The 288,358-nt window shown below is 38.2% G+C and overlaps 5 protein-coding genes across 8 annotated transcripts; 3 read left to right on the top strand and 2 right to left on the bottom strand.

Moving 5' to 3' along the window:
• The first annotated feature begins 45,524 nt into the window (after positions 1–45,524).
• On the top strand, positions 45,525–217,190 carry MYCBP2 (MYC binding protein 2). The gene is made up of 82 exons (XM_041471250.1): positions 45,525–46,260; positions 69,496–69,571; positions 77,353–77,568; positions 82,271–82,424; positions 83,672–83,868; positions 84,089–84,331; positions 84,609–84,680; positions 86,006–86,102; positions 90,500–90,573; positions 91,691–91,829; positions 92,449–92,525; positions 94,054–94,258; positions 95,170–95,334; positions 96,031–96,189; positions 96,653–96,857; positions 97,533–97,678; positions 98,402–98,503; positions 107,608–107,715; positions 115,544–115,663; positions 116,312–116,393; positions 122,311–122,428; positions 123,922–124,126; positions 124,474–124,627; positions 126,940–127,112; positions 128,171–128,296; positions 128,388–128,515; positions 130,131–130,222; positions 131,085–131,219; positions 131,299–131,382; positions 132,630–132,726; positions 133,482–133,674; positions 134,285–134,559; positions 135,511–135,732; positions 137,388–137,579; positions 138,411–138,617; positions 139,361–139,492; positions 140,026–140,204; positions 142,832–142,967; positions 143,976–144,194; positions 145,291–145,516; positions 145,819–145,937; positions 147,225–147,312; positions 148,164–148,213; positions 148,881–149,053; positions 149,291–149,435; positions 151,014–151,226; positions 153,604–153,659; positions 154,099–154,214; positions 156,342–156,439; positions 160,568–160,684; positions 161,455–161,595; positions 169,829–170,053; positions 170,936–171,068; positions 173,778–173,903; positions 186,980–188,623; positions 189,522–189,691; positions 190,437–190,681; positions 191,373–191,540; positions 193,222–193,379; positions 193,792–193,991; positions 194,264–194,413; positions 195,597–195,757; positions 196,362–196,518; positions 197,124–197,348; positions 197,997–198,062; positions 199,312–199,551; positions 199,690–199,788; positions 200,399–200,479; positions 201,081–201,347; positions 202,712–202,995; positions 203,129–203,225; positions 204,788–204,907; positions 206,501–206,602; positions 208,275–208,403; positions 210,905–211,037; positions 211,265–211,368; positions 212,532–212,720; positions 213,238–213,345; positions 214,357–214,566; positions 215,159–215,266; positions 215,471–215,636; positions 216,397–217,190. Exons 1-82 carry the CDS (start codon positions 45,989–45,991, stop codon positions 216,510–216,512), a joined length of 13,899 nt encoding a protein of 4,632 aa, XP_041327184.1. The 5' UTR covers positions 45,525–45,988; the 3' UTR covers positions 216,513–217,190.
• An 8,062-nt stretch (positions 217,191–225,252) lies between these two features.
• Positions 225,253–243,957, top strand: FBXL3 (F-box and leucine rich repeat protein 3). Of its 3 annotated transcripts, none has more exons than XM_041471283.1 (5): positions 225,253–225,375; positions 230,263–230,626; positions 232,704–232,826; positions 235,858–236,029; positions 240,950–243,957. In XM_041471283.1, exons 2-5 carry the CDS (start codon positions 230,264–230,266, stop codon positions 241,591–241,593), a joined length of 1,302 nt encoding a protein of 433 aa, XP_041327217.1. In that variant the 5' UTR covers positions 225,253–225,375; position 230,263; the 3' UTR covers positions 241,594–243,957. The 3 variants fall into 3 exon arrangements, with proteins under 3 accessions (XP_041327217.1, XP_041327216.1, XP_041327218.1); XM_041471282.1 differs by lacking the exon at positions 225,253–225,375 and adding an exon at positions 225,510–225,774; XM_041471284.1 differs by lacking the exons at positions 225,253–225,375; positions 232,704–232,826 and adding an exon at positions 225,510–225,774.
• Positions 243,958–246,477: 2,520 nt separating this feature from the next.
• CLN5 (CLN5 intracellular trafficking protein) lies at positions 246,478–254,124 on the bottom strand. The gene is made up of 4 exons (XM_041471285.1): positions 253,744–254,124; positions 250,878–251,043; positions 249,442–249,667; positions 246,478–247,645 (listed from the first exon to the last, which is right to left on the bottom strand). The coding sequence occupies exons 1-4, from the start codon at positions 253,884–253,886 to the stop codon at positions 247,134–247,136; spliced, it is 1,047 nt and encodes a 348-aa protein (XP_041327219.1). The 5' UTR covers positions 253,887–254,124; the 3' UTR covers positions 246,478–247,133.
• Positions 254,125–259,892: 5,768 nt separating this feature from the next.
• Positions 259,893–265,386, top strand: LOC121355647 (glutamine amidotransferase-like class 1 domain-containing protein 3A, mitochondrial). The gene is made up of 4 exons (XM_041471264.1): positions 259,893–260,109; positions 261,986–262,157; positions 263,988–264,192; positions 265,093–265,386. Exons 1-4 carry the CDS (start codon positions 260,002–260,004, stop codon positions 265,283–265,285), a joined length of 678 nt encoding a protein of 225 aa, XP_041327198.1. The 5' UTR covers positions 259,893–260,001; the 3' UTR covers positions 265,286–265,386.
• Positions 264,205–273,445, bottom strand: ACOD1 (aconitate decarboxylase 1). Of its 2 annotated transcripts, XM_041471262.1 has the most exons (6): positions 273,434–273,445; positions 271,890–272,051; positions 270,707–270,796; positions 268,480–268,685; positions 266,974–267,915; positions 264,205–264,928 (listed from the first exon to the last, which is right to left on the bottom strand). In XM_041471262.1, exons 1-6 carry the CDS (start codon positions 273,443–273,445, stop codon positions 264,889–264,891), a joined length of 1,452 nt encoding a protein of 483 aa, XP_041327196.1. In that variant the 3' UTR covers positions 264,205–264,888. The 2 variants fall into 2 exon arrangements, with proteins under 2 accessions (XP_041327196.1, XP_041327197.1); XM_041471263.1 differs by lacking the exon at positions 264,205–264,928 and having other exon boundaries at positions 266,705–267,915.
• Positions 273,446–288,358: the final 14,913 nt, after the last annotated feature.

Genomic DNA, 288,358 nt, shown 5'->3' with positions numbered 1-288,358 from the left:
TTCAAATTTACTGATTACTGCACTTTTAGTAAGTTATCTGTTGAGTTAGAGCTTGGAACTTAAACCATAAGCAAAGTGTTTAATAATATGACCTACATTATAGAAGAGAAACTATGGGTAAATGGTTAGTTGGTTTATAGATAACTTCTTTGTGACTAACTGGGAGACAAAAACATCCACAGAATTAATCTGTCTGAATTAATAAAAAGGTTATTATATTTTACATATAATAATTTTACATGAATTTTAAATTCAAGTTGCTAGCTGAAAATAAGAAGGAATCATTACATGGGTTTCATCAAGGCCTCCTGAAAATGGGAAAGACAGGTTATGCTACATGGACCAGTTATGGTACAAAATACAAGTGCACAAATGACCACTTTTGTAAGAATGTCTACTTCAGCTATGCAGTTCCAAACGATCTCATGGCCCAAACAGATCTTCAGGTCTATGCAGAACATTTCAGCTGAGCTTTAAAACTAGTTCTGTCAGGCTTGGCATGAAAATATTTTAAATTGGCTACTCATATGTCCCAAACTTTTGCTGCAGAACATAATGCAGGGTACTGACAGAAAGAAAAAGATGCTGAAAATAAATTGAAAATTATTTAGGTTACCTTGCCCACACACTATGATAATTCAAGGTGATTTTGTTGCATAAACATCATGTCAGAATCTTCCCAGAAAAAAATACACCATGCAATTGTTTCATTATTAATGCTGGAAAACTTTGTTACAAACCCACAGGGCAAATTCTGACAAACTAGCTGAGATGAAGGTGACAATTGATTTCCCCAAGAGACGGGCAGATGAGTTTTTAGACTACAATACCTTTCAGGAAGATGGATAAGAACACGATGGGAAAATTATCTACTTATTGAACTTCCAAAAGTTAAATATCCCAGAACATATTCAACAAAAAATATGCCTTTTTACCCAAAGACCTCACTCTTGGCGTTCTTACAGTTTTTGATTAATTAGATTTTAGCAACGGTCTTTGATACATCTTACAAATGCTTTGTAATAAATCTGAGTATGAAAAAGAATTGTACTTTTTCATGATATCTGAATTTTCATTTTGTTACCCTCACGCTGGTTCACTCAGTTCCACCAAGGATGCTTAGCAGGGTGGCCTCTAGTTGCAAGCTTGACTAAAGCAGAGTTATCACATCTGCTTGTTTACTTGTGTTCCAAACTTGAGCCGACTGGCAGTGAAGTAATTGCTGACATATGAGCTCAGTACACAGGGATGCGGGCATTCTTTCCCGCTAATGTGGTCCACATTATGTGGTCTCAGGTTGCAGGGAGTAAGAGTGCTTGCAAATTACACCTCCCCGCTCTGCCTGAAACAAGGAATTTTGCAGCAACAGTGCCTTCCCAGAGAAAACTATTGATGCTGTAATTCATTTGCCTCCAGGATGCTTTCAAAAACTCTCCAAGGGAATCATTAATAGATTGCAGAAATCAGCTGTCACTTAAAAAGATCCTCCTTCCTCCTCTTCTCCTCTGTAGGGACTAATGATTTCCATTCAAGAAGATCAGCTTTTTAGCTGCTCTTCATGCAAAATTCTCACTAAACATAAATGAACATAAATAAGATTCATGAATATAAGCTACTATTTTTATATTTTAATTTGGGTTTGTTTAATTTGATCAGGGGATGCCACATGCAGCAAGTCTTATTTCAATAACCTGATTCAGCTTCTCTGCTGAACTTGGCATGAGCTTTTCAGAGATTTGAAACATAACATATAAATATGTATCATCTTGTATATAAAATTTCTGCTTTTTTTGTAATTATTAATGTGATTCCTAGAGAAAGGTACAAGCTACCCAGCTGCTAAGTCATTAATTAAGTCCTGCTAGCTAATTAATCAGAAGAAGTAGCTATGGGAATGGCAAACCCATAAACATGTACTCTGAAACATTCTCTGTTCATAAACTTTGGCATTGTCACAAAAGTCCTAATACAAGGACTCCTAAGGCAAATCCTTAACCAGCAAGGTAATTCTGACCCAGCATCAGGGATTATGATAGGATACAGGTCTGCTCACTCTTCTAGATGGGTGTTGTGAGCCTTATCCTAAAAGGGGAGATATGGGTTTGAACTGCCTGAGGGACCCCACAAATCTCCCAGGTCAGCTCTTCAACATTTTCTCACCCCAGCTGGGCACTTCAGAGCTGCCTCCCACACCTTTTGCTTCTAACTGCTAATGCAATGATTGTTCCAAGAGAGTAATTGAAGATATTACTTAAATGCTGATGTTCCCAGCCTAGCAGGAGAATATAGAATGCATATAGAATATAGAATAACAAAACAGACATAAGTTGAGGAGTGATACTAAGTAAGTGCATTTTCTGGTCTATTCAACTCCAAGACATAATAGGAAATAATTTGTCTTAACCCTATTGGATTCTAGTTTTCTTTAAAATCTCCTTGAAGTTAGGAGCTACATAAACGATAGGTGAAAGGGAATTATTTAGTAACCATTAACACAACCAATCTTTAGATATTAGAGACCACTCCCTTATCTAATCAGAAAACAATAGAGAAGCTGGATAGACACACATTTTATAATTTGAGGCTTTAACAGGTAAATAGTAACTCATGCAAAAAAAAATTGCATAAAAAAGAAATATTTAACCAAAGATTTTACTTTGCTCAAGTTCCTGAAGATAGGCCTATTCAGTCTGCTCACTCTACTCAGCTACTAAAGAAAAGTCTCTTTGCAAGCTCCATATTAAACTGCAGCCTTATTTACATTTTACAACATTTCTTGCAAATTACAGTGGATGCTTGGCTCAGTTAAATATTTTTCAAGCACCTAGAAGGCACTCATCAACAGATGTTTTGCTCAGTCAAGCTTTTATCTCATGGTTCAACGTTCATGAAGCTTTTCATGAAGGATTTTTTATTAGAATAGATATTTGTATGTATGGCATATCCTCTAATCACAAGTGCAGTAAAGCATGTGTGAGCAAACTAATTTGTGGGCAGCAACTACTTGTTACTTCTTGAGACTTTAATTAGGAAACAAAAATGACATCTTATGATTTGAGCTGCCAACATCATAGACAATCATGAACAGCAAGTCAGAAAATTTGGCAGTAGCTTGGCTAACCTTGACTGATACTTTATGCAAATTAGAATGCTTATAAATAAACAACAGAAAAAATTAATTTAATCTAAAATTTAATTGCTTAACACAGTTTATAAAAATATAAATCAATATCAACCAAGAATATATTAATAAAATAAAGCCATGTGAAAGAAAAAAGTTCTTTTGTTATGCAACAAAAATGTTTACCTAAACACACAAACCTTTATTTATAGCAGACAGAAATACCAACTCATTTCACAGGGTGATATTTGGATCATCAGAAGATGTTAATCTGATATCAACATGGCACCTTTCTCCTAACAAACTTTACAAAGCACATATCACATCAGGAATGTGCATATCATTTCATGCCAAGAACATCCTAATCTGTCCCATCTCACAAACTGTGGAAACTGTTCTGTAGATACTGCATGAGAGGGTTCAAATTAATTCAGGCTGGATAGAGGCAGAATTGTTGCAAGTATCAACATATTTTATAGAGGCAGTCTTACAGTCTTTTACCTGCTGTAGTCTCCCCTGGCTCTTAAAAAAATTCCACCTGCTTTGATCAGATTACAGGAGTCAATCACATCTCCTTTGCACTACATTCCAGTTAAAGCAGCTCAATCTCTTACCAACAGGATGTTCTGTTTAACCTGATTAAAAACTTTAAGAAAATGTCTTTAATTTGAAGGAAAGAAAATAAACTAACTTCTGAAATACATTCATCATTATTATTTGGTACTACTGAATGAGTCTACAAAATCTTACCTTGTGCTTTAACTAAAGCTAAAATTCCTCTTTTGAAACTGCAGCAGGGAGAATCACAGTCAGGCTTATAATGATAGAAGGTGGCAACATGCCACTATTCTTTTGTTGTCATTGGCAAGAACACAATCATGTGCCCTTTAATCTTTGTTATTCAGCCTGCTGCTCATATGGATAACACAAACAACCACTTTCAATCAAAGGAATAGGGACAGAATCGGCTGCACTGACAGAGGTGCCAGGACCAGACTAAACTTGTGAAATCCAAATACTCAATAAAAATTTAGAGCGATAAAAGATGTCTTTGTTTTGCTGTTAATTTACAAGATACTCATAGTGTGGCACAAATTAATTTCCTAGGTAGTAATTTTACCTTATTTGTGGGGTTTTTTTCATACATCACCAAATACAGTGTGCACTTACTGCATTATGAGTAGTAATAATACTACTACAAATAGCAATACACTTCAACAGTTTCACATATTCACCTTTATGGTTTTTTTTTTTTTTTTTGTAGTTTTCCTAGTGCTCAGTCCCATTTAAGCCTGTTGTCTAATACTAAAGAACTAGAAACCCTGGTAAATTCTATGAAATATTTTAAGATTCCTTGTCTGTTTTTTTTTATCTCATCTGGGATCTTTTTAAAATAGCACATCAGAGCAATTGATAACTGCAAATCTCTTGTTGACTTTTAAAAGGCAGTTAGAAGTAGTTTCAGGCAATGGACAGGCCTCTCTGATTCTGTGCTTCTACTAGCTCCTTTTAAAGGATTATTATATCATATCAATAATATTTATTGTATTATGGAAAAGGGATTTGGGTTAGATTCAGGGGAAGGGCTTCAGTGCAGCAGGTCACCCTTAAGTAGAACAGATCTCAGACCTCGATGCAGAGTGCAGGAAGAGCTGCCTGAATTTAGAGCAGTGAGCAGCTATCCTAAAAAAAGCTGCATATTTTAAACCCCGCTCTTTTGTGCATGAAATCCCATGCATCCACATGGGATTCACGGTCCAGACCTTTATAGTAAGAGTAGAGTGTTTCCAAAAGGGTGTGTCTCTATGTTTTAACCTTTTAGATGGAGCCTTTAAAATGCAGAAGACCCATGTTTTTTTTTCCCTTGTATGCCTGAGATCAGGGATGCCTTGGCATGACACTGTCCAGCAATTCAGCACCTTGATCAGCTGGAATTACTCAGGGTACCAGAGGTGAGATGAGTGCTGTGCAGTTAATGGGAATAAGTAACTTTCACAGGAGTGAAAAACAGTCATGTAAAGGCACACACAAAAAAGATGTCTTCCACACTGCAGATTAGACAAATATGGCCACGAAGGACCTAGAAAATCTGACTTTTCTTACAGAGTAGGCAGCTAATTAGATAGGAAACTTGTCTTTTTCATAAGAACTTAACCACCAGTACAGTTCCCTTTAGAGAGGTCTTTGATTAAAAAACTGTACAGGTGCCTCCAGCCCCTGGATTACTGAGTTGACAGCTTCTATACCTTTCCCATTTTTGGCTGCAGTATATCCTGATTTCGAGAAGAATGGAAGCACCACTCCCCAGACTAACTAAGACACTTTGATAGGAGTGAAGGTATTCTCACAAAAGGACCAATGTGCAAATGAATCACCTCAGGCTGGAGGAGAAGGAGCTCAGGTTTCCCAGTTCTTTTGTAGGTTGTTACAGTGATGAGTCTTCAGTGAAAAAAAAGGCCCTGTTGTGCCCATTGTGGTTTTTGAGAATGAAAACACTGACCTCTGTGCACGCCTCAGTACAATTTGCATGGATTAAGTTTGACTAAAATGCTTGGATGCTTGAGTTTCTTTAGGGGACTTAGGTAGAATTTACCTCACAGTCTGGTATCTCAATTAGATAGCTTAAAGACAGAGACATCGTGTAAGTTCTAGGTAGCACATTTTTTAAAGAGCTCTTCTATCATCAAATTTCACTCAGTTCTTGTTAGGAGCTGGGCAAGTCTTGGGACAATACAGTCTCAATTGTCCATGACACGGATTATTACTTACAAGTATTATTTCAACACACATAATAGTTATGGTTATATTTAGAATATATTTAGAATATATTTAGAATATTTTCCTTGTAAGAAAACAAAACTTACTCTCTCTTCAGATTTTTCACAAAATGTAGTGGCATAGAGTTGGTACAGAACAAAACAAATAAAAAAATCCAACAAAACAAAACAAAAAAAGCAGTCAATGGACCATCAATTTCATTACATGTCATATTCTAAAAATCAGAAAAGTCACTGATCTGTCAAATGTTAAGCTTGTGCTTCAGAGACTTCACTAACAAAAGTAGTCTGCATATATTTTTTCAGTTTTTGCATTTTATTAGTTTCCTCTTCACAGGCAAGTGTCAACACAAAAAAAAAATATTAGTAACTATACATGGAAGTTAGGCGTAAAAAGAATATCAGAACTGAAACGCTACCATGGTTGTGCTTATGATCCTAATGATGATGTCATTATTTAAGGAAAGGTCTTGCTCATTAAAAAATCTGCCATTGGAATTTAGCTAAGACATGTTTACAAAGAAAATCAATGGAACAAAACAGACTTCACAGACAGATGCCATTCAACATAAGCTACAAATGTATATACTTTATACAATCACAATTCAGTATTGTCCCGTTTGTGTTAACTGTGAAAATGAAATGTTCATTATTTGGATATGCCAATCTTTATAGTTCTTGGTAATAGATCTTTTAAAGCCTCAATAAAAGCTAAAACCTCACTGAGTCCTTACCTAGGCTATACCTTGTTTGAACACCCTCACACTGTCTACTATACCTCCCAATACTAAGACAATGAAAACATTTCTCAAGATGATTCAGTACCATTCCCCAGAGCCTTGTAAGAAGATTTCCAGTCAAGACAAATTATGTAAATACAATCTCTGTTCTAACTAAGAACATGCTAATACTTCATACTTGCCTTAAAACAATTTAAACAATTTGTGTGCAGTTCACCTTCATCTTTATGCCATTGTATACAGAGCTAATCATGCTCATACTAAATATTTTCCACTCCTCAGGCTCTTGTGTGACTCATGGTGGAGCAAACTAATTTTTCTAGGAAGAACTCTCACTACAATATCAACACAAGGGGTAAAAATGCTTAGGGTAGCAAAAGCCTGACATTTAAATACGTGACAGCTTTCATAAGAGCAGACTTTTAATTCCAGAAATAGATAAAAATCTAGCTTAATTCTAGGTCTGTTGATCTGATATCATAGGCAGTCTCTCTTCTGGGAAAGCTTATCTATGGTGCAAACCCACTTTCCTTTCTCTAATGACAGCTGGGCAACTTCACAGCTCCCTCATACCCTCTCACATATTTATGTGTTATGGACCTAACCTGAAGCATTCAACACTTGGCTAAAATGCTTTTATTACTACTCTGTCTATTCTAATTCGAGAATGACCACTGTAGTGTAATAGATCTCAAACCCTAGGCATTTTTCCAGATAATCTTCTTCAATTTCATTAAATTTCTTAGTTTAGCTGAGTAACTCTGTCTCTAGATTTCAATCAGTTCAGATATTTAGGAACAACCAACTCCTCTTAAACACTCCGTATGCCAAATATATGAAAATTTAAATACATGTATGTCTAGAAATTGTACAGAGTATATTAATAATTACTTAGTCAACACAATATTTACTTGTTTGTTTGTTTGTTTGTTTATACAAATACATTTTTAGGGCCAGGGTCTGGAACTTTATAGAGGGGTAGGCCCCTGGACCTGACCTCAAGCAACTGCCTAATCCCTTCCTAAATCCCAAGAAATTATCAACTAAATCTAATTCATTCTACATGTTTGACAATGGAGTGGCCCCACTCTCCTGGAGACAGAAAGCAGTAATATTCACAGCAGTACTTTACAAGTATCACCAGTTAAGTAGCCTGATGTTCAAGCAAATGCAGTAGCCATGAGCTAGAAATAAATAGGGCACTGAATTTCTGACACAAGCTACCTTTCTTGGCTGCTGAAGAAGGACCATACAAGAATAAAAGATTCTGCTTCATTTCACCTGATCTTTTTTGAAGAAATGATAAATGAAGCTTATGATACTATGATACACATCAGAAGACAACAGCAGAAATGGAGCATCCACTGCTAAATGATGAGATAGATGGAAGAGAAGAGGAAGAGAGAGAAGAGAAGAGAAGAGAAGAGATATAAAGGCCAGGGCACAGGGAGATATTCTCCAGCCATGAATATTATCTATTTAACATTATTGCCTTAAAAATTAATTAACATATAAAATATTAGTTTAAGTTACACTTGTTTTCTAATCAGCAGTCATTTAATAGAAAAATGAAGGCTAGGACAGCCGTCTCCATGTTTTATTTCTGCACTTGACTTTTTTCTAACAATGTGTAAATTGTTCATTCTTCATTATATAATTCAAACATAACTATTTCAGTCTGACTGACTCCTGTCAGTCAATATCACTTTGAGCTATCCTTAGTGCTCATAGACAAATTTATATTGCTTACAAATGTAGAAAACAGCCTCTCTGTCCTTGAGATGAGACATTAGGAGTGGCCCTAAGTAGTGTCCAGCCTTGGATAGGCGTTTGTGCAGCCCTTCTTGATATATCCCTACAGTTTGACAGTAAGCCATTGAAACCATTCTCCTGAGCTTTATTTTTGCACCTAGTTGTGCAGCCTTGCAGTAGGATTATTTTGATCCCTAGCTCCTGCATGAAACTGTCATGTGAAATGGTGCCTGAAGCCTTTCAGTGGTCAAAGTAAATCATATCTGCTCTTTCTTTACCCATCAGCCCATTACCTTGTCAAAGAGACAAATAATGTGGTTTGACGTGATCTGTAATGGACAAATTGATGAGACCTCTTACTTTACATCTTGCTTTTGATAATTTTATTTGTTATTGTGTTCTTACATGAAGTTAAGTTGTTTAGCTGTATATAGTATCTTGGCTTACTTCCCCCCCCCCCCCCCCCCCCCCCTCCCACCCTGTTTCTGTATTTTTTTTTTTTTTTTTTTTTTTCCCCCCCCCCCAGTTTTCAAGGATTAGTACTATTTTTGCTTTCTTACAGTTTTTTGGGACTTCATCCATTCTGCATGAGTTCTCAGATATAAATGCTTTGAGATGGTCTCATTCAGTTTGCTGAATCTCCTGCTGGGAATTTTACTTGACTGAACAGATTTGAAAATGACTCATGAGTCTCTTTCCCTCTTTTTTTTACTTATAGTACAGTGGTTCTCACCTCTATTTCCATATGTCTTATTGTGTTAGCCAATTAGGTATTTTGCTGAAAAAAAAATGAAAAAAAAAAGACATTAACTACTCAGAATTCTCAGGATATTTCACTACTGAATATCCTATCCCTTTGTGTAGAGATCATTCTTTACTCTTCTAAATACCAGTATGCTTTCAGATTATTTTTTGCCTCCTGATAACTGCATGTCATTTTATACCTTTTTATAAAAGGATATACTTTTTATACATTTTATATAAATTTTTTACGTTTCTGATTTTGTGTCTTCAATTTCATGTTGTTCTTTTATACTCACCCTTAACAAATTCTGAGAAATCCCCTCTGGTATGTGAGGTTGCCGAAGAGTTCATATTCCAGTTAAATTCATGGCATAACATAATTTCTAGCCTGTTTTGCACTGAGTTCTGTATTTGTGACCATAAATGACTTTTAAGACTTTATCAGACTTTGTGGTCTTTATTCCTGTAACTTTACTTTCCCTAGCTTCTTTTCTATCAATTTCTATCCCTTCTCTGAGTTTATGGAAGTCTTTTTTTTTTAAAAAAAAAAAAAAAGAAAAAAAAAAAAAACCAACCCAAAAAAACCCCCCAAACATATTAGTCTCTTTCTCCATCTTAAGAGAAAACAACTTCAAAATTCATGTTTTCATATTAACCCTCATCTATCCACTTTCACTCTCTTAGTAAGGTTGTCCCAACTGCCCACAACAGAGTTCAAACAAGTATTACTGTCTATCACCTTACTTTAACCTGTCTGTTCTATCGTTTTGCAAGTTGATGCCCGAAGAGCTGAAAGTTTTTCACTGACCAAAAAAAACAAAAAAAAAAAAAGAAAAGCAACCCTCCTGGTTTTAGTTGGTAGTTCCCCTTTTAAAAGCACAACACCAATACTTGCTTTTATTCTACTGGAGACCTTGACGACAAAAGTAAATAACCCTTTGTCATTGGCCTCTGAATGTGTTGGGTTGGGTAAGGATAGAGTTTCTTTTCTTCACAGCAGTATGGGGCTGTGGTTCGGATTTCTGATGGCAACAGTGTTGCTGACACAGAGGTGTTGTGGTCACTACTGAGCAGCGCTTACACAGACAGGGTCAGGGTCTTTTCTGTTTTTCACCCGCACCACCAGCAAGGAGGCTGAAGCTGCACAAGGGTTTGGGAGGACACCTCTGGGACAGCTGACCAAAGCAATACCCCACAGCATATGGCATCATGTTAGTATATAAGGCCAGGGGAAGAAGGAGGAAGAGGGGCATGTTCCCAGATATTCCCAGCCCACAGAATATTCTGAGTTAGGAGGGACCCACAAGGATCATCAAGTCCAACTTTTCAGTGAATGGCCCGTACAGGTATCAACCCCGCAGCCTTGGCGTCATTAGCACCATGCTCTGACCCGCTGAGTTCATCTCAGGGTCACATGTTCAGATTGATTATTGGTATTTAACTTCCCAAGTCACTGCTACATGTGGTGGGAGCCTGCTCTCCTGGAGATGGCTGCACACCTACCTGCCCAGGGCAAGTGGTGAATGATTTCCTTGTTTTGCTTTCTTGCATGTGCAGCTTTTGCTTTCCCTGTTAAACTGTCTTTATCCCAACCCACAAGTGCTCTCACTTTGTCTTCCAATTCTCTTCAACACCCCACCAGAGGAGAGTGAATGAGTGTTCATGTGGGATTTGGCTGCCAGCTGGGATTACACCATGACAACAATCAAGTTCAACATGTTCTGTGAGCATTTTGAGAGCTTGAATACCTTTACATGCATTTTTTACATTAAAGGCAATATCTTCTTTCTTTTCCATTCAAAATCACACTTTATTTTCAATACTATCAATATTCTAAATCTGTGAACTAATTTTCCATAATGAAAGTTAAATCATTATTTCATTTGTGTACTAAGACATCAAGACCATCATTTGCATCTAAATCTATTCTGCTATGTTAGATGAAACACCTAAAATGTTTAAAATACAATTTTATCCTTTCTATCACCATTTTGGCACAGTAACTTTCCTCTTTTCTATGTTAAACCTTTAAGACTGACCTGTAAATTATGCTTCCATTATTTGCTAATCTAGACTAAAATGTTTCTCTCCCATAGCTTTGAGAATGTACTTTCATCTTTGGTATGACCTCAGTGAAAACTCCAGTGGAAGAAATGAACCTCACCTCTGTTCAGTTGTCCCCCTAAGAACATCACCCATGGGCAATGAAAACAAAGTCTTCCTGCCTACATGTCTGCAGATACACATTTGTACTCAATTTATCTATACCTGTGTGGACTGTAACCAATAGCTGTGGACACTAAAGGGAATTCCAGCTCAGCTCTCATTTTCACTCCAGGAGCTATGTAGCCACTTACCTTCCTAAGATGACTCCTGGCAGCGTCCATACAGCCTATGACTTGGGCTTATAAAGCTGTCAGTGCCAGGACTTCGGGTAAATGAATTAATGTGCCTTCCCACCACTATTATTCTGTGGTTCCAGCACATTGCATTCTCCCTTGTCCCTTGAAAAAGCACTATTTTCTACTTAATTTCAAAAATGTTACCCACCTGACTGTTCCATTCCACTCTTAACCACATTTATTCTCTTCATTTTATCTGATGCACATATATGTACTCCACATCCCAAGTAGGATCTCACTTCCCTGTTCTGTACTGATTGTAAGAACTTTTAATAGATTATTTACTAAAGAACTTTTACCTCGAGATTGTACCTCTTTTTTCCCACTGATCAAAGCTATTCCTTGATTTTTTTGTAACCTTTTCCCCTCAGAATAATTGAAGCAACATATGCTCATTCAGATTTTTAGCTGATGTTCATCAGTCTGATCTCTTTAAAGTCTGTATTTTTAGAGTATTATCTCGTTGTAATTTGTGAAATCCCAAAAAGCTCTCAGGTTGACCATGCTTGGTTCAAACACTTACATGGTTGGACTTCTGCATTATATATGTCTAAAGGGATATGGCATATGTATATATGGCATTTTCCTTTCCAAATGCATTTCTAACAGGCTGTATCCATTCACATAATGCTAAGAGAAATGAATGGAAAAAAACCCACATTTAAACAAATTATTTCTCAATTATGAAACTGGAAATGTGCTTTTATAGAGTTTATTTGGCCAACTCCTTTCATTAGCTTACTCTGTTAGCAATTCAAACTCAACACCCTGCTGTATTTTTAGAATAGATTGCTTTTTTCTTGGGCACAATCATCCATGATATTTTCCCAAATTCAAGTCACTCTCTGAAATTATTTTTCTCTATTTCACAGTTATTTTACTTGGGTTTACAGCTCTTACTCTGTCATCTGGGTACATGTTCCCAAAGCTGTTGAGGCCAATATAGGTATCTGTCTCCAACAGCAGGTCAGTGGCCTTATTGCAATATTTTCCTTGTCTCCCTGCAGCTGCAATATACTGTCATCTGCAGCTTTGCTGGGGAAGAGAGCAAAGAGATAAAACAGAAATGCTTCTAGGGAAGGTACAAAAAGAAAACTAGGTAGAAAATTAAGAATGAATGTGAGAAAGATAAAATATTCAGGAGACAGATTTCTTTTCTCACATGCCTCAGCTCATATTGATTATATCCACAATAAGCCACCTACACAGTCACTGCTTCTAAATTGTATATGGATTTAAAATATTGACACCAAGATGTCAGATAGTCCTTGATAACTTGTTAAGAAATGTTAAAGAAAGGAAAATTAGGAAAAATATTAGGCAGGGATAGAAATAAAGGAAGTTAATAACTTCAAATCTAGTAACTTCTATATATTTACCTTTTATATAGTTCCCTGGGACATGACAGTAAACTGTCCCCTGCCTCAAGCCTCTTTCAAAGATCATGCCAACTCAAAACTAGCCTATATATTTTTTTTGTGTTAAGGAAAAAGCCCACCAAGTGGTAACTATATTGAGCATATCTCAATTTTCAAAAATTATTAAGAAAAACAGTTCAAACTGAAGAGCAGCAATGGCAGTGGATATCATGAAAAAACTCCTTGGTAGCAAATATATCTTGTCCTATTAATTTCATTGTTATTGTATGTGTAAATAAAATGAGTAATTATATATGTAAATAAAACGAGGCTCAATGAAATCTCTACTTCAAAATATTCTCTCAAGGGAGCCAATTATAAGCTCCTTCACTCAACACACTAAAATGCTGCAACATAAAAGAATTAAAAAAGTTCTAACAGGTAGCAAACTATATTAGATGATTCACCATGAAATTTTCCATATCTGATTTATACAAGTCAAGGATCTATAAAACCATCAATTTTCAGGGGATGTCACTCCCATTTCCTCACTAGTAATTTCTGTTATCAGTGGAAAATGAAGTTACCAATAAAAAAACACCAGTGAAAAGTTGATAGTTATCTGCATTTAAAATGCAGATCTTTTATTCAAATGCTGCTATAACATATAAGAAAAGAAAACCCACTTTCTCGCAAGACAACTTCTTTTTCCCAAGAAAAACCACTGGTTTGCATACAATTTTATCCAAGTAAAAATATGTTGCAATGTTAGTTCCTGGAAATAAAAATAGAATTGCAAGTTGATGCACTTTCATTCCTTTCTGCTCTCATCCTAATCTAGTACAAAAGTACAGATCTGATGCAATTCTATCATATAATTAGATGGTGCAAGATCAAATGTCTTCTGTTGCATTGTTATAACAAAATCAGGACTATGTTAATTATCAATAGTTCAACCTGTCCTGTTCTCGTGAATGGGCTTCTTAGATGCATGTGCAGTAAATGAGGATTAGAAAATAAATAAATAAATAAATATATAAACAAACCAAATATATTGAATCTAGGTGTTTTTCAAGCACTTAAGTTGCTCATCATTTTATCTAGTCTACCATATTTATCTAATTTATGGGGGTTTCCTTAGAGTTCTGCTTATGTTTTCCACAACAACTTTATTTCTCTGTTATCCATGAAAAGAACAGTAATATGTCGACTTCCAATGAATTGTGAGGAAACAAAATTATTAATTTTAAAATAAATCTCTGAAATTGTAGAACACAGATACCTGAGTCTTACTTATGATAATATTATTAACTAATTCCACTCAGAATACAGGTAAGTAAGTGAAAATAAGCAAAAACACTTTGGTTATTCCAGTATTTGTTAACTTGTATTTTTTAACATGTGCACAAGATTTCTTGAGGTTTACTTGGAAAGTGAGAAAGTGTGAAGAATAAAAGAAGACCAATAAAAACACTGATAATAGAAATGAAAAATTAATTTCCACATTAAAGTTTTAAATATAGGCTAATAATAAAACATCCACTTAGGTGGTTTTCCAATCAGAACTAACATCTTGTAGAACACCAGTTATCATAAATAAGCAATTAAAAACTAAGTACTAGAGAGGGGAAAATTTTGTTTTTTACACAACACTGAAGTTATGTAAGGTTTTTCATCATTCTCACACATGCACACTCTTTCAAGCATGTCAGTTTTGCCTAGCTTGACAAACTTCCAAATTAATTTCACAGCTCTGAAATACATAAAATATTCAAGTCTCCATGTACCTCTTCAGGCATTTGTGCTGCTTTTGGCTGGGGTAGAGTTAACTTTCATCACAGTGGCTGGTACGGGTCTGTGTTTTGGATTTGGCTGGACAAAGGGCTGGTGATATGGAGCTGGTTTTGTTCTTGTGAGCAGGGCTTGCACAGAGCCAAGAACTTTTCTGCTTTTTATAACAACACACTGGTGAGGGAGTTTGGGTGCTTGGGAGGTTGGGAGGTGACACAGCTGGGACAGATGACCAAAGGAATATTCCAGACCTTATGACACCATGCTCAGTATATAAACTGGGGGAAGAAGGAGGAAAAGCAGGGATATTTGGAGTGATGGTATTGGTTTCCCCATGTCACCCTTGCATGTGAGGGGGCCCTGCTCTCCTGGAGATGTCTGAACACCTGTCTGCCCATGGGAAGCAGTGAATTAATTCCTGCATTTGCTTTGCTTCCATGTTTTGAGGCTTTTGCTTTCCCTAATAAATTGTCTTTATCCCAACCCATGAGTCTTCTTCTCATTCTTTCCCCAGTCTCTCTGCTGGTGGGGGAGTGAACAAGTAGCTGTCTGGGGTTTGGCTGCCTGCTCAGGTTAAGCCACAACAGAATAATGAAAATCTATCAAAATGCTTTGAAGAGTGATGTACAGTATTTTCTTTCTTTATTGAAATTACTGTTCTCTAGTTCTCACAGCTACAGTAATTTTCTTTATTGCTCTTAACATGTTTTTGTGTCTGTCCTTCTACTGACTTAAAGAACAAGAAAAGTGTATTTCACTTTCTGGGGTTTTTTGAGCTTGTACCTTTTTACTTCCACTTTCCCCTACCAGTGCTACCTGACCACACTCATTCATTGCTATTCTCAGAGACAAGCTGTAATCTGTACTTTCCCAGTGTCCCAGGTTGCCTATAGTATTGTTTATATTTTCAATTTTGTGAACTGATTTTGCACATATCAAGGTCATTGGAAGTTTGGGACTGAAAGGAGTATCAATGAATTCAGGACTTTACATGGAAAACTGGGTAACAGGCCTGCATTAAAAAATACAAATAACACTAAAATGTGCTCTCAATAACTCATTTGGAGTTGCGGGGCTGCCATGAAGATGTACATGATCAAAACCAGACTCTGAATGGAAATATAAGATGTGTCAGAAAGAGTGATGGAGAAAAAAAAAATTCAAAATACATGGAAGAAAAAAAAAGAAAGTAAATAGAACTGCAGGAAGAAGAAGGGATCCAATCCATTATTAAATGAGTTGACTCTAAAATTAACAACACATTTTATTTGTAAGCAATACGTTTTTAATTTTTATATCATATGGTTTCATGAAAATGTAAGAATCCTAAGCCAGTGGTCTTAATCAGTTCTGACTAATGAAGGAATTTTGGGAAATAATTTTTTTACTTCTTGTTAGCATTTTGTATGAAATCTGAAACACCAATGTTGTTTTTACAAAATGTTCTGAATTGATCATGCTCAGAACCCAAAATTTAGTATCACTGAACTTAATACTAACTTTAAACACATTGCATAATGAAGGTGAAGTTTCTTATCATATGGAACTACAATTTCCTGTATTTTCTTTTGTTTTGCAATGCACATTATTTATCTCTTTGTGACCTATGAAGAACTTACCCAGAAAATTTTATTTAGAGAAGTATATTGATCTTAGTGTGCCAAGGCAGCCAGGCTAGGTGTAATGAAAGTAATGCTCCCATTGAGTGAGCATTAAATAAAAATGGAGAAATATTTTTCCAAATGAAGAAACTTAATTTGCCCAATACATGAGCTGTACAGACAAAGAAAAAGATTATTTTCCAACACCTGGCTTAGGGGAGATGCTTGAATAAGTTTTTGTTAGTGCTCTTTGGTGTTAATCAGCTGCCATGAATACTTGTTTGATAACAATGGTATAAAAGTTTGCTATCATATGCAATCCTACAGAAAAAAATCCAATTGTTTCAGAAGATACCACCCTCAGCTGGTAATTTAAGGTTATATGAAAACTCACTTGAATTCCAGTTTACTTGAGCTAGCCCACCTTGGTTTGCTTTAAGAAACCTTGGGAGAATACACTGCTGCTCTTAGGGCTCAGTACTAATTTTCCAAACTGCTCTAATTCAATTCACAGTAGGTTGTCTCTCCATACCTCCATCTTCAATCCAAATAATGGACTATTATTGGATAATAATGGAATAAAATAATGTTTTTTCTTTAAGGAGCACCATCTCCCAGCTCAGAAGACTACGAGGTGCAAAAACACCTAGAACTGGCCCATACCTACATTGCACACATAAGCAGTTCAGTCACTGGAATACCAGTCTCTGCCTTCCAGGTCCTAACGAGATTACTAAGTTCAAAATTGCTCTTTTATTTAATCCTCAGCAGTATAATAAATCTTGAATTATTTTCTGCCAAGTAAATAGTAGAGCTTTGAAAGAAATGCCTTTTGCCACCATCCTCCTCACATCCCAACAGTGAGGTCACCCCTCAGAAATAGGAGTTCTTGGCTTGAATCAGTGAGTCAGTGATCATGAAATCTGAGACAGCAGCAGCAGTCAAGATAGTGAAATCTGATGATGATTCTTTAAGACATACATGCCTAAAACTTTTGCTCAGAAGTGATAATACTAGCATCTAAATGACTCACCTTCCTTTCTGGTGGGAGATATTTATGTGCATACACATATATATATATAAACATGTATTGCAATATGACGTCTTCATGCATTTCTTGGGGAAGAGATCTTTAAGTAGAAAACTGAAGAAATAAAAATGCAATGTACCATGAATATTATGTTTTTCTCTTTATGGCAGTACATTATATGTACTAGGAGGTCTTTGCAGTAAGATTCAAGCTCATTTCAGATCTCGTCTTTCTTTAATTAAGGTAAATTAGTTGCTCATTCTCCACTGAAAATTAATTTTATCTTTCATATCCCAACTAGCTTGGTTTTTTAGCTAATAATGGAGTTTTTTTTTTTTTACTAATTCTTTAGCAGTTCACTTCCATATGTCTCTATAGAAGCTTTGTTTTGCAATAAGGTCAATCCTTGTTATCACTTCCAGGTAAGCTAAGAGGTCTTTTTTATGACTGCAGCTATTCAAAGTACACAGCTCCTTCTATTTCAAAACAAGTGACTAATGAACAGTCCTTTGACATCATTATTTTTGCCCCTAATGTTATGCTTGATAATATGCTTTTGCAGCCTCACTGACAACAGGAGGATCATCCCACATCTTCCTTTCAACACCTTATGTTTTAAATTTTCAAGCAGTTTATTTACTTTCAGTTTTCCCAACAGATATTTTAATCTTGTTCAAGTTCCATCAGCATCCTGAACTGGAATATGACTGAAGATCCACACAGTTCCCAGAAAAGCCTGTCAGGAATCTGGATAAACACTTGCACCATGAGAACTTGAGTAAATTAAATGCCTTCTGCGCTCATCCTTCTTTGATTAGCCTCTCAGATATGACATGTATGCTCAAAACTATTATAAAATAGGATCATAAAATGCAACACCCCAAAAAAACCCCAACAAAACAAAGAAAACAACAACTACAAAAACAAAACAAACAAGCAAGCAAAACCCCAAAAAGTACAGACAAAACCAAACGAATAAAAAACCAAAGAATGCCCTTAGCAAGAACATGAATGGCTGTGGGTTATAGAAACTGTGCAAGTGTGACAACAAAGCTGGTACTGTGGTACTTGGTTTTCATTTTGGTGGCCATCACAAAACCAATATATATATTTTACCACATATAAAAAGATACTAATTAATCTATGAAGATAAATCCATCCAACTCTAATTTTCCCATTCCAGGTGGCCTTGGATATAATCCAAATTATGGGTTAAAATATGAAAAAGTAAAATTCAGCCTATAGGTCTATTTAAATAAAATTGCCTTACTTGATTGTTAGAAGAAAATAGATACCATAGAATATCCTGAGTTGGAAGGGACCTCCAGGGATTATTGATTCCAGCTCCTGGCCCTGCACAGGAGATATATACACTGTCTTTTATATGGAATTCAAGACTGTAAACTTAAAAGACATAAAAAGACATTTCTTAAAAGCATAAAAAGACATTTCTATGCAGCCTGTGAAGGCACCAGATTTTCAGAGAAGGGCAGAACTCAGGTACATTTCTAAATGCTTCTACTCTGCAGCAGCATGCTCCATGAAGTCAGATACATTGGTTCCTATTCTGAAGCTCCAAATTCCTTCCTTCCCGAGCACATGATTTCCAGGTCAGCAGCCCAAATTTTTTGTACAGTACTCATAGGCACAGTTGCCTAAAAGCATCTAAGACCTCTGACTCTAAACAATTAAGATTTTTATTGCCTACAGCCTCTGCCTGTAACAGCATTTCCTTTCAAAGCCTCTAGAGTCTTAACATTGTAAGCTGTTTTTTGAACTTCACCTTTTACAGTAATTCTGGGTTTTTTTCCATTTTCTCCTTCAGGACCAATGCCAAAAAATTTACTTTTCTGGAAAACCATTTGTCTAAGGAAATGCATTATTTGATTTATATCTTAAGTTCTATATTTTGTGCTCTAGAATGACTCTGGTTGAGCAGGGAGTTTGGACCAGATGACCTGCTGTGGTCCCTTCCAACCTGACCCATTCTGTGATTTTTTATTTATATCGTACCTGTTAATGCTGATAATTAACAGGCTAAGGCCAGTCTTTTCATACTCTACTGGATTATAGAAAGTACATTAAATATTGGAAGCTTGCAGAAGTTAGCAGTTCTGTCTCCTCTTACTGTCAGATCTGTTCATCCCAGAAATCAATAAAGGTTTGAAGAATGTATTTACCCTGAACACACACACGTGAAAGTTTATGAATGAGAAGCAGCTGTAATTTAAAACTGTGCCTGCAGACAGATGTCATGAATTATTTTTAGTAGTTACAATAACATCTTGGGCAGAAGCCTAAAAAGCACTTGCATATATACTTGTACATATAAATCCAAATCTGAGATTCTCATAATCTTTCCTCAGTTTCTGCATAACTATTTAAACTCCACATGTTCCCCACATGTCCTGAATTTAAATGCATGCCTAAAAGAGCAAGTCTTAAAAAGCCAAGTGTTTTGGCCCAAGCCTCCCTGTGACCAGCAATTAAGCTGTCCTCTGCCTTCATCTATGACAGGCTCTCCAAGGCGTGAAAGCTAAGTGCAGGCACAAAATGCAGGTGTGGCAATCCCTGTCTTTTGAAATAGGTCAGTGGAAGTGTCAGGCTATGAAATGTTATATCAGGCAACAGATAATTGATAAAAAAACACCTGCCCAGTGATAAATTATGGGATCAGGTTCCTCACAAAATGAAATGACATTTCCTGTAAGATAACGTAATGGTTATATGGTTTGCACAGGAGGAAACTCAATTAACTTTTTATGGTGCAATAAACTTTGAAGTTCTTGCTGCAATAGCTGGCACCTCTTTGGGAAATGAGATGGAAAGCATCTGCTCTCAAAACACACCATCCGCTGTTTAGGCTGACTCTCTAGAGATACAGATTTGAATTCCTCAGGGAGATGATGGTATCCAAGCCAACCAGCTGCTTCTTCCCAAACGCTCCGACATGGAAGGGTAACATCACATAGCACACTCTGACAATACAGCAAGGAGAGGCATCACTAACAACTCTCTGTCTCGTTAATATCCTTCTATCACATTTTGAGAAGGGATTAGTTCTTCTCACATGTGTTATGCTTGCTCAGTTCAACTGTAATTGATTAGGCCAATGGGGACATTAAACTTAAACTTGGCTGATAGACACAGATGGTATTCAGCCAGCTCAAGTCTATTTCTATAATGTAGATGTTCTACATTTAAAAGATGTCTGAGGGCTTCTGTTACTTTACAGAGAGATAACTGGCCCGGGCACTGGACTTTAGAAAGCTGTTGATGTCATCCTGGGGTGGACACCCACACTTCATCATCTGAATATATCTCCAGCTCTGGATAGCTATCAATCATATCTAGCTCTAGATATTATATAATTAGATCTAAACCACCTAGTTCACACACAGAAAACACCCCTACAATTGATATGTTGTATCCTACCTTAGCTGCAGAAAAAATCTAGGATGAAAAAGAGACAGGACTCTTATAGAACTGGACTTGCATGGGAATAAGTTCAACATTATCATCTGAAAAATATCCTCAGGGATAGAAGCCAGGGAATGAATTGTGTCTACTGAGCAGGCTCACTGGGTATCCTGGAAAAGAGAATATTTAATTTCATAGAATTGCATGAGTTATGAGCCTGACCCCATACATTTGTTTAATGATTACCTACATGGCTTGGAGAGTGGTCTCAAATTAAAGGTCAGCCTCTGATTCACCTGACACTGAATTTACTCTGATTGGAGTCAGACAAGCCCAGAGCTCTTCACTGGCTTTACATCAGTGCTTTCCGGCTCTTACTTTCTCTCTGTGAGAAAAAGGTTTTCAAGCTTTCCAGAAGATTGCTAACAACCCTTTAAAGACTTGAAAAACCAGTCAGTGAGTCATGTTTGGTGGGATGCTAATTAGTACTGATAATTAGTGCTTTATATTGTCTTTTATCTTCAAAGCACTTAAGAAATGCTGACTTGGCATTAATTCTCAGAGTGTCTTGTCTAACCTTGCTGAGTAGACTAACAATTGAACAGCTGATTCAAAAGAAAAAGAAAAAAAAGAAAACAAAAAGGCCAAGAGAAAGCACCTCAGTATCTAGTTCCTACATGTGGTCTGTAATATAGTCATAAGCACACAACTCCACAATAGGTCCCTACTATGGGCAGAAACTGAACATATCATAAATTCAGACATGGCTGAATAAATTCCTTAAACTTTAAAAGGGATTTATCTGTCACGTATACATTTATGTTTATTTACATTTCACAGTGTGCATCCACACACTGTTTTTTGTGACTCCAGCTCTTAGGTGCCTGAATACTCCATAGCACCAGACAAAGCTTTAGTCCTTATGTCTTATTTGCAGGCATAAATTTTAATATTTATCAACAAACCCAATATCTAGCTGCTGTGAAATGCAATTTCTGTTTTGTAGGGCCAGCCTTAAAAGATTCATAGAAGTGAAGTTCTGGAAAGTACCTCAAAGATCTTTCTTGTGCTCCAAGAGATCAGATTTTATTTTTTTAACCAAAAACATATTGACCAATTTCTCCTTCTAGAAGCATTAACAACAGAGTGGACAGAATGGAAGAGTATATAGGGTTGTTCAGGGAAACTTCCAAGGATGGAAATTTCATTACATTTCTTGGCAGTCTATTCAAGTGCATAACAATTTTCACCCTGAAATTTTCTTCCTCATGCTCAGTTACAGTTTTCTTTATTGCAACCTGTGGCAATTAAATACCTCTTGTCTTTTTGCTGTTCACCTCCTACAAGAGTCTGGCTTTACAAGGGACATTTGGGTCACTGAAGACAGAAATTTAACCTCCTTTTAACTTTCTCGTCTCCAGACCAAGCAAATCCAGTTCACACCATCTCATACAATATGTGCTCCAGTCACTTAATCCTCTTAATGACATTTTGCTGGACTAACTTTAGTACTGCAAAGCTGAACACAGTATACCAGATGTAGCCTTCAAAATGCCAGGTAAAGGGGAATAAATACTTTCTTTAACAGCTTTGACCTGTTACCTACACTCTAATCTGGTGATTCACATTCAATTTTTTGGCCACCAACACCCCAAGGTCTTTTTTGTAGTACTGCTGCCTCAGCAGCATGTATTGCTGCGTGCATTTGTTCTGCCTCACATGCAGGATTTTGCATTTGCTTTTGCTAAACTCCATGATGCTTGTCTCATGAAAGTATCAAGTAGAATCATCCCTATACTGGCCCCTGATTGTGCTGGTTTTGGCTGGGGTGATCTTTGTTGTAGCTGATTTGGGCTTATGTTTTGGAATTCTGATGGAAACAGTGTTGATAACACAGGGATGTTTCAGTTATTGCTGGGCAGTGCTTACAGAGTGTCAAGGTTTTTTCTGCTCCTCACCCTGCACCACCAGGGAGGATGCTGGGGGTGCACAAGAAGTTGGGAGAGGACACAGCTGGCACAGCTGACCCCAGCTGACCAAAGGGATACCCCACACCACATGATGTCATGCTTAGCATATAAAGCTGGGGGAAGGAGAAGGAAGGGGGGATGTTTGGCATAATTGTGTTTGTCTTCCCAAGTCACCACAATGCATATTGGGGCCCTGCTTTCCTGGGGATGGCTGAATGCCTGCCTGCCACGGGAGGTGGTGAATGCATTCCTTGTTGTGCTTTGCTTGCATGTGCAGTTTTCTCCTTTGCCTATATCCCAATGCATGAGTTTTCTCACTTTTACCCTTCCAGTTCTCTCCAGAATCCCAGCACAGGGAGAGTGACTGAGCAGCTGCGTGGCACTGAGCTGCCAACTGGGGTTAAATCACAATACTGAGGAATATCACTACCAGTTAGACTTCAATTTGTTGACCACTAACCCAAAGCCTGTTTCAGACAGTTTTCTATCCAGTTAGTGTTCCATCCAGTCTGCATCTCCTCTTCTAGGCCACATGTTTGTTATGGGAGGCTATTGTGAAAGGCCTTGCTTGTTTCAAGGCAAATGACGTACACCACTCTCTCCAGCCCGTACAAAGAGTCACTAGCATCTAAGGCAATCAGTCAAGCATACTTTGGCCTTGGTAAATCCATGCTGTCTGTTCCCAAACACATTCTTGTCACATGCTCGAAAACAATTTCCGTGAGGTCTTTCTCTGTAATCCTCTGAGAGAGTGAAGGGAGACTGAGTGATCTATGTTCACTTTATCATTCCTCCTGCCCTTTTTGAAAAGCATGTAACATCTGCTTTTTCCCAGTCATCAGGGACCTCCTTCAATCACCATGAGCATTCAAAGATAACCAGCAGTGGTCTCACAGTGGTATCTGTGCTCTTCAACCTTTCCTCATAGTTAAACTTTTTTAACCCTCTTACCATTCTTTTGATTTTCTCTGAACACTGTCCAGTTCGTCTAATTTTTAGAAGAACACAGTGACCAACACTGTGTTCCTACTATGGTGTTCCTACTATTACATACCACTGCATTTTGAAATGAGGAGCATCATTGCATTGTTGACAAATGCTCCATTTTTGATTCATGATAGATCCCACACTAAGTGGAAAGCACTGAAGTCCACTAAGGCAAAACAAAGACATTTCTGATTCATAATAAAAAGCTCATATTACCAGGCAATGCCTTTCTCTCAGGAGAGATTCAGGTTTCTAATATATTGAGTTCAATGAGATTTCATGATTTATAGCATCCATCATGGTCAGAATGATAAGATTCAGTGTCCTTAATCAAGAATTTTGTGACACAGAATTACTACAGATGAGCTAATAAAAATAATTCCGTTGTTATATTAGATTCATTATATATGTCTGCCCTACCATAAAATGTGGAAATATTCTATTTCTTCCTCAAACTAGGTCACAAAAGTATTTTAGTAGCTGTTTCAGTTCATTTTGCATCTAATGTTAAATGCTTATTCTGAACTCCAGAGTGTCTATATTTATCAAATAAAAATTTTAAATGTTCAATGCAAAACAAAACAAAACAAAACAAAACAAAAAAAAAAAAAAAGGAAAGCATTTACAATCCTCACTCCGCAGCTGACTGCTTCAGCTGTTCATTTCACCATCTAATTAAAACATCATTTCAATTTCTCACAGAAAGATACTATCAGTTACAAGATACCTGGAAGTAATTTGACTTGATGTTTATACAAGACAACTAAATAAGCAGACTGTCACAGTCTGCAGGAAAGGAACATGAAATATTACCTGATCCAGCCTTTCACAGGAAAGGGAGCCTAGAATTTGTGGAAGGCAGATCAGCAGGGATGGACAGTGACTTGGCCTTGATGGAGTACACAGGAGGGATCAAGCTGAGACCATGGAAACAGGATGCTAAGGAGGGTAACATCTAGCTAAGTTATGGAGAGGTGCATGGAATCATGGGAAAGGTTATGGTAATATGTTTAAGCCAAATAAGGCAATGTTCTGAGTTCTTGTTAGAGATTGGTTAGTTATGTTCTCCATATATGGTAATGTTTGTAGTTCTTGTTGTTCATTGGTTCCCTGCCCTCAGCCAGCACTGTATGTCTTGTCGTGTTTTCCCCATTTTGAGGTCTTCAAAGTAACCGTATATTGCATGTGGCTTATTCCTTTATTTGTACATTATTAAAGTTTTGCTTTCTGGGTTTACTTCGTCGTTCCTGCTTCTTCATCGCCAGCGTTAGCTGACATTCCCACAGGCAGATAAATCATGAGTCCTTGTCACCAAGGACCCATTGCCACGCCCAGGGCTGGACCAGGCAGCAAGAGATATTGTCTAGAGTCCTGTTGCATTGCATCTTGAAAAAAATCTCCTGTGATAAGGACTCTGCTGCATCCCTGCACAGATTGTTCCACTGACTGACTGGTCTCATTGGAGACATTTTTTCCGTATGTCAAGATGAAACCTCTCCTTGTGCTACTTGCACCCATTGCCCCTGGTCTTCTCCATGGGGCTCCTAGTGAAAAGAGAGACTCTGTCCTCTTTGTAACTGCTCTTCAGGTACTGGAACACCACGATGAGGTTCCTCCTATGTCTTCTCTCCTCCAGGGTGAAAATACCTGATTCCTTCAATCTTTCCCAACAGGACACATTCTCCAGCCTTTTGATGATCTTCCTGGCCCTTCCTTGGACCCTCTCCAGCCTGTCTGTATCTTTCTTGAATGGTGAGTACCAGGTCTGGACACAGTACTCCAAATGTGGCCTAAGACATGCTAAATACAGTGGGTGACCACAGTTCTGTCTCTGCTATGAAAGCCTTCATGGATGCAGCCCAGGACTTGATTTGCCTTTGTTGCTGCAGCTTGACTCGTGTTCATATTGTTGTTCACCAAGACCCCCTGGTCTCTCACAGAATGGTTGCTCCCAGGCACACAGATCCCAGCCTGCACTGGGTTTTTTGGTTATGTCATCCCAGGTGCAGGACCTTGCATTTGCCCTCGTTAAACTTCATACAGTTCTTGCTGGCCCAGTCTTCCTGTTTGACTCTGTCTCTGACAAAGGGCTCTCCCTTCTGACAAGTCCATCTCACCATCCAGTGTGGCATCATCAGCAAACTTGGTGAGCTCGTTTTCAATCCCTTCATCCAGATAATTTATGAAGATGTTTACCAGCCTGGAGCCCAGTATTGATCCCTAAGGAACCCTGCTGGTAACAGACTGCCAGCCCAGGTAAAAAGCATTGATCACCACCCTCTGAGTGCAGCCTGTCAACCACTTTGCTACACATCTCACAGATCACACATCCACTCTGTATCTTGCCAATTTGCCTAGGAGAAAACTGCGGGAAACAATGTCAAATGCTTTGTTGAAGTCCAGGCAAACAACATCCAACGCACTTGCCATGTTGACAGAGGATGTTATGTTGTGGTAGAAGGTGTTCAGGTTGATCCGGCGTGATTCACGTTTGGTAAATCTGTGCTGAATTTTCCCAGTCACCTGCTTCATTTGGAGGGTAGTAGTTTCTGGGAGGACTAATCCCATTATTTTCCCAAAATCTGAAGTAAGTCTAATGAGTGTGTAGTTTCCTAGGTCTTCACTTTGGCCCTTCTTATAGATGGGTTTGACAATGCATTTTAAAATGCTTACACTAAAATAGAATTTATACCAATAAATAAAAAAGGTTGATTTCTCTTTCATTTGCTAATATTATTGATTCTTCCAAGATTATGGCTACTGCTAAGTAGCTTTTCATTGAATTCTCTGCCTCAAATATTAAATTTGGGAAATTAGGTTTTGACTCCGTTTAGAAATTGTTTCATGAGTATTTATGAAGAAATAGCAGTACTTTGAAAGTTGTTAGAAAGTATAATCTACACTGTATTTTAATGAGGTCATGTAAAATTCAGATATTAATGCTTTCATGTTTACTTCTAAATAATTAATTTCTAAATGTACTATCAGATGCAAACCAAAATAATATTCAAATAGATCTTAATTTTCAATAAAATTATCTTTAGAATTTTCTTTATTTAAGATGTAGACGCAAACTCTACAGTGGTTTATCCCTCCAATCTTCTACTCTTATACAGTTTCAAAGGAAAACATTTGAGAAGCAATTGGAATAGTATTTTACATTGTATTGAAGTAGACTAAGATCACCACTTTTTATCTATTCTCCTTTTTGAAGGTGAGAGAAACTTGATATAGAGCTGCCATCTGAAGGATTTTCTGCATTTTTCAAATATTCTGGGTCCATGTCCTCCATAATCATATAAAAGCCCATCTAGAATTTTCAAAATAGTCTAAATAGTTAGAATACTCTGAAAATGTCAAACTTTAATTCTAAACAGTCTTTCCAACTATACACCATCATATTTTATTTGTCTCTGATCAAACATCAAGACCACTAGTATCATTTTACTAGAAATCAGCAGGAACAAGGAATATTTCTTTCTTCTCACTGTTCAACAAACAGCAAATTGGCAAATTGTTTTGCATAAGACTGGAAAGTCTACAGGTAGATCAGTTTCTGAGACAATTTAAAAATACTAAAATACTAAAATAATTAAATTTTCAAAAACTTTGTCTTTTCTTTTCTTTTCTTTTCTTTTCTTTTCTTTTCTTTTCTTTTCTTTTCTTTTCTTTTCTTTTCTTTTCTTTTCCTTTCTTTTCCTTTCCTTTCTTTTTTTCTTTCTTGTTTTTCACTGGGTGTTATTACTTTATATTAAATCATTTTCAGCTGTATGTTTGCAGTGGGAATTCAGGAGCAGAAACACCCATCTCAATAGCCACTGAGTTAACAATTTGCACATCCCATTTCCTGTACAGCACAGAAGTGTCTCTCTGACTTCGGCAAAGATGAGAAATAATAAAAAAGTCCAGAAACTATTGCTGAACAGCTGCCAAGAACATATTTGTGGCAAACACACATATCCTAATCCTCTCTGTGTCACAGTGGTTTTTCATTACTTTGATATGAGATGGAAACAGGCCTGGTGAGGAAGGTGGAGAGCAGCTGAGTTCCCATTTACACAATGGATGCCTCTTCCCTGCTGCATTTGTCTTTTTTAAAGTATCTTTCTCCCGAGATCAAAATGAATTACCTGTATCATAAACCAATTTATTCTCTTTTTTTTTTTTTTTTTTTTTTTTTTTAATTTCTGAACAATGACTCACAGTGGAACCTGAAAATTTTAGTAGTATTTTCTCCTGCTTCATTATTCACAGCTATTCTTGGCCTTAATATTTAAAATTGTTGGTAATACTGTTTTCTTTGCTTGTGACCCAACATTTTTTGGGTTGAAAACGAAAATATAACTATGGCTGTTTCTGGAGGCCTTTCCTGGCAGGGACTGAATGCACCAATCACAGGTAAGCAGTAAAAAAAAAAAATGCATCTTTTTCAGACATAGGAGGGATTCCATTTCTTTGCTCTGTGAGAAAAAGTCAATACGTTATCACCATAGCAATGCTCGCTCTGAGCTTAACAGTTTCTGTGAGGAAAGGAAATGCAGGCAGTGTTTTTTTGCAGACAGAAAATTATATCAAATGGGTGCCCTAAAACATAGAGCACCCAATGGTTCATCCCTGTTCTTCATTATATTAACAAGGGAACAGCAGATTGTTGAAACTTGCCAGGGTGCTAAATCTTGTGCATTATTGAAATACCTAAATGTTATCGATGATACCTTTCTCCTTCATATATTTCATTTCTGCTTTAGCACAGATGAAGGGAAAAATACCTCCCAATGAATTCACTGAAGAACCTATACTTTAGGAATTTTTGTGTTCTTTTGTACTTAATGGGAAAGACACAACAATTATTTTAGCAAAGACAGCCATTTTCTTGATTCCACTACTATCCTCCAAAAGAGCAAAGACCTGCCATTTTACCTACAAACAAGTTTGCATTTTGTGCTCTTGAAACTATGGAAAGGAAAAAGCCTTCTCAAAAGCAGCATTCCTTCATGGGATTTTCTCAAAAACACTCACTGCAATCTTTTGATGTTCTGTTTAATTAAAACTCAGTAAAGACTAGGGCATATTGTGCATGCAAATAGAAGTGGACTACAATTAAGTAAAGTTTATAACAAACACTCCACTCCCATTGCTTGCAATTATCTGGATTATGAAAACACTCTGAAAACATGCATTATTGCAGCATCATCAGTGTGGTCTTTTCTAGTTACCAGACAATTTTCTTTGTAACTGTTGGCAAGTAGTACAGGATAGATACTGCTCACCCAGTCTCTTATCTATTTTGAACCCAAGGTATGGAGTTCTGGACAGAGTCTCCAGCTTCACAATTAAAACAAAGACTGAAAAAGCTGTGATATTCTGTGACATTATGTAACTCTTCACTATAGTGGTGAATTTTATGTGAGGAAGGCCAGAGCTTTTGGAGCTCTGAGAATGGGAGTTGAGTTCCCAAAACAACTGAGATCCACCCAAGTTCTCCTCAGTTACTACCCGAGATGTGAGGCAAAGATGAAGAAATCAAGAACTATCACAGCAAGGGAAATGATACATCATGGATGCTGGGGCTTAAGCCATATATGCAAAACTCAAAGAATAAATTTTTAGTTAACTATTTCAGTAGTTTAATGCATTCTAGGAACAATTTGAAAAAAACTCACAAAATGGAATTTCTATTGCAATACATGCAGTTTCAATTAAACACTCATTAAAGAAAATACAGAAAAAATCCTATAACTTGAACTGTGGTGTTCTGCCATACCAGAGGGTGCCTTACACCTTAGGCTTCAAAATTAAATATCCTTCAGCTATTTTCATATAGCTCTTGAGAAAAAGGAAGCTAGAGGAAAAAAGGTAGATTTGAAGACTATCCAAATATCCAGTCTTTTAGTATATTCTCCCAGGAAGTTTTGGTTTACAGCTCTTTCAGCTAGAGGAGGTAATGGGATCTGGGTCTCTCATTTCCTTGGCAACTGTGCTAATCATTAGGTTATTCTATGTAAGAAAAATGTGAGTCCAGCAGAGTCCTCTGTGCAAGAGACTGCTGGTGCCTATTTTCAAATAAAAGCTTTCTCAGGTACTCTCTGCTGCTCTGTAAGCTTTCAGTCTGCTAAGTATATTTTACTGCAAGTTGGTAAGATGCTAAAGGAAACCATAAAAGCAGCCACAAAATATATATGATGTATTTGGCCTGGTCACTAACAGAAGAGTATTTAACACTCCTGTTAACAGCATTTAAATAAATCTGTTTAAACAATAACTTGGCCCATGCTGTTCACCTACCTACAGGAGTGGGAAGCCAAGGGCAAATGGCACTAACCACCTCGAATCTGCACTGCTTAGTGCTGGCCCCTCAATGAACAGATATGTCTGATGTGGAGGCAATACAACACAGAGACAGTGACTGAGCGAATATTTAAGTACCATGCTCAAGATTACTGTGGCCCTCTTTTATTTCATCGCAGATCTACAAGAACACACATAAGTTACTGTTTGTGTTTTCTCAAAGTTTTCAAAATCTTACAAAGGCTCCAAAAGTATTTAGTGAAGAGTTAATGTTATAAATTTTTTAGATTTTATTTTAATCCTTATCTTTTCTCTTTACTTTTTTTTTTTTTTTTTAATTCTATTTTAAAACCAGCAGTCCTACCTGGAACAAACTCAGAGCCTTCTGGTTCATAAAAGTGCTCAGCAGTCAAAGGATGACCTTGTAACTGAATACAGCTACTCCAAAGACAGGATCAGTTCAAATGTTCCCACAACGGTGAGCTAATGTACTAGAGATGTCATTTTCAACCTTTTCTACTTTTGGAAGCTTAGCCCTTTTCCACTAGTATATAGAACAATGTAAGCTCACTGGGAAATATTCATCCTGCATTTCTTAGTTACCTTGGGGTTTATATTATTTAGAAGGAATTTACAGTCCCTAGAAGTCTGTGTGTCATGGGTTAAAACCCAATATGCTGGACAAACATCTCTATATCTCATTCTGCAGTCCTGGCTCATGCAAAATTTTCACCAGCCTTTCTTTTCTACTTAAGTGAGAGGTCTTGATGTGGTTTTTGGAATCAGCTGACATTCTGTTTCCTAGTTTTTTGGTTTTTTTTTTTTTTGCGGAGAAGGTGCCTTCTCACAGCTTGTTTCCAGATAGTGGCTGAATGTCTCTTCTTCCCAAGGCAAATACTTCCCTAAACTCTGTAACAGGAAAGGCAACTGGCAGATGTGTGTACAAACGAAGCAAATTAAAATTACACTGAAACCTGTAGTCACCGAGGCTCATTTCACCTTGAAAACATTCTGGTTTGCATTTGATTTATTCTCAAGGTAACATAAAAATGAATTACATTTATTCTGAAAAACAGCTGAATAATGAGACAGTTTGAACTACACTGAACTACCTCATGAAATTTATACCATCATATTCACTAGTTTTAAATCTAATGCATTTTTAGCATAACAATCTCTTCCCAGTCATCTTTAAGAGCAAAAGCTGAGATTTTTCTCTGGCTAAGGATGCCACTTTTGCAAGAAAAAAAAAAACATAGTAGGCATAATAGAACATGAAATCTACCTGACAGCTGTCTCAGGAAACAAAGCTGTAGAGAAACGTAAAAAATATTACCTGTTCTTAAAAAAAAAAAAAAAAAAGTGACAACAGTTGTTTATTTGTCTTTCTTGGAGGTACCACCCAGGAATCCAGTCATGAGGAAAATACACTCAGCAGCAGTGAATTAATGAATCCCAAAGGGAAATGGGAAAAAGACAAACTCCAAAGTACCTATCACCCTGAAAATTTGTCCTAAATAAGTCTATCTCCTAATGAAAAAAGGAAACTTGTACAACATTTCTAATGTCCATTTTATTACAGGACAGACTTTAAAAAATTATTACACCCTATTAACTTATAAAGATATTGAAATGTTATTTGGTTTCTGATGTTTATACCAAATCAGTAGTAGAGAGTCAACATCTGACTCCTCACTATAGAAAGAAAAGCTTCCTACCCTGCTTCTACCAACAATCTTCACATACCCTCTAAATGAAATACCTGAGTTTAGGTAAAGGTTCTGAACAGAGCTGAGGCTGAACTAAGCCACAATGACTGGACTGAGAAGGTGTTACTTTCACAGACATTGACATCAGCCTCCCTGCTGTTTCCCATTTACGTTCTTATGAAGAAATAGCAATTTGCTCCCAGCTGTCTTCCAGATATCTGGTGTTACTTCTGCCTTCCAAGTGGGGCACAAAGAATAAGCGCATTGCAAAACAACACTATTTTTAGTAGTTTTCTGTAGTCTCTTTGCTCTTACACGCCTTGCCCTTTTGTTTGAAACGCCCATATAGTCTGACAGCTCTCTCTAACTGAATGTGCAGTGCACAATACTTGGTATGCTTCCAGGAGCCTTCCTAATACTGCCTATTAATCTGGTTATTAATGTCCTAATTGCACTTGTTAATTTCAGGAAAGGGAGTGGTTATTTTGGACAAGAGTTTACATCTTCAGTAGAAATATTTTACCAATTTTTTTCGCACTTCATATCTAAACACTCCTTCAGCAAGTATTCTCCCAGGAGAACAGCCTCTAATTCACAAATAGATCAGGTGCCCTTCTCCATTAACCTTCTGGGATAACGTGCTCTTCCTGTCCCTTCTCCATTAACCTTCTGGGATAACGTGCTCTTCCTGTCTCTGCAGGGACAGCCTCGAAGACAAACTCCTTTGGAAAGCTCTGTGTAGCTGTGGACAGAAAAGCTTTTCAAAGGTTTCTAAAGCTCTAACGCAGTCTTCCTTCTTTATTACTCTCCTGAAACCATCAAGGTCAGTCAAAGAAGCAACAAGTGTGTGGGTAATATTAATTCTTTTACTAAGAGGTTAGTTGCGTACTTTTCAAGTCTTTCAGCAGGATGTCCCTTAAGATATGGATAGATTTAAAAAGTCCAGAGAGATAGTTTGAACTTTATCCCTGAGCTCCACTCTGTTTGTCTGGGTTAAAGAGCAATGCAGATAATTGCCAAGCCAGGAAGGGGTTGGCTTGCAGCAGTTGCAAGATGCATGGCTTGCAATGAGATTCCTGACTCAACAGGCAGTGTAGACACAGCACACACATCCACATGACCAAATTCAACCTTAAATTCTGTGGGCATATGGAGTGAGGAGTCAGTGGTTCCCTCTTCTTTGCATTCCTGGACAATTGTTGCATAATTTGGGCTGTGGTAAAAGAGCCAGACTGACATTTTATCAGATTGACATTTTCAGCCCACTAAATGGAAAAAAAGATCTTGAGTAAATTGCTTTTAGACTACTAAAGCCCATCCTGAGCAGTGCTGAGGTGACTAGTTCCACACAGACCCAGCAGTCTCAGAAACTCTATGTTAAACTTGCCTGGGACTAGACAAAGGGATTCCCCACAAAGGACTATCATGAGATCGTTAGTATGCAATTAGTCTAACTTTTCAGTTTTTAACTGACCCAAATCCATTAAAGCAGTCTGTTCTGTATCTTCATTGGCAGATTGCAGTTTTCTCCCAACTGTGGAGCAACCTGCACAGAATAAGGTTCATAGATCCACTCACACTATTAAATCATCTTATCTCACAGTCTTCCATCATCTTTCAGATAAGAATTGCAGCGAGAATCACCTGAAGCATGGTTCTCTCAATGCCAACCACTCAGCCATATTTCAGCTTCCCTATCTCTGATGTATGCTGAGTGATCTCTGTTGGCTCCAGAACGAGTTTCCAGATATTGCTTATGACAGAATCCTGCCATGTCATGTCCACTGACTTAAGATCGATCTAGAACATGTTCCTTTCAGTGGTCAACAAGGGTCTGATTCAGCTCTACAAAGGCACCAAAGGTGCAGGTCTCTCATAGGACTTATGTCATACCTGCAGGTCCTCTGTATTGGGATATCAAAAACATCCTGAACTCTCTAGGACATCTCAAGTGAGGATCATCAGTTATGTTGGGCAAAAACTCTGCCCTTCTGCCATGAGACCATTCACTCCTAGCAATCACTGTCAGTTCTTTCAGTACTTTTGCAACAGAAGGGATTGTGTCCAGTCAGATCTTGAGCCAGTAGCACCTCAGGTTTTCACTTAAAACATTTAAATTAATATTAATGCTGAAAACATAAAATTGTGGAAAATATGTTATGAACAGAATACAGGAGAGTATGTGGAGCCAAAAAAGTTCATGGTTTTATGATTTTGCTGTTTACTCTCATACATCTTACAGGGGGGCACGGTTAGACAAACTCATCCTCTTCCCTCCAAATGGAGCAACAGGCACAAAAAATGGTGCTGAGCAGAATCTGGTCCTTACATCTCTATATGGGACTATGGAGTCCAGACCACAAGCCTTTTAGTGACACAGATTAATAATTTTATATAAAATTATATATTCAAAAGTATATAGGTAGGTATAGATAAAGATATAGATATATAGAGATATATAGAGATTTAGATACAGATATAGATATAAGACATGAGAAGCTGGATACAGTTCCAAGAAGTGCAACTTCTTGTGTGTTTAAGCTAGAATTCCCCATGTATATCACTGGTTTTGAAGAACAGATTCATCATGCAGATTTCCTCATCAACTCAAACTCTGATTGGGAAAAGAAGTCTTCTTTCATGGGAAATACTCCAGCAAGATGACTTTTGTTGTGATACTAATTGAAAGGCCCCTCTTATCAGACAAAGATTTTATCTTGCTAGTGTTGAAACCAAGTTAAGGTCCTGTAGCCTGAATGACACCATGAAAGTCTGTGAATTTTTTGTATCTATTAACAGGCTTGCAATTTATGCCATCATGGCTTCTGTTTAAAGACACTGAAGAAGAGAGAAGACAAGTATAATTCATAGCACCTCCAGATAGCAAGGGCTAGCCCTCCTTGCAGCCGAGTCATCCAGTGAAAGCTAAGAGTCAAGGCAATTACATTCCCAATACTGCATCTTTGGTCATTTGCCTAAAATTAGTTTGGAAAAAATTTGCACTCTAAAATGTTTCAACACACTGGCTGGTTAAACTACTGCTGACTCTCACAGAATGAACTGCAATCTGCAGAGCAGAAAGCAGAGTTGGGAAAAGCAGAAATACCTCTATTTCTTCCACATAAGTAAACCAAATAACCAGATGAAGCACAGTTTCAAGTTCAGCAGTCCTCCTAAGAGTCTTCCATTCTTTTTATCAACATCAATCTTAAAAGGAGCACCTTAACTAGGATGTCGCATTTTGGTTTTTTTAAACATAACTGCTTTCAGTTTTGCCCAAAGAAAATCAGTTAATCGCTTTTGCAACTATATTTCTTTGGTTAATTTTATGAGACTGACTGGCTGCTCTCTCTTTGATTTGATAGTATTCTTAAAATTTTACTGATTCATTCCTCTGTCTGTTCTTAATCGTTATTTCTTATGGTGTGCCCTTGGTTCTTGTTACTGCCTGATAAATTGCAAGGCATATTTTCATAGTTTCTAAAAAATTCCTGCATGTCAGAATTTGTGAGCACTCTCTGTGTGGTTGATACACAAATAAGTCACCTCCTGTTCCCTATGCTTTTGTAAACAAGAAGGGGAGAGGGATGAAAGTTTGCTCTCTACCTGATATGAGGTGGGAATGCAGGTGGAGTTTGTAGCTAGACTCAGACACTGGGACATGCCCCCATGTTCCAGAGTTTAGATTGCCCTATGTGCTATTAGTATAGCACAAAGGAAGTCAAATAAGAATATAAAGAATAGAAATTTGTTTTTCTCATGAGGCTACCTTCCCATCGTGTAGTGATGGCTGATCACTTATTTCCAGGACCAGTGTTTAAAGCTCTAAAATTCTGGCTGTCAGTTTAGACATTGACTAGCTTTGATTCAGTTAACACTCGTTTCTTTGCTGCATCCAGTTTGGACTACTCACTTCAGGATTCTTACAGCATGTTGTAGGTTTCATTCAGTAGGAATGTAAAAGCAATCTTAAATTTATTTAACTGCTAGAATCAAAGTTCCAGCCTGATTACTTGTTTACTTCTAAAATGCCCTAGCAGAAAGCATAGCTTCATGTTAATAAACAAATTATGGAGAAACATATTTCTTAAGAGAAATATGTTTCTCTCCTGTTCATACCTTTTAGACTTCCTAAACTACCAAACACACTAACTTTTATGGCATATGTAAAACACTAGATTATCTGCTATTAGCTACACTCATTTAAACTGAATTTGTATTAGCTTTATTACCAAGCCACCATAGATAAGTTACTAATATAACATAACTTCAAACTTGGCTGCTTTCAAATACAAAGCACTAAGCATCCAAGACATTCCAACTTCATAAAGATATAGCTTTCATTTTCTTACTAGACATAGAGTGAGATTTTTAAATAACTAGTGCCCTTCTGCTAGAAAAATTTTACTTATCAGCATATCCATAATTCAGTTAATTTTATTCAAATAAAGCAAATTTCTTATACTTAAATTTTCACTCATTTCACTTCTGCAAAGCCAGATCGCCTCAGCAGTTTCATAATAAATTTTATGCAGAAAATGTTGCTAATTAAAAAAACTAATTCATTAAGCCTTAAATTTTTAAGAGATATTTCTACACTGTTCTTTAATATTAGGGAAGAATTGACTCCATAAGAGGGCTCACCTTATCTATGTATATATGTAAAAATTGCATGGGACTAGGTGGCCAACAGCCTCCTAAATCCAAACCGAGGTTTGAATTTAGACAATAAATTAAATACCAGCTTTTCTATTTTTCTCAGAACACAGCAGAAGTAAAACTCTGGAAATTCAGGAGGTAAAAAAGATCTAGCAGAAACAAAACTGTAAATTTTAAAAGCAAAGAAAACCTGTTGCAGAGCTTCCTAAAACTGGGACAAGTTAAGGGACCAGCTGACACAGCACCTTAAAGCACCAGTCAAAAGCAGTTCCTATTTAAAAAAAAAAAAAAAAAAGACCAAAAACCACAACCACAAAAAAACACAACAACAAAAAAAACCAAACCAAACCCCAAACCATACTTTGTTTAAGTGCAATGGAAAAATTAACTAGATGAGCTGCATCCAGAAGTATTCCAACAATTAAGGTCTAAGGACTACAGTGGGATATAGCTTTAGCTAAAGGCAGCTTGGTGTGGAAAGCAAAATGACAGTAGCTGACTGGCAAAACTCTTAAACTCTGAAAAACAACTTTTTCCATTGTCGAGGTCAAGGAATGACATTAGTAAGGCTTGCTGGAAGACTTTTGGTAAAAAAGAGTTTAGGGGCTAAAGAGGATGAATATATTTTGAATTTACTTGCTCTTACAACAGAACAGAGCTATAGCCAAAGGTAAACTGCATTCAATGGTCACCTGTAATCAAAGTAAATGGCCTTCTAACACATTTTAGAAAGACTTGCACCATGAGGCACATCTGCTTTCTTATTTTGCTGCTTTGCATTGCATTGAGTAAAGCAACTGGAAAACACATCATAACTGCCTGATTAAAGGTTTTATGTGCTATTTATCTGTTTCAAGCTCTAATTAAAATATGGTGGGCACATCTGAAGGGCAATTCTTTCCACCATAAAAACAGGCAGGATGAAGTGCCATTTGGAGATACTCATGTTTTTTCATTTACAATGGAGAGAGCTTGTCTAGTGTAGGCAACACAGCTAACACACACATAGGTAGTTAAAACTAGGGAATCCTGCCTGAAGGATATGGATTATTAGCTGCTTGTGATAGACTGTGATATGTACTTTGTTAGATTTTGTGGGTTTTTTATATTTGTTTTTTCTTGTACAAGACTAATCCTTCAGTCACTCTGTAGTGTAGAAGGAACTAGAAACTAGTTGCAGAAGAAGAAGGTAGAAGTAAATTCAGTTAATATGGATAAAGCACATATACTGATACATCTCAAAAAGTACTTGTTTATCATCTAATCAATAACCTATTTATATTATGTTCTATACGGTGTTGATGTTTGAGTTGGAACATTGTGTAGTACTAACCTAGAAACCTATACTTGTATTTCTGTCAAAGAGAGAAGGAAGATTTACATAATGAGACCTACTTTTGTGTAAGAGCATAACTAAAGCTATTTCATCTTTGACTGTCTAGCACTGCAGTCCTTTCTGTTACCGAAGGAGTAACATTAAAACAATTACAGAGTAATTATTGTTGTCATTCTGTTGGTACCACATAAAAGCACAAATTTAGTGTTCTAGGTCTTTTAAAAGATCTCTAAGTACCAGGACAGTTCTAGGGGTTAAAAAACCCCCAGAAGTAAAAAAAAAAAAACCAAAAAAAAAAAACAAAACAAAAAAAAAACCAAAAAAACAAAAAAAAAAAAAAAAAAAAAAAAAAACAAAAAAAAAAACCAAACAAAAAAAAAAAAAAAAAACAAAAAAAAAAACAAAAAAAAACCCAAAACCCCAAGAACTCTTTGAATCTGGAGACAGAGGTTTTAGACTTCTTGATGTGGCTTACCTCTGTGATCAGTTAGTTTTTAAAAAACGTAGTCCTGTGGATTTTCCTTACACCTGTCTTAAGTGTTAATGGAATGAAAAGTGCCTGGCTGCTTCAAGGTAATGCAAGTACTTCAAGAAAATAACTTTCCATAAGTGGGTCAGTGGCATTTGAATAATAAGTGAGAAATGTTGATGGATGAAGACATTTTTCTGAGTGTGTGTATATGTCATGGCTTAACCCCAGCTGGCAACTAAGTACCATATAGCCACTTGTTCACTTCCCTGCCCTGCCCTGCTAGGGAGGAGGAACAGGAAAAAACAGTAAAACTTATGCATTGAGATAAGAACTGTTAAATAATTTAAACAATTTAAAACATAATAATAATAACAATAATTAGTAATTGTAATAGTAACAACAACAATAATAATAGTAATGAAAAGGAGAGGAATAAATCCCAAGAGAAACAAGTGATGTGCAATACAATTGCTCACCATCTGCTGACTGATGCCCAACCCATCCTTGAGCAGTGATCAGCAGCTCCTGGCTAGGCTCCCCCAGTTCATACACTGAGCATGCTGTTCTAAGTATGGAATATCCTCTTGGACAGTTTGGGTCAGCGGTCCTGACTATGCTCCTCCCAGCTTCTTGTGCACCTGCTCATTGGCAAAACGTGAGACACTGAAAGGTCCTTGACTTTGGGTAACCATAACTCAGGAACTCAAACATTAGTGTGCTATCAACATTATTCTCATACTGAATTCAAAACTGTACCAGCTACCAAGAAGACAATTAACTCTATCCCAGCTGAAACCAGGATGGTGCCACTACTCTGGTGTGACTTATTTTTTCTTGTTTGTCATAACTCTGGTTACTCTAATACCATTTATTCCTTGGGATTTTTATCAATTTGCAGGAATTTTAGGTTTCCCTTTGATGGGTTACTCCTATTTCGGTAAATTTCTTGATTTTTCTGCCTTTAGGTGGAAATGAGAGCAGAAGGGAGAGCAACAAGTGAGGAAGCCATTTGAGTGAGATCCATTCCTTATCAGGAATTCCTTATCATACTCTTATCAGGTCAGTCACAAGTGTCCAGGACAAAGACCCTATTCTCAATGTTACTAAAGCATGCTACTAAACTGTATGATAAACTTCAGTACATCAAAACCCACAACTTCAGATGCAGACTCTAGCACAGGAAACAGCAGAGATGTAGACTCTCCCACAAATAATGGCCAAATATGCTTTGCCCAAGGGCTTTGAAAATCTAAAAATTTTAAAATGTAAGTAGAATAATAAACTGTGTGTTGGGTGCTTGCCTCTCGGTCTAACTGTTTAATATATGCTCCTAGAAATACTGGGAACAGTGCTTGTTCTCAGGACCAGTTGAAATGGGAAGTTCCTTTTGGCTGCCTTACTGATACATATTTGTAAGAAAATTACCTCTTAAGTGACTAATGTAGTAGTCCTTAGTAATTATAACATTACATCTCAAAAAGAGATCCCACAGGGAATAATGTGGCTAGTGCAGCAACAGGTATATGCACTTACCTCAGAGTTCAGTAAATCCAAAGTGATGATTCATGTGTAGAAAGTTTCTGGGTGTTTTAACTTAAGAGCTGAAAAAGTTCACTGAGTTATTAATTTAACTGAACTCCTGGACTCTGCATTTAATAAACAACACAAAGGTATTAATGTAATTTACAGTTGCTCAAGAAAACTGTTTTAAGTGACTTACAGTTACTAAAAATATGTCCATGGATAACTGTGTGAAGTTTTAAGCAGTTGCATCCTAGACTGTATTTTTTTTTCCTCCTGTGATCACAGCACCATCCCTTCAGTTTATTAGCTAGACTTCCAAAGCTTTCACTAACAACATGATTGTTCTAAATATATCCCCGGCATTCTGCTCTGAGTCTGGAATTTGAATTTAAAATTGACCCACTTTACCCATTTGGGAAGACTCAATAAAATTATTTTGATCTGGTGTGGAAATAAGGAAATGGGAAAAAAAAAAAAAAGGAAATATAACTGATTCCATTTTTGGTTTGGGGATATCCAAGATTATTGCTTGCAGAGTAACATATTTGAACTGCTAGGGATTTTTTTTTCCCTGACAAGCTAATTTAGTTTTCAATAGAGTTCAGGTGTTCCCAGTCTTGTAAAGGATGCAGGATTGTTTCTCATGTACATTGCAACATTTCAGGTAGAAGACTAGTCTTGATGATCCAAATGGATTTTTCCAATCCTGTGTTTCCATGGTAGAACTTTTCAATGGCTTTACATCCTAGTCTTTGTTTCTTCATCCTATGTGACAATCCAGTAAACATTATTCCATATGCTATATTCAAGAGGAATTGAAATTTCCAAGTTTCAGAACTGTTTCAGCTCAGGGTCCAGTTTCAAAGCTTTCTGACATACATAGATTTGAATGTTAAGCCATACTAGCCCTTCCTTTCAACCTATATAATATTTTCAAAGCAATAATATATTATAAAATATTACTAGTATGTATTATTGTGAGTTTCTAATATTTTTGTTTGTTTGTTTTTTGACTTTTTGCATTCATTCACAAACTTCAGTGCTGTTGGCTAAAAAGTTCTGCATAAATTTTGATAATATGCTGGTAATACTTCTTCAACTGTGTTTGTCTTCAAGTAGTGCTTAGCTGGTTCAGATATTTGTGTATATATATATATATATATATAAAATCTAGATTTCTGTATAAGGGGAAATCTGGTGGAATACTGTTAAATAATAATTACTGAAATTTTGAAAGGAAAAAGTTACTCATTAATAGTCTCTTTTACTTCCATGTGTACCTATATTTATTTGGATTAATGCCAATTATATTACCATGGCAGAAGTAAGGTGTTGGGTTTTCTTTGTTGGTCTCCCCACCTAAAAGAAGTAATTTTCTTAACTGAAGAGCTTATATATTTGTCAGCATCAAACTCTAAGCTTTTACTTCACACTATTTTTTTTGTGCTTACAAAATAAATTTTAAAGAAAGCATTTAAAGGAAAAGACAGGGTTATTCTAAGGTGGAAATAAGGTCTAAATATTGGCACAATAAGTAATATAATGACAAAAGTGGGTTCAAGGGTGCATAGAAGTACCTTTTGACTATCCAACTCTGGTATTTGTGACAGCTGGCATAAAAAATGAAGTGCCATTTGTCTGATTGCTTTCCTTTAGCATGTCTCCGCAATTTAGAATGGAAAAACTTGACTTGGAAAAAAAAACATGACAATGCAAATAAATTTGGTGAGTTGCATATTTAAATTTATTTTTTAAATATGTGCATTTTGTTTTCCTTCATCTATTCTGCGTACCAAAAATAAACCTGGGTAAGCATAAGTTAGTGGCACTATTTGACCTGGAAAACAAATGTATAGGGAGGAATAAGCAGCTCCGTTGTAGCATGGAGAAGAAAGCTTTGTCTGCAATATGGAGGCAGTATAGTGCCTGTTCTGTGCTTTCTATCAGTAAAGAGCTCTTTATAATAAAAAAGTACAGGAAAAGAACTGTGCTGTGAAATTTTGTGGTTTTGGTGCTTGTGTGTGTGTATGTCCCCAAAAATAATGACGTCTCAAAATAAATGCTTAAAATAAATGCTTAATAAATACTTAAATAATGATAGATTTCTATTACAGAGTAATAATGCCAAAACAGATGCCAGCTTGGTGGAACTATGTGGTGAAAAATGGTCCTTTTAACTGATCATGTTAACAGCCTCACATCTTGACAGGGACATAAGCCTAATGACCAAAAGATCATTATGGCGTTTTTTTGTTGTTATTACTGATTTAAGTCCTATTTCTGGAGCAAATGTGTTGGCAAGACCTAGTTGCTTCAGGAAAACAAAGAATTCTCACATCATCTGACTGCAGTAAATTACAGGTTTAACTGCAGAAGTACTAAATTCTATGGTTCATAATTTCCTGGCTTCAATGTGACATGTAAACTGTCTAGTTTACAAATTTTAAAGTTGTTTTACTCTAGATTCACTACTTGCTTGTGAAAAAATTACTGCGTTGGTTTGTATCATATTTTCAAAGCTTAAAAAAAAAGGCCTGGAAATATAATCAAATAGTAAAAAGGTTAGGTTATGAAATAATGGAACTTTCTACTTTACATTCTGTCATGCAGGATACAGGAATTACCTGGTGGAAATTCTAGTTCTGTGGTGTTGATCCATGTGAGCCAACAATGCTGATCCATGTGAGCCGTGACAGTGAATAAGACAGACTGTCAGACTGATTCTTGATGACATGCAAACAATTTGTTCTGCTAAAACTTATTTATAAAGGTGCTAAGTGAATGAACACAACTGCTGTAAGCCCCACCTTAAAGGGAGAGGCCGATGGACAATCACTTCTTTCTGTGTTAGCAGGAAGATGTTTGCAAACAGGGAAAGAGCTGAATACTGTCAGAAGTAAGATATATTCTGCACAAAGTAGCTTTGCTCAGTGGACTGGGTTTGTTCTGATGGTATAATAAATCCATCTTTCAAATGTACTGCTAAACCTCTGCAGCCACAGAAAGCAGAGGGCTAATCCGATGCAAACAGTCTCCAAAATGACACTATCCCTATAAAAAAAAAATGAAACAAGCAACAGAAAACACCACCAACTAACAAGCAAGGAAATAGATTTGAACTGGAAATTATTTCATCCCAGATCTGCAGAATACACTTTATGCTAACTACAAGTGATATAGTGAATATCAGATCTAGCATAAGGCTGGAACAGATGAAATGTGTACTTCTGAATGTTCTTACATGGCACAGTAGTGATATTGTTGCTCAGAATCGGTGTCAGAATATGAAACAAGAGTACCACAGTCCAAATAAATAAATAAATAAAGGAAAAAGAAAAGGTGGCTTCCTTGAAGGACAAAGCAAGAAGTGAAAATATGGCTGTGAATGAGGACTGAACCCAGCTCTCACTTTGTGCCATTAAGAGTCTCAAAAGCTGGACACTTGCTTGTATTTTGAGTAAAGAGAGGTTAGAGGTGGACTAGAAGAATTTACAGTGTTATCCTGGCCTGGCAAATCCTTATCAAACTCCATTGCTCATCATAGACTGAAGCTTATGGAAGGTGGACTCTGCACCCCGGGCACCTTGCAAGATTCACCCAAACTGAAAAACACTTCAGATGAAAACAGATGTGGAGTAGAAGTTGCAGTTTGCAAATAATCTCACCCCACTGTGAGTGGCTCTGTAAACACAAGCCCAGACAAATTCTAGATTTTGCAGCAATATGCAAGAATTGCAATAAATTGCATCACTTTCATAAAAGTTTGCCAGCACTTATTGCCCATGCAGTAAGATGGCTGCAGTGGCAGCAGTGCAGAATAATTTTGAGATGAGACAGAAGATGTTATATCAGAACTCAACCCTTTTGTCAGGCAGTGTGCATTTGGTGAAGGAAAAATTACTATTTGGATATAAAGTTACAGCTTACAATAAAACAAAAATATGAGCTAAAAGGGGGTGGATTTGCTGGTTTTGCTTTTTTCATGTTTGTTTTTTCTGTGTGTCTTTGTTTATTTGGGGTGTGTTTGTTTTCTTGTTTGTTTGTTTTTTTTCTTTGTTTTTATGGATCTTACCTTTAGGAATGATTCTAGGTAATTCCTAGAAGAGGAGCTAGAAAGACTTATCACTGATTCTCTTAGGGAATATGCTTTAGTGGTGGTTAACACCATAAGACATGGTACTTCTTTTCTCATGGCTCCTTTTAATCACTGCTGGATTTTTTTTTTCCTCCACCCACTACAGTATAAGAATTATAATCAAAAGCTTTTTATGAAGTTAATGCTTTAAATCTTTTTGGAATGGTCTCTAGTTGCCTGTAAATGCATCAGAAAGTAGCTTTTTCTTCAGTGGCAGCACTACTCTGGCTGTGTTTCTGCTACCTGAACAGTTGCCTTTGTGGAAACCTGCATGAATTTACTGGTTCCAACATCTCTACTTCTCTGTAATTTTTTGTTTGCCACAACTCTTCTTCTTTGAAAAAAAAAAAAAAAAAAAAAAAAAAAAAAGTACCTGAAATTTAGCTTGAAAGATTAAGCACTGGTGGGCAACACACAAACTTAAGATAGCAATTGCACAGTTCTCTTATATTTGCTATTATTTTATCTCAGGTGCACGTTATGCTTCTGGTTGTCCTGAGCAGGTCAGAGGCTTGATGATCCTTGTGGGTCACATCCATTCCAGCTATTCTGTGATTCTATGATTATGCAGTAATTGTTTGCAAAAATATTTACCTGTAGTTACAAGAAGGGGAATTCCAGGGTTTGTTTAGGGCCTTTTTTGGAATGTAGAATTAAAAATAATATGTCAGCATATACCTTCTTTGGATGACAGCTTTCTGCGGACTGCAATCCAAACCGCATTTGGCATGAAGGCTTTTTAAATTAATTTTTTTATTATTATTTATTACATATTACATATTCTGGCCTATACACTTGAAGTTTTCAGCTTTATAAAGGAGTAGAAAGTGTGGCAAAACTGCAGGGCTACAACTCCAACAGATAAAAAGCAATAATGTAAGTGACCTGAAGATAAGAAAGTGCCTGCTGCCATGCCTCTCTTATCCTCTAAAAACAGGTAAGTTGCCCTGGAGACAGTGAAGGCAACTTAAGGAAAATTTTACCTAATGTGGCAACTCGATTTATTGGACTTTGCCTCATGTCATGGAGGATATTGCTCCTGGGCATAGATCCTTCCTAGGTAGCATTACATAGCACAGAGGCAAGGTGTGAGGCATGGGACATCTCAATAAAATACGATGGACACACACTCTGCACAAATACCCGAAATGAGGTTGAAGTCAGGCGGCGTTCAGCCTCTTCTGGGCGCTAGGGTCAGAACAAGTCCTGAGTCTTACGCGGCGCCAGGGGAGGTTCAAGCCGGACATTAGGGGAATTTCTTCACAGAAAGGGTGAGCAGGCATTGGAATGGACTGCCCGGGGACGTGGTGGAGTCACCGTCGCTGGAGGTGTGTAGGGAAAGTCTGGACATGGCAATTGACGCCATGGTGTAATTGACAAGGCGATGGTTCGGTCATAGGTTGAACTCGACGATGTCTGAGGTCTTTCCCAACCCAACTGATCCCGTGATGCGCACTCCCAACAGAGCGCAGGAGAAGCACCGTGAGAATATCCACCTCCCGGGCCCGCGCAGCCCGACCCCTCTGGGGCGTGTCCGCGGGGGTGGGAGGCTGTCCCCCGGCCACCCCGGGTGCTCCGGCCCCGCGCTGCTCCAGCGGCACGCAGCAGGTGCTCCTGTGCTCCCTCTCTCCCTCCCTCTGCCCGCCTAGCCCGGATTTCCCGGGGGCCGCGCGGGGCGGGCGGGGCAGCGCATGCGCCCGGCGGCCGCGCTGCCCGCGGGAGGGAGGCGGGGCCGGGGCCGGGGCGGCCGTGCGGGGAGAGGGCGGCGGCAGCGCCGAGCACAAACTCCGGAGGGGAAGCGGCACCGCCGGCCTCCGCCCCCCGCCCCCACACACACACCCTGTAGCGGGAAGGGGGAAGCAAGCAGCCCGCCCCCTCCCTCGCCGGTCCCGGCGGTGCACGGTCCTTCCCGGGACTCGGTGGCGGCGGGCGCTGTGCCCGGGGCGGAAGGCGAGCGGCGGGTAGCTGGGGCCTGAAGCCGCCGCTGGAGGAGGGGAAGAGCGGGGTGTTCCCGCAGCGCGGGTGGATGCGCAGCCTGAAGGGCGGCTCCTGCGGCGCCTCCTGCGGCCTCGCCATGGCCGGGCCCCGACGGTGAAGGCAGCGGGAGCCGCCTGTGTCCGCGCCGCGCCAGGAGGCGGCGCCGCCGCAAGCAGGGGGCGGGCGGGGAGGGGGATGAGCAGCGCCGCAGCCGCCGCCGCCTCTGCGGGAGCCGCCGCCGCCTGCACCGGGGCCGAACGCGGCTACTCCTTCTCCTCCGGCGGCGCCGCTCCGGCCATGGGGCCCGAGGAGGGCTCGGCCGGCGGGCTGGGAGCCCTGCCCGCGCCGCCGCTGGGCTGCCGTAGCCGCTACCAGCTGCTGCTCTCCGGGAAGGCCCTGGCCGACAGATACCGGAGGATTTACACGGCGGCGCTGAGCGACCGTGAGCTGGGGAGCCACCCGGGCAGGTAACGCGCGCCGCGCTCCCTCCCGGGCCAGACGCGCAGCCCCCGCCACCCCTCCCATCGCCGGCTGGGAGCGGCCCGGCGCGTGCACCTTCCTCCCTCCCGGCAGCCGCCCTCCTCATCCTCCTCCCCGCCCCCGGGCCGGGCAGCGCGGGTGTCCCCGCTGCCATGTGGCCGCACCGCCGCGCCCCGGGGGACGGACGGAGGGAAGGGGCGGTGATGTAACCCGGTGGCTGCCCAGGTGCCGCCCGGGCCCCGCCGCTCGCTTGGCGGGCGATATCGCGCAGATGGCGCTGCCGCCCCCTCTCCCGGGGCCCTCCGGGGCAGAGTTACCTGTGCCCGCCCCAGTGTGCGGCCCGGATCCCCCGGGGGGATGGAGAATGCCAGTGCTGGGCCCCCGGGCAGACCTCGCTCCGGCCAGGCTTGCCGGAACGGGCTGAATGCGGTGGTCTCTCCGGAGACAGGCTGCGCAGGGCACCCGTGGCTCCCGCTGGCTGTGTTACCCGAGCGAGAGACCGTGGCGCTTTTTCCATGTGCTGAGGCTGCCTTTAGCTACCCTGCCTTATTTTTCCTTCTCCTCTTTAGGTCATGTTTCCCCTTTGCCATCGCCATATAGGCGGCCTCGGTGTCTGGAGGGAGGCAGCGCCTTGCGGGGTTCTGGGGTGCGGTGTGGCCCCACCTGGTTCCCGAGCACCCCTCCCCCGGCGGATGGTGCCCCTTAGGGCTCCCGTTCCCGGTCCTGCCGGCCGGCTCTGGGGCCGCAGCAGGGTGCCTGTTGCTCCTCCGGCCGGGAATGCCGCCCTGCCCTGCTCCCGGGCGGGGAGGGGGCTGCGGGCTGTAGCGGCGCGGAGCCGCGGGGAGGCCGCCCGTACCCCGCAGCCCCCGGGCCGGCCCGGGCGGATCCTCCCGGCCCTGCAGGCCGTGGCGGGGTGCCCGGTCTCGCTGTGTGAAGGGCTCCCCCGTGGTGCCCGGGCGCTCCCCATTGTTCCCCTCCGGAGGTCGCTGAGGATGTGGATGACATGAAACCGGCACCTTCCTGTGTTCTCAGCCTGTGCTGCTCTTAGGCTGTGATGTGGGTGGCCGGGTCGTATGGAGAGCTTTGAGTCACCGTTGTTTCAAGTTTGCAAAGGCTTGTAAAGCACGAGGAGGTTGCCTGCTTGGCTTCTTCAGGTTTTTGTTAGTCGGACTTGACAGCAGGGCTCACCCCCCACCCCCCTCGCCCCAGAAAGCTCTGTCTAGAAGTGGAATTAACTTAAGACACGTACTTTTCCTAGTTTGCTTATGGTAAATGCTGGAAACGTGGAATGATAACATGGGTGCATGACATCTTTGCAGCTACTGACTGCTTTTCAGAGTGTATGATAGGGAAACCATAGTTCTTCTTTCCCCCCTGAAGACCAGCAAGTGTTTTCTTACTCCACATATTCCTTATTTCATTGCTTATACCTTTTCCATTAAATCTCTTCCTGCTTTTGATCTTCGTATTATTTAATCCCGGGACTGCAAGTGCTGAGTGTAAGGATACTACTAAATGCAAGGAAATCAGCTGTGCAATTGCTCCTCAGTGCTCAAATACCTGTCTGAATTTTGCCCACAGGGGTCTGTATTTTTTTAAAGCTGTAGTTTTGCATTAGTCGTGTCCTCCATGTCTTTTGGTTTCAGGATGATTCAACTGCTGTCCCTTATACTTAAAATTGTAGAAAATACTAGCTTTAGGTGTGTGTAAATGTTAATGCTTCTTTTAATTTATGTTTTTGAATTCAAGTCAAAGAAGACAGACTCCTTGTACAGAGCAAACAGGTTATATCGGGCTTTGGCAAGTAAATGACAGGCAGTTAATACTGGTGAATACTGCCAATGTGTATTGGACTTTTGAGAGGAGGATTATTTTATAAATACCTCGTTTCCTGCTATCACTACCCCCACTATCTTATGTGACAGACTGATGGCAGCCAAGATACCGCTTGTGGTCTCCACCTTTTCCCCATATTGCTGTCAAAACACTGCAGAATACTTCAGCCACCTGGTAGACTTAAACAGAAATGGTCAAAAATATGCCTTTTTACAAAACTAATACAAATCCCAAATATTTTCTAAAGAGAGCTTTAAATTTAACTGTAGCTGCATCTAGTTGCTATGGTAGAGAACAGTGCTAGATAAATTAAATGGACTTAAGATAATATAGGTTGTGACAGAAGTCCTAACTTGATTTTTATATATATGGAAAATTTAAAGCCTCTTAACCAGTAAGAGTGTTTGTGACTAGAAAAATAACTTGAAGTAGCTGAAAAAAAGTGAAACAAATTGGCTTATCGATAGTAATAAAATTCTTCATGTGTTCCAAGAAGACTAATGTGAAAAATGATAGTGCAACCTATTTGCAATAAGTTGATGTGGAATTTTTGCTTCAAGTCTGCAAAATTATACTCTGCACTTCATGGGCCGTGACCGATGCCTGTCTCAGTAAGTGCTTCTGTTCCAAACCTAACCGTAATGTTTATGAAGAACTGGCACGCAGTATGAAAATGCTTTTGTGTAGACAAGGAAATCAAACATTGTGGAGATTATCTGAAAGTCACAAGATTAGTATCACATTTGCAAGGTGTTTGTGCTGGCTGTCATCGGAAGGGATGAATATCACGTGTTGAGTAGGATGCAGTAATTGGCTTTGAAACAGAACCGGCAGTGCTTTGCATTTCCTCATGTGATACGGGCTGCAGTGTCATGGACACTGGTCTCCACAGGAGATGGGCTGGTTGGTGTGTTTGCTCCCCCTGCCACGCTGACATAATACTTCTGTAGTGTCTTGCAGTAACAGATTAGAGACTCACTCTGGGTTAAAATTAACTTGGCAAAACTGGTTTGTTGTAATCCAGACTAATTCCCTGATCTGGCTCACCTTGTGATTGCACTTGTGACACGTGAGGTGAAGGGTTGCACAAAGATTTTTGTGTACAGAGACGTGGGAGCAAAGAAACTTATTTTTGTCACTCATGTCAGCCTAATAATTTTATGAAAGGAAACAGAAAAAAGTATCTAATTCTGTGATTGTACAGATAACAATGTTAAGGATCTGCTGCAGTACTACCAGAAGTGGACAGTTTAGTTGTCAATTCAAGAAGAATCTGCTCTGAGCATGCCTGAGTTTATAGTCTCTCTGCTTTGTGGCCACTGAAGTATTTGAAAATAACTACATAATGTCTAGTGTAACCACTGAAGTGTGTAAAACACTAGTAGGTTGTACTGGCCTCTTCAGAGGGCAACTAAAAATCCATGTTAAATTAAACTGTTGTTTTGTATGCTGGGTTTTAGATGGACAAAACTGCAAGTGGGCACTGGTGTTAGTGCTGTACCAAAGCTCTGTATTTGCTTTAGTAAGGTATTTCTGATTTTCACATTTTTGCTGTCTTCAAATGCACTTTTTCTGTAGTACAACTTAATCCTAACAAACATCCCTATACATCTGAAATGTTGCTTTTATTGCTTGTGCATCTTGGGGGGGTTTCCCTGAGTTGCCAGTCCCTTTACTGTCCTTTCGCCTATTTATGTACTACCAGAATTATCAGTTGGGCTCAGCATGTTCTTTGAGACTTCTTGTCAAATATGGATAGCTGTATAAATTCATAATGGCTTTAGTGTGACCTGTTTTGTAGTGGAAGTGTTCACTACATAATTTGGACTAACTTCAAATTGTTATATTACAATGGCAGTGTACTCTGAAATGACAGTGAGTTAATACTCATGCCAGAATGACCATTACTTTGTTGCTAAAGTTGCCTCTCAACTTAGATCCTTCAAAGAAAGAAAGCTTCTGTTTGTGTTGTGAACTTTAGTGTTGTGGTCTCACTGAGGCCAGGAACATTTCAGTAATGATGGGAATGTAAGATTTCTTATATTAACTAGAAATCAGATGGCTGTTTTACTAGCTATTTTGGCTGAAGAAGAGGCAGCCAACTTTATTTCATGTTGATTGTTTCAGCTAGATGATTATAGCACATTTTGAAAGTAGGTTACTCATTTACACTTGTAATTGTAAATTATATATCCTCTGGACATCAGGTTAGTCTTTAGGCTTTTAGAAATTTACAGTCTTCCCTTATACCCTTACTTACACTCAGTAAAGCAGTGCTTATTTGTGATGTTTCAAGTATATATACTTGAAAATTTAGTGCAGAAATATTACTGAAGCTTTAGCTTTGCCTTGCGAGGATTTAACGATATTATGAAAACTATTTTTAAGTAAATTTTGGTGTATGAGATTTGTGTGAATTTGATTGTTGGTACACAAGAAAGTCTTAATTTCTTCATATCTAAAGCCTTTACAAAAGCTGTTAGTTTTTTTGGTTTGTAACTTGTTGCTCTTTTAATATGGAATAATAATTGCAAAAAGGTAGGAAGCATTTATTTAGTTTAAAAAATAAAGGTTATGTGTACAAAGACTAGTAAAATGATAGTGGTGTTACATTACCTACTACATTTTCCTGCTTATTCCTGTGCAAAGGTTTTCTCCATAGGTCCTTTCCAACTGAAATATTCTAGTCTAGTTTGTCATCTGTTTTTCAGTTCTTGTGTTTTGTAGATGTAATTTTACAAAACCAAGTTCAAGTCTTGTGTAAACTAAAACTGTTTAATTGGGAAATTGTTGTGCTGAGTCTTAGATTAAGCAGTGCATTAGAAGAGCTGATGAGAGTTGCTGTCTGCTCTAGGCTTTTTAGCTGCAGTGTAGTAATGTTTTAATACTATATTGCCCTGCTGGTTAATGGGGATTAGCAAATTACTAAAATAATAAAATACACTAAGTGAATTTTTACTTATTTACCTTATATTCTGTTAAGGAAAACAGTTTTATATAGTAGTTTTTTTAAAAACCTCTACTTGTCTCTTAGTCTAACATGGTTGTATTTGTTCAGTGTTGGTGTAGGAAACATAACAGAAGCTGGAAAGATCCCAAAAATATTACATTGAGAGGCTTAAGATGGGAATTTTATTTGTGTATATTTGTAAAAAATAATTTATATAAGTAATGGGAAAAATTAAAACACGAATCCATGGTTGTGGTGGGTTTTTTGGATGTTGTATTTTTTGGTTTAAACTGAGAGGACATGCTAGTTAAAGTTTCAGTTTGTTACACAATCTGCTCTGGCACACTGATGGTTTGTTGGGTAGCAAGTTGAGGCAGTTAAGTTTGGGCTGAAGCAATTTAATAAGTTACCATTCCTCACTGCTAGCCATGTTTAATGTAGTAAATATGTTTCCTGCATATTTAAAAACTTGGTGTTGAATTTGTTTTTCTGTTAACTATCAGCTGTCAGGGTATCCTTTTGGTTTTCCTCCCATATTATGATCTTCCTTCTGGCCAAAATATTTTGAAGATTTTTTTTTTAGTAAAATCTCCTCCTAACATATGACGATGTAGGTTTTGCCAAACCCATGATTTAAAGATAAAGTCTGTTTATGTCTTTATAGAAAGCACATGGGATGTATCAATAACAGTTTCAAGGTACTTTATGCAAACTGTTTTCCTAATCCCTTGTTTACTTTGAAAACTTGATCCCTTGCAGCATTACTTGAATACATGGTTACATTTTTGTATTCTTTCTTACCTCATTTGCCATAAACACTGCTTTGTGCACAGTGCTAAGTGCAATAGTACTCCTATAATTAACTTTGTGTTGTAAATACATTATGAAGGTGATCTATTCCTTTGGTCTTTCACAGCCAGTTCCTACCATTGTGTCCCTTCAAAGGATTAATACTAGAAATTAACACAGGAGAATAGGCTCCTTATGCTGTGACTGCATTAAGGCAGATGGTTTCTGTACTTTTAGATTAGTGTTTCATGTGTTTCAAAGCATATTGATATGCTTTATATGATTTTTTTGTAGTGTATCATAGTGTATAGCATGTTGTAGCTCATGCACTTCAGACTGATGAATGTGTTGATGAACTTAATTAGATGAACTTAAACTGAATGATAATTATTTCTTTGCATCTAGTACATCTATGACTACTTGGGCCTGAGAAAAATTTTGTTGCTATTAGTGTAATAAATCTAAATTTATACCTGTTGTACACATTATTAAAAAAAAATCAGAAACTGAGTTTCCTTGTTCCCACGTGAAAGTGGAGATGCCTGGTTAGATTACTGCTGTTCCTTGTTTTCATTTTCTTCCCTTAACTTTTTTAGGCTTGTGTTCCAAGCATTATTGCCATATGTAATGGGTTTAAAACTCTTGGAAAATGCTTTATAGTTGCTATGAAAGGGTGTATGTGGTGTAACCTCAGTGGGCAGCTGAGCACCGCATGACTCCTGGGTTTTTTCCCCCTGCAGTGGGATGAGGGACATCTGGAAGGATAAAAGTGTGAAAACTCAGGGTCTGAGGTAAAGACAGTTAAGTAGGTAAAGCAAAAGCTGGGTGTACAAGCAAAGCAAAACGAGGAATTAATTAATTCCTTCCTTACCATCAGCAGGCTGATGTTCAGCCATCTCCAGGAAAGCAGGGCTTCATCATTCCCAGTGACTTGGGAAGACAAACACCATAACTCTGAATGTATTGTCCCACCACTTTTTCTTTCTTCCTCCCTGTTTTATATACTGAGCATGATGTCATATGATAGAGAATATCCTTTTGGTCAGTTGGATTCAGCTGTCCCAGTTATATCCCCTCCCAGCTTCTTGTGCACCCCCAGCTTACTTGCTGGCAGGGCACTGTGAGAAACTGGGAAGGCCTTGACCCCGTCCAAGTGTTAGTGAGCAACAGATAAATCACAGGTGTGCTGCCAGCACTGTTCCCTTCACAAATCCAAAACATACAAGCACGATACAAGCTGCTTGGAAGAAAATTTTTATTGTAGCCAAAGCCAGATAAAGTCAAAAAGTAGACGTCTGTTGCTTGTAGTTTAAATTCACAGATGCCATGGTATTTAGATTATTTTGGCCATGATCTCTGTCAGTATAGAAAAGTTTGTAGCTCAGAGTTTTAACCTTAATGGGATTAAAACAGAAGTCTTACTTCTCTGCTGTGCTCCTTGTTGCAGTTGGTGACATTGCTCATCTTTTCTATTGCTGTGTCTATACAGATCTGCAGCCAGCCAGTCATTTACGTTACACTGAGATGAGCTTGTTGTTATATAAATACCTTATTCTATTTTTATTATTTCAGCCTCTTCTTTATTTTGTTTCACCATGTTACATGTAGTCACTTGTGACTTTCCTATCTGATTTGGCCTTGCTTTTCGCTCCCACTAGCCAATGCATAATTCTTTCCAACAGATGCTCATATGTCTTCATTATGCTTGTATGTTTTCAGAGTAGCCATGTCTCTATTCCTTTTCTCTTCAAACCAATCGATTCTCTATCTACTTTTATTTCTAGAATATACTGCTATACGGTGTAGACCATTGACAGCTATAAACTGGTGAATTTTCAGTTGCTTGCACTTGGCAGTTGTCTTTTGCTATTTGTTGCAGACTAAGAATTTCTGTGGTTTTCTTTTGATAGTAATCACTTTAAATATGTTACATTGTCATTGACCACTAGTAATGGGCTAAATGAGTTCTTAATACGTACAGATTTTCCTTGACTTCATGTAGCATATTTGCTAAATTAAAATTCTGCTGATATGATTCTGTGTGAAATAGCTTTGTATATACACTTTAATTTTGGTGGTTGTGTTTAGATAGGAGAGTGGCCAGAGGTGCAGATTTTGTCATCTCTGCTGTGTTTGGATGACTTTACAAATACAAAAAAAAGTCATAGAAGTGTTTAAGGATAAATGCTTTCATCTGCATTGACAAACTTGAGGAGTAAGGGTTTTCTTGGAGATCTAATTTCATAGATAGCATTGACATGAATAATGAAAAATCAGCTAATTACAGAAAAGAAACTCCAGTTGTCAGTGGTTGTACTGAGAGATGTTCTCTTTGTGTGGAGAACACTTTGGAGGGATGCTTTCTTTTAAGTTGCTTTTCTTTATCTGAGACAGATTATGCTGTTTTGGAAACCTTTCCAGTTACAAAAGGGATCAGATTCTGTTTTGTACTTTGTCATGGTCAGATGAAAATCAGTTCCATTTTACTTGTGCAGTTGGGTTTTAATTTCATTTTTAGAACCTGTAGTATTTATTTCTGTCATTACTGGAGAGGCCTTTTAGGGTATTCCAGCAGCTGGAATAACTCCTTTCTTGAGCCTCCAGAGTTTTGGCTTTCAGAAAAATTGTAGTTGTTAAGAAAGTTATTGTCATAGTAAAATAGTCCTCAGTTATGAAATTAATGATTAAAAAGATGTGCAATTTCAGCTCACCAACAATAGCACATAAAAATCCCAACTGGAAAATCAATAAGTAGGGTTGCCTTTTTTTTCTGTTCTGACTTTTTTTTAACCTTTTCTTTTCAGATGCCTTAGAAGCCCAGAGTAAACCTGTCCTACTACTCTGCTTTAACCTTTTCTTTTCAGATGCCTTAGAAGCCCAGAGTAAACCTACTACTCTGTCTATGTTTTCCTCTAAGCCTGTGGTAATTGGATTGCAGCTGATGTTCCTTACCCTGATTTACGGATTTAGGGGACAGGATTTTAGTGATTTTTCCATTTGTAGATATACTGCTTAAGCCCTGACTTTTTCCTTTTATTATTGGCATGGATGAAAATTCATGTCAGAATGCTTGATTAATTATTTAAAGAAGATAGTATGTAAGCTGGTAATGGCTTGGAGAACGTACACATGGCTCTTTGAATGACGATTGACTTATTGTCCATTTCACTAAAAATGTTGAATTTTAGGCTTACTAAATAAAAATAACACTAATTTTAAATATTTGAGGTCATCTGAGATAATATTGTCAGCAATCAAAAAAGACTAAGTTTTTATGATTTAGGGAAAATATTGGTTGTGCTCTTAGTGTTGTTTTAAGGTCTGCCTATCAAGCTGAACAGTTTCCCACTCTAATGATTCTTACAACTGAATTCCTTAAAAATCTGCAGGCCTTGATGGGCAATCTACAGATACAGGCAGGGAGAGCAGTGGATGTGCTGTACCTCAGCTTGAGTAAGCATGCCTCCCACAGCATGCACAGGCTGACAATGAATGGCAATTACAATGACAATAAATGAACAATTACATAAGTAGACAGTGAAGTAGACTGGGAGCTGGCTGAGTGACTGGGCCTAGAGGTTTGTGGTCTGTGACAGGAAGTCCAGCTGGAGTCAAGTCGTCAGTCATGTACCCTAGAAGCTGATACTGGGGCAAATGCTGTCTAGCATCTTCAGTAATGGCCTGAATGCTGGGACAGTGTCCCCCCAGCAAGTTCCCATATGGTACAAAACAGAGAGGAGTTCCTCATATACCGCATGGTTGAGTTTGCCTTCAGAGGGATGCAGCCAGGCTGGAGATTTGGGCTGAGTGCAGTTTTAAAGTGCAGCAAGGGGAATTGCAGAATCCTGCATCAGGGATGAAATAACACTGGGGGGCTGACCAGCTGGGAGATAGCCCTGCAGAGAAGTAACTTGATGTACTGGTCGGCAGCTGTCTGTGTGCTAGTAATGCACTGCCTTGGCAAAGGTGGCAGACAGCCTCCTAGGCTATGTTAGGAAGAGTGTTGCCAGCTGGTTGAAGGAGCTGCTCTCCCCTCTCTGGTGGGGCTGCATCTGGAGTGTCCAGTTCTGGGCTTCCCAGTAGAGGAGAGAGATACTGCAAAGAGTTAAGTGCAGGGTCATGTTGGTGATTAAGGATCTGGACCTTTTCTTCAGTAAGGAAAGGCTGAGAGGGCTGGGACTATTAGCCTGGAGAAGAGGAGGTTCAGGAGTAATTTTTTTAATGCAGTGAGGGAATGAAGAAAGGAGAGCCAGATGCTTCTCAGTAATGGTACCCACCCTGACATGGCACTGATGTGGCACAAATTAAAGTTCATGAAATTCCAGTGCATTACAAGAAAGCAATTCTTCGCTATGAGAAAGGTCAAGCATCAGCAGGTGTTGTCTAGAGAGGTTACTCTAGTAATCTAGAGATTACTCCTTGGTAATACTAAAAGTGCCACTGCATATGATAGTGGGCACCTTACTGTCTCTGACACTGCTTGAGCAGGGTTTGGCAGAATCAGACACAGTCACAGAACGGTTGAAGCTGGAGGTGACCTCTGAAGTTCATCTGGTCCACCCTTCTGCTCAAAGAGAGCCACCTGGAGCCAGTTGCCAGATGGCTTTGAATATGGATGGAGACTCCACAGCCTTGCTTGCAACCTGTACCAGTGCTCAGTCACCCTCACAGTAAAAAAAAAAAAAAAAAAAAGTTACCTTTACAGGTCCCTTCTAACTTGAATGATGTGATTCTATAGTCCTTAAGAAAATAGACCAGAAGGACGTAGGATCAATATGAAGTTTCATTTGTCCTCGAATAAAATATCCTTTATTTTATTTGAAAAGATGTGTCACAGGGAACAAACATGGTACTGAGCAATCAGATCTTCCAGCAGAGCTGTGTTTTAAAATGGTGGTTGTTGCGGTACTAGAAACAGAATCATTAAATAGTTTAGGTTGGAAAAGACCTTTAATATCATTGGGTTCCACTTCTAACCCAGCACTGCCAAGTCCACCACTACCCTGTGTCCCTGAGAACTACATCTACACACCTATTACATACCTCTGGTGGTGGTGGTTCTACCACTCCCAGGGCAGTGTGTTCCAGTTCTTGAAAAGCCTTGTGCTGAACAATTTTCCCCCAATACCCAATCTAAACCTTCCCTGGTCCAGCTTGAGGCTGTTTCCTCTTGTGCTGTTGCTGGTTACTTGAGAAAAGAGACTGACCCCTACCTGGCTACAGCTTTTTTCAGAGAGTTGTGTGGAGGTATAAGTTCTCCCCTGAGCCTCCCTTTCTCCAGGCTGAACAACCCCAGCTATCTCAGCCCTTCCTCATAAGACACATAAGCAGCTATTTTTTGCCTTTCTCTGGGCACTCTCCAGCAATTTTTTGGAGTGAGGAGTCCAAAACTGAACGTAGGATTCAAGGTGTGACCTTAACTATTGGAGTGTACCAATATTACTGATGGGACTGCCTTGGTCTGTCTGGCCTCGGCTGCTGACCAAATAGCGGCACCTGTGGTGTTTTCTCCCCAGAGATGCTGTTCAGTACCTGTGCTTGCGGCTGAGCACGTGGGGACAAGTCCGGGTATTCCCTGAGCTCCAGTGCCTGCGGGCTGGAGCTTGCTTTGAGGGGGTCACTCCTCAGCCTTTCTGAGCTGGAGAAACCTTTAAGGCGAAGTGAAGAAAGGAGTGGGTCCTGATGGAGAGTTTTTAATCCAGAGTTTTTATTTTGGTGGCACAGCCTGTGAATCTTGCAACAACTCCACTCTACTCTCCAACCAAACTCTCCACCAGACCCCAGCAGCGTGGTCTGCTTGCTCTTTTACCTGGGGAGAGGGGCAGGGGAGGGGATGGGACCCAGGGGGAGCACCAACCAGGTACAGGGGGAGGGGGTCTCAGGTGAGAGGGACACCTGGGTGGGCCAATGGCCCCCAGGGGGTGGAGAGCATCCTTTGAACCTATCAATTGCTCGATGCTCTCCTTGGTATTTCTGGTTTGATAGCAGAGTTTTTATTTTGGTGGCACAGCCTGTGAATCTTGCAACAACTCCACTCTACTCTCCAACCAAACTCTCCACCAGACCCCAGCAGCGTGGTCTGCTTGCTCTTTTACCTGGGGAGAGGGGCAGGGGAGGGGATGGGACCCAGGGGGAGCACCAACCAGGTACAGGGGGAGGGGGTCTCAGGTGAGAGGGACACCTGGGTGGGCCAATGGCCCCCAGGGGGTGGAGAGCATCCTTTGAACCTATCAATTGCTCGATGCTCTCCTTGGTATTTCTGGTTTGATAGACAGTGCCCAGCAGGGGTCAAGGGTGGGGAAAAGGAGAGGTGATTGACACACCCCCTCTGGGGAAGGAAACCCCTGGTTTTCAGGGAGAAACCAGGGGAAACTGAGGCAAGTCATGGCATCACACCACAACACTTAACAGTGCATAGTACAGGGGGTGATTACTGCTCTGGCCCTGCTGGCCACACTATTTCTTGATACAGGCCAAGATGTGCCACCTGGGCACTATGCTGGCTTGTGTTCAGTAGCTGTCAACCAGTGCCCCCAGACCCTTTTCTTACGGGCATCTTTCCAGCCATTTCCCCAGCCAGTAGTGCTGCGAGTGGTTGTCGAGACCCAAGTGCAACCTCACGCATTTGGCCTTAGCCCAGCAAAGAGTCCCCTCCCAAGCCATGAGCCACCACTTTTTCCAAAAAAGTATTGTGAGAAACAGTGTCCAAAGGCTTTATGAAGGCCAGGTAGACAACATCCACAGCCTTTCCCTCATCCACTAAGTGGGATGCCTGGTCATAGAAGGAGATCGGGTTGGTCAAGCAGGACCTACTTTTCATAAACCCATGTTGCAGCCCTGGTGACCTGCTTGTCCTGTATGTGTCATGTGATGGTACTCAGTATGATCTGCTCCATGACCTTCCCCAGCACTGAGGTCAGACTCACAGGGCTTTAGTTCCCTGAATTCTCCTTCCAGCCTTTCTTGTAGTTGGGTGGCACATTCTGTGACTTTCCGCCTAGTGGAACCTCCCCAGTAAGGCAGAGCTGCTGGTAAGTGATGCTGGAAAGCGGTTCAGTGAGCACTTCTGGCAGCTCCTGCAGTACTCTTTGGTGGATCCCACCCAGCCCCATAGACCTGTGCGTGTCTGACTGGTGGAGCAAGTCACTGATCATTTCCTCTTGGATGATGGAGGCTGAATACCCTGAGAACACAACCGGACTGAGATGGAGAAGGGATTAAGTTCCTGCACATTTTCCACATCCATTTATAGGATGGAGATTGTTCTCACCCTTCTTTTTGTTGTAAACATGTTTTTAGAAACATGTATCAGATCTTCATGCTACAGCTTGATATGAGTAAAGGAAATGTGAAAGGAACTGAAAAGGTTCACTTGCAGTTTCAGATAAGACAAAGCAGCATATTTGTCCAAGTATTCTTGTAGGAAGAACTGCATGGTAACAAAATACAAATGGAAGTAATTTATTATTTAGAGTATTTTTGAATTTAAGGTGTTTTGTGTGTTGAAGTCTTGCTGGGTGTTGTCTAGTGGCAGTTAGTCCCCAATTTGGAAATATTACTACAAAAATCTTAGCTTTTCTTTCTACAGACTTCCACTTTTTTTTTTTTTTCTTTTGGGAGCAAATATATTCAAACTGTAACAACAGGCAAAAATATGGTTTGTGAGCTAACTGGCTTGCAACTGAGCTACTTTGGCTGTGATTTTGGCAGAAGTACTATCTTATTTTCCTGTTCTGCCTGCAACTGTGCAAAGAAGGCGAGGTCAAGCAGCTGCTTCATGGAGGTATTTTTCATGAAGTATTTTACAAAGCAATAGTTCTCTTTTCAGATACATTGTAAAATCCAGTGTAACTAACCAGACTTTGCATAAAGCATTTTTTTCCTCAGGTGTTCTGTAGATTCCATTGCCAAATCAAAGTGAAAAGACTTAGTGTATTTATTTCTTCAGAAATCAGTATTCTTGGGTTTTTTCTATTTGTGATTTGTAAAATTTTGGGTCTGTTTGTGATGTAAGTATATGGTATAGAATATACTTGATGTATGTTTATTTCATAAAGCTTGCCAGTACTTAGTTTGGCATTACACTGAGGGTTTATATATTTGTACGATAGGCATTTGTGTGCCAGCTTTCAGTTTATATGTGTGTATTTTGTTCCCTGTCAACTGTTTTATGGCAAGTCCTTTTGGAAACTTGATAGGTATTACTGTAGTTGATATGAAAAATGAAGCATTAAAAAGCTCTTGGAGCTATTGTTTATAAGCAGACATTTTGTTTATCAAGGCAAGAGCAGGTTGGGAGTTTGAGTGATATTTATTTTCCTTCTTTATTCTTGCAGCCTGATGACACTGTCCCTCCCCATGGTTGAAAGTGTCCTGGATGTTCCAGCAGTAGATTGAGAGATAACCATGTTGGCTACTTAGTAGGTATCTGCAAGGAAGGAAAGTTAACCATGGAAAGCCTTAGGAAAGTTCAGTTGCAGGGTGCTTCAACAACTTTTAAATGTCATGGAACATTTGCTGGGTCCTCTTGACTTGCACCACTTTGACACTAATTGGTAGATCTGTGTTGGTGTGAGTTAGATGGAGAAACACAAAGGCAAGGACGGAATCAGATGTTTGGTGTAGGCTGGACCTAACATTAGAACCATTTTCTGAACATCTCCCATTTTACAGTTGAAGATGCAATGTTAAAGCACGTACTTTAAAGCAACTCATTCTGTATGCCAGCTTTGTAGAAGGTGTATAGCAATTTGTTTAGGTGAGTTGTTTACTTTGGGTTACTTTATGGGGCTTTTTGTAAGGCTGTTTTTCATTACAGATGCTAGAATTCTTGGCAGCTGAAATAACAGTGCTGAGATCACATTGAGCTAGAAGAAATAAAACTACTTTGTTTAGAAGGACGCAGTACATACTTAAATATGGGAGATGTTGTATGTAGAGGCTCTTAAAAGAAGTAGTTGCTTTCAAAAAAAAGTAACCGTTCATAGAAATAAGACTGCTGAAAACTGAAGCTTATGTACATGTGGAGAGGTACCAAAAGACTGGGTATGCAAGCAGTAACTCCAATATGTTTTACAGCAAGGTTTGTTGGTTGCATTTTGTCATATGGTGCCTCTTCATCTCCTTGCCAGCATGCAGCCTCTATGTAGTTTTATTGATACTCAGTTCTCTGGTCATAAAACCTCTTCTCTGTCTATAGGTTAGGCCATTGAAGCTCTGCCCACTTGCTTTGTTCTGTTTCTTATCATTGTCAACTCCTTCATGTGAGCAGTTGCTTGTATGTTCCAAACTTCTCTTGAACAACTTCTTTTTTTTTTTTGTTCCCCTTTAGCTGTTTGCCAGATGCTTCTCAGTTGTTGACAGCAAGTTGGTATGTCTTTTAAAGATGGTCCCACAATTTTGAGATGTCCTCAGATCTTCTGAGCAGATTTGATAACCATTTTTTCTTTAGTATTCCCTTCCCTTTATTTTGATGCTCTTATAGTTGAAGTTCTGTGGCAATGAGATGTGTGTATAGTAAGTTTCTTGCTGACAAGTGAACTGATATTTATTAGCTGTAGTTCTCGGTGTTTGATATTAAGTTGCCTTGAAGCTCCATTACAAATTTAAGAACTGTTCTGGAGCAATTCAGAGCATGGAGTAAATGGGTTGGGAAATAAGGAAGTCCAGCAGAGGCTGCAGTTACTTTTAAGTTGCTTTTCATAACAGCGACTTCATGTTCTTTGTGTGATCAAGTGTCAGATAGATTACTTGTTTACAGAGAGAAGGAAAAAAACCTTTAAAATGCACATTGTTGTATTTCATCAGAAGAATACCTTCTGATTTTCTGTACAACAGGAAAGTCTGATGCAGGTCTGATGTATCTTGTTATAGCTGATGAGTGAGTATATCAGAGCTCTTACTCCAGCCTTCACCTGGAGGGCCTGCACCTGGAAGCATGCACTCAAGAAGTGGGCCCATGGGAATCTCAAAAGTTTTTATCAAGGCCAAGTGCAAGGTGCTTCACCTGGGTTGGGGCAGCCCTCGCTATTAACACAGGCTGGGGGATGAACAGGAACAGATGGAGTAGGCCCCCACAAAGAAGGATTTGAGGTGGTGGTGGGTGAGAGGCTGGAGATGATCCAGGCAAATCCCCGTTACAGGAAGGACATGGACTTGTTTGAGTCCAAGGGAGGGCCCCCAAAATGTTTAGAGGGATGGAGCACCTCTCCTATGAGGAAAGGCTGAGAGAATTGGGATTGTTCAGCCTGCAAAAGAGAAGGCTTTGGAGTGACTTAATTGGGGCCTATCAGACATTTTATGATTCTATGATTTTCAAGCAGGTGCAAGTAAGAAAAGCAACATCTGTTGCTCCTGTTGTGTCATTGTCTAGACTGTATCGTTCCTCAGCTAGAGTTTTTAGGTGTGTTGCCTTCAGCCTGATGATTTGGCTGCCTCTGTTCTAGATAGAACAGCTGTCAAGTACATTTAAAACTACACAGGAGCCCACCCTGGAGAGATGCTGTGGAGGGGGAAGCCTGTGAGAACAGGTAGTAGCTCTTGCTCTGCATCTGGATCTGTCCTAGGTCCTGAACTGTATAGTCTCTCTCTGACAATTTCAGAGTTGGAACTGAGATTGTAGATGAAGAAGTTAACAGAGGATGCAAAACTGTAGAAGATAAGATAGAGTTAAGATTGTAAATGCTCAGCTTCAGAAAATCCCACTACCAAACCAGTAAGCAAAAATATAAAACCAGCAATGACTAAAAGGTACCTCATGAGAGATTCCACACATTCTATAAAAGTCTAAAGTGATTGTGATTCAGAAGTAGCTGTGCTACTGCTGGAGTGTTTCAGAATTTCATTTAAAATTGTGAGAGATTCTTTTCTGTAGGAAACCTGAAGTAATTCTTGACCTTTTAGATGTTGGGAATGCAGTGGAATTTAACTAGAATCATAGAATATGTTGTGTTGGAAGGGACCCTCAAGGATCCATACCCACTTCCTGGCCCTGCACAGGACCAATCCCTCAATGTTACGCTATGTGCCTGAGAGCGTTGTCCAAACACTCCTTGAACTGTCAGGCTTGGTGCTGGGACCGCTTCCCTGGCGAGCCTGTTACAGTGCTGAGACACCCTTCTGGATGAACCACGCTTTCCTGATATCCAGCCTGAACTTCCCCTGACTCAGTTCATGCCATTTCCTCAAGTCCTCTCCTGGTCACCAGAGTGAAGAGATAAGTACCTGCTCCTCCTCTTCCCCTCATGAGGAAGTTGTAACTGCTGTGAGGTCTCCCCTCAGTCTCCTCCAGGCTGAGCAGTGACCTCAGCTGCTCCTCATGCAGCTTCCCCTCCAGACCCTTCACCATAGTCATGGCCCTCCTTTGGATGCTAACAGCTTGATGTCTTTCTTACATTGTGGTGCCAAAAACTGCCCCCAGCAGAACTTCACACTTGAAGTGAGGCTGCCCCAGTGCAGAGCAGAGGGGACAATCCCCTTCCTTGCCTGCCTGGTGATGCTGTGCCTGACACACCCCAGGACAGGGTTGGCCCTCCTGGCTGCCAGGGCACTGCTGACTCACAATCAGCCTGTCATTGACCAGGACCCTTGGTTCTATGATAGACCAAAAATGGAAATGCTGACCTTTTGGAGTTCTTTCCAGTCTCTTTTTACTGATTGTAGAGTACCTTCCATTTGACAAATTATATTTTAGTTTTCCAGCTGACATGCCATGTGCACAAGCTTTTTTAAAAAGGTCTTGTTAAAGGTCCTGTGCAGTGCCCTTGTACAGAGAAGCTCTTGATTGTTGTATGTAAGCATGTTCTCAGTCATGCCCTTCTTACTGTACCTGTGGGTGTTGGTTGTATCCAGGAAAGTGTGGATCAGTTCAAGTGACTGGATTGTCTTAATGCAGGCATATATTTTAAGTGTGATAAGGTAGTTTTCATCCCTCGTTCTCTTGTTAGCTTTGTGTACTATTGTAGGTTTGATTATGCTGACTAATTCCCATAGAAATTGCTCCTATGCCTGATTTTGATGTCAGTTTGCTGATCCAGATGGTGAACAGATGAAAAGCTCAGTATGCCTCTACTTGGAAGCATAATCGAAAACACGGCATAACACCAGGAGAAATGCAAAACTCGGAGTGAGAAAAAATACACTCTTTCCACAATGCAGAAGCATGTTTATTGTACAGTCAAATTTTACTTTGTTTTATAAGCAAATAGTGAAGATCACAGAATAGTTGAAATTAGAAGGCGCTTCTGGAGACTGTCGACTGATCAAAGTAGGATCAAACCAAAGCAGGTTGCTCTGAACATTGTCCAATTGTATTTTCACTATCTTTAAGGAAGGAGAATGTGTAGCCTCTCAGGGCAACCTGTTCCAATCTTTGACCATTTTTACAGTTCTTAGGTGTAATTGGAACTTCCTGTGTTGTTTTTTTTTTTTTTTTCTCCATTATCTCTTGGCTTGTCACCGGATATTGCTTAGAAGAGTATGTTTCCATCGCCTTTACTCTCTCCCATCAGAAGGAGGTGGAGATATTCACTTGGAGGCTGTTCCACCCCCACCATTCCAGGTTTTCTCTTTTCACAGCTAAACAATCTCTCCTTGCTTGGTTTCTCCTCATACAACAGAACCTCCAGTTCTTTAAGCATCTTTGTGGCCTTTCTCAGGACTCACTCCAGTAAACAAGTGTTGTTCTGGGGCACCCAGAGCTGGCAATGGATTTCACTTTGGGCTGTTCGGAAGCAAATGCTTCCTGCATCTTGTCTAACCAAGCTGATTACCAGATACAGCGTTGCAAGTTGTGTGGAACATGAGTCAACTCCCCCAAACTGCTGGCTTTGGAGAGCTCTTCTGCACTCTTTTCTCTTCAGGGAACTGTATCCTGTGGTTTCTTCAAAGAAGACTGATGAACAGCAGGCTGTTCTTGAGTGATGAGATCTGTTCTTAGGAAGTCTAGGATTGTGATCCTGCTTTTGTCTTACTGCCTTCTTTCAGGTTCCTGATCTTCACCTGCGCTGCCACTGCATCCAGTAAAAGGATGCTCTGGCGAAACACCCTCAAACTTGATGATGACTACATGATAAGTGTAGTGATGAGTGATAATAGCTTGCTGTTGTGGTCTTCTTGACAATATGAGCTTGGGATTTCACTTTGGGCTGTTCAGAAGCAAATGCTTCCTGCATCTTTTCTAACCAAGCTGATCACCAGCATCAGTAGTTCACCTAATGGAGGAAACAAAAGAATTGTTTGATACCACAAACCTGACTGTTTCATTTTCAATGTTTATTGAGTGGCTGCTGCCTTGTAAGCAAATTTCCACAAGGCCTTGACTCTTAAGCGAACTGTGTTGAGTAAGCACTTATGGAAACTGAGTAACAGAATATATTTGTTATTTGTCTGAACACAGCAGCTCTTGGCTAGACCTGTCCTGTCAACAGTATACTTCTTCCCAAAGATGGTAGCCCTTGAACCAGAGCAAGCAAGTTTAGACAAATGCACTGAGTTCAAGTCACTTTGAAGTCTTAAAAAAATTGAGCAAGTGTTAGTATGTAGTTTACTAAATTCACAAATTTTTCAAAAGTGTACTCAAAGATTCAACAGCAGAACAACTGTGTCTAATACTGTACTGGCTACAGTAGTCTTTGCTTTGTTTCAGAAGCAAAGGTTTTAGGTCAGACAGCACTTAAATAAGGCTTTTGTTGTTCCTTTTCTGCTTCAGCAGCAGAGATGGAATAATATTTTTTCCACTCATTGTACACGCACTTCGTATAACGCATGGTCTGGAAGATCTTATGCAGGTGTAACACTAACATAATGTTAGTTCAAGTTGAGTTCAATAACAGCATTGAGGGGAGGAACACACACTCACTATATAAAGCTTCCCTCTCAACTTTAGGCTTATCAGTTACACCTTGAGGGAAGATGCTCTGTTTGCATTTCTTAATCTCTTTTAAACAGAGAAGAGCAATGGTGTTGAGACAACTGAACAATGTTCTCCTAATAATGCATCAAATAGTCCAAGTACAAGAAGTAGCTATTGCTACTTCTGGTTTAGAACAGATAAACTAAAGCATGCCTTTACTTCTCCTACTACAGGTGCTACAAATTGCAATCATGTAATTTAAACAGTTGTTTCACCTATTTTAAATTGTCAAGCAACTGGTTATTGCCCACCTTCCCCTTTCCCCTCATTTTTTTTTATTTCTGCCGTTGATTTGAGGCAATTATTTCACATTCCAGGGTTGAAGATTTTTGGTATTTATTTTATTCTCTACAGATTTTTTTCTGTAAAAGCTGTAGTAGCACCATTCACTCTTTCTTTGTGTCCATTTGCCACAAGTATTTTTTTGTCAAGGTGTCTGTATGTTCTGTGCTCATTTGACTTGTACTTGCTTTGTGGTCCAGTTCAAAACTTGGTCTCCAATGTTATAATGTTTTGAAGCAGTTTGCAGAAAGCCTGCCTGAGATTTGCTGAAAATGAGTGTTTGTTTTCTGTGAGCTAAATGGTATCAACAACTGAGTTAGAAGTTGAAGGCTAAAGACCTTTTGCCAGCGGAAGCTGATTGTCAGCGCAGAGTACCAAGACCTTTACAAATGACAGCTAGCAGCAGCTTACAATTGTTAACCAGCAATAGAATTAATAATTTAGCTAAAAAGTCCAGCTGAGCCATATCAGATCTTGTTAATCTTCAGGTAGTAGAGGAGTTGTGGTTATAATTAACGCACGTGGTTTCCAACAGGAAATTACTCATGATCTGCTTAACATTGTTTTCCATGAATATATTTGCCCATGTTTTTCGGAATATTGAAACATCTTAGGGTTTTGGTATATGGTTTTAGTGTCCTTTTTTCTGAATATTAAAACCATCTTAGTGTTGTGGTATATAACAGTAGAACTGTGAACAATCATATGTGTCTTTGTTACATGCAGATACATTGTGAATACGTTAGTGTTATGCATAGTTATTGTAGGTCGCTCAAAACTATTTATAAAATTAGTGTGATGAGATATTTTTTATTAATTCTTACTTGTTCTGAAGGTTTGTTTGGGTATGGAAAAAAGTATACTTTCCTCCTTGAGGTTTCATTTTTAGAAAATAGAGGGACATAGTTGTGGATTCTTACTATGGCATTTCTACCCCAAACTGTTTCCATGTAAAATTATTCAAGGCCAAAACTTGCTGAAGATCAAGACTGCCACAGTGGAGCAGTTCAGACTGTGCTGCTGTTTGCAGCATCTTTAATGGTTGTTGTATGAATGAGGGAGATCTTAGCACCATCAATAAACCTATTGCTCATCTTTCCTGTTTGCTCATTGGAAAAAAAACATTCTGTAGGTGTGACAAATGAAGGTAATCTGCCAAATGGCAGAGGTTTTGTTACTATGCAAATGAGCCTAATCTTGTGGGGAGGGAAAAGGCTTAATTTGGGGGTTTTTCAGTTGTATGCATAAACACGAAGAAATACTTGCAAAAATTACAGGGACTGGTCCAGTGAAATATTTACAAGATGAAAAAGTGTTTTTAATGTTTGCAGACTGTAACAAATTTGGAGAGTTTTCAAGGATTTTGGCAGGAAAGATTGAATTTGAAATGTCTTGGCAACTTGAATTAGTATCTTTTAAAACAAAAAGAAAAAAGCTATGCTTATCAAGTTGTCTGTGGGTAAGTGCAAATCATACTGTGTTTAAAAGGCATAATTATTAGCACAAATAAAGAGTATTGGAAGCTCAATTTCGAGGTTTGCAGGGAAATGTTTTCATGCTAGTCTGGGTTAAATAGGTGTGCTATGCCATATTGCTGTGGAGCTGCCGAATAATACCTGGAATGCAGTTTAAGTGTGACCTTGGAGGCATATGAGACATTTCTTCTTCCTCTTCCTAACAGCAAACAACAAGTATTGTTTTCAGCTTTGGTCAGCATCGTTTATGTGTGGTATGGACTGAAAGAGCCCAGAGGATATTTTCATTGGGACTTTTAAACTGAAAGTTAGGGTGCAAGTTTCATAAAAGGTCATTAGGTCCAGAGCAGAAGATTGAGTGGCTGCAGAATGGAAAGGGCTGCACTGTTCTTCATGTTTGACAGCAGAATAAGAATTAACTGTATTAAATGCTAATGAGGAAATGTGTCTAATTAAAGAAAAACTAAATAGTGAGTTAGACTATGGAGTTTCATTGCTGAAATTTGAGCAGTAAAGGTTATATGAAGTTTTTCTTCCTTGCTTCTTAAATAGCTTGTGTACTGTTACCTATTGAAACTTTACTGTTGGGGGAACCTTGAGCAGTCATCTCCATTCTCTTTGTAAGCTTTAACTTTCTGGGGACGGTGAGGGAATTCCCGTTCACTGAATCACTTCTTTTAACTCCAGGATAAGGGTGTTTGTTCCTTATAAGCGAAGTGGTGAGCTGGTTTGTTTCTGCAGGAAGTGTCTTGAGGAACATACCTTCCTCTTAATATAGGTCAAGAGAGGAAAAGTGGTGAAATTTCTAGGAGGCGGCTTTCTTGGAATACTCTGCAGGAATTCTTTGTTGGAGCTTGTGTTCTCGCTGCTGGCTGTTGGTCAGGCTTCAGTGTTTCCAGCACTTAACTGCTGGACCACTATGCTTTTAGAACCTCAGCACTTTTATTTAGAACAAAGTTGCTTGAATGAAGTATTAAGGTTCTTCTGATTCTCAATCTGTTACTGAAAATACAATTTCTCACTGCCTGGGATTTTCAGATATGATAGTTTTATTTTTCAACTAATCTGAACTGTAAGCTATTTGAGTAAAGTTTGTGGTACAAAGGAATGTTAGTAGCTTTTGCTTGAAGTCCTGTGTAAGGTGAGCTGTATGCTGCATAGGTAACATATTTTTTTTTTTTTTTTTTTTTTTTGTAGAATTTATAATCTGAAAAAACAGTAGGTTAAAAAACATGCATTTCAGAGTAATCTCAGTGATGGTGACAGAACAAGCGTGTGAGCATATGGTATCTTTCTTGTATGATAGTTTTTGGTTGGGTTTTTTTTCCCTGGGTAATAAAATGAAGGAGAAAAAGAGTGTGGTAAGAATGAGGTGTGGGCAGGAGAGGATTAAATGAGCTTAGAGAAGTGTGTCTTGGCTAGATCTGTAATATAAAGGAATGGACATTAAGTCTATAAAGTGAGGGTAGAAAAAGTCCAAACAAAAGGTAAAGAAACTGCAGTTTCTTCCATCAGTTGAATCTTCTGCTAAATGATATATTTTTAAAGCTTACTTTTTGTCTTGGAAGGCTTGAATCTTTGTGTGATAAAGACTTCAAGAGGCAATGTTTTGTACTAACAGCTTGTTTTACTGAGAATTGTCAATAATTCTAGCTTCTAGCATTGCTGTGGCACTAACGAACTTGTAATAGAAGCAATAGGGCAAGCCAATAGAAAGCCCAGGGACTTGTTTCTCTCCTAGTATATATTCTACTTAAATTGATGAGAGTAAAGGTGCATAATTCAGTGGAACATTAGGAAAGCACAATTTTAAGTGCTTTGTATTCTGATTTATACTCTGAAATTATACCTGCAATTTCCCTTTGCCTATGAGAAAAAAAATTTAGAGCACTTCTGACTTTTTTTCCCTCTGTGCTTATTACTATGAGGTACAGAAGGGAGTTTATTTTGTTCTCATTGCTTTTTTCCTCTTTTTCAGAAGTAAGAAACTTTTTAGCAAGAAAAAGTTGAAAAGAAAACAGAAGACTAAATTGAAAGTGAAAACACGCAACAAGGTAAGCCTGTAACTAACTTGAGAAAGTCCTGACTTAAAAATGACAGTAACTTCAGTTGAGAGTAATGCAAGAACACCTAAGTGTGACTAACAATGTGTTTAGAGGAGTTAATAATAGAACAGTATTGTCTGTTTATTGTATCCTACATGACTGTGATGCCAATGTTAACCTTATTCAACTGCTTTTGGTACTAATGTTCAACAGGAAATTATATGAACAGTGTTTTTAGTTCTCCAGTTCCTAAACCCTAAGTGTAGCTAAACATATTGGTCTTAGAGGTAAATTTTGAGGTCTGTGTCTAGCAAACAGTTAGAGACTAGTGCTGCAAAGATTTAGCCATATTGGCTAAAGGAGAATGGGAGCATTCTGAGGACTCCAGAATTACCTCTGAAAATTCCTCTGTAATGGAAAATGTAATAAATGATACCTAAGTGTTTCTATTAATGTTTTCTCCCCATGTAACCCCTGCCTTCAATCACTTTAAATGCATGGGAACCATACAGTGAACTTAATAAAAATGTTTACATCTTTATTCTTTAGAGAGCATAAATTTATGCAGAAGCAGTGCTATTTTAAAATACTGCTGTGCTGCATTCTTTCTCTATTAGAGAGCTATTATTTCTCTATTTAAGCTACAGTCTTGGAAGGATTTTCATGAAGGCTTGCTGCAGACTTGAAGGCTTGTAGTCAGTAAAGAGAAAACTAATTTTTGGAATGGTTCTGAAGGACAGAACTACTGAAATATCCAGTGAAAACACTTTGTAGTCAGCTGAATGTCCTTATAATACACATGCACTGTAGAACCACTTGGCCATCTTATCCCTATTTGCCAAACCTCATGTAGTTACTGTATCTCAAGACAGATGGCTTTGGGAGGGTGAAGCAAACCCTCTATCTGTTCATTTGGTATTGACTTTTTGGAGACTTACCAGATTATTCTGCTTATCTCAAGTAGTGCAGCTTCAGACTATGGTATAGAAGGAGCTTATCTTCATTTCTGTTCTCAGCACTGTACAGTAAAATATTTGTGGTCCAAACTGAATTTCTCAGTTCTTTCTTTAGTTGCTATAAGAAGTTTTAGCTCTGTCCTCTCCATGACTTTATCAACCCACTGTCAACAAAGAAAACCAAGTTAGAGATTCAAAGAAATATCACAGAACGTAGTTAGTTTGTGTGTTCTGTCTGGTGATGGAAACTTGTGCTTTTAAAATAAGATAACTCCTCGGCTTTGATCATTGTTATGCTATAAAGGGACCCTTGTCTATCTGGTTGGTGGAGCCCTAGTTTTACTGCCAAGTAGAAGGCTAAATACAGAATGGCTGTTGACAAGCTTAGCAGTCCAATGTAGTTCTTAAATTTAGTTGCATTGGATAAATGGAGTGGCAAGATCCTTTGGCCAACACAATGTGAACATACTAAAGGCTAGTTGTTGTGGGTAGTTACGGATATGGCACTAACTGATCATCTCCTCAACTCATCCCTGTGGAAGGTTGTTCTCAAGATTTTCTTGGGTTTAAGTCAGCTTCTACTTAAATCTTTGAAAGTCATAATGGTTTTTTTTTGTCTTTATTGATGCCGTTATCTAGACAATGTCTGAGGCAGACCAGGGCTGGCCATTAGAACATTGGTCTTCATTCTGAGTGACTTGGGTATAGAAAGGCATTCCAGCTTATTTCAGCATGATAACAAAAAATTGTGTATTTCCTGAAAAATGTAGCAGAGAAGGGAAAGATCAAACCAATTTCATATCTTGAGGTTATGAAACTGACAAAGTGGGGTGGTTTTGTTTATTGGTTTTTCTGTAGTTGTTTTTTTGTGGGAGGGTTTTTTTTGGTTTTGGGGTTTTTTTAATGTAGTTTTCAATGCATCCCAATGCTTACCCTGGCAGAATCAGCACAGTGATTATTTTTGCACTGGAATGTCTGAAAATGGATGTGTCTATTGTCAGGAAAATGTGAGCTTCCATTTGGAAGCTTTAAAATAGAGCAGATTGAAAAGTCTTTCACTACTGGACATTCTGAGCAGTAGAGTTTGTGTGCATCAGTTTGTTTTTTTGAGAAATGGGGTCCTTTAGTCTGAACAGAGATGGAAGCTTTCTCTTAATATACTTAATAGAGGCAGAGAAGGCCTTAAATCAAGAATAAGATGAAGGAACCCAAAAATTTGTTATTTATATCCTGTGCTTACTAAAAATGATTGTGTAATGGAAGAGGAGAGAACTTTAGAAGAGAAGTAATTGTTGAGCAACTGGAAGAAAATTATTTCCACCATTTAAGCATTAAATGTTAGAACATTTTAGGTATAAAACTAATTGGTGTTTAAACAGCTCAGTAGTTTGACCCTTGTTCTGTTTCTAAGCTGGGTCGTGGTATGATCACTGGGCTTTGAACTATCACTAGTTTTTGAGTTTGTGGTTTAATTTCTATTTTTGGTTTAATTTCTATTTTTAAATGGAGGTATAAAAGTTTTTTATGTGGTGCAGTCTATTTTGGCTTTAGAAATTCACTGCTGACATAAGTGACTTTTGCATAGAAAACAAATATCTGATTGTTAGGCATGGATATAGCACTTTGGATTCCAGTCCCTACGTGCCTCCTCCCCACTTTTTTTCCTTTTGGCAAAGAATATCACCAGAAAAGGCCGTGTAACTTTTCCCAACTCTGCGAATATTGCTGCTAACCCCTCCTTCCCTCTTCAGAGACCCTGGATATTTTTCCCCTTTGCTATTAATTCATGCAAGTGCTGCTTAGGACACTTGGATTGAGAGAGACTTACTCAGAAAACTACAGTTCACCATATTCTGTTTTCATAATGCTATTTGAAGAATACTGAAAAATTAGAGTCCAACAAACACAGCTTGTACTGGAAATGATTGGTGTCTACCTGTTCATGCAGAAATTTTAAGCTATGACTTTTTTAGCTTTTTACAAATGGGAGTAATAAAACTTTAAGGGGGAGGTTTATGTAGCAGAAAAATTCGTTGTAAGCTAATGAATAGATGTATAAAACAGATTGACCGGGATGAATATTGTCTCATTAGAAACACATGTAGGTTCTCAAATAATTTGGCATTGTTTTCAGTGGCTTTTGTATTATTTGGTCTTTCAACCTCAAGAGGGCATCCCTTTCTAAGAGATCTTTTGACTGTCTGAAAAATAATTGGGTGAGCTTCTCTTCTCAGTGTTACACATAGATTAGATCAGATGGTTATTATAACCTGACCCATCTGTAACAGCAGATTAACTTTCCTCTCTTAGATTATTGTCTATTTCCATCATATTTAAGAATAAACCATTACCACAGTCATCTGATTCAAGAGGAAGAAAACAAATAGAAAATAAGCTATGTATGGGTTTCATCTTCAGGGAAAACAGTTTCTTTATGTGTGAGACGTGTAAAGGAAACCAGGGGCTTTTGGTTTTTCCCACTTCTTTCCTTGAGTGTACTGGAACATTACAAAAGGCTAACTGAGAAGAGCAATTAGGAGTAGGTTGCCCTTATCTTTTGAACCAAACCTGTGCTGTTTACCCTCTCCTGCATAATTCATTCTTCCAGTTAGCAGGGACTGTATGTTTACAAGGACAAGCCAGGCATCAGGGTGTGAGCATCTGCACTTTGATCTCTCCCTTATAAGAGTATTACCTTTCAGAAAATAAAAAGTAACACACAAGAAAGAAAATCTTCACATATTAGAACTGTCTTCGCCAATGGTGGGTGTTTAAGTTTTGCAATGTATGTTTCACCACATATCTTCATTTGATAAAGGTGCATATTTAATTTTTGGTGACAGCAAATCAAACAGCAAAGGTGAAGATTCAGAACATTCCACTGTGTTACAGCTCATATGAAAACTGCTGAATCAAACAGCATAATTCTCTTTTCCAGTCTGTAAGCTCTTTTCTTTTTGACAGTGGTGGCAATTTAATTTTCCAAGAAGCCACGTGCTTTGGGAGGAAAGCTAGTATAGAAGCTATCATCTCATCTTCTGCGTAGGCACTTTGGAAGCTGAGTTTGTAGTCAAATTTAATGAGCATTTTGGATTGCAATATTCCAGCAGCCATTAAGAATTGGACATTCAGAGGCAGAGAAAGTGATTGCTACTCTTCACCTTATTCACAAGTGTCATGTGAATCTCAGTACCCTTAACATCATGAAAACAAGCTGTAAGGCATTGTTTCTTTCTGAAATAATTTATCCTATAGCTCAAGAGCAGTCTGTTTGGATTATTAATAATTCTAGATCGGTGCAAAATTAATAAATTTCTTTAGTGAGTTCTTAGAAGTTGATTAACATTTTGGTTTAATGTTCTGCTGTTTTTCTTGGCAATGTAGATGTATTTTATGCCAACATGAAATGCAGTATCATTAAGTTAAAGTAGACTTTATTAGTTTGATAAAAGAACTACTAAGTGAGGTTCTGTAGGTACATGTGTTGGTTAGATTTTCTTACTGATCTATTATACCTCAGAATCTGTGAGTCTGCAGCAAAATTGTACAGGTGTATCATGAGTCTCATAATATTGGGGAAGTTTTTCTGACTGTGTAGAAGGTATTGATTAGCTGCAGAAAAGTAAACTTTCAAGTGATGATAGAATGAACTTAAATACCAGTTTTCTGACTTGCTCAGTGTATCTGACCTTAGTGAAGTTAGGAATCTGGAAAGGAAGAGCACTTGTTTCATATGGAAGGAAATCCTGATGTCTGTTTTGAACGGTTGAAGAAAAGAAAAAACAACCAAAAAAGCTGCTCACTGAATGAACATTTGCATTAGAGGGGCAGAAAGTTTTACTGGTTTTTTTTGTTATTGTTGTTGTCAGCTCTGTTCTTGCCTTATGTGAAGGAAATCTGAGAAGGTGATGTTTGTACAACCTGGTTATATATGTCAACTTTTGAACAGATGTTTCTTTTGAAGACCTAGCAGCTATAAATATTACAGATAGTTAAAGCCCTTAGACTTCAGAAATCCATCACAAATCACATCAGTGTTTTTTACCTTATGACGAAGTTTCTAGAGGATGTTGTGCCGTACTGAAGTCTCAGTAGGCATTTAGTGTATGCAAGTATTGTTCATCCACTGTTGTAGAAAAGCAAAACACTGAACACAGAATAGTTAAAGTGCTTACTGGTTAATAGTTGTAAAGTATTGAAAATAAGAAGTTTATTTCTGAAGATTAGTCAGCCTGTTATTAATAAGCAAGAAAACATACATTGATTTTTATCTAGACTGTAATGTCTAAAATTACCTGTGCTTGTTTAACCGTTTGGCCAGTCTGTTTCAAATGAGACTATATGAGCTACAGAACTTAGGCTGTTCTGGATCAAAGACTTAGCTGAGCTGACAAGAAAGAATTGGAATGGAAACTTTCACAGAAGTTACAATTACCATATGTGATATTAACTAGGTGAATGAACTTTCAGATAATATCTGGAGCCTCTGAAATAGCTCCTTGTCCTGTAACTGTCAGTGAAAACTTCAGTAAACGAAGTTTACTGAGGAATTTAATCTGTGCCATTCAATGGAGCTAGCTTTAAAGCTGAAAGTTTGTACTATGTGTTTGCCTTAACAGGAGCTGCAAAAACTTTTGGGGTAATGTGTATGGATATTGATGAACAGAAGAGTTACATCTTATAACAATTCAGTTTTCTGGTGTCAAACATCAAAGTATGTAGGAGCTCATTATCAAGGGGGTCAATCCAAATTTATTTTGATTCAGTTTGATACTGGAATAACATATGAGGTTGTGCCTTGGGTTCTTGCACTGATTAATGTTGTGGGATTTCTAGCAAGACCTTTACTATTTCAAAGATACTAATATTGAACAAGGACTAAACTTTGCTGTCTTTAAGTTCTTAATGGCAGAAGTTGTGTTGAGCTAAAGAAAAAAACCTGCCAAACTTGAGTATGTGTGTAGGGAACTTTTTCCAGCTTTTTCTTTTCCCTACTTCATTATCTTTATATTTTTGTGCTTACTGCTACCACTGATGCAGGTAAGAAAAATTAACACTCAATGTGTTTGATAAAATAGGTTGCATACTAAAGCATTGTTTCTTAATGTTCTAGCTTACAGTAACTTTAGCAATAATGGAAAGCAAGGATAGGCAAACAGATACCAGTACAGTCAGAATGATATTACAGTCAAAAACAGGGAATATATGTGAACGATGAAATATTTTCAATTTTGAATTTTTTGTTTATGTTTTGTAATGTATGGTGTTAAAAGGTCTATCTTAGAGTCTTGTGTTATTTCTAGTATTAATAAAAATGTATGTGCAGATAGAAGTCTTTTTGATGTAGAAAATTGTGGCAACCATACTGTAGAAAAACAAATCACCTTATTAAAATATAACCCAATTCACTGGTTCTCAAATTCCTTTTACCTCTCCTCTGCTAGTTTAATGTTCTCCTTCCCATCACTGCTCTCAATGATCTGCTTCAAATCACTGTAGTATAATTTACTGTGTAATTTCATGCCAGATGAATGTGGCAATGCACAGTATTAATACCCTATCAATAAAAAAAAAAAAAAAAAAAAAAAAAAAGACAAAAAGCCTCGACTCTCACTGTGCCCTTCCTCTGCCTATCCCTCAAGAATACGAGAAAGAAACCAAAAATGACCTTGTGAAGTTAGTCATGACCCTGAGTCTGTCTGGCCCAGTAATCCCCCCTCATTTTGCCTTGCATGGTCAAGCGAATTTGTCCTGCATTGTTAACCCGGCCCTTCTCTCCTAACATGGTCTTTGTGCCCTCTGTCTACAGCAAGCTCTTACAGAGAATTGCTTCCTCCCATATGCCTGGAATCCAGTTTTCAAAGCCTGTGCTGATACCAGCCTGGTCTTTGCTTGTACACAACCAAATGGAAAGTGTAACCCTGCTTAGGAATTAATTGTTGTGGAGTTTTGTTTTTAAAAGTCAGTCATACCTCCTTTCCCATTTTACTGTTTCAGACTGGGAAAGTACAGGGCAGATTTTTAAAAAATGTTTTCTCTTGTTATTTTTCCAAGTTTAGTGACAGCCTCATGAAGGCTTCTTTGTGTCTTGGCCAAGGCTGATAATAATACATCAGTAGTACGCACCGAGGTGGGCCATGGTAGCGGTAGTTACTCAGAACAATTTCCCAGCTCATACTTTGTGGCTCAGGGCTTCTGAAGACAGAATGGTGTCCTGTTAAGTCGTAGGCCTTGATTTCTTTATGTAGTAATTAGTCCATTAGATAATTATTCTTGAAACTATTAACTGCAGCATCCTCACAGAAGTTTTTAAACTTGTCATCAGTTTTCATCTTACGACAAAACAAGTGAGTTTTTTTAATTTCTAGTATATGTTTAACAAACATGTTAAATTTTCAGTGTTTACCAGCAGGTTAAAACTAACAACTAGAATAACAAGGCATGCATTTAAAAATTCAGTTATAATTAAAACCTCCAAAACAGATTGCTGTTGAGGAGATAAAGCTTGATTCTTCTATTCTTACCACTGTGACACAGGTTTGGACCATTCTGTAGCCTGAGCTGCTGTCATTTTTAGTCCCACTGTTCTCATCAATGTTCTCATCAAGTTATGAGAGGTAGAGACTAAAGCTAGACAGAATCTCTTGAAATGTCTTCCTCTTCTTTCTTTCTTCCCTGCCTGAAATAGAGCTGGTACTTCAGCAGGAAAGTTGTCTCCAGTTTGGAAATAATTTGGTCTGTCAAAATTGAGACTGTTGAGATTATTTATATTTAGCAAAGCTTGTAACTTTACTAAACTAATAAACAAAAATTAAAACTGATCTTGTTTTTCAGACTGAAAGCCTAGAGAGTACAATAACCATACCAGATATCAGATTACATAGCAATCCTTCAGCTTTTAATGTTTACTGCAATGTCCGCCATTGTGTGTTGGAGTGGCAGAAGAAGGAAGCGTCTGTGTCTTTGGCCTCAAAGAACAGTGTCCAGAGTGGGGATTCAGACAGTGATGAAGAAGAGGAGCCCAAAGAGCCACCTATTAAACTTCCAAAGGCAAGTAACTGATACCACTTAAGGTATGCCATGTATGTCATCTGAGGTAGGTATGTTCTTTTTGGGGATTAAAGAGCAGCAGTATAAGCCAGCTGCTTAGAACGCTGCTGTAGTTTTATTTGTAGTCCATCTAGTCCAGAATCATTTGATGAATTAGGATGATCTGTGTACCTGCCCAAATAAAAGTCAATTAAATGTCAGGTAAACACTCAAGTTGCACTCCTTTTAAAGTGTTGGTACTTGAACACCTACAGCCTCAAAATCTACACAGAAATTATGCAAATAAGGCAGCTCTTACGTCTCTGAGAGGCTACCAGCTCATAATGGTAAAGGGTGCTTTTTTTTTGCTTTATCCTTCAAAAAGAATAAGTGTTTCTAAAAATGGAAATAATTTGGTGGAATGGTTCCTCAGATGTTTTCCTGGGTATGCATGTAATTGCAGTAACTGTGAATTATTCTTTCCCTTTTTTGGCTTTACTGTCCTTATAGTGGTACTGACAGCTCTAGATTCTAATGAATGTTGAGATTTTGATGCTGTGGTTGAACAGTTAGAGTGGGTTTTTTACTATTGACTGCTTCTATGCTTATAGTAGGATTAATGGTGGAAAGTCAGAAATAAAGGACTTACTGATTTTTTTCTTATTTTTTTTCAACTTGTTGGTTCACTTGTTTTTTACTGTGTATTACAAAGCTATGTGTTTAGTTTCATTCATTGCTACCTTATCAGTGCTATGGAATGTACTTTGTTTTGTTGTTCTTCTGAATCTAAAAAGCATATTCAGATTACCTTCCCTTGCATATATTTGGCCTAAAACTAATAAAAATGCTGAATTAAAAAAGGTGGTTGCAGCACTGGTTATGTAGAATATTTGAACGGCTTAAAAAATTAGGATTTTATAGATGATTGCATTTAGGTGTTCTCTGAGGGGCAGGGTTGGCACTCCAGAAAGTAGTGGTGAATTGCAGAGAAGCATAACCAAGTCAGCCAACTGAAATGTCAGACTGATGATGGCAAAATACGTGGTTGCTGGAAATAAAGTCAGCATTGTTTATGAACTGCATCTGAGTACTTGTGGATTGTATCAAATGAATCGGCAAGTGCTTGTAGATGCTTAATTTTAAAGGCAGTGTAGCTACTAGCACTTATGGGGAATGGAATGATGTTTTAAAAAGATGTTGAAATTAAAAGAGGTTCCAAGAAGGGCGAGATTTATCAGTGATACGGACAGAAGACTTGCATGTGGAAACCAAAGCATTGGTATTGTGTTGGACAGTTAATTACAAAGATGGTGGCTTAGAAAAAATGATAGAGAAACTGTAGGTAACAAACTTCTCTCAAAATAGAAAGCTGTTGAGATTTTTGTTGCATTCAGTACAGCAAATACAAAATTGGTGAAAATCAGTAGGTTTTCACACTGTTAATTTTTAATAAAGAATCTACAAAATAGCAAATTTGAGAATTTTTGGTTCAAAAATATATTTAGATGCCTGTACAACCTCAGCATTTTTTGTAACTATCTAGGTAATACAGGGTTGTTTAGGTCACTTGGAGGTAACAATTGGACTTGCATTCATGCTTTTGAAAAAAGCATCTGCTTGGAACTGTCTCACATGTAGTAAAGCTTCTGTGGGCTGACTGTGTAAATGTCTTGGTATTCTGGATACAGGTGTCTGTCTCATGACAATGAACAATATTTTGTAGGGCTTAGTTTGTTAACTGTAAAGAAGAAAGTTATTATAAAGTTTCTAAGGTTTACAATATTTACAAGACAAATTTCTCATAGTAATTGTTAGTTTATTGAAAAGAATACTGATATATTTTGAGTTTGACAGTGAGGTGAAATATGAAAAAATAGTGTGGCTGGGGTTTGTGCTTTTAGAGATTCTCCAGAGTGTAGTCCTTGGTATGTTGGTGGTTTTTTGTTTAATTGAGAGTTAAGTTGAAAACATTCTACGTTTTTGTACCTTAAGGTGAATTCAAGTGTTCTATTGAAGTATTTTTCTTTCAGATCTTAAATTTGAGGAAGTCAAATTTGTTAGAGCCTTTAAATAGAATGTATTTTGGAATCAGAAGTTATCCTCTGCAATTTCTATAATAAGATTGAGAATAGTTGTTTTTAACATTGAGACAGACTTTGCTGCTTTTCAGATACTAGTACAACAAAAAATTTGTGTTTTGGTTGTGTTCAGATACTTTAGTAACTTGCTTTGATAGCTTTATATTTTTAGTTTTCAGGAAATACTTGCTTTTGTCTGATATACTTATTTGCTACCTTATTTATTTGTTTTCTTAGCTAATGATGAGGAATTCTGTCTACCTGAAATGAAGTAGGTTCAGTTCTGTTGATAAGATTTGTAATTTGCAGAGTAAAGAAGAGGTATTTCCCACACCCTTCACCATCACCCCCTCCCCTCCCCATCAAGTTTTAAACTTAAGGCTGAGTAATGAATGATCCACAAAAGCCCTGTACTAAAAGGGACAAATACTGGATTAAAGTGATTAAGGGGGAATTAACTGACTTAAATACTCTTTGTTCCTGCACTAGCATACATTTTGTTAATAACCTTAAGCAAAAATTTAAATATTTAAGTTGTAACAAAAAAAAAAGACAATTACTTTTTTTAGAGACTGAATTTGCTCATTTTAAAATTCATTAGGAGAATGTTACCTTTGTAAATGTTCCTTCTTTTGTGTATGTATATAATATAAATTAATTCAGAGTAGTGTGTAGTTTTAATTACAGAAATGTGAGCATTGGGGATAATGCTCACAGTGAGAGGAAAGATAAAGGAAATAAAACAAGAGCACAAATAAGACTTCAAGATGAAATAGGAGGGGTTTTAGGAATTAGTTAGGAGTCACAATGTCAGCATCCAGGCTAGAATTTTGGGTACCTTTTGTTAAGCAGTCTTAAACTTTTGATCTGAAGTCTCAAAGGTGTTGCAAAGGGAATGGGAGAATGGTTGCACAGAGAGCATCAGTAAGAGCAGTCAGGCTGTGACACAGAAGCCGAGGCAGAGCAGTGCTTGTTTTGGCTCAAAAACTCTACAGAGAGCAGTGAGAACAAGCTTAAGATATCTTAAAAAGAGCTATTTGCTTATTCTGTCCTTCAGAGGACAACTGGGAGGAGAGAGGTGGAGATGCACACGCACACACACACATATGTGTGTGTGTATATATATATATGTAAGACATACATCCCTGAGATAATACGGTGAATGGACCTATTTTATGAAGACTACCCAGTCTCTTATATTTAAAAGATATCAGATATTTGAAAACCAACCCAAAACTATGCAGAATTGATAACATCCCAGCAGAACTCTCTCTTATTTATTCCTGCTGTAGTGGAAGTTTACCAAACATTTTCCACTGTGTTATGTTCTCTGCTTTCTATAGCTGGCTCTGTCAGCTCCTAGATGAGGTTTTCTGTCTGAAGATTATGAAGAATGAACTTAGTTTCTCTCAAAGACACTATAACTGAACAGGAAGGGCATTTCTAAAAATGTACTTAAAATGTATTTTATTTTTTAACCTTTAGGATGATATGGTGAGGTTTAGATCCTGGAAAAAACATCATGCCATTATTATGTTGACAGTTTTTTTCACTGTAGATTCCATGTATGTGTTATCCCCCTACTCCATTGCAGATGTGAAATGTAAGGTGTAATTAGTAGGAAAATTGCTGCTGTGCTTTGAGGACTTGACTTGGTTGTGTTTTTATCCTTCCTCCAAGAATAATATTGATGGTAAAATAATTTCTGAAGGACAGGAATCAAGTTAAAGGTCAGCAAAGACAGGTAGAAGGCATACAGTAGAATTTAGAGCTGACTGCCAGAATATATATGTTTTAAGCATGGGTGGCAGGTGCATTAATCATGTTATTCATTTTAACATTTCTCTCTTTTTCCTTAGATTTTACTCAGGGGTGAGTCTCTGTTAACCACTCTATGGTGGCTCTACTCTTGAGCAAAACACATAGTGAAGTTTTTAAAATACAGCTGCTTATTTGTAATCTGCTAACCCTCCTCTCTTTTCTTTCATCTTCATCATTATTAAATACAGTGTTTGAGAAGGAGGTGCAAGGGAGCAGTCAGTGAAGAAAAGCATGACTGTAATCTCAGAATAGTCAGGAATTCTGAAAAGGAAAATTAGACATGGCTGTAACCGGGCTTTAAACATGTTCTGTTATTTGGCTTAATGCATGTCTTTTACAAGTACATGTGGAGTTCTAGTGCCTAGCAATTAATCCTTGTTTTTGTCACAATATAAATTTATTTTGTCACAATATAAAAAATAATCTCAGAGCCTTTGGAGGGGAAAGTTCTAGAGCTGCCAGTATCAGCTGTCAAATGTATTGTTATTCAGGATGTGAAGCCAGGTTGCAAGACTGTTCTAGTTTGCTGGCTCACATTAATGAGCAAGGAAAAAGAAGACTGTCAAAATTTTAAGCTTCCTTATTCTTTTGAGAAACTTAGTCTGCTTAGATATGCACTTTTATGTAGTGGCTAACTTATGTGTAATATTTGCTGGTATAGTTGTATAGGTGGATTCTTGATTTTGATTCTGGTTTAACACTGTATTTTATATTGCAACTTTTTGAGTAATTGTCTTGTTCAGTGAACACTAGGATATACTTTTTTGATGAAGATCTAAAAATATTATACTGACATCTGTTCTGAAAAATCTGTACTTTTTTAGATCATTGAAGTTGGATTGTGTGAAGTCTTTGAATTGATAAAAGAGACGAGATTTTCCCATCCATCCTTGTGTCTCAGGAGCTTACAAGCCCTACTTAATGTGCTCCAAGGTCAGCAACCAGAAGGCCTGCAATCAGAGCCTCCTGAAGTCCTAGGTAATCTCATCTCTTACTGTATTTTTATTAACATACATCTGTTACTGTGTTGGACAGAAGAAAATGGTTCTTGGCAAGTATTTGTGAGATAGTAACATGCTTGTTCTCAACTGACTGACTATTCTGGCGTGTTAACTCCTTATGGTGCATGTACGCAGTACTTCCTCACTGAAACACAGTAATAAACATCACAGACTAACAAATTTGGTTTCACTTTCTTGCTGAAACATAAAATACTTGGTCTTATTGGAAATAATAGAGTTTTAGGGTGAATTTCTCTTGTAATCTGCTGTTGTGGTCTATAGCTTAGATGTTTAATTTTGTATTTTTTGTGGAAGTGCTAAGCAGAGTGTCACAATTCTTGTTTTTATTTTCTCTGGCCATCCCAAAGCTGCCCGGAAAATTAATTTTCTTTTTAATGATATTGAAAATAGAAGTTAAACTTCTGATGCCTTTGAGAGCATGGTTGACTATATCCTTTAAGTTAAAATCCCATTATCTTTTGTTGGTTTACAGAACTGCAGAGAAGTCTAGGCTGTAGCTTGAGTTGTTTAAAGACAATTTTAAAAAAGTCTTTAGACTTCATGTATTTTTTCATGTTTTACGACAACAGTAATGCATTTCCAAAGATTATAATTTGCTACAGAAAACTTATTTTGTATTGATGCATAGAGTATTAAAAAGCTACAAAGAGGAGTTTTTAATTACTGCCATAGTGATTAATTGTATCAGCTCTCAAAAATTAGATCGATTTCTGTTCACACCTGGATTGTTAGAGAAGTTCAGCCACCAAACAGTGTTTGGAAAGAGGCATATGATTAAAATAATTTTCAAGCCTTGATTTGAAATGCTTGTTTCTATGAAGTGGGCTGTGCTTCAACATGGCAAATGGTCATAAAGAATAGACAAGTGATCTACATATCATCTCAGTGGTGGGGTAGACTGAATAGTGTCTACTATAGTAACACTTTCTGGCCCATTTCCAGTTAATATGTTCCACTGTGACAGAAGGACTTGTAGTTTCTCTTCTTCAGCCATGGTGATTATCCAGACTTGATGTTTTCTGACTGAAAAGAAGAAAAGTTAAGGATAATTCATTTAAGATGCTTTTCTGTCTGAAATTAGCTCTGGACATAACAGCTGAGGAAAGATATAATGTATTTTCCTATTTTAATTTCCCATTGATAGTTAAATTGTTTTGTATAATTTTGTGACTGATCTGTGCAATGGCTGTGTTTTATCTACAGAATCCCTGTTCCAGCTGCTTTTGGAAATAACTGTCCGTAGCACGGGAATGAATGACAGTACAGGACAGTCCCTGACAGCACTTTCCTGCGCTTGCCTCTTCAGTTTGGTAGCTGCCTGGGGAGAGACAGGAAGGACATTGCAAGCAATCTCTGCAATCCTCACCAATAATGGCAGCCATGCTTGTCAGACTATTCAGGTCTTGCACTGAAACTTCTCTGTATCTGGGAATTTATGTAAATGGGTACTTCTCATGAGTTCTGAGAAGATGTGTTGTTTAATTGTTACTTTTTCCCCCCCCGACTATTTTTGAGATGAGTTGATATTTCTTTGTTGCTCTTGAATTGGAGTTAGAACAGAAAATACAACTTTTTGTAAAACTGTCATCTTTTTCACTCACTATTTCTTTTACTGTTTAGGTGCCAACCATTTTAAACTCTCTTCAGCGAAGTGTACAGGCAGTTCTGGTGGGCAAAATCCAAATCCAGGACTGGTTCAGTAATGGGATAAAGAAGGCAGCCTTGATGCACAAATGGCCGTTGAAAGAAATATCTGTAGATGAAGATGACCAGTGCCTACTTCAGAGTGATGGTTTTTTCCTCTATCTCTTATGTAAAGATGGACTTTACAAAATTGGCTCTGGATATAGCGGGACAGTGAGGGTAATGTGGCTGCTTCTTGTCTGATGAGTGATACTTAGTATTTTAATTTAACTTCTGTGATGTCCTGTTTCCATGGATAATCTTACATAGCTCACTGATAATCAGTTCTGTTACAGTTTGTGTAAATTTTTCTGATGATTTCTATGACAACTTGACAACATTTTCTTAGAATTTTCACTTTGCAGTGTGGTTGAACGTACTGCTTAGATGGTAAATGATTATGTGTTAGGTTTTCATTCTGGTATTTGTTAAATGATTGAAGTTTTTTGCTTTTCAGGGCCATATATACAATTCTACATCTCGCATCAAAAACAGAAAAGAAAAAAAGTCTTGGTTAGGTTATGCTCAGGTAAGTGAATACTTAAAATATAAAATGTGCAGCCCTCCTCATCCCTCATAAGTAGTTTAAGTAGACCCTGGCTTAGAGTAAGCTTACATGGATATTTTATCGTTCCTTTGGCTTTCTTTATAAAACCCAAAGTTTTTGGTACTGGCTTCTAAATTATGGAGGATGATGATCTCATTGTCCTGGTGTGATTTTTAGTATACTCCTTGCCACACTTTTGAAGTGAAATTGTTCATTACAAATATGTGTTCTTTCATTGCAGTTACTGTGTTTGTGTAAACACAAACACATGAAATCTGGTTTTATTTAATGTAAAAGCAGATCACCAAAAGATACACTGTCACAAAACAAATGTGTGTGGCTGTGTTAATTCTGGAGTCTGTTTTATCAGTTCGGAAAGGAACAGGATTCATGTGGTTTCATTATATAGTGTTACACATTTGGACATTGAGTACATGACTATAAATGTCTGTGATGCTTTTTGAGTGCTTGTACAGGTGTGTGCACTCACACAGTGACTGTAACCAAAGGCACTGCAGTTTGGACAAGTGTCATTCTGTGGCTATATTTATAGAAAGGTGTGTAACTTGCATTTATTGGTAGTTATGTGTTTATAAGAGATAAAAGGTGTCCTTAGTGTCATTTCCCTTCAGGTGCATGGTTAACTTTAATTCAGGTGATTTTTCTTATTTGATCATTTTACTTTTAGATTGAAGCTTTTCTATCTACTTCAATGCTCTTTTCTTATTTTATGTGGGCTTGTTTTCCTCATATTGCCAAGATTTATTTAATCAGTAGTTTCAATTAAGAAACTGTCTTAGTGTGGGAGTCAAAGTAGTTAATTAATATTTTTTTTTTATTCTAGGTTTTAATGCATGTATTAATATGCATTAATGATTGCTCTTCTATATAGGACATTATCTATCACCTTCCTGGTATTCCTGTGACTAGTCTGTTGACTTGAAAAGTGGATACAGAAACATTGTTTCTGTTTTTACTGTGGCTGTGGCTTTTGAGTCTAATTGTGTGCAGATACAAATAACAGAATTAATGTGTGGGGCTTCAAAACTTGTATACAAGCTTCAACATGCTAATCTATGACATGTAGAAAGTGGAGGAAGGGAGTCAAATTTCCATTTTTTAATGTGGAATTTAGTTATTATTTGGGTTAGCAGGAAAAAAATGTTGATTATTGTTTGATGTAAAAGGCTTCCACTATTTTAAAGCAATATCTAAAATAATCATTGGATTTTTTCCCTTTTAACATCTGTTAATGTATTTAAGAGCATTTTCATACCTTCATGTTTTTTTTTTTTTGTTCTTGCCAGGGCTATTTATTATACAGAGATGTGAATAATCACAGTATGACAGCCATAAGAATAAACCCTGAAACTTTGGAACAAGACGGTACAGTTGCTTTGCCAGGTGAGAACCTCCAGATTAGAGAAATTTGGTATAGTTTGCTGTTTACATTTATGTATTTTCAGGCAAGCGGAAGAAAAACTGAGAGATTTTGAGGTCACAGATTGCTTATGACTTCGCTTCACTTCAGACCAGCTTCAGTATTTCACTTAAAGGCCTTGCATCTTACTCCAGTTGTTGGAAGAATATTGCAACATTTTAGAATATGTGAACATCTTAATTTAAAGACTACAAGAGCTTAAATTCCTTCCTAAAAATTTTCTTTTCTTTCTCATTTGAAGTTTGAATGTTTGGCTCGTGTATGACTTTGTTTCCAGGATTTCTTACATGTAGGCAATTATAAACTATGAACAAAACAATTTTGTTTTTTAATAGGGTAAAAATATATCCAAAAAGCAAAGGCTGCTAATGAACACTGGTGGACCATGCTTCTGATGTTTATATTGGTGGTGCATTTTGGTTTCTTTGTTTGGGGAATTTTTTTTCGGTTTTGGGGGATTTTGTGTGGGGTTTGTTTTGTGGGGGATTGTTTGTTTTCATTTTGTTGTCCTTTTGCAGAGGAGCCTCATAACTTCAGTCTGTTTAGAAAATAAGGATGTTCCTGGAACATGCTTTAATGGCCTTCTAGTGAAATGCATCTGTTCTTAGCTGCACAGATAAATATAAGAAGGACGCAAGAATATTTTTTAATCAAACAATGACAGGCTTATTTTGTAAATCAGAAGAAAGATTTTGTTTCATCCTGACATAAATAAGAAACCACTGACTGAAACCTCAGAAAAGTTCTCTAGGATTTTTGTCTTTAAAATGCAAATAGCAATTTTATAAACAAGTTTTGAATGTTGAATCTAGTCCATGCAACCTTCTGCACATCCTAAAAGTATGGATGTCTTTTTAAGCTGCTCTTGCTCTTTGTGGGGGCTGTATGAGGTATTTCACTGAGAGCACGTTCAAGGACCTGAAAAACTGCCTTTCAGAGTGGCTTTTCAGCTTTGTTCACCTCGGGGCAGCTTCTTACACAGTAGGGTTCATTATGTCCTTAATTATGTTAACATTTGTAAACAAATCAGTGTTCTTCATGCAAGTCTTGAGAGAGATTAGAGCACATTTGAAGTCTACCCTTGGAGCTGTTAGCTTGTTTTTCCAAATCTCAGTGACAAGTGTAGTTCTGCAAGACTGCCTTGTATTTATACTGTAAAAAGGCACAAATTAAATGCGTGTGCCTTCTCAACAATTTGCAAAAGCAAATGCGAATGGGAATACCCATTCAGAAATTTCTCAAACTGTCCTCTCAGTTGCATTTTGTGTGGTTTGTGATGGTGTTAAAGTAGATGTTAGGTGTTCTTTATAATTCCAGTCCTTTGTATTTCAGTCCTTGAACTTTGCTGTTTTGCTTTGTGCACTTCTACACATTTATCTCAGTTGTATTATTGTGAAAAGATATGACCTTGTTCTTTTGCCTGGGACAAATTCCAGGGGGTCCACTTCTGGTTATTTTCCTTTCCCATTAGAAAAAAATGAAATGAAGGTAGGGGGAGGGTGTCTGACCTGAGGAAAACAGAGTAGGTGCTTAACTCTGAGTAGTAGTGGCTGCCCCACTGCAATCTTATGGTGACTTGCAAGTTGTTCTAGTTCTAAAAAGCCATGCTGGATAGAACTAGAGGCCAGTGACCTTGCTAGCAGCTGAACACAGCAAATATTTGCTCCTGTTTGGGATGGTATTCAGACATGGCTCTATCTGGAATTAATCTCTTTCAAATGCCTGGACTGGTGATAGTGCATTAAAAAAAGGTATTAGAATTTATTCATACAAGGGATGCCATAGGAGGTTAGGAGATTTGATTAGAAGTTGATCCTAGGTAGAAGTCACATGACCTTAGAAAAACCAGAGAACTATGGAACGTTATTTTCTCCTTCCTCAGTCAGGAGTATCCATCAGCTTCTTGAAGCCATAAACTTCTGTTTTTAAAGGGCAGTCTTTCCACTCTGAAAGATGATCTTTCAAATCCAGCCTTGTTTCTGGAACTACCAGGCTATGTGTCAACATTCTTGTGTCTAAGGCCTTTGCCAAGATTTATACTGTACCTGAGTTGAGTATCTGTTTTCTCAGTCCATGTATCATAAAAGAATGTATGAATTCCATGAGAATTTACTAGGTGACTAGACCTGAATTTACAGAGGTTTTCATCTTTGCCATTTCTTTCTACAGTGATGCTTACTGCATACCTTAAAACAGTTTCTGTTTTCAGCTGGAGAAATTGAAGTGACATGGTATATGGTTTTATTGTTCTTTGAAATTGCAAATTAGTATCTTAGGCTTGGGACTATTCCCTTAGTGTGGAAAGTACTGCTAACTGAGGGTAGCCTAGATGACCTCAATTCCTGCATTATTAGCAGGTGCAGAATGTGCAGTATGAATGTGGAAGGTGATGCTTCAGAGAGACTTCCTTTGAAGCCTCTAAGGAGGCTGTGATTAACAGATGTCTGTAGTTACATGGTTTTAGTACATAAACCCTTTCTCTTGTAGCAGTCTTCAGACAGAATGCTTAGTTATCCTCGCCGCCATAGTAATATACAAAGTCAGATTGAATAAGATTTAGGATTGATCATACAAACTTCCTTCTTAGATGAGACACTATACTAGTTTTTCTAAGTGCTCCATTTGCCTTCCATTTCTTAGTCTTCCCAATGATTTGATTTTTAATGCTGGGCCTGTTTGTTAGTTAAGCAAGTGCTAATTTTTAGGAAGTGTTCTGGAGACCATGTATTTTTTTTGTAAAAAAAAAAAAATAAGCCCACCCCTGTTCTAGATTTCCTCTTTGAACAGATCTACCAAACATAGCAACAACCCCCCAGAAATGTTTACCAGGAGACTCACCTTTCTTGAAGTGGCTCAAGCAATAGACCAAATAGTGCAATACGGACCCACTGGTGGCTGGAATGTGCTGTTTCCTTGCCTGTTCTGCTTGTGTGAACGTGTAATTTTCAGTTATTCAAGGAAACTTCATGCTTACCAGCTTCCTGGTAACCTTTGGAGAAATGTCATTTAGTTTTGAAACTTCTCATCCAGTTAGTGGTACTTCTTTTATCACTAAGGCGTCTTTGCAGCATAGAGAATTAGTAGTGGACTGCCTTTGGTTGTTAAATCCGAGATTATTTTTGAGAGAGCAGTATTTCAAATTTCAGTGTTTCTGCTGCCATTTTCCATCATGCTTCCTGCTTACCTTCTGTGATTCATACCTGGTTGTGCTCTAATGGGAAGGAAGGTTGTCTGCTTTTGGTATTTTGCTTCCAGATGTGACAGTTACAGAAGGCTTTCTAATGCATATTCTGTTCCTGGTAAGACACTGGATTGGACTGGGCAGTGTATCAGCAAAAAGTAAACAGTGGGTTTCTGTGGGGTGTTTTCAGCTGTATTATTTTAGTGCTTTAGCTAGGTAGCAAAAAACCAGCCAACTTGCTGGTTATGCTAGAAAGACATTATGTATGCTCCATTTAGCATTAAATTTATTTGATAAAATGTTAATGCTGTATCTTTGTTCAGATTATGAAGCAAATATTTGGAGTATAGAGTGGCTGTCATATAGTATTTCTGGAAGAGGTCTTTTTCCTGTGTGTAATCAATGAGACAAACACAAACCATATGATATCTTTGCCAGTAGTTCCATCAACAGTGCAGGAAGGGAAGAAGAAATGGTGTACAGACATAGGTTTAAACTTGCACAGAAAGTGGTATTTTTCTTTTTTTTCTCCTAATTTGGGTAGGATTCTTTCTCTCCCATTTTCTTGGAATTATCTGAGTTATTTTCAATGAATGAGTGATGTATTCAAGTATATACTATATAGTTTTCAAAACCCCCCTAGATTTTTTCAGTTAATAGTTTGGTGAAATTTATAAATTGTGAAAAAATGAGATAAATAATGAAAACTGTGGTTCATTTATTTCTGTAGATTTTATATGCTGGACTGAGGAAACATTTCTTGAAGATAATGGTCCTTATATAAAAAAAAGTCTTTGGGAAAGGAGAAAGATTTAGTAGTCTTGGAAAATTAGAATTTATTTGTGTTGTAGTAGCTTGGAATATGCTTCACAGGTGACTACCAGTGAAAGGTGAATGGGTTTTTTTGCAGTTAAATATTGGGGTGTAACCAGTCACATTTCATACAATGGAAAGTGCTGTAATAACTCTTACAGGAACTGAAGAGAATTACATGCTTTTGATGAGACAGGACATCTTAATGTAAAATAACACATTATCAGAATGGTATGATCTCACTTGAGACAAAGTAGAACTCTCATGATCTGATTGGAGTTAGAGTGAATTAGACAGAAGCAGAGATTAGTGTGTGTATGTATGCTAATATAAATTGATGCAGTACACTTCATTTTTCTCTCACAGATTGTCATACTGAAGGGCAGAATATCCTTTTCACAGATGGAGAATATATTAATCAAATAGCAGCATCTAGAGATGTAAGTTTTACAAATGATGGGTAAACTATTTTTCTCTCAACTAGGTTTTATCTTACAATATTTATAGCCTCCTTTTTGCTTCATGTTTGGCTTCTTCTTCACTAACACAATTAAGGAAGAAATCTATGTAACTAGAAAAAATGAGAAACTTCCTTATTTGTGCATTAAAATGTAGTATTTTGGTATTCACAGAATTTTGATTTGTGATTGATTTTTTATTTTTCAGATAAGTTTTAATAAAAACTCCATTGCTCTTTCAGGAAAAAAAAAATCTTATATGTTGAATAATATGTTCTACAGGTTCTTTGTAGAATAAGCTTCGTAGCGCTTAAGGATAATTTTTTTTCTTTATTAATTTCCTGTAATTGCTTTGGAACTTATTGGAGTATTTCAGACAGTTTTATTAGACGAGATAGGAAATATACTACATTGCAGTTGATTTTTGTGTGAAAATTGCCTGATGGTCAAAGCTGTAGAAATTCAAAGTGCTCCTACTAGGGACAAAACTGTAGTGGTGGTTGTATTTTTTTATTTTTTTTCCAGCAGACAGTTACTATGTTTTTAGTTCTGGTGTGGTTTTTCGACGTGGTAAATATGTAAAATAGGGATGGGGTGAAACTGGGTTGTCGACAGATGCTAAACACCAACTGCAGAAAAACCAAGATTAATCCATTTCCCTCCTAACAGTCAAATTGGTGGGGGTTTTTTAACATGGCGAGATTAAGATACTCTGCACTTGTAAACAGAAAACTCTTCTAGTTACTCTTTACAGCTGTCACTCTGCATGCAGAATTTTGGGTTCTGAACAAGAAGTTCAGGGCTTAAACATAGATGTAAATAATTGTAAGAATAAGATTTCTACAGCACTTCACTATTTTTGTAGTGTTCGTAGCATTTTCATAGAACTCAATATATGTTTAAGGAGTCAGATACTTCAGCTTGTCCTGATGGCCACTTTCTCTTTTCTCCTCTGTAGTAAATGTTATAATAAATGTTACTTTATCAGTGTCCTCTGACATTTACTCTGAAATAGTACCGTGTCTATGTACTTAGGACTTGAGAAGTAAATTAATTAATTTCTTGTACAGTATGAAGTGGATTTTTGTATTTATTGCAGGATGGCTTTGTAGTGCGAATATTTGCCACAAGTACTGAGCCAGTATTGCAACAAGAGCTGCAGCTTAAGCTTGCAAGAAAATGCTTACATGCCTGTGGCATCTCATTGTTTGATCTGGAGAAAGATTTGCACATTATCAGTAAGTTCTGTTCTTTGAAGGTTAATAACAAGGCTGGTAATTCAAACAGTAGATCTGAAACACTGCGTTTTCCTTTGGCTCTACTATGTGCAGGAAGGTACAGCTCCATAATAAACACATGGAGAGGGGTTTGAAACCATTCAAGCATTAGTTGACTCAGAGTCAAATCCATACACCTGTTTGGAACCACCTTTCTGTCTCTAGTGCTGTTCATTGTTTTCCAGTATTTTCCTTCAGTTGTATAATAAATATATAATTGTTTGAAGCTTGGACTTTATAAAACATAGATAAACTGTGGAACTCCTTGCTGTGGGTCAAAGTTAACAAGTTACAAGGACCACTGACTGGATTAAAGGGAGAGAGAATTACATTGAAAACACATTCTTCACCTCAAATCAGAATTTGAAGTGAAGAATTGGTAGTATCTATGAAGGTATTTTGAAAAAAAATAATTTGGCCTTTGCTTTGGGATGTTTTTGCTCTGTTGAGCTTACTTTTGGCTCTATCAGAACAAAAAAACCAGCATATTTGGCTCCATGGACCAGCAGAGGTGGATAGGTGACTGGTCTGTGAAGCTGCCTGGTTAAACTGTTCAGTTAACACACTCTTACTTGCACAGGTACAGGGTTTGATGAGGAATCAGCTGTCCTTGGTGCTGGGAGAGAGTTTGCACTGATGAAAACTGCTAGTGGAAAGGTACTGAAAATGTTCTGTAGTGAATAGCAAATTGCACCAATAGATTTCTTTGTTTTTTAATTTAATCATTCTTTTCCATAATTTCTTTTTGCCTTTTCAGTATGTTAGAATGTATGTCTATGACTGTATTCAAATATATTTTTCAGAGCCTGCTTTAAAACATAAAAGACAAATAGTTATTGAAAAGCAGATACCCAACAGATAGTTGGAACCCCTTAGAAATCCATTACTTGAATTTATAGGAATTTCTACAGTCAGTCTCACAATGAAGGGCTTTATTTAAATTTGAGAAACAAAACTGTCTTCTGTCTACAAATGATGTGTTAGCACCTTTGCAAATTTTGCCACCTCATAACTTTCCAGTCTGACCATAGTAATTTATTTAAATCCCATCCTGATTTTTTTCTGATCTTTTAGAGAATTATTGATTCCCCTATGCAAATTTTTCAATTGATTTCTTTAAACCTGTTCTTAATGATTTGATATGTTGTTCTGCTCAGTGGAGACTTTTTGAGGCATTTGCATAATCATGGAAATTTAGAAATAATGCTGTCACTGACTCTTCCCATTATTTACTGTGGTTCTATTTCAGTGTGAAAGACTAATGCTATTTATCTTGTAAGAAACATAGTTGTTAATTACATGTTCAGAATTGCATTGCTTTGTTGGAATGAAGCTCTTGCTCTGCTGGTGTCAGAACAGTGAGATTGTTGAAAATGTTAGAGTAAATACTTTTAAAGAAAATTTAATGTTATGTACCAGAATTTGATCAAATAGAACTCTTCAGCACTGAGCTAGGCAGATTAACTTTATCATTCAACTAACAAAAGTGCCTGTTCAGTATAAAATTCACACATTTCCTGGGTTTGGTCTATAAAGTTGTCTGTTAAGGTAGGAAATACAGTATGTAAGGCAATGTAAAATGGCTTCAGGTGCCCCATAGGTTGACATACCAATTTTATAGAGCTGTTGAGTTGCATGGTTCTAAAGAAAACTTTTTAGTTCATGTCAGTATTTTTGTTTGTTCACGTGAAATATCTTACTCTGTTATTTATGTAGTCAGTGGCCACTGTGCATTTACTAAACATGTTTTACAAATGTGTTGAAGCATATTAAAATATGTAGTAATTTTTTATTTTAAATTGATTTTATTGTTATAATACCATCTTGTTTTTATACAGACCGGACATTTTTGTGAGGTGTTTTAAATGCTTCCTCTGAGTAGTTTCTTTGGTTCTTTCTTGTGTGTTCAACTCATCTAGCCAAACAATTATATATGAAAGCTCACTCAGTGGCTCAGTAGAAAGCACAATTCAAAACAAACTAAACTAAGAATCTAACCAGAATGTTTCCCCCACTAAGTCAAAATTGATGGGTTTGGGACAGAGATACTGAAATGGCGTAAATAAAGTCAGGAAGAGTGCAGTGTGCTTTGAAATGAAAGGAATTAAAAACAATGCAACTTTGAGAGTTATGTAAGCTTGAAGTGCTGTGGCATAACTAAAACTGATAAACCTTTTTCTCCTAGATTTATTATACTGGCAAATATCAGAGCCTTGGAATCAAACAAGGTGGCCCTTCAGCTGGCAAATGGGTTGAACTCCCAATCACAAAATCTCCAAAGATTATTCAGTTTTCTGTTGGGCATGATGGCTCACATGCCTTACTTGTTGCTGAGGATGGAAGCATATTCTTCACAGGTTCTGCTAGTAAAGGAGAGGATGGTGAATCAAGTATGTATCATTGCTTGCTTGACCAGTGGTTGGTAAAAGCCTCTTAAAGAGTTTTTAATTTGAGAATAAGAGTTTCAGCATTTTCCAGGAACATGTAAGCATGCCATTTGTGCAGGAGATTATGCTGGCCACAAATCCTGACAACCAGTGCCAAAACCTCTCCCAGCTACAGAATCCAATCTGTGCTTTACCACAGTTTGGGTTGTGTGGTGGAAGTACTATTTTAGATTTGTCCCAAGAAAAGACAGTAGTAAATTTGGTCAAGAGGCCATGCTGTCTGCCTGGGACTTGGAAAAACTGTGGAGCCAACCTTTTGCCTCTTTGCTCTTGTTTTATTGAGCTTTGGAAATGGATGTTTTGCTGGCTGGTGGAGAGGCACATTGATGAGAGCTTGTATAAGCAGATCTTCTGTGGTCGATCAAGCAGAATTCTTCAGACATTAGACAGATTAATTTGGTGTTCAGACTAACAAATGCCTCATCAATATAAAATTAACACATTTCCTAGTCTTGATTTCTGTAGTTGTATGTGTAGGTTGAAATAGACTTTGTAAGACAACTGAAGATACCTTTAAGTGCCCTGAATCTGTGATCTGCTGTAATAAAGAATTAAATACTTCACTTTAGGAAACAGATGGGAGATGATGATGTGGTAGATTAATAAGAATAATTAAAGTGATTTGAAATACTTGAAAATTCATTTCTAAAAGATACTGATCAAATAATGTCTTGGCTTGCCATTGAATTTTTTTGAGAGGAGCCAGTATAATCCAATTGAAATTAGACCAGGAGATTGTACCTATGGTTAGTTGTTTGGTTTTTTTCATTAGTGGTTTGAAAACTAATGATTATGCCTGTGATGGTTTGAGGATTTTTGGTAGATTTACTTGTAATTTATTTATTTATTTAAAGCTAAAAGCAGAAGGCAATCAAAACCATATAAGCCTAAAAAAATTATTAAAATGGAAGGAAAGATTGTCATATCTACAGCGTGCAATAATGGAAGCAGTTCTGTAATTTCCAAAGATGGAGAACTCTACATGTTTGGAAAAGATGCCATTTACTCTGATAGTACAAGTAAGTTAATATTGGTCTTTTGAATTCTTTTTCAACTGAAATAATTGAAATTAGTATGGAAGTTTTTAGCCCATGAAAATGTTGTTTGTGTGTTTCTTACCCTCCTAATGTATTTCTGACATTCTGTTGATTCAGACAAATATGACAGAAGGATAAAAAAAGGTAGTTTCCAAAAGTTCTGTAAAATAATTTAGCATGAGTGGTGACAAATGTCCAAAGTAATTCTTCCACTAAGGAGATGAAAAAAAAAATTCACTTGTGTTAATCTGGCACCAGAAGGCCACACAGGAAGGAGTCACAGAAATAAGGTGTGCTTTGGTACGAACAAAGGCTGCTGGAAGCTAGGTCTTGGTGCTTCTCAGCTCATAAGGTAGCAGGGGATCCTGTACACCACAGTTTAAGTAAAATATTAATGAAATAAACTCCAATGGCTGTATGACTCCTTTAGAATTCTTTTTCAAAACAAGTGATTCACAGCAGTTTTATGTTTGCTTTTGGATTTTCATTTTTTGCAGGACAAGTGGCCTAGGCCTAGTTCTTTCACTTTTTATTCTAACACTTGTTTTTTATACCTGTTTTTTTCCTATGCTGTAAACTTTAAAATTGTCAGTAACCACTAACAATTCTGTTACGTCTTTGAGTTTCCTTCTTGGCTAGAAAGTGGAATTTTTCACTTAAGTGTTTTATGCCTTGCAGGTTTAGTAACAGATTTGAAAGGTCATTTTGTGACTCAAGTAGCCATGGGCAAAGCTCACACCTGTGTGTTAATGAAGAATGGCCAAGTTTGGACATTTGGAGTAAATAATAAAGGACAGTGTGGACGAGACACAGGCTCTATGAACCAGGGAGGAAAAGGTGTGGGACCGTGTTTTGTTTTTATTTTTTTTTTTTTCTTTTCATTTGCATGCTGGCAAATATCAGAAGTGAAAACAAAGCTAAACATTTTGTTATAAAATGTAATTCCAACACTAAAGTTTGAATACGTGCAACATGATTTAAAAAATCAAGCATGCCCATGCACAGAGATTTCCAAGAAGTCTCTGTGCTGGCTGAGCAGGCAAATCAGGCATTTCCTTTTAAAACCTGATCTGTGAATGTTCTTCAGAGCTTCAGCAGTTCATAGACGCGTAGAATAGTTGGAGGTGGAAGCGATCTTTAAAGGTCATTTAGTGCAACCCCCTGGCAATGAGCAGGGACATCTTCAGCTAGATCAGATTGCTCAGAGCCTTGTCCAACCTGTCCTTACCTCTCTGAGTAACCAGAACCCTGTCTGTTGGCCTCAGAAAGCACGTATTTCTTATTTCAATATCTTAATTAGGTTTTGGAGTTGAGAACATGGCAACAGCAATGGATGAGGATCTGGAAGAGGAACTGGATGAAAAAGATGAGAAGTCCATGATGTGTCCTCCAGGCATGCATAAATGGAAGCTGGAGCAGTGTATGGTGTGCACTGTATGTGGAGATTGCACAGGCTATGGAGCCAGCTGTGTTAGTAGCGGTCGTCCTGATAGAGTACCTGGAGGGTAAGCACACGTGTGGGAATGTGCAGAGAGTTGGATGGCTAAAGCACTGAATGTGAACTGAGTTGAAGTTTCCATCTAAAGTAATTTTATAGCTAAATATATAGTAGTATGTGCTTTTAAAATCAGAAATGGCTTAAAATTTCTGTAACTAGCTTGTGGCTGAAGGTGATTTAGTTTTACAAACTTTTTTCTCACTTTAGCATGTAGTTCTTCACTAGAAGCTGTTGGATGTGAGCACCAATATAATTCCTGTCTCTTGGCAGAGCTGCTGGCTCAGAATAACTTTTCTTCGTCCCCTGGTAGAAGTTTATCTTGCTGTTCAAGTTGCCATTATCTGTTCCTTCTTAGTTGAGCTGCAGAGGGGTCACTGCGTCACCATTACTGTTTCTTCAGCATTTTGTGTGCTCACTATTTCCTTGTTCATGTTTTCGTGTGGTGTACATTAAATTGAAGAAAGAAAAGTAATTCTGAGAATTCAATTCAGTGGATGGTCAGTGTGTGGTCCTTGCACCATGCAACAGCAGCTAGGATTTAAACTAGCTGTCCTTCCTGCTTATCTCTGGAAAACTTGCATGTCCACAGATAGAACAAAGTAATAATCTGTGTTTTAATTACAAAGGCATCAGTAATGCACAAAAATAAAAGATAGTGATAAAGCAACTTTGTTTGCTGCAGAATCTGTGGCTGTGGCTCAGGTGAGTCAGGCTGTGCTGTGTGTGGCTGCTGCAAGGCATGTGCTAGAGAGCTGGATGGCCAGGAGGCAAGACAAAGAGGAATCCTTGATGCTGTAAAAGAGATGATACCTTTAGATCTCTTGCTGGGTAAGTACTATGAAATTACCAAAAAGGCTTTTAATTCTCAGTTTTACTGTACCTCTTTTTTTCCTATTGTTGTCCAGTACATTTGTTTACACACTTTGTTACAGGACAGTTTTAGTGTAATGTTGTTAAAATGGTGCTTAACTGTCAGATTTATTTATCGGTGATATAGCAAAGTGGGATCATTCTGTTAAGTGAACTGTTCTAAGTTTGCCCTTACTATAGTCACCTGTGCCACTTTATGACCTGTGCAGTTACGATGCTAATGTTGATACTACAAGTTCTTCTTGTCCTTTTTGATATCCTGAAAAATTTTCTATAATGTTTTTATCAGGATTTAAGCATTCTTAAACTAAAACATGGCTAATTGGTGTAAAATGTTTTAAAAATATAAACAATCGTAGACTTGGTTTAATAATACTTTTTGAAACTTTTTAGGGGAGGATGGAGATAACCATGACAACACATAACTACATACATGTGTATGCCTAAGTACTACTTAGTGATGTTGGAATAGTCAGATTCGTGAAAACCAGGAAATTAGGAGATAAAGCTTAGAACTCTTCCGAATTTACTCAAATCCTTTTTATTTATTGTTAGGGCCATGTAAAGAGCAGCTAGTAAGTAGGTTTTCAGTTTTCATTTACCTTACTTCTTTTAAGGTTTATTGCCACCACAACAATTTTAAAGATAATTCTATGTATTTTATTTTCTTAATCTATTTAGCTGTCCCTGTTCCTGGAGTTAATATTGAGGAACACCTTCAGCTACGACAAGAAGAAAAGCGGCAGCGTGTAATTAGGAGACATAGGTTGGAAGAAGGAAGAGGTGAGTGACTTACTGAGAAGGGCCTTGAATAGCTTAAGAAACTTTTAAGTCTGTTTTCTAAGAATGAAAATGGTCTTCCTCCAGTGAGCCTGTACTGTGATCAAACCTAAATCAGGTAGTTTGTTATGTAGCATGCTTTTAGAAAATGGTGTAAAATCGATGTGTTTAACAAAGTTTGTACATAAGTATCAGAATTTTAATGATGAAAGGAGCATTTTATATCACTTTCACATATGAGTTTTTATTTTTTTGCCATTTTCTAGTTGAATGTTTTTAAAATGTAGATCCTAATACATATTTATATGAAGAAAGAACTACAAGCCTGTCTCATGTTATTTACCTATTATATGAATTATCTAATTACTATAGTCATTCCTTTTCTGTTGTATGATAGGCAGAATTGTCTTTTATAAAATGAACTTTTCTGTATTTGCATAACATGAGAATATTGACACAGACTGAATTAAAAAAACAAAACACCACTTCAACATGTGAAAATTTTCTTCTGCTTTATTTACCTCATTGTTGATTTTCCACACAAAGAATAATCTGCCTCAAGAACTTTTCAGTACTGTTCATGTTCTAAGATACTTCAGTGTCTTGTCAAATTAAATATGAGAAGATTAGACTGATGTAAACTGTAAGATTTTTGTAAAGCATGATGACATGGTTGCTAAGATAATGCGTTGAGAAGAGGAGTAACTTACTGGGATATATGCTCTTTCAAGTTCCTGTAGTTTTAGTAAATACCACTTTGATTCTTCTCTTATGAATTAGATACTGGGGTTTTTTTTAATACAAAATGTGCCTTGTAATCCAAATTATTTCCTAGACTGTGCCAATGATTGTTGTGATGTGAATTGTGTCTTTATTTCACTTGCATTAAGAAATTGCTGGTTTAAGCCACAAATAAGAAGCAACCAGAAAGAGAAGCCTTGTAGTTGTCTATGCATATAGAAAATGATGGAATATTTATTTTTCTTTGCATCTTTGTGGCTAATTTTAGCTGTGAGGTGAAGAGAGGAAGCCTTTGTTTAGGTCATGTCAGAGCTGCTGCATGCTGCTGGCAAATGTTGGGTGCAGCTAACAAATTTTTATTGAATCCTAATTAAATGCCCAGGCATTATTGAAAGGTGCTGCTGTTCAGCCCATCAGTGATGACAGAGCTGGGAGGTAAACTTCAGTTAAAAGAAAAAAGAAGAGTGGCAGAGAAAAATTTACATTTGCTTCTATTTCTGTGGTTAGAAGCAGAACCAGAGCAGCTTATCCCTTCTGTATGCCATCTGTTTCAAAAGCAAAAAAAGATCATTTGAACAGTAGCAGGAATGCACTCTAATGGTTGGTTTCATAGGTGTATGGGTGAAAGGAGGTTGTAGTCAAGTGGGGCCCAGGCAGTCAGTGACAGTACAGGAGGACACAGTCTTAGGCTGCACTAGGGTAGGTTTAGGCTGGACATTTGGAAGAATTTTTTCACAGAAAGGGTGACTGGGAATTGGAATGGGCTGTCCAGGGAGGTGGTGGAGTCACTATCCCTGGAAGTGTTTGAAGGAAAGGCTGAATGTGGTACTTAGTACCATGCTGTAGTTGACATGGGAGTGTTTGGTCATAGGTTGGGCTCCATCTCCAAGGTCTTTTCCAGCCTAGTTGATCCTATGATTCTGTATAGGGACTGTAGCTAAAAATATACTGTTATCCAGCTTGTTGCACACATTTGTGTTACATTTTGTATCTAAAGAATACCGGTGTGGCTGTGGGAGGTAGTGGGTATGCCAGTCTGGAAGGGTTGGAGATTAGTCTCCTGTTTTGGTTCAGAATGACTTCTTGTGATAAAGCTGGAAATGGTGTTTCACAAATACTTAGAGATCTTGTTTTATATAATCAGGTATGAATATTTGATTTGATAATCAATCTTTATTTGCATAATCAGATTAAAGAGCTTTTTTGCTTCTCCATCCAAATGCTGAAGTTTTTCGTTAATGAGTTGGTGCAAAGAGTAGCACCATTCTTGACAACTCTTATGATGCTACTCTTTTCATAAGAGGGAACAAGAACGTTTAAATAATCTACTAGATTTTTTTGTGCAGTGTTTTGCTTTGCAGTCTGATAAAACATAGTTATAATAATGTTAAAAGAACAGGCAGGTTACTTGTTGCTCAGTTTTCCCAAGAGTTTTACTATTTGTGCATATGGAGCTGAACAAATCCATGCTAATGAAATAGCTATTTGGAGATCCAGAGAGAATGTTCAACCTTTCAAATTTCTGAAAACGGTGCTTAGTCAGTTAAAGGCTGGACCAGCTCTTTAGGGCCTTTCCTTAAGGTACACAGTGTTTATTTTATCAGGATTCTGATTTCTGGATTATTTAGTGTGTTAATGTGTGTCTTTTGTTCTTTCATAAGAAAAAAAGCACGCATAGTTTATGATGGTGAAGAATAGGATTCATCACTGAATGTAGCTGCAAACTTTTAAGTTCCTGTTGGTGACCTTTATTCAATACAATTATTTTCAGTAAATCTTGAATGTCTTGTAAAGAAGAGAAAAGCTTTAAAAATACAGGAATATTTCATTCCTAAAACAGTCATGCAAAGAAAAAAATCACAAAGCTGCCTGTCACCCAAATGCGTTGAAATAGGTCTTAAGTTTAGGAGAGAGCTGTAAGAGCCCAAGTGCTGGGATTACACTGATTTTTAAGCTGTCTAATTGTTTGTTGTGCTTCTTTCAAAGCTCCAGATTTAGTCCTGTTATAGTGACTTGTGATATGAAAACATGTTCTTGGGGTCCACTTAAATTAAGAGTCTTCAGGTGTGACAATTGTTTAATTTCTTCACAAGATCACTTGTGGTCTCTTGTGTTGAAGAAGATAAGAATGCCCTTCTTTATTTGCATTTATCTGAGAATGCTGACTCTGAATTTGAATGTTCTGGGTAGAAGTAGTTGTTAATAGCTGCAATATCAATGACCTGGTTCAATGTTAGTGTCACAAGCAATTAACTCACTCCTCACACATGATCCAGGTAGCCTGCCACTGTTGTAAGGGACCTGTATACATGCTGCTCAGCAACAGCACACTTCAGGAATTTTAAGTGCTTATGCTGAAGATTTCTTTGTTTCTTACTTTGAAACGAGTTACGAACTATAGTTTATGATGGAATTGTAACCAGCTAATAATTTTTATGTTTTGAATCAGTTATTTCTGTTGCTGTATTCAAGAAAGAAATTCTACTTTAGTGGCAAAAAATAGATACTTTAAATTAATAGTGGGTAAAAAGTGTTTGTTTGGGATAATCAATTATTTAAAAATTTTGTATGTTCCTTAATATTTATTATAGTTCTTTGCTCTTTTGTGCACACAAGTGACTGTGACAAGCAGTGAAGAGGGCTCAATCAATTCTACATTTTTGAGTTGGGTGTATGACCTTCTGAGAAATAAAGCCAGCTGTATTCATCACGGCGTCTGTGCTAAATCATAATATCTCAACATAATTATTGATGGAATTATCTCAGCTCTTCACTATCTCTGGTGAGAAGTGAAGGAGCTGATTTTCCATATGGTGAAGTGGTTTTTGTTTTTCAAGCTGTTTTGGGGCTTGATGAGAATAATGAGATGAATATGGAAACAGTTGCACTTCATTATTTTCTGTGGCAGTGAGAAAGTTTTGTATGTCAGAATGCTCAGAACACGGTTAATTATTTTTTCTTTCCTGTGAAACTATTTTTTTCATCATGGGGGCATTAAATTGCCTTAATGGATTACAGAAATCTGTGAGCCACATGAGCAATTATTGTAATGAACCTAAGACTAGCATTTTTTGAGAGAGCTATTCTTGAAAGCTGTTCATGAGACTTTTTACTTTTTCAGATTGGTGTTTGCAGTAATAGAAGTTGGAATAGTCAAAGTTTAAATTTATCACTTGAGATAATTCTGGGATATTTTTTCAGAGGGCGATGAGAATGTTAAAATAACTTTTTAAACTATATTTAATAAGCTAAAAAACACAGACATGGTTCTCAATACAGCGATAATAAGTGGTCTCATGCTTCACTGGTATTTCACTACTACTCTTTCTCAGCCTATGCTGTAAAAACCTCTAGATGATCATTACTGATATGCAGATTTGGTGTGTAATTAAGCAAAGTTTAGCTTTTGATGCCTCTACAGAAAAGGAAAATTAATTTCATCAGTCTTATCCTACTTGCAACAACAAAGAACCCACAGAAAATTGATTAATTTTAGTCCAAGCTGCTCTGTTTTAAGACAATATAATCTGAGGCTGCCTAGATTTGGGCATTTTTCATTTTCCTGAAGTGTAACTGATTCAGTTACTTCAGTGATTAGTTTTACCATGGTAGGCTAAGTATCACACAAATCTGTTTAACACCTGCACAAGTCACCCTGAGCTTGGAATCCCTTTGTCTGTTCATTGCTCAACATATACCAAAATACACAGTAGAACTATCTGTACAAGTGCAATATTAAGCGCAATATTACTTAGTAAATAATTGTGCTGCTTCTTTTTATGGTTTTAATTAAATGTTTAATTTGATGCTTTCAGGATTACTTTTGTTTCAGTGTTCTTTAAGCAAACCAAAACCAATTGTTACCTTTTCACTTGAAACTCACACATGACTTTTTAAGCGTGCTTTCAAGGAAAGCTGTAGGCTTTTGCCCCTAATGACCATCAGGTATGGTTCTATGAAGTTACATTGTTACACTTTTGTCTGTGATTCCTTTCTGAAAGCTAACTGTTGTTATTAAAACTGATGTTTAGAGTAAAAATATTTATATTATAGTTTCAGATCTGATTTGTAGTAGACACCATGGCACAGTTCTGGTTAATATTTGCTGTTTTAAATTACTTCATGTATTTATAAGCAGAAATGAATATTTTATATGTTTTTAACAATACATACGAAGTCAAGTATTCAGAAGGGGGAAAAGGTCAAAATTAAGATTATCATAAACCATACTTCCATTTCATTCTCTTATTACTCCCACATTTCCCTGCATGCTTGTGTTGGCTGGTGTGCATCTCTTTTTCCCCTTTAAAAAGCCTTAATTTTTCTTCCACACCTGATTTGTACAATTTAAATGTTGCTTTAAGACTACAGGAAGAGACATGTATCTTGTCTTTGTTTTCAATGTTTTGAACAAAAGAAGCAAACTGCAGTTAACCTTAGTGCCTGCGCATGACATTCTCCATGAGTGTTTTCACCTTAATGATAAATTGCTAGTCATAGTTGGAAAAATGCAGTTTATTTTTTTTACATGCACCATAATTATTAGCCCTGCCTCATGAGAATATTAAATTTTATTTCCTTTAAGGCTTTATAGGTGGGACATTATCTCACTATAATGTTTTATGCTTCTAGTGGAACTGAAGTGAAGCATTTGTCTCTAATTCCATTTTCTGAAATTTTTTTCTCAAAATTTGCAACCTGTTGACCTATTAGGGTGGCTAATATCCTATATTAGGGTTTTATCTTCCTATTTTATTGCTAAAAAAACCAACAAAAATACGCTCCCCCAGAAATTGCTTGCTCTCTTTCAAGGAGCCAAAAATAGGTTTTTATAACAGAGTGTGTGATCCAACCTAGCACTTAGCTCTGCAACCTGAATTTATACTGCTTTTCTGTATGTGTGTGTCATCATGTACTATTTTTTCAGGTAGCCTGCTGTGTTCAGTGCACTGGTGCAGAAGTCAGCATTTGCAATAATTGATTTCAGTCTCCTGCAATCACAGCCTGCCAAATAGCATTTGTTTAGGGTGAGGTACTAGAAGAAATCGAATATGTGTTATATAAAATGAAACATTAAACTCCTTCATAGTTGTGTCCAAGAGCTTAGATGACCAAAAATGCCAAAGCACATTAAGTGCGCATAGGATGAAATAATGGTGTGCATTTTTCTGAAGTCCAGTGCATTACTTAATAAAGGCATTCTATTTGGAGAAAATTAATTTATTTCTGTGGTTAAATATATTTTTTAATGCTTTGAATTTCCTGCAAAACAATGTCCATTTTGAAAAGTCTGGACCAAGAAAGGAAAGCTAGTCTTGACATTTCAGCTAGGGCTGTTCAGCATCTCAGCTCAGCTATGGAAAAACAGTCTGTGAAGGGAGAGAGCGAATGTCATTTTGCATCACACAGTGACTGATTTAAAATAGCTCTGTAGTCTACCAGTGACTCCTCTTTGCTTATCTCTGTCACTTGATCTTCTAAAGTAGAGACTAGTAACAGATTGTTATTCCCCATGCAGATCTATCTTAGAGGCTTCTGAAGCAGTTTTCCAAATAATACTCTGCAGGCATTTTTTAACAAATTAAATTTAATGCATGACTGGATTGTTCCACCAAAATATTCTTAGCACTTAAATTTTGCTCCCTTCGTACAGGCGACCTCAGGTGTGAGCAGAAAGCAATTAATGGTCTCCATGAATTGTTGTATGTTTTGTTGCCTGTGTTACTTGGAGGGAGAGGGAGGTGTTTTGCATCCTGCCAGCAGATGACCAAGGCGACAGACATCACAATACAATCAAAATGTAGATTTTTATTTCATGTTTGTACTTTCCTATTTTATTATGATCATTTTACAGGTTTAACATGCACAAAAAGCCAAAGACAGCAAACATGTTACATGGATTTGGGTAGAAATTACTATGAAGTGGCAATCTGTTGCATTTAAGTTTATTTTGGATTCAAGTTCTTTACACAAGGGTAAATCTAGAGTATATAGGAATATCCAGAAGCGAAGATAAATCCTGCATTTGTCAGAAGGTTTGATTGTTACGGAATTGTCGTGTTGACTAGGAGAGTGTGATTCAGATTAGTAGCTTGGAAACTAATGGCAGGTGTCTGCTAGGGGCATGCTGGAGTTGGCAGCCTCTTATGCTTACTAAACATCCTGTGTCTTACAAATCTTCTGTAGTTCTTTTGCTCACCCTACTGTACTTCACTTCCTTCTGTCCTCCTGAAATTCTCTTTTGTTATCTTTGCTCTTAGCACTAAAATGCGAAAGGCTGCCTTCAGGGCTGTATCTTGTTCCCCGCACTGTTTGTTGTGCAAGCATGTTTTGGAGCTTCAGAATGTTTGCCTAAGTTATCTAGAGATCAGTCAGCCACCCGCAAATGTTTTAGATCTACACTCTTCAAGCCACACTCTTTGCAGTCCTTGGATCTCTTTTTGCAACTTGGCTGATCTGACTTTTAACTTGTGTCGTGTTGTCCTGTCCATTCTCTATTTTTTCAGATTTTAATTTCATTAGCAACTTTCCAGTAAGTCCCACTACTTTTGCCTTATTTTCTCATGTTCTTCATTCACCTTTCCTCTGTATCATTTGTCCTTCAGACATTTTTAGCTTTCATAATCTGCTTGTCATTCATCTCTTGCCCTTTTTACCTTTTTCTGGTGTGCCTCAGGATACTCCTCGCTATATTGCCTCACTTGGTAAGAAGCAAAATGTGGTGTAATTTTTTGTGTAAGTCAAAACTCTGGAAAGTAGTATATTAAACACAGCAAGTGGTTTGGCAGAAAGTAATGCTTACCAAAAATGTATCTATTAAATGGAAATTTGAATTCAGAGGAGACTGAAAAGGGGGAGCACAACAGCAAGACAATTGAAGGAAGAATCTGCAAGATGAAGGTAAAACAAAAGCAAATTATGATCCTTGATTAGGAGAAGGAGCTCTGAATTAGTAAGAGGATCTGTTCTGGAACGGAGTCCAAATGAATACAATAGAACAAAAATAAAAATTCTGTGCTGTGTGCAGAAGCAAACATGACTGAGGAGGTTTTGGGCCATTATATTCCCTAACACATGTTAACCTCTAAGCTAGACAGTAGAGTGTTTTTAAAGCATTCTGCATTTTGTTTTTTTAAGTGAATGCTAAAATTTGGGAGCTTCTCTGTGTGAAGAAAGTTTCTTCATCTGAAAGTTCTAAAGCTATATAGATTTGGCCTAACTTTTGCTTAGATGTCTATCCATGCTGTTTAGTATTAGTGAAGGAGGTGGTGGTATAAAGTTGACAGCAGAAAACTTGAGGCAATGGGCATTTATTAAAAGTTAACCTACACTGTCTTCTTAATAAAGTTCAGCTGAGGAATGAGAGTATCAATGAATTTGCAGAAAAAGGAGGAATATTTGCATTCTAAGTTTTGCATAAGCGATTTATAACACCACAGCCTGATTTTGGGGTGCTTTTGTTTACTGTTCATGGTGGGGCTGGATTTGGGAACCTGTGAAACTGAGTGTCACTTGGCAGAATTGGTTGCTTCTGATACATGGTTTTCATTGAATATGAGACTTCTGAAAGGACAAGAAGTGTCCAAAAAATTCATGGTGACATGCTCAACCTACAAAACTGGAGAAATACAGATTTAAGAAAGAAATTCCTTGTCCGTTACCTGCTTATACTGAGCCTCAATTAAGCATAGTACCTCACTGCCTAAATCTAGATTTTTAAAAAGGAAAAGCAATCTGGAAAAAAATTTAAATCATTGCTTTCTTTAAATCAAATCTTCTCTTGAAGACCTTTAAATAGATTGAAAAATATTTTCAAAATAAATGGATTTCAGAATTACTAAGTAGATAAGAGTCATATGATGTGAAAAACTTTCTTTCTGAAACATGGAACTTTTTCTTTAAAAGTTGTAACTCTGCATCTTAAATATAGTAATTGCAAACAAGTTTATGGGCGGGGGGGTTAAATTAGCATTTATATTATGATCTTGTTCCAAATCAGTATTTTGAATGTTATGTTGTAGGATTTAAGGCATGATAATTATTCTTTTTATCTTTCAAAGGCAATAATGGGTATTTGCTATCAGATTTTATTCTAGTGTGAGTATGTTATATTTCCATTGCTTGCAGTACGGTTGCATACTTAGAAATTCAGGTAAAAATATCACTATGGGTTGTTTATTGGTTTCTCACATAAGTTATCGAGAAATGGCAACTTTCTTATATTTTAAGGTCTTTTGAATTTAAGAAAACAACTTTATAATTATTATTCTTTTTGGTTTTTTCATTGCTTTTAATTTGTATTTTGTTTAACACACTGTTTCCATTTTGTGAGCTTTCCTATGCATGTGCAAAATGTTTCTCCTCAGGCCCCCTTGTAATTCCTGGTCCTATTTTTATGAACCATCGAGAACAGGCTCTAGCCAGAATCAGACTCTCTCCAGCACCGCTAAAGCATAAACGGGACAAGCACAAAGGTATTTGGTCTTCCTTATTGACTAGGGTGGAAATGAGCCCAGCCTCCCAGTCACTTCTTCCGGATGCTGCATCTGTCTTTTCAAAGAACTGCACAAAATGAGTTCTGCCTTTTCTTCCTGTTAGTATCTTGTTACCTGAGGAGAAAGAAAACGCATTTAAATGTTGACCTTTCTTTAGAAGTGTAAATGGTCATTTGTCCACATCATCTTTGTTTTTCTTTCCCCTTTTTATTTGTGAAATATGCTTTGTCTTTCTGTGTGTCTTTTCTCATTTCTAATGCTGTCTCATTCTTAAGGTTCTTTATTTTTATTTTTTCTTTAACTGTAGGAAACGTAACATGGTAGAGTGACTCAAGATTGTTGCACTGCATTTGTGGTTTTTGTCCTTTGTGTTTTGTATTTGGGGTGTTTACTTAAACATGTCAGTCCCAGGCTTGATAATTCTGGCCAATATCTTCTCATAGGTATGTTGCCTTTCATCAAGCCCTTTTTAGGAGTGAAATATTTGAAATAATGTAAACATTACTTTTTGCTAACTTTGAATGGGAAGAATACAAATCAATATACACACTTTTCTCTGCAATATTCTTGAGTTAAATGGTTTTATAGAGTACAGCTATGGAGGTGTCTTGGTATTTCAGACATTTTTGTATGTCTGGCAAGCCAGTTCCTTTTATCTTCAATTTCAAAGTGTGCCATTTGTTCAGATATAAATGACTTACGTGTTTTTTAGAAAGTAGTAGTATATTACTAACTGAACTGACTGAAGTTGAGCTGTCTCAAATCTGATTGTAGTTTGTATCTATCTGTGTATTGATGTGTCTGTACATGCATTATTTATATACAGAAGATAAATATGTAAAATGGAGGTTAGAGACCTGGTCAAAGTAGGAAGCTCCTAAAAATGGTGAACCCAGAACATTTCAGCTCTTTTCTAAAGAATACCTAAATATTAAAAAGAGTTAGTATGGCATTTCAGTTGAATTAGTGGAAGTTACTGATTGTATTTGGCATGTGTGCAAACAAACTGTATATCAGTTTGAAGCCTTATGGGATAAAGTTTCTGTGTATGTGGGTGATGGGCTTACTGAGTTATGAACATACTGGATTGTGAAATCATTTTAAGTTTACTTTATGGAAATGAAAGCAAAATCTGTTACTTAGATCTGCATAACATTTAGTCTTTGGAAGCATGTTGTCTGAGCTTTAAGTCTGGATGGACTTAGTAGAATAACCTATCATAATCTCACTGGAGAGGTTGCCTGCTGAAGGAGCACATACTGAATTTAAGTTTTGTTATGTGAGTGACAATTTGCTGATGGCCATTATTCTTGAGCTACATACTACTACTAGTTGTAGTGCAAGCCCTTGACTCCACAGGCAAGTCCATAAAGTAGTATGCTTGTTCTGCCTCCGTCAGTGTTTTTCTGGCATGTGTTAGTTGTTGGAACTCGTTTCAGATCAAGTATCTCCTTACAAGAGGTGTATTCATTAGTGTCAGTTTGAGGCTTATGTTGCCTCTTGGAGTTGTAAGAACAATATAAAAGGTCTGTGTTGTGCTGGAAGACTTTGGTCAGATATGCCCTATAGAACTGAACATTTCTTTTTCTTTAAGGAAGACTATGTGGAAGGAAATACTCAGTTTATTTCAGTTCTTTGTGTCTTATGGTAAACAGATAAGGAGGTTTTCAAGTAAACTTTTAGATCCTTCTCTGCCTCAGAAGACTGACTTTCAAAAAACAGCTGTAAATTTGACTAGGAACTAGAAATATCCCTTAACTTCTCAAAGAGATTCCAAGGGGAAAAGGAAAACTGGTGAAGTGGGTTGTTATCCAAGTAACAGGCAAGGTGAGAATTGTGAAAAAAATAACCTTTTTTTTTTGTCTTAGAAGGCATGCCTCTCTTCTTTGAGGAAGAATGTAAAAGCAATAATAGAACAGAGATAAAAGGACATTATCACATTGAAATCAGCAAATTATTTTCTTTTTGAACATGATGCTTTCCAGACTGTCCTCCTTCTTTCAGATGTTTCTGCTATAGTAGTCTTCTTCACACCAACCAGACCTTAGAGATCTTTGGGCAAGGAGTGTTTAGTTCAGCTAGTAGTATTGATAAGGCCAGTACTAAACTTGGTGGTTGCCACTTCTCTGCTTGCAGCTGCAGAATGTCTCTTGATAATGATATTTAAACTTGAATATGGACAGCTTCCTCAGGACTTCTTCAGACAATTATTGTCTGATATAAAAAGTGTATTTGATATGTACTTGTACATATTGTCAAACCATGGAGTCATGGAATGGTTTTGGAAGGGATCGTAAAGATCATCCAGTCCCAACCTCCTTGACATGGACTGGGACACCTTCCATTAGATCAGGTTGCTCAAAGCCCCATCCAGCCTGGCCCAGAACACTTCTGAGGGTGGGTCATCCTCTGTTTCTCTGGGCAACGTGTTGCAGTGCTTCATCACACTCAGAATAAATAATTTTTTCATAATAATCTACATGTGTGTCACTTGTGGGATTTGTCTGATTGGTTGTCCAGTTGAAAACTCCTTCAGTTTCATTGAAACAGCAGGTTTTTAGAAATCTTGCCATTGTCATTTACTCTTTTCACATTTATAAGGCCTGCATATCAAGAACTTTGTTACTGCAAAAAACTGCATAATTAAGCATACTCTTCCTGATCTGTGTCTTCTGTGTCTTTCACAATTATTAATAGAAGGGATTACGTATTACATTTTTGGTATTCATGGAGTGGTTTGGCACTAAAAATAAAAATGAACTTGTGCTTCATCCTTATTCTTTAATGAAGTCCAGTCTACATCTCCAATCCCTGTGGATTCCCATAACTGAGCATCTTAGTAAAAAGTGATGCCTAGAGAGGATACCTAGAACAGAGGCTAGACAGTGTTAAAGGAATAAAGTAGGTATTTATTGAAAAGGCCTTCAGAGTATACCTTGGGCAGTACAGAGACCCAGCTGTGCCTCCACTCAAGATGAACTCTTAGTCACAAGTTTTCACACTTTTACAAGTTCTTGTCCATTTCCACATTGGGGTTAATTGTCCAATTTCAGGTTCTGAAGTCCCATCCTCCCAGTTTGCTCTCCTCAGTTCCCTGCTGTTTATACTTTTTGGGCCTGAAGCTGCAATGTTGTCCTTGGTTCTCAGGCTGGAAAAGGATCGTTTTGTCTAACTGAACTGCGAAGAGAACTTGCTAATGTTTTATTTGAAGTTCAGAGTTATATACTAATGCAGTACAGAATCTGGAAATTATGAAAACTAAAACTTAAGGCATCAAAAGGATTAATGAAAGTCTGTAAAGTTTTCTCAAGTGCAGAAATTAACTAAGTAGAAATAAAAACCAAAGTAAGCTTCTTGAGTCAGCTAAGATTCAGCAGATTGAATGCCATCTTTTTCCTGTATTTGGAAATAGTGGTAAACATTCTAAGGAATATGAAACAAATACCCTCAAAACGACTAAGACTAGATGAAGCTGAACCTGCATGGATGGAACAAGATATAGGTCAACCATTTTGCAAACACTAAGACAAAATTACCAGATGTTCAAAAAAACTTACTTGGAAATTTACTTTTTAACTTTTCGGCTGTCTAAGATACCATGTGATGGGCAGAGTAGTTTGAAGCACTCATTGGAGTGAGACAGCTGACAATGAAAAACCTACATCTAAGACTGAGTTTTTGACTAGAATGTGAGTTTGTTATCACTTCATTGGATGTGTTATACACTTGTGACTCTGCATATCGTACTTCACCTGTAAGCTCAAGTAAGCTCTGTAGCAACCTCTAAAGAATCCAACAGACTTACTTTTTGTGGATGGATGATTTTCGCAGCCAGAGTATATTTATTTTCTCCCTGCACTGTAGCTATAAAATTGGTTACAGATATTTCAGCTGCAGCCTGGGGTAGACAGCCAAGAAGCTGCAGGCACAGGCTGATTAGTTAAAGTGATGTTGCATATAAAGTTTGTAAATTATGGCACTTACAACACCCTGTGAGAGTTGGACATCACAGAGATTAACCAGTAACTTGACCAATATGCTTTATTTGGGTGATTGCTGCTGAATAGAACCAAGATTTGTTGGCATGTGATGTGGTCTGAAGAGACAGTTAATGTAAGAATTTTTAATATAGTCATATTCCATTAACACTTTTTATCTGTGGGGTATTTAACATCTTTAGAAGTGCTTTTTCTCTTCTCCAAAGATGGATGGTAAATGAGAAATGGAATATCACCATCCTTGCTGTTGGAGAACACTAACAAAATGCTTTTCCTCTGGTCTGGGCCAAGCAAGGGTCCACTATATCTTTCTGTAACGATGCTGGGTTTGGGTTTTTTTGCCAGAAGAGGTCTCATTTAAAGGTTGTTACTTCACTTGCTGTTGAGTCCGAATGAGGTTTTCCTTTGTTCCTGGAAAGCAGTGGGTTTTGTGGCAGCAAAATGCGCCAAGAAAACTTTCTAAGCGCATTTAGTGGTGGAGGAAAATTGTCTTCAGGAATTAAGAACTTTCTGAGTGGTAGTGGGAATTGGTTGGTTGTATTTGTAGTTCTGTCTTTCCTTCCGTAACTTTGAGATACCAGAGATGAAAACCCATCAGATGTTGTTCATGGAGCACACCCCTCTGTGTTGACAGCAGAAAGAACTTTTCCTTGGGATTTTCTTCTCTCTCAGAGAGATGGAGTCAAAGGTGCTGTTCAGTGGTACCCCAGTTGGATAACACTGGAGGTACTAACTTGCTCTACTTAAAGGTTCCAGTGCATCCAACAAGAAGAGTCTCTGCTTCAGTAGGCTTTTTATTCTTTTCTTTCAGGAACAGTTATTTTGATATTACTTTTAATGAAATGAAAAAAAATGCACAATTGTTTGAAGGAAAACAAATGTGTATCTCCCTAGTTACAGTTATTCCTTGACACATGCAAATAAGCTTTCAGCATCCACTTTTGACTCACATTTTTTTAAAAAACTTTGACTGTTTGAAAGTAATGGAAGGAAAGAGGATGACCCAATTTATTTGCAGCCTTATCTCTTAAGTGTAAGTTCTCTTAGCAAGTGCTGCTGGAAAAATACGATACGTATTGGCCATGTAATGGAGTAACAGATAAACACTGTAGTCCAGAAATACTGCTCTAAAAGTAAGCAATGATATAATGATATTCTATTTGGCTTTGTGTTTTTTGGTCAAAAGACCTTTTTTTTTTTTCCTAAACAAAACTAGCTGTTTTAGTTGTAGGGTTTTATTGCACCACAGATAAATTATCAAGTGTTGAAAATCCAAACAATTCAAAACTCTTGAGACAGTTACTAACTATGCAAAGAAGGCTGACAGGAATTCCATTTTCAGTCAAAAAATTTCACACTTGAACAAAATAAGATATGTATGAAAGATAGTTGCTTCTATTCCTGCATTCTTAGAACCTTTGAGAAGTTAGCTTTGGAAATTGAAAGCGCCAACTTTGTAAAACTTTATTCTTTAAAATAAATTTATTTCTCACATACATAATTGCAAAATTTGTTTCATGTGAAGGTACTTGTCTCTGCATCTTGCACACTAATATTTAGTGTTTCCTCAAGGGAAGTACTGTGTTATGCTTTCATTTACAACTTCGGAGAAAATGAGGCTGTATCTAGAGTCAAGTTTTATGTAATGGTAGTATCACATTTATCAGCTGAGATAACAGGAATCCCCAACTTTTTATTAGTGGTTTTTTAGGCCCTTTAGAGCAGAATGTTTTTCTTACAGTGAGGCAGAAATGCACATGTGCCTCTTTAAGTTTCTGCAGATCACTTGATGTGCTGCTGTTACGTGACCAGAAGACACCAGCTGCTACCATTTGCTAATGTGACTACATAGGTGACGTGGTTGCTGTAAGCCCAGTGTGTTTCATTGGAAGTGCGTGCAGGACACATTCTTACTGGACATGTGTGTTTCTGACAGATGATTATTCAAGTGCATTTACACAGTGAGAGAGCTCGTATTTTTTATTACTTAGCAGCGTCTGAGGGAGGAGTGGATACAGGGGCCACAGATAGACTTCCAAAATAATCCGCTGTTTTTCTGCTCCTGTCTGTAAAGCTTGTATGAAATGGGGAAGCAGTAAGCAGACTGATTGCTGAATAAATAATTTTGGTGGCAATATCACCTGCCAGAACCACTCCTGGTTACTTTGGCACATAAGAGTTCATTGCAAAAGTAGGCATAAAAAGTTCAAAGGTACTGTATTTGAGTAGTAGTAAAAGTTGACTAAAATACTGTGAGCTGCTTAGGACAGAATTGAAGAAATTTAAGAGGAAAACTGTAATTTTGAGAGGGTTGTTGTTCAACAATGATTCTGTCTTCTTATGTTTGCTTTTGTTACCAATAAAAAAAAAAGCTGCACACAGACCTTCAGAGACTTCTTCTAATTGGTGTGTAGTCTGGTAGTACACAACCTCAAAAATGCCATGGCAATTGTGAGAGACAGGTTTTTTTTAACCACGTCTCCATTTCACACGTATCCAGTGTGTAGTGCATGTTTCAAAGGGATAATTTACCTATGCTTTTAAACCTAGTTCTTCAAAACCGTTAGTAACTTTACACACCTTTACAGATATGAACTACATGCAGATTAATGTAGTTTCTATACTCAAGTAATCACTAGAAAATAGCTTTATTCTTTCAACAGTAAGATTTCTAAAAACTGGCATGTAATGAAAGTGTGAAATGACATTACTGTATCAGCAGTTCCTCTGTAATGACAAGAAAAATTTGAGCAATATGTGTAAAAACAGAATTATATTAAAAAAATTTTGTAAGTCTGTAATTACTATGCTTCACAGAGGGAATAATGAAGTCTTGAAGTTCAGACTTCCACTGATGATTATTCAGGAAAACGTGTTTAAATTCTAAGTAGATATCTAAATTTCACAATACCTTGAATTCTTTAAGAAGCAACTGTTTCCCTGTATCAGTTTTGTTAATAGAGCAGTACTTAGACTTACCACAGAGAGAATGTGCAGTCTTCTATGTGCAGTTATTTCTCGCTTCATGTATTTCTGTAATTTCTCTATGCTAGATAGAGAGTGACTGTAGTTTAACAGGTGATGGAAACGTTCTGATTTCTGGAGCAGATGGTAGCTTGCAAGAAATTTAGGAATAACACGTTGCACTTCAGTGCTTCTGACCAGTGTGAAGGCAGTTTGAATTTAGGAGTCAATAATGAACTTCATACTTACTAAACTCATACATGCTTACTAAAAGAAATGACAGAAATGTTGTCTAAAAATGCATGGAAGCAGACAGGAAACAGACATTCTCTTGGTGAGCTGTCTGCATTGTTAGAAATGAGCTGTGTAAGTAATTGTCACCTATTTAAAACAGGGACTCTGTGGCTGAATTGGAGTCAAGTAAACTCCTTAAAGAGTAGTAACTGGAAAAGGTAGACTAGGCTACGCCTGTTAAGTTTAACTACAGTGGTGCCTACTTACTAATGCTACCTTACTGTAGAATGAAAGTGATGGCTTTTAAGCAAAGCTTCTGAAGTTTGCATTTTCTGTTTTGCTAGTTCTTTTTGTCTGCTCATTGGGAAGTTTCTGCTTTAGAGGATCTTTTCCAATGTGTACCTTTATAGAACATTGTTTAAAAATAGAGCTTCTGTCATCTTTCACATCTGCTTTGATGCCACATTTTGAGCTCTTTTGCTACTTTGCGAGTTCTCTCTTCTACCTTACAAGTGGTGGAGTGGGGAGTTATTTACTATTCTTGTTCTATTCATTCTTCTAATATAACTTTATTAGAATGCATAGTATATAATTTTAAGTCTTGTTTATAGATGGAAGTGGAGAAAGAGGTGAGAAGGATGCCAGCAAAATCACAACATATCCACCAGGGGCTGTCCGCTTTGACTGTGAGCTGCGAGCTGTGCAAGTCAGTTGTGGATTTCACCATTCAGGTAAAAACAAATAAATCAATGTTAATTATAATAATAGGGGTTTTTTTAAGGTTGTCATATGTGTCTTCACTGATTTGTGTTCAATTTTTAAAATGGATGTATGCAGGAATGCTGAAAGTTGAAAACTGGCAGGGTCATTTTGTCACATCTCAAAGAATCACACCATGTGCCTAAGAGTATTGTCCAAACACTTCCTGAACTCTGTCAGGCTTCTGTGACCGCTTCCCTGTGGAGCTTATTGCAGTGTCCAGCTACTCTCTGGGTGAAGAACCTTGTTCCAATATCCAGCCTAAACCTTCCCTGATATATTTTATGACATTTTATTACAGGCTAAAGTAAGATCACCACCCAAATCCTCACATTACCTCCCTTATTCCAGCAGTGAAAGGCATCTCACTGTCCTTCAGTAGTGAAAAGGGCTATAAGTATCACACACTGAGTTATATCAGAACTTGTAAGCAATTTTGGAGTCAATTTAAAACATCTGCTCTACTCCTGCAGACCTCTACATTCCTGCTCGTTGTTATGGGTTGTGGAATCTGGTCTGGGTCTCTTGGGAATCATAAACTGCTACTCAGAAGGGTAACTAGGACTGGTGCAGTGCCATGTCATGTGTGCATGTCAGATAAATATTTTGTTGTTTTTCAGTGGTTTTGATGGAAAATGGTGATGTTTACACATTTGGATATGGGCAGCATGGTCAGCTTGGACATGGTGATGTTAATTCCAGGTAAGCTGGTAATCAAAGGATGTGATTGTGTATTACTGTACTGCTGCATAAGAAATGGCTACATTTCTGGCTCTCTATAGCTAGCAAGTGTGAAAATTCAAATATAGACCAAATAAAGTTGAAGAGTTCTTGTACTGCATTTACTCCCTATAACCCCCTGAATATTGATGCAATAACAGCAGTCTTGTACTGCATAAGTAATTTATTTAACACATGAAATCTTCTGTGCATAGTTATTAGCATTGCTTTGATAATAGTTTGAAAGACTTCTCTCTCTTTAATTCTCCCTGCATCTGAGAATTACATTGATGAATTACATTGGATTACATCTCTGCATATGAGAATTACATTGATGCCTCATTAAGATTTCATTATTTCTGTAAAATACTACATATGCAATAATATGAAATAGTATGATATTGTAAATCTAGATTAACGTGTTCCTGTTAAATCAGTGATAAGAGTTCACAGAATATTCACAGAATCACAGAATGTTCTGCGTTGGCAGGGACCCACAAAGATTGTGTCCAGCCCTTAAGTGAATGGCCTGTGTGAGGATCAAACCCACAACCTCGGTGTTACTAGCACTGTGCTCTGACCAACTGAGCTGATCTCAATTCAGTTATGATGAAGTCTCATTTTTTCCTCATCAGTTATCTCCCAAATGAAGTCCCTAAGCTTTGGTCTCAGCTGCATTTTGTAGTCACTTGTTTTGGGTGTTGATAGAAGAGTGATGTGTGCTTTCTTTGTGGTCAATGGAAGTAGAGAAACCACAGAGCATGGAGAGGTATTACATGCTTTAGTTGTGGTGTGCTTAGTAGCTCTGTAAACCTGATCTCCATAGACTACAGTGAGAGCACAGATAATTAAATATAGATGTCTTTAATGTGAAGCTCAATCTCACCCTTAGTATCTCATGCTTAGAGTCACATCTTTTCATTAAAGTAAATAAAAAACCATTGTCCTGCCATAAAAGGAAATGTGATTTAGGTCTTTGGACATGTACATATGCCATATAATGCACACAATGGAGGTTTCTGTGGTAGGAATCTTTGAAACTTTGTGTATGTAATGCTCAGTATCCTTATGTAGAAGGCATAAAGAGCAGAGCATCCATGACGTGTCTTCAGTTCTCTTGTTTCTCTTGTAGCAGTCAGGTGAAAGTTACTGAACATCTATCCTCCTAATCTCTTTGGAGACTTCAAAACCCTTTCTTTTGTCAAGTTCCTGAAGAAATCTTCGTCATCTTAAAACTTGCATTGGATTCATTGTGCCAAAGGGAGAGAGGGAAGAAAGTATACTGGAAATACTGCCTTGTATTGGCTGCTGTGCCTGGTAGTAGTCTCTGAACTGTTACCCCCACTCAATTTGCATTAGACTGGTGAATGCAGTCTGGGTTTCTGTCTATGATAGTCACATTGCAGACAAGTACTCTTGTTTTTCCATCCTGGAAATTCTTGGGTATTTGTTCCAAGGAACAATGGCTTAAACTAGCAATTCAGGTTGCTGTTAGAAAAAGGCCAGTTTCTGTCTTCAAGACTGAAGAGGTACACATAGCAGTGTCATTTGTACTGGTAACTTAATGTCACCTATTTCTAACTTTGATGAAATCACTTGGCTTTTCAGAAGGGTTCAGAGATATCTGCAGATATCTGCTGTATTTGTCAGTATTTCAGGTAGTAAACCCTACATCTGCTGCTTATTTAGATAGAAACTGGATGAAGACCAGTAGTAGTTCCAAGTGAGATCCTAAAGGAGAATATGAAAATTCTTATGCTGAAGGATAGTGCTTGACCAGAAGTAGAAGCTGAGGAGGTGCCAGTGACGTGGCACAGACCTTTGTATCATTCTACATCAGACTAGAAAGTATCTGAAAAAAGCCTTGAAGAAATTTGGAGTATGTCCTATGCATGAGAACTGGCTGTAGTACTATATTGCTATTTAGCACCATCATTCAAATTATAATTTCTTCATTGATGTACTTCTTTTTCCAGCTTTAAGTAGAGATCTCTCCTCTGTCCTCACAGTAAGGGATTCAGAGAAGGAAACAGGGAATCCTTATGCAGAGTTCCACCTCAGTTGGGACGCAGTGGTGCTCAGATGGCCAGCTCCTGCCAGGTCAGTGGTATGTCAGTCATGCAGTGTGTCACATTGCCTGTATTGACCTCAGGAAGAGCATCATCTTCTGAATTCAGGAACTGATACTCTACTGTATTTCTGGGACAGAGAGAGGAGAAAAAAAGACAAGTAATATTTAGGCATCCTTTCAGAGGCTTTTGACTTGAAGTGTAAAGATTTAGTTGTGAGACTATATTTTTAAAAGTCTTGAAAGTGTTCAAGTATTTTAAATTCTGAACACCTGTTCGGACATGCCTTGCTCCTTAATTAAGGGGATTCTAGACTCTTCTAAGAGAATATTGTAAGCATCACAAATTCTTCCTCTACTTCAGCAGGAATGAGGCAGATTACATGCCCTATCAGTAAGCTGGAACCATTAAATTAGCCTGTGTAGGCTTTTTGTTGTAACATCCACAGTGACAGATGTTGATAAGCTGCATGAAAGATTTGTCAGTCTGTGCTTATATTCTCCTCAAATTAGATGCTGGTGAATACAAACTCAGTGGAAGCCAGAAATGCTTTGCAGTATCTAGTCTTGGTGAAAAATAGTATGTATTGTGCTCAGGTAAGCAAAAGCGTATTTGTTGCTGATGCTTCCCTCAAGAAGCTGGAAGTTAAAACTCCAGGATCTTTCTGTTACTGTTCAAAATCTGTCTGCATTTTTTTGTACAAACTTTACTTCAGCACTCCAGTGGCAAGTACACGATCTGACAGTCAAGCTTCAGAAATGGAATGACTGAAGTGATATGGTCTTGATAGGATTTTGCTTCCAAAGGTTCAACATAGCATAATCCAAAACTGATCAGACCTTCCATAGATGATTACCTATGTTCCACTTGAAGAATAGAGACTATTTTCTATTAGTTACTCCAGGGGGGAAAAAAGCATTCCATTACCTGTTTGTTAGGATCATGTTTCTAGGTGCATTTTCTGATTATTTTACTCCAGTGGTGGAGTGCAGGTCATATTTACATCTTTTCACCAAATTTCCTCTAAAATGGAGTCACTTCTAAAATATAAAGATCTCCATTTTCTCTGTAAAAAAGTTGTCCAACTCTGCTTGCAATGGACAGAGGTTGCTACTGGTTTCCTCTTGCCCACTACACAGCAACATTTCCCAGTGAACCGTGTTTGCAGCACCACGGTCAGCTGCCCCAAGTGACATGTTTTGGGAACTGGCAGGCAGCTGTTGGCTGTGTGAGTACCACGGACAGCGATTGTTCGAACAGGTCATGCATGATGAATTTTCAGAGACTACAACTGCTCTGAGAAATACTTACCCTTTGGGATGGAAAAGGGTTTCCATGTGGACAGCCAGAATGAATCTGGACCTTCTTCAGGATCCTGTGTTAGCTGATGCATGTACATCTGCTCAATTATTCAGCAGTTGTTACTTTTTCCCAGGGGATCTCAGGTTAATTTCTCTATAGCTGAGGCTGGTCTTCTGTGATTGACCAAACGTTCTGTGACTTTGACACCAGTATGTCTTTCCACTCCATCCCAGAAGAATAGTCCTTGTTTTCTTTGATTCAGATGGAGAAACTTTTATTGTTAAAACTTTGCCCAGCGTCTCTCAGACTCTCCAATGTCTGTTCTGAGCTTTCCTGTGTTGAGTTTCAGGGGGATAGGGAAATACTCAATACTATCACAGGTTTTAAATTATATGTGCACTGGTCAAACTATCTACTATATTTTTTTAAATCCCTCTTCCTTTTATGAAGTGAAAACTAGTTATCTGCAGTTCATGTTTATTTTATGATGTAGTTAAGTATCTTGCATTTTTTTTTCTGTTAATTTCTAAATGAACTGATAGACTGTAGTTGGCCATTCCAAAAGTTGGGTGATAATAATGAAAAAGCTATTTAAGATGGTAATGTATTTCATCTCTCTGCATTAGTGGCTTATTAGATCTTTGTTCTGCTGTTGCCAAGAGGCTATCAAACACAGCATTCATATAACATTGCTGATAGATTCAGTTGGAAGAACAGAAAGAGAAATAGTTATGGTGATAATAGCTTAGCTTTTAAGTATTAAAAGATGAAATATTCACTGGGATTTTTTGGTTGGTGGTTTTTTGGTTTTTTTTCTTTTGTAATAAAAATATGATTGATAATTCCATGCCTGCAGCTACCATAGTTTCAAGAGAGAGGAAGAAAAAACTTATGATAAAAATACTTCCTTTTTAATAGGGGTGGTTTTGGATTAGTTACTAGTTATGTTTTATTTATGTTTTGATGCCTTTTTGAGTTTCCTTAAAGTTAATGAGAGACAAATGTAAAGGTTTTTTTTTAAATTTCATCATTGGTGCTGCTAAACTATGCTCTATGTCTGTGTGTAATCATAGCAATGTCCGAATCTATGTGCCTGTAGCTCAAGATAAGTGCCTAAATATGAGTGTCATGTTGTATATCCTCTACTTAATTTTATTCTGCCCTTCAGTCCCTCCATCCTCACTAGTCGCCCACTGAAAGCTACATTTACCACTAAAGAATACTTCTTCTATATACCTGTGTTTATCCTTTAGGTTATCAACTTATCTTCATTCTGCATTCCTCTGTTCCACATTTTTTGTATGTTCACATCTTCCCATCTACCCTTTTTCTGCTGAACATGATGCTTCACCTTCCTCATACTTTCTTGACTTCTATTTTACTTGCAATTCAGCCAAAATTAGAACTTTGAGATGGACCATCTTTTAGCACATCAGCTGCTAAAATAATCAGTAGGTAACTATGGGCTGGCCCTTTTTTTATTCCAGTATAAAACAACCTGTTCTTATTTTAGATTACCCTACTTTTGAAAGGCTGTGTTTAAAAGTAAGTTCACATAGTGCTGTCATCCTCTGTAGAACTCAGAGCCCAATTTCCAAACATAAAATTATCTGAGAATAACTTGTTCTTCAAATTCACAGTCTTTAACTCCACAGGAGTTATTAAGGAAATATTAAGTCTAGGTAGACATTCATTATGGGATTCAAAGTCTTGTATGTTTCTGTTCTCCTTGTTAGTATTGAAATAAAAATTTTAGTGTCTCATACTTTTTATCTTTTGTGCTGTTTGTATTCCAAGTCATCAGTCCAAGTTTTCTTTCTTTACATCTTGAAAACCCTGTCATTTTTTTTCCTCTTCATTTTTACTGAAATGGAAAGTTTATTTTCTTATGTCTGTCCATATTTGGGAGACAAATGGATTAGACCTTTTCATATCTTTTTGGAAAAGAGTTTGGAGAAGTCTGTTCTTTATTGAGTCTGAGTTTGATGGGAGAGGAGCTGATGCAGAGGAGTAGACCTTTATTTCTTTTATAATTCTTTTATAATTCCCTAGCCAGTGATCTTGAGAGTGCTGTAGCAATATTGTTTCTGGTAACTGTACTGGAGTAAGCCTTCAATCACTTTTTTAAGTGCTTAAGTAGAGTTCTCTGAACATATTTTACTGCTACATTTCATTGCAATATATTTTGTATTCATACAAAAATACACACATTTATATGTTACTGTATCTACACATCTGTAATTCTAGAATTATATATTAAATTAATAATTCTTATTCTATGCTAATTTCTGAGTTTAACTGAAGAGAGAGTCCTTGATCTGTTTCTCTGTAACAGAAGAGCATAAACTTAACTCTCTGGTGCAGTCTGTGTTGGTTTAATATGTAAGACGTTTCTCGGCTCTTAACTTTCTATAGTATGTGAATGTAGTGGATATATTTCACAGCAATTGTAATACTTGTAATACTAATGTATGTTTTAAATGCTGCGTGACCATGTATTGACATAGAGTTAATTTATTTTTATCTAGGGGATGTCCCACTTTGGTGCAAGCATTACCAGGTCCTAGTACACAAGTTACTGCTGGGAGCAACCACACAGCTATTCTCTTAATGGATGGCCAGGTTTTCACATTTGGAAGTTTCTCAGTAAGGAAATGTTACTTGCTTATGGGAATAAGCTAGTAGTTCATGTCTTGTTCAGAGACCTTTCAAGACTGCTTATACTTGCTCCAATAGAACTGTGCATGACTTCTGCATGTCTTCAACACCTGTTACATTTTTAAATGTGGCCTTTAATATTTTCTGATTAGAAAAGCAAAATGCCAGGAATTCTTGGGGTTTTTTTATATTGAATGAAGGTGGTGATTTAAAACATTTTTTATTTTATAAGGTGCACCAGGTTTCTCAAACTCTTACTGTTTCAAGCTTGGTTCCAAGTAAATGTTGCCTATTCTATTACCTGTCTCCATTTGATAGAAAAAAGTGTCCTGGGTTCTTCCATAGAAACAGCAATGAGTTGCAGAACTTCTGCTTACACTTGAGGGGAGGAGTTATTGCTCAGTACAACACAGCACAATTCCAGTGGTCTTCTTTCATATCCACATGGTGTATATTTCCCCATGTAGAATCCATTCTTATATTCACTAAACAAATACTTAAGCATTGTTTTCTTCCCTCTGTGCCTCCCTGTGTTTGCAAAGATGCCCCTTGTAGCGTATAAGTACTGAGCTATTTTTACATTCTTTAAAAACTATGTACTGCCAGACACAACAGAAGAGAAATTTCAACTTTTGCAATCTTTTTACTGCATGTTACTTGAAAATGTCTTCACCAAGTTGATTTACTTATGTTGTTATGAAGAAAGATGAGTAATGTGCTGAACAGAAGACATTTGCTGTATATACATTTTTCTTTTCTGTAATAATTTTAACTTTATTGGCATACAGTGCATTTTCTGTGCCTGTGGGAGGTAGATGGAGCATGAGCAGGTTTCTGGCAGCAGTTCTTTCTGCACACTTAGGTGCAGTATATGAACTGTTGGTCCATCTCGGTAACTAGTTGTACATAGAAGTAAAGCCCTAGATCTCCAGATAAGTATTCATGAGCATGTGCAGAAGTGCTTGCTGAGGCACTGTTTTTAGTTGAAGTTTGACGTGCTAATCAATTTCTAAGTACTTTTAAGAGGTATTTGCTGTATAAAACTTAGTCCATATAAGTTCAGAATTTAATGGAACCTGGATGGGCTATCTGAATATATATCTGAATATAAATTTTTTTTCTTATGAAACTATTCCTTGTTTAGCACTGACATTAATCAGATGTTGAATGTTGTAGGAAAACAATGCTTTTACATTTGATTCTGAAGATGGAGAGGAGGGTTATCCATCATAGTTCGAGGTGTATTTAACAAAAACTTTACTCAAAAATCTGTCTGAAAAAGGAGGAGTATATCTGTCAGTAACTTGTTCCTTGTATAAATGTGTAATGCTTCACTTGGAGCACATTGCATTTTGAAGGTAGTTTTGTGGTAAATTCTCTTCCAGCTTACCAGTTTGGTGTGATAGAACTACTGAAGTAATTTATCCATCTTTGAGACTAACTGTTACTGTCACTTACTGATTCTTACATTCTTCCTACAGAAAGGTCAGCTTGGCAGACCAATTCTGGATATGCCCTACTGGAATGCAAAACCAGCACCTATGCCTAACATAGGCTCCAAATATGGGCGCAAAGCTACGTGGATTGGAGCGAGTGGAGACCAGACTTTTCTCCGGATCGACGAAGCTCTCATTAATTCTCATGTACTTGCTACATCAGAGATATTTGCAAGCAGGCATATAATAGGCAAGAACTCTTCTATATTAATTTAAATGCTTACAGAAATACTGGACAAGAAAGTGAGTTCAGTTGTGTAAACAATAGAGGAGCAACAAGTCAAAAACATTAATGGAGGGACTGAAATTTTTGCTTTTTAGTTTTACTGCATATGATGATCTTTCTTTAGAAAGGTGGTTTTTATTAAAAATAATAATGTGAAAGTCTAACCTTCACTGGCATTTAAATCTTACCACCATTTATATTTTTGTTGTAGCAGTTATCTGTACTTCCCTACTGTATAACGTGGCATTTTCTAAGCATGAAGCATTAATGAGTGGTGTCTTCATGTTTGCTCTTTTCGCTCCCTGATCTAGGTTTGGTACCAGCTTCAATATCAGAGCCTCCTCCTTTTAAATGTCTTCTGATAAACAAAGTAGATGGCAGTTGCAAAACATTCAATGATTCTGAGCAGGAAGACCTTCAAGGTTCTGGTGTGTGTCTGGATCCTGTCTATGATGTTATTTGGAGGCAAGTGTGGATTATAGCTATTAAAATAGTAATATATAAAATCCTTTTTAAAATATTGTGCAGGGCTGGAGATTTGATTATACTTATTTTCCCTGTAAATGAAAAACAATTTTTAGTCTTCCATAAATATTTTTTCACATTTTTGGATGGTTTGTTCAAGTAAGCCCAAAACAAACATGTTCTCTTGCCTGCATTTTTAAAATTTCTTTCCTTTTTTGCATCATTCTCATTCCAGTCTCATAATATTTTGGGGTTTCAAATCTGTTTTTTTGCTTTACTCTCTTAAATCCCTTTCCTCCATCTACCCAACGCTTGACTGAATAACTTCCTTGCCATATTCAGCTGCCATATGTGTGTGTCTTAAATTATTATTCTTCTGTCAGGCATTAGTGGTTAAGACAACTGGAGAAGGGGTAGAGCAGTGGTATTCTTTCCAGTTCTCACATTTTGGGAGGTCAAAATAAAGGTGTTTATTTAGATGGCATAGATGTTCAGACTAATTTTATTTATTTCAGTCTTTGGAGCAGTCTTTGAACAAATGTAGATAATAAGCCTTTGTTCCAACATAGAATCATAACATCAATTTCTTCTATAACAATTTAAAAGCTATGTTAGCTAGGATTTGGAGAGAAATCTCAACTTCCATCCGAGTTCAAGAGCTTAATGATATTTAAATTGTTTGAACACAAAACAAGTTAGAGTGATGCAAGGAACCAGCTAGCCAGCATTCATGTGGAAAAGATGGTATCTCATAGGATCATGTCTTTAAAAGTTACTTGTATCCTACTTTGGATGTCTTCATCCAGAATTGAGATTCAAGAACTTAACAGCCAATTAACATTGAAGCATGTGTTTGCCAGGCACATTTCTGTATAATGTCGGAAGTACCTTGGGTGGTTGTAGTTCTGCATTTTGCACATCTGCAGGATTGTTTGAATCTCACTGGTTCCGTTCTTACCTAAATTATGCTGAGATTAGAAATAAGAGTAGCACCCACATCCCTTAGAGTTCTATATTTTCAGCATGTTTAAATCCACTGAAAGACTCATTTTGTGAAATAAAGCAGTTATTGATGGCCATGGAAATGCAGCAAGTTTCAGGAGAGGCAAGGTCAAGGTGCTCAACTTGAAGACAATAAAATAGTTATTTGGCTTGAGGAAGTACAAAGTCACATGTTAGATATTATGGGTAAACATGAATTTAGATATTTTACTGTCTTGTAGTACTTTGGGGACTGTAGAACTAAAACCAGAGATTAAATACTTAACTGGAGAGTGGATTTTCTGAGACTGCACAGATTTATTTCTCTGTTGTATCCCATTCTTGTTCAATACAAAATACTAAAACAGTCTGAAGAAGAGACATGTTAATAAATATGCCTATTAGTAGTTAAATACTTGGTATATTATTATTTCTGGACATTTTGATTCATGCCTATTTAAGTGATGGATTCAGTTTCCTGTACAGAGACAACATTCTGATGATGTGCAGCTTAAATATTTCTTCAAAGCTTTGTGACTTAATCTCTTAGTGAAATTCAGGTGGATGTGAAAGGTCACGTGTATAACTTTTGGTAAAATCCTGAGTACGTATGGTGCCCTTTAATATTTTTGGTTAAAACTATTTATTTGTCCATTAGATTTTTGAAGGTGTAGCAAGTGAAAATTCCTTTTGTGTTTCATCAGAGCATTTCCATAGACTTATGTCTTCTTGCTGTTTTTTCCTTTTACATAGTGGTTTCAAAGATCTCATTTTCTTTTTTCGATGTGTTAATCTATATTATCGAAAGTCTTTGTATTCCCTTGTTTATGCTGCCCTTTTTTATAATCCCTTAAAAACTCATGAGGTGATGTTACCCATTTAAAAAAGCCCAAACAAAATACGTTGGATTCCTCAAGATTTTTTTTCTCTTATTTGAAGGTAAGCCTTTTCCTTTCGCTTGGCATCTTTAAAATTTTTGAGCACATCTGCCATTCTGTTTAGTACTTTGCTAGTTACTTCACACTTCTTAATAGATAATACTGTTTTAACATTTGTTAATTTTGAGAAATGTCTCAATATTTTCTGAATTGCTAAACCCATAATATGACTTTTTGACTTAAGGTATAATAATGCTTTTGTATCTCTTCATTTGCTGGAGTGTTAAGCTAGTAAAATTTTCATGTATTTGCGATAGTGATGCTCAGTTTCAAGAGTTTATACCAGCAGATCTACATTTTACATTAAATATCTTAAAAATGTAATTGTTGGTAAGGTTTTATATTTTTTCAGTAGATGACAGGTTTTGTTCATTCTGTTTTGTCTTGCTGTAGGTTTCGCCCAAATGCCAGGGAACTGTGGAGTTACAACGCAGTAGTTGCTGATTCCAGGCTTCCTTCAGCTCCAGACATGCAATCCCGGTGTAGTATTTTGAGTCCAGAACTTGCTCTTCCAACAGGTTCCAAAGCTCTAACCACCAGATCTCATGCAGCTTTGCATATTCTAGGTATACATTTATAGTTCATGAATCAGAACCTTAGATGAAGTAAAGTAACATAACTTAATGTGTAAACAAATTGTAATCTAAAGACTTCCTGACTTTTTCAGTTAAAATTTCACTTTGTAGTCTTTCACCATTCCTCTTAACTTTTATAATTTGGCTGATCTAGTTATCTTCTGCCATCTTAATGATATTAGAGAATTTTAGAGCTCTGGTGAAACTTGTTAGATGCCTAGATAATAAAGTAAAAGACCATTCTAGATGATCTTTTTGGAAAGTCCGCAGAATAAAGTTAGTACTCTTAACATGGAATCTCAAAAAAAGAACTCAAGCCTGGAAAAAAGTTGCCTTCAATAACTTATTTTTATTTTAAAGTAAATGCAGTGTATAAAATCGTTGCAGTTTTGTATAATGAGTCACTAAGAGAGCTATTACTTCCTTTTGTAATTTCTTTCTAATCTAAAAATGCAAAACTTAAGTACACTGTGTTTATGTATAAACTGGCCATGTGCAACATACCCAGTTATTTTAACTCGCTTGACCACTGATTATGATAAGTCATCTGTTCCTTGACCTGTTCACTTCATTGTGTGCTAGAGATGTGGTAACTTTCAACTTGAACAAGCACTTTTTTGTGTCTGTGTCAAAGTAAGGCATGTTAGGTACTTACGTGTATGAAACAAAACATCTTTTGTGAAGACTTGGAAATCTGCTTGTAATTCAGTTCCTACTTCAACTCTTTTTGGATAGCATTTTGTGGAGACAGGAAAAATAATATTACTGGCAATTTATTTGCCATTGGAAAAGTTTCAGAATAGGTTTAATCACACTTGTTCATTATTCTAGATAGTAAATGAAGTTTATGTTCATTAGCAAGCCTTGAGATTCTGCAGCAGTGACCCTTAACCTAATCAAAAGTATAAAGCTACTTGGTAGTATATGTGTGGTGTTGGGACAAAACTCTTAGATTGCTTTGATTTTCTTAACTAGTATTCATTTCTATTTCAATGATTGTAATCAACAGTAAGAGAATTTGGGTTCTTTTTGGTTTTGCTTTCTTTTAGGTTGCCTTGATACTTTGGCTGCTATGCAGGACTTAAAAATGGGTGTTGCAAATACAGAAGAAGAGACTCAAGCAGTAATGAAAGTTTATTCTAAAGAAGACTATAGTGTTGTTAACAGATTTGAAAGTATGTACACACTAAAATTTCATAGCACATGCTTATCAGCTTGCAGAACAACAGACTAAGATTAAATTTTTGTTGGGTTTTGTTTCTGCAGGTCATGGAGGAGGCTGGGGTTATTCAGCCCACTCAGTAGAAGCTATCCGTTTCTGTGCTGATACAGATATATTGCTAGGTGGTCTTGGTCTTTTTGGTGGTAGAGGTGAATACACTGCTAAAATAAAGGTAGGAGTTTTTGTTTTGTTTAAGCAATATTATATCTCAAAATCTCAACTTTCAGTAATGCTATCTAAAACCATGATTACTGATTACTTTTATTTCTTGATGAATGAGTGAGTGGTTTACTCTATGTGGAAAGCATTATACAGGCACAGTGGATGAAGTAAAGAGCTATGAATTACCATTCTTACTTTTCATGAAATTGGCCCATTCTTACGTTCATTAAATGCTGTGCCATCCTAGGGATATCTTGGGCAGGTATTTTAGTGGTCTGAATGGTTCTGTGATCTACACAAAGCTCCAAGGTCCACCAGCAGAAAATTGGTGTTGTGGGCTTCAGGTTAAAATCACATCCTATGTGATGCATGAGGAGCTGTTCTCAAAAGCAGGAAAAGAATCCTTATCAGGAGCCATTGCTTTCCACTTTCCCTGCCACTTCTTTGTCAAACTGCTGTCTGGATAGCTTCTGTGCTGGGATTCTTCAGCTGAGAGCAAATGGCACCAAATACAGTTAACTCTGTGCCAAACGTAGGCATGATTATGGGAGGAGCATGTGTGCTGATTGTTTTAAAATAAATAAACGTGGCTTTGGATAAATAAACCTCACAGAAACACACACTGGTGTAAGAGCTCTGGTTTTGGGTGAGTGTTCTCTGCTCCTACACTTGATAAGGATTTTGGTGAAAGATGTTGTAGCTGAGATTTCTATTAGTTGTTTGTATATTCAGAACCTGTTATTGTTGTTACTTATCATTTAGTGGATTATTGAATTTTCTCCCCCTATTTTCAGATGAATAGGTTTTGAGGTTTGTTCTAGGGAAATGGATGACACACTTAGCAGTAACATTTGCCTTAGCCAACAGGAAATCCAAAATAAGTAGTTGCACTTTATTCTAGTTTAACATAATGATTGAGACTTGCAAATAACTAAGTGCAGCCAAAAAACTTAACGTTAATCACGCCTTTTAAATACCAGAGGTAATAACGTTATGTTAGTGCTCTAGCATTATATTTTCATTTTGTTTAGGATTAGCTTGTAGCCAAGATAAGATCTGCCAGTCCTGCCAGAAATAAGCTGTGTATTAAATAGGTGTTTGCAAGAGAAGTCAGAGACATGTATTGTGGTCCTTTTTCAAAACCATCTAACTGTAGAAATTATTTATAAGTAAGAAAACAAACTTCTCCTAGGTATCATGTTTTGTCCCAAGTCACCAACTGTTCATAGCTCTATCGACTATCTGCTGAACTGTCAAGCTGTCCCCTTACAGAGAAGCTGAGTATATCTTACGTTTATATAGTGCATTTCAGTCGGTGATGGAAAACCTGCAACTTCTGCCCAACTTTGCCTTTTTTAGATGCTCTGCTTTTGTCTTGTTCCCTAGATTTGGGGACTTTCTCCACTTAAAAATGTATCTGGACATAAGGCTGGGAGGTCAGTGTCAATTGCTATTTCTTAACACTTAATGCCTGACTTCCAAATGTGGTTTTGCCTGTCAGTGATACTAAGTAGTAGTTATTTTTGGGAAGGAAGAGGATTTCCAGGATGCCAGACAAGAAAAAGTGGTGTTATGGGGTTTCTAACACCTAAGACATAATTTTACCTTTTTTCTTACTTCACCAGTTATTTGAATTGGGTCCAGATGGGGGAGACCATGAGACAGATGGAGACCTCCTTGCTGAGACAGATGTCTTAGCATATGACTGTGCTGCCAGGTAAGATGTTTAGCTTGCCTACTTATACCTGCTTCTTGATCTTTATTTTTACCTCCCTGTACACATTTTAGTATCACTTTAAATATCAGAGATAGTCTACATCATGAGAATTTTGTAGCAAGTGATGTAAAACACTTGATGTGTGAAGGGAAATAGTAAAACACAAAATACGTCCCCAAACCAATAAGGTATTTAAATTAAAAGAAGAAAAATAATCAAATTCTTGCTCTCGTATAAATCCAAGTCAAATACCATCTTCCTGTGTTGAGACCATAAGACAAAGTATTGTAGCAGCTCTTTTGTGCATATAGTTTGGTTTATCCATGTTGTAGCTGCTTTTTCGTTCTCTGTAATGAAGTAATTTAAATTTCAAATGATATATGATTAATTCTTTCAGATTTAAATCTTACATATCAATCCCCTAAATATATATCCTATTAATTTCTTTAATGCTTATTGTAATTACTAAGAAGTTATGTATAAGTTCTTGTCATTTGCAAACATTTTCTGAAATCAGTATTCTGTAGTACTTTATAATTAATACTTTGCTTGCAATATTGTATATTAGATGTAATTGGGTTTATTTAAGTTAATTTAACTTAATGTCTTCTTACTCTGTTTGGCATTGATACAATTGTTCATAATTCAAGATCACACACAACTCAGGCATTTTTAGGTCCTTCTGAATTATTTTTTAATTACTACAATATTTTTAGATTAAAAAGTTTTGGGTTTTGAATGTAAATAGATACAACTTAATACCATTGCTTCTCAATTTCTTTTAATAATTAGGGTGTAATTTGCTAGAAGCGAACATAAAATTAATTAACAGCTAACATTTTCCAAAATTTACTTCTCCCAGAGAGAAATACGCAATGATGTTTGATGAGCCAGTTCTCCTGCAAGCTGGCTGGTGGTATGTAGCCTGGGCGAGAGTGTCAGGACCTAGCAGTGATTGTGGATCTCATGGACAGGCCTCTATTACTACAGATGATGGGTATATTTTTTTCTATATTTTTATTGAAAAAGAGAGCTCTAATAAGACTTGAATAATTACTAGGTTATTTGTCTTTCAGTGTTGTATTTCAGTTTAAAAGTTCCAAGAAATCAAATAATGGTACAGACGTGAATGCAGGGCAGATTCCGCAATTACTATACAGGTAATACTTTAACCTCTGGAACAATTTCCTGACATGTTTTTTTAAATAGAAATATTAAATTCGTTATAACCGTGTTGTATGAAAATATTACTGTATTAAGTGAAAGAAATCAGTATCTGAAAAATGTAGGGAAAACTTAGTGCCTTTGAGAAGAGTAATGAAATTATACCCACATTTACTTCCTTGCTATTTTTCTTGTAGTCATGCCGCGTGAATGTTTAAGATTTTCATTTACATCCATAGAATCTCACAATAACATGAAAAATATTTTTTGCTAGTTGGGAGGTGCTCTATTTGGTTGCCCTCAGTTTAGGAACTCTTGAACAGATGATGTTAATGAAACAAAGCCAAAATCAACAATGAACTGTGCTTTATAATAAGTTACCATAAACTTATCATTGCCTTGATAAATGTCACATGTTTTAATAATCAGGAACTCTTTCACTGTGTTGATAGTATATTTTACAGATGTCCTCAGATAGATACATGACATAATTTTTATATATTGTGTGTATGTAATTCCCGTGGCTTCCACACTGATTTTGAACCTTAGAATTCTTTGATACGAGTTCTCTTGTCCTTTCTAAGGATGTCCTTTTCAAGGTTCTTTGCAGAGCAGTTCAGTTCTGCCATTAAGCTTTTTCCCTATAGATTCCCTGTCCTTTTAGGTGAGGGTTCCATTTTGATGTATATCAAATCCTAGCATGGCAGATGATTCATCATCTGAGTGATTTCTATGGAGAGATGGCTGTAGCCAAAAGGCAAACATGCCTTGAGACCTCTGAAGACCTGTGAGTGGCACAAAAGGGAAGATGCTGCAGTGATAGATGCTGTCTGTATTTTTAACCTCCACATACATTTTCCCTTCACAAAACCAGTGTTCTTTTAAGGAATAACATTTCTAGTCCTGATGTCATCTGAGGAAATACAGTAGATACTAGTAATTATTGCATGTAATTAAATCTCAACCTCATTTTTAGTTGTCACAGTACTGCCAGTTGGAGAGAATTCAACATACTTGGTTACTGATCTAGAATGATGAGGAACTGGAAAAAATTATGTTGAAATGGAACCTTTTTTTTGAGATTTCAAACTGTTTTCACTTTGGTTCTTTTCCCCACTTGAACAATAAAAACAGTAAAAACTACAAAAAGTAAAAAACCAAAACAAAACACCAAACCCAACCGAAGACTCTACTAAAAGTAAAAACTGGAGATTTCAAGTAAGTTCTAAAATTGTTCTTCCAGGTTGCCAACAAGTGATGGCAGTGCATCCAAAGGAAAACAGCAAACTAGTGAACCCGTACATATTTTAAAGAGATCTTTTGCCAGAACTGTCTCAGTGGTGAGTACTATCAAGAATCTTCCATGGTTCCTGCAAGTTCATACATGGTTAGGAAACTGAAAGATGTAGATGTGGAAATAGTGATGGTTTTGTGCTTGCTTTCTCAAGCAGAAGTTAGGTACACTGATAAGAATATTTAATTTTTTTATTTTTTCTGAAGATTTCATTTTGGTGTTCAACACCAAATGCTTTTATTTTGCTTTCTGAGGTACAACTTTGTGAAATTACTGATCACATACAATAATAATAGTAGAAACAAAACTTCTTAAATCCTCAGATCTTTTGTGAACTACCATGTGCTTTGTTTAGCTTTCAAGTGCATGGTCCTGCAGATCATAACTGTTTAAAAACAAATTGAAGACAGCCCTGATAATACTTTATGATAAGAACGTATTATGTCAAAAGTCATGTTGGACTCTTCTATACATAAAGGAATTAAAGCTTATTGAAAAATCTCCATTACATTTGTTCTTAAATAACTGAGATGCTTCCACACATCATATTCTAATATAGCTTATAGATAGATTTTTATTATGGTATTGCAGTGAAGTTTCCCCTGCATTTGCTTTTTAATTCTCAAGCACATTAGGATTTGTGTGTTGTATCGTAGATGTGTTTAGGCATAAATGTGTTTTCATAGTAAACATCGATATAGATGCTATTTGCCTTTTGTCTAACGCTGATGCAGAACTGTCATTTCTTGTTTTTCAACACTAAATCTGTCTTTGGTATCTGTCCTTCATCCCCTGAAATAGGAATGCTTTGAATCTTTACTGAGCATTCTTCACTGGAGTTGGACAACGCTGGTGCTGGGAGTTGAAGAACTTCGTGGGCTGAAGGGTTTCCAATACACTGCTACTCTTCTGGATTTAGAAAGGCTGCGTTTTGTGGGCACTTGCTGCCTGAGATTGCTGAGGGTCTACACCTGTGAAATATACCCAATATCAGGTATTCCTCTCAGTTCACTTATTTCATATTTATTAGCAAATTATGTACAGGATATTTATGGTTTCATCTAAGTATTCATGTAAGATATGATATAAAATAGATCTGCTCTCACAGATGGTTTTATTGGAGCAATTAAAAGACTTGTTGTCAGAAACAGGAAATTTTCAATTGTCTGCATAACTAAGTATCCTAGTACCAGTACCACATGTTTACACCATAACCTGTGTTAATTTCCTGTTTGACTTATCAGTTGAGCTCTTTTGGACTCTGTGTCTTTTTTCCATTTCTGTACATGATGCTTGCTGTGGCTGTGAGCACAGTGTGAATTTGAAAGATTATATGTGTTTTTCATGCCTGTACTTGAACAATGCTCATTAAAACGCAGTGTATATTATAAAAGATCAGAAAAGTAGGAGTTTTTAATGCTCAGGTTTCTTTGATAAAGTTTAACACCCTTTCACTGTTTTATTTTTGGAATTGACTTCTCTGAATGTAGATTAAACAATGTTGCTGAATTCCCCATTTCTCTATTTGCATGTAAAATGTGCATTCTGACATGAAAATATTTCATTATTGTACATATAATGCTTCTGTTTATGTAATCTTCTAGCTACAGCTAAGGCAGTTGTAGAAGAAACCAGCAAACTAGCAGATTGCATTGGAAAGACTAGGACCTTGCTGAGAAAAATTTTATCTGAAGGAGTTGACCATTGCATGGTGAAGCTGGACAATGATCCACAAGGATATCTTAGTCAGCCTCTCAGTCTGTTAGAGGCTGTTCTTCAGGAATGCCATAATACATTTACAGCTTGCTTCCATTCATTCTATCCAACACCAGCTCTCCAGTGGGCATGTCTTTGTGACTTGCTGAACTGTTTGGACCAGGTACATTAAAATAGCACAAGTAAATGTAACAGCTTAGCTTGTCCTTTTGCTCAAATTGAAGCCAAGTAATAATTAAAACTGGTACTAATTTTTTGCATTTTTCCTGATTTGCAGCTTGAATTCTTTTGTGTTTTGGATTCTTTTTTTAATGGTTGGGTATTGGATTTGTTTCTGGTTTTGTTTGTTTGGGCTGTTCTCTAAATGTAGTTCAGTAAGATCCTAGGAACTTTGTCTTCTTTAGCTTCTAGTATTCTCTGTGGGACAGTAAAGAAAAATTGTGATGCTGGTAACTGTCAGTACCTGCTTTTTTAGTGTTGAGGCTGTGCTTTTATATGTGCTTACTCTTACTGCATGTTGCCTAAGAGCAGCCATGTACTATTTTTTATCACTCATACTTGAATAATTCCTCATTATTAAGCACTACTGCAGTGTTCTGATCCAGCCAAGTACATGAGAAGCAGCTGGAAATACTGTTCTATAATCAACAACTTTCTTCTTTTGCTTATTGTGAATGAGCATCCCACATCTAAACAGTGTATTTGGTTGCTTGCATTGTTTGTGGTGAGGTGTAAACAGTTTCTGCTTTGTGTAAAGATTCATTTAGCATATACAATTTCAAGGAATAATCTGTTCTTTAATGTATTACTCTAATTAAGTTGTTTAATTATAATTGTTAATTATGAGAAAAGCCTTGTCTTCAAAGGATTCCGTAACTTTAAAAGTAATATTAGACAGGTTTATTTTAAAATATTCCAACCAAGAAATTTTAATTACTCCAGTTTTAAAGACCTGAATTCAAGCTTATGGGGGAAGGTAATGTAAAATCCATAGAAAAGCTTTCTCTAAATTATTTTGTTAATTACAATAAAGCCGGAAAGTTCCTTTCAAAGTAGTTTTTCTATTGTTTCAGTGCAGTGGTGCCATTCAGCTAATTTCTTTTTCTGTCTTTAGGATATCCAGGAAGCAAACTTCAAGACCTCCAGCAGTCGGCTCCTTGCAGCTGTCATGTCTGCTCTGTGCCACACTTCCGTGAAGCTGACCTCCATCTTTCCCATTGCCTACGATGGAGAGGCCTTGCTGCGCTCCATGGTCAAACAAGTCAGCACTGAGAACGACTCTGCCCTGGCCCATCGCTTTCCTCTTCTGGTTGCACACATGGAAAAGCTTAGTCAGGTTAAGATGTATTCTAAAAATTTAATGATTTTTTCTACTTCGCAACAAAAAACTCTTACGTATCTACACGTTTTTGCTCAATAAAAATGTATATGAGTTTACCTAAGTGTTTTCTTTCTAAAAGGCTTAGTTCAGAAACTTATTATTTTTTACAATTTTCAATTTCTTGTCTGAGCTACTCCAACTCTTTCTTCTTTGGAGAATGTCTAAGCACAATGGTTCTTATCTTGGAATATTAAATTGGAAGAAATATCCTTTGGAGTAGTATTCTGTTGCATAGTTTTTTCTGCAGCAGTTTTTCAGTTTTTTCATGTGATCACAATGTAGACATGTAGATAGATTCGGTATTTTGAAGAAGAGTCAACACAACCTTCGTAAGAAAAAGTCATGTCCCAAACTGGAGTTTTTAAGGGAGCCAATAAAGGAATCCTAGTTCATACTGTTCTAGCAAAGGTTATTAAACAATTTGCTAATCAAGGGCTCTTCAATACTGTATTGTTGCAGTTCTGGTATTTTAGAATTGATTTACGGAAGTGAGAAGTAAGATAAAAGGTAAAGAATGAAATAAAAGGTAATAATCATGAAAATGGGACTACTAAATAGTGTTCTTCAACTTGGATGACAAAAGGGGTATGAAATTATGAATTATGCAAGAAAGGTAAATAAAGGATAGTTGTAGAAACTACCATTACCAGAAATTTAGAGCAAAAGATAAGGTCAGAAGTTTTCTACTCTTCATAAAATACACAGTTAAGCTGGGGGACATACTCCTGTAGGCCGTTATTGTGCTAAAAGATTTCATGGACTTGAAAAGCACCTGTACCAATTAATGGAGGAAAAAACCACCAGGCACTACTAAATGCAAAGATAATGTTTGTGTCTTGGATACAGCAGCCTCCTAACTGTAAAAGATGGAAACGTGTTCTGTACAGGTTTGCTTTGCCTGATTATCTTCCATATTTTTTCACTACTTGGATTTTTTTTTTTTTTTGGCATACAAAGAGGTGAGAAAGATAAACCTTGGATTTTCATCTGTTGAGCTGATTTTATTTTTCTTGTCGAAAGCAGTGGATGTCACTGCTAGGCAGAAGACACAATAGGTGCCTAAGCCTAGATTTGTTTCATAGTCTTCATTCAGCAAAGAAAAACTGTGTTTATAATCATCCCACCACTTACTTCTTTGTCTTACTTCTTTGCATAGAAGATTCTTTTTGCTAACACCAAAACAATAAAGCTTCCAAGTTTCTTGTTTAGACAGTGCAGAAGAAAATTACATGAATAGGTTCAAAGGTAGCTATATATCCACTGTGTTTTAATGTATGCTTTTAAAGCCCATAGGTTTTATGGCTATATAGTATATAAAGAAGAGACCTCTCCTGGGAAGGTCATCTGTATCTGGTGTCTTTCCACTGCAGTAAAAGACTTGTCACCACCTCATACAGGAAATTAAGGACATCAATCTGTTCTTTTGACAAAGGAATACATACTATGATAGCTTTGAGAATTTTTTTCCACCTTCTAGAAAGATAAGAAATGTCATTTCTTATCTTCATGAAATCACAGATATTTCAATTACCTAATACTGTAAAAGTTCTTGTTTTGGTTTTTTAATAACCATTGTTATTATTTGTCGTTTGTTTTTGTTCACACTGCAGAGTGAAGAAAATGTTTCAGGGATGACAAGCTTTCGGGAAGTGCTGGAAAAGATGTTGGTCATTGTTGTTTTACCAGTACGGAACAGCCTTAGAAGAGAAAATGAACTTTTCTCTTCACATCTAGTTTCCAATACCTGTGGGTTGCTTGCTAGTATTGTGAGTGAGCTTACAGCATCAGCATTAGGATCTGAGGTAAAGTTGCTCTGCAATAATTTTCAGAAGTCTTCGAAGACAAACATACTACAAATGTGATAGAGGCTGGATGGGTATTTTATAGGTGTGCAGATCTTTTAGAGATTCTGGAATTCTCTGTTTTGAGTACTGCAGATGTTTGGCATAGATTTAAAAGCATATATTTACTGTATTAGAGAAATACTGTTGGTAATTAGCTACTTGATTAGTGCTGAAGAATACTGCAGATTGTTTTTAAAAAGGCACATTTTTGAGTACTTTGCTTTTTGCCTGCATATTTTCGTAGATATACAATTCTTTCAGGAGGCTATAACTTCATTAAGTGACAGAAAAGTATTTTTCAGTGTTGATAGCACTGTCTCTGTGCTATGAACAGGCTTTTCTCACAGAAAGAATCAAGTTTTTGATAACATCTTGATTCAAGGTGTTTTTACCATGATGTAACAATTGTTTCTGCCCTCTCTTAATCTTGACTGTACCTAAGGCAGAAATACCTTACCTTTACCTAAGGCAAAAATACCTAATCTTTCCTTTAGTACAGCTAATCTGTTTTTTTTGCTAATTCATCCATAAAGTATATATTTAAATATTTTAAAAAACCGAGTTGGATTTCTGATTATTCCTAGATAATTTCTAATTATCAGAAATACTTTATTTTTTATTTTTAGTCAATATTAACCAGAAAGCTAAATAGTGGCATCTTCTGTGGTTTGAGAGTTGACTTTTAAAATTTACCCAGTTGAAAAATCTGATAATTCACTTTGCTTTATTAAAAGTTGTCTACAATTTAGCAGTGAATATTTTCTTACAATTGTATTTAACTTTCTACAGGTTGATGGGCTGAATTCTCTCCATTCTGTCAAATCCACTCCGAACAGATTTACTAAAACAAGTCAGGGAAGAAGCTGGAATACTGGGAATGGATCCCCTGATGCCATATGTTTCTCTGTTGACAAACCTGGTGTAGTTGTAGTAGGATTTTCTGTTTATGGTGGAGGAGGAATTCACGAGTATGAGTTGGAGGTATTAGTTGATGATGTAAGTACTCCTTTTGGGAAAACAATTTGAAGAAAAGTAACCTCAGAGGTTTTTAAAAGTATCTTTTACAATGTCATGTTTTCATACTCATATTCAGTCTAGGCTACCAGTAAAACAGTGCACTGGTAGTAGGCTTTTTTGCTTGTGGTGAAGATTTTTGTGTTACCACAAGCTTTATATCATATCTAGTAGGGTCCTTATCTTGGTTATTGTCATGAACTCTTCCTTTATTACAAGTAATATTTGAAGTATTGGGGGCTTTTCACTTTCTGGAGCTAAATATAAATTAGTGCCAGTTACCTCTTTGTAAACCATGAATAAAATTAAGAAATGAAGTTATAACCAAAAATTGAAGAAAAGGATAATAGCCTACCAACATGGTCAGACCTACAGATGTTCCATGTTCTGTTGATGTACTCTCTTAGAAGCAGCATAAAACTGTGTTGTGGCTTCTTGTAATGAAGCAAAACTGCTGTTCTTTTACACACAAGTTGTTCACTATAACTGATGATTCTGATCTCTTCCAAAGGACAAGCATAGGTTACTATGGGAAATTAACCTCTCTGCTCAGTAATTTCCTCTTTAGAGGAAAGACTTTACTGTTGACTCTGAACAGGTTTTTCATGTTTTTGTTTGTAATGCCATGTGTAAAAATTTATGCAATGAAACATAAGTTGCATAATTGCATGTGTCATGTATTTACATTATAAATGTATTAAAATGACTATGTTTCTTTGAATCAGAGTGATCATACTGGAGATGCAACTCACTCTCATAGATGGACATCATTAGAATTGGTTAAAGGAACTTACACCACAGATGATTCTCCTAGTGACATAGCTGAAATCAGACTTGACAAAGTTGTTCCACTGAAGGTAAATAAAATAAAAGCACATCTGTAGGTTTCATACAACTTCTTTAGATAACAAAATTGAAATTGTCAGTGTAAATTGTTTGGGTTTTTGGATGCACATTCACAAATTGATCTTGACATGTGTTTCATAAAGTCTTGGTTTCAACCTATAAATTAAAAGCTCCAAATCCAGTCAGCTAGAAGAAAGTAGATCCCCGTTTTTATAATTGTGTAAGACAGATTGTAGATGCTTAGTAATTTTAGAGTATTTTTGAAAGTGCAACTTTTTTAATGCAACTTAATATTTAATTTTCTTGGATACCTGCTTGCTCTTAAAGTAATTAGTAGTAATTTGTTATGGTCTATAGTTTGGGAACATGGAACAGCTCTGATTTTTGTTAAATGCTGGATCTTCTTTATTTAATTTCATTTGTAGAGTGCTTTGAAGGAGTTTTCGGACTCTCCAGTATTAACGTAAAATAATAACTTTCATATACCATGAAGCCATTAGATATTTGTTTCATATTGCAACCTATTTTTGGTCTCCTTTCTAAGGAAAATGTGAAGTATGCAGTTCGTTTGAGGAATTACGGAAGCCGGACTGCCAATGGAGATGGTGGAATGACCACGGTTCAGTGTCCAGATGGTGTAACCTTTACATTCAGTACATGTAGTCTGAGCAGTAATGGCACCAACCAAACACGAGGACAAATCCCACAGATCCTTTATTACAGGTTTGTGTGTTGTAATGATTCCTTTCTAAGGAAAGTGAATGAAGCCATCACAGTGCTATTATACCACATCTGTTTTTAAGAGGTGTTAGAAATAAATCCATCCACAGTGTGTTTGTGATGCCTCTTCCAGTCTTGTTTTAGGTTCTGTTTTTTTTTTTATTTGAAAAATAATGTGATGATTGACTTCTTATGAGGTCCATTGTTTATTACCTTAAAGCGCTAAATATGAGGAACTCAGATACACTATTTCAATTTCTGTTTCTTCTATACCGTAGTAGATAGCTGAGAAATTACTCACTAGCATGTTTATCTCTCCAATTTATTCAGTTCTTCAGTTTCCAAAAATAATTGCATCATGTAGTGAAGCAAGGTGTATTTATATAGGAACTCCTCTCTTACTTAGAGATGAAAGGTGTAAAAAGAGAAATTGCAATTGCCTCAAGAAATTCAGCTGAAACATCTGACGGTCCTGCAGGGGAGCTTTACTTCAGCCTTTCAGGATGACAGTAGGAATTCACTTGTGATAATGCTTTTGCAGAAAGCATTGCTTTTGTGTTTGAGGTGCTTACTCTGATTTGTATAAGGACAGGATTTTCAAACTGGCAGTACAAGGCTGATTAACAGAAGATGGAAGGAATAAAATGATCCATGAATAGTATTTTAGTTTTATCTTTGGTTGTGTGAGAAGTACCTACATAATAAAAGATGTAGAAGATATGAAAAAGTAATACTACACCAACTGATATATTTTAGACTAACAAGCTCATGAACATGTGGCTCTTAAGAAGGTTTTAAAGAAAGTAAAATATGAAGAAATAAAGTGGCCAGCAAAATTATAGTAATGGTATATTTGAAGATATAGGATAGTTCTAAACTACCTTAAAACATGAGATTGTGCTCGAAGATCCAGCTTGTCAGTAAAAACAGTAACTGCTTAATAAAGAACGGAATTGCAGTGGTGCAGATCATGATGCTTTAATTGATTTAGTATCCTAGAAACTTGGACTTCATTATGAAGTATTATAATTGGAAAGTGTCATTATGTAAGAAGGATGAAAGAAAGACATGGAAAACATCTATTTTTCACTCCTAGATTGTCTGCTTTTATACAGGCAGAAGAGAAAATTAAAGAGAAATAACAATTTCTTTGATTTCAGAAAATCAAAGGACATAATTTCAGTAATGGAAACTTCAAGACATTCTAACGATAATAAATTAACATACAAAAAATCCCCGCACCAAAGCCCTGTCTTCAGATCAGAGCAGTCTCAATTTTTTTTGTTTCAGCTGATAAAATTCAAAGAGGCTTTCGAAAGCCTAGTGGTACAAGTTGGAACTGTTGCAGAATAAATTGTGTTGAAAAAAATTGCAGCTGCTGTGCTGTAATCACAATGTCTTTGTAGTTTGCATGGACAAGATAAATTTATCTATTGCATTATTATAGTTATAATATAATATAATCCTAAAGTTAAGTTAGGACTTACTGTGAAGACTCACTGTTTGATATATAATGATTTGACGTTTTGATTTGCTTACAGCAAAGAAACAAATGTTCAGTCATCTATTATAGAGTTGCTTGTAAAAGTCACACTACATTTTGTTTGGAGGATGCTGAGATATCAATAGAAATGTTTCTTAGGCATATGCAAAAAAAGCCCACATACAGAAGTTAACACACTTCTGGTAAGGGCAGAAAAGTTTTGGAGGGGAGGGATTTGTTGGAAAAGTACTCAGTTGAATTGCACCTATGTCAGTAGCCAAAAAATTCAAATGAAAAAGGCTTGAGGCTGACAGCAAAGCTACAATTCTAGGACACTTTGAAAAAGCAATATTTTTGTAAGAGTGATTGATTCACATGACAGAGAAGGAGAGATATCCTTGTTCACTGAACTGCTCAAAGTAAAATTTCTTAACGTTCTGAGGTGCTAGTCCTCAAATAATACAGTGGACAAACATAAGATATCCAAAAGAGAATGGTAGATTTTGTTTTACACATTGACTTCAGTGATTTTATTTCTCTATGCCAAGGCTTAATCACTATCATATTGAAAGCTTGAATTAGTTTGTAATTGTCATTTGATAGCTTTGAAAAAGTAAACCAAACCTTATTGAAATGGTTTCTTGCATGATGTTGTTTAGGAAAGCCTAATTTGACATACAGAGTGGATTTAAAATAAAGAACTGATAATTAAGGGTAAGCCCAAGACTGTATTTCAAAGCTGTAATTAATCTTTGAAATAAGAAGGGAGAATCTTTGTCTCTTACGAAAATGTAGAAATATCCATTAACAAAGTTTTACTTGTTTCTGTGAAGCATTTACCATTGCTCTGTTTTTACCAAGACAGCTAACTAGCTTTGGAAGAGCATAGCAATTAATTCTGTGGTTTAAAAGGCATCTAGAGAAAAGAAACATTGCAGAAAAATGCTTTTTATACTTTTTGCCAAACAAAGTTCTTGCAAAGGACTAACAGTGAGATATTTTCTCCAAAACATCCTCCATGGTTTCTTTGGTTTTTTATTGCTTTATCAAAAATGGTTTTGCTTATTCTATGCCAAAAATTAGTCAGTAGTTTTCTTTAAAGTAATTTTGTATTTGTGAACTTACTTTAACTTAATCCACTATCCAGGAGTGAGTATGATGGTGATCTGCAGTCACAGCTGTTGAACAAAGCTAATGAAGAGGACAAAAACTGTAGCAGGGCTCTTTCTGTCGTGAGTGCTGTTGTACGAGCAGCCAAAGACTTGTTGCACAGAGCTCTTGCTGTAGATGGTAAGGCTTGAGAAAATTTCACTTCACTTTTCAAAACTTTCTACTTTGCTAGCCAGCCATAGTACAATATCACCTGAATACAAGAGCTGTGATGTTTCTCGTTTGCTTTCCAAAGAATATTTTTCTAACCTTTTATCCTGTAGGTATCAAACTGTGAGTAACTTTTATGCCATTGAGTTATGCTTGTGATAGCATAGTCAGATACTTTGGATAAATTTGCTCATCAGTTTAGCAAGTATCATATTAAAGCTGGTAAGATTCTTTATTTCCTAAAGATGTTTTACGGGCAGGTTAGTTGCAAATTTCCTCAGTGTTTTGCACAAAGGTTGTAGTCAGTAGGACTGGTTAATGTAATTAATGTATAAGCACTTTAACATCCCTTTGTGAGAAATGTACATATCAGCCATTGTAGCCATATTGTCCGGAATATTACATAGTGCTATAAAACTAGTTTTGAAGGTCTGGGACGACTGTTGTGCTAACTTTTATACTGTAGAAAATATTAACACGGCTTCACAAAATGGAAAAGAATGCAACAAAAAAGACAGTGTCAGATTTTAGTTACCTCATTTCTTCATGGAACTGAGATTTGAAACAACCAAGTGTTTTGCTGTAGAAGTGTTCATCTACTTAGAAAATGTAGTGAAGATTACAGGGAACATAATATTAAAATAAATATTAGTATGGTTATAGAGTATAACTGGATTTTGGCTTTAGTATGGTATTTACTTTCTGTGAACTTGTGCTTACCATTTGTTAATGTACAAGGTTTTAGTAGAAGCTATTTTAGGGAAAGGATGTCACAGTTACATACAGATTCTTGTTTCAGCTTCGGCGAGTCTCCAAGAGGAGATTAATGTACTGGTGCTTTTTTTGTTAGGATTGTGTAGATGATATTCTGAGAATGTTCAAACAACCACTGAAGAGAAATGGAAGTATTAGAGTATTGTTTTCACCAAGTTATAAGACTTTGTAATAACACATGTGATGTTATGTTACAGGTTGCTGTTGAGGTCTTTGGCCTGGTACAACAGCTGCTTCCTTCTGTGGCTGTTCTGAATCAGAAATACGCCCCACCAGCTTTTAACCCAAATCAGTCTACAGACAGCACCACTGGAAACCAGCCAGAGCAAGGGCTTTCAGCTTGTACTACCTCCAATCACTATGCTGTTGTAGAAAGTGAGCACCCCTACAAACCTGCCTCTGTTACACACTATAAGGTGAGCACCATTTCTAAGTGTACATGCTGCTTCTTAAAAGCTTTACACGAGTTTTCTTGAGTCAGAATTTGCTATTGAAAAATTGTTGCCATGGATGATAACTAATATTGTCTGATATAGAAGACATTATTATATTATTGCTGTACTGCTTTTTGGGCAAAACTCTACATCAAGTGTAGTGGAAAATAGTGATGTTTTAACCCCCTAATTCAGGTATCTGCTCTAAATCCCTAAATTTGCACAGTCTTAGATTTTTCTGCTGTCATACAGAGCTTCTTTGCTCTAACTGTAGACTTTGTAGAAGTTCAAAGTCTTTACATATAGAGTATATAATCACATATCAGATTTTCTTACCTAATGCTTAAACAATGTTTTGTAAGTATACATAAAGTCAGTTCTAGTCAGATTGACATCCAGAAGTAGCAAACCTATAATCAAGAGCCTGAACAGGACTTATTATTCTGCTATTCCAGTGCTTGTCCTGTCAGACAGCAAGACATCCAGTGCAGAAAATGTAGCTACCATGTGATCATCTTCATGCAATAATGCTTACATTTGTCCTAAAAGTTTATGGAGCATGTGTAGAGCCTTGGGTTTAGTAATTACTGCATTTGAATTTCTGTAGCTGTATGCTATTTTACTGCAAGCCACATTCACTAGTGGGATTCAGCTGCTCTGTACTTTTCTGGGATTGCACAAAATAGGTATTCATTATGTTCGTTGAAGTTTGAGTTTGAAAAAGGTATCTGAGACTTCAATGTGCTCAGTAGTCGGTGGTTGTTTTCTTAATGAACCTGTGCAGGATTCTTAAAAGCAATCACAAGTGGTGCCATTGCAAATATTTAAACAGAATATTAAGTTATAACACAGAATTCTAATTGAGTAAAGTGCAAAGCATTTCAGGTGTACATAAATTTCAAGGAATAAATTAGGTTAATGTTAATTAAAAGAATAGCAAAACAATTCTGCAGAATTACTTAATTAAATCACTTGTTTAGACTAAATCTGAGTTAAGGCCAAATGGAAATGAAGAAGTAAATGTAAAAAAAAAACCCAAGAACCCCAAAAACATAATTAACCTATTGCTTTGTTTTAGGTGACTTTTCCTGAATGTGTCAGGTGGATAACAATAGAGTTTGACACTCAGTGTGGCACTGCTCAGTCAGAGGATGTTCTTCGTTTACTAATTCCTGTCAGAGTTGCACAGAGCCTGGGATTTGGACCAAAGCATACCTCTGTTCATGAGAACCTTAATTCATGGATAGAACTGAAAAAGTTCTCTGGATCTTCAGGATGGCCTACCATGGTGTTGGTATTGCCAGGTAATACATAGATACTGATGTAATTACTAGTAATGTGTGTTACTACATTAATAAAGGGACTTTGATTTTTCTGCAGAATTGTCTTGGCAGACAAAATTAAAGAAGTGTCTTTATCCCAGCTGGCAAATTAATTATGTCTATAGTGGGCTTCTTGCTTGAAGTATTGATCTGCTTGTTTTTCCCGTGGTTTTAATTCACATTTTAGATATAAAGGCTGGATTTCGTATATACTTACGTAAAAGAAACACACAAAAAGAGGAGGAATATATTATTCATTTAAATTATCCTTTCACTTCTCTAAGGGAATGAAGCACTTTTTTCTCTGGAGACTGCATCAGACTATGTGAAAGATGAAAAAGCTTGTTTTTATGGTTTCAAATGTTACGCAATTGGATATGAATTTAGTCCAGGAAGTGATGAGGTAAGGGAAAAAGTGAATAGTTATAATTGCTTTACGTAATAAATCAGCTAATAAATATCTTGAGGGTAAAAAAAATTTGTATCTCCACTTATGGCTAAGTGACATTAGCAAAATATTTTTAGATTAATATATAAAAGTAGTAACATTTTTTTGTTAAGGGCATTATTAATTTGGAATTCTTTAATCAGGATACTGTTGAAGTGGCTGTTGTATGATTTGTGGCACTCGGCAAAAACATAGTGTGTTTTTATCTGGTATGTCAGTGGGATATAAGATTTCCTGAAATTCTGGCCTACTCTTGCCTCAGAGATCCAAAGGTGTTGGGCTTCTTACTGTCACTGCCTATTGAATGACATGCTTGCATTATTTTCCAGTGCTCACTTACACCAGAACTCTAACTCCTTGGAAATGCTGTGTGCATTTAGGCTACCTCAGGTTTTACCCAGTGGTCTCCTCATTTTACCTTTAAGGACATGAGTCATTTCCACCACTGTTTATTGCAAAGGGAAGATCACATTTCTTCACATCCTTGACCCAATTCTTTCTTTTGGCTTACTTTAAGAGATTACTGAAAACACTTAATATGTTTTACACTACATCCAGAAAAATAAGTCTTCCCTTGTCCTGGGAGTCTTTGGCCCTGTTGCTTCATGTGGATTTTGCAAGGTCTGCATCTTGCTTATATTACAACCCTCACAGAAGATTTACCTCATCTTATTCCTGGATTTTGCTCAAGCTAAATCATGTCTTCAGATTTTCAGAATGTCAAGTTCTTTGGAATATCTTGACATATCAGATAAGAGCACATACCATAAGATTATCATCTATGGTGGTCACACTGGCTTTCAGCAGAATAAGATTTATAATTCCTACAGATGATCTAATTGGTCTGTGTTTCCTTAAGCAAAAGTTATTTCTATTCAAAAATACCCATGTAGATTCATATGTCATTCTTTTCCTTTAAAGCATTTACAAATAAAGCTGCTGGCATATTTTGAATGCTCAGTGCTAAAACATGCTAGCCAATAGCTTAAATCTGTCATCTAAAGAATAGTTGTAAGTAATTGTTTTCAGACATACCTTGTTATTCTAAAAATTTTTGTACTCTGTCCTATGGCACAGCAAAACATGGCAGTAGCTGTAGGACAAGAAACACATTGCTGAGAAGCTTCAAACTGCGACATAAAGTATTTCTTAATATAGAACATTGTCAGGAAAATGTAATTATTGTCCTATTTTCTGAGACACTAATTTTGTTTTAACTTTTTTTTTTTTTGTCATTTGAAGGGTATTATTCAGCTGGAGAAAGAACTGGCAAATTTAGGAGGATCATGTGCAGCAGCTTTGATGAAGAAAGATTTAGCGCTTCCTATTGGTAAGAGCATACTTCATTTTTTCATCATTATCCATGTTTTCTTAATTAAGAGTACATTCAAATTGTAATGTTGCTTTTAATTAGAGATGATCTGACTTAAACAGCAGTGTAAAATTGGTTTATGTATTTTTGTATTATTACATTCTTAATTGTATCAATTCTGGTAGTAGTTTATTTCTGAGGGTAATTTTTAGATGTCTTTATTTCTTTGAATTTTAAAAATTGCCTTGGAACTTGATTTTCTTATTCCTCTTTCTTCTGACTAGAAGAATTGCCTGACATGTTTTTAAAAGAGAGTAGGAATATGGTAAACTTATTTGTTTCACTCCTCTGTTAAAAGACTGTTTGGCAATTCTGGTCATCCAGGAATCAGACTTCAGAGTTGCATTTGTGAGAAAGAAATACTGTGTAATAGTATGTATTTGAGCTTTGTGTTTTAGGAAGGATCATAATTTATGAAATTATGCGGAGTTACAAAGGTAAGTTCTTAAAAGGGAGCAGCTGTTGCGTACTTAGAGATACTACTTCCCATAAACCACCTTGACTTCTCAAAGTCTTTCTGAAAGTATCTAGTCACATCCAAAGACTTGCCATACATAGCGCCTTGGAAATAAAAAGATAAGCACCAAATTTTTGTTCTGTGTAACTTTCGTTGTTCATATGTGTGTGCACTGAACTACACAATACTGCATGTTTGCTATGTTATTTGAAAATATTTTAGCTGCTGATTGAACAGTATGATACATCATTATGCAGACTTGAAATTTGTAATATAAAAGGCTTCATGAAACAGAATTGAATCTCATATTCTGTAACATGTAGATGATATAACTGTTACATTATTCCAGCAGGTAGTGAGATTGAAGAAGATCTTGAGATACTTGAAGAGGCTGCCTTACAGGTATGCTGCAGCTTTTTATCCATTGCAATGCACTTAAGCACAAAATTGCATTGAAACTGAGTGCTACAGAAGAAAATAATTTGTAAGGCTTCTATCATAGAATGGAATCCAGCTTATTATTTAACAGTTTAAGAAAATCATACAGAATTTTACTATTTAAATGAAATCATTTTTTATAATGAATCTGCTTGGAAAAAAATACATAGGACATTAGATGACCAAGTAGTTAAAAATATCTGTTTGGCTGAAATTGCAGTATTTGGCAAGTTTTAAATGTTACCAAAATCAGTCTTCTGCATGTCTTTGTAATTAGAGTAATAGAATCACTTTTTCAGCTAAGCAGTGATGTTAATCAAGTCCCAAATAATAGGATTGCAGTTGTTCTGCTTTGCTGATGGACTTTTGTTGAGTACAGTGGGAGTAAATGCTGAATCTCCTTCAACTCCAGGTCATTTAACGTATTTTGGCATAAAGTACTGTTTAATAGACTGAGATGGCTTTTTTTAAAGCTTTTATCAGGGTGAAGTTTATTCTTTTTGAATGGTTTTAAATACTCAAAATGTTTTTACCAACTGTGTCACGTTATGGGGAAAATGTGAACATGTTACTGAAAAGCTTTTCTATGTCTTTCTTTTCACCCCCAACCTCTGCCAAAAAAACCAAAAAGGTGTGCAAAGCTCATTCAGGCATTCTTGGAAAAGGCTTGGCACTATCTCACTCACCAACCATTTTGGAAGCTCTCGAAGGAAGTCTTCCCCTGCAGGTACAAAGCAACGAGCAGTCGTTTCTGGAAGATTTCATTGCTTGTGTGCCAGGATCAAGTGGTGGACGACTTGCAAGGTAAAACTGCACTGTTGCTTATCCTTTTAACTGGCTATAGAACTGTCATAGTTATTTTAAGTATTAGTTGAATAAAACTGTTTGGCTCTGTTGTTTCGATTAATACATTAGTTAAAAGCATGTAGGCATTCAGATACTGTGTCTTTTCTTAGCTCTGTGTCACATTTGTACAGAGTAAGAATTTGTCTTTTGGGGGCTGTAAGAGATCTTAATGTTAGGCGGCTTTCTTTGCTTTAGGTGGCTGCAGCCAGATTCATATGCTGATCCTCAAAAAACATCATTGATTTTGAATAAGGATGACATCCGATGTGGTTGGCCAACTGTTATTACAGTACAAACAAAAGACCAGTATGGGGAAGTTGTTCATGTTCCTAATATGAAGGTAATTATTGTAACCTTGGTGTTCTGCTGAATCTTGCTGTCTTTTAGTATTTATTGTAGGTATTCCACAGAATACTCTTGTATGCAACAGAAAGTGGCATTCATAAATTCATTGTAATCAGACTTTCTTACCTCTAAATCCACAAACCTGCCACATTCTGTATTATGCCACCACCATTTCATGAAATTCATAACTTGCCTGAAATGAATTACACATGTGTGGTTGCATAAAAAATCAGTCATAAGTGAGGTTGGATGGTGATGATGTATTAAAGTGACAAGAATCACTTTTTTAATTTGTAAGCCAGGAAAGAGTGTTATAAACCATAGACTTTGGGATGGGAAAAAATAATCAGAAGCACACTGATGGACCACGTTATAGTTACTTTATTTAGACTAGAACAATACTCTTGCCTTTTCTGTTTCTCGTACTTGGAAGTTCCTGTAGTCCTTGCAGTTAATAAGGATAACTGGCAGGGACTGGTGTTCCTGTGTTTGCCTTCAGCCTTGTCAGTTAACCACTGTTTTTCAGTACTGGAAAGGAGATGTTCTTCACAGCCTCAGGTAGAGTTAGAAGAATTTTGTGCATTTTGGGGTAAAACCTATGTGGAATGTATAAAAGTGGGCTGTTTGATTTGAAGTAGTAAAGCAATGCAAACAAAACAAACACAAAATGGTTTTCATGTAGTTCTAATAAATTAGGTTACTTCTCTGTTTTAAAGCCCACTGCTACTGTGGAGTAGTTGGTTTTAATCAAGCCCAAGCGTAGATTAAATACTTTTTACAAAGGCATGATTCCTGTGAGAAAAGCTCTCAAATCTGTTCTTTGTATATGATGTAATAATTGAGTTTTCTTACAGTGAGCTGTAAATGTAATAATGAACAGCAGTTCTACAACAGTAACACAAGAATCAGCTTAGTCACAAACACTGCTTGAGTGAAACTTGTGTGATTACTGACTTATATTAATGACAGAACAAGTGGAAGACTCTCAGTAGTGATTTTATCCTATCAGTCAGGAAAAGGATATGTCAAAATATGACGAAAAATTATTGCTGGTTTTATTATTTAATTACTGTTCACAAATGTATTAAAGTAACAAAAACCTTACCTGCATTAATGGAGATCTGTGCTACCTCTGGGGGAAAAAGTCAGCTAAAACATGCATTGAAGAGCACAATATAAATGCGCAGTGCTGACTGTGAGGTGGCAGAGCTGGCCAGGATCCAGTCTGGCTGATGCAGGTCTTGGAAGGCTCTCCTCTTTTGTTGCGCTTTTCTGTTCTGGGAAAACTTCCCTAGGCATACCAGACTGTGTGCTGCCAGTCAGGGAGTGCAGAAGTGACACCAGCCTGTGCTGATGGTGGAGTCAGTTGGGTGCTTCTCCCCTGCCCATTGGCATCTTCCCAAGATGCGGTGCTTGGCTTTGCAGGTTAACGTAGATAACATTGGGTTTTGACACAGCTGGAGTTACAAGGAGGGCTCTAAGCACTTTGTCTCTGCACTGCATCAAATTCAAAAGAAATGTGTGTGTGTGTGTTCTCACTAAATCATATTCCCTCTTCCACATCTTATTACAGGTGGAAGTCAAAGCTATTCCTGTTTCTCAGAAAAAAACATCTTTGCAACAAGAACAAGTTAAGAAAGTGCAGCGGATACCAGGCAGTCCTGCAACAGCTGTTTCCCCTAGCAGTGATATGACCTTTGGAGGACTTCCTTCACCAAAGCTTGATTCCTCCTATGAGCCAATGATAGTAAAAGAAGCTCGGTATATTGCTATTACAATGATGAAAGTAAGTTGCTGCAATTTTGGCAATGTTACTATAGAATTCAGCATTCAAAGTGTGTAAAGGTATGCAGCAGAGAAGGAAAAATGTATGTTTACTTTTGGTCCCAAGATGCAAATATATTCAATGCAAATTGCTTTGATTAATATTAGTTCAGAAATAAACTAAATACATCAAAAGGGCCAATTGGTTAAACTCTAAAGCAGTTAGATTGGATTAGCATAAAAAGGAAAGTCGTCTTGGATTTTGATTAAACAGATTAACAAATTAATCTGAGTCATTCGGGAGAAATAAAAACAGATACTAAAATGGTGAAGGGAAAGTTAAACCAGTATTTTTATTTATATGGAGTTGGAGTATTGCAGTGAATGCATACTTTAAACTAGAACAGGTGAAATTGAAAAACAAGAAAAAATAAGAGCTCAGCATAGTAAAAAAAGGCATACAAATGACTTATATATCAATGCGTATATATTAAGCAGCATCTGATTAAATTAGCCATTTTAAAAGGATCAGCTGAGACACTTAGGAACAATTTTTAAAGAAGTGAAAACTGAGCAGCTAGTGTTGATTTGATTAAGTATGTTATAGCACATGCAGTAAATTTACATATGTGTACCATACTGACCCAGTTAAGAGATGTGACATGTTGTGTACAGCTAAGAGTTGCACAGGCTTAATGAGACAGGATTAGCCAGGAGGGTAGAGAAGGATAATACTTAGCGTAATCAGTATGGATTTGTTGTGGGGCCAGAACCAGCAAACTGGCACCTTTTAGAGGCAAAGGATAGTGCTGCAGTACCTGTGTGTAAATAGTGCAGCTGGGTACTGAACAGTGTCTTAACAGATCAATGAAAGAACTATTAAATCAATGTGTACAACAATTGATTTAAGAACTTGCTAAGTCGTGTGCATATCAAGGTGTGGTTTTGGCATTTTTATTTGGGCTGCTACAAATATCACTTCTTGGTTTGATGCTTCTTTTAAAAGTGGCTTGAGGGGATGCAGAAATACATTACTTATTCCAAGTTAGATGTTAAATGATATTTCTGATAGCCACTGTCTACAGGTATCTGCTGCTTCTTTTCCAGTGATAGGTGTCAAATCTGCTCACACAACTCTAAGGGTGGTATATCTTGTGATGCATGAGATGCTTTGGGGTAAATTACAGTGGTGCCAAGTGTAGGATGTTCAAAAACTCTTCTGTAGATGAGATTTAATGGAGTGAGGAATGCTTAATATCAGCTAGTTAATGTGCAGTCATTTTTAGTTGAAATAAGGCTAAGGGAAAATGAAAGTGGAAGGATTCATTTAAAATCCTCTTAGAAGATAATAACAGTATAAACCTTCATATAGATAAAAGTAAAAAGACACCAAGGTTAAATTCAAAAAGCATCTCTCTTGTTGAAACATGCTTGATTTTTGTATTTAGTGCTTTTCCAGAGAATCTTCCCAAGGTTCCTTTCAAGTTCAGTCCTTTCCATCCAGAACTTTTGGAATTCGAGGCATTGTCAATATTGTGTTCTGTTTCCCTGCCTGCATTATTAAGCACACTCATTTCAGTGTAAAATGCAGACATGCCCTGATACTTTCATTTTACATCAGCCTGCACGTTGTATCAGTACTTGATACAAATATCTAAATATGATTATAAAATCTCCCTTCATAAAAATACATATAATAAATTATTACATGTTTGGGGGACTGATACTCAAAACTTTAGTTTTGAATTAAAACTTTAGTTTTAATTGTATCTTTTTTTTAGTTAGTTAGATAACTAACTTATCCAAAATATCTTTATACAGGGACCCAAGATGGCTGATTTGCATATATGTTCAAAGGTTCTTATACTACCTTATGTTGGTTTTGGTTTAACAGGAATCTCATAACTCAGCAATTATTGCAGCCCAAAGAGATTCTTGGTGAGGGACTTTGTGCACTCCTAGGACTAGCTCTGTTTTCTTATCTTCACTTGGAGTTGAAAGAAAAAGGATGAAATTTCATTGATGAAGCCCCTGGGCTGGTTTGCAGGTTTTACCTGCAACTTATTTGCTTTCTTATCTTGACATGGTCTTCAGTGCACTGCCTGGATTCAGAAGGGTTTTTACAAGTCAGATTTGAAGAGTTTCAAAGACTTAAGGTTTTTGTTAGCAGTAGCAATCTTTCTTATCTAAATAATGACTGTTTAATCAGACAGTGAAAATACTCTTTCATGTGTGCACATATATTTCTGTGTTTTGAAATTTGTTTCTGATTCCCTCATCAATGCTTGTGGGGTGTGTAAAGTTAGATTGATGTATTCTTTAAGAAAATGCTCTGCTTTCTTTTATTCAAGACAGTGGTATAACTGTTGGTTTTGTGTTTGAATTTAATCTATATATAGGCATACGAAAATTATTCTTTTGAAGAACTACGTTTTGCTTCACCAACACCAAAGAGGTAAACATCAAATAATTTCTTTTGGATAGGGACTCATATTAACATGTCCTGACACTTCTGCTTACACCCAGACTCCCAGGTGTGACTGACAGGTAATCGTGTCTGAAGGTAGAAACACAGAAGTCAAGTATTGTTTCCTTATATGTGGCAATTTTATTTAAAATCTTTTTTTCTTAATTGTTCTAATGTTGTTTCCTTATTTGTGTTAGCTACTCTCTGAATGTGTTCTTTTATCATTTTCTATAAATAAATGTGGAGTAGTAATTTTTCATGGTAAATAATAGATTAGTACATTGGAAAGGGAAAAACTGTATTTAGATTATCTGCTAGAAAAAGAGTTGTTTCCAAACTAAACATGATAATAATCATTATATGTTTATGACATATTATTCCCAAAAAGACAGTAACTGTTCAGTGATTTTGTTTTGTTTATGCCTAGACCCAGTGAAAATATGCTGATCAGAGTCAATAATGATGGTACATACTGTGCAAACTGGACTCCTGGAGCTGTTGGTCTATATACCATTCATGTTACTATAGATGGCATTGAAATAGGTAATGAATTTTCAATATATTTAAACATAAATTTATATTATTTCCACTTTGTATACTAACACATTTGTCTTGATGCTCATAAGATTTAACATTACAGTTCATAGCAAAACTTAGTAGCCAAGTTTTCATTCAGAAGCCTTCTAGTTAAATCACTCTTTGTCAGAAGAGAAAACCCCACACACTGAAATAGGAATATATGTTGCAAATCATGTATTTATAACGTGGTTAGATTACCAGATTAACAGACTCTCTTATTCTCAGCTCTCAGTGTTGAAAGAAGAATGTCTTGTTTCAGCTGAGAGTGACAGAGAAGTATAGTTAAAGGGGGAAAAAAACCCAGCCCAACCCTGAAGAACCTAAGGAAAGGCGAAATTGTTCCTGATGATGCTGAAATACATACTGTCATTTGTTCTGGAAAATTGAGGAGGTGTGGTCTTAACTAAGACTGCCTAAACTCTTAATTATTTGTACTAATTTTTAAATGCTTTTTGTTTATTCCTTGCTGGGTATCTTTTCATTGTCTTGCCAGTCTTGGGCACTTTGCTATGATGTACTGTAGCATGTGGTGGAAAGAGAGCCCTTCCAAAAATACTCTGTATCTTGAATGCTCTCATGTCAGCCTTTTTGGTGATAGGTGAAGATGGCAGTAGAAACAGTGTGCTGCAGCCAGACCTACATCTGATAAGAGGGTTTGGGTGAGTTCACAGGCACCAGCAGTTCCTCTTTCCCAATATTGACCAAGGTGCTGGTCAGTTACCTTTAGTAAATACATAGTGATAGTAAATACGTGGTGATAAACGCAAGTACACATAATTCACATAGAAATGGAATGAGATTTGGTTTTATATGTTAACTACAGAAGATAAGATGTCTAAAGTATTATTATTAATGGTTATCTCTGTTCCTCAAACGGAGGAACATTTGCCTTCATAGGAGCCTCTGATGCACTCAGTTGTATTTTTTCCAGTGTGTCATCTCTGGAGCAAACTTTGCACTGCAATTTCAATCAACTACTCTTATACTTTTACACAGGTTCTACCATCCTCAAACATTGTGTAGGGCAAACTTTTAGAAATGATAAATATAGCTGTTAACCATCATTATTAAATAGGTATGAGTACTAATGAGTCTTAATACTTAGCTGTGCCATTTTTCTGCAATGGAACTTTGACTCAGTCATTATATTAGACTATGCCCTCTGAAGCTTTGATGTACCTATGCTTACCCATAATTCTGTCAACTTTTGACTGCTTAAGTACTGGTAACAGTTTCTCTTTGTTTCAAACCTTTTATGTTCTTGATGCTTGTAGATTGCTTCTGTTACTGCCATGCTTGTGTAAAAGGATGTTAGTGAAACCAACAGTTTTATTGCTATGTCTGGATGCTTCTTTTCAAGATGTTGTTTTTCAGAAGATCACTCTCTAAAATGAAACAAAACCACAAAAGAATCTAATATTGCTGTTTGCTTTTAGCAGTAATTGCTGAGGCAATTTCTTTGAAGGTTATTGCTCAGGGTTATGTTCATCTATTACTTAAATTTCTGTATCTTTCTTCACATGTATTTACATATATTTTTCTTCACAAACAAGAATGTCACTTTCCAGTGCCTTCATATTTTATAACAGCATTGGCAATTATATATGCCAAGTTTTACATTATAAGCCTTTTCTGGTTGTATAATGTGTTTTTTTCAGGCTCTTATATCTATGTCTCACGGGTAGCAATTAGCTTCTGTAGCAGTACAGCATTGCATAAGCTACTGCCTCTCCAGAAGCTTTCACTTGCACCTCTCAAACATTAGACTCTGTGTTGACCATACCTTGAAACATAACTCTACAGACAGTATTAGGATACAAAATTACCTGGTAGTGCTTTGTATGTACACTGTGACAGGTATCTAACAGCAGCATGAAACCACATCTCTGTAAATTTCCACATATGAAAATAGAAATGTTCAAAAATTAATGCCTTGCACCATGAAGCAACTGCAAGCGTTGATTTTGGCAGACAGATAAGTAAGTGGCTATTTTGTTTACTCTAAATTGTAGCACAGATAAACTGTAGTTACTATTTAACTGATATATTCCCTTCTATTTTTTTTTAAACTTAGTCTTTGTTTGCTTATAGATGCTGGACTAGAAGTGAAAGTAAAAGATCCTCCAAAAGGAATGATACCTCCTGGAACCCAACTTATCAAACCAAAAGCAGAGCCTCAGCCAAACAAGGTTTGGAGAACTGAAAAAAACCCCAAAACAGATAGTTATGTTTGGGTGGGACTTTTTTGTTGTTTAATGTATACTTTATCATATCATCATACTTTATCAGTGCTTCAGACTTAAGGATATTTGCAGATCACTTTAATATGCTGAATGGAATGAAATTAATATACTGGAGAAAATGAAATTAATTTCATTTTCTTTTTGTACGTGAATTCATAAAACTGATAGAAGCTCTACAGAAACCGCCTTTGCCTTGGCTTGTCACACACACATATCACAGCTATTGTTAAAGCCACAGACAAAATTTTACACTATTACTCGTTCTGTTGTACTACGAAGTTAATTGTGCACAAAATTTTACAAAAATTTTGTTTTGTCATGAGCATCTTTAGTCAATATAAAATCCATAACCAGTTTCTTTTAGTATATTTTCCTTCCTTGGAGAAAGGCATGATTGTTTTCTAAAGGTATTATTTCTGTAGCTTTTGACATGCCCATTTAACCTTCTCATTCCACCCCGAAGGACAAAAGTAGACACAATAAAGCAAGTAAGCTGAAATGGGTGGCAGTGGTTTAAGAAAAATGCCCACATGAGGGAGATACCTTGCACTTCCTCTTAGATGCAAGGAAGGGATACTAAATGAGGTGCTTTTTTTTTTTTTCTTTTGGTTTTTTGGGGGTTTTTTGTGGGAATAAAACTGTATTAAAGTTGTGGAATTTTGAAATACCACAAAGTTGTCTTTCCTGTCCTGCTGAAATTGGGAAAGTGGTTAAGAAATATATGATTATCTAAAAAGATCAGGTTACTGACAACTTCTTACCTATACAGTGCATCCTAATATTTTTTTCTAGACTTCAGGATAATCCAGAGACAGTAACTTTGTTGTATGGTTCCCCTGTCTCTAAAATGCATCCAGCATCTGCTTCTACTACTAACCAGATTTTTTTCCCTGAAGCTGTGCCTCAAATAAAAAATAATAAATGTACTTTTAGTTTCAATGCAACATTTACCCCTCTCTGGCTCTCTTTTTTCGTTTTTTTCTTCAAGAAGTTTCTTTTAGACTTTCTCCCTTCTCTTGGAAGGAAGACTACCTGGTTAGTTCATTATCTTAATTAGAACTCCCAATTCCTACTAAGAGAGATTTATCTCAAGCAAATTCATTATACCTCCACCCAAGTTAATCATCATATGTGTTGTTTTGCTGTCCCCATGTTGAGAGAATCTGTTTTGATATGAGATGAATTGCAGAACAGAAGTTTGGTTTTTCTTTTCAATTATTACAGTGGAAATTGGAGTGACTTGTTCATACATGATAACTCTTGTGTTGTCAAGGAACAGTCAAAGTACTTGACAGAAGTCAGTCCTCTGGAGTTCTGCGATGTTATGTAGTGTGTAATCTTCTCCTTGTGTTGTACTGTGTGCATGTCTCATTTCTTGTTCCAAGTTTTAGTCTCTTTGAAAAAGGAGCCATCTTTGTCCTGTACATAGTGTCTGTAGAGCCAGCTGAAAAGTTAAACTGGACCTTTCATGGTAAATCATTTAATCAGTCTTCTTTCTTCTGTGTCATAATAAATCTCATAACAAATCAGGATAATTCTTTTTGTATCAACATCAATATTGTAACTAATACAGCAGAGTACAATTACTGTGCTCCATGTTTCTGAAGCCAAGAATGTAGATTAGACATGCATCAGTCAGAGACAGTCCAGTGTACCAAATCATGTTTTGCTGACAAAAAGGGCATAGTTGAGCTCTAAATACTGTTTCATCATCTTTGTCAGCCTGAAATTTCAGATAGTTGTGACCAAAGGACACTAACAGTGCATTCTCAGTGGTGATCTGTTCTCAGCTAGAAACACCAAAATATTTTCATTGAGGCACTGGAACATTCCAGTTTTGTGGCCAAACCTGACTTAAATTGCAAGCTGAGAATGGGTACTGCAGTATGATTTTATATGTGTACTCTTCATTCTCTGTTATTTGAAGTCAGATGAAAAATCTGAAGGAGGCTATGATAGTGATCTGTATTCAGCCATAAGACCTGCTGCCTCCTAATACTCTGCAAAGCTTAAATTAACTAACTTGCAGGAATCTAGATTCCACATCCTATTGAGGAAAGCATTATTTTTTCAAGCTATGTAATGTAAATCAGGGTAGTTGTAATCAACTAGAAGGAAATGGTCCTAATTTAGCTGAATTTGAAGGTGTAAGACTGGTACCAGAATGATTGGTCCCTAACATATTTTAATGGTTTCTACCATCCTGACACAACAAGTAGCTAGCATTGATTGCAAAACAAAAAAACCACCAGAACCAAAAGCTCTGGGCTGGGGTTGGTTTTTCTCACCCCTTCATAGATCAACGCCCTTGTTATGGTTGCTTTATCCTGGACAGCACCCCTTTCTTGTGTGATGTGTGTTGTATGACATGTATCTCTTCACAGATTTGTCAAATAAAAAAGCACAGCAACACAGCTCTTGAAAACTACTGTGCACTGTAGGGATGATGTACATCCTAATTGCTAAGCCTTTCTGCCTTAGTTCTTTAGTTGGAATCCAGCTGGTGTATGCTCCATGGAAGAACTGCCTATGGAGGTGTTATGGAGTTACAAATCCACTGTGCTATTCAGAAATATTCCTAGCAAAGAGGTGCTGTATCAGAAGGAAGACACAGATGATAAAATTTTTCATCATGGTCCGAAATGAGCATAAGAGAATTCCTAATCTGTTTTTTATTGTATTGTCTGTCAGTGGATCTGATCCTTAAGTAATTTCTAGTTATAGGTTGAAGTTTTTTATTAACTAATTAGGTTAGCTGTTGCAAAAGGGAAGAAGGCTCTTTCCAGGCCTGTGCCTACTCAAAATCTGGAATGTGAGTTTTTCCTCTAAATTAAAGTTTTTAATCCAAGTTCTAGCAAACTGTCATAATGATTTTGTGAACGAATGTGATGCAAGGACCCCTAATTTGCAAGACTTTGTTTTTGGCTTGTCTGTGTTTTGAATGCTGTCAGCAGTGATTCAGCTTTATACTTTTACAAGGACCTTGAAAGTCTTAGCTTTGTCTGTTGCGAGAATCTGTCATACGAGTAAGAGGACTGTTAATAAGAAAAACCTTGCACATTTTGGAGTAATTTATGTATGAAATCCTTTACATGCTTCTGGTTTTGGGTTTTTTGTTGGTTTTGTATTTTGTTTTATAAATTATCTTCAGAATAAATATAATTTCTTAAATAATTTCTTTAGGGAAAAAAGGTTCATACACTTAGCTCTTACCTTTTGTTATGCATCACTGAGTTTGTTCCTTACACATCATTCTGTGCTTTATGTTGTTATAGATTAAATCCATATTTCCACTCATACTTCTATCACTTTTATCTGTGGAGTTCGAGAATAACCTTCCAAGAAAATGGTTTTATACCATATGGATGGAATATATGCATCTCTGCTTTTAAGAGACTAATAGGATGACTTACGTTTGTTCTCTATGGGACAGGTGGCCAATAATGTTTGAATGGTAAAAAATGTGTTAGTGAATAATAAGTAGGAGATGTTGGGGTGCTGTACTAAGTCCAGCTAATTCCAAGGAGCCTCTGCTCTAACCTTCCTGTGGGGGAAAAAAGAAACTATTGAAATAGCTATTTGAAAGATAAAGAAGTAGAAAGATAATTGTATTTTAAAATGGCTACTTAAACTCTTTAGGTAAGGAAAATATCCAAATTTTGGTTAAAAAGCTGACTAAAGAGAATACTACAGTAGCACAACTTAGAAATGGTAATCCCAGGCTGATCAGTTAAAATAAATAATAAATTTGAAAATGCAAATCTTCAGCAGTGAATGAAACGTGTGTGTTAAAAAAATCATAGGCTTGTACTGATTATTGTAGGGTATAACAGAAATATTTCCAAGTCATTGCATGCTTACATTATGGTTTTTTGGAACATTGTAATTTTTTTTTATTATAGTAGAAAAATGAAGTTATACACAGCAGCCATGGGAAACTAGCAACAAACTGTAACTCTTAAGATTGCTGTCTTGTCACTGGCATTTCAGAATCTGTTAAACCTATTTCTTTTTACTCTGAGAGCTCTGTTCCAATTTTTTTTCTTCCTTACTGTCTTTCTTTGCTTCTCTTAGGTTCGCAAATTTGTGGCCAAGGACAGTGCAGGGCTTCGTATCCGTAGCCACCCTTCCCTTCAGAGTGAGCAAATAGGCATAGTGAAAGTCAATGGATCCATCACTTTCATTGATGAGGTAATCCATAAGACATTTCTGTTGAAAATTGGGCTGAGATGTAAAGGTAATTCATGCAAATAATGGGTTTTTTCCGTGTTTAGATGCTGACATATACAGCTTAAGACCATAAATTGCAAAAATCTAAATTTACTAATTTAGTTTTTCAAGCTGTCATTTCCTTTAATTTACTTACTTCAAAACCTGTGTAACAAACATTTGAGACTGATGCAAGGAAAGAAAATTCCTGGAGTTCATCTTAAAATATTACCTCTTAAGATTTAGCTTTTCACTATTTACTATTTCAACTCCACACAAAAATGCAGATGCAGATGTCCTTTTCATTACATCTGTTACTTAAAGAGCTGAAAGATCACTACTAGTGTGTTGGACTGCTATGCATGTATTTTTCTTACAATATAACTTCATATGCAAGGAATATTTTTGCGATTTGCGAAGTCATACCAGCAATGGAAAAATGGGAAGTGGGGAATTTATAAAGCTTATTAAGGCTTGAGTTTCTTTCCTCTTTTATTTCAAAGCAATTCTTATTACTGCATGATCTGATTTAAATTTATCTTCATGCCTTGACTTATAAAAGGATATGCTTCCCCATTGCTTTGGAATTCTGATTTTGTCAGTATTCCTCTTCACCTCTGCTTATGTTGTATCAGCATTGTAAGGTTCGTTGCTTCTTTGCTGCTATTGTCTGCCTGAAGTCTGTTAATCCTTGCTAGCTACAGAACGGTTACAGGAGGGCATGGCTCGTTCTTGTTGCTTGTTTCCCATAGATCCACAATGATGATGGTGTTTGGCTGAGGCTGAATGATGAAACAATAAAGAAGTATGTTCCTAACATGAATGGTTACACTGAAGCCTGGTGTCTGTCTTTTAACCAACATCTTGGCAAGAGCCTTCTGGTACCTGTTGACGTAAGTAAAAGGTGCCTTTGAAAAATATCCAAAAGTACACTCTATCCTCATTACAAGACTTTCTTTAATTAAGGCTGCAAAAAGTCCTGAGGTAAACGATATTTTAATTATGAAATACAACCTTATATGTGTTTGCATTTTGGAGGGCTGCTGTGTAATGAGGGTGGAGTGTAGAAAGGTGTGAGGCTTTTTCTGTTGAAGCCTCTTCTCCTGGAAGAGAAACAGAAATGCAGGGACTGCTGTAGTAAAAGTAAAATAGTATTAGATTGTGGTCTGCACCAGGTGTTTCTTATGCTAGATAGCATTGTCTGTGAAGTAGTCCACTGGTGTCCTGATTTCAGAAGAGGCTTGCAGCCTACCGTGAATCAATGTAATTGCTGCTTTTTAACAGAACCAACCAACCAAAAGGTTCTTTAGGCTCTGGGTTTTGTGGATTTTTTTGTGAGTTTTATACCTGAATCCTTAAGTTATCACTTCATTAGCTATGCAGAGAATCCTAGAGCTTCAAGACAAACATTGAATTTATAATAGGAGTAAACAGAATTTGAATAATTGTATTGGTGATCATCATCAATACAGTTAAAGGTTACACCTTTTCTGGAATCCAATTACGGTTTTTTGAAAAATGTGAAAGACAGAAAAGGAAAAGCTATATTAGCTCAACCAATGTGTCTCAAAAGATTCATGAAAGTGCAGGTCTTTCTGGCTCATCTGTTTTCATGCATTGCCCTGAGTGGGCAGTACCTTGTTTTCTTCTGGGCAGAATGTGAGAATCAGATGTAATTGATACTGCTATTTATATTTTATTTGTCATCTTATCTGAGTAAGCTGCTGCGATTGAAGATAGTTGAGAAATATTTCATTAAATTAAATTAAAAATTAATTAATATTTCATTAAATTAAACACTGAGACCAGTAATATTATGCTGTTCATGTTTTTGGTTATAGAAGAACCGAGATATTCCCAGTTCCAGTGAAATTGGGCTATTTGCTAGTAGCTAAATCTGGAAATTCATAATGTCCTGTGGCTGTTCTACCAAACAGTGATACATGATGTAACAAGGTCTTCTTGTCTAAAAATTATTTGTTTATCTATTTCTATTTGTAGATTTCTTTCAATAGAATCCTTGTTTGGGAAATTATTTTAGTTTTTGATTTGGGAAGCAAATTATTTCTGTACTCAGAAATCAGTCACTCAAATATGCCTGTCTTCACAGTGTTTTTATAGTCTGTTGTAGAATGTATGAAAACGTGGAAAAATTAGGCTTTAAAATTTTGCCTGTATTTTTTGTCTTAGAAATTGGTTGCAGTTAGAAAATTCCTATATTATATTTCCATTAAATATTAATAGTTCTGTGCAGTAGTTGAATTTTACCAGTTCATCCATGGTAAAAGTGAATTTATCTTGACTAAGTAACTAACTTCAGTAAATACTGTATATCTAGATGGGTATTATAGTCTGGTAGATTTTTGTTAGTTGTGTGGTTTTTTGTGTTGGGTTTTTTTTTAGTTTAGCTATCTTCAATACCTTTTTAACTTGTTGAAGGGAATATTTTTGAGCTCAGCAGTTGTCTGTGATTAGCAAGAACTTACTGCTTGGCATATTTCATACAGCTCTCGTATACATGTGGTTCTAGGGAAGAGCATATGCTGTGCTCCTTGAGAGAAGCCTGGAAAGAAATGTCTGCCATGAATAACTGAACATTCAGTCTTAACAACAAAATTTTGAGAGCTCGAATTTCATGTGAATAAGGAGTTCAGGTGCAATCAAATGTGAAAAACAGCATTCAGTTTTCAAACATTTCGTTCTCTATGTGTAAAGTTCAGATGAAAGATTCTCTCTTGGTTTTGGGGGTTGTTAAACACTTATGAATTAGTTTTGTTACCATTTAGACTGTTATGAGCTTTAGAAATGCTTAATTTTCTTTTAGGTAGACAGTCACATGTCTTGACTGACACAAGTTAAAAGCCACGTGCTTTCTTAGCTTCTGCTCTGTAAGTGGCAGCCAACACAGCAAAAGGGTTATGAGACCAACTCTTACAACAATGCAGGCATGTGCAAGAAATGTGTTTTGAGCTACTGTCAGAAAGGTTTCCTTGCATGGCTCTAATTTTCATATTTTTAAGAGGACTTAGCATATCCTGAAACTATTCGATTTCATTATGAAAGTATATAAGTAGTAAGATTTGTTCATTTGATTCACAATAATAAGAGGAAAAAGGAAGAAAATAGTTCTCTAACATTTTATATTTTAAAGGTGACAAAAGATAAGGTTCAGAGGCTGACTTTTGAATGCCTTAAGTCTTTACAGCATGCTAGTCTAGCATATACTGCTTTCTTACTAGATCCTTCCTTTGCACAGATACTGCTTTCTTGGTAGGAAGATGACAAAAATAGTTCTCTAACATTTTATATTTTAAAGGTGACAAAAGATAAGGTTCAGAGGCTGACTTTTGAATGCCTTAAGTCTTTACAGCATGCTAGTCTAGCATATACTGCTTTCTTGGTAGGAAGTTTACAGTCTTGTTTATGATGATTACTAGGTTGAAAATATTTTGAATTATACATTTTTTTGGGATTTGTCCAAAAGACTGTTTGCAAGTTGTCAAATTTGATTTTTGCAGTTCTCTAGAGATGAATGACTTATGTCAAAAAAGATACTCAAGTAATAAATGCTAAAGTTTTGTTAGATTAAATTGTGATATAATTCATATCTGCTCAATCCTGTTGATTTGGGTAGCTGAATGACATGATGAGCAGAATGCAGTAGAAAAAATTGTGATTGTGTGAGATTTTTTGGAGCCAAGCTGTCCAACCAGTTTTGGCTTAAAAGGAAGGCTGGAGAAAGTCTTGTGTGATGGAAAATGCAAAGGGAAGATCAAATGCCTGAGCTAGGCCAGGTATTCCCTGTTCAAATAGATGCCACATGACTCCTACTAGACTCCATTTTCTGTTCAACTCTGGGTGGGCAGACCTGTCATCTCCAATTACATTACTTTCTCATGTTTAAATACACAGGCTTTTTATTATCAATCCCTTAAGTAAATAAAATTTCTCAGTACATTTTGGCAAATACGTGAATACTTTTTAACAAAGTTTTAGTTATTCTGTTTCTTCACTGTATTATGGAACAGTGAGCAGATGAAAAACGGTAGAGGTTCTCGGCAGTGTTAATTATGACCTGTTTTCATCTTGATATATATTTTGTATCTTCATTTTATGTATGTTTATTAGCATTAACTAGGTATTTTATGATAAAGCAGATACTGAATATTGTGGATCTCATAAATGCACTTTCTGTATTTTTATTAGAACTATTATAGTTGAAGATAAATTATCATAGGAAAGGAGAGATCATGGTAGTTACCAGTGTTTTATTGATTTGAGCTGTGGTCATTTACCTTCTTAGAATGTCTTCAGCTCTTCTGTTGTTCTTTCACAAGGAACTGCTTTACAGCCCCTGATCTGAAATTGTGCATCCAACCCATTGTAGATAATTATGAGATTGTGAATTTAATAGGTTGTGATTTTGAATAAGCTGTTTCCATCTCTGATAGTTATTTTTCCTTCTGTCTTATGGTATTCAAGTATCTGTTTTTGAAAAAATACTTGTAAAATTCCTGATGAGGACAGTTATGGTATTCAGGTATCTGTTTTTGAAAAAATACTTGTAAAATTCCTAATGAAGACAATTACTTATTGATGCTTACACATGGTGCTTAGTAGAAAGGTACATGTGATATAAAACAGTGCACACTAGGAAGAAATAGACATTCACCTTGGTCAGACTCTGCAACTTGTCTTTTAAAAAAATCACATTCTAAGTTCTCACTACTTCATTTTAAATTTAAAATTTTATAAGAAGGAATATTGTACTCCGATGTCCAGCTACAATATTACGTTCCCCAGCCACCACAGGCAATCAAGGATTGCAAAACTGCAAGTTTTTCAAGCCATTATTGCAATGGAAGAAATAATCAACATTAGTATGTAGGCTCCAGTGCTTAATCACAGAACCTCAGAAAGCTGAATGTTTTGTGGAAACACTGAAGGACATTGACAAAAAATTCTGCCGTTGTTTTAACCATGAGGGAAAGCAACTGAAGAGTAAGTCTATGTTGGATAAAATGTCAAGATGTCTGTTAAAGATAAGTCTTCGTTTTGAAAAATAATAGCTGAGGTTTTAAATACTTCCTAATGGATCAATGATTTTTCATGGCAGAACAAATTAATTTTTTTTTCATCTCTGAAACTTTGAGTTTATTGGAAAAAGTATTAATTTCTAAAATTAGTTTTAGATCTTGGAAGGTAAAGTCTTGAAGGAAAGTATTGAATAAATCTACAGATGATAGCATAAGGGCTAAATTCAAAGCTTCTATATAGTAATTTCTTTAGAACGAAAACTTAGCTCCCAAATAGATGCCTGATCTATTCACCTAAACTAGTGTGCGCTGGTATGATAGGCAGGAAGTTCTCAAGTTCACAGAGCAAAGGAGAGCTTCTAGTTTGATCTTCTTGGTGTTTCTAAGCCAGCATGGTCCCATTTCACTGCTGTTGGTTTCCCTTGTGTGTTTCACACATAGAGCTCTGTGATGGAGAAAAATAGATCTTTGTAATGATACCTAAATATTTTAGGTATGGATAGTCCAAGTTTCTCAGTGGAAGTCCATCGAAAAAAAAGAGATATGCTGCAAAGTAATAGAATCAGACAGTTAAAGTAGGTTGGATGCCTGTGAAGTACACTCATGAGGCACATGTAGGCTTTCTATAGTTGCCATAGTTTTATGTCAAGTTGATAAACCTTTATTTTGCTAATATTCATATCTGAGACCCTCCTCACCTTCCCCAGTGTCCCAGAGCAAATATCATTAGTTCATGGCTACCTCCTTCAGTTCTGGGTAAAGGTACTCAATTCTAAAGAAATGCTGGTGTTGTGACAATTTCCCTCTTCTTTGTCAAAATGGCAGATCATTTTTATGATTGAAACTTAATGTTTACAAGCAGCATATAGTAGATGTGATAAAAGTGTAGATTTGCTTACTTTTAACATGTTAGGGCTTTTTCAAGGAATACAGATGAAGCATGCCAAGGGTGTTTTGTACTTCTTTCTGCCTGAAAGGATTTACTGCCTTAGCTACTGTTAAATTTTAATGTGGCTGCTGAGCAGGGATTTCATTTGGTTCCCATATCAGGATGGGGTAGGAAATTAGATTTTGATACTTTGATTCATATAGATGAAATGGGTGTGTTGTCAAAGGGATTCCATCACAAATACCATAAATACAATTGTTACTGCTGCTACATGTATACTATTCTTTCACTTGGCAGAAACTATGAAAATTTCTTGGAAATGAATAGGAACTAGCTTATGGAGACAAAATGGCTTCTTTTTCATGTTTTCCAGTGATTAAAAAATGCTGTCCTCACTGTTTTGTAGGAGGAAAAATTAAGCAGAACAGCAGTGCTTATTTCTATAGTGTGGGCAATTGGTTATAAAATGTCTGATGTCTCTCTGGCAGCTATATTTGGGTTACAGTTATTCATAACAAACTAGTTAATGCATTGTATGTTTAACACAACTAATGGAATCTTAGCAATCGTTCTCCTTATAGCACTGAAATTTTTGGCTTCGGTAAAAAGTACAGTTTTGATGTGCAAACTGGTGAAATCATTCTGTGCAAGTGAACTCCTTTTAGCAACAGAGAGCTTAGCCCTTGCTGCATCTCTTTGGTTCTGACTGGGTGACTAAAATTCTGTGTACACTTGTCCTGCACTGGTTGAAATAATCTTTCAGAACAGGAGACCATCTCGCTAGAAAACTGGTTTGTAATGGGACCAGCTACCGTTTCTTTGTAACAGAAATATGAGATTTTTCTGTGTCTGAAGTCTCAAGTTTGTAAGAGATGTCTGGCTCTTAATTTCAGTAAATGGCATGACACACTACATCCATTTTGAGCTTTTGACATACTAAACTGTTTCTGTGTAATGGATGATTTGCCATGGTGAGCAATGGACTCAGGTGACTTGATGAGGAAAACAAAACTTTCCCCTTTTGAAAAACATTCTACCAGTAAATTTATTTGAGGAGAAAGTTTGTGTTATAGTACCTTGAGCTTCTTCCTCCAGTATTTCTTTGTTCCCATTTCTTTGTTGATATATGTCTCTTTTTTTCAAACTTTGTTGCTCAGAATGTCTTTAATGCTAGCCAAGGAGTAAGGGATTTGGACTTTTTTTCATGGACTTCCAAAGCTTTACCCCCTAAGGTGAGTTAAATTACAGGAACAGTCACACTGTATCTCGTGTTTTCAGAATGCACCTTATGACTCAACTTTATGCTAAATATTCTTTGAAGTCTGTTTTACTGTGACTTATTTTTATAGGAAATACCAGATTTGAATTCAGTGCTGTATCTGTGTCTCTTTCTTCTAAAATGAGACAAAAATACCCGGGCAGATTATTGGATTTCTATTAATTCATGAGTAGCACTCTCCTTTTTTAACAAACCAAATCAGAAATTCAGAGTGGTGGCCTAGTAACATAACAAAGCTTTTCATTTTTCCTTAGACCAGAATTTGCTGGTAATCTTTTTTTTCTGATGCTGGAGGCTCCACATAAAGTTGCAGCATCTAATAAGATGATATTTGTATGAGTAAAACCACCACACAGATATTTAATAAATACTCTGCAGATTCTTAATGGGTTTTTTTTATTCTTTAATTCTAGGAACATGACATGTTATGTACAGTTAAGGTGTTTAAATTGACTCTAGAACTGTGTGTCTGAATATCAGTTATATCAGTTCTGTAATGTTTTGAGATGGATTTTTTTATGAACTTTGTAATGAAGACGGTAATGTGGAGTACATTTTGGTTTAGAGATTTTAAAACTTGTTTGTCCACTGGTTCTTTTTCCCCAGAATAGCAGACTTTAATATGTCAAGATCTAAACTATGTTTAAATTGTCTTTTTTGTTTTTTCCTCAAACCAGTTTACCTCAGCTTGCATTAACTTTGATTGTAAGTGACATATTTACGTAATAGAATCATTTTTGTATAAAGGCTTCTTGAAAAAAACTGCTGTATTAGTCTGGACACAGTGTACAGGCTTCCATACAAAAAAAAAAAAAAAAGCTGAAAACATAATAATTAAAGAGATCAGAGGAAATTTGCATTCATTTAAAAGTAAATAATGTTACCAGAAGTTTGGTTTAAATCTGACCAAAAAAGTATTCTTCCTCACAACAGGAAGTGAACTCCTGGAAGGTATTTTTGTGGGAGATTGTCAAGGCAGAAAGTATCAGCATATTCAGAAGAAATTAAATTTCAAGAAATCAGATTGATAAATAGACAGTAAAGAAAATAGGGTGTACCCTGTAACGTCCATAATAAAAAGGTTTTAAATGCTATTGGTATATAAGGGACAGACCACTAGTAAAGATTTTTATGCTGCTTCTAAAAAGCATCCTCTGTTGGTGAACACAGAAGACTGAATGAGGTGAACCTCTGGGTTCATCCAGCAGGACATTATGTAGTTTGTAACATTTAGATGTTCCTTTAAAAGTACCTGTGACTTTCAGTATAATGGAACTTGCTCCTGCTTCTTACTTGCACTCTTCTGAAATAAATGCGCATTTGTTACTCCCATCCTCATGGTTTTTTGTACAAAAGCCTTTCAGTTAAGCTGTTGCTGGCTGAAAAATCTATGCTAATTTTTCTCTTCTTTTAGTAACTACCACTTTTTTTGCTAAGAAATTCAAAGTGTTTTCTTACTTCAGGTTTGGATATATATTTCATCAGTATATAGTATGAAATAATATTGAATTCCCTTTCCATAGCCCCGGACTTTAAGAAAAGTTCACAAATAGAGGAATGAGTGTGTATCCTGAGAAATGCCAGCAAGGATGAAGGTTTAGTGAAAGCAGTTAGATTAAGTAATTTATATCTGATGTTAGATATGAGCTATTATTTTTATAAATAATATTTTTATAAATGCTTACATTTTTACCACTTTTGCCTGAAGAGTAATGTCAGGAGTAATTCAATTAATATGCCATTTAGTAGTTAGTTGTTCAGCACTGCACACTAAAATTAGCAAGGTAACTAGGATCTCCTTTAGCTTTGAAATTTACCTCTTGTAGTCTTGAAGTAAGTATTTCTTATCGCAGTAGTTTAAAGGTGGTATTAATAGGTGTTATTCTGTTCTGTTTTGCCTTTTTTTTTTTTTAATTTCTCAGGAATCTAGGTCTAATGCTGATGATTTTTTCAAAGACCTAAATTCACACTGCCCACAGGAAGCAGTGATGCAAGAAGAAGACATGCCATTCCTTCGAGGTGGACCTGGAGTGTACAAGGTAGTGAAGACTGGCCCATCAGGTCACAACATCAGAAGCTGCCCTAACCTTAGAGGTATCCCAATTGGAATGTTAGTTCTGGGAAACAAAGTCAAGGCAGTGGGCGAGGTATGGATCCTTGTAGCTTCAGTTCATGTCTTCATAGATACCAGTATATAACAGTAGTAACCACAGCAAAAGAATCTGCTTCTGTCCAGGTTTGCTTTTCCCCTCCTCATGCTAAATACTGGCCTTTGAACTTGGTTTATGTTAGCAGTACTAATGCAGTCATGTCTCTTGCCTTTTTGCATTGATTGGAATAATGTTAAAATTGCACTGCAGTTACCTGTGCTTGCTTATGTATTTCTGTTACAGTATTCCTTACAAAATTGTTTCTTGATCTACTTTTGTTCTATTCTTCGAAAGAATTCTGTTTCATGATAAAATGTTTTCCTAGGACCTAACTATTTAACAAATTGCTGTTTCTCTCTACTGATTGTATTAATTTGTTTAGTTGCTGAACTATTGTTACTGTTCTGGGTTGTCCAGTTGTGGTGTTTTATGCTTAAGAAGGGCTTAAGGATGAAGTGTGTCATGCTATTTCCTAAATATAATATCAGGAACAAAATTAATACTCATAAAAACCTTTCATGTATATCTTGTTGCTATAATTCTCCTGTTGCCACCATCGATTAGAAGGTATATAAGTTTTTATTTAGGCTTATGTGGATTTTCTGTAGTTGTGGTGTGGGTGTTTTGCTTCTTCTGAACATAAATAGGTCTAAAATTTTTGGAATTACTCCTAAATGTAAATATGCCATAAATAGGTTTGGTACTTCAGTCTGCCTCAGTCTGTGGCCTTAATTTAAGAAACTTTTTTTTTAACATTTTCTTTGTAATAGAAAGATTGAAATTTAATGTGTTTTCCAGATACTATAAATAGTTGCTGAATCATACTACTGAATTATTTGAGAAGTCAATAAATTCTGCTTTTTTATGTGTGTGCATCAGGTGACTAATTCAGAAGGTACGTGGGTGCAAATGGATAAGAACAGCATGGTAGAGTTCTGTGAAAGTGATGAAGGCGAGGCATGGTCATTAGCTAGAGACAGAGGTGGAAACCAGTACCTTCGACATGAAGATGGCAAGTGGTTGTTTTCTTTTATTTTTTTAAATTAACTTCAAAAAAATAGACAATCTAAACAGGAGAAATAAAGAAGTATCTGAGTTTTGAGCAGGTATAACATTAGTTTGTGTATTTTCATTTGAGTTACGTTGCACAGTCAGACTTAAAAGTTGTTTATAAACATTCTTTAAATGATTTTTTTTTTTAACAGTCAAAATATTTCCATATTATTTCTTCTGTACAAGTTGTGGACAATAATTTTAACCATCATATTTCTTTTAGCTCTGGGGTTAATTTTTATGCATCTGATTTCCAGAAGGTGTCTTTATGAAAAGCTTTGACTGCAGCAGTTATATTCTGCTTGTATTTTTAGGTCACACTTTACTGTCAGCCTCTTATTTGTTCATTTTAACAGACTCTTTGCCATTTTTCTGGTTTTGATATTTGGTGCTGAAATTCATTTCACACATAGGTACTCTAACCATTATCATCACATTACTGTATTAGAACAAAGCAATTCCATGCTAAAACATAAGTATTTTCTGTAGACTGTTGCGACTTGACTTTCAGGTGTACAACCTTCTGCAAAGAAGGGAAATAGCCAAGAGTTTTTCATTAAATATATAAATGTTTACATAATACTTCAAACACTCCTGTAAAAGTCATAGCTTTTCTAATTTTAGTTATGTCTGATAATGTCAAGTTCTGAGGTGCTCGAAAAGCCCAAGTAGATTCCATAAACTGAATAATTGTGAATTGGAACAGTACCTTATTGTTGAAAGTACAGGTATTCAATATTAGGGTTGATAAATTCATTATTTTCTATTTTTATACAGGGTTGTTTGCTTTTCCATTAGAAAATAATTTATCTGAAATTAATACATTAATCAGTGTGCAAAAATTTCTATTGCAGAGTGCTTATTTTGAGAAACAACTTGACATTTAAATAACTTGACAGTATTTTTCATTTTTAAGTAGTCTTGTCATCTTCAGTATTTGACCTGTCATTTAATGTTGTGTTAAATTTCTCAAAGTATATATGTGCTCTAAGAAAGAATTCACAAATCAGGAAGACTTTAAACAGGACCCTTGTTTGAAGGTGTGTCTTCAAATTCTTGATCAAATTCTTGATACTTAGGCACTGTTACTGAAGGACGTCTTGGAATATAGAATTGCTCTCACAGAAAAACCAAAATGCAAGCTCCAGGCTTTGACGACAAAACTCTGTAGTGGGATCTCTGCAATACAGCTCATAGAAATACCATCTTAGAAATACCATCTTAGAAACTTTCTGATATGAATCCCGTGCCTCAGTATACCAGTTTTTAATCTTTTCTAGATGAGTCTCTTTTTACAGGTAGGGTGAAGATGGATGTCTCCTGTGCATCCAGCCAAAGCAGTTTAAGCAGCTATCAGTGCAATTCCTGAGATTTTTCAACCTGTTCTAGGTTCCTAGTCCACCTCAGTGCCATGTAAAATTTCATGCACTTAAGCCATATCTGAAAGCTTAAACTGATTGTTCTTATTTGCAATCAAACTATTTCAGAATAATTTATCATCAGTTTCAATGCTTTTGGTAGAGGGAAATAATAAGAATCTGCAGGATCTCTAGCTAGATTTGCAAATGTCCATTTTTTTATCCATGAATAACACCAGCTTTCACATTACATTCATATTTTCATTATTTAATAAAATTATAATTAAATTCCCATTATGAGTAGGGTTTCTGTCAGAGACAAGGCAGATGTCTGAAGAGCTAGTTCTGTAGCCAGGTATCCAGTAAAGTACAACAGCAAGATCTAGAGTAGCTCTGATTGAAAAAATTCTAGATCCTTTCTTTTATAAACTGACTTTAAATTTTCGGCTTTCCCTCATAATTTGTTTTTAACTTGAATAAGTTATGTAGAGTGTGTACTCTGAAATGCTTTTGTCCTGAAATGCAGTTTTTTAAAAATTGCTTTCTAAAGAGTTGTGTTTTTTTTATTTTATCCATATTAATTTAAGTACACTGACAAGAAAAAAAAAAAAAATCAAGATGCCAGCTCAAGCTTTTAAACCTGCATTTGGGATATTTCTTTTGAGTGCTTTCATATATATTGTCAGTTGGAATGGTGTTTTTGACCGCATAAAGTCAGTAATTTCTCTGTAAATCTAAATAGTCAAGTGGATTCTGTCTCATTTATTTTAATTCTGCTGTAGTTTTGAATATTATTAAATACTCCTTTGGGTTGGAGGTTGCTTTAGTGTCATACAGAAAGTAAAATTATAGTACTCATTTACAGATACAAATAAGTCTGTCAGGAAAAAATGTCTTGTGTTCCATGAACTATTGGGGGTAGGCACAATTAAATGTTTATTGGCTCTGAATTTGTCACTCTGAAAACCATCCTTTCTCCCCTTGCTTTGTCAAAGGGATTTTAGCAATTGCTGTCCAAAGAATAAGCACTGCTGAATAATGTTTCTGGAAAAAAACAAGTGTCAAATAATGGCATAGCTGGCAACAACTCAGTCAAACAAAAACAGTCTACATAGTATTAAGTCCTCTGTCTTAATATTTTTAGAGCATGAGTTTTGAAGAGCAGATGGGGCTTTTTTGAAGAAAATTTAGTCGAGAGGAAGAGTGCTATCAGTGAAAATAAATATCTCCCTTTTGCTTTGTGACTCATATTTCTAGTGTAAATCTGTTACTCAGAGGTCTAACTTCGAAGTGATGTGGTTTTTTTACAGAGCAAGTCCTTCTAGATCAAAATGTGCAGACTCCTCCCCCAAGTCCTTTTTCAATACAAGCTTTCAGTAAGGGGACAAGCTGTAGTAATGGACAAGGGTTTGATTATGGCCTTGGAAATAACAAAGGTATGTTTTTACACTCATATTTTTAATAGCTATATTTTATTAGTCATTTTTCTGCTTTTTGAGGCACCACAGGTCATCTCCAAAGCAATCGTATAATGAATTGCCAAGTGTTAAAACTGCTTTTTTCTCTGCTTTAGTTTCACTCAGTCTCAGTATTCTGTATGAAAGGGATCAACAAAGATTTGGAAGTTAGTTTTGGATTTCTGCAGTGGTAGGCACAAAACTGAAATGCTGAAATGAAAGATACATGTAAAACAAGATCAGAAAACTGTTTGATTTAGAAAGCACATGTTTTTAAAAGTCCAGAAACATTTGTCATCTGTCTTGACAATTTTTAAGTGCCTTTAATGGGTTGACAAGATAAAACATGCCATTTAAAATTTGTTGTGGAATTAAAAAAAGAAATTATAAAACTGAAGTTACCTTGCAATCACATACATACCAGTTAGAACTGCTGGAAAATAAATAAATTCTATTTTTTTTTTTTTTTACTGATAGAAAATAATTGTTTCTTTTAATCATGGTTTGTTTTGTTGGCAAGATGTAAACACATATGTAAAAGCCATCAAAATAAACTCAATCTGCATGACTTCTGTTCATTTCTTTGTTAGTTCTAGCAGATTTAATAATACAGAAGGGACTTTCCATGAGGTTCTTGAGAAACATTCCTGAAACATGGAGCTCTGTTATTGTATTCTTACACTGCTATAGTCTATGCCACTACAAATAGGGGCCTAAGGTGTGCTATGTGTTTTTTAGCACCAGCATATATTTCTTCATGGTATCCTAAATAAAATAACTTAAAACTTATTTTAAAGGAGAGAAGATTAGGAAAATAATTATTCCTAAATAGTCTATTCTGTTAATGTCACAACATCAAATAGTTCTATATCATTTCACAGTGGTTTACTGTGTACAGTGTGGTTCATACTTGTCTATGCATTGTTATAGGACACCCTCTTTTTTGGACAAAGGCTGGATAAGTTGAAGCATTTTCCTTTTGTTTTATAGAGCCTTTTAAATCTTCTTTTCCCAGTTCATCCATACTCATTTCAGAGTAGTGGTGGAATCACAAAAGTGGAAGTATCTAAGATGCGAGGCAGTATTACAGCTTGTCTCTCAATGTCAATTGTGTAATAGTGCAGAAATATTATCTGTTGATTTTTCTGCAAAAATGTATTAAGACAACAATTTTTTTTTCTGCGCTGTCCAAAGATAAAGTCTTTGAGATGAATATGCTATGTTAACAGGCATCTTGATTTCTGAAGACATTGTGATTCTCTTTACTACATCTTAAGCAGTTCAGAGGTGTTTATTTGGGATAATACAGTTACAAAACATTTGGAAGCTACTCCTGGCATTGCATTCCATACTATTTTGTATGCATTATTTTCTCAAGATACTCTCAAGTTGTGACACTTAGTGTGAATGAACAAGTCAGCTACATGACTTCATGCAGTCTGTGAACTGTATTTCCTTCTGAATTGCTCAAGAGTGGAGAGTTGTTGGCAACTATATTGAAAGAATAATGGTCTTACTTTCCCAAAAATAGAATTCTTCAGCTGTACCATTACTTTGTATGCAGTTTTTCTGTATTCTCAGGTCTAAGAAGCTCTGAGTTTTGTGAAAAATTAAAAATGGAAAGCACAGGAACAATCTCTTAGGAGAATTTCCAAAGGAAGCACTTCTTTTGGAGGGGCTTGTTTGTTAAAAGTACTTCTATACGAATGCCATGGTTTTGATGAAAATTCAGTCCCATCCAAGAGTGTTTCAAAATAACTGATCAAATCTAAAGATCCCCGTAATAGGTGTGTAGTTCTACAGTAGGTAATAGGGTTTCCTACTGTAAAACTGTTAATTTAAGGTTTACAGTATTACTTGCAAGAAAGAAGACTTGACTCCCCCAAGGAATCTGTTTGATTTAGCTGTCTTCTCTCTTCCAGCTTTCTGTGTTACAGGCAAGTTTTTAATATTCCACATGATTGGCCCTACCTACCTCCATATTTGATTGTTGTGGACAGATGACTTTCAACTTCTTCTCAGATATTCTTCCCTTTAAAATAATTACTCATTTTAGGAATTAGGCATGTTACATTTAAGAATAACAGTTTGTCAGACGTGTAAATCACAGAATGACTGGGGTTGGAAGGGACCTTAGAGATCACCTAGGTCCAAACCCCACCCTAGACCAGATTGTTCAGTCACTTCTAAGTTTTTAAGGTAGGAATGATTGCTGCTGAAAGTAGTTTTTAGGTATGCTACTTCCAAAACAGTGAAATAAAATGGATTCATTGATTCCTGTAGATGATTTTTTTAGAAGGACATTCCAGCGATTTTCTGGTATTTTTGTCTTCTTACTTTTTAAGGTAAAATATCAAGAAAATAAATTCAACTTAGAAGTTCTTAGGTAGTATTGGGTTTGATACATCTACTGGTCTTTCTCTAATTCTTTAAAAAGATATTTGATAATAATCTAAAAACGTAAATTCTGTGTGAGCTGCTAAAACTATATATATATATATATACACTATACTAGGTTTTCTACAATGCTGTCAAAGTCATAGGAATTTTCAGAATAAAGTGGCATTGTTAGGATTTGTCTGGTGATGGTTCACATCAAGAATTTGAGAGAATCTCAGGTGTCTCCTACTTCATATTACTAAGTATACTTCAAGTTACAACATGGTGTGGCCTTCTTTCTGAGGCGTCATGTATTTCTAATGCTCACATAGAGTTTTTTGAAAATTGGCATTCAGAAATTAAAACTCTTGATTTTAACATGCTAGCTTTGTTGAAGACCTTCGTTTGCCTCACAGCAAATGTAGGTAATTCTTCAGAAAACCAGTTCCAGTTCTTAAGTGGTACTCACGGATTTTTAAAATTACCTTCAATCTGACATCCAAAACCAACAGAATAGTTTTAAAAATATTTACAAAAATGAGCAAATATTTACTGAAGCATTGGCACAGAAATACATTTGCCGAAGCCTAATTACATGTTAGCTTTCCCTTCTCATCAGTTTTTCTAATGTTTTTTCTGCATGTACTGTTGCATGTGTGTATTACTGTAGATGCTAGGGATTTCTGGTTTTTTCTTTGGCTGCTCTTCATTTTTAAGCGAGGCAAATATAAATCTCTATTTTGAAATGTTTAAAATAATTGCAGTAAAATATCCATGAGCCTTAAAAACCAGTAATTTTATTGCCATGCATGGAGTGGGATTTTTCTGTTTAGCCACAACCAGAGTTGTATGTGGCTAAATGAGACTTATGAGCTTTATTATCATCATTTAAACTTTGAGTACCATTTTACTCTGCCTTTCTGGAGAATGACAGGTAACAGGTTGTAGTTTTGACTGTTTTGCCCACTACAGGTGACCAACTGAGTGCCATACTGAATTCCATTCAGTCACGGCCAAATCTCCCAGCTCCTTCCATCTTTGATCAAGCTGCAAAACCTCCCTCTTCCCTTGTCCACAGTCCATTTGTGTTCGGACAGCCCCTTTCCTTCCAGCAGCCTCAGCCACAGCTTCAGAGTAAGTTTGTCAGCCTTACCTGCCTCATCAGTCCGTTTCTGCAGCTTTGATGTTGCTGTTCTCAGTTGCTTACCAGCTACTAATCATCCCACAGTGCACCTTTCTGGTTTTGTTTTTTTAAGTTTTTCATGAATCAGAAGCATGTGAGCTAATGCTCCCAAAGAAGTATACTTGTTCAACTATAATTTTTATATTGACAGTATTTTGGGTTTGTATGTGTTTTTCGCCATAGACAAATCATGAAAGTGCATTTCCAATATTTTATGCAATTCTGGTTTATAAATAAGGTAAATATATCATATAGTACAAAATGTTGATAATTTTTTTAACATCAATAATGCACTGCAGTAAGTACACAGGTGTTAACTTTTTTTACTTCCTAAATTCCTGGTTTTGTTCTGTTTTGTTTCTGTCATTGCTTCTAACTTTAGCGATGCAGCTGGACAGTGGGAATAACTTGGCACTACTCATAAGAAATAATTTCTGTGGGGTGTTCATGGGATTGGCATGGTAATGAAAGTTTGCTTGTTGAGGTGAATACCAGCTAACCTGATTACTGACGGGAGGACAGGAAGCTGTTTTGATTAATGAAAACTAAAAGCTCAGCATTCATGATGGATAGCTGATACTGCACTAAATTCTCTCTTACATGCAGAACAGTTACAGCACAGGTCACAGGAATACTCCTTTATCCCTGTCTCCCACAAACTGTCTCTCTGAGGTGCCTTAGCTCTTCCTTGTTGACCCTGGCAGTCAGTTCAATCTCTGTGTATATGCAGTCCTGCATCTCTCCAGCTCAGCTTATTGAAGTGACAGTGAAGTCTTTCATGTGAGAGCTAGATTAAGGTTTCTAATTCACTTTTATGAGGATTGTCAGAAATCTTTTGACTGTGATCTTCTGTAGTTTTGCTGGGCTTACACCAACATCCTAATGCTTAACACCATTCCAGCAGAATATTCCAAACTCAGATAAAACAGCTGACTGCCAGTGACATCAGCACACCCTCGCTGAGAATTTGTCAAATATTTGTTCTTTCCCATCACTTTTAGGTTTTTTTTCTGTTGTTCAGCAAGGTAAAATCAGTTACTCAGCTTTGCATCAAAAATAACCCTAATTGTGTTATTTCACATTTCAGATTATATGTCTTTTAGCATTTAGACCTATATTGTATGAAAACAAAAGCATCATTTTTGATTGCCCAACAAGATCTTGCTTAATGGATTTCTCTGTCCAAGATGTGTAGATAAACTGTATTCAGTAAGGTACATCCATGTTTTGTGTTTTAATAAGGATCCAAATCAAATGGAAGCCTTTTGTTTGTCAGGTAGGGGAAGAACACTGGTGGTCTACCAAATAAAAAAATGATGAAACTAGAAAATTTTTTTGAACTTGTGTCTGATTTGGGATCTTATCTTAGTACAAGGTCTCAACCAATTTGGTGATTTGCCCTTCCAGAAGGGAGGAAATTGTCAGCCTGAACTGGTGTACTGGTCACTGACTATTATTTGATACAAAGACTTTTTTTTTTAAACAGTTTATTATCCAGTGTCAGGTTTGATGCAGATAATGTAAATTATTCTTAAAGGAGAGAAATATTAACATATTTGTTTAAGAATAATGTGGGAGACTTCTTGTTCAAATTTCCTTAGTCTTTTGCACATCTGTTCATACTCCATTTGCAAGTTCATCCAAATTCAGCATATAGTCAGGGATGCCTGTAAGACTATATCAATATACTTGTTCATTTAATAGTTTTATGCAGTTATATTAGAACTGTAACAAAAACTCATTTTAAGTATGCAATTTTAATTACTTCTAAATCACTTTATAGCCTCCTGTTACCAAACATGTAATTAAAAGTCAAGTCCACTAAACAGCATACCTTAAGAGTCCATATCAAGTCAATTGAATTTTTGCCCTAGACAAGCTTAGTTTTAGTTTCCAATTATGTGCTCCATCCTTAAGTACTTCCTGCAGTAAAGTTAGATTTTGAAATTAAAATGAATGTTTATAGTCAATATACTGTTTTATTAAATGGACTAATGGTAGTCTAACAGTTGAAAAAAGTTGTGCCAGCCTAGATTTCCCCACGTGCAAATGTTATATACTAAATGCCAATCTTGATTGCAAGTCAGACTAAATAGTTCAGTCTACTGTTTACATTTTCTGTTCTTCCTCAGATATCTCTACCCCTGGGGAGAAATTTGATTAATTCTGAGGAAAGCTAGGATCCTGCTAAATGCCATCTAGAATTATTTCCTTAATTTAGATTTTTATAATAGGAAGAAAAATCTTGATATGATATAAACATACTTTGTGCTGGTGACAGATTATAGTTTTCCTTCGAACTGTTTGTAGGTGGCTGGTTTTTCAGCAGATTTTTCTGTCCTTGAGGTTTGGTTTGCAAATTCATCTTTCACTTACGAAAGAAGGAAAGGATTTGTCACATTTTATCCTCCAACACAGTGTCTTGTTTGTTTTTTGGTTTTTTTCAGAAATACTGCAGTTTAGGACAGTCACCTCCTGAGTTATGATGCTTGAAGAAGTAAAAAGTGTCTCTGTTACTCCTTTCGCATCATAAATGAGTTACCACAGCACTCTGTGTTATATCAAAAAATTTGTTGCAGAAGGGATATTAGAAAAAACAAAAGGGAAACTCTGTTACTCGGTTTTGTTTTATTTGCTAGAAATCTGTGAAGGGCTGATTGTTCTGTCCTGCTTAATTCCTATGCTAATTTTCAGACATATTATACAAGAGATTGTTTTCTTTTTCACAGGGACAGACAAAATTAAGGTACTCTTGCCATTTATTTTAATTCTTTGTCAATCTTGTGTGCAACTAAAAGTTCAGAAAATGTAGAAGAGCTGGCAAAACCTACCTTGGAGTACAGGAACATCTGTATTAACTTGGAGTCTTAGCAAGAATTTTTTTCCATTAAGATCACAAGTTTATATATGTTTCTTCCTTGGATATTTGACTAAAACAGGCTGTAATTGCTGCAGCCTGCTTATGCTTGCTTCTGACAAGTTTGGAAGACCATCAGTAACAGATTTGCTTCTGACTGCAAACTCCTATACCCACAAGATTAGTACTGGTTGCTTGATTTATTTGTCAATGAAATTTGTTAAAAGCGTAGAAGACTCAAATTTCTGTTTGAGTTCAGAGCGTAGGGGCAGTGTGGAAGCCTAGAGGGTCATGGAAGATCTTGTTTCTCAACCTTCAGCAATGTGCTAGGTCATAAATCTCCTTAGATGTGGCAAGTGTGGGTAACAGGATCTTGGCATGCTGTCCAGCAGCAGTTACCAAAATTTGATGATTGGCTGTTGAGCTCTGGAGTTAAGGAGGGAAGTGTGAGACTTTGCAGTCACCAGTGTTAGACCTTTTTGCCATGTTTCCTCACACCTGCGTTGATACTGCAAATGAGGAATGAATTTCTGGGCTAAAAAGCTTTGGACCCCTGTGACTTCTGATATGTTGACCTTCCTTCAGTGCAGCCCTGGCAGCTTGCTTGAGATACTGCTTCCTGTCCAGCAGAAGCTGCAGTGCTGGGCTGCTGTTCAATACAGTGTCCTGTCAGGCTGCTTCCTTTCCAGTTTGTGCTGCAGAGCTGCAGTCCAGCCATCCATCATCAGTTCCTGCCATTCTTGTCAGGAGTTCCTCAATACGTCCTTTCAGTATTGTGCAATCAGTTTCTTTTTGGTTTTGTTCCTTTCCCATCTAGGTGTTGGTGAAATTGCATTTAGAACCACAGTGCTTCTGTCTGCATTTTCTAAAACTGTAGAGAGGACACAAAAGACCAGCACACATATGGAGCACGTAAGATGTGCTTCTTGGTAGTATTTCAGTAAAATAAATGGAGAGAGTCTTCTCAACCAGGCATGGTGATCTCTTCTGTGTGTGATTTAATCATCAGTTAAACCAATGACACGACTGGTCTAATTATTTTTTCACATGCTACATATTGCCAAGGCATCATTCCTGAAAATTCGAGCTAAATTAGATGATCTCATAACCTAGGCTTTTCACGTTCTATAGGCAAGGGTACGTATGAAACATATATTTGGCCAGGTTGATCCAAAACCATTCTTGGAGGGCTGGTATGGTAAAGGTTGGAGAAAGAGTACAAATTGTGTCAGGGTTTTTTTAGAACTAATCTCCTCATACAACATCTTCAGAAGTTGTAGTTACAAATTAGAAAAGCATAGAATTCTTTTTTTATCTGCCTTTCCAGCACAGGAGCTCAAGTGTTAGTGTTCCAAACCCCACCATTGGTATAGAATATTGCTAACATTTTTCTCATTATACCATATTTCAGATTTTGCTTTCATTCATTTATTCCACTCATACTCCTACTTTTACCATACTAAATATATTTTTCTTTTTTAATACTCAAGGTTTTTTTGGTTTTTTTTTTTTTTTTTTGCTTCAGTGCATTCTTTGATTCATGGAAAAATAATTTCTAAAGAAGTCCTAGTCCTGCTGCTACTATGACATTTGGCATTTTCAGGAGGTGAAGAAAGATACGTTGATAGAAGTGCTTGAGGAAATTCAGCTAACAGCTGTAGTGCAGTTTCCATGTCAGTAAAAGAAGAGTACATTGTTTTTAAGAGGCATCCATTTCTTAGGCAGTGCAGCAAAGGCAGGTCAGTGCTTTCCTTCATCATGATGCAGAAAAGCAGTGGGATTTCAGAAGAAACTTGAAGTTGACTCCATTTTCCAGTGACATTTTATGTCATTGTTACAGAGTTTGTTTAAAGAAGACTCACATGAACCAGTTAGTGGTATGTCTTCCTTCCTGGGTTTCCTCAGAGGAAGAAGGCAGAGCTGTTAAAAGATTGCATCCTGCCATAGAAATGTAATTGCCTCTTATGTCTCCACATTGGGTAGCTTTTCAAGCTGGGGCTATTGCCAAATTGAAGGAAAGAGCGGGACTAAAGGCACGCTGTCACATTTGAATGGCTCATGAGACAGACTTGCCTGTCTTGTATTTCAGGTCTTTGTAGTCTTTGAGGATGTTTCAGGAAGAGGGAATCCTGATCAAAGTGTTAGTCCCTGAGGCTGTCCAGTTATCCTGGGTATACGTAGATTGTCATACTGCTGGGCCTGCAGTCCCCTTGAAATGATTGTGAAGTAGTAGTACATCAGTCAACACTAGATTACAATATTGTAAAATGTAAGTGTTCTCAGAGACAGAGTGAAAGAATGAAGTATACATGTGCTTTCATGAAAGTGGATTTTGTAAACATTTTCCTTTCATTATTTATATATATTAGAGTGGGGTGCTAGTGTATCAAATCAACCTTTTTAGGTTTGCTGCTACTGCTGTTTTGTGCTCCTACTGTTTGTCTGCCTTTTACCTTTAAAAATTGACAGAGTGACATCCTGTTACTCAGAAGCTATATAGTTGTTACTGGATCTCTCCAAATCATTTGTAGGTATCAAAAGTAGGTAATACTGGTGTTAAATCTGTGTTAGTAGAGTGTTGAGAAATTAAGGATTAGTTTCTTTTTTTAAAGAATGAAATTCTTACTTCAAATGTATGAACACATTCTCATTGCAGAGTTTCTAGAACCATAACTCATTGCAGGCTTGTTGAGTGTACAAGTTAGTAAATATATTACCAGAACAAAAACATATCTTAAACAGTGTAGGAAATAATTTATTTTCAATACAACTACCTTACTCCATTTGTACAAAAGGGTGTATCTAAAACAGTATCTTCTAACATACACATTTTCTTTACAATTACTACTTCAGTAAGAATTTTACTTTTTTTTCTCCAAATGAAGGAATAAGACTTAAAATTAAAACCAGAAAAAAATAGAAAACTTGAATTATAGACTGAAACGAAAAGTCCCTATTATTTCTCTCTAAGTTTCATTTTTGTAGAGTTGTACTTCTAACAGATTTGGTATCAGTACACTCTACTGAAATTATCTTGGATGACATCAGAATTCTTCTTAAATCAAAATTATTTTTAAGAGCTGATACAGTTTTTTTTTCATCTGTGTACTGTTTGGTAGACATTCATCTACTGCTAGTTACGTTTGTTGTATTGAGGAACTCCACATTACTTAAGTGAAGTTTTTCAAAATATTACATTATTGAGAAGCAATCAGTTTTGAAAACCGAGTTTTGATGTGTTTAATGTATTTTTTTTCATTCTTTCCAGTGATTAACAAGAGTTCAAAACAAAACTAGTTGTTCTCTAATTTTCACTAAAGAATGTGTAAGTTGATCATCTGGAAGGCCATATTGAAGTTCTAAATAATTAATTTCTGAATTTACAGATTAAATGTTTACATCTCAAACCCAGGTTCAGTTCAAAACTAGACACTGCTGGTTTTTATAATAAACCATAAATCTCATTGGCTAGCCCTCATATATTACATTTTTAGATCCTAGAAACTAAGATTGAAATTGTGTTTTTAGATCAAGGAAGCTGATCTACTACATTCTACTACAAACCACTGTCTGTCATTGAAAACTAATGTAGGAATCTAAACACTGAATTCAGAATACGTAACAAAGAAGTTGCATATCATTTTAAATGCTTGTTTTTATCTTTGCTGCTTTTGCATTGAATCTGTGCTGCTTCTGTGCAACTGTTTTCCACTGTAGAAACTCCATCCTGCTGCCTTGCTTCTCGTGAGCGTATTTACAAAACTAGTGATGTAGCTGGGCCTGCCTCTGCTATTTCATCTCTCTCTCACAAACTGAAGGGTGGGTATGCATGCCAACAGAGCAAGGTTATTCAGATTGTTTACCTGCAAAATGTTTTGGGTTTGTTTTTCTTCCTCCTTCCATTCATTTCCATTTCATTCATGTAAGAAAATGTTTTGAAAGCGAATGTTCTGGGAGCTCATCTGATGTAATCATTCAGTGTTGCCTTCCTGAGTTGCAGCAACTCCATGATACACAATCTAGCTGTCTTTGCTTTGTAAAATGGAAAGTGACTATTAGTCTAATTACAGCTGTTTTCAAACAATAGGCAAAAGAGGTATATAAGAGGAAACAGGAAGTAAAATCTGGGGGGTTTTTGCGTAGAGAGACAGCAGTTTGCTGTTTTATGCAGTTTTTCCTTTGGGAGATTTTTCTTTTTTTGCTGATACTCTTGAATGCTAGTGAGGATTATTTATATGTGCAAATCCAAAACTTTGGTTTTTTAAAAAAACAAGATACTTTTGTTGTTGGAAGCTATTGTTAGGCTATACCTTTCATAAGCAGTTTTGTTCTGGAAAGTTTTCCTCATTGGTATTTGCTAATCATGCATGTACTTTATGCATCCATTTGCTGAATGACTTGAAGTGTTATGTGTCCTCTAAAATGATTATCATCTTTTCACTTTCTTTTCTCTTTACTGAGGCATTCTGTAAAACTTTGAATCAGAAGTATTTTCTCATCTGGCAGACTGGGAAAAATGTGTATAGAAGTAGTTCCAATTTGCATTTCAGAATTTATCACAAAATAAGCATCTCAAAATAGCTCATGAGTAAAACTGGTGAATAATTAAGCTGGTATGGTTGAAATGCTTGGACTGATATTTTCAAAGCTTTTTTTTCTTTTAACAAGAACAGTCATTTTGTAAACCACAATTTACCATGTTATTTCTTGCCTTCCTATTCCAACTTCCCCCTTCCAAGTGAAAAACAATTATAGAACTTGTAAAAATAAAGACAGATTAGACTCTCAAAATTGATTAGGATGATAAATACTTGCTATATTATCGTTATATTTTATTGCTTACATTTGATGTATTATTCTTGAATATAGACACAATATTTCTTCTCTGCTCAGAAAAGTATGAACTTCTGCCATGTCTTGGGAAAGCAGAAAAATATTCTAACTTTCAGGCTTGTTGAATATTGCAATATAATTAATTACCTTCACTTTTTTCCCGTTGTTAATTTTATTGTAAGGTATTTAAATATGGAAATAACAAATAAATAATAATTTTTTGTAACCTGAGGAAGCATCTTGGTTGCTAACTTTTGCTCTAAATTTTTCTTGGTTGTTTTTTATATTAGAAGAGATAATAGTTAGAAAAAATTGCATCTACATATTTTCTAGGGTAGGGGTAAGTGTTAGTGATTGAGAACAACATGAAGTTACTTCAGATCCCATAATGAATAAGAAAGTAGACACTGATTTCACATCTTCTAATACTGAAGGTGCTAGATAAAAGATGACTGTCTATCCTGTTCCCATTAGAAATCAGGGTTTAAATTTGCGAATTTTGTCTGATTAATTGAAACTTTATTTTTTAACAAATAGTTGCTTTCCCAAAAATATGCCCAGGCAAATGCAAATAACCTTTTAGTATCTAGAAATGTATAATATTCCCAAATTGTGTCCTAATTCTGCAGGCTTGTTAGGGAAACACTACTCTTGTTTGACTAATGAAAACCCATTCAAATCAAAAGATTTGAAAAAACTCTGCATTCAAGATTTTGCGTAATTCTGCAGGCTTGTTAGGGAAACACTACTCTTGTTTGACTAATGAAAATCCATTCAAATCAAAAGGATCTAACTCTGCATTCAAGATTTTGCTGTAAGGATTTGTGGAGAGACAGCTGTATTAACTGCTGCATTGCTTGCCAGTAATTTCCTTATTGCTTGGATTAATTTTCATAATACAGTTCTACAAGAGAGACTTGGATCACAGAGGTGAATCTGGAGCAAATTTCCTTAATAAGCTACTTTGTACATACACTTGTTTTGTATGTACTTGTACTAAGCTTCCTGTAGTTCTTACAGCTCTTATAGTCTTATAGCTCTTATAGTCTTGCAGCTCTGTAGATTAATGTATGTGCACAATCAGTGTGCATAGGAACAATAAATGAGTGCATCAAAGTAGGAGGACGTTGTTGACCAGAGTTGGCCATTTAACTTAGTGGTTGAAAAAAGTGGCTTTGTTGTTTTGGAGGGGGGTTTAAGTGTTTTGGTAGCAGAACATGAGGTAGATTTTCCATTTGAAAAAGTAGATTTCATAGATTATCCATTTGAGTCATTTTGAGCATATTTGCAAGCCTCTTGCCCAATTTGCTTTACTAACGGTGTTTACTTCCTGCAATTCCTGGCTTTTGAGCATTGAAGAAAATAAATCTGGCAATACATTTGATCTCTGTTCAAGTCTCCTGTTGCAGCCTGTCACACACATTGAGATAATAGATAAATAGTCCCTGGTTTCTGTTGCAACTGTGGTAAACTTAGTTAATGCCTGGAATTTCACTTAAGGATGTAAATTGTGCTTCCTTTACTACTGTTTTGTAGAAAGAGTGAAGTGTGCCTTTTGATACCTCCACAGTAGTGTTTTCTCTGTAAAAACTTCCTAACACTTGTTTCTGTGTATCTTTGGGAAGAGAAATGTATGAAAAGTATTTTAGGGGGAAAAAGAACCCTTCATGTTTCCTTTCATTTTGATGTGAACAGAAGTATGTGTTTGATATTTATCTTGTGTTCAGATCTTCAGTCTTTGTTTTGTACTATTAAGGGTGTCACTGTCAGCATGTAACAATTCAATTATGAAACATTATACAGGTGACCGAATGAATTTCACAGGAGCTGCTAGACCGATTTCTCCAGCAGGAAAATCAGACATGGCATCAAAGCACAGAGCTGACTGCAGGTCGCCCAAGCTTGATGTGCGCATGAACCGAGCTGCTGCCGAGCAGAAGAAACCCAGAAGTACCGATGGCCTATCAGCCAGCGAGTGCCTGATGCTGAAATCAGACGCTGCAAAGTTGCGCTCAGACTCGCACAGCAGGTCTTTGTCGCCAAATCATAACACTTTGCAAACACTAAAAACTGATGGAAGAACAACTCCTGGTCTGAGAGCTGAATCTCCAGGACCGGGAACTCGGTCGTCTTCTCCAAAGACAAAGACGCTTACAGGCATTAGATCTGGTGCTAGTTCTCCACGATCCTCATCACCCAATGACAAAACTCTACCTCAGAAAGCTTCATCCCCTGTAAAAACAAAGCTTGATCCTCCTCGAGAACGCTCCAAATCAGATTCTTACACGTTAGATCCAGACACCCTTCGCAAAAAGAAAGTGCCACTGACAGAACCCTTAAGGGGGAGGTCCACTTCACCCAAACCAAAAATTACTACAAAAGATGAAAAACCTGCACCAGAAACTGAAAATAGAGCTCCTTCCCCTCACGTCGTACAAGAAAATCTTCACAGTGAGGTAGTTGAAGTCTGTACTTCGAGTACTTTAAAGACTGACAGCATTACAGATACCACCTGTGAAGACAACACCGAATTCAGAAGCCTGGACGATGGTTCTAATAAAGTTCATTTTAGCATTGGAAAAGCACCACTGAAAGATGAGCAAGACATGAGAGCATCTCCAAAAGTGAGCCGTAAATGTGCTGGCAGGCACACAAGACCCAAAAAGGAAAAATCCAACTTCCTTTTCAAAGGAGATGGATCAAAGCCCATAGAGCCTGCCAAGCAAGCAATGTCACCTTCTGTTGCAGAATGTGCTCGAGCCGTATTTGCTGCATTTCTTTGGCATGAAGGAATAGTTCATGATGCCATGGCATGCTCATCTTTTTTGAAGTTTAATCCAGAACTGTCCAAAGAGCATGCACCCATACGGAGCAGTCTTACTCAACAACCTGCAGAGGAAAAAGAAACCAAGTTGAAAAATAGACATTCATTGGAAATATCATCTGCTCTCAACATGTTTAACATCTCACCTCACGGACCAGATATATCTAAAATGGGTAGCATCAATAAAAACAAAGTCCTCTCAATGTTAAAAGAACCACCTCTGCATGAAAAGTGTGAGGATGGAAAAAATGAAACTACCTCCTTTGAAACATCCAGTCATCACGCAATGAAATCTAAGTCTCCTCTTCCGTTAACACTGCAGCACTTAGTAGCTTTCTGGGAAGATATTTCTTTAGCAACTATTAAAGCAGCTTCCCAAAACATGATTTTTCCAAGTCCTGGTTCTTGTGCAGTGTTAAAGAAGAAAGAAAGTGACAAAGACAACAAGAAAGCCAAAAAGGAGAAAAAGAAAAAAGAAAAGGTTGAAGCTAGGCCAAGGGGAAATCTTTTTGGAGAGATGGCCCAACTTGCAGTAGGAGGACCTGAAAAAGATACCATCTGTGAGTTGTGTGGAGAATCCCATCCATATCCAGTGACTTACCACATGAGACAAGCTCATCCAGGTAAGACTCCATATTTTTAATTCCCATTTCCATCCATAAAGTATATTTCACACACATTTTGGAGTTAGTTGCTGTTACGAGAATGTGTCAGGCTATCCTTTATATTACATACAGTAAGTTTAAAGTTACACTTGCATACAGATTATTTGCACATTTTTGTGTGTAATTTTAAGTAGTTAGGGATCTAAAGTTTTTTAGTTGTTTGAAACAATGTCAAAATAATGCTCTGACTTTACAGTAGCTCTTCAGGAACATGCCATGTTTTACACTTTAGGATTTGAAACTGCTGAGGAAATGGAAATAAAAAATTAGATTGGTCGGTTAGAGTTTCTACAATTGGTAGAAGTTTTCTGTTTCTGGTCTACTGTCAAGAGTCGAAACTTCTGTCTGCTCTGTCAGTACTGTATCAGTGACTTAATATTTTTGATGTACTCATTGGTCTGTACTATTTTTTAGCTCTGTGTGTGCAAAGTTAAAGTCCTGGATCTTTCTGGGAAACTCTAATCAGGAAAAGAATATCCTCCATTCCCTCTTAAGCTTTGTTAGCTAGGAGGCGAGAGATTTTTGTGTTTGTTAAAGTACAAAGTATTGTCGGCTAACTTATAATACTGACCTTAACCATAACTTATCTGTCTGAATAGGGAGCTGTTCATGCTTTGGACAAGTTCTTTATAAAACTTGAAAACTGCAGTGCGTTTGTATTCTTTGGACACTGGTGGGATACACGGACAGGACCCTTGTTCTGTAACCAATTCAGATGTAGAGAAAAGTAGAAAATGAGGCCAGGAAAAGACAAGCATCTCCCTTTCTCCCCTCTTCATCCTTCTTTTACAGCAATGAATAATAGAATAAAAATCCTGCTTTTGAAATCAGTTGTTGTCACCTTTCCCCCATGTAGGCTGTGGCCGCTATGCAGGTGGCCAAGGTTACAACAGCATTGGGCACTTCTGTGGAGGATGGGCTGGGAATTGTGGCGATGGTGGCATTGGAGGGAGCACGTGGTATTTGGTGTGCGATCGATGCCGAGAAAAGTATCTCCGTGAAAAGCAAGCAGCAGCAAGAGAGAAGGTATTTTCAGCTCATGTGTTTAACTTTCTATCTGCTTAATAGTCCTGCGTTCACAACTTGAAAAGAAGGGCTAGTTTAAGAAATTCGGAATTTCATAATTCGGGAATATTGTCTTATCCTTATTGTTAGGTTTAAGATAATAAAATAGAAACTTTGCTGGGTTCTGACAGGTTTTCTTCCCTTCAGATGATAGTGTGCTCAAATTTGTAAAGTAATTTTATTTTTTATCCCAGTATAACGACAGGATTGAATGTAATAATGTTGTTAAGTGTCTGTCAGTTTATTTAATTTTGAGTGGTTTTATTTGTTTGCTAAAATGAGTGCTGTTTTAACTTCATGTTTATAGGTTTTTTTTTAATGATTCTAATAATCCAGATCTTTGCATACAAGATGCCACTAGAGGAGTTTTTAATGGGAATAGTGCAAAAAGTGTTTTTCTTGTAGTGGTCTTCAAGGACTAATTTGAAAATCTTCCTCAAAGTATGCAAATACATTGATGTTAATGATGCTAATTTAACTCTATTTTTAAGCTAAACCTTTTGAAACTTTTTGCACACAAAATTAATCTTGAGGCAAATGTCAGAACTATCAAACTATTAAAAGTTTGCAAAGGTAGGAAAGTTAGAGAAATATGTTCTGTCTTAGGAGGCATTTTACAACAGGTAGAACTAAGCAGCTGTAGTATGAGCTAGGTTCTCAGATTTTCCTGTGGTGAATTTAATTATGCCTTATTTAAATTATCTAGATTAAACAATCTAGGAGAAAACCAATGCAAGTTAAGACACCTCGTGCCTTGCCAACTATGGAAGCTCATCAAGTGATTAAAGCAAATGCACTGTATTTACTATCACTGAGTAGTGCTGCTGAACCCAGTATCCTCTGCTATAACCCTGCAAAAGCATTCCAATCTCAACTTCCCAGTCTAAAAGAAGGAATTTCTGAAGACTTTCCCATTAAGATGCCATGTCTCTATCTACAGACATTAGCAAGGTAATTAAAAGATGTGTATTGAATATTGATTCTAACACTCATCTGTGTAGAGCATTGGATAAAAATGTGTGTGTAAACTAAATTAAAACTTATGTAGAAAAATACATATTTTCCTAATTCTTCATGTTTTTTTCTTCTGTCTGTTTTGATCCATGATCTTGTTCAATCTTTTAGATTGTATTTTCTCCTAGAGTCAAATTTGCCCTAAGTTGCTTTCAGATGCTAAATATTTTATAACAGTTCAGTTTCTGTCCAAAGAATTCAGAATTTCCCAAAGAGTTTAACTTAGTGTGTTAGTAGCAGACATATGTGCTCCTTTTTTCTCTTCACAGTTAAAAGTAGTAAAAAGGAAATCAGAAGACTTGTGCTTTCTTGGTAATTCTAAGTAAATGTCACGGTAGTGTCTCATCTATGTTGGGTAGACTTTTGGACCTAAAATACATTCAGGAAATATCTGACGAAAATACTGAAAGTTAGAAAAGAGTGATCCTCACTACCTGTTGATTGAGAATGCCACTGCCTCTTCCATGAACACTTCAAAGCCACTACCAGCTTAAAAACATTAATAGTTGAAGAGTACATGACTAGCATTGGCTGATGAGGTGTATTGGCAAAACAACTTTTGTGTACGCATGTGTGTTTCAGCAGGTTTTAATCTTTAATCCTAATTTTAAAATTTCATTTGGTTTAGGCATCATCATGAAAATTTTGTTGGGTACCAGGATGACAACCTGTTCCAGGATGAGATGAGATACTTGCGTTCAACTTCAGTACCTGCACCGTACATCTCCGTTACTCCTGATGCGAGCCCGAATGTCTTCGAAGAGCCAGAGAGTAACATGAAATCTATGCCCCCAAGGTACTTCCCTGTAATTCTAGATGCTACATACAAATGTTAAAACAGTTGTATAACACCAATTTAAAAAAAAAAAACAAGAAAACATTGCTGCAGTTAAGACGCTAAAGTATCAGATCTGTCTCTGAAATGGCAGCGTAAAAGCCAAAAGCATATGAAGCTGCAGTTAGGAAATTTTCAGTGAATCATAGCATATCAGGTGTATTTTCAACTGTTAGCAGTGAAATATATTTGAATATGTAAATATGCAAGGAATATACAAATCAGAACGGAAACTTTTTACTGTACTTCAGTTACTTCTCTGTAGAAAGATCCTGGGTTTACAACCCAAATACAAAAAAGAATTTGTTCAGCTGATAAGGACTCTTAGCATACAAGGAAATTTATCCATAGCCTTTACTTCAGGCCTGTTTATTTCCCCATAAAGAAAAATTTTCTAGCATCTGCAGAACTGAAGAAGTGATCTAAAGATCAGTAATCCAAGGAGTGTAACTGTTGCAAACTCCTTGAAAATGTAGCAGTTTTTTTTTTACTCTATATCCGTTCTTTACCACAGCTGATTGAGTGCAGATTAAGGAGCTTTTTTGAAAGGAAGTAGCTGTTGTTCTCCTTTCAGCATTTCATTCTGAAGGGAAGTTTGATCAGGAGGAAATTTCATTACCTTACACTTTTCAAAGCAGATGTTGTTGCTTTGTTCTGTGGGACATAAAAATGTCACCAAAGAAATGACAACGCTGTCTAGGACCGAGAGTGCTAGATGGTTTCTGTCAGGTTAAGCCACTTTCTTGTCATGTTATGTTTACTGTGATTGAATTCAAGCAGGTATTAAAATTTTTGTTGCACCAGGGAAAAAATGGCTCTTACTCTTAATAATAGTCCAGAATCTACTTAGATGCTCAGTGTTCTCAGATGTCAGTGATTCCTCATGTTATAGTGAGGATGTAATGAAGAGAAAATATGCTTTTAATCTGTTTTTATTTCAATTTGTTGTATTTCATACTGACTGCACAAATAGTTTATTGGAATACTACAATCTATAATGTAGTCTTTTCAGAAATAGAACTTTTCTAACAAAACTCCTTAAGAGTGCATCGTATTGGTATATTCCTTTATTAAAACTGTGGACACCATGGTCTCCTGAGGCCTGTAGGGACAGCATAAGCTGGGAGTCCTTCTGCAGACTGTAAGAAGTCCATGGAAGGTAAGGAGTAAAACATGTCAGAGGTATAGCTGTAGCAATTCAAATTTGACTTTAAGGCTAATGATGTTGGAAACTATTACTTCACATAAAGTTCTAAATTTCAGTTGGCTTGCATATTAAAAATTCACTTCATAGATGTTTTCACATGCATTCTCAGGAGAAGTTTGGTCTGAAACTTCAAATTAGGCATGATCTGAATGTTTGTATTTCTCTAAAAGAAATGCCTAAATTCTTGGAACTCATCGTGTTCATCATTACATTTGTTTATAAAGCACTTGCATGCTTTTTCACCATGTGTAATTCTAATATGTGCCTCCTTCTTTTCCAGCATTTAAACAGTTCTTAGGTACATAAGACAAAGTTTCATGCAGTAGTAACATTGTGATTATGAAATGCATGTATCCTTATTAATTCTTGGTGTATAATTCAGATACACTGTATATATTTGTTAATGAGTGTATTACTTCACTGATTCCTTTGTAGTTTGGAAACCAGTCCAATCACAGATACAGATCTTGCAAAGCGTACAGTCTTTCAAAGATCATATTCAGTTGTTGCATCAGAATATGACAAACAGCACTCAATTTTGCCAGCACGTGTAAAAGCAATCCCCAGGAGACGAGTCAACAGTGGAGATGCAGGTGAGAGCATAGACATCAGAAGCAGGGGAAAATGATTCAAGGATTTGCAGTTCTTGGAAATTGTAGACAAATATATTTTTTATAAATACACGTCACTTTTTAGTTATAAAACAAAATAACAGTAAACATTAGGTGTTTGGTAATTTGCACAGAATTAACCTAAAATTGGATTAGGATTTACTGTAATTCTAAAATTTGTGGTGAATCTTCTGTGCCTGATTTAAAAGTGATGGTGTTATTTTCTCTCTCAGTTGAAGCATCATTTTTCCATATTGCTTTTTTAATGGGGTTTTCTCTCAGAAAAAAAAAAAATCGTTCTAAAAGTGCTGTATTGCTTTTCATTTTTACTTTGGCTATAAACTTGAAATGCACAAGGAATCTAATGTATGCATATTTTTATGCTTTTGAATAGAAGTGGGGTCCTCTCTCCTGAGACATCCATCTCCTGAACTTTCTCGGTTAATCTCCGCCCACAGCTCTCTTTCCAAAGGAGAGAGAAATTTCCAGTGGCCAGTATTGGCATTTGTAATCCAGCATCATGATCTAGAAGGACTTGAAATAGCGATGAAACAAGCCTTACGGAAATCTGCTTGCAGAGTCTTTGCCATGGAGGTATTCATGTACTGATGGCTCTTGTATGATTAAAATAATGTGGTTGTAAATTCTGCCTTGGAAAATTTTTTTAATTTTTTTAACTGTACTATAGTTGTCATTTAAATAAACTGTTTTAGCTACAGAGCGATAATATATTACTTGAAGACCTTTGCATTATTATTTGCCTGTCCAAATCATCAATGCACCTCCTTCAATAAATGGTGTAAGAAATGGTTTTACTCCAGGTTTGCTTAACCAGTTGGTAACTCCTTGTATGTAATTTGTTTTAGGCCTTCAACTGGCTTCTTTGTAATGTCATTCAAACAACTTCTCTCCATGATATTTTATGGCATTTTGTGGCTTCCCTGACTCCTGCACCCGTAGAGCCTGAAGAAGAAGAGGATGAGGAAAATAAATCAAATAAAGAAAATGCAGAACAAGTAAGTGAGGTTCTGCTGATTTTGTGGGCAAATTAGAAATACTTCCATATGAAAAACAAAATTCCTTAATCCTCACTCTGTGAAAAAAACTTTAAATTGTAGTTGAATTAATTTTGTAGACATAGATTAATTTTTTTTCCGAATCATCACTTTCTATGTGCTGATGAATCACGAGGTCTTCTAAAGCATTATTTTTTAGTATTCTTGGGAAATAGGAAAGCAAAAAAAGCACAAGCACGTTGCCAATCCATTTTTAAAAAATAACCATTTGCTTTTTATTCCTCTTTTGCCCTCTGACGAGAGAGAAAATATTTTTAGAGAAGCTTGTTTACTATGTCGTTCAGTGTTCTAAAAAAAGTTAATTATAAAAATGCATAGTTAATTTACGTACTGCTGTGTACATGTATGTATCTAAATGATTAAATAAGTAATTATATGTGCAGTAGGTATACTTAATTCAGTGATTTAAGAAAAATCTATAGTTCTGAAAACGTAGCCTGAAAAACGGTGCATCTCATACTACGGTGCATCTAACATCTCATACTTCCAAAAGATATCTACATACAACCTATTTTAGACTTTGCTCTGATTTAAAACATTATCATATCCACAATGAATAGCTCAAAAAAAAAATCATGCTAGTGTTGTCAATAAGTCAGGTGAATCTTTATCACTTCAAATCTAATCCAGTTTTGAAATTAGTTGTTCTGCAATTAGTCTTTCCAGCAGTGTAACCTGCTACCCTGCTTTTCTGATACTGACACACCTTAACTAAGAATTATTATTTTCAGAGCTCCAATGAAATGCAGCAACTGATAATATCACCTTAGTTATCAAGTTTGCTATGGGTGGATTTTGCTTCTCAGATCAAATTGGTTTCAACTGCTGGAATATGTTATTTATTTCTGGTTTGTTTCTTTGTTTTCAAATTATTGCCGTATAATGTTTCATATCTTTAAATCGTGAGAAATGTGTGGCAGTATACAATACACTTCCCAAATCCCATGTTTGAGGCTTGTGTGTAACTTACTCCAAAAATTCTCTGACAGGAACTGCGTGAAGTTCACATTCATTGTAAGATTGTTGCAGTTACTCTTACAGCAAATAGCAGAAATGTTTTTCTTTACTTAATTTTTTGTCTCAGAAAGTCTGTTAATAACACCCAAATCGCTTTGCTCTCTAGGAAAAAGACACACGAGTGTGTGAACACCCTCTGTCAGATATAGTGATTGCTGGGGAAGCTGCTCACCCCTTACCCCACACTTTCCATCGCCTTCTTCAGACAATCTCTGATCTTATGATGTCTCTTCCCAGTGGTAGTGCATTGCAGCAAATGGCCTTAAGGTAAGCACAAAGCAAGAAAATTCTTGAAAAGGCTGGAAGTGTTGTAGAATTACAGGTTAAAAGATTTTACAGTGTAAATAGGATGCTTGAAAGCTTTGTGCGAGAAGAAGCACATCTGTCCTCACCACTAGGAAGGAGATGCATAGAAGACACTAAAGTGTTTATATGCATAAATAATAATATAAAAGACTTTGTAGAGGGAAATGTACTTTCTTTTAAATTCTATACTGTGTCCACTGTGAAAAAGAAAACATCTAATAGAATAAGATGGAAGGATCTGTGTGTATGTGCATGGCTTTGTAGTGCTCTTTGCTCAGAAATCTGTCAGCTGGATTGTACCTTTAAACTTTGAGATTTTTTCTGTGTATTTGTCTCAAAGACAAAAAATTAATAATAATGGTTGCATTTACTACTAAAATTCTAAGAAAAGTTTATTGCTGCTTTCCTCAAAAAGGTGCCCTAGAAACACTTGAGATCCTGCAAATTTGAAGTTAAATATTTCTAGAAAATACTTTAAGAAGCAAAAGTGCAATTAATAGTTTCATGGATAAGTTATGTCTTTTGCCAACATTTAAATTTCAAAGTCAACTAAATGTGTTTTCAGGTGCTGGAGTCTTAAATTCAAACAATCTGATCACCAGTTCCTGCACCAGAGCAATGTTTTTCATCATATCAACAATATTTTGTCGAAATCTGATGATGGAGATAGTGAAGAGAGTTTTAGTATCAGCATTCAGTCTGGTTTTGAAGTCATGAATCAGGTAAGTATTACAGCTCTGGCTCAGAAGCAGACATATTTGTGAACAGTCTGTACTTCCGATGATGATTCTCTTTAAATTAAAAAGATTCTTTATTGCAATGTCATATTTTCTTGAACATAGTTTAGGGTCTTGTTCCTGCTATTTAGGCTCTCATATTTAGCTTTAGAGGTTCAAATATTGACCCTTAGCCTGTGTATCACTCAAAGCTAAATTTTGGAGGAGTGCTTGTTTGCAAGTAAAGTTTTTGGGGAATGTCATGGAGTTGGTTAGCTTTTTTAATATTGTGTACTTCCAGTTCTTCTTTGCTTACATCTTTTTCCTTCTGTTTTTCTGAGGAGCATGAATTAATACTTCTGTTTAATATTTTTAAGTGTTTTCTTCCATTTAGTAATATATTTAGGCATTTGCTAATATATTCAGCTCTTAGCTATTAATGTTTCCTTTGGCTTAAGGGACTGAATAATTTGAATCAATAAAGGACAAATTTCTTGGAGAGTATATTTCACCAAAACAGAAATGTCTGTGTGGTTTTAAAAACTGTAAACCATGCCCATGTATTTGGGCTTACTCTCAAGTATTTTAAAAATTCCCATTTGTTTTCACAGGAACTGTGTATAGTAGTTTGTCTGAAAGACCTAACCAGCATTGTTGACATTAAGACATCAAGCCGACCTGCCATGATTGGTAGTTTAACAGATGGGTCTACAGAAACGTTCTGGGAGTCAGGAGATGAGGACAAAAACAAAACTAAAAACATCACAATCAACTGTGTAAAAGGAATCAATGCACGTTATGTTTGTGTTCATGTAGACAATTCCAGAGATCTTGGGGTAAGAGGAAAATAAAACTGTCTGTCATTGAAGGTGCATAATCCAAGCTCTGTGTGTTTATCAATGAAGAAGCGCTGTTTTCTTTGTCAATTGGTAATTCTAATGCTGAAGTTCACATTTCAAAGTGAAGTTTCCAAGTCCTGTGATTTAGAAAGCAGGAACTGTTATGGTCAGACCAGTCTGTCTGAATTTGCAGTTACATAAAACTGAAACTGGGAAACTTAATTCTTAGTGGCATGTTCTATTTCAGACACATTTCCAATAATTTGATTCTTGTATGTTACTTTTCTTGTTCATGGTTTCTTCAGAAGCATTGAAATAAGGACCTGTCATAAAATCCAAATTTTCTGGACTTTCTACTTTCTAGAGAGGCTTTCTAGAACTAGAAAGACTTTCTAGTTCTTTTTTATTGATCTGTACAGTAATGTTACATATATATATATCTGTATTTCAACTACAGCTTTTATTACAAAGTGCAGACTGTGTTAGAGAACTGTGTTTTGGGATTCTTTGTCCTTACTTTTGATCATGGGGGTTTTTTTGTAATGAAGCAATTTTTCTCTTTTATGTATGTACTCTCTTAATACAGAAGTAGTCAGAACTGTCTCAGTTGAAGTGTTTCTTTCTTATTTTGCTTGTTTGTTGCAGAACAAAGTGACCTCCATGACCTTCCTAACTGGCAAGGCAGTAGAAGATCTCTGCAGAATAAAACAGGTAAACATTTTAACAGTTGACATACAATAACTGCTGTCATTTTTTGTGCACATACGAGAGATTTTTCTGAGCGAATAGTTTCCATTTCTTATGGTGATAAATTAGTTTGCAAGTATCAGACATGATAATAAGCCTTGTAATTGGAAAATACTGTATTACTAATGACAGAATTCAGTTATGTACTGGCTATTGATTTGTATGCACTGGCTATTGATCAAGCTTTTAGTCTTCTACTGAAACAGAACAGGGTTATCTAAAATGTTCCTTAGATTAATTTAGTTTTAATTACTATGTGGTAACTTATCCTTTCAGCTGGAGAAGGTTTCCCAAAAAAACTCCCAGAACACAGGCAGGGACTGATTCAGCTTTGCTTCCTCTTTGCTCTGACACTTTCCCAACAGCTTTTTACCCTCCAGCACACCCACATACTGTATCCTGTCTCATGATATTAAAAAAAAAAAGTTAGCTGTCTGCTGCAGCACAGTTCAATGCAGACATTGAGAATTAATGTAGAAATGGAAAAAACAAACATCAGCTTCATTTGAATGAGCCCATGGATAGGAGAGAGGGTTCACTTGGCTCAGGGCTTGGGTTTCTCTGAGTAGTGATGTGAGGCACTGCACCCTATCAGTGCTTAGTTTCCAGTAGTAACACTGTAGTTTCATATGAAATATATGATTTCATATAGCATGATTTATGTTGGTTTTTTTTTTAAAGAGTACTTATTTTAAAATACACTTAATTTGATACGGTTCATCTCCCCTTTTTTACAGTTAAGTCCTGCATGTCCTGGTGTAAGGGTAGCAAATACTGACTTCCACAGAGTAACAATTTCTTTAGCAGGGGTTTGTGTGAGTAGAGATGAAATAATGTGTGAAATTATAATTGTGTGTTGTATTTTCAGTTCAATTGTAGAGGCTGTTTTTTTTTTTCTTTTTTCATAACAGTAGTGACCAAATATTAGTTTTAAGAGTTGTTTTTTTTAATATATGAACTGTTGCTTTGCGGATAAAAGAGATAGATTGGCCACTATTTCTAATCAGCTTTACAGATAAAACTGAAATGGCTATATGTCACTTTTTAATCTGAACTCAGGAGGTTGAATATTTTTGTAATTAAATATAATTCTTTCTGCTCAGGTTGAGATTTTTATTTCAAGCACAGTATTTGTTACAGTGATATATATAATAATAGGTGACTTTTTGTTTGATGTAATGTCAGTTTCCAACTTTATATTTCTCTTTAATAGGTAGACTTGGATTCAAGACATATTGGCTGGGTAACAAGTGAGCTTCCTGGGGGTGATAATCACATCATCAAAATTGAATTGAAGGGTCCAGAGAACACATTAAGAGTTCGACAAGTGAAAATTCTTGGCTGGAAGGATGGTGAAAGCATTAAAATAGCAGGCCAGATTTCTGCGAGTGTGGCTCAACAAAGAAACTGTGAATCTGAGACACTGCGAGTATTCCGACTTATAACATCCCAGGTAGGATTTTAATGATGTGTTACACAGTGAAAGTTACTGTGAATTGTAGACTTTAAGTGGTTTATGTTTTAATGGAAAATGTCACATCTGCACTAGTTTATCTTTGAGAGACAATAATTATCATTGTCTTTCTTCCAGGTATTTGGGAAACTTATCTCCGGAGATGCTGAGCCAACCCCAGAACAAGAAGAAAAAGCACTGTTGTCATCCCCAGAAGGAGAAGAAAAAGTACACAATGTATTTATTTGTATTCTATCCATAATACTTTGCTGAAAAAAATTATCCAGGATGATATTCAGTATTTGTTCTGTTTCTTGTGCTGCATAATTTTTAGATCAGAACAAAAGTAAAATGTTGCAATTGTGTATTTTTAAAATATCGTATTGTATTTTTAATACTAAACCACAGTGTCTTTTTTAAAGTAAATTATAACTGAGGCATATGCATTTAATGGAAACACCATATTAATGGTGATGCAAATGATGCCTACAATTAGAGGAGTACTTAACAGCTGTAGTAATGGTCAGCATGAAGGTTCTGGCCGTTATCTTTTGCTTCAAGAGAGGCTCTGTTAATATGTAGAAAAAAGTATGAAGAAACTGCACTTCATATGTTTTGCGTGTTATTTCATTTGATGCTTCAATTCCTCTTACAAAGAGAAAGTTAATACTTAATTGAAGAGGTATTTATTAAGCATAGCTAAATGGTCTTGGTTATATATCTTCCTGTAAAAAAAGTTACTAACTTACAAAACACAGTTTGTTGATACATTCTATGTTAATTGCTACAGAAATTAGGAAGAGTTCTTGAAACTTTTGATCTAATATTAAACATGCTTTTTATGAAGGCAACATCAGATGCAGACCTGAAGGAGCACATGGTAGGGATCATTTTCAGCCGGAGCAAACTGACGAATTTGCAGAAACAGGTTTGTTCCTTTTGAAGTTATTTGAGGATTAAATATTGGTATCTTGTAATAAATAAGCTCAATTGCAGTGAATATTGCTATGAAGATTTTCACAATAATAGAGCTGTTAATTAATTTTGAAATTTTTTAGTTTAGTAAATTAAGCAGAATCTACTCTTGTCACTCATCTTAGCAAACATTATAGTCCTCTAAAAATGCTTTTTATCGTGCTATTGTTTCCAAAACTTTTTTAAAGTTTTCTGATCAGTAAACTGAACAAGAGACTATTTTAATAAGTGCTTTTTATTTGTGTGTGTTGAGTATTTCTGAAGAAAATGTATTTCTTAAGGGGTTTATGTGGAGTGGTTTTTTTGGCCTGAATTCAATGTAAAAAGTAAATTAAAAGGATCTGAAATAAAATATAAAATAATTTCAATTAAATTTTCCAGAACATAGATGAGCGAATTCAGCATTTTATTCTTCATTTGAATTTATGCTAAAAAGTAATTTAAGTGCAAGCCAGTTTCCACAGGTTTCCTATTTTAGCCATACTTGTGAAGGTATCTAAACCACAACATTTTGCACTTGCTGAAAGTTTTTAAGAGCTGCTGTGGTTTGGCAGGTGTGTGCCCACATCGTGCAGGCCATCCGGATGGAGGCGACGCGCGTGCGCGAGGAGTGGGAGCACGCCATCTCCAGCAAGGAGAACGCCAACTCGCAGCCCAGCGACGAGGACGCCTCCTCGGACGCCTACTGCTTCGAGCTGCTCTCCATGGTGCTGGCGCTCAGCGGCTCCAACGTGGGCCGCCAGTACCTGGCCCAGCAGCTCACTCTGCTCCAGGACCTCTTCTCCCTGTTACACACGGCTTCTCCCAGGGTGCAGAGGCAGGTCAGTGCTGACCGCGCCTCCAGTGTCTTGGTATTGCTGGAAAAGTGTCTTCAAAATACTAAAATCATGTGCTTGGAAAAAATATGGCATTTCTTTTGGGAATTTAAGTGCCAGGTTTTAGGGTGTTTGTTTTTTCTAATGATTGGAGCATGGTAGAAATGTCTGTCAGATGAACAGCACAGTGGTTTTTCAGTATTTTCTATTATGTGTATATAATGCTCATGTAGCCTATGCAGGTAAGATGAGGAGGTCTTAATTGCCAGAGCCTGTTATGGACCTGGCATGAGTCCTTAGTTTCTGTGTCTTTACACTCAGGCTCTAAGTGTAGTAGTGTGGAACTAGACAGCTCCTTTCTACTCTTGGTATCCTCAAGGTGAGTTTTAGTATCTGTTTCTTTCTGAATTTGAGTGTTATCTGAGGGTATATATAGTTATGTGCATATAATACATAAATAATATGTTAATAATATATAAACATATAAAATATTTGCATTAGTACAGTTAATGCACTGTTTTGTTGCTAGGTGCTGTGCCTTCTTCAGGTGGATTTCAAGTTTCGGTTGCAGTAGTTTTTATGTTTCATACTCTTTATTCTTCCTTTTACCATTTTTGAGCTCACCTTGCTTGCAGGCAGATTACTTAGTAGTTGTGATACATTGCAGATAGGCAATAGCTTTTCAAGAGAACATTGAGGGCTTGCAAAATTACATATGAAATGTTAAGTCCTTAAGCGTTCATCAGCTTTCATGCTGATTTGGACCAAACTTTGCATAATATGTGCAATTTCAATCCCAGCTTCACCAGTTGGTAAGGTTATACCATTTCAAGACAAGTCTTGTTGGGTCCAGAGCTATTGAGACAGCAAAAAAATTCCAGTTAGACTATCAAAAGGAAAAACAAAGGCATTGGAAAAGAGTATTATAATTCTTAGTACCTCAGGCAAGTACTTTGTTTCCAGAAGTCCAGGAAACAAGTTGGACTACCACAGTAGTCTACCAGTTTCTGACATCTCAGTAATACATATGAAGTGGGTACCATGCAAGCAAATCAAAGTTGTACAAACATCTGTATCACTCTTACCCTAAGTCCAGTACCAAACATAATTTTGTTATTATATGGAGACCAAGTATTGTTTGGGTGAGATCAGTTTTAGACTCTTTGGCCTTGTCTTGCTGCTTACATTAATAAACACTTCATCATTATATAGAAATACTGCAGAATTTCTTACAGGAGTAATTAAGTACAGCAATTAGACTGAGTCCTTCTAACTGAAATAAATTGTGAAGAAGGACTTTATGTGATTTTTCTTGAAAACTCCAGCTGTCTTGGTAAGAACTGTGGTGTTCTGGGTTTTTTTTTCTCCAGGTAACATCATTACTGAGGCGTGTTTTGCCCGAGGTAACCCCCAGTCGCCTTGCAAGTATTATAGGGGTGAAGTCTCTTCCACCAGCAGATATAAGTGATATAATTCACTCAACAGAAAAAGGAGATTGGAACAAACTAGGTATCTTGGACATGTTTTTGGGATGCATTGCCAAAGCTCTCACTGTACAGCTAAAGGCCAAAGGAACTACTATCACAGGGACAGCTGGCACTACTGCAGGCAAAGGAGTCACTACAGTCACACTTCCAATGATTTTCAATTCCAGGTTAGTTTAAAAATATGTAACAAACTACTACAACCTACTGTATGCTGAGTATGTACACTGTTTCTTTGTGCTGGATTTTGACAAATGCTAACTATTTGAGTTTATTTCATCTATTACCATTTATCCTTTGCAGCTATATTCGGCGAGGTGAAAGTCATTGGTGGATGAAGGGGTCAACACCTACACAGATTTCAGAGATCATCATTAAGCTCATTAAAGATATGGCAGCAGTGAGTTTCTATCCTTTAAATGTGGATGATATTCAAATATTTCTAATATCTGAGTATCAATAGTAAATCTTACATGTGAAGTAAAATAACAGCATTGTTTTCATGTAACTGTATGTAGACATACTGTATGGATTTTCTGGTTGAGACTGACTTCTTTCAGTCGCTGAAATCTACACTTGTAGTTACTTATTACTTTGTTTATTTGGGCTTAAATTTTCCATAGTTCTTCTTCAAGACAATTTTTGGAAGAAAAATTGAAGAAAAGTGAATCAGTTATTTCCCAGAAATAATACTGGCAAAAGAAAAAAAGGCTCTGAATGTGTTTCTGAGAAAAAAAAATTAGATAGGAGGTTGTTTTTGTTTCCTTTAATTCTGCACCTATTTCAGTGAGATGCTCTAAATGACCCAGATTTTCCTCTGTGAATACCCTTTGAAAGGTTTTTCAGTATCTTCAGAATGGAAATCCTATTTTCTAAACCATTCACTGTGCTTGGTTTAAGGAGGTTCCTTTTCTCCAAAGTTGCTGAAGCTGGATGGGAGTTCTCTCTGTTCATTCTGACTGCAAGATTTTAGAATCTCATAATCTATAAGAGTTACAATTAAATTAAAGTCTGTCTGTGTTGGAAAACTTTTTTTTGAAGCTTTTTAGAGCTGCTAATTATCAGCAAGGTGGCATCAGTCTAACTATTCTCTTCATAAGAGTTACAAATGTGATTCCTTTCACATAACATTTTCACTGTTTGCAATGTGTAGGTACCCATATCTGAGTTAAGTCACTATAGCTTCCTTTTTAGAGTCCAGTGACTCTCAATTATGTGTCACCTTCAGCATGAAGTTTAGGACTTTAGAGCTTACAATAAGAATTGAAGGATGCAGTAGCCTCTGAAACAGAATCAGAAACTTGAGAGTATGAGTCAGTGCCATAGGCTCAGAATGTTAAAGATTGGAAAGTGTACTGTGGTTCTGATGTTTGCTGTGTACTCCTCTTTATTTCTTTCTAATACAGGAACTGTGGAGTCTATTCAGGAGGCTAAGCTAGGCATATGAAGCTAATTTTCTAGGAGCCCACTGTGATCTGTGTGCTGATTACAGTCATTTATCCATGCTACAGCTCTGCATCTTTATTTCTCCAGACGGGGTGGGGAACACTTTAGGAAAAGACTTCCCATTCTTCATATCATATGCCCTCTACCTGTTCAAAGTTAATTATTCCAGTAATTGCTCAGAGACAACCTCAATCAGTCACCTCAGTATTTGAGGGCTAATTTTTACCAGATCTGTCTGATTTGAAAATCAAGGCCAGGTTGGATAGGACTTCGAGGAACTTGGTCTAGTGGAAGGTGTCCCAGCCCTTGGCAAGGGGTTGGAACTAGATGATCTTGAAGAACCCTTCCAACATAAATAGTTCTGTGAAAACACCTAATTTATCAGTCATCCCCGATTTCCTCTTTGTCTGTTCTAACTTGAGATACTAACCTAATGTTTTGTAGCAGTTCTAATTACAATTTTACTTGCTCTTAATATTAATAAACCTGCAATAAATTGAGTTTCCTCTTTAACAGGGTCATCTGTCAGAAGCTTGGTCACGCGTGACAAAGAATGCTATTGCTGAAACCATCATAGCTCTGACCAAAATGGAAGAAGAGTACAGATCACCTGTGAGGTGCATTGCAACAACCAGAGTAAGAACTTCACCAAACTTAGCATTAGTTCATTGTAAATGTGCAGTAGGAGCCCATTCAAGAACCTTCTCTATGTCAGAAATACACAAGCCAAAACTGAATTAGAATTCAATGTGCATTTAGGGAATCTGAGAAATAATGAAGAATAAGTGTGATGCCTGTATATATTTGGGGGTTTACTCTTTAAATAATTCTGCTTGAAGTTTGTCACATTTGCCTTACACTAAATGTGAGATCATCTGTGTGGAAAATTGCACAATATGTATCAGCTGTCTCTTTCAGCTCTCCAAGCAATTATAAGTGGTTTGACTTCTAGGTAACCAGTTGCCACATTTCAAGGCTATTATGAAAACACTCTAACAGATGTTTTCTAGGACAATTAAGCTAAGCTTCAGTTGTGTTTGTCTCAAAAAATATTTGCGGAGCTCTTCATTCCTGACATGGTGTAACCTGGTGGCTTTCTTTTCTTGGTCTTTACCTTGTCTGTGAATCTTTTTTAGAAACTAAGGACTACTTTAACCTTAACAGATTGCTTGAAATACCAAGAAAAGCATATTTGTAAATTATGACATTCCTGCTGTCATAGGGAGCACAGATTTTTAGCTTCTCAACCTGAATAATTACATGTAAAAGTAAAAAAAAAGTGTTTATTTGCAGTGGTTTCAAGCATTTGACACTCATGTTGTTTTCCATCTTAAAAGGCTGTACCAGTTGTTCTTTTCATCATTTTTGTTATTACTATAGTCTCTGCTTTCTGGAAGTCACAGTCTTGGATCACCACTGGCTTCTGCTGTTGTCACATTAGTTTAATCAGGTCTTAGAGGAGCCCTGAATGTTAGCCCAGCCGCTCCTGTGACTGAGTGTAGTTCTGTCCTGGAGATGTGGGGTTTTGGGGGAGAGTTCAGTAAAGTTTCTCAACAAAAACAATTTTATTCAAATCAAATATTTGATTAAAGATTGCTCCAAAAAGCAGTTGTCAAGTGCCTTTCAGTTTTGTTTGCAGTGACAAATTATCCTCATGTAGCTCATCTGTTCAGGATTTCTCTGTAGTCAGTGGACAAGAAGAGAGAAAAGCTTCCTTTGACTAATTAGCTCAGAACCCTTTTCTAGGTAAAGCCAGTTGCCCTGTGCCGTGAGGAGGGAACAGGAAAATCAGTCTCACTGTGCTTGAGTTTTTGGGTGGTTGTTTTTGGGGTTGATTTTATTTTTATTAGTCTGTGTCCTTGAATTTCTTCTTCCCCAAAGCCTGCAATGTTTGGGTCAATGTACAAGTCTGTATTTGTCATATTTCTTCATAACGTGCTTTGGTTGATCTTTCTTTACTTTTTTCTTTCTTGTGTGCCGACTACTGTATTTATAATCATAAAGTGACATACCTGAAAGAAACAAGGTAGTTCCCAAAAGTTAAATAAGTTTTATTGTGTTCCTGACTTATTTGGGAAAATAAACTTGCATTGTATGAGCAGGCTTCAGCTAACAATAACAGAGTTTGCAGGTAACGCTGACATTCTTACCTGACAAAGTTTATCTCTTCAGTATTTCGTTTGTTTTTAATATGGCTAAGACATTTAATTCTACTTTGCCTTTCAATAGCTGTGGCTGGCCTTGGCATCCCTCTGTGTACTTGATCAGGATCATGTTGATAGACTATCCTCAGGAAGATGGATGGGAAAGGACGGGCAACAGAAACAGATGGTGAGACTGAAAATCATACAGTTTTGTGTTTATTTTGATACATTCACTCATAAAAGAATTTAGAATTATGATATAGAATGGTAAAATTGGCCTTTCTTCCTTTTCTTCTGTCCCAGTGGGGATTGTATATATGTTTGAAGTATTTGCGTTCTAGATAAGTATTGCTCAGGAAACAGAAATTCCAACTTAAAACAGTACTGTTGCAATCCTGTCAGTTCAGGATGAAACAAGGCCTTGCTCACACCTGTGGCATGAGTAGATTTTTTAGTAGATTGACTCAGTTTGTACAGCACCCTCTATCAGAGCTTTTTCTTTCTGTCTTAATCCCTGTCACAAAGTAAAATCGATTCTTTTGTGTTACTCAGTAACTACTTCTCTGTAATTTAGCTTCCTCTTCCCCATCTCACTAGAGAATGATTACCCCAGGAAGAAACTCCTTCTAACTGAATTTAGCAAAACTACCATTGACTCGGAGGATTTATAAATTTAATATGGAATATGATTGTCTCCATACTTTTCAGTTAACAAAATGCCTGTAATTTTCCGTGTGACAAAAAGGTTGTGATTTTTTAATACCATTTTAGGAAGAGCACAGTAATGGAGCTGGTCTCTGTAAATTTTGGTTAGGTGGATCCCTGTGGGAAGCAAGGGAAGGGTGTGCAATACCAACCAAGCATGGTTAGAGCAAAGAAGATCCAAAGCAGTTTAGTGTAGGTAGAAACAGAATACAGGAGGCATAGAGCTGCGGCAGCAGCAGGAATAAAACTCTGCTGAGATGGAAGCAAACAGAAATTTCAGAGGTGATTAAGTCAAAGGTCTTGCAGATGTCAGAGGAGCATCCAAGACATTAAGCAGGTATTCAAGCTGCTGAACCCAGCCTGAAATTCCCCAGTCCTGTTCCACATAAGGATAATCAAATGTTGAGGTGTGTCTCCCTACCAGAACTGCTTTGAGAGAACTCTGTTCTCCGTTGCCTGAGAGTATCATGGAAAGCATGTGTTACAATGGACCATGTATTACAATGGAAACTTGTTCTCAGAGATGTGCACAGTCATAATCGGTTGTTGAAGTCTTTCTGTCGGGATATTTTGAATTGCAAAACAGAACCCTACTGAATTAAAAAAAATATATATATATCAGTAGAGCAGCTTAATTTTATGATGGATTTTTGTTACTTCAACCATACTGTCTCTGAGGTATGGATGACCTACAGCTTTGTTTAGATGTTTGAAAAGAGTAAACATACCATCTCAAAGTAATTAAGGGTAAATATAGTGTCTGTTGACTGACCTGAATACTCATATCTCTGAACTTTTCTGTTAACATGCCCATAACCCCTTATTACCACATAAACCACTTCTCAGACTAGTTGATACCTCAACTGTATTGTTGAAAAACACATTTTTGGTGCATCACACAAAATACAAGATGAAGAGTATCACAAAAGCTGATGTCAGAAATTGAGGGAATTTGTGTCAAGGAATAATGGTTTAAATACTGATTATTTTAAAGATAGCATTAATAGTCCAAACAAGGTCTTTATCCGCTCTTATAATTGGAGGGGAGATGTGAGGTGTGTGACTGAAGGGAGAATAAAAACAGATGCTGAAAGGAAGTGAAGGACTTAATAAAAAGGAGTTATTTCTTCTTTTTTTTTTTTTTTTCCTCTCAGCCAATGTGTGATAACCATGATGATGGTGAAACTGCTGCAATCATTTTATGTAATGTCTGTGGGAATTTGTGCACAGACTGTGACCGATTCCTTCATCTCCATCGGCGAACAAAAACTCACCAGAGACAGGTAGAGTATACATGGCCCCCTGTTGTGTGCACTGCATCATGGTGTGCATATTTATATAAATAAAATATAACCAAAAGGTAGTAGGAAATACTGAATCTGAAAAGGTTGTTTTATTTTATTTTTGAGATGGGATAGATGTGTTTCCAGTTAACTCTCCTCAGTTGTTTTTGGATACATTCTCGTGTCCTTTGTCTTTTACAAAAATTAGAAAATCTTGCAGCAGTTCCTAATTCTAGTTCTTATGCTACATCAGCTTTTTCTCTCTTGTTTTTCTCTCTTAGAATGCTTTTTTAGGAGAATTTAGAAGCTGCATAGATTTGTATATGTCGGTTCTTTATTCCTCTTAAATTTTATCTTTACTACTTCTGTCATAGGAGTTAGTGCTTGTCAACCCCTTTATTTCTAATGTATGTGCATTCCTTTTTAATATCCAGGAAGATGATTTGACAGCAAATATTCCTACTAGTTCCCCTAAGAGTTTTGTCTTCTTTTTCATTATTCCTCTAGCTTTCACTGTGTTTTCACATATAAATATGTTGCTCTATCCATAAGCTTGAAAATTTCCTGACTTCTTTTGGATTTGTTTTTAGGATTGAAACTTTGACTAGAGATGAGTTTTTATAACTTGCTGTGTACTCTGCTAATTATTATTTTTTGTGGTATTCTTTTATCCTTTTCATCTCTAAATTTTGAAACTATATTTTCTTTGGATTTTTTCTTTTTGTCATTGAAATTAATGTTGAAGATGCCTTTACTTCTGCAATTATTGAACATTTCCTCTTTCCTGCCACTATTTCTCATTTATTATTTGTTGTGATCCTTTATTTTCCCTTTTCCCTCTGACTACTTATATTTGTACAAGGATTAAAATAATAAATGTCATTAATAAATGACAAATATAATCAAATACTTCACTGAAACTCAGTCCTCTTCTCCCTCTCCTACAATGCATCTATATTAACTTTTTACTTACGTTCAGGAATGGACTTCTAAAGGAGATGATGGTGTCTCCTTAAAGTACAATGTTTTCTCTTATTGAGCAGCCTTGGGGTGCGTGAACGGGATTGTTTTTGTTTGCTTTTAGGTGAAACTAAATGCAAATCAAAAGATAGATGCAGAGACACACTGCTAATGGTCATTCAGTGCAAAGGATAAGCTGTTCTAGAGCACTTGTGATGTAAACATCAGACCTTTGGTACTGAGTTTCACTCTCCAGTGAAACACTCCTCTCTGCTGCCACAGCATTTGCAGTGTAGTCGCAGCCTGGCACTGCCATGTGTGTCTGTTATCTTCTATTTCTTAGCCAGAGTCTTTGCAATCCCCTTTTTTAAATTTTCCTGTTTTGTCATCCTAAGATCATTTTATGTCTACTCTTCTGTCATGCCACAGCACAGTCTAGTCTCATTCATTTTTCTCATTTTTCCTATATAGCCTGTTCAGATTACAGTTGATAAAAAGTAAGTTCTTATCTCATAGAACACCTCACATTTTTCCTTTTATCTGTCCAAAATAGCTACTTACCAGATTTTCCTGTTTACTTCTAAAAGCATGTTTAAATTTTTGCTCGTTATTCACCACTTTTACCTTTACATCTCACGTATTAAGCCTCTCAAATTCAATTTCAATTCTGTCATGTTCCCTCTGTCCTGTTTTCTGTTTGCTTCCTGTTCTTGGTCCAGCTTCAGTCATACATACCTCTTTAATGTATTTTCTCTCCCCTCTAGAAAGGACAGCCTGTAAGTTACTCAGATGTGCTTATGTGAATACTTTGTGAAGCAGCTAGGGATTTTTTTTCTGATTCTAGTAAAAATTAAAGTGAGCTGTGTACATCCATACCTGGGAAAATTCTAACTTTCCTTGCATTACAGGTGAAACAAATGCAAACAGAACTGCCTTCAAAGCTTGGGAAAGGAGCAAAAGAAGAGACTGCATGAAATTCCCTAAGGATCTCTTGCAGTTTTTTTATTTTGCAAAAACTTTATATTTTCCTCATTGTAGCCAAAAATATCCACTGTGTATTTATATGAAAGTCAAAAATATTAATATTACACACTTCTATAATTGTTACTCTGTAGTACTTGTTATTAAGACCTTAATTCTCAGTGTTGCTTTGATAAGCTACTAGCATGGTTATGTGAAAATATTTCTGATGTTGTATTGTGCTTTTAATATTCTGTGCCTGCTGGATATGTTGTGTAGGAATTTGAAGTCCAAGGTCTGTATTTATTAAATCAGAAAAAATTGTGCAGCTCTATTCTTAGCATTGCTACACTATTGTTTCTCCGCCATGTTAGATCAAGAGTTAATTTTATTCATTTTTACTTCTAAAATGAAACCTTTATCCTGCATATCTGCAATATGTACCAGTTATAGAACATGTAAAAGAAAAACAGCTTTCAGTAGACAATCTCACAGAATCTATAAAATGTCTGGTATAAATCCAAAGAGGAATAACAGAGACGGGTTCATGCTCTAATTAAACACGCTGTTTAACTTGACAGGTGTTCAAAGAAGAAGAAGAAGCTATCAAAGTTGATCTCCATGAGGGCTGTGGTAGGACCAAACTTTTCTGGCTGATGGCATTAGCAGATTCAAAAACTATGAAGGCTATGGTGGAGTTTAGAGAACAGACAGGTAAAACACAACTGTTACTACTTGCTCTTGATCCTGCTTATTGTGATTTTCACCTGCTTTAGGGCAATGCTTTTAAATATTTGTTAATAAAAGTAGAATAGTTTAGCTGCATAAGAATTGTTGGCTTTCTGGTTGTTTCCTGTGAATGCTGCTTTGATGTCTGATAGAGTATCAGTCCCTTGTGTTTCATGAGATCATTTTTGGCCTTGTTGTCTCTTGTGCCGTAGGCAAACCGACCACCAGCAGTTCTGAAGCATGCCGGTTCTGTGGATGTAGGAGTGGAACAGAATTATCAGCAGTGGGAAGTGTTTGTTCTGATACGGACTGCCAGGTGTGTATTAGCAAGTATCAAGCATCATTAATTACGTAAATAGAAGAGATCATAGTTTGAAATGGGTTTCTTATTTTGAACAAACCTTGTTTATCCCTGTGGTCCATTTTAAATCAGATCTGTCCTATGAAAAGTTTCTAATATTGAATATCACCATTCAAATACTTCTGAGTTTGTAAATGTTTTAATTACAGACTATGAACACGAATAGTCAACTTAGGTACTGGGTAGTTTCATTATTATCTTCAGAATCATTCTTAAGTTTTCACAAGTCTATTGTGCACCTCAAGTTTTCACAACAGCCTTGCAATTATAAAGTAAAATACACACTGTCAGTATAAAGTCAAATGTACTGGAAAGCTCGATAAAAAGTTTGCTCAAGAGCCTGTGTATTATGTGAGTGTAGAACATTTAAGACTTGGCCAGGTTTCTCATCTGTAGCCACGTATCCTGAGTGTTTCTGTGCCCTACACTGGGTGCAATTGGCAGAGGGCCCAAATCATAACCAGTTTCTTACTTTGCCTTACTTATTTCTGTCTAAGTGAAGCAAATTGGTCATCTTTTTTTCTCTGTCAGCCTATACAGAGGACCTAATACAGTTCATTAATGAACAGTTAACTAACAGTTCATTACAGTTATAAATTAGTTCAATTTGTTGCTAGCTTCTGGGTAACGTCTGTAGGTTTTCTGTTTAGTAGGGATGGGAATTAGAAGTGGTTAAAAATCCATTTCCATGTAAAATCACTTTATGCTGATTAATGATTAGCTTATAATGTATTCTTAAAGGGTGAGTTACTTGAAGCTTCTCCAAAATCTGCAGGTACCTTAAAGGCTGTTAATACAGGGTCAGCACTCAATATATAAGAAGCACACAAAGAAAAAGAGGATCAAAGAACAGTTCTCTTTCTATTGAAAGTTTTAAATTATGGTTTCATTAAGCCGTTTGCATTCAGGAGCAGTGCAGGTAAACAAAGGAGAAATTGTTATTTCAAGTACACGACGTTCAGCTTGTCCCAAGTACCTGAGGCAGCAGCAGACAATACAAACCATTATTCTTCCATCTCAGTTTATTGCACGGACCAGCAGTCCTTCAAAAAGCGACACTGTCAGAACACTCAGTGAAGGGGAAGAGATGATTAACTCTCTACTTTATATTTGTTTAGGAGTATGCTAAGATTGCCTGCAGCAAGACACACCCCTGCGGTCACCCCTGCGGAGGTGTTAAGAACGAAGAGCACTGTTTGCCGTGCCTGCATGGCTGCGATAAAAACGCTACAACTCTGAAACAAGATGCTGATGACATGTGCATGATCTGCTTTACTGAAGCACTTTCAGCAGCACCAGCTATCCAGGTTTTTTGTTTGTTTGTTTTGTTCCCCTTTTAAGAGATTACTATTATGATTGTAATGTGTAGTATGAAGGAAGTGAAAATATAAAGTCTTTCAAATTACGCTTTTCAAAATTTGAAAACAGACACCAATAGTTAACAATAGTTAAGCTACTCAAAAAGTTTTCTTTTTGTCTGGCATTCTGTTTCAAGAAAGCAGATTGGATCAATTCAGTTTGTTATGTCTACTTTGTTAAATACATGGTATTTTATAAAGGAGTAAAACAACTGAGGTAATTAGTTTAAATAATTCACATTTATTTCATACATCCATACGTGATCTTGGTGTGGTTATGATTTTAATGCCCATTTTATGTTCTTTCGTGTTGTTAAGAAGAAAATAGGGATCTTCTAGGGTTGCAAATAAATTAATACTGGAATTGATATATGTTGCCATGTTGCCACTTAAAAGCAAATAACTGCTTCTACTTTAGTGGTTAATGTAACTTCAGTATTCACTTACACTTAACTCTTTTCTAAAGCTGGACTGCAGCCATGTTTTCCATTTGCAATGCTGTCAGCGAGTACTAGAAAACAGATGGCTTGGCCCAAGGATTACTTTCGGGTTTATGTCCTGCCCAATTTGCAAGGTAAATGAGCTGTTTCCCTGCCAAAGTCAAAAAACTTACCTGATACTTTCCTTTTCATTTTTTTTCTTTTTTCTTTTTTTTTTGTTAATACTGTATTGCTTGGTACAGTGTAAATGAGTTATACGTGACTTGTTTTCTTAAGTCCACATGTTGCTATAGAAAGACTAGCATTGATGCATCCTTTTACTTTCTCCTACTGTTCCCTGAGGTGTCCTCTTAAAAAGAAAGCATAGTCCAGACATCGTCTTAATATTGTTTCATTCTTACCAACATCAGCTTGTGAATTCCCAGTATTTGGTGATAGCGGGGAGGGGAAGAAGTAATCTTAAAGCACACTATTTTGAAGCAGGAATTCTCTATTCTTCTATTTTACTAACCACTTTTAAAGCTGCTTTGCTTTTCAGTATGAGGGCAGAGCCAAAGAATACATGTATTTAGTTCAGCAAAGTTACTAACAATTCCTCTTGAACTCCATAAAATTTAAATTGCTGTAAGCAAAAGCACATAATAGCCACTGGAAAGAAGAGCACCTTACCCCACCCTAGGAAGTTGAAATTTGGGAATGGTCAGCTATTCTGCATGCTTGTGGTTCTTCTGTCATGTGTTGTGGTAATTAATGGCAGTGGCTTGTGGTCACTAATTGATAAAGAACTGCCATAGAGGACTGTCAGTCATTATGCTTACTTGCTGAGCAAAAGGACCAAGATTACAGAAATATTCCTGTGCTGTGGTGAATATTTCATAAGCTCTTCACCACCTCCCTGGCTGTTAGTCTGTTGGAAGAGTTGATGCTCCCATATCACAACAGGCCATAGAAAAAGCCTTCATGGATACCATTTTTACAGCAAATAGAGTGCATTCTCTATCAGCCATTTTTTGAAATGTCCACTGTCCAGGCCTGTATGTTTTTATGACATCTGTCATGCTATTTGTGCCTGACTATAACACAAATAATCATAGCTGTTGGGATAAAGATGCACGATACTTTAATCAGCTTTTTTTTTATTTCAGAACAAAATCAATCACACAGTATTAAAGGATTTGCTTGATCCAATCAAAGAACTCTATGAAGATGTAAGGAGAAAAGCACTAATGAGATTGGAGTATGAAGGGCTGCACAAGAGTGAGGCCATCACAACGCCAGGTGTTAGATTTTATAATGACCCAGCTGGCTATGCTATGAACAGATATGCTTATTACGTTTGCTACAAGTGCAAAAAGGTATGGTGGTATTTACTAAATGGATGTTACCATTTCACAAGTAATTTCTTAAAACAGAACAGATGTTTAATACATTGTGTATGCAGCAGAAAGGCAGGAAAAGATGTCGCTTATAGAATCATAATTTAAAAAATTGAGTGTTGGGCTAATGAGATGTAAATAGTATCCTAGCTAGTAAAGCTCAAGCATGTATACAGAGCAGCTCAGAAACCAAAAGCACCTCGAGTCAATGGCCACTTACAAGAAGGTGCATTGCCTACTTCCTCCGGTACCTATTCACCTCAAGCTGCTACTTAATGCTGACATAGGGTTCACTGAGCATCCAAATGCTGTTCCAAAAGCCTTAGAGTCCCTGGCAAAGAGCAGGCTATATTGCAGTTTTTGGTCTTGTTCATCCTGAGACTGAGGGACATTCCGAGTGCCTCAAGACCACGTACCTGCAGAGTTAAGAGAGCTCAGAAGAGTGGAGGCCACTGAAATGGTAGTCATTTGTCATATTCCCCTTACAAATGGAATTGCTTAAACTGAAAAGAATTGTTAAAAGAACAATTGTCTCTGATTTAACATCCAATCATTTCTATATGCAATTAAGGCATATTTTGGTGGTGAAGCTCGTTGTGATGCTGAGGCTGGACAAGGAGATGATTATGATCCAAGAGAACTTATTTGTGGTGCCTGCTCTGATGTTTCAAGGGCTCAGGTAAGTAAATATTTTCTATTCATGTTTTTATTTCATTCTGAAACTCTGAGTACCTGAGCTGTACAATAATTCACAGTCATTCGTAATTACATGTATTGTACAATATTGTATACCATTATTGTTTTCTACAGAAGGTAGAAGTGAGTTGTTGGGATTGTTAAACATGGCTACTTCACTGACTGGTGTTTGCTTTCCTTTGTTCAGATGTGTCCCAAACACGGTACGGATTTCTTAGAGTACAAATGCCGCTACTGCTGTTCAGTTGCCGTTTTTTTCTGTTTCGGGACAACGCATTTTTGCAATGCTTGCCATGATGATTTCCAAAGAATGACAAGCATCCCTAAAGAAGAGCTCCCACACTGTCCTGCAGGTAGGACTTTGACAAAGCAAATTTACCACACTAAATTCTGAAATAAATTATAAGTTCTAATTGATATTAGCTCTTCTTGGTGGTATTTTCTTGGTTTTCTGGCAATGTCATTGCACTGATCATGTAAACATTAGGAACTTTGATAGAGAAAGACATTTCAATTTCCCTCTATCAGGTCAGATTCCAGATGTAGAATGATGTGTAAAATGGTATATTGATAAAATTAACACATTATTAAGTGATGTATGTGTAGTTAGGTAGCCATTATCTGCAAACTGTTGCCCCAATGCCTTAATTACTAAGTTCATTTGCTGTATATTGATTTTATACAGCAAATGACTGGGGGTTAAAAGTGCAATTTTTTTCATTAAAATATTTACATAAAATAAGTAAACAAATAAATTAGGACTCCTGCTATAACCTTAGAATTGTTTACTGCAGAACATAACCCTTGCGCATTATTCAGTTTTTTTTCTTAGCTTGTGCAAATTTCTTCCACAATATTAATGAGATAAAACTTCCTTAAGTGACTGTCTGTAAGCATCTTGCATTTTTTTATTTGAATTTGATTGGTTTCAGTTACATGGTAGTTTGATCTATTTTTTTGCTCTTCAAATACCAATTCAACATTTGAACAAGACAAATTACCTTCACTTAGTTTGGGTTTTTTTTGAGGAAATGTAATACATGTTTGTTTACATTGTCTGCAAGCATTAATCTAGTCTATTCTTTTTTTCCTTTATCCTTACATTCACTGTAGGTCCCAAAGGTAAACAACTTGAAGGAACAGAATGTCCACTTCATGTTGTCCATCCACCCACTGGTGAAGAATTTGCTCTGGGTTGTGGGGTTTGCAGAAATGCACACACTTTTTAGAATAGCATTTTTTTTAACCAGAGCAGAACAGGTGCCCTCATCCCTCAAGTGTCCTGAAAACAAAGTCCATCTGGGATGAGGATGGGACCATTCCATAACCCAGGTAAAAGGAACAATTTACAGTGCAAGAAGGATGCCAAATACCATGTACATAATTCTTGCTGTGAGATATTGACATTTTTTGAACCGAGACATCAAAATTTGTGAGGTGTTTGCATGTGGCCATTACAGTCATCGGCTAGGAAACATTGGACATTTACAAATAAACAATTGTTATTAAAGGATCTGTGTGTCTGTGGACTATGAATGATGCTGGCTTTCAGACGAAAGAAAAAATATTGATTATTGTATACTGACTTTTTGTAATCTTGTACAATTGTAACGCATCACAAGTGGGGATGGGAAAGAGGAATATTCTGGTTTATTTCCTAGACTGTTATAAAAAATGTGTTAGGAAGGCATAAATGTAACAAGTATCACCCTGTATATAAAGGTATCAATGTTTGTCCTGTATAAGAAATATTAAATTACAACAGCAGTTTCATTTAAACTTCTGGGTTATGTTTGAGCCTGAAATTTTAATGAAGTGCAATACTGAGTGTGCCTCATATCTTGCAGCTGTAAACATAATGGAATGTACATGTCAATAAAGCCACTGTACATTTTTATACAGTGAAAGTCTAACAAATGTGTAAGCCTCCATTTTCAGAAACACTCTTAAAACAGAGTGGGGGAGTGGGGAGGGAAGGGGAAGAAGAGAGGTGTCCTGTAATTATGTCAGCAGACTCTTGAAAAGTAGGAAAGTTTTTGGGTAAACTGGTGGTTATGGAAGTACTTAAGATGTGAAAAGCACGACTCCATTTCTCAACAGAAAAGTTGGATAAATGTTCTAGCATGCATGTAGAATTGTATTGCCATTTCAATTACCAACAGTGTTTTAAAACACAAAAGAAGACTGCATTTAAATTATTTTTGATCAGTTTTATTTTACTGAAGACTCCTAATATTTTAGAACAGTTTAAGACTCCCACTTTTAGGACAAACAGCTTTTTGAATTTCAAAATGTTCATGTTATAAGAGTCCTAAGTCCTCTGCACCTGCATAATGAATGCAGAATATAACTTCAAGTGAAAACTTCTATTTGTTAAGATTTTTCTCTTTGGATTTTTTTTCGTAGATGTGTTCAACTCCCTTTCTAACATTTCTGTCTTGAACCTGATGAAAAGTGTGTTACTGCCTTTTACATTTAAGATATTGGTAGATGGCATCCACACCAGACAATCTTGATAAGATTGGAACCGTGGGATCCATCTTGCCTATCTTCAGACATCTGGAATCAGAGAATCACAGAAAGGTTGGCGTTGGAAGAGACTTCTGCAGACCATCTTGTCCAACGCCCCCTGCTAAAACAGGTTCACCTAGAGCAGCATATATACCTGCACTTTAAAATAGTTCTGCCTAGTTCACACCCCTGTGAGGTACAATTGATCTTATTCACTGTAGCTCTGCCGAGGGATCGGGACGGGCTGGATCAGTGGGCCGAGGCCAGTTGTGTGAAGTTCAACAAGGCCAAGTGCTGGATCCTGCACTTGGGTCACAGCAACCCCATGCCGTGCCACAGGCTGGGGGAAGGGCTGGAAAGCTGCCCAGCAGCAAAGGACCTGGGGGTGCTGGTCAACAGCACCTGAACATGAGCCAGCAGGGTGCCCAGGTGGCCAAGAGAGCCAGTGGCCTCTGACCTGTGTCAAAAATAGTGTGGCCAGCAGGGCCAGGGAAGTGATTGTCCCTGTATTGGGTATCTGACCCATTGTCATTTTTAGAAAATCAAGAGTGTAGCACCATCTATTTTTTTCAGCTTCCTCTTTAATTTCAGATTAATATGAGTGTTAATTTAGGAAATTAAGATTATGGTGTGGACATAGCTGACCATCCCCTATCACCACTCCAGGGAGGCAGCACAGCCACGTGTGAACATCAGGCTCTTGCACAGAGCTCAACTTCTCACGTAATGGTTGAACCTTGGGCACGCTGCTCCCACACTGTCTCAGACATTCACGTCACCGCATCCCCCCACGCCGATCTCTGCCGGTGATTATAGCAGATGCCGGCACAGGCTGCTAATCAGATCAGTCCACAATAAGATTGCTGTATGCCTTTCCAGCAGTCTCACATGTTTTTCTGTCAGCTGTTGATCCACTGCCCACGCAGTGGAAATAGTCAGTTCTCGTTTGTACCACCCTGTTTGCCACAGCCCACCACACTCAGCTAATTTATACCAAACTCAGCTGCTGGCCAAGGCGAGGCCTCAGTGCTCACACTTGGGTTGTTAGTTTAAAAATAGCTTAAACTTTTATGGGTGTATCCACCCATTGAACACAATGTGAACAATAAAAGTTAATAAGATACAGCTAATTAACATGTCATCATCAGGGCCAAATAAACTTGGTCCTTACAAAACAGGTTTTGCTAATTCCATCATGTTTCTAGGTTCATGTTTCACCTAGACAGAGGCTTAGCTAGGGAGTTGCAGGCCCACCCAGCCATTCAGGATAGAGCTCAAACTTTGCAGGGTTTTTCCGCAGCACTCTTTAAGCCATGCCACATACTGCAGGTGCGAGAGTGCAGTGGTTGTAGGGCAGAGGCTTGTCCCTCAGCCCAAGGTGCACTGGAACGGCTGTGCTGTCACAGCCCCCACTCTCACCGATGGGGTGTGGTAGTGAGCTTGTGCTGCCCAACATTCCAGGATCTGGCTCCTCACCAGGCATTCCTACAGAGATGCAGCCAAATACAGAACAACACACTGATTACACAGCAGCCAGATGCAATGGGGACTGCGATTATTATTGATAATCACCCAGAGATGTCCCCTGCCACCTGGTCCAGGGAGTTTTCTCAGGTAATACCCACCACTGCAGTCTCTTGGGATTCAGGAGATGCTCTCTGCTCTTGCCTCAGTGTTACATGTAGGCTGTGGCTGCTCATTTAAATACAATCTCTTTGGATGTACCAAGTTTCTGTGTACCTGAAAGGGGATTTGAACACTGAAACCTTGGATGGGTACTTGAGACAGTGCTTTGGGTCATCCACTGAGCAGTACACAGTCTCCTTTGCTACTGCCATCCATGGCATTGCTTCTATACTCCCACTCATTTCTGCATCCCAAGTGATTCAAGCATCCTTAGCCCATGTTAGGTCTCAGCTAATCTAGTATTTCCACCTCCCTGTCTGTTCATTCAGTAATATTCCTTTCCTGAATGTGACTCTGTCATCATAATACATCCTCCCCTGTAGAGTTTAACTTTTCTGCTCACTCAGCTGCCCTGGAGAGCATTCCCATTCCACCCAGCCCCGTTCCTAGGTCTCACCTCTGCCATGTACTCTGACAGAACAGCCATTAGAGGAAGGAAGGATGGCATTGAGTATGCTGGCACACAAAGGGAATGCATACTTCACTGTGGCCATGTGGGCAGCAGTGTCACATCACTTTAAGCTAGAGATTCAGGAGGTTTGGTGTGAATGGGGTATGATCTCACCATCCTAATGCCAATTCCTAGCAAAGATACTTAGAAACCTGGCTGGTGGACCTGAACAACAGCTTTTTAAAAGCATTTGCCCGAGGGCAGGTTGTTCAGTGGACCCTGTCACAGAGCAGTAATTGCAATGGGATGATCCAAGCTACAGGGTAAACACAGCTCTCCACAGATTTTGCTCTAATGGACATAACACGTGTAAGATGATACGCTGGGTTTGTATCCATCTCTGTTTCCCTTTTCTCCAATACAAACAGAATTTGAGCAACAACATTCCAGTTGTTACTCATAAGATAGTCGTCTCTATTTCTACATCTTTGGCTTTTTCCATACTCCTAGTGGGTTGTGGAATGGCCTAGGTTCATAAATCTTTATTTCCCTCTTGATGGAGGCTGGACACAACTATGTACCTCCCACCAAGCAACTCCTAAATTTTGGCACAGCCAGAGTGCCTTACTGCTGACTGAATTTGACCTTTCCCATGAATAGGTGCCCACAGGCAGGACTTTGGATCTGTTCATCCAACACTCTCATACAATCAAGGAACTGGTCAATAACTTCTGGGTTTTGCCTGCAGTGCTAGGATACAAGACTTAGAAACAAACCATGTTTGAAAAACAGCTTTAGGGTGCCCTTGCAGGACACATTTCACATCACACATAAGGTACCCTCCTTCCATGCCTTGGTACGAAGACCAATCCTCATACAAATGCCAGCCCCCCTTAGCAATAAGTCTGTTTGGGAATTTTTACTGCTGTGGCTTGCTGATCACATTAACTCCTCACCCACTGGCAGAGTCAATGGAACTGATTTGCAAGGAGCTACACAAAGCACAGAGAAAATTCCTGTAAACCAAAGAACTCTACTGGCAGGATGCTGTCAGACCAACCTACCAATGAGCTGGCACTGCCTTTTCCAGCAGCACTGCTCTGTCCATGGATCAGCCATGGCAAAGATGAGGTGCTGTCTGTGCTGCAGGGCACAGCTCAGCCCACTCTGCCCGTTTGTACGCAGCCCTAGCCAAGGCCATGCCACGAGACTCCCCTGTCAGAGGGGCTCCAGCAAACAAGCTTTCACTGTATTACCTAACAAAATAGAGTGGTACAACAGCTTTTACCCACGAAGCAACCATGGGAGCCATTCATCTGGAAAGAATTACTAGATCCTCTAGAGACAGAAACAATATTTAGACAGCGAGAAACCTTTAAAAAGAATTATCTCCAGCTTCTACTGAACCATGAGCAACAACATCAGGTAATCAGCCTGTTGCAGGCAACGTTCTATCCTGCTGTTGCTCATCCTTAATTTTATCTTTGTATTTTTCTGTGGCCATGAGGCCTTAAATTGAGGCCTGCTGCTTTAAAGACCATTTTATTTGCAGCTACTGTTTAAAAAAAAAAAAAAAAAAAAAAAAAAGGATACTGAAAAAAAAAAAAAAAAAAAAAAAGAAAACTTGAGTTACAGCTTCTATTCTGTAAGGTCTTTTTAGCAGTCCATAATACCACATTCTAACAGTATAAGAAAGTCCCTCACCACAGAAAATCTTCCTGTATAGACATGTTGAGAAAATAAAACCAGGAAGTTTCCCTAATGATATCCATTACTGAAAAAACATTCACTTCTTTTGGCATTGCTAATTAATAGGTTCAGCTTTCCTCTGTATTTTCTTTTTCAGCATAATCTGCTGAGAATTAAGATTGTCACAGACATTCTAGACCAGGTCTTTCAGCCACTACTCATCACATTAATATTCTCCATATTTTTCAGAACTTCTATTTTCATTCAGTCAGAGCTACTCATGCCCTGCAAGCCTGACATACTTTCATCATAGCTGGATCTGGTCTGCTATGGTTACTTAACTCTCTTCCAACTGCTACTGTGATTTTCCCCTCTGGATTCTTATCCTAGCCAAATGCAAGCCAGGCTTATCAGGGTGGAGCACAGCGCCTTGCTTCAGGAATGCTTCAGAGCTACTTGAATATGGCCAGAAAATCAGCACAGTAGACTTTCAGTGCTAAAAGGTGCAGCATTTATACTCAAGACCTGGCTCTTGAAACATTGTTGTGGCTTCATCAGGCAGGCAGTCTGCCAGCTGAAATGAGGTGTTCTGTACAACCTCAGCCTGAGGTGGTGAGATCCCCTGTTAGACACTGAGATTTTACTGGCTATGTCTTGGGTTTTATGCCTGTGGGCTGTTCCTCATATTCACATGGTGACAGCGAGGGCTGCTTCACATCTCTAAGTGAGTAACTCTCCCATCAGAAAAACTGAAACTGCAGGGAGCTTCTCGTCTCTTTTTGAAAAATAAAAAGTTACAATGCAGTTTCCTCAATAGTCTCATTTTTGCATAGCAGGGCTCAGCATAGGCCATGGCCTTTTTCTGTTACTACTAAAAGCATACACCAAAAAAAAAAAAAAAAAAAAAAAATTAAAATATTCCTCTCTCAAAACCCCATTTGCTGTTAGTTAAGTGATTAGTGTAAGGCAGGGAGACTACTGAATGCAGACACACCTGACAGGGGTGTCCAAGTTCCTGACTAAAGCTCCAAAGTGCCCAGCCACCACTGGCAACAACACGGCAACAACACAGAATAGCCCAGACCTGTGGATGTTCTTTGAACCTTTACTGCTTGGCCCCTTCTTACCCTGCTGCCACCTATCTCAGTGCCAGCTCCCTGAGTCCAGGGGCTCTGCAGGGCTCTGTCTGCCAGCTAAACCAGAGCCAGCCCTGGGGGCTCACCAGGAGCCCACACCCCCAGCTGCCCGCAGGTTTTCTTTCATTCAGCTCTGATAAACTGCGCGGTTCTTGTGCTTTGCCCACTGACACCGCAGATATTTTTGTCAGTGCTCTGCACCATGTCCAGGGCCTGGGTTGGCCCCAAGGACAGAGCTGCAGCTGCCTTGCTGATTTTAGCTGCTATGTCCCCAAAGAGTGTCATGCTGGGAGTGCTTTCTGCACTTGTTCTGCTCTCCTACACACACAAAGGGTGCCTAAAACTTACACAAGCGGCTACAACAAAGCAAAGAAGGGCACAGGCAGTGAGCCAAACTTTGTTTACTCCAAAGATAAGGCAGCAAATTGTAACTGCTCGGCACTGTAAGAAGTCCCTCCCAGTAAGTCAATACAGTGAAACTCAGATAATGCAAGGGTTTTAAAGTAGTGTTACCTTAAAAATAATGAAATTGCAACTGTTTGAAAGACTTCTACACAAACTAAGAAAATGTTTGTTTTGGTCAAAAGATGTTTTGGTTTTTTTTTTTTGTTTGTTTGTTTGTTTGTTTGTTTTTTTCCTGCAGACATCAGAACTTGATCAGAGCATAAATCTTGATGAAAATATATTTTTACTGACTTCACATGACATGGCCCAGATACACTACATCATAAAGCACATAATGCTGCCTTAAAACACTAAGAGAAGTGACCAGGAGAAGCAGCAGCTGCTTGCTCCGTATTTGTTGATAAAAAATAGATCCTTCTCCCCACAGTCTGGGCCCAGGTCTAGTTCCAACCTTTGCAGTCAGTCTGACTTTTTCTCCCACATCTCCAGCAGTTTGCAAGTTACATACTTGCAAATATGACTTGTCTTTACCAGAAACTGTAATTGGGGGCTGTTTTCTTCCCACCATTAGAAACTCTGACCTGGAACACAAGGGCTGAAAAGGGAATTCCTAAGCAGTGGGAATGAAAGACAGAACATTTCCAGATGGGGACAGCAAAACAGTTATTGCAGGTTTCTTGACAGTATTGGCTTCCTTCAAAAACACACCTCATTACCCACCAAGGTTTATACAGCTGTCTCCTATACAGTCACATATTTGCTATTACAAGGTTGTCTAAGATACTCATTAATCTGCTCAAGGTAAGGTGATAACTCACTTCTTATTTCCAGATTTTTGTTGCATTTCCTGAAAAGCTAAAGACTGGATGTATATTCATAAATACACATGGAATTGTAATGGCTGAGCTTTAGTAAACAGCTCAAGACATTCTGAAATGGAGAAAAAGAGATTATTTTCTCACAGAAACTCAAAATAAAAATTTCTGTTTCTCACTGAAAAACAATTCTGTTTCTGGACAAGTCTTTTTTCCCCCCTTCCCCCCCCCCCCCCCCAATAATCTCAAGGAACTAAACTTAAAAAAAATAAATTAACTGACTTAAAGTATGCAAGGAAATGTATTTTTATAAAGTGCTTCTTAAAGATCTCAGGGATGCTGACATTTGAGAGTGACCACTGAAGAATGTTTCAAAGCCATTTCAAGACTGGGGTGAGCACAGGATCACAAGGGCTGTTTCCAAGAAACTAAATGACAAGAATTTGGATTACAACAATTTGAGCAGTAATTTATTTACTATAGCTTGCAATACATTAATAATTAAGTTTTGTGGATCTCAACAACTGTAAAGAGTTTGGACACATACAGGGCTGAATAATGAGGTCTATTGGAGTGTACCACATGCACAAAGGACACATGATGACGAGGCATATGCAGCCCATGGGAAATGTCACACATCACTTTGTCTTCTCTGCCTGGCAAAATCCCAGGCACATCATTCCCAGTGCCTGCCGGCCTAGGACACATTGGTGGCTTGCTTTCCCTCTTACATCTATTCCTAAGGCCAGCCTCACATGGGGCTTTCAGATCACAGAACAAAACCGGCTGTACTGGTGATGAAGATCCAGCTCCATCGCTGGTAATATTCAGCGTGCCCAGGTGGCCAAGAAGGCCAGTGCCATCCTGGATGTATCAGCAATGGTGCGGCCAGCAGGGCCAGGGCAGGGATTGTCCCCCTGTACTCGGCACTGGTGAGGCCACAGCTGCAGTGCTGTGTCCAGCTCAGGGCCCCATGCTACAACAAAGAAATTGAGGAGCTGGAGTGTGTCCAGAGAAGGGCAAAGGAACCAGTGAAGTGCTTGGAACACAAGTCCTCGGAGGAACAGCCGGGAGCTGGTGGTGTTTAGCCTGAAGAAAAGGGAGGGTCAGGGGGAAACCGTGTCACTTTCTACATCTCCTGAAAGGAGCCTGCCGCCAGGTCGGGGTCGGCACCTTCCCCCAGGTGACCAGTGACAGGACAAGATGGCATAGCCACAAACTGCACCAGGGAAGGTTAAGGTTGGACATTAGGAGGAATTTCTTCACAGAAAGGGTGACTGAGCACTGGAACAGGCCGCCCAGGGAGGAGGTGGAGTCACTATCCCTGGAGACATTTAAGGACAGACTGGACGCGGCACTGAGTGCCTTGGTGTAGTTGATATGGGGGCGCTCGATCACAGGCCGGACTCGATGATCTTGGAGGACTTTTCCAACCTAACCGATTCTGGGATTAGCCCCGGTACGTCTCCAGACTGCACGACCCCGCTCAGGCCCGAGGCAAGACACGCCCAGCACCGAGCCGTGGCGCAGACGGGCGGGAGGAGGAGCTGGCGCCGGCCCCGGCTCCGAGGCGCCGCGGGCGGGTGCGCTGAGGGGAGGTGGGGCCGCCGCCTCCCCGCCCGCCCGCCCGCCCGCCGCCATTTTGGCTGGTTCGCGTCGCTTCCGCCGCTGGAAGTAAACAGAGAGCGAGGCAGGGAAGGAGCGAAGCGACGACGCGGGCGGGACGGGACGGACGGACGGTCGGGCGGCGGAGGCGGCGCTGGGGTCGGCTGTGGCGGAGAGAGCTGATGTGGCCGGAGCGGAGGCGCCAGCGCGGCCCGAGCCCCGGTTAATGCGAAGCGCAGCAGGGAGCCGCCAGGTGATGGGGCGGGAAGGGGCGGGCGGCGGCGCAGCGGCACCATCCGCAGGGTCCCAGGCCCCAGGAGCGGGCTCCGAACAGCGGGGGCGGCGGAGCTCGGGGCCTGCCGGGCTGTCGGAGCCCCGCGCCGGGGCTGGGCCGGAAGGAGCCGACCCTGAGGGGAACCTTCTCAGGCAGTAGCGAGCGATCCTTAAATCCTACTCCGCCGTGTTTGGGGGTCGCTGCCTCGGGGCTTTCCCGTGAGAGCGGTAATCAATCGTGAAAGCCTCGCTGTGTCCAGCCGAGCAGGTTGTTTGCGGCAGGGAGGCGTTGGGTTCGTGTCCGGGCCGCCCTCTCTTCCAGCCCGTGCTCCCCTTCAGCGCATTCCTGGTGTTCCTAGAACGGCCGGGGGTGAGGCACAGCGAGCTCCGTTGGACTGACTCTTGGGAAAGCGATATCAGTCGGGTGCAAACAGCTCTGCACAGTTTGTTTTGTTTGGTTTTGGTTGTGGGGTTTTTTGTTGGGTTTTTTTTCCCCTTTTTTTAAACTGCCGTTGTGTTCTGGCTGCACCTTACTCGGCAATAAAAACAATGTTAAGCACGTGCTTTGCTCCTCCTCCTCCTGCTCGGTGGCTGAACTGTGTGATTAGGGTTGGACATGACTATTGCAAACAAGATAGCGTGGGTTGCGCCCAGGTGCGGAGTTCAGAAACAAGTCCTTATAATAGGTGGAGAAATTTACTTGGGAAATCTTCAGGAGTTAGGCAGGCTATCAGTCGGGTGCAAACAGCTCTGCACAGTTTGTTTTGTTTGGTTTTGGTTGTGGGGTTTTTTGTTGGTTTTTTTTTTCCCCTTTTTTTAAACTGCTGTTGTGTTCTGGCTGCACCTTACTCGGCAATAAAAACAATGTTAAGCACGTGCTTTGCTCCTCCTCCTCCTGCTCGGTGGCTGAACTGTGTGATTAGGGTTGGACATGACTATTGCAAACAAGATAGCGTGGGTTGCGCCCAGGTGCGGAGTTCAGAAACAAGTCCTTATAATAGGTGGAGAAATTTACTTGGGAAATCTTCAGGAGTTAGGCAGGCACCCGGCTTTCACCCATCTCTCTGCCCCCATGGAGTTGGGTATTTTTGGTGGTTTATTTTTTTGGGTTTATTTTCCTTTCTGGCAAGATCTTAGCTTCTAAAGCAAAGTTGGTTACAGCAGCAGTTTGAAAAACAGTGATATGTGTGTGTCCTGAGTGTGCCAGAGAGAGTTAAAAGCAAGATTGATGGTTCATGCGTTTCTAAGAAGTGATAAGCAATCATTCCTTGAAAAGTAGGTTTTACTCATACAGTAATTTGCTAGTATGGAATTTTGCATCCACGTCTTCCTTGTTGAAAAGTTGGCCTTGGGTTTCAAGTGGTCAGATCTTTAAATTACTGGATACATAAAGCAAAGTGAATTGAACTTCTAATTGCATTTGCCTTGTTCTTATGTTAAATGTCCAGAAAGGTTTACTCTCTTAAGTGGCCTTTTAAAAGTAAATGTATTTTCAGATAGCTCTGTAAACTTCTGCAGGCAAATATGCATTCTTTAAATTTCGTATTTGTTTTATTGTTGGCATGTGAAAAGGTTGAAATCAGTTACGTTTAAAAAAAACCCAAACCTATTCTGATACTTTAAGTTCTGAAATGAGAACCCAAAAATTAGATTAACAAATTGGTCAAAAATTAGATGACAAAACAGTTACACAGTTCTTAAAATAATATTTTTTATTCTTGAGTTCAGGCACTTTTTTCCTTTGGAAAAAAGCAACGTTTGGAAAAAGTTTGCCAAGGAAATACTTTTGAAAGGTTTCAAAAATCTTAATCTTGATGTCTTTAATTGCAAGATGTTGGTAACAAAAAAAATTGTCTGGAAGGGTGTGTTTTTCCCCCATCCCTTGCTTTAAGTCATGGCATTTAGAACATGTAACTTCTTATTTTCTTGGAAGAAGAAAACATCAGTGTATCTCTAAGTGATGGCTGTGTTGTCTTTTTGTTTTTTTAAGTTGGCTGTTTACAAAAATATGGGACACTATCCCACAGCTTCCATGAGTGGGTTTTGGTCTGTAACCAGCACATATTAACTACTTAGAGCTCATCCCAGTTAGCTCCGAGGCGCGCATTGAGAGCTGTCGATGACCTGGTCCGCTCCTGTCAACACACCCCAGAGGCGTTTTTTCCAGAAGAAAAATGAATACAGTTTTGTCAGTGGTAGCTCTCTCCTGGTCTGAAAGGGAGACAAAAAAGAGGGGAAAAAAACCCCAAACCCTACCTTAATGCCGTGGTAAAAGTAGCCTACCTAACTGGAACATTCATGCATATTTACTGCCTTGCTAGCAAAGGACAAAACAGGATCTCTGTAAAGGAGGACTTGGAGAGCCCAGTCTAACAGTACCTTCTGTAGCTTTCTACAGATGGCTTTGGAAAGACTTGGACTTCAAACAGGCAAGCCTGAATTTGGCAAGTTAATAGCTTGCCTGTGGTGAATGCTTGTTATAACCTAGTTGTTTGGAATATTTGTTTAGCCTGAAGCTTAAACTAATGTTGCATTTCAGACTAGCTTATTATAAATATTGTTCTTGCACTATGCTGAGTTATTATCTCTAACAGAAACATGACAGGCTTGCAGTGAATTTGCCAATTAAATCTTGATTAATTTTAAGTTGAATTCCATTTTCATGGTTGCAAAATCCAATTCCTTTATATTTTTCTTAGTTGCAGATGGTTCTGAGTCACTGTTCAGTTTTCTTGCTTTTCTTCACTGATGAAGTGGCTCAGCCGCAGAACTGAGTCTCTGGCAGAAAGCTTGTTCCAGCACAGGAATTGTGCTCTGCATAGTCCCATAGACGGGAACTGAATCGTGGAAAACAGTTCTCAGGAAGCAAGTAGAGATTTTTGCCCAGTACTGTTTTCATCCTCTGCTTGCTTCCAAGTGTGGTGGGAGTAAAAATAGGAGCTGAAAAAAGTCAAGACAAATTTTCTTCATCAGTCTTTCGTGACCGTATGTTCAGGTTTGTCTGCATCATCTTATGAGTGGCTTTAGACCTTAAGTGATAGCTTGCTTCTGTCATGTGAGTAGCTAGGATTAAAGCTTTTTAAAGATAGGTAGGGAGGTGCTGGCTTTGAGAAAATAATCTGTGATGCATTGGATTATGAACAGTATCATTTTTAGCTGGCATTTTGTTTTAGGAAGTACTTCCAGACTTAGTCGCAGTACATATCAGGGAAACGTAACTTTTCAGATCCCAGGAGAGATCTGGGCATATGATAATCCTAGACACGTAGTTGTATTTGAATGCTAAACCAGGATGATTTTGCTGTTATGAAGTCCTTGTTTATCTCCTAGAAATCAGGGAGGATGGGAGTGCTTTATGTGTCAGGCTCACCCTGCCCCTGGATTCTCTCAGCTCTTTAGAGACTGGAATTGAGCACATTGTAGTTGAGCATGAGGTAGCAGAGCCCTTTAGGACATGATGTGCATCACACTGAGGCTTTTAAAAATAAATGCTCAGATGCCAAGTTCAGTTGTAAGATGGCATGTACAAAAGAAAATGTTTGGATTAAAACCCAGTGAGCCCTGGATGTATTTCAGATATATGTAGTGGTAAGGGTTTGTTTCTCTCCAATAATGTAATATAAGGTAGAAGTTGTTTAAGTGACGTAATTATGGAAAAAGCATATGCTACAAACTTTTGCCGCAGGCTTGCTAATTTAATACAATTTTGAAGAATTTTTTCTGGCCCTTCTCTGATTTTTTTTTTGTGGGTTGAAACTTCCAAACTGTTACTGGAAATCTTCTGTAATGCTTATTTATTAGCTGAAAAAATGAAAGCACACCAATGGACTTGATGAAATATATTTTCAAGGATACTGATTTAAAACAGATGCCTATTAAAGTAATGTATTTTAAATTAATAAATTTTAAAAGAAAATATTCTTCCTCTCTGAGAAAAAAATTATTTGGTCTGATACAACATCTGCAATATGCAGTGCTTGCAAGCATGCATACAGTAATTATTTACTTCCTTGATTTTTATCTCCACAGTTTCAAGTGTTGTTCCTAATAAATAGGACTGGGCCAGGAATATTTATGTCAGTGTTCAAAAAATTGTTTTGAAGATTATCGTTCTATTAGTAGAACAGTAGAGTAATAATCAACAATACAGTAAAACAAATTAGGTTCAAAGTATTCTCAAACACACAAAGGAAACACTGAAAGGAGAGTGACTGTTATAAATGGGTTGGCACTGTTAATGATTAAAGAAGTAATAGTAAAGATATCAGTTCAGATGATAATGTTATTTCTGCCATTTTGGTTTGCCACTTGGGGTTTTTTGCCTTTATATATGGCAGGAAAAAAAATCCTGTCAAGGTGTTGTTGCATAAAATACCCTTTTTCAACTCCACAGTTTTCTGTTAATATTGTTCTCTGCTCTTTTGCATTTACAAAATAAATAATGATTTTTTTTTTATTACTTCTGTAGAATGAAACGAGGAAGGAAAACTAATGAGGCCAACAGCAGTTCATCTGACGACACAACTGAGAATGAATCCAAGAGACACAAGATTGTAGAGAAGAAAACCACAGTTGTGCAGAGTCCTGACTGGGCAAATCTGCTCCAAGACATTATCCTGCAGGTGTTCCAGTACTTGCCACTTCTGGATCGTGCTCATGCATCCCAGGTCTGCAGGAACTGGAACCAGGTGTTTCATATGCCTGATCTCTGGAGGTGCTTTGAGTTTGAGCTGAATCAACCAGCCACCTCGAACTTGAGGACTACACACCCCGAGCTAATCAAGCAAATAATAAAGAGGCATTCCAATCACCTGCAGTATGTTAGCTTCAAGGTAGTGTATTTTGTAGGCTTTTTAAAAGTGACTTTTATTCTAAAAGGAGTAGGGCAGCTGTCACTGTGGTAGGTGGCCTTGTTTTCAGGCTTAATATACGGAAGAAATGGATTCTCTCAATGGACGTGTAGACAATGGAGGTTACCTCCCAATTACTTTGTTTGGGTATATTTTCAGTTCAAAAACTTGGAATAACAGCATTGAACATACCTTTTCATTGTCTTATTTCTGTTAGGTGAGAATTTTTTTGGCTGGTGGTGTGGTTTGTTTGGGGTTTTTTGTTTGTTTTTGTGGGTCCTTTGCTGGTTTGGTTTTGGTTTTTTTTTGTGAGCTTTTTGGTTGGTTTTGGCTTTTTTGGTTTTTTGAGGGTTTTTGTAGCAGTTTAGCTGCTTAAAATTCTGCTTCATGAAGTGGACAGAAATAGTTCTGATACAGCTACACGTTTGGATTACTGCCTCAGAATTAAGTTCAGTCAGGATGCCTAAGTTGAGCATTTCCCCATTTCACATGCTGTAGATACTTGGCTCTAATATTCATGGTTAGAAAACATCTGATGCACAGAGAGTGACTTCAGTACTGCTAGTCATCAATTAGCAGTTTTAATCTTAAATTGTATGGGATTGTCTGTATTCTGTACAACTGTTTTTCAGGAGTCTGAAAAAGTACTTGCAGTTTGCATAGGATAGTCCATGTACTCATTGTGCCTGGCTGAGAAATACTATTTGATAAGAATTGGTTCTGTTCACATTATGGAATTATTTTCAGCACATGAAAACCTTTAATGTGGGCTTACATACCAGTGTGTTTTGGAAGGGTGCTTGAATCTCATGGCTGCATATGCATCAGCTATGTGAGAAATTTGGAAAGGAAATGTGTTCTGCAAGTTCATCATACTTGTTTCTGAGATCAGGCAGTTCTAATGCTGGAATCACCAGCGTGTGAGGAGTTGAGTCACCTCTGCCTGATCACATGTATTGCTACTGCCTGCTTGCAGTACCAGATACAAGCTGTTACCACGTGGTTTGCAGGGCTTTTATCAGCATCCAAATAAAGAAAACCTAGGGCTGTAGTGGAGTGACCTCCCATTGTCTTATCTCCTGTCTGTGTTGCTTTACACCCAAAGAATTTCGGGTGCCCTTTGCTCATAGGGTGATCCATCAATTCTTTCATGTGTCACTTCAGTTGTCCTCAGTGCTGCAGAACACACAAGGAAGTGGGTGTAACACTCATCAGTCGTCTGTAAAGGCTGAAAACCAGAGGGCTGTTTTCTGTATGCAAAGAAGAATGAGTTTGTTGAAAATCAAGTTTTTTCAGCTTGTGTTTGAGCAGAAAATGAACAGTCATTTGACTTAATCTATTGCTGCCAAGGTAGCAGGGCTTACGGTGGAGTTAAATTTGATCCTGTGATGAAGCTTTATACTGTTCTGCTGGTTTGCGAAGCTGTCGTGGCTGCTGTACATAAGGGGTTATTCAGAAAGCACGTATGAGAGGCAGGGGAAGTCCCCCCAGAGACACTCTAAGTGATTTGGTTGGGCAGCAAGCTGACTAATTAAGGTTTTGTGTTGGTTTGTTTGTTTGGTTTTTTCAGAGTATCCATTGCATGTGTTGTGGTTTTAACAGTGAAGGGCCAGTCATTCAGATTCATATAATAAGGCACTTAACTCTCCAGCAGCTCAATTTTGTGAACTGGGCTACTGTAAAAAGAAGTGGCTTTTGCACATAGTAAAGGATTTACAGAATTCTTGCATTTTAGTAAGGAGGAATGTACAGAGAAAGTGGAATAGGCTCTGGACCCTCCACTTTCTTGTTATTTGATGTGGAATAAGTATCTTGGAACAAACTGTTTGTTTAGTTGACCCCTCACCATGCTATACTTTACCAAAGTGTTTAGAAGAGTAGTAAATTTATAGCAAATAGTCTTGGATTTTTGATTCATACTTTTTTGGGGAATAAACACTGATGGATACGCAATGAGGTTTGTTTTATTTTACATCACATTTCAGAAGGTAAAGTAAAAAACAAAGTTAAAGAGTGTATTTGCAGTGCATTCTGAACACCAAATTCATTTTGTTTTAAGGTGGACAGTAGCAAGGAATCTGCAGAAGCAGCTTGTGATATTTTATCACAGCTTGTGAATTGCTCTCTGAAAACACTTGGGCTAATTTCAACTGCCCGGCCAAGCTTCATGGATTTACCAAAGGTATTTTATTATATATATTTTCTATTGCAAAGTATTGCAGTGTTTCATACAGTACTTCTGTAACTTTATGAAAAGTTCTATTGTAGGAATATGAATCTTGGATAAAGAAAAGTTTATTAGTGGTCTGGCCTCAAATAAAGGGAGGAGCTGATATGTACAGTGATGGATATATGAAGTTCCATTCAGTCTCTGAATCATATGAGAGTGTAGGCCTGACCTTGTTCTTTCAAGTCCTCCGGTCTGTTGACCTCAATGTAGTGCTGAGCAGCGTGGTGCAAGAGGCTAGACAGTTCAGGTCTGTGTAGTTGTGTTGTGGGGTTTGTTTAGGAGACAGTTACAGTCAAATGAGTAGTAGAGTTTTATCATTGTGGACTTGCCATAGGGCTTACACAATCTCTTCAGAAAGAAATAGGATCATGATTTGCAGGGCTTCATGTCAGTCAGTCAAGCATTAGCATACTTGGTGAAGTGCACTGTATTTCTGAAATTTTCAGTCAAGATTTTTGCCTTGCATGTTTACCAAAAATCAGATCTTGTTAGAAAGCATTTAATCTGGATGACACATCTCTTACATGTGCTTTTAGAGATGCATTCCTGGTAGTGAGGTGGAAGTGTGCTATTGCTGAGGAGCAGGGGAGTGGTTGTGAGGGGCCAGATACAAACAGATTATTAGCTCAATCCCAGTGATGTCATGGCTGGTGATGGCAGTAAGGACAAGGAAGAACTAGAGACAGCCTCAGGAAAGGAAGTAGGCTGCAGGTAAGGTTAGCTACAGAAGGCTTATCAGTTATTATCCTTGTGGTCACTGCCACATCATGTAGCTCTCTTGAATACATATTTTTAATCCGTAATTTTCAAAGAGGCTTTTCAGATATTTAACTACTTTTGCTCTGATTTTTTTCCTTTTCTGATGTTCTTCGAGGTGTGATGATAAGAAAACCTGAATGTAGTGAAAACAATCCACAGTTTATTGAAAATACTTGGTCCTTTCAGCTCTTTCTAATTGTTTTCTTTATTACTCTGAATGCTGCTTTAGATCTCTTAGCTTTCTCTGGAGGGATATATTAGGGTCATGTTCAGCTTGTTGAGTAATTACTTTTAATTGCTCATGCTATGCTATTGTTCAGCTTCAAGGTTTATAAAGCACAAGCTTCCTTTTTTTGTTCTCAGTAAGTTCACATTTGACCTTTAAAAAAATAGATTCAAAATAAGCCAAAATCAGCTCTAAGGATAATTTGCCTTTTGGTGCTTACAACTCCAATAGTTTTGTCACTTGCATAAGGGACAACTAGTGAAACTAAAGAATTTAATTTGGCCATGGTTGAATTCTTGTGGGAAGCTGTTAGTGACAGGTCTATTAGATGAAAAGCAGACAGAGATGAATTAATTTGGAAAATGGTTTAATACTTTGCTGTGGTTCTGGATTTTTTTTTTTTTGGTGTGGTGGGGGTTTTTATTTTTATCAAGACTGTATAGGAAGTCTGAACTACTTGGCATTATCTTCATTAGTGCTTTCTTGTTGTCAAGTGACCTGACATGTGGCAAATACCTGTCACTCAGAGTTGTGTTGCCTGTCTTTTCACTAAGTACATTCTAGGTGAATAGAATCTTTTAAAGAATTATGCTATAGATATAAAGATGTGGCAATACTGAAAAGAGCAGCTTTTACATGTTGGGATATTGCCTGTTTCCTGTTAGCTCTTCAAACTAGAAGGTTCAAGTTACCTTTTTTAATAAGTGTGGTTAACTTTCTTTGACTTTCTATTTAACAGCCTTCTTTTTCTAAATACAGAGAATAAAACCACAGTACTAAAACTCCCATAATACAAAGTTGAAATAATATTGTAGTGTCTTTTCTTCTGTATATAACATATAGAAGCAGCATACTGTTAGGATAGTTGGAGTGGTCCCTAAAGCCAAAGTGTGTAAAGATTCTGAGTTGAACTTCCTGTTTCCATTTGCACGGACTGACTTTGAAAGTTTGTGTAAACGTGAAAGCAGTAAGTCCTACTCTAAATCTAATTGTGTGGCAGTTTTATCAAAAATCACAAATATATCATCTAAGAAGGAACAAAAATTGTTACCAGGCCTTCTCTCATGTAACTGTATTCAGGATATGTGCTTGTGGCTCAGAGTGAAACAGGCTTGAAATCCAAGTAGCAGTTCAATTTTTTTAAAGATGCTTAATGTAGTGCATGGAGAAAATACTTTTTTAAAGTCTTCTATTTGGTCAGTCTGATAAGAAATCATGAAGATGAACTAACTATTCACTTCATGCCACCAGTGCTTTTTACAATCACTACTGTATCTGCTCCTTAGTCTGTGTTTCTCAAGTTCAGGTTCCCAGGGCTCTGTCTTTAATGATAAGTTTTAGTGGTTATGCAAAAATGCTGAGCACTTGTCCTACCTTATCTGTGCTGCTTATTCAGTAATTAATAGTTTTCCTGCTCCTTGGCTCTGTTTGGACCACTCCAGTTAGTTTCCAAGAAATCCATCCAAACCCTAAATACTCCTATGTGGGTGGTAGGCAGGCAGTACAGTCTTTGGATACAAACACTCCTGACTGTGTTTGCGTCTCACCAATGCAGTACAACTTGCCATGAGGGAATTCATCTTCCAGAAGATGCTTCTTTTAGAGTGTGACTTGCCTCATCTGTTGAAGGGACATTAAAAAAAAATCCTCAAAATGAGGGCTTCTAGGCTTTCCCTTTGCTTGTGGTCTTTCTGTAGATTTAAATTTGTGCAGTGGATTGTCCAGGGTGAGGTTCTTGATTAACATCTAATGTTATACATTCTGACTTGCCCAATTCATAAACAGATAGCAAAAAATTATTACACTTCCTCTACTAAGGAAGTGGAGAACTAAATGTCCGTATTTTAGTATCATTTTTTAATGATGCAATATCAAAAGAATGCTTTTTCAACAAATACTGTCAAGAAGTAAAAACTAGGACTGCTGTGCACAGTGTGAAACCATTGAGATTTTTACTTCACATACCACTCTTTCATTTATACTCCCTTTCTTTTTCAGTCTCACTTTATTTCTGCACTGACAGTGGTGTTTGTGAACTCCAAATCCCTCTCTTCACTTAAGATTGATGACACACCCGTAGATGATCCATCTCTCAAGGTTCTGGTGGCTAACAACAGCGACACACTCAAACTGTTGAAAATGAGCAGCTGTCCTCATGTTTCTCCAGCTGGTAAGCTACTGTGGCTTTGGGGTTAGCCTGTTGGGGATTTTTTGGTTGATTGGTTGGGATTTTTTAATGCATGTATTAAATTCTGTCTGAAACCAGTACACCTCTGATAACATAGGGGTGGGGTAAGAGGGAAGATGAGTATGGTACTACCAGTAACTGTCCCTGAATAAAGTACTTTCAGCTGGTGGTCAGTCCGTCTATCCTACCACTTCACAGTGACTGCTGGGCTAATGATAAAATAGTGCATGTCTGTTGTGGGTAGATAGTTAACCTCATGTGGAACTTAATGAGAACATATCAAATTGGTTGTGCTCTATTTGTGCAATGACAAAGTATTCCAATATAATGAAGCTTTTTTGGAACACAAGTTTATTTTCCATATATGTTATGTGTGGGTTTTGACTGTTGCAATGCCAGGGATTAGGAAGATGCTGGTTTAGTAATTCTGAAAGAAAGTCATCGCTGGAGGAAAACTGCGGACAGCGTCAAAAAGGGGAGATGAGACTGAGCTGTGCAAAACTTCTACAGTCACCAAATGTACTTCTCTAACACTCTTAAGTGTGTCTGTAAAAAGAATGAAGCCAGCTCATACCAGAACAAAATCACTGAAGATTGTTGAAGTTCACAGAATTAACATTTGTGGTAGACTTACGCAACACACGGCAAGTTTTATTCACAGACCATCACTTAACACATACAATTTTCCACTGAGAAAGGGAAGAGGACTTGTAAATGAAATGCTAGCAACTTAGTATGATTCCTCTTCTGAGGATGAGTAGAAACCATAGAAACCGTAACACTATAACTTTCTCCATGCAAATACATGGCAGCTGTAAATGCTACTTTTATTATCTGTCAAATTCACCAGCAGGATTCCTACAAAGGGAAAGGGGAAAGCAGTAGTGTTGCAGAGGGCGTGTTACTGTAGTGATAACAAACAAAACAAACTTAATAACTTTTGTAAGTGTATCTCTCAGACAGAGCCTCATATTTGGTTTTGTATCAAGAAGTCCTGAAAATGCAGGACTGGTGTTTTGCAGTAGCCTGGTCCGCAAAGTGTTCATGGAATTAACTGCAATATTGCCTCCTCCAAAGCTTTCTAGTTGCAGATGGGGGTTGTTTAAATTGGCTTGAGGGACTGGCTTTTCCAGCTTAAAATTGTTTTTTGAGAATCCTTGTGTCTGAGAAGTGAAAGAGCCGTAGCATGTTTGTCAAGAGGAAAAGGCTTCAGCAGTAATTTGTAGCTAGGCAGAGAGAGTAATTTCCTTGGACTTGGATCGAACAGTAACCTGTCAGCTCTAGCAGACTTTTCTGGTTTGTGGATAATCCTTGCTAGAAGGCTTCATTGGAACATCATACACTTGATAATTTGGGAGGAGACATGGGTGTGTTCTGATTGATGTATCTTGCACGGTTGTAAATTGAAGGAACAATGGGTAAGAAATGGTGGTGCCTGTTAAAGGAGCACATGTCCTTCATGGAGGATGAATAGATTGGGGTAAGATGCATTAGTAACAAAACCAGGGAGTGCTGAGCAAACAGTAGGAGAGTTTAATTGCTTAATTCAGATATGGGTGTGCCTTGGGATGGAGAAAAAAGTGGATGCACTGGGTTTGCATGGTACTTGTTTTGTGGGGCAGTGATGGGGCTACCGGAGTAGTTTCTGTGAAAACTGCCAGAAGCTTCCCCATGTCCAGCAGAGCCAAGGCCAAGCCCATTGGTGACAATAGTAGCACCTCTGGAATAACCAAACTGCCAGAAGCTTCCCCATGTCCAGCAGAGCCAAGGCCAAGCCCAGTGACAATAGTAGCACCTCTGGGATAACGTGTTTAAGAAGGGGGAAAAGGTACTGCAGGAGAGCAATTGCAGCTGGAGACAGGAGTGAGAACACATGGGGGAAACAACTCTGCAGACATCAAGGTCAGTGAAGAAGGAGGGGCAGGAGCTGATCCAGGTGCCAGAACTGAGATTCTCCTACAGCCCATGGTGCAAGCATGGTGAGGCAGCTGTGCCCCTGCAGCTCGTGGAGGGGCTGGAGCAGAGGTCCACCTGCAGCCCATGGAGGACCTCATATTGGAACAGATGGATGCTGGAAGGAGGCTGTGACCCTGTGGGAAGCCCATGCTGGAAGAGTCTCTTGGAAGCACTTGTTGAGAGAGGAGCCCATGCTGGAGCAGGTTTGATGGCAGGAATTGACCCTGTGTGGAACACTGGAGTCTGTTCCTGAAGGACTGCATGCTATGGAAGGGACCCATGCTGGAGCACTTTGTGAAGAACTGCAGCCTGAGAAGGACTCCCGCTGGAGAAGTTCATGGGGGACTGCTCCCATGTGAGGGACTCCATGATAGAGCTGGGAAAGCGAGTGAGGGGTGGTCTGCCCCTGAGGAGGAAGGAGTAGCAGAGACAATGTCTGAAGAACTGACTACAGCTCTCATTCCCTGTACTCGTGTGCTGCTGGGAGGGAAAAAGGTAGAGAAAGTCATGAGGAAGTTAAACCTGGGAAGAAAAAAGGAGTGTTAAGATTCAGTTCTATTTCTCATTACCCTACTCTGATTCAATTGATAATATATTGATTTCCCCAAGTTGAGTCTGTCTTACCCGTGATGGTAATTGGTGAGTGATCTCTCCCTGTCACCTTTATCTTCACTCTTGTTTAACAGTATTCTCTCTCCTCTGCCCAGCTGGGGAAGGGAGTGATTGCGCACTGGACATTGGTGTCCAGGGAGGGGCAACCCACCAAGTGGAACAAAGAAAGCAGCTGGTATGTGGATAGTTGGCTTCAAGAGCAGGCAGGCTGCAAAAATGAGACTCTTGAAGGAAAATGTGACCTGGTTTTTTTTTTTTTGTAATGGGGATATTATAATTAGCAGGCTGCTATAAACGTAGAAAAACTTTATTGAACCAAAAGGGCTGTGAGTTGCAAAACTAATTACTTATAGATGCAATTAAAATGTCTTCAGATTGGAGGAGGCAGGAATGTTCGTTACTAGGTCAGTTCTCAAGAAATTTTTTAGTGAAGGACAGAAAAGAGTAATAAAAGTAGAGCAAGAGACTTCACTACTTCAGGGATAAAGTAAAAAGATGGATATCAAACAGTGAATTGCTCTAAGTTACTGTACGAAGATAAAGGGGCACGTTTGAGTTTGGGCAGGAGAAACAAAGGCAGTGATGTATTTCTAATCTTTGTGAGCTTATCTGAAGTTACTTCTGTTTGATGTTCCTGCTCTGAGATAGTAACTGTTGGAACAGTTCCTGAAGTGTTCCTGTAAAGGTGGTATTTGTGCTGTGGCATGGGGTAGGAGGGCTGCTTCTCTTGGGGTGGGAGCTGGGAAGCAGAGCAGGTGTCAAGTGTGCCTTCCTCAGGGACATCATGGGTCAGCGATTTTTTTGATGCAACTCTGCAGTAAGATCAGAGAGCAGAGCCGTTTACCTCTCAGTGACACAAAGGTGTAGGCAGTGCCTAGGGGTGTTCTGTGAAGTACATGGGCTCTAGGCAGGCACTCTAGTACCTGTCTACATTGTATACATTGTCAGCTCTTTATGTAGGATGCATAATTGCATTGACAGACCATGTATATCCAGTTCTAGACCCATAAAAATCACAGTAAGTTGTACCCCAACTCTTCCCTTTTTGCGCTGCACTGGTCCATAATGTACCCCTAAAGTTAACAAAGATTTGTGGAAGGATGGCAGCCAGGACAACAAGCTTTGTTTAGATGAGAAAATGTGTATGGATCTTGAAAGTGCCTCAAATACTTTCTATCTCAACAGACCTAGGTATTCTGAAGCAGCATGTCTGAGTTTCCTTAGAGAGTGGTCATAGTGACCCTTCTGATTCATGCAATGTTTTTGCAGTGATTTTTCTTTTTAAGAAAGTGTTTCTATGCTCATCACAGGCTTCTCTTAAATTTAATAGCTGCACTTTAAAATAACTGCCTTTTTCTGAATTCCTTCCTGTTGCTTCAGAACGACAGTGTTATGAGCTCAGGTTTTTCAGTTCCACGTTAAATGCTATGTTCTCATCCCTTCTCTTAATGGAAAGGCCGTATCCTACATTTCATGCAGTTTTCTGGGTCACATGAAATGCAGAGGACTGAATGCTGTTCTTAGTGCTTTTTATTTTTTTCAGTACTGTTACCAGTATAATACCATCACTTGTATCTAGAAATAGTGTGAGTGGAAACCTTAGACTGACCTGGATTCTCTTTTTAATATTTTTGTCTTCTTTGAGCTGCAGATTATATTGAATCATTAAAAAGAATCTGAAAATTGCTGGTTTAGAAATTACTGCTCCAAATTTCTACTGTTTTGTCTCTTTTTTGCTGTAGCTTTTCCAAATTTAAGCATTTATACTTGCCTAGAAAAAAACAAATACTGACAGCAGCAGCCTCTCTGTTGAATTAAAATCTAACATTCATTTTACTTTTGCTTTACATTTGCCTTCTTCAGGTGACAAATTTCATTCACAGTTGCTTTGTCAGCCACAGAGCACCCAGCAGTTCTTCCAGAGCTGGCTAAGGAAATACTTTTATTATGAATAAGCACCTTTTACAAAAATGAGGTTGAGTATATGTGGTCTTACAACAGGGCAGAACAGTCAGAATATGCTATTTATGTATTTGTCACTCTGTTTATGTGTTTGTTTTGCTGGGAATCATAAAGAAGTGAACAGAGATGTAGTCACATTGTGTCTGTCTGTCTCACATGTAGGTACAAAGACATCACTGATCCTGCTTGTGAAAAAGATTAATGTTCCGGTTGTCCGGTTTGATTTGGTTTTGATTTAAGGTCTTGGTTGCACGTTTGGAATAGATGCCCAGAGCACTCTCCTGACGCACATAGGCAATTCCCTCCTGTTTTATGTTCAGTCATCAGTGCCTTTATCTGTGTAACCCCTTGCATCGTGTTGTGTTCTCACAGGTATCCTGTGTGTGGCTGACCAGTGCCACGGCTTGCGTGAGCTGGCGCTGAACTACCACCTGCTGAGCGATGAGCTGCTGCTCGCTCTGTCTTCGGAGAAACACGTCAGGTTAGAACACTTGCGCATCGATGTGGTCAGTGAAAATCCCGGACAGACTCAGTTCCACACCATTCAGAAGAGCAGCTGGGACGCTTTCATCAAGCATTCTCCTAAAGTAAATTTAGTCATGTACTTTTTCTTGTATGAGGAGGAGTTTGACCCGTTCTTTCGTTACGAGATACCCGTCACTCACCTGTACTTCGGAAGGTCAGTCAGCAAGGACGTGCTGGGCCGCGTTGGGATGACGTGCCCGCGGTTGGTTGAACTGGTGGTGTGTGCCAATGGATTGCGGCCGCTGGACGAGGAGCTGATCTGCATCGCGGAGCGGTGCAAGTACCTGTCGGCCGTGGGTCTCGGAGAATGTGAAGTCTCTTGCAGTGCCTTTGTGGAGTTCGTGAAGATGTGTGGCGGTCGCCTCTCTCAGCTCTCTATTATGGAGGAAGTTTTGATTCCTGATCAGAAATACAGCTTAGAGCAGATTCACTGGGAGGTTTCAAAGCATCTTGGTAGAGTCTGGTTCCCAGACATGATGCCCACTTGGTAAAGTCCTTAAAAGACTCCAGGGCGAATGGAGTAGCACCTTAAACCCAAGCTTATCATATTGCAATTTCCTGTATAAGCTTATTTAATAATATAGATTTTGCTGCAAGTTAATTAATGGTTTGATTAGAAAATTAATTTTTCTTTCAAAAATTGTTTTGGAACTTGAGAACTAAAAGAGTCCAAACAAATTCATCCAAACAAATTCAGGTTTTTGTTTTATATTTAGTCTTTGTCACTAAAGGTGACGTCAGATATTTTTGGAAATAAAAATTATTTAAAACATTGAAATGCACTTGCAAAATACCAGTTTTAATATGGTGTTTCTCTTTGATTTAGATTAGTAGTATTGGACAAAATCATATTTGATCTTAAAAAGCTAAGCAAAACCCCACCAAAATTGCATGCTTTTGTTGCAGGCTGTAGCATTTTAAATCCAGTCACCTCGATGACAAGATGATGATCATGAGGAGTGTTTAGTAGCCTGTGAAATACACGCATTCTGTTAAGTCATAAAGGCAAAAGCAATACACAATAATAAGTTTAGACAACTAAAGTATTAAGTTTACCACCTTATTCAACAGATTATTAGATCCATCTAAAATGTATTTAGAGCGCTAACATCCAGTAGTGCGAGCTACCAAAAGCGGTGTGGGGTTTTTTCCACGCTCTATGCATTTTAATGTAGTTTGCTTATGAGGTCTCAGATCTGCGTCTAAACCTGTTTTAAGGTATTTTATGTCTAGCTCAGGAAGCGAAAGCATTCTGGGGGAAAATGTAGATACATTGTATTTAAAACCACACTGGAGTTAATGAGCTATTCTTGCACATTAACCGGTTTGGCAGCATATGGTGAGATGGAATAATGTATGGTTTGTGAAATGAACCCAGCAATGTTATTCTGATGGACGTGGGTGTGAGCAGTGTGAGGTGAGAAAGGTAAAATTTGAATGTTGACCAAGAACCTTTTCACTAAACCTTAGACCTTTTGGCTGCTTTCAGTTTGACAGAAATGACTTTGGAACAGTTGCTTAAGCTGTATAAACTAACTGTATACTGTAAATCTGTTTCAGAAATGTTTATGTATAAAGTGGATGTTTGATAGATGATAATTTTTGTATACCTTTAATTCAGCTAGTTCTGTCATTTCATAATATTTAACAATTCAAAACTTGGTGAAGTAGAGCAGTAGGCAAAAATTTGTTTTGAACATTTGATAAATGAGTTTTATTAAAGAAAGTTTTTAGTTTGTAAGTGGTGTAGGCAAGAGACTGCCTGTGATCTGGATGTGGCTTGTGACTTCATTTCTTACTGCCAAGTTATTTTCTCTTTGAGGTTGCTGATGGTAACCCTGAAGTGTTGCCCAGACAGCGGCATGTTTGAGAGATGTGGTCAGCCCTCAGCAAGGCAGAGCTGCCCCCGCGGGCTGGGTTGAGCTTAGCTGGTGGCTGCTTCTCACTTGAGCTGTACAGCTCCTCTGGTAGTAAGTAGATTTCCTTCATCTCTGATTTCAGTCATGTTTATCCGAATGTATCATTTAGTGTAATACACTTATGAGTGTATTTAAGTTCATAACTATATTTTGAGCAAACAATGCTCAGCGGACTGGACATCTTTATAGGGGAATTGTATGTTTCTGTAGAGCTTTGATTTAAAAATTGCATTTTATGAAATATGCGGTTTTTGTATTAGAATTTGTTAAATTAATGTAATACTATAATTTGCTTTTATTTGTACAAAAGGTGTCAATATATTTAGTCTGTAAAAGTAAAAAAGCTCTGTGTCTTTCATAACCCACCTCTCAGAACTGCCTGTATGAGCAAGGTGGAGTAACATTTGTAGTCTGGGGAATAGGATTTAGTTTTCACTAAATTAATGTGAAGTAATACCATTAGTAATGGAGCCAAAAGCTCTTTGGACCTTGACTGTAGGTGTCCCAATGCTGCAAGGTAAGTCGCCAATGTGTTGGTAGTGGGAATAACTAACTGAAAGGCAAAGCACAACCTCAGTACCAGATCCCACTCCTTTGAAGTCACACCTTTGACACCCAGCGTTCCTGGTGTGAGGAAGGTATTAGGAGCTGAAGGTGGCAGGGTTGGCTGTAGCAGAACTGCTTCAGAATACCCCATCAAGGTAACTGGCCGGCTTTGAGAAGCCTGTGTTGTTGCACTGACTTCAAAAAGTCCTTCCTGCATGCACGATCACATTATAGCGGTTATTAAGATGTTCACCACAAGAAAACTGCTTAAAAGCAGTTGTCTCCCTCTTCCATGGGAGGTCAGCAGTTACACATTGAATCAATTACTGCATTCTTTGTTCAAATAATCCAACTATGACATAAACTTGCCAGCAAGCCTACAGTGCTTTTTGAGCAAATTCTGTGTCTTCTTTTGCCTTCTAGATGTTGAAACAATTCAAATACATAAAAATCATGGCACAAGAAGTAAAGAGTACTACAGACTCACAAAATTCACTAGAAACAGGAACGTGAATGTCATAGATGTATCATTTTCCCCGAGCTCACCTTTATTTCTTATTATCAGAATAACAAAACGCAAGTGTTGGCTCAGTTGTCCAGTTTTGGGTAGGAGTTAATGTGTGCAGTGACAAATCTCACCTCCAAGTGGTTACAATTTAAGATATTGAAGGCAGCAGCTCTCTTAATCCAGAACATCTATGGGTCACAAGTGGGTTTGTGAGGGGGAAGGCAGAGAGTATTGGTACCGGTGACTTTCATTGTGTGGTGCTTTGAGAAACAGGAGCAGCACACTCTGTTTGACCTTGATGGATGATGGGCCAGGATCTGCTTTGCTGGAGAACCCTCATGGAATGAAGTGTGGCTTACAACCCCGAGCAGCCCACAGGTGTGGTAATGCAGCAGTTTTGCTCAAGACCAGTGTGTAGACTTGGAAATCATTGTAGTACAGAATGATTGTATATTTTTGCCCTCAAGTGAAATATGCATAAGAGCAGGGAGCAGAACCAAGCACAGTCTGAAGTGATGAACAAGTCCTGTATTCAAAGTGTGAGTAAAGACTGACACTGACACAATGCCATGCTTATCCTTGAGCCTGGCAGTTTGGACAGTCCCCTGGTTCCTATTGTTGGGCAAGTGCTAATACCACCTGGCTGTGAGTGAAATGAGGTGAGATCCTACCTACTGCTCCCTGTGTGACTTTCAGGAGGAGGCCATCCTTAAGTGTTAGAGGTGAATAGGTGGTTTTCAGTCACAAGCAGATCATCAGGTGCACAGAAGCTGTGATATCTAATGCTTCCTTTTTAAGTTTTAAAAGTGTCATTTTTATGGATCTATTCTGGGCTTGTCTAAACTTTGCAGAATTAGCCTATTTATCACCTCTCTGGTTTTTTTGTATCTAACTCTGTAGGCCTAATTCAAGGATTGTGGATTCTACCTACAAGAGAGCACTGCACTCAACAACTTCAACTCATTCCAGTGCAGTGATTCCAGTTTAACTTCAACAATGGCACTTCTTTCAGGACTGCAGTTTGTACTGGTGGAGTTTATTCCCACCCAGCTGTGCATTCAGTCTGAACAATTAATTAACACACAGCCCCCCCCCCAGCTGAGAGAAGCAAAGAAAGTGAGAGCTCTCTCATAAATACTGGCCTCAGAAGGAACTCATGTGTTATATAAAGGGCAACTCCTGCATTGACAATTGGTACCTTTAAAGTGAGGATAGTGTTCGAAGTGTGAAACAGACACGTGGCTGCATGGAGGAATCCCCACATCACTGGCAGTGTGATCTATAAGCTTGGTTCTGTGATCCTATTTTCCCTTCAGAGCTTTGAACACTGGTTTGTGATATTGAGGCTTTTTCCTGGGAAGACAAAAGTGGGTTTAACTTTGAGGGTTTCAGAGACATAAAGAAGTGCATCAATGAGAATGTAACTTCTGTAGACAGGCTTATTGCAGCCCCTTTGACTTCCCTAGAGCCTCTGGATTACCTTCCTTGTGGTGGTGTGTGGTGCTTGATTCCTGGCTGGGGTGAAACCATGACAGTATCTTAATCCAAAGCTGAGCTCAGTCACAAGGGCCTGTGACTTTGGCTAAAAAGACTCAGGTCTTTCAGTCTGTGGTAAAAGATGAAGTTTCACTTCTCAGTGGAAGTAGCAGCTTGAAGTGAGGTATGCTCATCCTTTCATTCTTCTCCCATTACCTCTCATGCTCATCCCATTACATGATATTGCAATTCAACTAATTAATTTTAGTGACTTTCTGAATACAAGGGTAATTTTCTGCCATTCTTATTATTTGAATCCAAGCACTGTATACTCTCCTCTCTGGCTGCAGCAGGGTATTAGCTTGGCTCAAGCCAAATGAAACTGCAGAGTTTTGTTCCTGTGTTCCTGCTTGGCCACAAGACAGCAATAACCTCTGCAGGAGCACTATCCATCCCATAGCTAGTTTTAAAAAAAACATCCAAGTGAGCAGTGAACACTTGGAAATGATTATATTGCTGCAGCTGTGGTTTTTCAGTGTGCAGGCACCTCAGCAGCTTCCAGAAAGCCAGTGTTCCTCTGGCTTTGGTCCCTTGGGTTTAAAGGGAACAAAGCAGTTGCCAAAGTGCTCGAAGCTGAGCCTGGAACAGGACTCAAGGACAGCACAGCACCACTACAGCAAACATCACTGCTAGGAAGAGGCTGCAGTCACATTTTAGAGTCAGCTCTGTGACAAGCATGGATTTTTAACTCCAATGTTGATGCCCCACAAGCTGTCATTACTTCTTTCATATTAAAATTTCTATGCTTTTAAAAAAATTTGAAAAGAATATACACAAATTCTACAAAACTGACCCAACTGAAGCCTCAAGTAGACTTAAGATAGTAGAGTGGATAGTAGAACACTGCAATTATGCATGAGTCGACATGAAGGCAGGCAGTTTGGCTTTTATCTGTGGAACACATGAACTGAAGAAGAGCCATCTGTATAGTGTTTACAGTGCAGCTGAAGGAAGCAAAGTGGTGAAAAAGCATCACTCATGCCATCCTCCAGTACATTCACTGCCCCAGAATACCAGAGAATAGTTCATAGGCCCCAGCTGTACAAACCAAAGAACTACAGGAACATCAGTGTAAGGCACATGCTGAAGGAACTGGACACATCCAGACACTCATGCTGAGCAAGTCAGTCCTTGTAACTTGTGTCCCACCTCTGCTGGTGGCCATGCCACGTGGCCATGCATGTGAAGAGCACCTGAGCCACGAGCAGACAGCTGCCTCCCCATTCCCCCTGTGGCACTGCAGAGCTCAGCCAGAGGAGCCACTGCAGTCTCCCCTCAGGCAGCAGGGGGCCATGCTTACACAGAAGCCGGCCAGGTCAGAGATGCTGAAGCATTCATGAATGTGTTATACAAGTAGTAAGAAGAAAAGTGCAGAGTCTTTCACCTGGTACAGCAAAACCTTCCCAACACAGTTTTTACAGTCAGCAGTGAAGCATACAACCCTTTAACACCATCATGGTAGCACTCCAAAATCCTTAAGAATATTTTGCCATAAAGGCAAGTTTTGTTCTTCAGTAGGTAGTCATACACCAAAGGATGCTTTGTTTCCAACAGGCAAAGGGACCTCTTCATAAATTACTTTGAGATAAGGGGACTTCATAGGTAAAAACCAGTATTCCAAGTTGTAAAAGAGGTAAAACTGATGCTTCAAGATAACACGATCAATTATTTTGAAAAGATCCACAAAAAACTCTCTGACACTCTGATGAGGTTTAAATGGATTGTAAAAGTCTCTTATAGCTGCTGCCAGTGTCTTGTTTCCTTGTGGTCCAAAAATAGATGTTTCATTCCCCAGATAAATAGGTTCTCCACTGAATAAAATGATGCTTGTGTAGTTTGTTTGTATCTTCTTAAATACAGCTCCTAAGTCAGCTAGCTTCTGGTAGGTTCTCAGTATAAACTTGGAGCACTCATAAGAGTCAAACCACACTGTTGACTTTTTGTCAGGACTTGCTTGAACTGTCCAGGTCTCGTAGTAAATGCCAGTGTCGTTGTCGTGTTTTACCCATTGTGCCATTTCATTAAACATGGTTCCTGTAAGAGATGAAAATAAGTATTGCAGAGATGAGGTAACAAATGCAAGATTCAAAATATTTTCCATCTGTTTCAAGGTTCACCTGCCTCTCCTGCAAAAGTTTACCTACACTACCTCACCATACACAGATACAAGGCTTAGGTCAGAGGGGCAATAAATAAACTGAATAAACTGCATTTACATGCAGGTTACTTAAACTGTAATTCCTTTTCCTGATCCTTTTCCTGCTACTATGCCAGAATACTCAAACACCAGAGAACTGTGACACTTCTCATTTTGCATTATCCATGCAGACAAACAGGGCAGAGGTAGTACAGTTTACAAGAGATGCTCACCGGACCAATAGACATTTCTGCACTTCACATTTTAACTAAACTCAAAAATTCAGAGCACAAATTTTCATGTCTCTTCACAAAAGAGACGCAGACTGAGCCACCCTGCTGATTTAGCAGCTCCACAGCTGGCCAAGCTGAATTGAGCCAAATGATGGGTGGGATGTAAGACCACTAAGATGGGATGCTTTTTGCCAGCTCTCTGAAGGGAGCAAGTTCAGCTCATGATGCTGTTCATCTGCGCTTGCATTTGCTCACCCTCTTTGACTAGAAATGTGACAGTTATTGTGAAATTCAAGACAACTCTGAAAACTCTCAGAGAAGCTACTTCCTTGAAAGTTTCATGGAAATGGAAAGGGAGAAAGGTGAGGAAGACTGTAACTATGTATCCATGAGGCACCAGTGTAGCCTCACCTTTCTTGGGCATCAAATAATCCACAGAGAAAGGAAGAAGGACAAGTTCCCCACCTATATGAAAAATTTTAACTTGGTATTCATACAAAAGAATCCAACTGTATCAGGCATCAAATACTTCAGTCACAAACTACAAACTCACATGAAAACAGCTCCACTTTACTTCTTTGTTTAAAGAACTGCCTAGAATTTCTTAGCAGCACTGGACAGATTATGCAGAAACTGAGGCCAGCAAAACTGCTAAGGGTGGAAGTGGGCACACGCAAAGCACCATGTCACAAGAGCTGTAAGCTGACTCTCCACTGTGTCTTGCACACTGCACCAACTTTAGAAACTAAGCGGTTTTCGTCACACAAAATGTAACTCTGTCCTCAGTGCAGTTTTTTTTTAAGTCATTCACTCCATTGCTAGTGCAATCAATCTGATTTATCTGAATGACCTTTTTACTTTAGGATTGCAGTGATCAGTATGCAGCAGGAAACTCTTCTGGTGATCACCTATGTATTTTGAACTGTAAGGCCTAGGTTTGTTCTATAACACATGACAGAGACCTATTACTGGGGACATTTTCACAGTTTTTAGGACACATAATGAGGGGGACAGAAATAGAGATTAATATTTTTATATCTTTGAGATTGTTTCTAAATATGACTTATTTGTTTGCTCAATAATGAACGTGTTTTCAACAGTTTTTCTATCTCAGCAGTCATCTGCCACTTCACAATAGAAGATTTTGTTTTGGTGAAGCCACGTGAAAAGAGCCCATGATGACTCTGTTTAAGCTGTTTTGCTATTTTTACACTCAAGAGACTCAAGTGTTTTTGTACAGCAACACCAAATGACTCTCACTTAACAACTCTCCAGTGTGAATTGTTCAAAAGGCAACAGCCACATGCCACTTTCAGTATTCAAATAGAGTGTTTGAAATTAGCATCATTGACTAATGCTGTGAATAACCTACAGAACATAAGTTAAAAGATACTGCTTTACAGAAGACAAGGCTGACTCTATATTTTGTATTAACATTATCCAAAGCATCTACAATCTACCTGATATTGTGGTCACAAGAACTAAAGTTCCATTTGCCTTCCAGTGTGCATCATCTATTCCTTCATAAAAGCAGGCAGCTCCCTGGTTACACCAGAACGGAGCATCCATGCCAGGCCGCAGATGTGGAAATGTGCAGTTCCCAAGCTGGAAGAGCTCATACCACTCCATTGTATAGTTCTTGCCTGTTAGAGAGCTCTTGAAACCCACAGCATCATGCATAATTTTCTGGAAAATAAAAAGAAACAAAGAACCAAACCACAAAAACTTTGATTTCATAACAACTTCAGCTTGACCTGTACAGAAGGTAAGATGCTCAGGAGCTGTTCTGTAACAGGGTGAGAAGAGGGGAAGGAGTTCCTACAACGTCTTGGATTCAGTAACACTGAAGTCAGTAACACTGAAGCACAACACACCAGACTGCATGACACACACACACTTCTATTCAGAGCATCATGCTGTCTCAGTGGTTGTCTATCCATCCATTGTAAATTCTGTCATCTGGAAGCAGATACTCAGTGGGAGCTCATGATCAAGACTCAAGCTGACTTTTGAATCCTTAACTTCATGGGGGTATCAGAGAAATAAAGAGCAGAACCAAGTTACAAAAGCCAGATCTTGCTAATGAATGCCATAAAACTAATGATATAAATACTTCATTTAAAAGCTGTACAGTAAAAACATAAATCCAAACTTAGTTAACAACTGAGATAACAATATTTGAATCTATTTCCATTTTTGACTCTTTGTGCTTGGTTTTGATTAAAATAACTAATAACATATATATAACATATATATAATAACATATCTTTATTAATTAGGAATCATGCTTTGAAGATTAATTTTGCTACTGCTATAACTATAAATATTACTAAAGCTGAGACTTCATGTTTGCATGACTCCATGAATGGAGACTTCAATTCCATACTCATCATAACACTCAAGAACTGTAAAAGCAACCAACTTCTCATGATCCACCGTTCTGACCAGCTGGCTGTCTGCTCCTGACAGATACCAATGTCCAAGCAAATATGTGAGTTTTTAACAAGAGAAAAATTAATACACTAAGCAACTATTTTATCTGATATAAAGGGACAAATAAAAGTATTTTCTTGATGTGGTAATAGCCCAGAAGAAAAGATATCCAATACACAATGGTGTGTGTATACAAAGCACCTAGGCAGCTACAGAGAGGAACATGTTCAAACCCACCAACGATGCTGGTCATGCTCTTGTCTTTAGCTGAGCTGAATCCTGTACATTTTGTTTGAAACTTAGTGCTCTTTGAGTATCCTCCCTATGGATAGCCTAGCTCTTATTGAGTGCTCTAATATTCTTCCATACAAGCATATCCCAACCTAACAGCTCCCATTCTTAACACCTGCTGTTAAATTCAGCTGAATTTGTCACTGTAACTTTGTTAAAAATGTCACCTTACCAAATGTCCTAGTAGGTCCCCGTACTTGAATTCCCATACTGGAGCCTGTAATCGATACACTTCAATGACATCCTCTTCTTTCATAAGTGGAATGGCAGAGCCAGTGGGACAGAAGGTGTAACGAGCTTGGCAGTAAGGATCGGTTTTTGGACGGTAATCAAAGCGCCTGTGTTGAGAAAGAGAAGCACACAGAATGACAAGCACAGCTTTGCAGCTGGAGTAACTGTCAGGGCTTGCTGAGGGGACAGCTTACGCGTGCAGCACCCCCCAAGACAGACTCTGTGACCCAGACACTGCGACACTTGGAGTACTCAAGTTCATAAGGCTGCTGGGGTACACATGTGCAGAAACGGGACTTCGGGACTTAAGGCTCACAAATGGAAGTCATGTTGTACTGATTGTGGAAATAATGCGGATTACAAAGGGTGACACACTCACAAGATCAGAGACACACAGATGCTGAGAAAAGGATAGTTTGAGATCTGCCTCAAAAACATTCTCCTGGCAATTTATTTACATGGGTATTGACACTTTGTTCTTGTTATTCTATAGTAAGAGGTCCCCAGATGCAGCTATTTTGACTCTACAATATTGCAAAGTCCAGAAAAATAATTAATCCGTCTATGTTAATTTAGTTAAAGTGGTGTAAGAACATAGCTGGGATCGTTGTTTCTATTTCATTCCTATTAAACCTCAAACACCGAAGACCCAATGTACTTCCTTTTCATACTATATACAAGCAGCAAAGAACGTTTCTGACAAGTGTAGGGGGTGTGTGGCCAGGTCTTGGTAGCAGGGTGGCTACAGGGGTGGCTTCTGTGAGAAGCTGCCAGAAGGTTGCCTCCTGTCAGGCAAAGCCAATGCCAGCCAGCTCCAGGATGGACCCTGCACTGGGCAGGGCTGGCACAATCAGGACAGCAACACCTCTGCAATAACAGATTTAAGAAGTAAAAGAAGTTACTGCAGTGATGTGATTGTGGCCAGAGAAGAGCAGGGTTAGAATATGTACAAGGAACAGCCCTGCAGATACCACGGTCAGTGACGAAGGAGGAGCAGGAGGTACTCCAAGAGCTGGAGCTGAGATTCCCCTGCAGCCTGTGGAACAAACCCACACTGGGGCAGGTGGATCCCTTAAAGAACGCTTTGACCCACAGAGCAGGCTGCAGACCTATGGAGAGAGGAGCCCATGCTGGAGCAGGCTTCCGGGTGGGAAGTGTGACCCTCTGGGGGACCCGTGTTGGAGCAGACTGTGCCTGAAGGATTGCGTGGAAGAGTGACCCATGCTGGAGCAGTCAATGAAGAACTGTTGCCTGTGGGATGGATTCAAGTTGGAGAAGTTCATGGAAAACTGTCTCCTGTGGAAGCGACCCCACGCTGGAGTAGGGGAAGGACTCCTCTCCCTGAGCAGCGGCAGGAACAGCATCTGATGAAATGACCCTGAGTCCCATTCCCCATCTCCCTGCACCACTAGGGGGAGGAGGCAGAACCTGGGAAGGAGAGAGGGGTGGGGAAAGGTGTTTCTGAGCTTTATTCTACTTTTTATTATCCTGCTCTGATTTTGTTAGCAATACATTCAATTAATATCCCAAAGCTGAGTCTGTTTTGGCTTGTGACGGTATTTTGTTAGTGATCCCTCCCTGTCCTTATCTCAACTCATGAACCCTCAAAATGCTTTGCTGTATTTTCCTTCCCGAGTCCACTTGTGGAGGGGAGCGATGGAGTGACTTTGGTGGGCACTTGGCATCCAGCCACGATCAACCCACTGCAACAAGTCTTCCTGTTCCAAGTTCCTTTACAGTCACTCCTGTATTTCACTTAAAACACCGTTCCTATATTCGTGTTACCGCGACCAATTGGCATGCACAGCTTGTCCAGATCTTGTCTGGTTAGCTGAGGAGGGCAAGAAAAGAAAAAGAAGGGAAAAACAGTCCCCAAACCCTAACAAGTATGTCTGAAAAAAACACACAGAAAACAAAAACTTAGGCCAACCACACATTCAAGGCCTATTTCTAGCTTGCATACCTTACATTTTCAATTACCCCTTGCACTGCATGTGACAAGAAGGTAGCAAGCATTTCAAGAAACACTGAAACCCCACATTTCTGAGCATCTCACTCCAACAGGATTGTTCTCCAAATCTGACCGTCCCAAGGCCCATCCCAAGGTTCAGTCTAATTCCTGAACTTGCTGGAAAATCCCAACAACTCATGACTTCAAGACCAGCTCCTTCAGGCATCACCTGACACAAATTTAACTGCTGAGGATTGCACAACAGGCTCTCAAAATTTCAGGTATGTATTATTAAGCGCAGTTAAACATTGATAACTACTCCCTTTACAAACAGCAAACCTGTGCAAAATACACAATCAAGCGTAATGCTTCTTCTGAAGGGGTTCATTTCCTCGGCACGGCCAAATCTATCGCTATTTTCAAGCCACAATGTGCAGTTGTGGCCCAACACCACCAGGAATTCTGGAGCTCAGGCAGCCCTGGAGCAGCGAACGGGATTTTGTACCGTTTTTTCATTTGTGACGAAGCATGACGTTAAGTTAAATTTGAAAAGCAAAAAAACCCGTACCCCGGTTTCCTCACCGCCACCTTTTCTGCGGGCCTTAAGGAGCGTGTTTAACTGCGGGCAGTCATTCCCGGGAAACCAATCCCTCCCGCTGCTGAGACCAAGGGCAGCTCTCGGCCTGGCACGGCACTACGGCTCTCTCGGCGAGCCAAGCGCGCCGAACACCTTGTCAATGATCACCGCCCCGAGATTAGAAAGGGGAAGCTTCCCACGGCCTCTCCAGTCTAATGCACAGAGAAGCAGAACAGCGCAGCGCCGGCGGGCCCGCCGAGGCGCTCGGGCGGCACTCACCTGTAGGGCACCGGCCACCGCCGCCGCGGCGAGCGCGGCTCCCCCGACACACGCGGCGCCCACGGCGCCAGCAGCAGCAGCAGCAGCAGCAGCAGCAGCAGCAGCGGCGGCGGCAGCAGCCGGCAGCAGCGAGCGGCGCCCATGGCGGAGCCGGGCCCGGAGCTGCGGGGGAAGCGGCGCGGCCGGAGGAGGCCGGGCGGGAAAGGGCCGCCCCCGCGCCCGCCCACGGCGCCGGGGAGGCCGGCGGTGCCCGCCGAGCCCGGGCCGCAGGCAGGGGCCTGACCGAGTGCGGGTGCTTTTCCTCCTCCCGAGGGAAGGCAGCCGTGTGCCGAATCATCCCTGAGGAACGTCACCCGGCCGAACTGCGACCGAGTTTTCTGGAGGTCCGAGGAACTACCGAGGTCCGAGGTCGTTGTCGTTTATGTGGAGCAGGGACCGTCTGTCGTTTCACGCACTGCTCTGGAGAAGCGTCAAGGCTGGTGGAGGGTCTGCAGCACAAGTCCTACGAGAAGCAGCTGAGGGAACTGGGGGTGTTTAGCCTAATAAAAGGAGGTTCATGGGGAACCTTATCGCTTTCTACAGCTCCTTGAAAGGAAGTTGTAGGTCGGGGTCGGTCTCTTGTCCCAGGTAACCAGTGACAAGATGAGAGGATATAGTTTTAAGCAGCACCAGGGGAGATTCAGGTTGGACATCAGGAAGAATTTCTTGACAGAACTGGTAACTGGATATTGGAATGGACTGCTGAGAGAGGTGGTGGAGTTACTGTCCCTGAAGGTATTTAGGAAGAGACTGGATGCAGCACTGAGGAGGCACTGCCATGGTGTAGTTGACATGGGGTGTTCAATCCTAGGTTTGACTCGATGATCTCAGAGGTCTTTTCCAACCTAACTGATTCTGTGATTCTGTAAAAGGCACATCAAGTGCCCATCCTCACACCCAGAACCTGCTGAGGGGGTGACCTCTGGGCCTGGCCCCAGGATGATGATGTGAGGCTTCACCAAATGGCAGAGAGGCTTTTGCTGTGATAAACCCTGTAACCCTGAGCCTCTTCAGACTGCCCAGAAGTCTTGTCTGAAACTTTTCAGGGCTTCAAGCTAAGTCTGTATATCCATCACCCATTTCAAAACACTTTTTCGAATCATAACACTTTATATTACAGGAATCATATAGCAGTTTATTCTCTGATCTTTATGGTAATGGTGAGAACTATCTTGCAGATAACTAAGAGAAACTGTTAAGACAGGTTTGTCAGCAGCATCCCTGCAGAAAACACAGTTTTTTCCAGCTCCGTAGAGTTCAAAACTGGCTGTGCTGGCATCAGAGTACAGGAGGCTAAGTTTAGTAGTTGGCATCCAGAGTGAAATCACTGGTGTATGCTATTCACTGGGTAAATAATAACTGTGCTGTGGACTTTTGACTATCAGGAGCCAGAAGAATATCCCTGCTCATTTCTTGTGAGCCCCTAAAGAACAATCAGTTCTCTAGTCAGCACTGTGCTAGGCTATATATTCAAACAAAACTGCAGGTGGAATACCCTGCATCCTTCATAAAAATGCAGGATAGGCTGCTGAATATCACTTTCAGTAATGCTGGGGTACTAAAGATGTTCAGAAAACCTTAAAGCTTTTAATTTCAGCAACATTTCCTTACCTCACTTCCCTGCTGTCTGATTCTATAGTGTTTATTTATAAAATCCATGCCACTCAGCACTATACATTAATTTAATGCATGCTTACATAATCAATATATACTTATATTTCCATATCTCATTTTAATCTTATGCATGTTAATTGTGTCTGATTTATAAAATCTCTGGGTTTATTTGTTAGAAAATAAAGTGTGCCAGTAATCATGTGTGTTTCATAGCTTGAGTGTAGTAATATACCAGCTCTTTAATCTGTTCAAAAAGATACATGTTTGTTTGGAATATAGCCATAATTCCTAGTGCTAGAGATTTAGATGTGTAACTCTGGAAGTGCTTTATGAAATGAAGGAAGGCTAATTTATCCCTTCTTTTAAACCAGGATGCAAGGAAGTGAAAAGGCATAATGAAGGTGCCATAACTGCTCAGGAGCCAAACTGGAAATGCAGTATGACCAGGTTCTTAGTCCTGACTCAGCAGATGTTTGCAGTGTGGATTATTAAATCCCCACTCTGTAGATGCTGAAGGGGTTGATTTTTTTTTTTTTTTAATAACATTTTTATATCTCACTTCATCAAATCCCACAGGGAACTTTTGCAGCAAGGTACTCTTTTTGTTGGTTTTTTTTTTTTTTTTCTCATGCAACCTAAATTATGCTGTGAACACAGAAAATAAACCACTAATATATTTATGAATAAATATACTTGAGCTAAAAAGTCATTGTCTAGTTTATTATGCAGAAACCTGTCAAATTCCCCATTATAAACCCACAGAGCTGATCTGCATCTTTGTCCAGTAACAGGCTTTGAGTAAGTACTGAAACTGGCTATAAAGATCAAATTCTAGACCTGACAGGATTCCTAAATATTTCTCATTTCCCAGAGTATTTTCTTTTTTGATTAGTGAAAACTGAACATTTTCCTGAAACAACAAAGACTCTTGATAATTTCCCATTATAAATCAGTACCTTCTCCATTTTTACCCTTGACATGAACAGGATGGAATTGACTGAGAGAAAAGGGAAAACAATCCTGCTGCTTCAGTCAGAAGTTCTGGGTTTGAACAGAGAGTTTGGCTTTGAACCTGTACTTGAGTCATCACACTGCAAGTCACAGCAGAGAGGCTGCTGCACCTGAAGTAGCAGCCCCTGCCTCACAAAAATGGGCTGCTCTGGATGGTGCTTAAACCACAGCTGCACATCTCCCAGCCTGTGCATTGGCAATGTGCCATTCAGCAGGAAAGTCACAGTTATGTATGTGGATCACTGCAGATAAAGCTACACATCTGGCAGCTTTACTGATCACAGGGGTATTTTGTTCCCCACTCACACTGGCATATGTTAGCTATTGAGTCAGCTGGGCACATACTGGGAAATACAAACATTACCTGAAATCACGCTGAAGCTGCTCTGAAAGAGCAGTTCATCAGTCAGAGGCACAATCTCTGCTTTTGAGGGGTAAGAAAGGAATTTTGAGAAAAAGAGGCAGAAACAGGCTCCTGTGCACCTACACTTTGCTACACAGCCTGAGATGCCACCTGAGCTGCGAGCTGGGCTGGGAGAAAGCCATGTCTTTTTCTACAGGAGTGAGGAATGACTGGGCTTTGTAAGATATTGCTAAGAGTTCCCCTCAGGACCTCCTTGACCCTGGCAGCAAGGATGAGAGCTGTGCTCAGGACAGATGTGCCGTTCAGTAAACATTTGGGATTGCAGGGCAGCTCCTCCTTTGTCTGCCAGTTTAGGGGGCAGATGATGGAAATTATTTCTTTCCAAGCTGAAATTCTAGGGGGGGTTCTGCTGAAGCCTGAGAGATAGGATGAGGGTTGGGATAAGGATGCAGAGGAAGTTCATAGTGAGTTTTAAACTGAGATGAACCCTCTGGGATTTGCTGCAGGGTAGGGATAAATGAATTGATGAGTCAGCTGGGTGCCTGTGAAATACAAAGAGCTGTCCAAGTCAAATTTAAGCTAACAGCTGTTGTCAGGCAACTAAGGCACCTCAAAGCAGGATTTCCACCAGAGAAAACATCTTTCTCAAATCCTGGGCAGCAGGAAAAAGGCTAGGGCAGAGTCTAGGGTCTAGGGCAGATCTGTAAATTCAACCCCTTGAAGTCTGGAGGGCATGGTACCTACTTTCTTTCCTTCAGGGTGTGCAGCTGGTTGCTCAAGGCCTGATAAAAACTTGTGAGGAAAGTCAGAAACTGCTTCTGCTCTGCTGAGACACCTCAGAAAGGGGCTGCCTACTCCTCTCCTGGAGAGCTGCTTTTAAGCCAAAGCTCCTGCCTCCCACCTGAGCTACACTGCAGCCACACCTGAACCCAGCTGTGTACCCCACCGCTGCAGACCCAATGCGTTGGTCATTCCAGTGTAACCTTGCATTCACCTCATCACCACGGATTTTTCTAGTGATTGGACTCTTGGTGAAACCTCACTGCTACTCAGTTTCTGGAAGGGAACAGGCACATAGTAGTGGCTGGATCCAGCAGCAGCCCCAGATACAGCAGGGTAGAGGCTGGGATTACACTCCTTGTGCCAAGGTCAGTTCACAGATGTGCAGGAAGAGTGACCCACACATCAGGACAACAGGAAACGGGACACCCGCAGAATAGCTCAGGTGATATCTGTGTGCCCAGGCCCAAGTGCCCATGGATTTGTGGCTGGAGGGCGTGTGGCTGGAGGCCACAGCAGAGGCTGGCCAGGGTAATTATAGGGCTGCTGGTGCACTGAGGGCCTTGACCACAGCTGCTTCTCCCAACAAGGCGTGACCTCTCATCTTGCAAACATCTGGCTTCAGAGCAGTACTCCTTGTGAAATGCTCTTGCTTTTGTGGGCCCAGGATGGAGAAGAGTCCTCCAAGGGCTACTTTGGGGTGACAGAAAGCTAGGGCAAGGACATGTCATAAGCTGGAGTGAAAACAGGGACCTAAGACACAGAGGAACATGACAAGGTCACACAGTCAGGGCAGGGACATGGCACAAGCAAGGTGGAGCTGGATCAGGGAACAGAGCTGGCACAGAGATGTGACACAGAGAACCTGAAGTGGGATAGGACTATCATATCCCAGTCAAGTCTAGGGTACATCCAGGAAAGAGGACCACCATATGAATCTGAGATCCATCTAAAAGACAGGGCCAGAGACAAGACTGGAGACGAGGTTACTGACAATTCAGGTCCAGCATCCATCCACAAAGACTAGCCAGTAAGTCAGGTCAGAAAGGAGCAGGGAATTGTAGTCCTGAGGGGGCTCACTTCCCTAGCTCTAACATTAACCCTGGCCCTAACACACAGCAGAGTTTAGGACTACACTCATTTCTCCAAACATGCATTGGGCTTAAAACTCCTTCCAGGCAGAAGCCTTCTCCTAGCTCTCAAGCATAAAGAGGATTCCAGCGAGATTCCAGCTCTGCAGACTCTCAGTGGAGCTATGCTGTACTCCTGCCAAATCCTCCAAGGCAGAGCGTGGGCTGTGGTGTAGAGTGAGCTGAAGTCCTACAGCTCTTTGGAGTAAACACTGCCCAGCAGACAGGAGTCTGCCCTTCAGCAGGGAATTTCCTATCCTGGCCCTGTCCTGTTCCAGAATCTCCCTGTCCATCATGCCACACACACTCCCAACCAATCAGTATTCAACTGAATGCATTTTGCTGCAGGAAAAGGTTCTGCTTTCAAATGTTGTTTTTGTTCTGCTCAGACTGCTCACTCTCATGTCCTCTGCAGAAAACACATACTCCAAACTTTTGGAAGACACTCTAATTTTTCTACAAGATCCAGCTTTTCAGTCCTCTGCTCCAGTAGAAGAGTAAGTTTTCATTATTAAACATAAGCTTCTTTTTATTATGAGAGAGGCAGCTCGTGAAAAACAAAGGACCAAGAGCTGAGAGATCTTACTAAAATTCAATGCAGCTGATCTCTGGAGTGGCATTTGTGCGCACAGTCCTAAGGAGGAGACATGGGACGTATTCTTTCCCTTTTGGTTCACTAAAGCAATGCCTTAAGGGACTAAGCTGGGAGTAGGTCAAGAAAGAAAGTTTCGTTTGTTAAAATACCTCAGTCTCCCCTGATAAAAGTGCAGCAGCTCTTTGAAATCCGGCATAAGAGCTGAGATAGAAAAAAGGACTAGGTGGGGTCACTGAAACAAACAGCATCAGGACCCAACAGTACCGCAGGCCTCTTACCAAACTCCACGTTTTTTCTCTGTCTTTCAAAGCAATTTGGAAGCCCATTTTCATTACACAATCATAGCTCTACGCGCAAAACAAATCCACCAAAAGAAAACGCACCTCGCAGGCACCCCCCTGAGGCTCTGCGAGGCCCGGCGACTTTGGGACTAGAGACAGTGCGTTCTACAGCGCACCGAGGCTCACCGTGCGGCACCCGCCCGTCACAGCCCCGCTCTCTGAGCCCTTTTTGTTTAAAACTACAGACACATGCCATTTGCTTTCCACGTTTCCTCATTTATTTCCCTTCCCGCCCCGCCCGCTCGTGCGGCGGCGGAAGATGGAGACGGCGGCGCAGGCGCGGCAGCAGCAGGAGGAGGAGGAGAAGAAGGAGCAGGGAGAGTGGTGCCAGGCCCGGGCCCGCCGCCTGGCGCAGCTCCTCGCCGGGCCTGAGGGGCGGCTGCCATGGGCAAGCGGGTGGCGCTGGTGCTCGCCGGCTGTGGCGTCTTCGATGGCAGCGAGATTCATGAGGCGTCGGCGGCGCTGGTGCACCTGAGCCGCGGCGGCGCGGAGGTAGCGGGGGGCGGCGGGGTGTGGGGCTGTGTATATCTATATGTCTGTGTCTGGGTGTCTGTCTGTGTGTGTGTGCGTGCGGCCCGGAGTGCGACACAGCAGCCGAGAGTCCCCCTGTCCTTGGGACCGGAGCCCCTCCCGGTTTGCGGTGCTCCCTGCTGCAAACTCTTTCAGCCATAACCTCTCTCTTTATGTTGCCCCCCTCCTGTTTTATTCATCCCCCTCCAAAGACCTGCCTGGCTCCCTGACAGGAGTTCAGGTCGCACAGGCAGCTGGGCACAAGACTGAAAAGTGGGACTCATTAATACAACTAAATTATTATACTAAAAGTCATGCCTGCAGGTCAAAGAGACCCCTGCCCAGGCGAGGACCGTTCCCCTGAGCATGTGTGGAAGTTGACTGGAGATGTAAAACTTGTATGACAATGACCAGCAAATCGTAACAGAGGTGCTGCACTTGGAGAGTTCTCTGAATTTCCGTGTATAGACAATGGCACAAAAACTCCAGTGGGTGTGCTTGATTTGTGGAATACTACCAAACACCAAGGCTTGCAGGACTCTGAAATAAATAATCAGTGTCTCTCTTGATGTGTAATTATTTGTTTGTCACACACCAGGTAATGAATCCACTTCTGTGGGCAACCGTGCCAGACTCTTTTTAGTGGTACCCAGTGACAGGACGAGGAGCAATGGCCATAAACTGAACCACAAGGAGTTTCATCTCAGCATGAGGAGGAACTTCTTTACATTGAGGGTGGCAGAACATGGGAACAGGCTGCCCAGGGAGGTTGTGGAGTCTCTGTGGAATACCCAAAACCCACCTGGGTGCATTCTTGTGTAGCCTGTTCTAGGTAACTCTGCCTGGTCAGTGGATTGGACTGGATGATCTCCAGAAGTCCCTTCCAGCCCTTACAATTCTGTGATCCTGTGAAGCCAGGAGCAAGGAGAAGCTGGAGACCTGTCTCATCTCCTCTGGCCACAGGGAGCTGAGGATGGGTTAAATTCTTTATCTTCCTTCTGATTACTTTTGCAGCCCTCACTAGGGATTACCTACTTGTTTTCTGCTCACCGTTTCTGGGCTCTCTTTGGTAAGCTGGGACTTGTCAGAGAAGCCTGGGCCAGGACGTAGTGGTGTGCTTTGGTCCCATCTGTGGCTTCAGATGGCAGAAGCTGGTCACTGTCTCTGTGCAGCTGGACTCAGGTGTCTCATGGTAACAACACCACCCGCGTATTTAGCACAAAATTGTCATCTCTGAGAATTTTGCAAAGGAAGCTTCAAAACAGACACAGGAAAACAGTCCCTGTGGTACACCTGTCACAGAGCTTTATATTCTGAAGCAGTGTCCTCCTTTTGTGTCTAACCAAAATTGGTTCTTCTGTGTTTTGGTCTTCCTTTCTGCTGCTGGTGTTTTAGGACAGCTGGTAACTCTAATGTTTGCTCTAGAAATGCTTGCAAAATTTGCATCTTTAACTTTTTTATGTCAAACTTTTTTAGAATTTCAGTCCCATAACAATTAAGAGCAACCTTTCTTCAAAGTCAGCTGTATGTCCGGTTGGGCTGCTGGTATAAATTGTGGTGTCCCGTTTGTCCTTGACCTTATGTGCCGTGGCAAAATCAGTAAGCTTGATGTTAGCATAAGAATACTCTCCTGTCAAAGTGCTGCAGGAATACGATGGGAAGAATGCCTGTATTTACTCATCCTAATATATCATATGTTGCTTTAGATATTTAATGTGCTATATTCATCCTGTGGAATTTGCTTAACTTAGGTAAGAGGCTTCAGGGACAAAACCTGTTTTCATTAAATGATCTTTATTGTGACAAATATGTATGAGTTTTGTTTACATTCACAAAATTGCTTCATCTCTCTTCTTAGGTGAAGATATTTGCCCCTAATATTGAGCAAAGGGATGTAGTCAATCACCTAAAAGGAAGTCCAGCAGAAGAGAAGAGAAATGTGTTAGTTGAAAGTGCCCGGTTGGCAAGGGGAAACATTCAGGATTTGGCTGAACTGAAAGCTAGTGAATTTGATGCTGTCATTTTCCCTGGTAGGTATCACAAAATCAGAAAATACTCTGTGTTGGAAGGCCCACCAGGATGAACTGAGTCCAACTCTTAAGTCAATGGCCCACACAGGGGTTGAGCCCACAACCTTGGTGTTATTAGCACCATGCTCTGACCATCTGAGCTCATCTTTCAAAAGAAAATTGTGATTTTAAAACTCAATATATTTATTGATTCATAGTTAACTAAGTTAAAATGCCAGAGTGTTCTTTTGGTATTAAGTTGTGCATTCCACCATCCCTTCTTACTGAATGTTGTGAAAACTTCACTACTTACGTGTGGACAAGAATCCTGACCAGAGTACAAAAGTTGGGTGAGAACTCAGTTACATGGCAATGCCTTAATTTCAGGGCCTCTGAAGATGTTGGCAGAATAGCAGGTTTCCAAATAGATGATGTTCCATGTCAGATGGGAGTACATTCTGTTTTAATTATGTATCCACTCAGCTGCTGATCAAGTTGTACTAAACAAGTTTGTGGATAATTTTTCATTTAGAGACCACAAAATTTCATTCCAGACAGAGGTAATTGTAACCATTTTTAGAAATGAAGAAGCCGGAGCATCACGAGGAAATCATGACTTGCTGAAGATCTGTTTCCAGAATATTCATAGCACTGTTAAGTACTGCCTTCATGATGAGGCCCAAGTGTTAATTTTGACGTTGTCACACTGTTGTAAGGCCAGCAGAGGGAGTGTGTGTATAACACACAGAAACAATTCTGCCTGCACTGTGAGTAGTTGATGTCAGGGCTGATCAGGAGCGAGTGGAGGCTCACAGATGTTTTCCACATTAATTTCATGCTGCTATAACCCAGGCTCGGGGGGATTGCTGTAATAACTGTTAGAGGGAAATAAACCCTATTTAGTTTGAAAATTAAAATCTTACCTCAGAGATTTCAGATAACACTTGAAAGTGAGCAAACTGGGAAAGGAGAAACATTAAAAATGCAAAGCTTCTTGATGTTGTCTGTTGAAGTACTTGTGGAAATTTCCTTATGCTTATTGGAGAAAAGTTGATGCTCTGCACATTCCGTGTGGAAGAACCTTACTTTGATTATTCTGATGGTTATAAATCCAGCAGACAAAGGAGCTGTAAAATACAATCTGCTTATACAATTAAATGAAGATTAAATGTACCTAAAGGATTGTTAAAACTAATTTATAGAAATACAAATCAGCACTATTTTAATAGGAAATTATGTTACCATGTACAAGTTTTTTTGTCTTAGAGTACCATATGTTATAATGTCCATTTTATGTAAAATCCCCAGTGGTTTTTTATTGTGTTAATGGCTTTTTTTTTTTTAAGTTGAAAAGTAGTTCTACAGAAGAAGAAAAGCTCTTCTATAATTGCTTAAGCATCAAAGTAAAACTTGAGAGTTCATTACTATACTCAAATCACTGTTTGCATTACTCCCATGAATTCCATACTTGTGCTTTTAACTAGTAGTGGTCTTCTGGTCCCTCTTCCATATTGAGGAGTTCACAGCTGATGGTACAGCTGTTCTAGTGACTACCAGACGAATGTGAGGTTCCCTGTTTGTCTATTTTTAGAAATACTTTTTTGAAACAAGGTTAAACTTTCTGGCCTACATATAACCTGCATGGTATAAAAAAGTGCCCAGTTAAACTTTCAACATTGTAAACCCATTTATTACAGGTTACAATGACATTGTAAGGCTTACAGTTACTTAACAGTCCCATGGATACCAAGATGGTGTTGTAAAAAAGAGCTTCTGTTCGGTATCAAATTTAATAGCTTTTAGCAGTGCCTTATATTTGACCTTTTTTGTTTTGGTTTGGGTTTTTTTTAGGTGGTTTTGGTGTAGCAAAGAATCTGTGTTCGTGGGCTGTAGATGGCAAGGACTGTACTGTCAACGAGCACGTGAACTCCACACTCCAGGCCTTCCACAGTGCTAAAAAGCCCATTGGTTTGTGCTGTATATCACCAGTTCTGGCAGCCAAAGTCTTTCCCGGTTGTGAGGTTACGGTCGGTCAGGATAAAAATGTAGATGGAAGGTAAGAAGGAAATGGATGGTGAGGATTTTCCTTGGAATTAAGGTTAGGAAATGGACAGGCTTCTGAGCAAAAGTTTCTTTGGTACCAGTAAAGCTGGGGGAACTTAGTTACTTTTAAGAAAAATTAGTGACAGTTTTCACTAGAATAATAGTAGCAGGCACAGAACTCTCAGGGCAGTTGGAATGAATCCATGAGGTCAGGTGACTTGTGATGCTACAACCAGATATACACTGATCTGTGATATCATAGAATTGTTTAGGTTGGAAAAGTCCTCTAGGACAGGCAAGTCCAACTGTTAACTGAGGGATTTTTAATTAAGATTTTCTGGTGTTAGTGGTTTGGGGCCACTTCAGGGGTGGGAGATGAGAACAGGGCCTGGCAGAAATCAGTACTGCTTCAAAAACTGTCAACTCGCAATAAAACTTCTCAATTAAATTTATCAGCAGCGGTAGTGGGGGATTCTGTTCAGAACAGATTGCATCCGTTCCTTCCTTATCAAGAGGGGAAAAAAAAATTAAAATCTCTAGAGATCCCAGAGGAGCACCTTACATGGAGGTGTTGGAAAAGGTTGCAGGTTCAGCTGGCTTCTCTCAAGCTTGTAAAGATCAGTTACAGCTGCACTTGGTATAATCTTCCAAACTTATGGAAAGATTGTTAAAAGCTATTGTACCTTCTGACATATTGTGGCTCCATATTTCAGACCTTGTTTTCAAAGGTATTAGATCGCTTGATGTGCCTGTAGGGGATAGGAAAATCTGATAGTAGCAGCCTCTAACTCCCTTGTCATCATCAGTTAAACACTCACGTAGATATTGTTGTAGTTCTCTCATTCAAGTTATGTGTGCAGAATTTTATGGCTGTATCATTGCTTTGTGTTAATTAAAGTTTTCTTATTTACAGATTTCCTGATGCTGAAACAGCATCTGCTATAGCAGAGCTTGGATGTAAGCACATTTGCAAAAATGTAAATGAATCCCACGTGGATAAAGCCAATAAAATAGTTACTACCTGTGCTTTCATGTGCAAGGCTCCTCTGCATGAAATCTTTGATGGAATTGGAACAATGGTACAAGAAGTCCTGAAGCTTGCCTGACTAGAAGTGTACAGACTTCTCCAAGGAAATCAGTGTAGCTAAGCATAAACATTTAGCTTCCTTAGATTGAATTAATAAAATAATGCAACTGCTAAACTTCACAGTTCCTGGTTTGTTTGGTGTGGTGGGGTGTTTTTTAATGTTTAATACATCAGATGGTTAGTGCTGAATTTTACCTATTTATTTCTCTTTTAAAATAGAAACCATATATTGAAGATGATGAGGGGAGTCCCTTTGTTTTTGTTTTGGTTTGGGTTTTTTTTAGTGAATCCAAATGTATTCAGTCTTAAAACAACTGAATGGGCAATGGGGTTTTATCACATCATTCATGGTTATCAGTAATTCATATTTGCTGTTACCCATCTGCAATTAAGTGAAGTAGCTGTAAATGAGTCTGTTTACCATCAGTATAGGTGAATAATTCAATTCTGATTTCTAATCAGAAGGGAAAAATAAAAGAATGTGGTTATTTGGGTTCTTTTTTTCCCCTTGAAAGTCTTTAAGCAAGTATTACCGATGGACTTCCGAAATTTTTGCAGAGCCCCTAGCTAAACCAACTTTATAAACCAAGATGCAGCACAAATGAATGCATTGCAGGTGGAAAATACACAAGTTTTGTGCTAATAAATGAAGTAATTTCAGATTTATTTAGTAAAATTAATTAGATTTATTTTGTAGTTTTTTTTGCATACATTGTTTAGTGCCCTGAGGAAGACGATTTTATATGTATTAGAAACCATGCTTTGATCTTATAAATGTGAACAAGGGTTGGCAGTTTCTCTTAGAAGCTCAGTCTGGCAAGGCTTTGTACTCCTGGAGGAACAAAAAATTTCCAGAATTTATTATCTGGGTTCACTGTGGACACTGAGTTGTCTCTCGTAAGAAGTGCTCTGGTACTCACAGGTCTCTGTCACTCCTGCCCAGTGTAGCGTAGCCCACACCCTGCTGGGCCTGAAGTAACCTGCACTGACATCACCTGCTCAGTGTCTCGTGTGACTGGGGCAGGAGTAAAACAGGAACAGACCTGTGCCACAGAGGAGCCAACAGGTGGAACTGGGCAATAATGCCTTTGTGATGAGGAGTGTGGAGCTGTCCCTCACGCTCAGCACTGGTGTGATCAGGCCAGGCCCAGGCCTTTGCTGCCTCAGTGCAAGAGCAATGGCTACAGTGACAGCTGACATGCTGCAGAGTATCCAGTGCTACCCCTCCCTACAAGTGCTGTGTTTATTTTAGCACAGGTTCCCTCTTCAATGAAGTTGTAGAGATAAGTCTACAGAAATAATTATGAAAAGGTTTTCATTCTCTGTACTTCTAGCCATGATGATTTTCAAGGACACAGCACTTCCATACTCTTCCAGAATTTGGAAGCAGAATCACAAATTTTTGGCAGAGGAGCAGGGAGATTTTTGTGCCATGAGCAAGCAGTGAGTGCTCTGCCTCTAGAGGTACAAAGATAGCTGGAGTCAGCTGTGCCAGCAGAGGATCTTCTGTTCAGCCTGGCTAAGCTGGGCACATGAACACCAAATTATTTACCTATCAAAACCCACAATATTGGACTGAATATGGTTCTTGTGTTACAGGAGTCTTATTTAAAAGTGCTCGAGTCACTAAGTAGGAGCTTGTCCTGAATTTTGCACTGGCTTTGTGAAGAGCATGTAGCTGTGGGCTGGAGCACTCAAAGGAAGCGCAGCTTCTCTGGACGTGCTCTAGCAGACTGTCCTGATAGAAATGTACTTAGTACAGAACAGTCCTCTACTTTTTCCAGGTTGTACACGGTCTCTATAATGCCTTCCATGGCTTCTGTGGGCAGGATGCCGTGCGCATTGGATTGAAACTTTTTCTCCAAGTCTTCCTTTTCCAGAGGTTTCCTCCAGTGCCCGTAGAAGGTGGTGCAGCGGTCGCTGATGGTATTGCCATCCCGGAGCGTGACACTCACTTCGCAGTAAAGGCTGTCGAAGCTGGGGGTGTTGTCAGGAGGGTGCTCCAGCTGTGTTTTGCAGAGGAGCTCCCACAAGGCCGGCCGGTGAATGTTCTCACTGGCGAAGGACCGGACTGACATGCTGCCATCCAGCAAAGCCGAGCATGCAACAAACTGGAAGGAGTGTCGTGCTTCATGCTCTGAGGCTGGGCTGGGTCTGTTCACGTATTTGACCTCAGGGACTTTGAGAATGACTTTCTCAATTTTATCAAGAGGGAGCAAGTTCTCACTGCTCTCTACGAGCTTCCTCCTAACAGATGATGCTGCATCAGCTACCCAGTGTGTTGCAAGATGAGCAGGAAAGCGTTTGATGGCCACATCTTGCTGGTCCAAGAGCCAGGGGTAGGACTGCAGGGTTGGCAGAGTCTGTGGGTTGTAATCTGTATAAAAGGCACCCATCCCTGACTCCATGTCCAAGATCTGTTTGTTTCCTTGAAGGCCCTGTAAAGCTAAGCAAGCTGCTTCCAGTCCATGCTTGGCAGCATTCCCAACATGGAGGGGCTTTATCTGGGTTGCTGCATTAGCCAGTGGGGCACCTGCATAGGAGGCAGCAATAGCCAAGGCATTTTTACATTCCAGCTGGTCAAGAGCTAGCAGTTTAGCACAAGCTGCTGCACTCCCCATCGTACCAACCACAGCCGGTGGGTGAAACCTGAGAAAACAAAACTATCTTCATTACCGGATTTCAAAAATTCACCCAAATTCACAATCTACAAAAGCTTTTCATTCATTGCCACGGGAAATGGATTGGACCATAAAGAAACACACATTCAGCATTCCCATGTGGGCCTGAGAGTTGTCACTTTGCTCCAGGAAAAAGTAAAACTGGGATAGTACTGCTTGCAGTAAGTCCTTCCCAGAAAGCAGCTGAAACATTAGTGCTGCTCATAGTTTAACGCAACTTTATAGTCAAATATAAAGTTATATTTATTCTTATTTAAATTTTTATGTTATTATAAATCTATAAAAATTCAAAGTAGGGAGATAATTGCCTCATTGTGAATTAGTCAATGCTTTAAAAAAAAATCTGTTAGCTACAGAGGTAGGAATCAAATGTATTTATGTGTAAGATAAGCCTTCCGAAAATTTCCAGACAAACTGCTAGGAAATATGAATAACTGTGCCACCTGTATATTAACTGACATTTTATTATGCATATTAGCACTGATTAAAAACCACCTCTATTCCACTTTCTACTTTAAACATTTCTATGTACCTTCTTGGAATATTCCTGGCTTCTCTGGAGAAGTGCAACAACCTGCCTTGCACTTCGATTCCCACATTGAAAGCTAAGAGCAGATCAAGACCCGAGATTTTTTTCTTCTGAGGGAAGGCCTCTGAGAGTGCAATCACTGCGGGGAGCACAGCCCCGGATGGGTGTGTGGCTGGATGCCAGGTGTCATCAAAGTCCATCGAGTGCACCTAATGGAAAGAGAAGCATTGGTATGTTAGAAATAAACTGACTTTGCAAGTTTGCCTCAGTCAAATGAAACTACTGTAAATAGTACAGAAATGTACCAAAGAACTAGATCTTCCTTAGAAGGCAAAAATTTCAAAAGTCTTTTAAAGACTTTTACTCCCAACATGGCTGTCTGAGAAGTGGCAATGCAGCAGAGATCTTGCTTCAAAAGAGAATAATTCTAATTCAACTTGTACCAGCCTGAAATCAGTGTGACAGTGATTCCTTTTTTCTGCACTTGGCTTTTGCTACTTTAATTAGACTGGTATAATTAAAGCAGCTGTTCTAGGTCCACTATATGAACACTGAATTTTCACTTTCCCCAAAACATAATGAAATATAAACACAATGAAATTACTTCGCTGGTGCTGCAACTGATGCTGCCATTAGGATTCGCACCATAAAACTGTAGCAGTTAAATACTGCTAAATGGAATTTATGTCATCAGAGCTATTTCTCTGCTGCAACCATCCACTGCCAAGAGGCACAAGCCTGCAAATGTACAGGAGGCTTTAGCCTGAATTTTCAGCACTTTGAAACAAGACCTGTCACACAAGAAACCAGATTCCCTGGAGTTGATGGGAGTAGGAGAAAGCTGCAGTCTGAATGCAGAACGAGCTGCTTGGCTTAAGAGAGTATTCTAAGTGGTGCCTTCTCTTTCCCATGCCCAGAGCCCAGCTGTCCAGGAAGATTTTGGGTGTCCCCAGCATGGCATTTGGCTGCTGATCTGGCAGCAGACGGTCCCCAACATTGCAGTCAAGAGTCTGTAATGCACTGCTTATCTGGCACATTCCTTCCTCCTGCAAAGTTTTGAGAACCCCCAAAGACCTGAGAGCATCAGGGACAGCATTTTTAAAAAAAATATATACTATAGTAAAACACCTCAAAAACCTGAACTTTCACATCTGTTCACCCATGTCTTAACTTCAGAGCAAACTGGGAAAGTGATCAGGCTCCCCAGAAGTCAGGTTTTGCTCTGTAATACTGTGATTATGCATTTTTGAGGACTGGTTCTAAACAGATAGAAGAAAATACAGTGTTTGCCTTGAAAACTTTTGATGCCAACTGGGAAGATGCCCTGCAGTGCAGGATAAAGGAAAGTTGTGGCCAGTACCCTGTAAGCTGTGTTTCTGGTGTCTTCAGTAAGTGCTTAAATTGACCTGTGACCAAGATGTAAACTGATCATATATATGCTAACAGCCAGATCTGAATATTGTAAGGGTTGCTAGGACCTGAGGGGTACCAGATCTCATTTCCAAGGTAATTTTCTCTACATTGGAAATGAGCTGTTAAATTGGACCTCTGATATTGTTGTCACACTAATTTAAACAGGCTTAATATTACTATTTCCTTGGTTCATCACCTTTCCTAGTTTTGCATAATTGCCAAATTTGTCTACCCCACCTCTTGTGCATCTTTCAATTTCAAATGGTTTCAGCCTCAATCTGAATTTAGACAAATGTCTGGGGAGTCAGTTATTGCTTTAATGACAAAGTGCATGTCCAAAATATATCACTGGCTTTTGGAAACTGTGTAACTGAAGATTAAGTTGCCTTGTGATATTATGTGTGCATGTACCTATACATGCATCTGTGTTTTTCTGTAACTGCACTTTGCCAGTTGGCAAGAAATTTGGATCCCAGTGAAATGAGCTAGAGCTGGAGGGTGTGTTTTTGAGCAGCTACAGCAAGGTTGTAGCCTTGCTACAAGGTTGCCAGGTTGTAAGCTGTAGAGTTCTGACACTTGAGAACAGAACCAGGTCCCACATTAAATATAAGGGATGCTGTTGAGTTGGATCATACATGTATTGTACCTTAAGTTCAGTCTCACTGGAAGGAAGTTGAAGCATATTAGGAGAATAGTCTAGAAAAGTTTTGTAGCAGGCTTCAGAATAAGCTATGATTTTCAGGACATTCTGTTCTCTATAGAGTAAGAATGGCATCAATTTGTATGATTTCAGAGCAAATAAAAGAGCATCCCTTACAGCCACTCCATTCACAAAAGCTGCATACAGAGGAGGCAGTCGGAAATCCAAGTGGCCCCAGATGGTACTGGATAAATCTGAGCTGTAGATCTGAAACAAATTGACATAAATTAATTCAAAGTCCTGAACCTAAGGATAAATGTGCATTGTATTTCTGATGAAACTGAGAGCAGACCATGTCCTCTGGGGACCTAACTGCTCCCTTTTATGCGAAAAATATTGTTCTTTCAGAAAGTCTGAAAAGGAAGTCAGTTTCCTGTCGGCTTATGTCCTATTCCACCCAAACAGAGCTGGGGGCAGACCAACACCACCCACCTGGCTACTCAGTACCTTCACACAACCTCTGGCCACTGATGCCCCTTCTCAGCACCCACTGACAGAATCACAAAACCAGTTGCGTTGGAAAAAACCTCTGAGATCATCAAGCCCAGTCTAAATGATGATGAGACTGTCATCATCTTGTTGGGAAAGATGTCTCATTAAAGGGTTTTGTTTTCTGTGTTTTAGTAAGACCCTGAGTAAACGATAGATGGCCTCCTGGTGCTGCAAACTGAATAAAAGGGCACAAACTACCCTGGTTTGGAAAGGGGATTTCTCTGTGGGAAGAGACTAACTGGCACACAGAGCTCTGGAGCACAAGTCCACCCAGGCAGGTCTGAAAGATAAACCAGTGGGTTGAACTCCTCCTCATGGATGCACTCCTGTGCTGGGAATGCTTCTTTTCAGGGTCAATTACTCTGCTAGTTTGAGGAGAGTAAGACTGGAGGAGAAGCGTGGCTGATGCACCTCAGACAATTATGTTTTATGGACTGCAAGTAACCCACTGCTAACTCCCCATCTCTTTAACAGTTCCTTGATTTGAAAGGCTGGTGATAAGTGATGCTTACTTTGTTGGTGTTTTTAATAAGATATCATAGGTGAAAGAAAGGAAGGGGTTCTTAGTTAACTGTGTTTGTAGAGGGGGATCTTAGCATACAGACTGATACACAGACTTTTGCCCATCCAGAGTGAAAAGTAATTTGAGCACTGAAGTTTCACTGTCTCCAGTGGGAAGAACACAATTTCTCTCTTTCCATCCATGAAAGAATTTAACCATGGCAAAGTTTCATTTTCATTGCCCAAGTTTTCCCTTGCTTTCTTAAAGCTAAACTTTAGGGTGTGCTATGGATGTCAGACAGCTTACCTTGCTGTACTGTGCCACTCTGTGGCAGACCTCGGTGCTGGTACCCAGAAGCCCTACTCCAAGAGTATCCAGAATCATTCGCTTACTTCTCTGAATTACTTGATCTGTCAACTGATTTGCATTCAAACCATGAATCACCTTGGCAAAATTTCCTGTAACTGTCTGGGGAGGGAAAAAATAAAGAAAAAGAAGAAGTAGATATTTCTCTGTATTTAAAGTAATCACTCTATTTTCTTTCCTCTTTTTTTTCTTTCCTCTTTTTTTCCTTTCAGTTTCTAGCACACTGGCCATTTCTGCCCCTGCTTACATGGATTGCATCAGAAAAACCAAGGTCTGGGAATCCTTCCTCTTTTTATTCCCAGAAATGTCACTATGTTATTTATATTTTACTTATGCTTTCATCATTATCCTTTTCTATTCTGTATTTCTTCTGCTTTCTCCCTGAGCCCTTGAGAGTATGCACTGCAGGTGCTATAACTATGCAAGATTATCTCTGTCATCTCTATCTCATCCCCATCTCATCTCCATCTCTAATGACTATTCACACACACACATCTCCCAAGTAGAAGTAAAAACATCTGTTTTTCCCACGGCACCTACTTGTTGGTATTAAAATCAGTGGGAGAGTAGCATTTCAATCCAGCGCACCCACTACCACACAAGAAGGCAGGATTTAATCTCCCTGATTAGCAGCCTTGCTATCCCAAATCTTGCTGAGCTTGGAGCTCAGTAGGAGGCAGGAGTTGGCAGCCCTACCTCGCACATACTGCTCATAGCTCCCAGCTCCCATTGAATTCACTCTCAGCTGGAGTCCCAGCTTTTCTCCAAGACAAGATCTTGCCTCTTTGAAAAGCAGTAGCTCCTTGTTCCTGGATCCTGCTGATCTGGGAATTATATATATTTATTTTCCTCTCTTATTGAGCAATGACCCATTATGCAAATTCAACCTGTTTCTTGGCTGTGAGCTGCTGTTAGTATCTGTATTAGAAAATTATCTAAAACTTCCCTTCCTGGACCATTAGAAATGTCCCACTGTAGAGGTACACATTATTTACAACCAGTCTATACACACAATTTCTTTTTTATACTGGCAGTAGTGAATATTAATCTTCTCTCTCTTTGGAAATTATCTCCTTTCATTTCCCCTCTTCATTCCCCTTCCTTTACTCCCCTGCACACATCCACACAGAGTGTTGGTACTGCCTTTTGGCCTTGACTTTGCTGAGATAAACAAACCAGACTGTGCTGCTCTCTCCTCTACAATATGGACTCACCCCTACCATGCTCGTATATTTTCATTGTGCTGTTCACACTGCATTCCTCTTTCTCTAGCAACGGTGACCAGAATTGTACCCACCATTACAAACAAGTTCTCACTCGCAGTGAAGCATTAAGATTATCTCAAGGAAGCAGTTACAAGCAGTTTAAAGCAGGTGAACCACGTATCCCATGGTGTGATGGTCACTAACTGCAACATTTGGAGTGAGGATACGAAATCTTAAATAGAGAATCACATCTTACAGTGCAAGGAAACAAGACAGTACCTTTGCCCACATCCTGCAGGGGTGATGCACGTCCCAGAGAGATGCAGCAAATGATGATGGTCAGTGAGCAGGGGAACTCCTATCTCACTATTTATATGTGTCTGTCTGAGGTGGGGGAAGGAATATTAGGCCTTTCCACTTATGCATCTTGTCCTGCCCATTTCCTCTTCTGCCCGTAAATGTTCTTTTTGCTTCACTTTCCTCTGACTAATTGCAGTATAAACCTCAGGGACACATGTGATAGGACTTAGCCAGTCATGTTTACATGTTGTGTAAATTAATACATGTAATACTTCATTACCAGATAGAAACTGATTCATCTGGTAACATGGAGAGCTGTGTGGAACCTCAGTAATATATGGATAGCTCTACTGGTTGGAAAAGTCCAGTACCAGACTACAGGATGGCAAAGGCTGTTTTAGCTTAGACAACCTGTTGTTAATTTTTTTGTTTGTTTGTTTTAGGTTTTTTTTTTTCCTTTTCTTTTCTTCTTTTGCTATATGTCTCCTCTCTAACACATACAATTCAGACTTGGGAAATGTGTGCCATAAGAATTTCAGACCATAAATTGGATTAAGGCAGTTCTTGGCACTTAGCAGTGTTTTAACAGCATGAATCACTGTGTGTTAGCAATAGATAGTGAGTGAGAAATCCCTGCCTAGCCCATCAGGAAGAGAGCAGACCCCACAGGAGCATAACTAGGGGCCATTGAATAATTCTGAAGTAAATAAATAAAGATGTCTGAAGTATGGGAATCACCCAGGTTAGGGAACTTCAGACTTCAAAGCATCAAATCTCAGAATTGCAGCCTTGCACTTCCATGATAAGTGCTACCTAAAACAGTCTAGGAATCTCAGCCCTTTGCTGAGAATAGCTCCAAATAATTTTGTAAAGCCTTATCTAACTCCTGAGTGCTTCCAGGTAGATAACAGCATAGGTCTAGAGGTGAAGCTGAGCATCAATTTGAGTGGTTCTAACCACTACTGAATGGTCCTGTTTCAGGCTGTGTCCTTATCCCTGTCCTGTCCCTGGGTACATGGTCCTCCTCCTCCCTGGGCCAGCCCTGATGCTGAGCAGATTCATTTCTGAGCTGGTCCAGCCTGTCTCCAGAATCTCTGTGATTCTCAGTAGTCAGGCATAACTGCCTTTCATGGCCTTGGAAATGCAAAATTAAATCTTGCAGCACAAAGCAGAGGGAGAGAGGAGTAGGGCTAGCAGTAGTCTGTGAAATTTTGGGAGAGCACAGGCAGATAACATGAGAGAAGAGGGAATCAGCTGTTCCCCAGCAAGCTCTAAGCAAGATATTTGCCTATTTTGCCCATGCTTTTAGCCAGTTCTGCTCTTGGGTATCATCTGCTGGTGCATAACTTGATGCTGAAAATTGCACTGGGTAACAAAGGGCCTTAAATGACAGAAGCAGTGATGAGTCAGTTCATGGATACAGCCAAAGAGCCTGAAGCCCGGGACTTCTAAAACCCAGCCCTACAAAGACACACATAGTTTTGTACAGGCTAACCTGCCTCATGTGAAGGTTCCATTTAAACCCTTGTCCTGTCTTTCTTTTAAATATGAGCAGCTGTTCAGCATGGCTACTAAACCTATTCCCACACACTTCTCTATGAGTATGACACAGTTTCCTCACCCATGCAGGTATTAACTTGCATCTGCATAAAACATCCCAGCACATGTCCTAGGTCCTGGGTTTGTTTTGCCAAATCCCGACCCCATAGGGACAGAATGTGGATCTGTGCTTCTTCCTTGCCCCCCATATTTCCACACTGAGGAAAACCTCAGAGGTAGCCTGAAGAATTACCTTTGGTGCTGATAAAATCCAACTGACATATTGGGATTGCTCAGGTTGACAAGGTTGGCAGTGGTTAGAAAGGTTAATAGAAGTTAATGCTATTGGGCTGATAAAGGGAAATATTTTGTTGACTTTCACTTCTGTTCTTTCAGATCATTCTTCTCTCAGAAAATTGGAAGAAAATATTTACATTTCAGAACCATACAATCACAGATTGGCTGCAGTTGGAAGGGAGCTCCAGACACCATCTTATCCAATCTTTAACAGGCCATTCGGAGCAGGCTGGGTCCAGTTAGATTCTGAATATCTCTGATGACAGAGACTCCATAGCTCCCCTGGGCAACCACAAAAAATTACATATTAAATAAAAGATATTCAAAACCCTAAATCTCCATCCTCTTTTCCCGTTATCTTTGGGATATCATTAATAACCCTTCTGTTTCTCATTTCTTTCTCCTCCTCAAGTGCAATAGAAGTCCCCCTACCTTAATCCCATGATGAGACTCCAAAGTGAATTTGGATGGGAGCCAGAACTTGTGATGTGCCTTGCAATGTGCTGTGCAGTCACATGCTGCTGGCTGATCTCAGATACATGGTCACTTCCTTCTGTGATCCTGACTGCAGGATGGACTGCCCCATGCATTGCAATAATAACATTAGTAATATTTATGGACTCAACTGAGATACTACGAGAAAGTGACTTTTTGTTTAAAAAAGAATGAAGTAAACCAGTACCTTTGCTTGGGAAACCAATTTCCAAGCTGTGGTCTGCAGACCTCAGGCTCAGGTGTACACTGTAGACTGAGGGAAAAGAAAGCAATATGATTATCACTGCAGGGGGATCAAGCACCTATACAAAGTCCTGTACCTCCACAGCAGAATTCCTAGGGGTCTAAACAGAAGAAGGTTGGAAATCAGTGACTGGGAGTTTGGTACAGCCTGTCCACCCTGACAAAGGGAATCTGCTGCTTTCGTCTTCTTTGACACAATACTCATGGTTCAGCAGTTTGGGCAGACAATTTGTTAACTAGCAAGTGTGGTGGAAAGACAAAATGTGTTCATCCAAATGCCATTTGCAGTGTTGCACGCAGCTACAGTAATGAGCTGTGTTGATTACAGAACAAGGCTGTAGAAAACCAGTGCCCCACAGAGTCTATTTTCTCCTGCTGACATCACATTTTTAAGCTGCCTTTTTCCTTCTTTTCCCTCCAGTTATTTTAGGCTAAACTCTGCCCACACCTGCAAGCTGTATGTTTGCAACTGAAAGCAATTTTGGCCCTAGCCTTATGCTCCTTTTGTTCTAAGGAAATATTAAAAATTATGACAAAGTACAGAGCCCAGGCTTCCTTTTTTCCAAGCCAGCTTTTAAGAAGTCACTTTGTTCATGGCCTGTGCTTAGATGAGAAAACAGGAGACAGGTGCCAGTATGTTGTGTTTACAGAGACTCTGCTGTTGCTGACTGTCTGAAAACAACTTACAAGTTCAGAACTTGCTCCTTTTCCCTCTACTGGGATATTTAATTACAGTGAAAAGGTGAGAGTCTTAGACAGAAATAACACACAGCAAATGCAATAGGCAATGATTGCATCATGAAATGTATCATCCTGGAAATTTCTAGCCTACAGTAGTTCTCTTATTCACTTACTTGCACAACTAGAGGCAATGGCAGTGAAATCTCTGAGAAGTTATCACCCTTGTTTTTGTTTTTTTTTCAAAGTTCCCACAGCAAATCTTGGAAGTTCCTGGCCATGTTCTGGTAAAGGTTGCTAGGAGTCAATGTGCTGGTCAGTGCACTACATTGCACTGCCATTCTTGCCTTCCTAAAGGCAAGCCCTCAAGAAAACTTGTAACATAGATGCTGGTTTGCTTAAATGAGCTGTAAGATAGAGGCACCAGAGATACCTGGGATATTCCCTTAGGTTCACATTCAAGACACGTAATTTATGGAGTAGTGTGAAGAAGCCTGGTCAATGGTCTCAACAATATGAGAAGACACCGCAGCTCCATGAAATTCCTGCTGAACCAATGCGCATTTTAGCTCTCACCAGTGCTGCAAGCTTTACCTGTTTTACTGCTGCCAGCACTCAGTTTTACCCTGTCTTCTGCAGCACCCTCAGGCTCTGCTGCAACACCGTGGATGACATGGAGTCCTTCAGTGGAAGGACTAGGGAATGAGTCTGGGGGTGGTTTGGGGGGTCTTTGATATTTTATGACACCTTCCAAGATAGGACCGCTGCATCTCATGTAGCTGAGCCGGTTACGCCCCATCAGAAGGGATAAATACCTTCAGGCCTACGTGGGAATGTGACCTTCCCCAAGGTGTGGGGTTTAACATCTAAGTCAGAAGCATAAGGGAGGACAACTGGCATGATAAAAAACACCTGAAACATCCCCCCTCTGCAGGGCCTGCTTCTTACCGACCTTCTATCTTATCTGGCTCAAACCCCAGAATCTCTGGTCGTGGGTGTTCTCCCCCTCTGTCTAATTTGGATCAGAGGTTTTGCCACCACATACCCCAAACCTCATCTCCTCCCCTTGGTGGGTGTAATCCTTGCCCCCACACAGCACCCTGCTGCCTCTGCAAATGGCCAAATGTTTGAGCCATTAATGTCTCTCCCGATGATCTCCAGTATGAATAATAGCTGTAGGTGTGGGACATCACATAGGTGTTGTGTACATGCAGTTTCCATAACTACTTTTTGTTTTTGGCAGCCTGTGGCAACCTGTAGCACACACTGCTCTCTTAATCAAAGAGCAGCTCATGATGTCTATATTATGTGACCAAGATGCAGCCAGATGTCACTACATGACTTGTGTTATTTGGGGAGATGATAAAACTTGACTAGCATAAATTCAGAGTTTGATGTGCAGAGACCAAACTAGTGAGAGCACATGTGAGGGATGTGGCAATTTTAATTAAATTACCAGCAGAACTCCAGTGGTGCAAATGAGGCATTGCCCACTGTGCTAGGCTGTGCATCATACACAGAAAAGCACCGAGCAAATTGATGCTCCTGATCACTTCAGAGCAGTGCCCGATGTCAGGACGTAATGGGTCCCAGCAAGACTGTGGTGGTGGTCCAGTGGGGAGATACAGTATCAAGATCTAGTGTAAAACAAGCTTAACCATTAATTAAGGGGTAAAAGAACCTCTCTGCATCTATACTAGCTCTCAGGGATTTGGAATCCCTAAGAAATTATCCACGACTTATTACAAATTTTGTATGCACCGAAAGGGCTAAAATAACACCTATAGAATATACAGCAAAACCAGAATGAAAAATAAAGCAGCATTCTTCAAAGAGAAACAGGTTTTGGGACAAAAAAAAACATTTTGTGGGAGTCCATAATTTACCTGGCAGCAGCTGCAGAAAGCTTGAGACAGGTGCTGGAATATGCTGTGTGAGTTAACAGAATTGTTCTCCAACTTTCAGGGCAGATGCTTTCTCTCTTTGCCCCTCCCAAACACGGCCCCTCCTGGAAAGATTTAAACAATGAGTCATGTTACAAAATCCACAGAGTATTATTGCAAATGGAGTGCCCATTCTTCAAGCTCTTGCCATGAGTTAATTTCCACCCCTCCCTCCTAGCTGCTGGACAGAAACACCTGTTCAGACACTGCGCTTTCACTGAGATCCCCGAGGCAGCCTGGGTATCCCATGAGTGACAAGCATGTCCCTGCTCTTTTGGAGCACTCCAACAACTGCAAAAAAAAAAACGCTTTTTCCTCATCTGTGCTTGTACTAGATTATGCATTTTCCACCCTAATATACTTCCAAAAGTGCCAAGAAATATTGCAAAACAGCCTGAAATTACACTTTAAAATGCAGCAGTCTCTGATTTATGGTGCAATTATAAAACATGTCATGATAGTTATTAGCTCTGAAATTGAGTATCACATATTTCAGACTGTTAAACATACTGAGGAATTTCTAGCTGTGATTGTGTATTCACCTCTAAAGAGGAAATGGGCTTAATTACACCAACATTTATAAAAGGGAGAAATAACAGCAAAAATGGAAGAAAGGTTAAATTTGAACACAAGAGCTGTGAATACATAAAACATTTATATTATTGCACTTGTAATTGAGCATCTAAGCAGAAGCTAATGATTTGATTTAAATTGGTCCTTTTTACATAAGTAGCATTTGAAGAATTTTAGGGTTTTAGAATTTATAATGACACTATTTTTTCCCTATGATTAGTCATCTTCAGCATAGTAGATTCAACCAGATGCAAGAAGAATTAAAAATCAAGAAAAATAACTACTTTCACAAAATGATAGGAATGATCAACCATGTTGATGCTTCAGTCTTGGCAGGGTTTAAAACTATTCACCTAAAAAGGAAACCTACTGTCAGATGTAGAGGACAGTATTTTATTTACCTTTTCCCTCCCTGCAATAGCTGGAAGGTGTCCCTCCTTGTATGGTCTTGAATTATTGCAGGAGCCCTAGGGTTAGCTGTAAGGGAAATAATGTGATGTTCGAGTCTTGCATTTATTTATTGAAAAAGGTCATATTCAGTGAGAATAGATGGTGGTAGTGGTACCACCAGCTCACACAGTTTATCCTCCTGACTTTGGTAACTTACTTGAATGGCACAATGCCATCACTATGACTTTAGGGTTTATATAATATGGAAATAAACCATTCTTATTTCTCCTTTCCACAATCAGAAAATTTTTCTATTTCTTCAATCTGGCTACTTCCATTCTTTACCAAATTGGGCAGTTTTGAAGTCTGTTTCGAAGTCTATGTTTTGTTTGAGCATTTATTTTCCTTCTTCTTTTCTTGATTTGGTCTGGTATTTTATAACCAGAGGGGCAGCTTGGGGAGTCCAAAAAGACAGGAGGTACATTTTTCCCCCCATTGAATTAAATGAGTCTCAAATGAAGGAGCAGTGAAATGTTATGGCCCATTGTGAGCTGCCAGCACAATTGCAGTGGGGTGTAAATCACCCTGCCACCAGCCATCCACAGGGTAGAGCCAATGCAATTCTGTTTCACCACAAAAGAAAAGCAGGAAGCTGCCTTTGGCAGCAACTTGTAGGAGATAGTTTGGTGCCCATGTTGCATGTGAAAGAAAAAATAAATCTGAGTGGCTTTTAGCCCAATTCACCCATTGCTGCTTTGTGCTTCTGTGTTCAACTGCTGCTGCCAAAGGAAGGGTTCCTAAGGAGGAAGGGAATGGCTGATGCAGAGAAGTAGATTTTCCCCACAGCTTCCTGCTGTCTCACCCTACTACCCTCTGCAAAAGGACTCTCCCCCATCTGCCCAGCCCAGCTGAGCCCTGCACTGTCCCTTTTCTTCCTGTGTTAGCAAGGGCCAAGCATATTTCCCCATGCTTGTCTACTCTGTGCAGCTTTGGGAAGCTGCTCCAGTCAAAGTCAGTTGGTGAAGATGGATGGAGATAGTGAAGGAGGAGAGAAAAGAGAAGATACATGACTGTGTGGGAATAAAACATGACATGTCTCACCAGGACACTGGAAAAGTACATTTTTGTGGGACAGGGGAAGAAGGGGAAGAAAGATACCCCAATCCCTTAAATATTCCCATCCAGTAAGGTCCCCTGATTCCTCATAGATCTTCTCTTCCCAGGCCCCAGAAACATTCCTGTGTTCCAACAGAATCAGATACGTGGTGAGCTTGCTCACTGAGTCCAGGTGAGCAAAACTGGTCGGTCTCTGTCCACCCTCAGCATGCTGTGCCCTCCCTCCCTCAAAAGCTCACTGAGTTCTCACCAGAGGGTGGGCAGCACACAAAGGTGAGCAGATTCCTTCCTCCATGTCACTACATCACAAAAAAGTCTGGAGTGGAGAGAACCTGCCCAAAGGTCCCACATCATCTCTGAGCCTGCAGGGCAGAGTATCCAGAGTCTGCCCATAGGCTTCAGTCACTCCTGTGCTCTGAGAGCCACACAAGAGCCTTCACAGGAAGGACAGGAAAGCCTGGCAATCCTTAGCTTCAGACCAGGCATTTTGGAATGTTTCTGAACAATCTGGCTCATCTCAGTGCAGATCTGATTACAAATGATGGAGCAACACACAGGTTACCAGAGCCTGTGCTGGGATACAAGTCAGTGATGGAAGCATCAGTGGTGCACCTTCCTTACAGTGTGGGTTTCATCCACAGCACACTTGCACAAGCTCCAACCTCACAGTTGTTAACAACTGGTGAGATTTATAAGGCTGCATATATTTGGGACTTTCACTGTTTTAACTTTGCTGTTGCTGTATCCTCAGGCTTCCCATTTTTCCAATGATAATAGTGAGAAACTATTAGAGTAAAAACTTAAATTCTCAGTTGACTACATGGCTTCAGGTGATGATGGCTTTAAAAGAAAAAAAATGCTTCAATAGATCATGTGTTGAAAGAAATATATGAATGTAAATCAGGAGTTAATCTATACTGGGAAATATACATTATTTATAAAAATCTAAATTTATAAATATCTAAAAGAATACAGCAAATCTTAACATCTTAGTCCTTTAGAGTGCCATGAAATTATACTTGCATGAAGCCATTAACCCCAAAAGAGTTCTGATTACAGGAAAGACTGAGAATCTGTCATATGCCTACTCTCAATGTAGGTCAGTGTACGCACAGAGCAAAACGGAAGGAATCTTGAGGAAAATGATCTACCCCATCTAGAGAAACTCTTGCTTGAGGTTCTTTCGGAATTTAGATGATGTCTTAAGTTAAAATTAAACATGATAAGATGGCCACATGAGCAGTGACCACATTGGGAAAGGTGCAGATTGGAATGACTGCACTGAATTTAAGAAATTGGAATTTCTTAAATTGGAAAAGCTCGGAACAGGGTGACATACTTGTGTTTATCCATCCATCTTGTAAGAACAATTATTACACAGGCAGGCAAAGTCATGGTAACAGCACACACAAATTAGGCAAGGAAAATTGGGCAGAAGAGCATATGAGGAACAACTGATCTCTCTTACGCTTCTGACGGCCTGCTCACTCATAACTGAATCATACATTTTAAATATTCTTTGGATAGAGAAATACATTAAATATACCATTTATGAAAAAGATTCAGTAAAATTGGAAATTATTCAGAGTAGCTTAAGAACAATTACAGCCTTGGAAAGCATGGTCTGTGAAAGACGTGTGAGGAGGTTTATTTATCCATTCCATTTCACATCACAGCTAAGCCAGTCCAACCACTGGCAATTGTCTGATGCCCTCCCTAGGGCTTAATCCAGTAAACTAAATTGCCAGGAAACAAATTTTATTATTTACTTGAATACTTCTCTACTTTATCCTCTGAACTGGTCCATCACAATCACATGAGGGCTGGCTGAATGGGGAAAAATGTAGGATGGTTCATTTTGCAGCACCTGACCTTCAGATTGGCATAGCTTTAATGTGGAAGTGTACTTCTGCACAAAATACAAAAATTAAATCTCTATATTTTAGAAGTAGAGAGTGTTGAGCAACTTTGCTCTATCTGCTGAGAAAGAAAAAAAATGGAATCTGTTAAATATTTATCAGATTCTTGACTGATGTGATAAAACCCCTTTATAACAGGAAGGGTATTAAAATATTGTATATAAGAATAATGTGGAATTTCCTTTACTGGAATCGTTACCAATGTATTACCCCAATCTGCCAGGATTAGTTCAAGGTTTCTTTTTCTGCCTTGGTGCAGATGTGGATTTCGAGAATGATCTCTTGAGATACATTCTATCCCTTCTTTTTTTCTGACTTTACAATTTGCCAAGTTCACCAATCTTGCCTGCGTTAGCTCTAACTGAACTCAACAGTACTTGGAAAAATGGTTTTAACAGTGCCAGATTCTAATATTGCTGTTTGACTTATATTTTGTTGAAGACCAGAGGAGTATCTGTGAATATGCTGCTCATGGACACATTACCAGACACTCTGCTCATGACCTGCTTTGAATTCTGGGAAACTTCCTGGGCTGGCATAACTGGTCTCTAAATACGCCATGAAAATAAGCCCATAAGAACAAGTCACACATCAGAGGTGATTTCCAGGTTTAAAGTTTATACTGCAAACGGGGTTGCAGCACTTGCAAGTAGCTGCTGAAGCACAATGGAAATCAAATTGCAAGTAGGGGAAGCAGGGTCACCAGCAGGGAAATGTGTATGCTGAGATATAAAATTTCATTAATATATCAGAAGAAAAGTATAGCAAACAGTAAAGCTTTGTTGAAATATAAATGGCGTTCACATTTAAAATACAGTAGTGCAGAAATGTGAAATTGGAGATCAAATGAGGAAGAGAGGTGCTGTATTTGGGACTTTTTATTTTCCTTTGGAAATCTTTCCCAGAAATGACAGGTTGCAAGATCAATACACACAGATTTGGAAAATACTGAAATGCACTTAACCTGTCTCCCCAGAGTCAGTAAATGTCATTATTAATGATGTTCTCTAATGAAGTGTTTTGTGGACAAAATAAGCACTGCCGCTTTCTTGTCCAAAATTATCTTCTCACTTTACTGCAAGTAAGTTCTGGGAAAAGTCTTGTAGATAGGTCAAAAAAAAAAAAAAAAAAAAAAAAAAAGAAAAAGTGGAGGCATTTTTAAAGAAAATATAACAATCACTTTAATTAAGAAAACCTTATTATTTAAAGAACTAGACAAAACTAGCTCGAATGCAGGAAGTCTGTGGATTCACCTAGACTTTCTGGGGGAGGGATCAAGCTAAGAAAAATGCTTTACCAAGTATCTTTACAAGTCTTTGGAAGTCCTGTCAAATGGAGAGGATCAACATTAATGTAGGAAAACACATAAACCCTTCAAAGCCATCTGAGCCCAGGAGCTGCAGCGTAACCACACCCACCCTGCCAAGCTGGGCAGCCTCACATGGAAACCACCACTGTGGGACATTAAGCTGCCATCCACGGCTGGAGGAGCAGGCAGCTTTCTTCTTTGACAAGCCCGGCAGCCTTTGAAGCTGGGATCTGCTTGTTCTAAAGGGACTGATTAAAGAGGGAGAGGAAGCTTCAAAAGACCTCACTGCCTCTGTGAGCTAACTCCTCAGAAGGCTGCACTGACAACCTCCTGTGACATGTACCATAGTTTATTTTGTAACTTGTTCCTCATTCTGCCCTTTAACATTAGCATCCTCTTTCCATTTGTATGTGAGAACACTGAAGCTTAGAGAAAGATCATAAAATGAATGCTTCCTCTACTTCAGATGGGACTCTCCCATATTTTTCCCTACTAGCCTTCATGTATATTTTGTTAGGAAGTTTTGTTGTGATCCTGATTCAGCAGTGTGATACATGGCTGTGAGTACTAAAGGAATAATTCAGTGGGAAGGGCAGTAATAACTGACACATGAAATAGGAAAGGACAACATATGGTTAACAGTTGGACTCAATAATAATCTTAGTAACTATTTTGTGATTCTCTGTAAATGCTAAGAAAATTCTGAAAATGGGTCTGTAATTCCTCCAGACCTTTGTATGTGTGTGTGTTCATTTAATTTAATTGCACTCATGGTAATGCTGATCTGTGCTAATACTGTCAGTTTACCCCACTGCCAGATGCAGCCCATTTCAGTCCAAAGCAGGACAGTGGACAAATTATCTCACCTTTCTCAGTCCTGGCAGTGAACATTGGGTCAGCGTATTCTGCTTATTTCCTTCTCCCACTTCTGTCTGCCCTTGCCTTTCTCAGCTGATTCACCAAATTATCCAAGCCCTTACTGAAAAAAGTATTTCACAAGACACCCGTACTAGTGGGAATAAATTTTAGAGATTCTCTCAGAGGGGAACTTTCAAATGTCTCTACTTTGACTGATATGTCTTTTCAGAGAGGCCAAGGGTTTTCTTTATTTTGCTGACACTGCATCAAATAACTCAGATGTCCCATTTGAGGAATTCAGATTAAAAACAAAACCAGATCGATATTTATGTAATAAAGAAGCTGACAGAAATGCTTTGGTGATTAGGCAGACATCTAGTTCAACATGTCTTGAAACTGTTGACCTCAGTGATTCACATCTCATCCTTTCAAAGAAAAATTCTTTACTTCACTTATTTTCTCAGTTTATAGTTATGCTTTTTATCTTGCTTCCTGTGACCTAACTCATATTTTATCTGAATCCTCTTGAGACAACAGAGACCACAGAAGACATTTCTTGTTTTCATTTGTTCTGCTTTTGTCTTGGTTGTTAAAAATACATATGGTGAGAAAAAAAAGGAGAATTTTAAAAAGTAAGGATAATACCACTTGATCACACTAATCATGAAGGCCTGGTCTTGTGGCTTATTCTCATCAAGCATTTGCAACAAGTCATTCCTTTCCCCATCGCTCTCCAGCAAGCTAAGGCAGCAGCTGTCACTCTGTCCCTGCTCCTCCTCCAGTCCTGCCCCCACTCTCTGCAGGCAGCAGATGTCCTGTTTGCTATGTCTGTGCTGATAAACAGCAGAGCATGAGGGGGTGAGCACTGGCTTTGGATTCCTGGTTATATACATTGCCTAAACTTTAATTCTGTGTTTTGGGTCATGGACCACTTCAGTTGTCTGCCAGACAACCTGCTCCTGAGCCATCAGCAGATTCAGGTGACCTTGGAGCCATGGCCCACAAGCACAGTTTGCAGACACAGAGAAGACAAAGGCATGGCCAGACATCCCATCTACTGCCTTCCTGACCATCCCTTAGGTATGTGGTGAAGCCTCATTGCAAGAGCAGTGTTTGCCACTGCCACTGAATCTACTGCTGAGAACCTCTAGGGATGGGTGGCAACTGTGCCTGCCAGAGGATGCTGCCAACAAAATCAGTAAAGCTGTACAGTACAATAATTTTTAGGCAAATAAATCTTGGGTTAAAATTAAAGGGATAATATTGTATTTGCGGGGTGCCCTGATGAAAGAAGGATTGATGAATCTGACTCCATCTTTTCAGAAGGATAATTTATTCTTTTATTATATTATATTATATTAAAGAATACTAAACTATACTATATTAAAGAATACAGAAAGGATACTTACAGAAGGCTAAAAAGATAACAATAAAACTCATCACTCTCTCCAGAGTCCCGACACAGCTTGGCCCCAATTGGCCATTGAGTCAAAACAACTCACAGCAGAAGCCAATGAAACAATCACCTGTTGGATAAACAATCTTCAAACACATTCCAAAGGAGCAAAACACAGGAGAAGCAAATGAGATAAAATTGTTTTCCTTTTTCTCAGAGGCTTCTCAGCTTCCCAGGAGAAGAATCCTGGGCGAAGGGATTTTTCAGAAAATATGAATGTGACAGGATAGAAAAGTCACTGGTACTCCTTGCCATATACCTTTACTCCTTGTGACATAAACTGGAGCAAATGCTATATGCCTGACTTGGAGGAATTTCACGTGGAGAAAGAAGGCTACAGTCTGGAGGGTAAGTTCATACCACCCTGATGAGGCCAGTTAGCACTGCCCATAGGCAGGAGTGCTTTTGTTTGCAGGAACCTGAACTATTAAACACTCTTGATGAAATGGCTTCTTCCAGCTGCAGTGCTTAAAAACAGAGAGCAGAGACAGCGCTGCCACCTGCTGCTCCTAGGGACGTGGCTCTCATACTCACCAGGGGCATCAAAGCTTTCCTGTAGAATCCCAGAATATTCTGGGCTGGAAGGACCCTACAAATATAATTGAGTCAAATTCTTAAAGCTTGGATGCTAAAAGTCGGTATGTACTGTAAAAATACATTTACTGTAAGAGTAAATGTAAAACAAATTTAAAGTTTATAGTCAAAAATTGCTTACCATAAAATTAAATACCAACTTTGATCTTTGCAAAGCATCAGGTAATAACCTACCACTATGGTCCTGTCACAGTTCTGAAAAGAAAGCAAGCTGCCTTGACACTCTGTTTTACAGTTTAGTCACACACTTTGATGCTGTTGTCTTTGGCGCGGTCAGTGTAGAATTTGGTTAGGAATTTACTGAAACTGCAGGCAACTAACCTCTCACCAGACTAAGGCTTTATATTAACAATGCTGTCCTTGAAGAAAGGCATGATGGGCAACAGACAAGAGGGATAGAGGCAAGAACAATATGCAAGAAAAATATGGTAAAATCCTATAGAAATGCATGAGTTAAAAGTGTTAGTGCGTGTGTTTACTTCTCTTCTGCATCACCTGTCCTATACAGCTGAAATTGTTAGCCTGAGTCTTACACACCTTGTCTTTGATAAACACTATCAGCACTTAAAGCAACGCTATTTTACAGTCATATTAGAAATCATCACAACATTTGTCATGCTAAAATGGTACATTTCTGGTAAAAAATAGTAACTACTATAATTGCTATAAAGTTCTGTGGAAATCGGGCACTGACGTTTGTGGCTGGCAAGAGCTGTGATTTCTGCAAATAAATTCAGTCACAACAGACCTGAATAGTGAAGGATATCTAAGGGTTACTATAAAGTCAGTGTTAATGAAACTACACTGGAATTTTAACAGCTAGGCCTGTGACCCTGAAGCTTTTGATGACACTTTAATAAAGAATTAGATTAGAATCTGTGATTTAACTACTGAGTTGCAAAAGCTGCCAGAAACTGACAAAGGGTGATGAGTTTTTCTTACAACAATGCCTATGTAAATTTTAAAGTAACTGTGCTATTTCAGAAATTCAATTTCAGATCTTCCCCCAGAAAGCATTTAGATGAAATACAGAAGTGCATATGGAAAGGCATGCATGCTGTGCAGCCAGTCACGCATCCTGGCAAAAGCTGCAGGGAACTTCAGCCACCAAGTTGGGAGAGGCCAACATTTCAACTTCTATATTTACATTTGCAATGTTAATTTCACTGGGGGAGAGTTGCTTCCTGGCTTTTGGAACACCACTTTTTTGTGCTAGATTCTAAAGAAAACTGCTTTTCATATTAAAAACAGTGCTTGGAACACGGTGTGGCATTAACACCTGCTCATGTTTTGCCTTGCAATGCTTTGAATCAGGATCATCCTTGCTTATCAAGTCAAGCTGTCAGCTGCTTCACTACCGAACACCACTCTGTAAGCCCATTCTTCTTCCCTATTAGAGTCCTTGCTCATGAATCATTCAAATCCCTCAACCTGAACCTGCTTTGCTGCTGCCTTCAGTAATTTTTATTTGTGCCTGGAAACTCTTTGGGATGT

Source organism: Pyrgilauda ruficollis, unplaced genomic scaffold, assembly GCF_017590135.1.
Source record: "Pyrgilauda ruficollis isolate IOZ18807 unplaced genomic scaffold, ASM1759013v1 scaffold26, whole genome shotgun sequence".
Lineage (NCBI taxonomy): Eukaryota > Metazoa > Chordata > Aves > Passeriformes > Passeridae > Pyrgilauda > Pyrgilauda ruficollis.
This window is presented reverse-complemented; position numbering and strand designations above follow the sequence as displayed.

What these genes read in the sequence shown, in the direction of transcription:
- MYCBP2 (XM_041471250.1), top strand. Translation starts at nt 45,989, where the DNA reads ATGAGCAGCGCCGCAGCCGCCGCCGCCTCTGCGGGAGCCGCCGCCGCC. An exon ending in TAGGTTGGAAGAAGGAAGAG is followed by an intron (nt 98,504 to 107,607) that starts GTGAGTGACTTA and finishes GTTTCTCCTCAG; the next exon opens with GCCCCCTTGTAATTCCTGGT. An exon ending in CTCCCAGGGTGCAGAGGCAG is followed by an intron (nt 201,348 to 202,711) that starts GTCAGTGCTGAC and finishes TTTTTTCTCCAG; the next exon opens with GTAACATCATTACTGAGGCG.
- FBXL3 (XM_041471283.1), top strand. Translation starts at nt 230,264, where the DNA reads ATGAAACGAGGAAGGAAAACTAATGAGGCCAACAGCAGTTCATCTGAC. An exon ending in TGCAGTATGTTAGCTTCAAG is followed by an intron (nt 230,627 to 232,703) that starts GTAGTGTATTTT and finishes TTTTGTTTTAAG; the next exon opens with GTGGACAGTAGCAAGGAATC. An exon ending in TCCTCATGTTTCTCCAGCTG is followed by an intron (nt 236,030 to 240,949) that starts GTAAGCTACTGT and finishes GTGTTCTCACAG; the next exon opens with GTATCCTGTGTGTGGCTGAC.
- CLN5 (XM_041471285.1), bottom strand. Translation starts at nt 253,886, where the DNA reads ATGGGCGCCGCTCGCTGCTGCCGGCTGCTGCCGCCGCCGCTGCTGCTG. An exon ending in CGGTGGCCGGTGCCCTACAG is followed by an intron (nt 251,044 to 253,743) that starts GTGAGTGCCGCC and finishes TTCTCAACACAG; the next exon opens with GCGCTTTGATTACCGTCCAA. An exon ending in TCTTGTGACCACAATATCAG is followed by an intron (nt 247,646 to 249,441) that starts GTAGATTGTAGA and finishes CATCTCTTACAG; the next exon opens with GAACCATGTTTAATGAAATG.
- LOC121355647 (XM_041471264.1), top strand. Translation starts at nt 260,002, where the DNA reads ATGGGCAAGCGGGTGGCGCTGGTGCTCGCCGGCTGTGGCGTCTTCGAT. An exon ending in TGAGCCGCGGCGGCGCGGAG is followed by an intron (nt 260,110 to 261,985) that starts GTAGCGGGGGGC and finishes CTCTCTTCTTAG; the next exon opens with GTGAAGATATTTGCCCCTAA. An exon ending in GATAAAAATGTAGATGGAAG is followed by an intron (nt 264,193 to 265,092) that starts GTAAGAAGGAAA and finishes TCTTATTTACAG; the next exon opens with ATTTCCTGATGCTGAAACAG.
- ACOD1 (XM_041471262.1), bottom strand. An exon ending in CTTTTGTGAATGGAGTGGCT is followed by an intron (nt 268,686 to 270,706) that starts GTAAGGGATGCT and finishes TCTTTCCATTAG; the next exon opens with GTGCACTCGATGGACTTTGA. An exon ending in GCCAGGAATATTCCAAGAAG is followed by an intron (nt 267,916 to 268,479) that starts GTACATAGAAAT and finishes TTGTTTTCTCAG; the next exon opens with GTTTCACCCACCGGCTGTGG.